This window comes from Sphaerodactylus townsendi, linkage group LG15 (assembly GCF_021028975.2).
Source record: "Sphaerodactylus townsendi isolate TG3544 linkage group LG15, MPM_Stown_v2.3, whole genome shotgun sequence".
Lineage (NCBI taxonomy): Eukaryota > Metazoa > Chordata > Lepidosauria > Squamata > Sphaerodactylidae > Sphaerodactylus > Sphaerodactylus townsendi.
In genome coordinates, this window is record NC_059439.1 from 1936561 (window position 1) to 2180399 (window position 243839).

At 54.8% G+C, this 243839-nt stretch overlaps 5 protein-coding genes across 5 annotated transcripts in view; all 5 read right to left on the bottom strand.

Moving 5' to 3' along the window:
* Positions 1–414: 414 nt before the first annotated feature.
* Positions 415–21901, bottom strand: LOC125444853 (pleckstrin homology domain-containing family M member 1-like). The gene is made up of 6 exons (XM_048517580.1): positions 21801–21901; positions 9317–9406; positions 7346–7593; positions 5050–5679; positions 2277–2700; positions 415–435 (listed from the first exon to the last, which is right to left on the bottom strand). Exons 2-6 carry the CDS (start codon positions 9368–9370, stop codon positions 415–417), a joined length of 1377 nt encoding a protein of 458 aa, XP_048373537.1. The 5' UTR covers positions 9371–9406; positions 21801–21901.
* Positions 21902–27357: 5456 nt separating this feature from the next.
* Positions 27358–40335, bottom strand: LOC125444957 (somatotropin-like). Its single transcript, XM_048517744.1, has 5 exons — positions 40285–40335; positions 35471–35637; positions 34049–34165; positions 31101–31262; positions 27358–27801 (listed from the first exon to the last, which is right to left on the bottom strand). Exons 1-5 carry the CDS (start codon positions 40292–40294, stop codon positions 27601–27603), a joined length of 657 nt encoding a protein of 218 aa, XP_048373701.1. The 5' UTR covers positions 40295–40335; the 3' UTR covers positions 27358–27600.
* Positions 40336–48085: 7750 nt separating this feature from the next.
* Positions 48086–56379, bottom strand: CD79B (CD79b molecule). The gene is made up of 5 exons (XM_048517844.1): positions 56255–56379; positions 52672–52962; positions 50835–50953; positions 50145–50186; positions 48086–48448 (listed from the first exon to the last, which is right to left on the bottom strand). The coding sequence occupies exons 1-5, from the start codon at positions 56322–56324 to the stop codon at positions 48350–48352; spliced, it is 621 nt and encodes a 206-aa protein (XP_048373801.1). The 5' UTR covers positions 56325–56379; the 3' UTR covers positions 48086–48349.
* Positions 56380–70261: 13882 nt separating this feature from the next.
* SCN4A (sodium voltage-gated channel alpha subunit 4) lies at positions 70262–188910 on the bottom strand. The gene is made up of 28 exons (XM_048517496.1): positions 188788–188910; positions 167961–168285; positions 164322–164440; positions 163542–163631; positions 161211–161339; positions 157662–157753; positions 156269–156582; positions 154253–154271; positions 150607–150622; positions 150045–150062; positions 146161–146302; positions 143150–143362; positions 131478–131633; positions 128291–128414; positions 125901–126139; positions 124472–124645; positions 122027–122383; positions 112761–113336; positions 92212–92344; positions 91230–91384; positions 86292–86465; positions 84809–84931; positions 83829–84107; positions 81185–81238; positions 80254–80391; positions 76905–77009; positions 73824–74094; positions 70262–71945 (listed from the first exon to the last, which is right to left on the bottom strand). Exons 2-28 carry the CDS (start codon positions 168225–168227, stop codon positions 70663–70665), a joined length of 5760 nt encoding a protein of 1919 aa, XP_048373453.1. The 5' UTR covers positions 168228–168285; positions 188788–188910; the 3' UTR covers positions 70262–70662.
* Positions 188911–222773: 33863 nt separating this feature from the next.
* Positions 222774–243839, bottom strand: part of LOC125444855 (disintegrin and metalloproteinase domain-containing protein 11-like) — a 22612-nt gene continuing 1546 nt past the window's right edge. Inside the window, exons 2-8 of the mRNA XM_048517582.1 lie at positions 243192–243242; positions 240044–240107; positions 239687–239786; positions 239386–239505; positions 235352–235520; positions 233441–233555; positions 222774–223763 (exon numbers count right to left, since the gene is read on the bottom strand). Coding sequence (XP_048373539.1) covers positions 223669–223763; positions 233441–233555; positions 235352–235520; positions 239386–239505; positions 239687–239786; positions 240044–240107; positions 243192–243242 — 714 coding nt within the window. The 3' untranslated portion in view covers positions 222774–223668. The remainder of the gene's footprint in view (positions 223764–233440; positions 233556–235351; positions 235521–239385; positions 239506–239686; positions 239787–240043; positions 240108–243191; positions 243243–243839) is intronic.

Genomic DNA, 243839 nt, shown 5'->3' on the forward strand with positions numbered 1-243839 from the left:
GGGGGGGGGGGGGGGGTATGTATGGCAATTCTGAAATTAAAGTGGGGTCCTCAAATGGCTGAAAATTTGAGCACCACAGTCCTTTTCAGTGTCAGGTACCCTGAAATGGGACAGCAAAATTGATTTTATTTACACATTTGAACTACTTATATAGTCTGCCTTTCTCATTGAGGCTAAAGGTGGATTACATAGCGTAAGTCAAATACGATCCCAGCATGGGACGTTCAACAAACACTGCAACAGAGTTTGGGTTTAGAGTTTGCCACCTAGTGTTGTCCTCACCCTGGGAGCCATTCTGAAGCGCAGTCACCGCGCAGAACCTAGATCTGAGGGGCAACACGAGGGTAGGAGGGGATGGCTGAGGCTATCTGTGTTGAAGATGAGATCTCATGGCAAGTGGATCCATTAAAATGGCTAGCTAGAGCCCTCTTCTGGCTGAAAGACAGAACATCCAAGATGGGGGCCCTCTCTGCCTGCACATTCCTTGTGACTCCTCGGGCTGATCCTTAGCATCCAACCCAGGCTATGTTTATCACCCTGAGCAGCGAGAGCTCCTGAGGCCCTTGTGATACGGCCGGAAAAATGCCAGGCCCCTACATCTCACAGAGAGGTTGAAGGATGGTGGCAGGGTTGGTACTTTTAGCTCCTGTGAGCAGGTCTTCTTATTCCAGTTTTTAAAATGTGGCCGAGAGTTTCTGAATCAGTTGTGGTGGGCTTTCCGGGCTGTGTGGCCGTGGTCTGGTGGATCTTGTTCCAAACGTTTCGCCTGCACCTGTGGCTGGCATCTTCAGAGGAGTATCACAGAGGGAAGTCTGTTACATGCTGTGTCCAGTGAGAAGGGCATGTTTTAGACAGTGTGTAACAGACTTCCCTCTGTGATACTCCTCTGAAGATACCAGCCACAGGACCAGGTGAAACGTTAGGAACAAGATCCACCAGACCACGGCCACGCAGCCCGGAAAGCCCACCAGAACCAGTTGAATCCGGCTGCGAAAGCCTTCAACAATACAGTTTCTGAATCATTTAAACCTAGCGAGTTAAGTTAATTTGCAGGGTGGGATCGGAACTCCAAATTTCAGTCTAGCCTTCTAGCCACTACTGGCCCATGCTGTGTTTGGCGTTTGCTTACTGATATTCCTTCTTGTTTGATTTTAATGGCTGGTTTTTCTCTATATCTATATGTATCCATTTTTTTAATAATCATCAAACTGAGAGCCCTAACTAGGTCGAAAGGCATGATAAACAAATATTAAATAATAAGAAGAGAAGAGTTTGGATTTATATCCCCTCTTTCTCTCCTGTAGGAGACTCAAAGGGGCTTACAATCTCCTTGCCCTTCCCCCCTCACAACAAATACCCTGTGAGGTGGGTGGGGCTGAGAGAGCTCCAAGAAGCCGTGACTAGCCCAAGGTCACCCAGCTGGCGTGTGTGGGAGTGTACAGGCTAATCTGAATTCCCCAGAGAAGCCTCCACAGCTCAGGCGGCCGAGCTGGGAATCAAACCCGGTTCCTCCAGATTAGATACACGAGCTCTTAACCTCCTATGCCACTGCTGCTCCCGTCCTCTGCAAGAGGAGACAACCTGTCAGACCCTGAACATGTGCAGAATGCGTCAACAGAGCCTTCCTGGGAAAGACAGACTGGGTTTTAAGCTTCTGCCCACATTCTGAGAAGCCTCATCTGTTTCACTGGGCCAGATCTTTTAAATGCAACCCCCCATAACATGGAGTTGGACCAAAGAACCATGGGATGCTGACACACCGTCACAGACAGTGAGCTAGTCGCCTCCTAGGTATTTAACCTCTGAGGCCAAACGTACATGTTTTCACACTCGCTTCTATAACCGTACAAAAACGGTCAAAAACAACACACACCACATTTTATCAAAGACTACTAGGAATATCCTGAGTCGTCAGATGTTAGGAGTGGGGAGGGGGGGGGGCAACGACAAACTCTGACCCAGAGGTCCCCTCGTGTAGCTAGAACCGCAGCATGTTCCATCTCTAGGAATGCCAGAGCCTACAAAAATATTAATTGCTGTGCAGCAGTTAGCCGTTCCTAAACATTTCTCCACATAAATCCTTCCGAATAACTAAGGCAGGGGTCTGCAACCTGCGGCTCTCCAGATGTTTATGGACTACAAATCCCATCAGCCCCTGCCAGCATGACCAATTTGGCCATGCTGGCAGGGGCTGATGGGAATTGTAGTCCATGAACATCTGGAGAGCCACAGGTTGCAGACCCCTGAACGAAGGCAATTCCCCCCAGACGGCCCACCGGAGAAACTGGTGAGAGGAGTCCTCCCATCTGTGGCTGGTTTCCGTCGTGGCCATTCACGCGGCAGATGTCCTCTTCAACTCCACAGTGAACCTGGGGTGCTCCCACGTCTCGTCTGGCAATAGGTGCTCTGGCCAGCTTGGGTGCGGGCTGGATCCTGGCACTCGGGGCTATCAAGCGCTCTGCCGTTTCCGCCGTTTTAAGTGAGACGACTCCGCAGGGAGGTTGGGGGGTCGCAGGAGGAGGAGGAGGCAGCTGGGCCACCGCTGGGCTTTCAGCCCCCTCTGGACAAGGAAGGGGAGCCGTGCAGGAGCTGGTCACAGGACAGGGGCCGCGTGGCACGGAAGAGCCGGGCGAGATGCGGGCTGGCTTCTCTCCGGCAGATTCCAGCTTCCTTTGCGCTCTGCTGAATTGTGCCAACACCCTTGACAGGAAAAAAAAAAGAGATTAATTGAGTTTCAGTGAGAAAGGTGGATTACAAAGAGCACTGTGATGGAGGTGGTTCTGTTACTGTATCAAATCACACCTGCCTGTGAAAAGGGTAGCTTTCATCTCTGGATGGAGAACAGGAAAGCCTATGCAGAGTAAAACTTCAAAGGCCTAAATTACATTTTTTCATTTCCAGATAGTACATTTCCAGACCAGATACAAAATAAAATTGAGGTAACCAGTTTCCAAAGACTGTTTGTCCAAACCATAATATAAGTTCAAGTTAAAACTGGAATAAAATTTGATTAAAAGATAAAATCATTGATCCAAAATTCCTATTTTATTGCCCTACTTGTCCACGCCTTTTAACCACATAAGCACTGAATTTTGCCACCTCTCTGGTTATATTCGGATTGGCATCTTCTAATAGTCTATCCATGGCACAATCCTCAGGGCCAAGAAAAATTGATGTTGGAAGAGAGTCAAACAGTTTTGCCCTCATTTCTTTGTGAGTGGGGCATTGTAAAAAAATATGCGTCAGGGTCTCTATTTCCCCCATATCACATGGACAAAGCCTGTCGATATATGGAATTTTTTTATATCTGCCCTCAAGCATTGCTGAGGGAAGAGCATCACATCTAGTGAGTGTGAAAGCCCTCCTAAGTGACTGGCTGTCCAAGTTATATAGATAGGGGGAAGGGTTACCTCGTGGCCGAAACAGAGTTTTCCTGAGCCATGGAGACAAAGGCAAGGAAGATTCCTCCTCGGGATTTGGCCAGAGAAGCATCTTTGGGTCGTGGGCTCCCGGAATGAGGACAAAGGAGTCCAATAGGAATCCAAAAGCTGAGAAATCTCTGCAACTGAAGTTTATTTATTTCTTTGATTTGGATTTTCACAATAAAAAATCCTTGAGAACTCAGCTGGTGTGGAATTTTGGAGCAAAGAACCCAGGTACTACCCTCAGGCTTGGTCGCATGACAAACACAAATAAAATAAAAATTTAAAAACTTCATGAGTGAGAAAAGTACAGCTTTAGTGAGTGCCTCTTCCAGCACAAGGCAAGATCCAACAGGCCTCCAGTCATCCCCACAGCGGACTGCCTCCGCGTACTCATCCTCTGCCGACACACAGGGTGCCACAGAGAGCCAGCGTGGTGTCGTGGTTAAGAGCAGCTGCATTCTAATCTGGAGAACCGGGTTTGATTCCCCACTCCTTCCACCTGAGTGGCAGAGGCTTATCTGGTGAACCAGATGTGTTTCCGCAGTCCTACGTTCCTGCTGGGTGACCTGGGGCTAGTCACAGTTCTCCCTGAACTCTCTCAGCCTCACCCGCCTCACAAGGTGTCTGTTGTGGGGAAAGGAGGGGAAGCCCCTTTGAGTCTCCTTACAGAAGAGAAAGTTGGGGTATAAATCAGTGGTGGGATCCAAAAATTTTAGTAACAGGTTCCCATGGTGGTGGGATTCAAACTGTGGCGTATTGCCAATCGGGCTGGGCGGGGCACGACGGGGGCGTGGCTGGGCATTCCAGGGGCGGGGCATTCCTGGGCGGGGCTGTGGCAAGGACACAGCCGCTGTGCCGGCTCTTGGGCGGGAAACAAATACATGCAGGTGCAGGCTGCCATGCACGCCGGTGCACCTCCTGCTAGACTGCTTCAAGTTCTGCGCGCTACTGCTGAGAGGAGGGGCGTAACTAAGGCAAAAATCACGTGGCAACATCACCAATTAGTAACCCTCTCTCGGCACACACAAATAATTAGGAACCTACTCTCGGGATCCTGTGAGAACCTGCTGGATCCCACCTCTGGTATAAATCCAAACTCCTCCTCCTCCCTCTAGAACAGGCACCGTGCTCCACACCCGGGCCAATCCCAGCTGGGCCATGAATTCACTGGCTAAGTCCAGACACATGAACCTTCACCTTCCCCAATCTACTGAGAAGAAAACCGCTGTGCTTGATCTCAAAAGGCTCAACTCTGAATGCTTAAACCTGTCGCTACATCGTGCAACAGGCTCAGGACAGATCATCCCCTGCCGACGGCGGCATCTACTCGCACTACCGGCTGAGCTGTTTTAATGTCCTTCTATTGGAGAGAGGAAGACCTTGTTTCGTGCCAGAGGACCTGGGGGGGGGGGGGGAATTCAGCTAGCAGGTTGGCCAGGCTATCTCTTGCTGCCTGTCTGGGGTCTGCAACTTGCAGCTCTCCAGATGTTCATGGACTACAATTCCCATCAGCCCCTGCCAGACCCCTGTGAAATGTATCCCGAACACCCCGAGCTTGGTAAGGTTCAAGGTGATAATCAAGCCATTCCAGAATGAACACTTAACCTTCAGCCCAGATACCCACTCTTGGAGTGACCGGTCCAAGTCTCTTGCAGCTGCGGGGCCGACGTCAGCGCAATCCAAGGAGGGTCCTTCGCCCCTTTCTGGGCTCCGGGTGCAGCTGCCAGGGAGGAGGCTGTCCGAGCCGACGCTGGAGGACAGCTGTGATGACCCCGTCGTGCTGATGCTCAGGTTGGATGCCATCAGCTTCTCGATCTGCTGGCTTTTGGCCAGGGGCAAGAGAGCAGGGTGACCTTCGACCTCGTCAGAGCCAGAAGACTGCGAGAGAGACCCCAGCGACTCCTTCCGCCGCGGTTCCAGACTCCCCAGGGGGTCCAGCGGCTCTGAGGCGGGGCACAAGCCCGACAACGAGAGAGGCGTGACCGTCCACTCGTTCAAGACTGCAGACTTGTACGAGAGGTCAAAGGCCAAGGAGGACAAGCCCTGCAGGTAGCTCAGGAGGAACTCGCACTCCTCTGCGTCCAGCAGCAGGGCCGGCGAGTGGTAGTACTCCGAGAGGCGGCCCTTTTCATGGAGGAGGAGCTTCAGGTAGCATTCCATCAGGCCGTCGTTCAGCGCCAGTCTGAGCCACGCGCGGCAGCGCCCCACGTCCGTGTTGATGAAGTCCAAGCGTTCCAGTTCGGAAATTATGTTTCTGGGGGGGAAATTAAAAATGGAAGCTGGGTGAGGATCGTGCACGAGGCTTGATAAAGCTATACTGAGGAGAAGAAGAAGAAGAAGAAGAAGAAGAAGAAGAAGAAGAAGAAGAAGAAGAAGAAGAAGAAGAAGAAGAAGAAGAAGAAGAAGAAGAAGAGGAGGAGTTTGGATTTATATCCCCCTTTCTCTCCTGCAGGAGACTCAAAGGGGCTGACAATCTCCTTGCCCTTCCCCCCTCACAACAAACACCCTGTGAGGTGGGTGGGGCTGAGAGAGCTCCGAGAAGCTGTGACTAGCCCAAGGTCACCCAGCTGGCGTGTGTGGGAGTGCCCAGGCTAATCTGAATTCCCCAGAGAAGCCTCCACAGCTCAGGCGGCAGAGCGGGGAATCAAACCCGGTTCCTCCAGATTAGATACATGAGCTCTTAACCTCCTACGCCACTGCTGCTCCTGCCGTGCGTGGACGGGGCCTACCCAGGGGAGAGCCGAAAGTCAGGCACTTCTGAAGCCGGGAGGTAAAAGATTGAAAGAGAAGGACTGGCGGTAAAAAGACACCTCATTGGGAAGCAGGCAAAATACATATTCAGAACCTGGCTGCCGCTCGCACCCGCTGAGACCCTTTGACGACCCTCATAAGAACGTAAGAACTAGCCTGCTGGATCAGACCAGAGTCCATCTAGTCCAGCTCTCTGCTACTCGCAGTGGCCTACCAGGTGCCTTTGGGAGCTCACAGGCAGGATGGGAAAGCAATGGACTCCTCCTGCTGCTGTTGCTCCCGAACACCTGGTCTGCTCAGACATTTGCAATCTCAGATCAAGGAGGATCAAGATTTGGGAGCCATAGATCAGTGGTGGCGAACCTCTGGCACTCCAGATGCTATGGACTACAATTCCCATCAGCCCCTGCCAGCAGCCCCTGCCAATTGGCCATGCTGGTAGGGGCTGATAAGAATTCTAGTCCATAACATCTGGAGTGCCCAAGGTTCACCACCACGGCCATAGATCAACTTTTCCATAAATCTGTCCAAGCCCCTTTTAAAGCTATCCAGGTTAGTGGCCATCACCACCTCCTGTGGCAGCATATTCCAAACACCAATCACACGTTGCGTGAAGAAGTGTTTCCTTTTATTAGTCCTAATTCTTCCCCCCAGCATTTTCAATGGATGCCCCTTGGTTTTAGTATTGTGAGAAAGAGAGAAAAATTTCTCTCTGTCGAACATTTTCTACCCCATGCATAATTTTATAGACTTCAATCATATCCCCCCTTAGACGTCTCCTCTCCAAACTAAAGAGTCCCAAAAACTGCAGCCTCTCCTCATAAGGAAGGTGCTCCAGTCCCTCAATCATCCTCGTTGCCCTTCTCCGCACTTTTTCTATCTCTTCAATATCCTTTTTGAGATGTGGCGACCAGAACTGAGCACAGTGCTCCAAGTGCAGTCGCACCACTGCTTTATATAAGGGCATGACAATCCTTGCAGTTTTATTATCAATTCCTTTCATAATTATCCTCAGCATAGAGTTTGCCTTTTTCACAGGAGGCCCCAATCCCTGGAGTCTGAACTCTCGAAACTCAGACTCACCCCGGAAAGCGATATGAAGCCCTTGTAAAAATGAATCTGAGCAACAGTTATACTCTCCCCCCTTCAAAATGGCCGCCCCGCCTCACCTGTGCGTGATGGATTTTAGAAGGGCCCAGAAAACTGGCTGAGGGAGAGGCGTGCGCCCCCCGAGTTTCCTCCCTTTGGCTCCGGCTTCCATCTTGATGTACTTGGCCTTCAGCCCGTGCACGAACACCGCCTCCAGCGCACAGCACAGGGTGTTGGCGTCCCCGTCATCACTGGTCACCAGCGCATCCGACGTCACGTAGTGCTTCTGCAGGGCCTTGATGGAGTGCACCAGGTGCTTCTTGATCAGCTGGGGCAGCAGAAGAGCACAGGCAGTCTTAGACAGGCTGGGTCGCCACGAAAGAAACTACCGTCGGCCTGAGCGTACGGCTGCCACTGCTGTGTTTCCTGGCAGGGCATCAAGTGGTCCACACTGTCCAAAGCTCTACACCAGTGATTCCCAAAGTGGGCGTTACTGCCCCCTGGTGGGTGCTGCAGCGATCCAGGGGGGCGGTGACGGCCACAGGTAGAAACATTATTACATATATCTTTCTGTTTAATTGCTATTAAAAAATTTAAAAAAATTAATTTCCAGGGGGCGCTAAGTAATATTTTTTCTGGAAAGGGGGCGGTAGGCCAAATAAGTTTGGGAACCACTGCTCTACACCTAAAGCAAGGGTCTGCAGCCCCCTTTCCCATTCCACCAGTGGCCCCTCTAGCTGTCAGTTGGGCTCTTCCCAGTCCCAGACTGGCTGGCCAAGGCTTGAGCCCGCCTTCCCCTTCAAACAATAGAAAAGGAGGTGCCAGATGGCAACGGCTGCTCCCGCCTCCCCTGGGGTCTCCTGGTTTCTGGGCTGCCGGGACTGGAGTGTCCTTGGGACTGTGGCACCAGCGTTGGCCAACCTTAGAGGCTCGTTACACATAGGGGCTGGCTCAAGCAATTTATATTACCTGTTACTTTCTTGTAAAGTATGCCAAATTGTTGGCTATTAGACTTATCAAAGCTATTATAACTCCATAACACATATATATCTCCACTTTAAATCCAATCCATGCAACAATTTATTACAAGACAACCTTCTCTCAAGTCCATAATCATGTATTTGCTAAACCAACAATGTCCATAATCTTGTAAATATTATTGCGTCAATGTCACCCGTTGTGACTGTGATACAAGTTCATGACAATGAAAATCCTGAATTGGTGGCTTGAATTACTTATAAATACTGTCCCAATTCAAGGGCAGTCAAATTTCTCATCATTTTCAGTTGTACATATTTCAATCCACTCCGTTGTACTTCCCAGACGCTTCGCGCTGATTATCGCGTTTTCGTCTGTCTTCTTGAACCTGGACAATGACGTTTACTTTATCTGTGATTAATATGCTGTCATGGGAATGCTTTTAACACAGCGCTGAAAAGCTCAGTATTCTTAGCGTTACAAAATTTAATTCAATTTCCAAATCTGCTGCTAGTCCTGTTATGACTATATAAGACTTTTTGTCCAAGTAATAAACTTTATTTTGGTTGGTTGTGTTGGGTTTTCCAGGCTGTGTGGCCGTGGTCTGGTGGATCTTGTTCCTAATGTTTCGCCTGCGTCTGTGGTTGGCGTCTTCAGAGATGTTATCACAGAGACACTGGACACAGTGTGTAACAGACTTCCCTCTGTGATACCCCTCTGAAGATGCCAGCCACAGGTGCAGGCAAAATGTTAGGAGCAAGATCCACCAGACCACAGCCACACAGCCCGGAAAACCCACCAGAACCAGTTGAACCCGGCCGTGAAAGCCTTCAACCAAACTTTATTTTGTTTACTATGCAAATTGACCTCCAGTGACCACATTGACTTCTCTCTCCGTCTGAGCTGGTGAAAAATAAGACCCAAGCACTAAGGCACCAGAAAGTGCAGCCGTTCGTAGCTCTCTCTCAAGTTCTTGGTGAATTCCCTAATCTGCCCGCAGAGTACCCCGGTGTTCATAATTCAGACTCTTCTCACTGCTGGCAAGGCGGGCTGGAGGGTCAACCGGTACTCACCCGGGCAACTTCCTGGGACTGCCGCCCGTTCTCCGCAGCACCATTGGAAAGCATGACTCCTTCTGCCCAGCTCTGGAATCACATGATAGCCTGAGGAAAAACAACCAGGGAAGAGGGCAGTTGAGCAACACAGACGCATGACCTCAGTCCCGACCTCTCTGGCCTGGAACAGCCACCTCTTTACGTTCACGTGAGTCAAGATGGGAGGCAGGCAGACTGACAACAGCCACACGAGGACACATAAAAGGAGATCCTTCAGAATTTAACTCCCTCCTTCCCTTTTCTATGCCAAGAGGGAAACAGCAGGATTGCACAACACGAGGATACCAAAAGATCACAGGGGTCTGCAACCTGCGGCTCTCCAGATGTTCATGGGCTACAAATCCCTGGGGGGGGGTGGGGGGGGGGGGGGGTGGGGGGGGGGGGGGGTGGGGGGGGGGGGGGGTGGGGGGGGGGGGGGGTGGGGGGGGGGGGGGGTGGGGGGGGGGGGGGGTGGGGGGGGGGGGGGGTGGGGGGGGGGGGGGGTGGGGGGGGGGGGGGGTGGGGGGGGGGGGGGGTGGGGGGGGGGGGGGGTGGGGGGGGGGGGGGGTGGGGGGGGGGGGGGGTGGGGGGGGGGGGGGGTGGGGGGGGGGGGGGGTGGGGGGGGGGGGGGGTGGGGGGGGGGGGGGGTGGGGGGGGGGGGGGGTGGGGGGGGGGGGGGGTGGGGGGGGGGGGGGGTGGGGGGGGGGGGGGGTGGGGGGGGGGGGGGGTGGGGGGGGGGGGGGGTGGGGGGGGGGGGGGGTGGGGGGGGGGGGGGGTGGGGGGGGGGGGGGGTGGGGGGGGGGGGGGGTGGGGGGGGGGGGGGGTGGGGGGGGGGGGGGGTGGGGGGGGGGGGGGGTGGGGGGGGGGGGGGGTGGGGGGGGGGGGGGGTGGGGGGGGGGGGGGGTGGGGGGGGGGGGGGGTGGGGGGGGGGGGGGGTGGGGGGGGGGGGGGGTGGGGGGGGGGGGGGGTGGGGGGGGGGGGGGGTGGGGGGGGGGGGGGGTGGGGGGGGGGGGGGGTGGGGGGGGGGGGGGGTGGGGGGGGGGGGGGGTGGGGGGGGGGGGGGGTGGGGGGGGGGGGGGGTGGGGGGGGGGGGGGGTGGGGGGGGGGGGGGGTGGGGGGGGGGGGGGGTGGGGGGGGGGGGGGGTGGGGGGGGGGGGGGGTGGGGGGGGGGGGGGGTGGGGGGGGGGGGGGGTGGGGGGGGGGGGGGGTGGGGGGGGGGGGGGGTGGGGGGGGGGGGGGGTGGGGGGGGGGGGGGGTGGGGGGGGGGGGGGGTGGGGGGGGGGGGGGGTGGGGGGGGGGGGGGGTGGGGGGGGGGGGGGGTGGGGGGGGGGGGGGGTGGGGGGGGGGGGGGGTGGGGGGGGGGGGGGGTGGGGGGGGGGGGGGGTGGGGGGGGGGGGGGGTGGGGGGGGGGGGGGGTGGGGGGGGGGGGGGGTGGGGGGGGGGGGGGGTGGGGGGGGGGGGGGGTGGGGGGGGGGGGGGGTGGGGGGGGGGGGGGGTGGGGGGGGGGGGGGGTGGGGGGGGGGGGGGGTGGGGGGGGGGGGGGGTGGGGGGGGGGGGGGGTGGGGGGGGGGGGGGGTGGGGGGGGGGGGGGGTGGGGGGGGGGGGGGGTGGGGGGGGGGGGGGGTGGGGGGGGGGGGGGGTGGGGGGGGGGGGGGGTGGGGGGGGGGGGGGGTGGGGGGGGGGGGGGGTGGGGGGGGGGGGGGGTGGGGGGGGGGGGGGGTGGGGGGGGGGGGGGGTGGGGGGGGGGGGGGGTGGGGGGGGGGGGGGGTGGGGGGGGGGGGGGGTGGGGGGGGGGGGGGGTGGGGGGGGGGGGGGGTGGGGGGGGGGGGGGGTGGGGGGGGGGGGGGGTGGGGGGGGGGGGGGGTGGGGGGGGGGGGGGGTGGGGGGGGGGGGGGGTGGGGGGGGGGGGGGGTGGGGGGGGGGGGGGGTGGGGGGGGGGGGGGGTGGGGGGGGGGGGGGGTGGGGGGGGGGGGGGGTGGGGGGGGGGGGGGGTGGGGGGGGGGGGGGGTGGGGGGGGGGGGGGGTGGGGGGGGGGGGGGGTGGGGGGGGGGGGGGGTGGGGGGGGGGGGGGGTGGGGGGGGGGGGGGGTGGGGGGGGGGGGGGGTGGGGGGGGGGGGGGGTGGGGGGGGGGGGGGGTGGGGGGGGGGGGGGGTGGGGGGGGGGGGGGGTGGGGGGGGGGGGGGGTGGGGGGGGGGGGGGGTGGGGGGGGGGGGGGGTGGGGGGGGGGGGGGGTGGGGGGGGGGGGGGGTGGGGGGGGGGGGGGGTGGGGGGGGGGGGGGGTGGGGGGGGGGGGGGGTGGGGGGGGGGGGGGGTGGGGGGGGGGGGGGGTGGGGGGGGGGGGGGGTGGGGGGGGGGGGGGGTGGGGGGGGGGGGGGGTGGGGGGGGGGGGGGGTGGGGGGGGGGGGGGGTGGGGGGGGGGGGGGGTGGGGGGGGGGGGGGGTGGGGGGGGGGGGGGGTGGGGGGGGGGGGGGGTGGGGGGGGGGGGGGGTGGGGGGGGGGGGGGGTGGGGGGGGGGGGGGGTGGGGGGGGGGGGGGGTGGGGGGGGGGGGGGGTGGGGGGGGGGGGGGGTGGGGGGGGGGGGGGGTGGGGGGGGGGGGGGGTGGGGGGGGGGGGGGGTGGGGGGGGGGGGGGGTGGGGGGGGGGGGGGGTGGGGGGGGGGGGGGGTGGGGGGGGGGGGGGGTGGGGGGGGGGGGGGGTGGGGGGGGGGGGGGGTGGGGGGGGGGGGGGGTGGGGGGGGGGGGGGGTGGGGGGGGGGGGGGGTGGGGGGGGGGGGGGGTGGGGGGGGGGGGGGGTGGGGGGGGGGGGGGGTGGGGGGGGGGGGGGGTGGGGGGGGGGGGGGGTGGGGGGGGGGGGGGGTGGGGGGGGGGGGGGGTGGGGGGGGGGGGGGGTGGGGGGGGGGGGGGGTGGGGGGGGGGGGGGGTGGGGGGGGGGGGGGGTGGGGGGGGGGGGGGGTGGGGGGGGGGGGGGGTGGGGGGGGGGGGGGGTGGGGGGGGGGGGGGGTGGGGGGGGGGGGGGGTGGGGGGGGGGGGGGGTGGGGGGGGGGGGGGGTGGGGGGGGGGGGGGGTGGGGGGGGGGGGGGGTGGGGGGGGGGGGGGGTGGGGGGGGGGGGGGGTGGGGGGGGGGGGGGGTGGGGGGGGGGGGGGGTGGGGGGGGGGGGGGGTGGGGGGGGGGGGGGGGGGGGGGGGGGGGGGGTGCGGGGGGGGGGGGGGGGGGGCGGGCGGGGGCGGGCCGGGTGGGGTGTGGGGCGAGTGGGGGGGGTGGGGGGGGGGGGGGGGGGGGGGGGGGGCGGGTGGGGGGGGGGGGGGGCGGGGCGGGGTGGCGGGGGGTGGGGGGGGGGGGGGGTGGGGGGGGGGGGGTGTGGGGGGGGGGGGGATTCTCGGAGCTCTCTCAGCCCCACCTACCTCACAGGGTGTTTGTTGTGAGGGGGGAAGGGCAAGGAGATTGTCAGCCCCTTTGAGTCTCCTTACAGGAGAGAAAGGGGGAATATAAATCCAAACTCCTCTTCCTCTTCTTCCTCTTCTTCTTAGATTAGAAACTACAACTGACTCCAGCTTTCTTTTGTGCAAGCTTGCACACACACGGGATCCTCACACGCACGCACACAAGGCCAGGCTTCTGCTGTGCTCCGCTCAGTGTGAACAGGAATACTCTCCATTACCCAGAGATATTGCAACACTTGGGACACAACTGACTAGGGCCCAGAAGCTCTGGCCAGGACTGTTCCACTAGCTAGCTTCACTATATCCCCTTTCTGGCTTAAATTGCTCTTCGATTTTGCACCCACTTCCCCAAATGTTCTTTACCCAAAAAAAGCCTTTACCCAAATATTCAGACAAACAAAAGGGGGAACACACACTGTACTGCTGCTCTTCAACACATTCCTACACTTCTGACAAGTCACACTCCCTTTGGCAAGTGGGAAACCATCTCCAGAAATTCTGTGGTAGCACCGAACACACTTGGGCAGTGACGGCGAACCTTTTCGAGACCGAGTGCTCAAATTGCAACCCCAAACCCACTTATTTATCACAAAGTGCCAACATGGCAATTTAACCCGAATACTGAGGTTTTAGTTTAGAAAAAGCGGTTGGCTCTGAGGCATGCATTACTCGGGAGTAAGCTCGATGGTAGTCGGTGGCTTTGCTTTGAAGCAACCGTGCAACTCTTCAAACAGGTGAATCACAACCCTAGGAGTGTTTACTTAGAAGCAAGGCCCATTGCCAGCAACCGAGCTTACTCCCAGGTAAAGGATCGCGCTTTAGTTCTTTGCGTGAAAATCAGTGAGGTTTAATAGCGCTTAACAGGGTTACCTAGACTGCCTCCCCAAAACTAGGTCTTAGGTTGCTAATAATCGAGCCCAGCGGCCCAGGCCAGCCTAGATGTGTGTGTGGGGGGGCGATTCCCCCCCACATGATGAACTCTGTGTGTGCGTGCCATAGGTTCGCCACCACTGTACTTGGGTGCGGGCGGAAAAGGGAGCTGAGATAGGGGGCTGGCTTTGGACTAAGGTACAGCTCTACCTACAACCATAGAATACCGCACAAAAGTCACACACAGCAGCAGTGGCGTAGGTGGTTAAGAGCTCGTGTATCTAATCTGGAGGAACCGGGTTTGATTCCCAGCTCTGCCACCTGAGCTGTGGAGGCTTATCTGGGGAATTCAGATTAGCCTGTGCACTCCCACACACGCCAGCTGGGTGACCTTGGGCTAGTCACAGCTTCTCGGAGCTCTCTCAGACCCGCCCACCTCACAGGGTGTTTGTTGTGAGGGGGGAAGGGCAAGGAGATGGTAATCCCCTTTGAGTTGCCTACAGGAGAGAAAGGGGGGATATAAATCCAAACTCTTCTTCTTCTTATACGATATGGTCCCTCAGCCTTTCCTCGTAGGACTCAGACCTCCTTTGATCCTTCCACGTGCCCACATTCTTTTAAAAAAAGAGAGAATCTTGGCACTGTTACTGTGGCAGAAGAGGCCTCACAGACATCTTCTTCCGCCTCAGCAGAGAGGAGATACAGAATTTACCCAGCTGATTCGGGCCCCTGGTCACCAGATCTTAATGAGTAGTGCCTCTACTGCCTTCTTCTACCATTCCCCACCAAAATAAGATTCCTTCCATCACCACCAGCACATGTGGAGATAAGTCCACTTGATCCTTCTGACAATTGTTTCTTTCTCTCTCTCTCTTGTTAATTACTCTTCTTCCGATTAAGAATCTGGCCACCTGCTCCAAAATACAAAAGGGAAGCAAGGGGAATCTTGGGCATCAGAGTTAACTTGAGATCAAGCCCAGAGTCTCCTAGTTTTCTCTTTCTACCTTGATAAACATGCCCAGTGTCTTATTTTTGTGTGTGTGAACAAACCCAATCTCTAAATTCATTACAAGGAAAAAAACAGCCTTACATAATTGAACTCAATGGTTACATAAAGGAAAAGCATACAGTTGTACAGAATGGTCCACCAGCAATGGACCAAGAAGAAAACGAGATGATGAATGCCATCTTCTTCGTAAGTAATCTCTGAACACAAGGAGGTAAGAGGTAAGCACAAATACCCTCGTGATTACCAGATCTGTCTTTCATTTGTCAGCATTATCCTGTCTAGGCCTTCTTATGAAGCTATTTCCCATAAAACCAGAACACAACCTCCAGAACGCCTTTTATTAGGACCAGCCAAACAACCCATGACACTGTGTACATTCACTCGTGTTCTATTTTTCCAGATTCTACTTTGGGATCTAGACAGCAGCTTCACATCCACATTTTCCAAACAAGCCTCTCGTATTTTCCCTAAAACTTTTCCATTCCAAAACCAGGTGTCTTTAAATCCCTCTACATCACAGGTGTCAAACACGCGGCCCTCCAGATGTTATGGACTACAGTTCCCAACATCCCCTGCCAGCATGATGCTGGCAGGGGATGATGGGAACTGTAGTCCATAACATCTGGAGGGCCGCGAGTTTGACACCTATGCTCTACGGTGTTTGGCCTTTAAGCACCACCAGGTCATTCCCTTTCTATCCACGAAAAACTATTAGGCTGTGATTATGCACAAGGTGTCTGCCGTGCTGCAGGGGTGAATGTCCACCGCAACAAAATTTCTCGAACAGACATGTTTCCTCGAGCCCTGCTTTCACTTTCCATTCTCTTGATGCCACTTCTAGCAAGTGACGCAACTTCTAGCATGACTTTAACTTGCTTCACTGCCAGAGTGGGGTAGATTTGCCAGCGAGCACAATTTTGCCCAGACATCTCCCCTCCACCCATGGCCAGACCACCTAGTTTCCCCCTTCCCATTCCCTTGCTCTACTGTCCACGCCTTCCCCCTTGCCCCCTCCTGCCCCAGTTGCCAGGTCCTTCCTGTTTTCTACTTGTCCTTCTGGCATCTTTAGGGTAGCCAGCAAGTGAAAATCAAAGAAAAGAAACTCAACCACGTGGGCTTAGCCAAAACACACCAACCTCTAAATTCTCATACTGATATAATGATAACAGAGAATGCTTGGTCCCCCCCATACACCCAATGTTCCCATGCACTTAGCCCCTCCTCTTTTCCAGGGCTGGTGTGAGCACACACCCCTCCCACGCACTACAGGGAGTGGATGTTGGGGTTGCATAGTACTCATTTACATTCGGGAGACAAGTCGGCAAGTACAAGCTGGACATCTTTTGGGCTCCACCCCACCCTCCCCATTTTACTTCCGTCCTTCCCAATAATCAGGAGGGCTTTTAAAACTTCATTTCAACTTCAAGTATTTGTACCATATTAGATCTATTGAAATAATGACAGATCTAACACAGGAATATCAAAATAACAAGCCTCTATCTCTCTTGCCATGGCAGCAGCAGCAAAAAGTGTGTGTGATGTGGGGGGAAGAGAGAATATCAATTCTAGGACACGGTCAGAGGTGGGATCCAGCAGGTTCTCACCACTTCCCGAGAGTGGGCTACTAATTATTTGTGTGTGCCAAGAGGGGGTTACTAATTGGGTCTGCTTTTCCGTTAGAAATTCCATTAGGTCCAAAAATCATCAAGTCCTGTTGTTTCCGATGTGGCTGGTTAGCGAAGGTAGAAAACAGGATAATTCTCCCTGTTGGGCTGTTTTAAAAACATGTTTTAGAAATATGGTAAAGTTCCTTGTTTAAGGAAAGTATCCTTCTTTTGAGTTCTAGAAACAAAATGAAGTATTTGAAAGTATTAAGTATTTGACAGGCAGTCAATTAGAGGAGAAGTAGTTGTTTCTGTTGGCAGTAGACGATAGGACTTGCTATAATGAGTTTAAATTATGGACAGAAAGGTACCAGCAGGAAATTACGAACTTTTTTTTTCTGTAACAGAGAAATTATTAATGCCCCGCCCCCAGAATGCCTGGCCATGCCCCGTCATGCCCCGCCCATCCCCATTGGCACTACGCCACTGTTGGAATCCCACCACCATGGGAACCTGTTACTAAAATTTTTGGATCCCACCACTGGACATGGTCCTATTCTTCAGCAACATGTGGTCCAGGAAACTGCTCTGCCTCTTTCATTTGGAGGGGGGATTATTTTTTGGAAAGGGCTACAATATCAATATAACTGCTATAACAGCAATATCGATATAATAATAATTTAAGTTTTTTACAAAGGCAGCAATGTTCAGACTACCAGTTGTGATGATGGGTAAAGCTGAGAGAACCAGGAAAAATGGACCTGGGAGAATTCAGCAGACAAGGTCCTTGTGTGTGAACAGAGAAACACGAGGAGACCCCACTACAACCCCACTGTGAAGCGAAGAGGCCTGAGATAAGCATTCCATGCACAATGAGTTTCTTCCTTGGGAAAAAAATGTGTACGAATTCCACTGATAAGCCCTCTTCAGAACAAAGGATGAAACTCGTTTGCTCAGCTCCCTGCTAGCATCAACAGGTGAATCTGCACCTCGCCAGAGAGACAAAAACTAGCTCGAAAAACCTGACCTACAACTTCTCCCCTACTTTTGAGGGTGTATTTAGGTTAACATCTGACTGTGACACTGCAAATTAGACATTCACTTTTGAAAGTGACAAGTTGGCCTTAAAGAAAAATGGGATTAGGACCACAAAATATCAGCCATGATGGCAAACTCAGCATGTTCTTTGCACGGAGAAGCAAAAACAAAATAGCCCTGGGTGCGCTGGGTGTTGAGAGAAACAGCCAAGTAATGATAATTTCCTAATCTGCTCTTGGGGGGAGGGGGGAACACTGCTTTAGCAATAAGTGCTAGATGGCAAGTAAAGCGCATTCTCAAGACCACGTACAACCTCTTCAAAAAGAGCTGGAAAAATTATTCACAGAAAGACAGTTTGATTGACTAAGACACCCCCTGGAATCCTCATGGGCCATTCGGATTTGTGACAGCCAATTTTCTAAGTGAGAGCCAGCACTGTGTAGTGGCCAAAGTGTCGGGTTAGGATCTGGAGACCCCGGTTTGAATCCCCAGCCTGCTATGGAAACTTGCTGGATGACCCTGAGCCAGTCAGCTTCTCTTGGCCCGAACTCTGGCAAGGAATAGGAGGGTTGTGATGTGGAGTCCGGCAAAGGCAAACCACCTCGGAACGTCTCTTGACTTGAGCCCTGTGGGGTTGCCAGAAATCAGTGGTGGCGAACCTATGGCACTTCAGATGTTCGTGGACTACAATTCCCATCAGCCCCTGGCAGGTTAACACCTGATGGGAATTGTAGTCCATGAACATCTGGCGTGCCATAGGTTCGCCACAACAGCCATGAACCATCTGAGGATGACAGAACAAAAATAAAACACTGTATCTCCAGAAGGCTAGGCAAGGCCTCCACCAGAATGTTTCACTACAAGGAAACGAAGAGCCGTTGTCACAGAATCGTTCAATGGCTTGGAAGCTCTCGTCCAAGTCTCTGAGATTATGGGAGCCACCAGAGCAACACCACCCACGGGCTGCAACTCGCCTTCCTGCCTTGTGACAATATCTCAGATTCTGATATGGCTACAAAAGCCAAACCAAGCGGGGAAAAGACATCTTGTGCATTGAGCGTCATGTAATTCGCCACGGCTCAAAGACACAAAAATGGTAAAGAGGCAGAAAACGTGCCCAAGTAGAACACTGCAGCCAAACATGACCCAAGATCCCTGGAAGTCTGTAATAAATGTTTGTAATAAATGTTTGTAATAAATGTAGCTGCCCAGCAGGAAGGCGAGTTGCAGCCTGTGGGTGTTGCTGCTCTGGTGGCTCCCATAATCTCAGGGACTTGGACGAGAGCTTCCAAGCCGTTGAACGATTCTGTGACAATGGCTCTTCGTTTCCTTGTAGTGAAACATTCTGGTGGAGGCCTTGCCTAGCTTTCAGCAAGAGCCTCCAGCTCAGCGTCCGCACCTTCCTCCTGCGCAAAAGCAGCTGCTCCATTCCCGGGTCATCCTCCAGTGGGAAACCGTCCCTTTCGCTTACAAAATTAACAACAGAATTAACATTTATGTGGACAATGAAGGAGAAAAGGACGGATCTCTTTTTCGCGTCCTGCGAGGGTGCCACAACCCCTGTGACTGTTGGGCACAAGCCCTGCCCTGCAGGGCCCTGGTCTGAGAGGAGTGTCCTGTGCTGGACCCAAGAATTCATGGCGTACAAAAGGCAACGGGCCAGCAAGCGCCTGCCTTGTGCAAAAGGTTTCAGTCAGAACAGGACCTCCTGCTATTATTCTGTCTACATCCTGCTTTCAAAAGGAGCCGGCCATACCTGGCGCCTCCATTTTACCCCCACAACCCTGCAAGGTGGGCCAGGCTGAGAGAGGGAGACCAGCTCAAGGCCTGCTTCATGGGAGCCTGCCTTTCCCAGTTGGAGTCCAAACACAACCCTGCAAGGTGGGCCAGGATGAGAGAGGGAGACCAGCTTCAGGTCTGTTTCTGTGGGGAGCCTGCCTCGGCAGTTAGAGTCCAAACACAACCCTGCAAGGTGGGCCAGGCGGAGAGAGGGAGACCAGCTCAAGGCCTGCTTCATGGGAGCCTGCCTTTCCCAGTTGGAGTCCAAACACAACCCTGCAAGGTGGGCCAGGCTGAGAGAGGGAGACCAGCTCTAGGCCTGCTTCATGGGAGCCTGCCTTCCCCGGTTGGAGTCCAAACACAACCCTGCAAGGTGGGCCAGGCGGAGAGAGGGAGACCAGCTCTAGGCCTGCTTCATGGGAGCCTGCCTTCCCCGGTTGGAGTCCAAACACAACCCTGCAAGGTGGGCCAGGCGGAGAGGGGGAGACCAACTCCAGGCCTGCTTCATGGGAGGCTGCCTTCCCCGGTTGGAGTCCAAACACAACCCTGCAAGGTGGGCCAGGCGGAGAGGGGGAGACCAACTCCAGGCCTGCTTCATGGGAGGCTGCCTTCCCCCGGGTTGGAGTCCAAACACAACTCCTGCACAGGGCCAGGGCGGAGAGGGGAGACCAACTCCAGGCCTGCTTCATGGGAGGCTGCCTCCCTGCTGGGAGTCCAAACACAACTCTGCAAGGTGGGCCAGGCGGAGAGGGGGGAGACCAACCCAGCCTGCTTCATGGGAGGCTGCTCTCCCCGGTTGGAGTCCAAACACAACCCTGCAAGGTGGGCCAGGCGGAGAGAGGGAGACCAACTCCAGGCCTGCTTCATGGGAGGCTGCCTTCCCCGGTTGGAGTCCAAACACAACCCTGCAAGGTGGGCCAGGCGGAGAGAGGGAGACCAACTCCAGGCCTGCTTCATGGGAGGCTGCCTTCCCCGGTTGGAGTCCAAACACAACCCTGCAAGGTGGGCCAGGATGAGAGAGGGAGACCAACCCAGGCTCCTGCTTCATGGGAGCCTGCCCCCCCAAGTTGGAGTCCGGGGAACACCACCCTGCAAGGTGGGCCAGGCGGAGAGAGGGAGACCAACTCCAGGCCTGCTTCATGGGAGGCTGCCTTCCCCGGTTGGAGTCCAAACGCAACCCTGCAAGGTGGGCCAGGCGGAGAGGGGGAGACCAACTCCAGGCCTGCTTCATGGGAGCCTGCCTTCCCCGGTTGGAGTCCAAACACAACCCTGCAAGGTGGGCCAGGCGGAGAGAGGGAGACCAGCTCTAGGCCTGCTTCATGGGAGCCTGCCTTCCTCGGTTGGAGTCCAAACACAACCCTGCAACGTGGGGCTGTATGGAGAGGGGGAGACCAACTCCAGGCCTGCTTCATGGGAGGCTGCCTTCCCCGGTTGGAGTCCAAACGCAACCCTGCAAGGTGGGCCAGGCGGAGAGAGGGAGACCAACTCCAGGCCTGCTTCATGGGAGGCTGCCTTCCCCGGTTGGAGTCCAAACACAACCCTGCAAGGTGGGCCAGGCGGAGAGAGGGAGACCAACTCCAGGCCTGCTTCATGGGAGCCTGCCCTCCCGTTGGAGTCCAAACACAACCCTGTGCAAGGTGGGCCAGGCGGGAGAGGGGAGACCAACTCCAGGCTCACCATGGGAGGCTGCCTCTCCCGGGTTGGGAGTCCAAACACAACCCTGCAAGGTGGGGCCAGCGGAGAGAGGGAGACCAACTCCAGGCCTGCTTCATGGCCGCCTCCCCGGTTGGCGTCCAACACAACCCTGCGGAAGGTGGGCCAGGCGGAGAGGGGAGACCAACTCCAGGCTCGCTTCTTCCATGGGAGGCTGCCTTCCCCGGGTTGGAGTCCAAACACAACCCTGCAAGGTGGGCCAGGCGGAGAGAGGGAGACCAACTCCAGGCCTGCTTCATGGGAGGCTGCCTTCCCCGGTTGGAGTCCAAACACAACCCTGCAAGGTGGGCCAGGCGGAGAGAGGGAGACCAACTCCAGGCCTGCTTCATGGGAGGCTGCCTTCCCCGGTTGGAGTCCAAACACAACCCTGCAAGGTGGGCCAGGATGAGAGAGGGAGACCAGCTCTAGGCCTGCTTCATGGGAGCCTGCCTTCCTCGGTTTGGTTCCAAACACAACCCTGAAAGGTGGGCCAGGCGGAGAGGGGGAGACCAACTCCAGGCCTGCTTCATGGGAGGCTGCCTTCCCCGGTTGGAGTCCAAACACAACCCTGCAAGGTGGGCCAGGCGGAGAGGGGGAGACCAACTCCAGGCCTGCTTCATGGGAGCCTGCCTTCCCCGGTTGGAGTCCAAACACAACCCTGCAAGGTGGGCCAGGCGGAGAGGGGGAGACCAACTCCAGGCCTGCTTCATGGGAGGCTGCCTTCCCCGGTTGGAGTCCAAACACAACCCTGCAAGGTGGGCCAGGCGGAGAGGGGGAGACCAACTCCAGGCCTGCTTCATGGGAGCCTGCCTTCCCCGGTTGGAGTCCAAACGCAACCCTGCAAGGTGGGCCAGGCGGAGAGGAAGCGGCTGGCCAAGAGAACTTCACGGCCGAGCGGGAATTCGAAGCCACCCCCCCCCCCCCAGCGATGCTCTAACCACCAGGCACGACTGCCCCTATCCCGGCATTCGCTCTCCCGGGAGGCGGGGCTGGGGGGACCCAGGGGGTTGGGGGAGGGGAAGGCGGCTCACCGGCCCAGTCGAGCGGTCCCGCAGAACTACTCCCGAGGAGACCTGGAAGTGAGACGGAGTCGCCGGAGCCCTGGGACGGCAACGCGCCGTCTAGTGACGTCACCGAGAAAGGCGGGGCGATAATTGCGCCGATCCGATAGGACCAGAGTGGGATGGGGCGTGACCGTCGCGCGTTTCTCGTCTTCTTATTGGCGCTCTCCCTAGTTCCCGCCCCGTCTCCTGGTGTGTCGTTTTTCAAGTCCCGCCTTTTAGCGTTGCTGCCCCGCCCCGCAGGCTTCTCAGCGCAGGATGATTGGCAGGCCTGAAACGCCGGCCTTTCATTGGCTGGAAGTGGACGCGGTTGGTCGCGCTGGAGCTTCCTCTGAGCAGGTGCAGAGTGCAGGTGAAAAGGCGCCTGAACACTTTCTTTGAGTCGTTTCCGCCTCCGGACTGGGCGCTCATCGTGTACAAGCCGAGCCGAGCGGGCTCTCCTGCTCCGCCACGGCGCCGATGGGGCAGGAAGGGCTGGGAACCGCGGAGGGCGCCCTGCCAGCCATGCCCCGCCCCTTCACCTGAGAGGCCCTCACCTGGAAGGACACGCCCACGGTCGGTCCCTCGCTGCGCAGGCCCGCAGCGCCCCCTGGCGCCGTACATAGGCGTTCGTCATTGGGGTCTGCAACCTGTGGCTCTCCAGATGTTCATGGACTACAATTGGCCATGCTGGCAGGGGCTGATGGGAATTGTAGTCCACGAACATCTGGAGAGCCACAGGTTGCAGACCCCAAAGATGCGTTTTTTTGCTGGCTTAAACCCCGGACTCTCGCAGCTGAGAAACAAGCAGCGACCCCCCAACGACGTCCCTTGTTTTGCTAACGGCAGATGACCCCCCCCCCCATTTTATGCCTAATAAAGGTCTTTGAATTAAATTGAGGTGACCCCCCCCCCCCGTCCCTATTTCCTGTGCTCACCTGAATGGACAGTGGCTGTTCATGTGATGCTGTGGCCCCCAACAGTGCCGCAGGGGCTTTGGCTCCCACCTGCCTGGAAGGGGCTCCAGTTGCCTCCTTCCCTCCCCTGCCTGCGCTGATGGCTGAGAGCGAGCTGACTGCCTCCGCGGGCCTTTCACACCCTCACAAGAGCAATAAGACTGCGTGTGTCGGTAAAGACAATGCAACCGTGACATTTGGCTGCATATAAAAAAAATACTGCAAGAGGACTTCTCTGAAGAAGAGCACTCTTGAAAACGCCAATTACGTCCAAGGCGTTCAGAGTTTACAGCAGCGGTTCTCAACCTGTGGGTCGTGACCCTGATAGCGGAGTCAGAAGTGATTTTATTCCATTTCTGATCTTGTTTTTAAATAAAGATGGAACTATGTTTTATTTCTGTATAAGTTAGGAAGGAACAAACTGTATTAGGTAGAAAGTAGGAATTATAGCTATCTTTTGTATTTGCGTCTGCATGGAGCCTCCTTGGCTCAAGGCAGGAATCCACCCCTGCTCCACCTGGGCATGTCCCTTTTCATGTGCTAAAACCATGAATGAACGCCTGACAAAAGGGACCCCGGAAGAAGAGCCTCCATCTGCCTAATCCCACCAGCAGGCAGATAATGGTGCCATCATCATAAAGTTTCGTTTCCTGACCCCAAGCACCCAAGGGACTCTTTTGTGTTTTTCCCGCCTGTGCCTACGTCATCGCCTCGCCCTGCTTCTGCCGGGAAATTCAAGAAGGGACTGCCCTCCGGACTCTAATTGGTTGATGTATTTTGTGAATGAATGGTTGTAGGCTCTCCTGTATTCTCCCGGACTCCAACGGGAGACAGGGTATTTAAGATGTTGTAAAACTGCTAGGCAGTTGCAGTTGCCGTGGTGTGGAGGTGCTGACACGTAGGTCAGCATCTCAATTAACTCATTTCTATTTTACTATACTCACTGTGTTGGGTCCTGTTTCTGTTCCTCTGCGCTGCTGACAGCTAGTTGATCTGGGAGAGTAAAAGCTACCCAGGCAGTGTGGTAACAACCCCTTTGGGGGCCGAACGCACTCTCTTTCACCAGGGGAATTCGTTCAAAGCCGAGAGAAGGAACCATCCGGGGAGAAGAAACCATCATATATTTATATTACAGTTATGAAGTAGCAACAAAAATAATGTTATGGTTAGGGGTCACCACAACATGAGGAACTGTGTTAAAGGGTCGCGGCATTAGGAAGGTTGAGAACCACTGGTTTTTGATGCTGGATACTGGATGCTGGATACTGGATGCCCATATGGATTTATCCTCTCAGCGCTGAGCTTCAGATAACGGTTCCGTCAGGTTTATACTTGTCCTCTTCACTCCACAGTAGCTCGAGGTCCCCCAGATAGGGTTCATCATTTATTATTATTTCCTTCTATTGGATAGAAACTGATAACGTTTGGAAGATCGTCTGAGCAAGAACTTTTTTGCTCTGGAATGCATTCCATTTATCATCATTGAACTTATGAATGAACTCATTTGTGAATGAACTTATCAATTGATTTCTTCTGGCCATTATACTCCAGGGACGGAGTCACCTTATGTTATCACTGGCAGTATTATTTGATTGTGTATTTCTCGTTACTATTGCATAGTAATGCCTTATAAGTGCTTTTGCACTAGACCAGTGGTTCTCAACCGTCTTAATGCCGCGACCCTTTAATACAGTTCCTCATGTTGTGGTGACCCCCAACCATAAAATTATGTGTCTCGGTTCCTAAAAGAAGAAGAAGAAGGGTTTGGATTTATATCCCCCCTTTCTCTCCTGCAGGAGACTCAAAGGGGCTTACAATCTCCTTGCCCTTCCCCCCTCACAACAAACACCCTGTGAGGTGGGTGGGGCTGAGAGAGCTCCGAGAAGCTGTGACTAGCCCAAGGTCACCCAGCTGGTGTGTGTGGGAGTGTACAGGCTAATCTGAATTCCCCAGATAAGCCTCCACAGCTCAGGCGGCAGAGCTGGGAATCAAACCCGGCTCCTCCAGATTAGATACATGAGCTCTTAACCTCCTACGCCACTGCTGCTCCATGTGTTTTCCAATGGTCTTAGGCCAATGTGTTTTCCAATGGTCTTAGGCGACCCCTGTGCGTTTTCCAATGGTTTTAGGCGTTTTCCAATGGTCTTAGGTGACCCCTGTGAAAGGGTCGTTTGACCCCCAAAGGGGTTGCAACCCACAGTTTGAGAACCGCTACACTAGACTTTATAAAGTGATTATTTCATTCACATGTTCATAAATACGGAGTTGCCAGAGCCCAGCGTGTGTCACGTTGCCTTGCCCTCCCTCCCTTTCACATCCTCCTCGCTGTGCTGCCCATAAAAGATATTTGGGTCGAAAACTGGCCCTGGGAATGGAGTAGTCTATAAGGGGCAAGAGATGCACCTACTGGTTGACGTGTCGTGACCCTGCTCTGGGACATACCAAAGGTCCACTCGCTCCATTTAGTCCATGGTCGTATTACCAAAAATGACCCGCAAGATACCTTTGGGATACCCACAAGCAGAACCCACCAGTGTTTGCATGTGGTTCCTAAGGTTGCCAGCTTCAGGTTCGGAAATACCTGGAGATTTTTGGCATCAAATCTGAGGAGGGTGACCTTTGGGAAGGGGAGGGAGGGACTTCACTAAGAAGAAGAAGAAGAAGAGTTTGGATTTATATCCCCCCTTTCTCTCCTGCAGGAGACTCAAAGGGGCTTACAATCTCCTTTGCCTTCACCCCCCCACAACAAACACCCTGTGAGGTAGGTGGGGCTGAGAGAGCTCTGAAGAACTGTGACTAGCCCAAGGTCACCCAGCTGGCGTGTGTGGGAGTGTACAGGCTAATCTGAATTCCCCAGATAAGCCTCCACAACTCAAGTGGCAGAGCTGGGAATCAAACCCGGTTCCTCCAGATCAGAGTGCACCTGCTCTTAGCCACTACGCCACTGCTGCTCCACTAAGATCTGATGCCACAGAGTCCACCTTCCAAATCAGCAGTTTCCTCCAGGTGAACTGATCTATGTCCCCTAGAGATCGGTTGTAATCCCAGGAGATCCCCAGCTACCACCTGGAGGTTGGCAAACCGAGCAGCACCTCATTATTTGAGTCATGTATCTCTAGATCTAGAGGCATCGCTTGGGTTGATCCTCCAACAATCTTTTTGAAAAAGCAATTAAAGCCAGTGGTTCTCACTAGGCATTAGACCAGGGGTCTGCAACTTGTGGCTCTCCAGATGTTCATGGACTACAATTCCCATCAGCCCCTGCCAGCATGGCCAATTGTAGTCCATGAACATCTGCAGAGCCACAGGTTGCAGACCCCTGCATTAGACAATATTATGAAAACTGGGATGGAAGGGAGAACTTTCCTGTGCCAGATGGTGCCGTTCATTCATTAAACCTCCCCCCCATAATAGTTTAATTGGGTTATTGTCAGGGGGATGCTATGTAGGAGATCGAGACACATCCCTAACTCAATGTAACTGCTTGCAATTGTATATCAATTCTGCTACAAGATCTGTGTAACCAGCCTGCTTTATGTTGCCACGGCCATCTGGGGCATTCTTTCCTTGATCTTTCCTTTATGGCTTCACACGCTCTGTAGATAACCAGGCTTCCCCCTGACCCCCTGGTCTCATGAGATATGGTGGTGTTTCCATTCCATGGGGGCAGGATGCCAGGTGGCTCTCCATCACTGTCTGTCGCCAACCTGGGGTGTCTCAGCTTCGCAAACTCTTTCAATGCTTCTTGGGAAAACACAGGGCTGACAACAGGGTTGAGGGGATGGCTAAGACCAGATTCTCCAGGACTGGCTTTGCGGAGCTTTGGTGCTCTGAGCTTATCAATAAATGCTGCAGATCACATCTCAAAAAGGATATTGCCGCATCTCAAAAAGGATATCGAAGAGATAGACAAAGTGCAGAGAAGGGCAACAAGGATGATTGAGGGACTGGAGCACCTTCCCTATGAGGAGAGGCTGCAACGTTTGGGACTCTTCAGTTTGGAGAGGAGACGTCTGAGGGGGGATATGATTGAAGTCTATAAAATTATGCCTGGGGTAGAAAAGGGTGACAGAGAGACATTTTTCTCTCTTTCTCACAAGACTAGAACCAGGGGGCATCCATTGAAAATGTTGGGGGGAAGAATTAAAACTAATAAAAGGAAACACTTCTTCACACAACGTGTGATTGGTGTTTGGAATATGCTGCCACAGGAGGGGGTGATGGCCACTCACCTGGATAGCTTTAAAAGGGGCTTGGACAGATTTGTGGAGGAGAAGTCGATTTATGGCTACCAATCTTGATCCTCTTTGATCTGAGATTGCAAATGCCTGAGCAGACCAGGTGCTCGGGAGCAGCAGCAGCAGCAGAAGGCTATTGCTTTCACCTCCTGCCTGTGAGCTCCCGAAGGCACCTGGTGGGCCACTGCGAGTAGCAGAGAGCTGGACTAGATGGACTCTGGTCTGATCCAGCTGGCTTGTTCTTATGTTCTTATGTTCTTAACACAGAGTCTGTTTATTGGCGTAAGGTTCGAGACCTGACGGTTCTGCCCTTCAGAGTTGCAATGAAGTCACCACCACAGAGGATCAGGCTGACAGTGGGTTTATTCGTCACAAGCACAGTGGTGTTTACCTTTCCAAGAACAAAGGGAGCGTTTTGAGGGCTCTTACAAGCAGCAGAGCTATGAAAGGCAGAGTGCTTCGCTCTCTATTTGGCTCGGGGTTTCCTTACTAGCAGGAGATGGCAGCAGGCGTGGTCTCAGTGGCACGCCAACTTCACCAGGCTTTGGAGGACGGCATGCAAAGTTGGCTGCAGGCAGAGGCACCTGTCGCTCGTCCTCAGAAGGTGCAGTTAATCTCCCCAAAACGCCGGCACTTCATGACTTTCAGGTAGGTCTCCACTTTGTGCAGGTCCTTCTTGAAGCACAACAGAAGGCCGTAGTTTTTCATGAGAGAAGCTTCGTTCTGGGAGCTGGCATCGAACTTGTCGTAGCTGGGCATCAGGAGATGAAGGCCCCGGGGGCTCCCATCCCCCACCTCCTGTGGGGAAATGCTGTGGTAAATTGGGAATGCCCGGAAATTTTGCAAAGCATCCAGGATACAGCAGATTTCGCAATCCCCCTGGTGTCCTCCAGCCCTCTTTCTCTTTTCATTTAGGGCTGCCAATTTCAGAATGGGAGTAGAGGCAGAGGCTGGGGGGTGGGGTCTGGGGTCTGGGGAAGGAAGGGGCCTCAGCAGGATATGAGCGCCCCTTTCACCCCTTTCCTTCCCCTTTTACACTCTGGGTCTTAATACTTATGGAGGCCCTCCGCTCTCTTATCTTGTTTCCTTACAGGGTGGGGTTAGGAAGTTTATGCTGGATGCCAATGCAATTTTGTTAATTTGCTGTTTTAATGGGGTTTTAATGTAATTGTTGTTTTATTGTGCTGTTCACCGCCCAGGGCCCTTCGGGGGAGGGGCGGTATATAAAATTGATTATAAATAAATAAATAAATAAATAAATAAATAAATAAATAAATAAATAAATAAAGCCCACCTTCCAAAGCAGCCAGTAGCTCACAGGGGTCTGCAACCTGTGGCTCTCCAGATGTTCACAGACGACAATTCCCATCAGCCCCTGCCAGCATGGCCAATTGGCTGATGGGAATTGTAGTCCCTTAACATCTGGAGAGCCACAGGTTGCAGCCCCTGCTCCTGGGGATCTGATCCTGTTTGCTGGGAGGTCAGTTTAAACTCCAGGAGATGTCCAGCCGCTGCTTAGAGAACAGCGACACTGCCCCCGTGTGCCAGGTGTTCCCTGCATGCAGGATCACAGCGGTCCCTTGGGTTGTTCCCTTTGCCTCTTGCCTACATAGGGGGTTTCTCTCCACACTGGAGAAGGCCTCCGTGAACGCATTCCACCACCCTACCACGTTTGGAGAAAGACGTGATAGCGGAATCAGAAGTGATTTTATTCCATTTCTGATCTTGCTTTTAAATAAAGATGGAACTGTGTTTTATTTCTGTGTAAGTTAGGTAGGAACAAACTGTATTAGGTAGAAAGTAGGAATTATAGCTACCTTTTGTATTTGTGTCTGCATGGAACCTCCTTGGCTCAAGGCAGGAATCCACCCCTGCTCCACCTGGGCACGTCCCTTTCATTTGTAAAAACCCTGAATGGACGTTGACAGGAAGAAGTGCCTCCATCTGCCTAATCCCATTGACAGGCAGATAAGGGTGCCGCCGTCATTAGGCTTCGTTTCCTGGCCTCAAGCACCCAAAGGACTCTTTTGTGTTTTTCCCGCCTGTGCCTACGTCATCACCTCGCCCTGCTTCTGCTGGGAAATTCAAGAAGGGACTGCCCGTCGGACTTTGATTGGTTCCCATGTATTGTAGCTGTATGATTGGTTGTCATGTATTTTGTGAATGGATGGTTGTAGGCTGTCTTGTATTCTCCTGGACTCCCGACAGGGGAAAGGGTTTTTTAAGATGTTGCAGTTGCCGTGGTGCGGAGGTGCTGACACGTAGGTCAGCATCTCAATAAAACCTTTTATTATTTCGCTATACTCGCTGTGTTGGGTCCCGTTTCTGTTCCCCTGCGCTGCCGAGAGCTGGTTGGTCTGGAGCTATTAAAAGTTACCAGGCAGCGCGGTAACAGACGGATCAGCTATGCCAGTCAAGCCATTTAGATGCTCCTCCCCTACGTATGATTTCATTAGATTTAATACCCTGCCCTCTGCAGCCAAGGCTGGGCTCAGGTATATGTGTATATAACAGACCAGGGCTGCCTTCTTGCTGCTGCTGAACAGCCACAAAAACAAGTGTGGGGCAGTGGCTACATTTTGAGACCCAGATTCGACCGACTTTGCCCTGAAACTCACCAGGGGGTCCTGTTACGCGCCCTCTGTCTAATCTGCCCCTTGGGAGTGTTTCACTGGTCGCCACATCTCAAAAAGGATATTGAAGAGATAGACAAAGTGCAGAGAAGGGCAACGAGGATGATTGAGGGACTGGAGCACCTTCCCTATGAGGAGAGGCTGCAGCGTTTGGGACTCTTTAGTTTGGAGAGGAGACGTCTGAGGGGGGATATGATTGAAGTCTATAAAATTATGCATGGGGTAGAAAATGTTGACAGAGAGAAATTTTTCTCTCTTTCTCACAATACTAGAACCAGGGGGCACACATTGAAAATGCTGGGGGGAAGAATTAGGACTAATAAAAGGAAACACTTCTTCACGCAATGTGTTTGGAATATGCTGCCACAGGAGGTGGTGATGGCCACTAACCTGGATCGCTTTAAAAGGGGCTTGGACAGATTTATGGAGGAGAAGTCGATCTCTGGCTACCAATCTTGATCCTCCTTGATCTGAGGTTGCAAATGCCTGAGCAGACCAGGTGCTCGGGAGCAGCAGCAGCAGCAGAAGGCCATTGCTTTCACCTCATGCCTGTGAGCTCCCAAAGGCACCTGGTGGGCCGCTGTGAGTAGCAGAGAGCTGGACTAGATGGACTCTGGTGTGATCCAGCAGGCTTGTTCTTATGTTCTTATGTTCTTATAAAATGGAAGGTAGGAAAATGATGTTAGTTGGTCCATTGTGGAGAAAGGCCGTGAGGTACATAGTAATTATAGCTGAAGATTGGGGTAGGGTTAGAGTTAGGGCAGATAACAGGTCGATAGTGGGTGAATGGGGAAGAGAGGAGGAAGCAGGGAAGGGGGAGGACCTAGGGGCTGCCACGAGGAGGGAAAGAGGATATAATACGGGGATTGGGGTTCAGGGGAAAGGGAGGTGTCGTCCAGAAGTCCTTGTGGGTTTTTCCTTGTGCAGCTGGGCAACCAGGCTTTAGTTTTCCCAGGTTTGCCGGTAAGTATTATTTCTTATTATTTATTTAACTTGGTATACCGCTCTATCCCCGAAGTAGAAAAGAAAGAAGTAGGCAGGAAGAGGGAGTAGGCAATACAGATTTTCCAGGAAAGGAAAGGAAACAGTGTGTGTGTGGGGGTGGGGGTGGTGGTTGAGATGTTCCCCACAAGTCCCCCACTTGTATTTGACTAAGCAGGGGTCTGCAACCTGTGGCTCTCCAGATGTTCGGGGACTACAATTCCCATCAGCCCCTGCCAGCATGGCCAATTGGCCATGCTGGCAGGGGCTGATGGGAATTGTAGTCCATAAACATCTGGAGAGCCACAGGTTGGAGAGCCACAGGTTGCAGACCCCTGGTCTAAAGTTTAAAAGCCACTGCCTCTTATACTTTTTTTTGTTACAAAGATGACTCCTGATATCTTTCGTTTGCTTTTTGTTTGTTTGTTCATTTTAGTGCCTCTTTGTCTGATATTTTCGGAGCGGGAGGAACACCCTGCTTACCCGTATGAGGATACGGATGCCTTCTTCCAAGTCTTGCAGTTTTTCATAGACTCGGTCCGAAGTTCCGAAGACTAGGTTGTTAGTGAACACCCGGCTTAAGAAGCGCACTGGGCTGAGCCACGACTGAATGAGGGTGAGTGAAAACCTGAGCAGCTCCGTGTCCTGTGACGAAGGACAAAGAAAGAGGCAAAAGTTAGCAAGAGCTGCAATCGCAGTCGCGTTGGTGGATTCCGCACAGCAAATGTATAACGGGTTGCAGTCATTATAATAGAAACTGTTTCCTTTCCTCCCGTTCGTAGGCGTGCCATGCAGGCAGCGATTGGAGCACGGGGAAACAGTTTGGGTTGCTTTTGTGCCTTTGCATCGAGACGCTTCTCTCTTTTAAAAAAATCTCTTGCAGCACATGTGTAGCTGCGCAGGCATGCAGGAATGAGCCCCTCAGCCAGGCCTGTTGTCCCACAATCCGATCAGCTGCACCTGCATAGCAGCGCATGTGCAACATGCTAAAGAAAAGAAAAAAGAAAAAGGCACCTCCCTGCAACAACAGTAGGGCAATCATGAACACGTTGCTGTAGATTGGTCAGACTTGCTGCTAAGGGGAAAAAGCATGCTTGGGGGACTTTGCAGCCTTGAGCCCTCAGAGAATCTGTTCACAGCCTACTTGGCAGGGGTGGGATCCAGCAGGTTCTCACAGGTTCCCGAGAGTAGGTTACTAATTATTTGTGTGTGCCGAGAGGGAGTTACTAATTGGTGATTTCGCCACGTGATTTTTGCCTTAGTTGCGCCCCTCCTCTCAGCAGTAGCGCGCAGAACTTGAAGCAGTCTAGCAGGAGGTGCACCGGTGTGCGTGGCAGCCTGCGCCTGCATGTATTCGTTTCCCGCGCAAGGACCGGCGCAGCGGCTGCGTCCTTGCCACAGCCCCGCCCAGGAATGCCCCGCCCCCGGAATGCCAGACCATGCCCCGTCGTGCCCCGCCCAGTCCCATTGGTGCTATGCCACAGTTTGAATCCCACCACCATGGGAACCTGTTACTAAAATTTTTAGATCCCACCACTGGTTCCATGGTTCCACAACTCTGAAATTAATTTTCCACAGCGACTTGCCAAAGCCCTAATCTGTGCATTTTCTGAAATTAGAAATGAGAACACAATTAGACGATTGTGTTGAAACGATTACTTTGTGGCCCAAAACAGTATGTAATAATTAGGACACTGTTACCAACCTTGCGCTCTTTGGATGGGGGTGGGGTGGGGGTGGGGGTGGGGGTGGGGGGAGCCAGCTGCATACTGACCATGACCAATTGGCCATGCTGGCAGGGGCTGATGGGAATTGTAGTCCATGAGTATCTGGAGAGCCACAGGTTGCAGACCCCTGCTTTAGACTGTGCAATATGTACTCAAAAGGAGACCGCAAGACCAGTACTCTGGTGAAAAGGAGAACTTCTCCAAATTCACGTGTACGTGGAAGTCCATACTATTGTGTGGCATGGTGTGAAAAGCAGTAACCATCTTTTGTATACATTCAAATGCACAAAGGTGTCTTGCACATGGCCAGACCTGGGGCAGCTAGACTGGCATAATCTACTGTGACTGGGGGCTGCTTCTCTATGGCCCCTTCCGCACATGCAAAATAATGCGTTTTCAAACCACTTTAACAACTGTTTGCAAGTGGATTTTGCCATTCCGCACAGCTTCAAAGAGCACTCAAAGCAGTTTGAAAGTGCATTATTCTGCATGTGCGGAATGAGCCATAGTAGCTTGGGCCGAGCTCCTATCTACTCAGTGCCTGGCATTTTCTGCCTGCAAAGTCTATGTTCAGCCACTATCATTGACCCTTTCAAACACTTCTGAAGATGCTGCCTGGTACCTCTTTGGGGCAGCAGCAATCTGGCTTAAACCTACAACTCCAGCCCTCCAGCCGGCTGAGTGCACCCGGCCGAACCCAAGTAAACGCCCTGCTTTACACACGGAGGGAAACCAGGTGCGTTGCTAAAGAGAAGTGAAACTTCTACAAACAACCGCAGCCTTTCTTCAGTAGGCCCTAAAGCACAGGTGTCAAACTCGCGCCCCTCCAGATGTTCCAAATCCAAATCCAAAACCTTTATTAGGCATAAAACTGGTGTGTGTCAAGAATTCCAAATACAATAAGAAGATCATTATTGCACAACTTGCAGAACACAGAGTAAAAATATAGCAACAGCTTCAGAGATTTCAACATGAGAGTTATTTAGAAGCTTAGCCATTTTTATCTTGTCAGAAAGGAGCATAAATCCTGTTGGTAGTACAGTTCTCAAATCAGTTCTGATGTTGTTGTATTTTGAACAGTGAAGCAGAATATGAGAAAGTGTATCAGTTGAATCAGGACAAAATCGACAGCAACGCTCATTTTGTGGAATACTAGAGAAGCGACCTTGAAGATGTACTGACGGAAAAGAGTTACACCTTGCTCTAGTCATGACCCATCTGCAATTGTAATTAACAAGTTGTTCCAGGTATATAGCGGGGCTAGATTTCTGAGGGATAATCCCAAAGAATATTGGAGAGCAAGAGCTTTGTGCTTTGCTCAGGAGAAATGGATATTCTTGATCAAATAATCTAGTCTTTAAGCGATAGTAAACCCTCCAGATGTTATAAACTACAGTCGTCCATGAACATCTGGAGGGCTGCGAGTTTGACACCTGTGCCCTAAAGCTGTGATTAGGCAGCTACTAGTAAGCAAATGGTTATGATAACGCACCTGCCTGGATGGAGGAGGGGGGTGCCGGAGGAAAAAACGGGGAAGTGTTAATGTGGCTGGAGATTGTTTTTGCAGGAGGTGAGGGCAGGGGACACACAAATACTGCCCGTCTGTTCTTTTGTGCCCCCTGCAGCGTGGGATCCTTCTGGGGCTTCCTACAACAAGATGTCATGTTTCAAAAACCAGGACCACTCCTCCGTGTGAAGGCCTACCGACTTCTGCTGGGCGTCATCCTTCCCTGTGGGTGCCGGGATGGTTTCAGAGTAGCAGGTGGCCGACTGGGAGTTCTTGTTGGAGTTCCGCTGGTCTTCTGGGATGTAGGACCTCTCCTGTAAACATTCCACAAATGTTCCTGTAAACATTCCACAAATGTGTAGGAGCAGCAGTGGCATAGGAGGTTAAGACCTCGTGTATCTAATCTGGAGGAACCGGGTTTGATTCCCCGCCTGAGCTGTGGAGGCTTATCTGGGGAATTCAGATTAGCCTGTGCACTCCCACACGCCAGCTGGGTGACCTTGGGCTAGTCACAGCTTCTCAGAGCTCTCTCAGCCCCACCCACCTCCCAGGGTGTTTGTTGTGAGGGGGGAAGGGCAAGGAGATTGTCAGCCCCTTTGAGTCTCCTGCAGGAGAGAAAGGAGGGATATAAATCCAAACTCTTCTTCTTCTTCTTCTTAAGAAGAAGGTGGCCCTTGACGGGACTCTCGGGAGCGGAGGAGCAGGAAAAGGAGGCAGGGCTGAGGGGGATAAAGTCGCAGCCCTCACAAAGTGAGGCAGGAAACAGCCCTTGGGGAAGTTCTCTTTCACAATCCCCACTGGAACGAGCAGCCGCAGCAGCGCAAGAGGCTGGCAACGGTGCCACGCAGGGAAGGAGAACTTCCCTTTGGATCGTGCCCCTCCGAATTGTGGCATGTCTCGCTGCCCCCACCTTTAATGGCTTCTACAGTCTGCCGCCGGATCTGGTTCCTTGGGGGCCCTTAGGTGCCCGGGTGGCTCTAACAAGGCCAGGGGTCTGCAACCTGCGGCTCTCCAGATGTTCATGGACTACAAATCCCATCACCCCCTGCCAGCATGGCCAATTGGCCATGCTGGCAGGGGCTGATGGGAATTGTAGTCCATGAACATATGGAGTGCCAATTGGCCATGCTGGCAGGGGCTGATGGGAATTGTAGTCCATGAACATATGGAGTGTCAATTATTATAAACTACAGTAGTCCATGGACATCTGGAGTGTCATGAACATCTGGAGATCCAATTGTTATAAACTACAGTAGTCCATGAACATCTGGAGTGCCAATTGGCCATGCTGGCAGGGGCTGATGGGATTTGTAGTCCATGAACATCTGGAGAGCCGCAGGTTGCAGACCCCTGAACTAGGCAGAAAGATAGGATGTCAGCGCTGAAAAATAAACAAATAGCATCACCTCGCCTTCAAAGGCAGATGCTTGGCATGACAGATGCACTCTGCACATGCTGCGAGGCATTTGCTGTTGCATTCCTTTCCTCCAGCTAGCTTACATGTGGAAGCGCCCATGCAGTGAGTGGGAACTTCAGGGACTAGGATGGGGTGGGGGGAAGGCGGTTAGCAACGCCTGCCTTTATGGCAGCTCCCCAGGCTGCGTGGCCCCAGTACTCACAAACTCTTTGTAAGTGTCAGCAGCCAGCAAGTGCAGGTGCTGAGCCCGCAGGACTGCGTTGGCAAAGAGGTTGGAGAGAGGCATGGAGTGGAAGGCGACAGCTCCCTCCGGCCATCGCAGGGCCACGATCACCAAGGCAAGGACCAACGGGAGAGGAGGCCTGAGTCCTGCAAAAAATGAGAAAGGGGGCTGATTGTGGCGGGTTTCCCGGGCCGCGCGGCTGGTCTGGTGGGCTGAGCTGATTTCGATCCCTGCAGAGTCTTCTGCACCGCCTCGGCTCCTCAGAAACCTGTGGAAAATGTGCGCCACCAAACCAAAGCAGCTACATTCCACCAAAGCTCCTCGGAAGACTGAGGATGCTTTACAAGCAGATACATTTTGCTGAAGCTGAGCAGCTGGACAGACCCGTCCTCAAAAGGAGCCACTATCGTTCCAGAGGATTCAGCTAATTTTTTCTCAGTCTGATTTGCTGTGTTGTTTGGATTTAAAGTCTCGCAGCCTGTCTTTGGAAGGCCTCGGTCCCTTTGCAAATCATTCGCTGTTGTTGAACCCCAGCTGTTGTCTTGCCTAGAAAGAATATTTCTAAGCAGAGGTGGGATCCAGCAGGAGGAGCAGTGGCATAGGAGGTTAAGAGCTCGTGTATCTAATCTGGAGGAACCGGGTTTGATTCCCCGCTCTGCCGCCTGAGCTGTGGAGGCTTCTCTGGGGAATTCAGATTAGCCTGTGCACTCCCACACATGTCAGCTGGGTGACCTTGGGCTAGTCACAGCTTCTCAGAGCTCTCTCAGCCCCTACCTCCCAGGGTGTGTGTTGTGAGGGGGGAAGGGCAAGGAGATTGTCAGCCCCTTTGAGTCTCCTGCAGGAGAGAAAGGGGGGATATAAATCCAAACTCTTCCTCTTCTTCTTCTTCTCACCAGTTCCCGAGAGTGGGTTACTAATTATTTGTGTGTGCCGAGAGGGGGTTACTAATTGGGTCTGCTTTTCCGTTAGAAATTCCATTAGGTCCAAAAATCATCAAGTCCTGTTGTTTCCTATGTGGCTGGTTAGTGAAGGTAGAAAACAGGATAATTCTCCCTATTGGGCTGTTTTAAAAACATGTTTCAGAAATATGGTAAAGTTCCTTGTTTAAGGAAAGTCTCCTTCTTTTGATTTCTAGAAACAAAATGAAGTATTTGAAAGTATTAAGTATTCGACAGGCAGTCAATGAGAGGAGAAGTAGTTGTTTCTGTTGGCAGCAGACGATAGGACTTGCTATAAGGAGCAGCAGTGGCGTAGGAGGTTAAGAGCTCATGTATCTAATCTGGAGGAACCGGGTTTGATTCCCAGCTCTGCCGCCTGAGCTCTGGAGGCTTATCTGGGGAATTCAGATTAGCCTGTGCACTCCCACACACGCCAGCTGGGTGACCTTGGGCTAGTCACAGCTTCTCAGAGCTCTCTCAGCCCCACCTAACTCACAGGGTGTTTGTTGTGAGGGGGGGAGGGCAAGGAGATTGTAAGCCCCTTTGAGTCTCCTGCAGGAGAGAAAGGGGGGATATAAATCCAAACTCTTCTTCTTCTTCTTCTAAATTATGGACAGAAGGTTACCAGCTGGAAATTAGGAACTTGTTTTTTACAGTAAGAGTTTTTTACAGTAACAGAGAAATTATTAATGTCCGGCCCCCGGAATGCCTGGCCACGCCCCCGTCGTGCCCCGCCCAGCTCCATTGGCTCTACACCATTGTTTGCATCCCACCACCATGGGAACCTGTTACTAAAATGTTTGGATCCCACCACTGTTTCTAAGTACTCTTAGAATTCTAAACAGTGCAGTCCTAAACAGACCTATACTTTGGAAAGGTGCAACTCTCTTTAGAATGGCAGTGGAAGTTGCCTTTAGTGGTGTAGCGCCCTTGGGGTGGGGGGGCGGGGTGTGGTGTGGTGGGGGCGTTCTGGGGTGGGACAAGGGTGGGCGCTGCCGCGGCACGCCCCCATCGCACCCCTGAACCCACCCCATAAAAAATCTATAGCATAGGTGTCAAACTCGCGGCCCACCAGATGTTATAGACTACAGTTACCATCATCCCCTGCCAGCATCATGCTGGCAGGGGATGATGGGAGCTGTAGTCCATAACATCTGGAGGGGCGCAAGTTTGACACCTGTGATCTGTAGCTACTTCACTGACCCTATCATATCATTTTTCTTGCTCTTGCTATGGACATAACCAACAGAAGCTTTTTAAAATTGACTTTAACCTCTGTGGCAAACCTGAGCTCCTTCTGAGCTTTACCTTCTCCGGGAGTCTGCAACCTGTGGCTCTCCAGATGTTCATGGACTACAATTCCCAATTGGCCATGCTGGCAGGGGCTGATGGGAATTGTAGTCCATGAACATCTGGAGAGCCACGGGTTGCGGACCCCTGACCTTCTCTGACTTTTTCCCTACACATCCTGGCTATTTGTTTGAATTCCTCTTTGGTGATTTCCCCCTTTTCCCATTTCTTGTACATGTCCCTTTTAAATCTCAGCTCAGTTGAAAGTTCTTTAAAGATCCATCTTGGTTTCCTGAGACACCTCCCCTTTTCCTCCTCATTGGGACTGTTTGAAATTGGACCTTCAAGATCTCACTTTTAAGAAACTCCCATCCATCATGCACTCCCTCCTCTTTTAGTATTCTTAACCATAGGATCACACCCAGTAGTTTCCTACGTTTACTTAAATCAGCTTTCTTAAACTCTGGCATGCGTGTCTGACTGCATATGAACACATCACCTTCCATGAACTAGTCTTGGGTGGATTTAATGGAGGTTCCTGTTCATAGGAGGAAAGAGGCTTGGGTGAGATTCGAGATGGACCCCTCAATTAATCTCCTTTTCCTGACGATTTTGCAGGTGCAGAGACAGAAGAATTCAACCACCTCTTGGAAGTATACCCTGTATCTGATGCACACTTGGTTTGGGCTGGTAGGTTTGGAGTTGCCCTTCCCAGATTAATTGTTCTAGAACAGGGGTTTGCAACCTGTGGCTCTCCAGATGTTCTTGGACTACAATTGGCCATGCTGGCAGGGGCTGATGGGATTTGTAGTCCATGAACATCTGGAGAGCCGCAGGTTGCAGACCCCTATTATAAAATGTTTATTTATTTTAAACTGTCAAGACCTGAGATTGGTATAAGAATCTCAGGTCTTGACAGTTTAAAATAAATAAACATTTTATAATAGGGGTCTGCAACCTGCGGCTCTCCAGATGTTCATGGACTACAAAGCTGGGCTTTACCAAGACTCCTTCTGCACACTGTACGAGAGAGCTGTGCACCCCCTTGGCGTGTGCCCTGAGCCACTCAACTCCTTGCTGCTGCCTGCTGCGCAAAGCAGGTGTCACAGGCAATCGCCAGCATGCGTAGCCAGCTGTCAGGGAATCTCTAGAGAAGGCCAGTTCTGAGTTTTGGAGGCCTGAAAATGACACCCCCCCGCCCGCACTGGCCCTGCTAAGCACATTGTAGCCTGCCCTCCCTCCATCCTACTTCTCAGCCCCGCCCTGCTGGCAGTGGTAGTTATAACCCGTTCCCAGCAAGGAAGCTGGATGACCGCTTGAAGCAGAGGAAAGAGGGCGGGGTCGGGGGAAGGCGATTGATGCTGCTTCTCGTTCATGGCTGCCATCACTGCACATCAACCCCAAAAAACTCCCAAGGGGCCCAACTGCCCTTCGAGACCTGATCTGGCCACCCGCTGTGCTCAGTGGCTGCTGCTGCAGCTGCTCCCGCTGAGAACCTTGGATGCTGGCAGTGGTCCAGAGGTGCCAGTGGTTGATGCCATCCAGAGGTGGGATCCAGCAGGTTCTCACAGGTTCCCGAGAGTAGGTTACTAATGATTTGTGTGTGCCGAGAGGGGGTGACTAATGGGTGATTTTGCCACGTGATTTTTTGCCTTAGTTACGCCCCTCCTCTCAGCAGTAGCGCGCAGAACGTGAAGCAGTCTAGCAGGAGGCGCACTGGCGTGCGTGGCAGCCTGCGCCTGCGTGCATTCGTTTCCCGCCCAAGGACCTGCGCAGCGGCTGTCCTTGCCACAGCCCCGCCCAGGAATGCCACGCCCCCTGAATGCCCAACCACGCCCCCATCGTGCCCCGCCCAGCCCCATTGGCGCTACGCCACAGTTTGAATCCCACCACCATGGAAACCTGTTACTAAAATTTTTGGATCCCACCACTGATGCCATCTCTGTTTCCACCTATACATGCCGTCAAAATCACTTCTTGGTGGTGCCCCAACCCGAGAGTGTGGCTCTTTAAGGCAAAGCGGCAGTTTTAACAGTGGAGGTTTTCCTTCGCAACTGCAGACTTGCTGATCTGGGAGATAAAAAGTATATTAAGATCCTCACGGAACTGCTTATAGTGAACAGCTCCATGTCGGAGCTGTGAATATGAAGAAATATTTGGGAAGGCTCAGGATTTCCAAACCTGACCTTTCCAAGCCAGGTAGTTGAGCTGATTTCCTACCTGAAATGGCCACATTTCTCTGCCCAGTCCGCCTCTTCCCTGGTGGATCTGGCTCTCGCTGTTTTGCAAGGCACCGGACACATACTAGGAGTACAAATCAGCTGACCACCGGGACCCAAGAATAAAAATCCAAACCAATCCTGCACTCAGTTCACAAATTTTGTCTTCACTCAGATCATCAACTTGGTAACATACAAAACCGCCTGACCTTGGATAGCTGCATAAAACCAAGAAATGTAACAAGGAAGCCTTTTCCCACCATGAAAGCGCAGCCATGGATAAAGCTGTACCAGTGAATTTCTGCCTGCCACATGGCCATTAAAAACCCAGCGCATAAAAGCATACCTGCAGCCATGTCCTGTTGCCAAGTCGCACGGGTGTTTGAAAACAAAGTGTTCCTTTTTCCGTCTGTACTTTCTGCTGCCCCCATATGCTGTTTTTATACACTGGGGGTGACGGAGCCCCAATGCATTAATGCATCCATGTGCAAGGGGGTGGGTTTATCCTGTTGATAAATATATGTACAGGTCGTCTGTGCTGATTGCTCCACATGACGATTGTAGTGCCAGTTTGTTACCTTCTTCTGTGCACTCCCATCCGTGCATGTGACCTGAAGGAAACCGTTGGAAAGTTCTGGCAGACTCCCGTCTTGGCGGTGGTTTTGGTGGGCCTCTAGAAAGGAGCTCAGCTTTTTCCTTATAAACTTCCCCCACCCCAATATCACCTGGGACCTGAAGCTGGGGAGCAAGACAGGCAGGAGTAAGCAGGAGTTTAAAAAAACTGAGGAAGATCAAGGGGTGTGATAGCCAGCATGGTACAATGGTGAAGGGCAGAGGTGGGATCCAGCAGGTTCTCACAGGTCCCCAAGAGTAGGTTACTAATTATTTGTATGCGCCAAGAGGGGTTTACTAATGGGTGATTTTGCCACGTGATTTTTGCCTTAGTTACGCCCCTCCTCTCAGCAGTAGCGCGCAGAACTTGAAGCAGTCTAGCAGGGGGTACATCGGCGTGGGTGGCAGCCTGCGCCTGCGTGCATTCGTTTCCCACCCAAGGACCAGCGCAGCGGCTGCATCCTTGCCACAGCCCCGCCCAGGAATGCCCCATCCCCAGAATGCCCGGCCATGCCCCGTTGTGCCCCGCCTAGCCCCATTGATGCTACACCACAGTTTGAATCCCACCACCATGGGAACCTGTTACTAAAATTTTTGGATCCCACCACTGTCTACACCGGTTACATTTGCCCTGCATGGAGTCCACCACTGACCTCCAAGAGAGTGTTCTTAAATATGCCAGCTGTGTGCCAGGCCAGTTGGCAAAGAGGCCAAGAGAGGTGGTTCCATGGTTGTACAACTCTGAAATTCATTTTCCGCAGCGACTTGCCAAAGCCCTAACCTGTGCATTTCCTGAAATTGGAAATGAGAAAACAATTAGACAATTATGTTGAAACGATCACTTTGTGACCCAATACATCATATAATAATTAGGACATTGTGACCAACCTTGGGGGTGGGGTGGGGGTGGGGGGATTTAGCAATTTTCAAAAATCCCTGGTTGAAGGAAATAAAACGAGGCAAACGCGTTTTGGGATGGGACCTGTGCAAACTCCCCCCCCCGCCTCCAACGGTTTGTATTGTGCTCTACACCCAGAGGTGGGATCCAGCAGGTTCTCACAGGTTCCCGAGGGTGGGTTACTCATTATTGGTGTGTGCCGAGAGGGGGTGACTAATTGGTGATTTTGCCACGTGATTTTTGCCTTAGTTACGCCCCTCCTCTCAGCAGTAGCGCGCAGAACTTGAAGCAGTCTAGCAGGAGGTGCACCGGTGTGCGTGGCAGCCTGCGCCTGAGTTCATTTGTTTCCCGCCCAAGGACCGGCGCAGCGGCTGCGTCCTTGCCAGAGCCACGCCCAGGAATGCCCTGCCCCCGGAATGCCCGGCCACGCCCCCATCATGCCCCGCCCAGCCCCATTGGCGCTACGCCACAGTTTGAATCCCACCACCATGGGAACCTGTTACTAAAATTTTTGGATCCCACCACTGGTTAAGGGGTTGGACTAGGATCTGGAAAATGCAGGTTCGAATCTCCACTCTGCCATGGAAGCCTGCAGGATGACCTAGGGCCGGTCACACTATCTCAGCCGTGACCCCTGGCAAGTATTTGGATGGCAGACCACCAGGGTATACGAGGAACAAGACACAGAGGCAAACGACAGCAAACCACCTCCTCATGTCTCTTTGAAAATCTTCTCCCTTTTTCTCTTTCCCTTTCCCCCCCTCTTTCTTCTTTTCCATTGACTCTCAAAGAACATTGATTGTTTGAAATACTTAATTTAAAAACGGGCAATGTCCCATGTGCCTTAAAAAAATCTTTCATTTCTCCTCGCACCATAACGAAGCTCAATAAAACGTAAAAAAAGAAAAGAAAAGAAAGAAACTCCTATGGGATCACCATCACTCAGCTGTTTCTCGATGGCAAAAAAACCAACAGGAGTGCAACAGAAGTAAGAAGTGGTATTTATTATAAAGTAGACTTAGTTCAAACAGAAAGATGGAAATATTTGGAGAAAACTGGGAGAAAAATATTTAGATCAGCAAAAAATATATATATTTCTTTAGGCAGCAAGATTTTATAGGTTGCAGGACCTCCTGGTAACCAAAGAGACTCTGGAGTATGGTGTAGTCATTAAGAGCCATGTACACCAGCCTGGAAAGCTGCGTTTGATCCCCCCTCCTCCTCATGAGTAGCAAATGTTCCTTCCACATTACTGGGGTTAGGGGTGTGGTGTCCCCCATGATCTGGAAGAGTGGCTAATTTTTTTTTTTCACAAGGTGGTTGCTACTGGGTGGAAACGAGGGGGGTGCAGTTTTTCTGGTGGTCTGTGTGCAGCAGCAGGGGCTATTCGGCTTCTCTGGGCCTGCTCAGGAGGTGGTGAACGGTGGCATTGGCAGCGGTGGCCCCTTGATAGCAGCAGACACGGAGGGCTTTATATTACATTGCCCCCCCCCCCTTGGCCTGCTTTGGGGGGTGCTGATGTTGGGGAGTGCGGTCTGGCGCTGACCTGTTATAAACTGAAACCGTGATGTGGAAAGTTGCGATGTGGAAGGGACAATTGTCAACCAGTTTTACTTCCCCCCCATATGTTTTGGAGCGTCAGTTATGATGCTTTTCCATTTACTCCAACTCAGACCAAGATTTCCCATTGATTTACACTCCGTCAATGTTGCAATGCCTTTCAAACTCTGCAGTGCACACAACTCTTTTGTAATTCTGAAGTTGAAATCTATCCCCTTGATAAATATTAGTAGCTGAATAGTGTCTATAATCTCATTGGTCTCATCTGATGCCAAAGAAGAAGAAAAATCAAAACTTTTGGCCTGAATAATCAGTGACATATGTAGCTCTTCTCCTAGTTCTTCAGCAAGTTCCACGTTCTTAATGCTGGTTCTTTACTCTAGCGCAGGGGTAGGGAACCTGCGGCTCTCCAGATGTTCAGGAACTACAATTCCCATCAGCCCCTACCAGCATGGCCAATTGGCCATGCTGACAGAGGCTGATGGGAATTGTAGTTCCTGAACATCTGAGAGCCGCAGGTTCCCTACCCCTGCAAGTTCTAGCTAAACTCCTGCTGCTGGTTCAAGTTCTCAATGCTGGCCTTCAGTGCTGGCTCAAGCTCCTCAGGGTTGGCTCCAGCTGCTGCTTTGGCCCTCACTCTCCATATGCTGGTATAGGAATCCCTGCCTTCTCCAGAAGTATCTGCAGATTTAGAGTAACGTGATAAAGTCCCCTGCTCTCTTATAACTCCCTGCTTAGTCATCCCACCTCCATCTTCTCCTCCCCTGTTTATATCCTAGGAACTGTGTGTATGTGCCTTTGGACTTCTTACTGTGTGATTGTTTTGCAACCAAAATTTATATAAAAAATATTTAAAAGTGCAATTTTGTCTTTTGTACAGTGAATTCTCTGCAGATACTTTGTGGTACCAAGCCGCTTCTGGTATACATATGTCTTAAAAAAGATCCCTACCCAGCCTTAGTTCTCGTGCATTGCTGGCCGAAAGTGCTATTTTCCCCATTGCTTCTTAAAATAGTTGTGTGCTGTTACACTCTTAGCAGCTGGTGGAGATTCCTTAAAAATAAGTTCACAACCTGTGAAAGCTGGGGAACAGATTGCCGGGTGATTGTAAATGCAGATAAACAGACACAACTGATACCTTATCAGGGCACATTTTCTCCATTATTTTAACATGCACTTCTTAACAAATGCACCATTCACGAATAGTCTGCCATTCAGCAACAGATCTAGTAGCATGATAGCTGACCCTTATAGTGGACTGGTCTCCTCGATGGGTTTTTTAAACCTATTTTGCTGCAAAACCAATGCTTTTTTAAAAAAGAGACTGTCAGCCCCTGTTGGGAGGGTATGAATCCACTAATGGGAGTGGGGTGTGGCTGCTCTGGCCGATTTGCCCTCCCCACGGCACTTGCGCAGTGGGGCATGGCTGGGGAAGGATTGTTACAACTGTGTCTGTGCTAACCCGGAGAGGGGCCGTTAGACTTGCCAACTGTGGCTGGGAAAATTTCCGGAGGTTTGTGGTGGTGTCTGTAGAGCAGGGGTCTGCAACCTGCGTTTCCTTAGAATGTTCATGGGACTACAATCCTGCCACTCAGCTCCCTGGCACAGCATGGGCCAATTAGTAAAATGGGAATTGTAGTCCGTGAACATCTGGAGAGCCGCAGGTTGCAGACCCCCTGCTGTAGAGCCTGCAGAGAGGGGAGTTTAGGGAGAAATTTTACCTAGAACCTAGGCCATTTTCTCCAAAGGGACTGGTTTCCGTAGTCTGTAATTCTGGGGGAACTTTTGGGCCCACCTGGAGATCGGCAACCTTACAGCGCAGCCCGTGGCTCATGCATTCTTGACACCTTGACAGCACCCACAGGGGCTTATTAACACATTCAGAGGGATGGAGGTCGGTGACATTTCGGGGAAAGGTTGGGTGTCACCCTATTAATAAGCAGAGTTTGGAGGATGTGAATTGCCGGCCTCTTCTCAGAAGCCCCCTCTGGGCTTTCACTCAGATAGGCAGAGCTGCACCATCATCTAAAGGTCACCTCCCAGGAATGACATGTTTGTGTGTGTGTGTGGGAGGGCGGAGCCAAGGTCTCTGTGTGGACTGGGGTGTCCCACTAACCAAAGAGGCAAACAATAAGACCTGGGGTGTGTTTTTCTCCTGTGTTAACTCTGACTTGTTTCTAGGGCCATTAACATTTGCTGGATGACACCGATACTGTCCTGACATTCCAGCCACTCCAGAAGAGCAAATGAAATGAGAGGGCAGGAGATCTATGAGTCAACATTTTTTTAAAAAAGCAGAGAGCTGGCAACAGCCCTAACCAGGGGAGAGCAAATGGGGCTAGATGTCATATTGAGATGCCATACAATGGAAATAATATTTTACTACGCTCGTAGTAAGTGTAAAGGTTGTAAGCGTTTTACATATGTACAAGGAGAGGCACAAAGCAAAACTATCATCTGACTAAAACACACTGTGTGATATTTTCCAATTACATTACGTTCGTGGTTGTAATCCAGGAAGCTCACGAGCAATTTTGTTGGGATTTGCAAGTCTGTCTGTCACAATTCAGACATGAAGGGGTTAACTATGTGCAATGCTAATTATTATTATTATTATTATTATTATTATTATTATTATTATTATTATTATTATTATTATTATTATTATTATTATTATTCATATTACAGCACAGCACAAGTGTCTGGAATTCAACTTCTTTGGAAATACTCGAGTCCCTTCCCAAGGACCTAGGGATAGGAGGTATTTCCATTCTAGAATATGTGCAGTTCCTAGAAGTACTGCTTTCTGCAGCATGTGGACTGATGTTCTGTCCAAGTTTAGGCTTTCCAGATGTTTTTCAAGATTTCTTGGGATTCCTCCTAGAGCAATCACACTACTAGTGGGATTACTGTTGTTCTTTTGCCACAATCGCTCAATTTCCACCTAGGTGGTCCTTGTATTTTGTGATCTTTTCCAGCCTTTGTCCTCTACCCTGCTGTCAAATTATTATTATTATTATTATTATTATTATTATTATTATTATTATTATTATTATTATTATTATTATTATTATTATTATTATTATTATTATTAAACCACCCTCCCCCGGAGGGCTCAGTTTTAGTTAGTTACTGAGGTCAGAGTTTTATGACCAGTTCATTGATTAAGCCAACCCCGGCATTGCCTATGTGAGACAAGTCACGCAAGTCAGAGGTTATAAAGTTAAGTATGTTTAATGTCTTGTTGAACCCATTTCATCGTCGGAATTATTATGTTGTGGAGCTTGTTGCATACGTGGTCCTAGCAGCATTCTCTCCTGACATTTTTCCTGTACCAGGAGAGAATGCTGCTAGAACACGGCCATACAGCCCGGAAACCACACAGCACCCCATTAAGCATGTTTCTTTGTCTCACTTCACTTGGAACAGATATCTCACACAATGTTGAGATCACCACAAGAGGTGAATCTCTGCCTTGCTAGATAGGCACCGTGTGGGATCACAATACTAGAACCAGGGGGCATCCAGTGAAAATGCTGGGGGGAAGAATTAGGACTAATAAAAGGAAACACTGTGTGATTGATGTTTGGAATATGCTGCCACAGGAGGTGGTGATGGCCACTAACCTGAAGAGCTTTCAAAGGGGCTTGGACAGATTTATGGAGGAAGAGAAGTTGATCTGTGGCTACCAATCTTGATCCTCTTTGATCTGAGATTGAAAATGCATTAACTGACCAGGCAATCGAGAGCAGCAGCAGCAGAAGGCCATTGCTTTCACATCCTGCAGGTGAGCTCCCAAAGGCACCTGGTGGGCCACTGCGAGTAGCAGAGAGCTGGACTAGATGGACTCTGGTCTGATCCAGCTGGCTTGTTCTTATGTTCTTATGTTCCTACGCAATGTAACCAAGTTAGTGCAAGGATAGAAAGTTATTCTTTATTTTCCTCATGTAAACCCTCCCTAATAGTAAGTAAACTCTTTTATTTAAAAAAACAGCAATTGTCGCATGGTCTCTTATTCCGCCCTCTGCTAAATATCTAGTTTAATAATCCAACAAATTTGAACCATTTTAATTCTATTTGGGGTTCCTCCCATAGTGAGCCTCTAAACTGAAGCTGATTTAGGCTAGGTTGCCGCACCCGTCCCGTCCCCCCGCCATGCCATTTTTCTGATCTAAGTCCCCACCCAGGTTACTATTCATCCCATAGGGGGAAATGTATGCGTATCCTTGAATTTCCCTTGCAGGAGGACTGACCGGGACTGTGAAAAGGGTGGATGGGTGAAGGAGTTAAGAACCTCTCAATGTAAATCTTACAACTTCAATCAGAAGCAAACATGATGCCAATCACAGATCTTTATCAGTCTGAAAGGTAAACTGTGAGTGGATATACCTGTATTTCAAATTGGGAGCCACCGGGGAAGGGAACATGGGATTTAACCAGAGGTGGGATCCAACCAGTTCTCTCCGCTTCTCTAGAAGTGGTTACTAATTTTTCCTGAGTGCCGAGAAGGTGTTACTAAAGCAATCTCCCTGCCCAATAGGGACTGGAGGTGCGTGTGTGCGGCGGCGCCACTATTTGAATCCCACCGCCATTGGAACTTGTTATTAAAATTTTTGGATCCCACCACTGGATTTAACCTGCTAATCAAAACCAGACTCCCTGCACTATTATCAGTGTCCTAAAGGGGGAAAAAAGAGCGTTAAAAAGATGCATCTATTCACACTGATATACTAGCACAGGGAGCCAAGGGTTGAACGGTTAAATATTTTTCCCTGTCTGTGAATTGGAACTCTGCATGAAAACAATTTATGTCCTGTTTTGGATGACTGGAGAGCCCTGCTCCTCTTCCTCATGTTTGGATTGAGAACATTTTTAGAAAACACTAAGTTTAGAAATACTGGATTTGACAAATTGACAGATAACTTTTGCCTGTTTGTGCCCTTCTGCACTTGGAAACTGAGAAGGGAAACAGAAGTTTTAAAACCACACTTTGGGGGGGGGGGGGCAGGAAAAGTCAAGCTAGATGAATTCTTTTCTTAAACACCCTCTCATCGTCAAATTTCTCTGATGTCTACACTTTTTTGCTCCCCGGTTTTTTTATTTGCGCGCCTTGACTTTAGTTGTTCTCTTTCCACACTCCCATATTTGTGTGTGTCTTAACAGGAACTCCAAAGTCCAGAGAATCTCAGATGCTGAAGGTGTCCTAGCAGTGGAGCTGATGATAGGTAACGCAAGCAAGCTGGTGGCAAGGAGTCTCCCCGGACAGACTGCCCCCAGGGGGTAGGAGGCAACTTGCAGCGTCCGGTGTGGAACTCATGCTGGGCCACACCCCCAACAGGTATCACTCTTCGCCTGGGTGTTCACCGAGGTCCCACTTCTCTGCTTTGTCTTGGTAGGTACCGATGTCTTCATAGGTGTCGGCTAATTCAACAGCCAGGCCCTGCAAAAGAACGAAGTGGCTCGGAGACGTTCTTCTCCCTCCCTCTCGTAGTGAAATCCCACCTCCCCATGAATTTGCTTTTCACAAATGGTGTAAATTGCTGGCTGACTTTAGGCTGAATTCCCACCGAAAATGTAATCTAGATGCAACCAAGTTTCAAAAGAATCGGCACCTTTTCATCCAGGTTCCAACATCCCCACCTACGTTTCTAGTGAAGACATTCCAGGGCCTGCCCCTTTGGGGGGGCGGGGTGCCTTCTGCTTCAGGGGTGCAATTAAGCTTAGAAGCACCAAATGCCAGAGTATCTTTAGAAGACCCTCCTGATGATACCACCCAGGTTTGGTGAAGTTTTGGTTCATGGGGACAGTTATGGACCCTCAAATGTGTAGCGCCCATCTCCTATTAGCTCCCATTGGAGTGTTTTTTCAAAAAGGGTGCTTATACAAGCAGGTCCAGGAAAATCCCGCCATAAGGGGTGGGGATGCCAGAAACGGGACTGATCTGTGTTCTTTGGCGGTTCGCAGGGAGGATCACAGGAAACCTGAATATTTCGGGTGACTCCTCCTGATTAATCGCCAGCGGGAAATCGCCCTCAGGAAACCTTTTCAAGGGTTCAGGGGGATCAAGCAAAGCAAAGCACTTTGCAAGCCTCAACTGCTTTGAGAATTGCACAGACAGCCTTCCAAAATCTCAGCTGCTGGATCCAAGTAACAAAAAGTGTTGTGAAAGCAACGGAATCAGTTTTTGCCTCCAGCGAACTCCAGCTCCAGAAAGCTTTTAGGACTAAGGGAACCTTCTACATCCAGGCTACCGGAAAACAAAATGCAAATCAATATGTATAAATGCTCAATTTAATAACAAATCAGGTTTTTCCCCCTGCCTGTGGATATTTATATCCAGTGGTAGGATTCAAATAATTTAACAACCGGTTCCGGTGGTGGGAATTCAAATAATTTAACAACCGGTTCCGGTGGTGGGAATTCAAATAATTTAACAACCGGTTCCGGTGGTGGGAATTCAAATAATTTAACAACCGGTTCCGGTGGTGGGAATTCAAATAATTTAACAACTGGTTAATGTGTATTGTCGGCTATTTCACGTTAGAATATTGGTATTGTGGAGTTTTCGAAGTCATAGTCAGTATCGCCTCGACTTTCGCCTGCATCTGTGGCTGGCCAGCCACAGATGCAGGCGAAACGTCAGGAGAGAATGCTGCTAGAACACGGCCATACAGCCCAGAAACCACACAGCACCCCACTAACAACTGGTTGTTTACAAGCACCATTTTAACAACCGGTTCTGGTGAAGTGGTGCGAACCGGCTGAATCCCACCCCTGGTCCCCACCCTTCTTAGCCTCTGGACCCCTTTGGAATTCTGACACAACATGGCAGCCACAGCCATAAAGGGGTTGTCACAAAATGGCTGCTGTAGGAGGCAGAGCCAGCCACTAAATGGCGGCCAGGGAAGGTCCTCGTGTTGTGGTAGCAGCTACTGCCACAGAAACATTTTTTTAAATCTGCAAAGTCAATCAAATCACCAGCGGCCAATCAAAACCCTTGCTGGGCAACAGTGCCACCTGGCCCTGCCCACTTCAGAAAAATACCTGGCGGGCAGCAGGAAAGGTGTCAGTGACCCCGTGACGCCTGTGGACCCCATACTGGGGGGCTCTAGTCCAACCATTTAATTGTTGCTCACCTCATAAGTGTGGTCCTCCTCAGGGGCTTCTTTACTGTCACCCTAAAAGGAAAAAGTGGGAACAGAACCACATTCCAAGTTACTTATTGACGGCTTCTGTTTCTTCGGACAATTATTGACGCTTCTTTTCAGTACTTGCTGGACTTGTTTTTGAACTTCATTGGTGAGAAGTGGGAAGTGTCCAGTGAGAAGGGAATGTTTTAGTGGGGTATAAATTGTCATGTCCCCGGGCGGGGAACCAATCAGGAAGTGGGATTTGGGTGGAACTTGCTATGCAAAGGTGTGGTTGATAGTACAGCATTGCAGGTGGGGTTTTTCAGTCCAGGAAGTGATTCACATTTGCATTTCCTGCAGCAGCAGTATTGGTGAATGCAAATCCTGTGTTCCCTTCTCAAATTCCCTTTTCACTGGACACAGTGTGTAACAGACTTCCCTCTGTGATACACCTCTGAAGATGCCAGCCACAGATGCAGGCGAAACGTTAGGAACAAGATCCACCAGACCACGGCCACGCAACCCGGAAAACCCACCACCACCACTTTATTATATACTTTCCATTTTTAAAAAAATTACATATTTTGCGGAATACCCCCAAAACTGTCAAAATAACCACAACACAATGTATGCAGTACCGTGTCACAGAAACAATTTGTGCATAATATCCCAAGTGGAAATGCCCAACACACTCACCTTCCCTAGAATCATGAACAGAGGGAAACTTATGAACATGAAAAGAAGAACGGACTGAATCAAAATGATGGTGTCTTTCATGGTGTTCCGATCTTGCACTTGCTTATAGGTGCTGATACCTTAAAATGAAAAGGGAGGTTAATCTTAGCGCTTTGCTCTGACATCATATCAGACCTGAGGCCGTTCCCGCACGGTCACGGTAGGGGTTGAGTCGGCGTACATGATGCCGACCCAACCCCTCTGGGACCGTTCCCATGAACGGTCCCAGAACCTACCGAGACGACGGTGCTGTGCTGCACCGTCGTCCGGTCGACCTACCTTCTCTGCAGCCCTCTGGCACGTCGCCGAGGCCAGGGGACACGCCCCCCTGCCCTGCACAACTGCTCCGGAGTCGCAGGGCAGAGGGGGCATGTCCCCAGGCCTCGGCGATGCGCCGGAGGGCCACAAAGCAGGTAGGTTGACCGGACATGGGGGGAGGGAAGGCGCCTTCGAGCTGCTGCCGTTCACACGGCAGCTGCTCAAAGCCACCATTTTCCATAAACCTCGCTTTTCCCCAGGGAGCGAGGTAGGAAAACGGCGGCTTCGAGCCGCTTGGGTGGCGCGACTGCGAAGCAGCTGCGCCCCCTGTGCGAACGGCTCCCTGGGGATGGCATTTTTGCCGTCCCCAGGCCGCCGTATTAGGCCCATGCGGAAAGGGCCTGAGCTTTTATCCTCTGGGGCAACTGAACCTTTCATTTGCATCCAGATGTGATTACAATTTTCCTTTCCTTCATTGAAACAGGATAGTTCTTCAGATATGATCTACATTAGACTACAAAAGCAATGATGCAGTGCAACTGTATATGCATCAGGCAAATATGTAAACATTCTCGGCCAGTGGTTCTCAACCTTTCTAATGCTGCGACCCTTTGATACAGTTCCTCATGTTGTGGTGACCCCCAACCCTAACATTTATCCATTTTATAGATGGAGAACACTGATGCAAAGAGTCTTAGCCGACTCCTGTGGAAGGGTCGTTTGACCCCCAAAGGGGTCATGACCAGTGGTGGGATCCAAAAATTTTAGTAACAGGTTCCCATGGTGGTGGGATTCAAACAGAGGTGTAGCGCCAATGGGGATGGGCGGGGCATGACGGGGGCGTGGCCAGGCATTCCGGGGGCGGGGCATTAATAATTTATCTGTTACAGTAAAAAACTCTTACTGTAAAAAAAGTTCCTAATTTCCAGCTGGTATTTTTCTGTCCATAATTTAAACTCATTATAGCAAGTCCTATCGTCTACTGCCAACAGAAACAACTACTCCTCTAATTGACTGCCTGTCAAATACTTAATACTTTCAAATACTTAATTTTGTTTCTAGAAATCAAAAGAAGGATACTTTCCTTAAACAAGGAACTTGACCATATTTCTAAAACATGTTTTTAAAACAAGCCAATCCCGTTTTCTACCTTCGCTAACCAGCCACATAGGAAACAACAGGATTTTATGATTTTTGGACCTAATGGAATTTCTAACGGAAAAGCGGACCCAATTAGTAACCCCCTCTCGGCACACACAAATAAATAGGAACCCACTCTCGGGAACTGGTGAGAACCTGCTGGATCCCACCTCTGGTCACAACCCACAGGTTGAGAACCGCTGTTCTGGGCAACTATAATACAGCACATAGCCTTCTAAACAGCATTTGATGAAATTCCCAAATGCATGTTATTTTCCCTCGGAATGTCTGGCTGCTGACCCACAAATAAGGGCCTGAAGACCGAATTCTGCCAAGTGGTTGCACATATGTGGTCTTGGATCTAGGACTGAGGAGTATTTAAGAGAGTATCAAGATTCACCCATGATTTTGAGCTCAGTGCCGCAGCGCTGTTGCATTCTCGTCGTCTCATTTTCGACCTTGGTGCTACAGAAGTAGACGCCGCTGTCTGCATGCTGGAGTTTGGCGATGTTCATGGTTGACACCGACGAGTTGTTGATGACCAGGATTCTGGAGCTGTTCGCCATTTCGTTTTGTTGACCCTCCTTACGCCAAATGACCTCAGAGGAGGAAACACAGCTGAAGGAGACTTTGGAGCCCCACCTGACAGCGATGAAGCGTGGATTCTTCAGTCGGTCAGAACGTGGCGGGCCTGAAGAAGAGATGCACCCCAAGTGGAGACCAGGAGAGAAGATGGCCACTCTAGGTTTCCCAGTGGTTTTGTTTTTAACAGGAATATGATTTCTTTTTTGCACTTGCTTGAAATTTAATCCCAACATTTTAAATGCTTCCAGGTCCGTTATAAAATTTGTTTTCTAGACTACTTTTTAAAAAAATGGCCTTCCAAGTCTCTGTGGGAGTGGAAATCTTATTGAGTTCTAGAACTGTGACTGTGGCAAGATTTTAGAACAGCTAAACCAGAAATGCCAAAGAAAGCCATTGGGACTAGAGCACCCCGTGAAAGCTCGTAAGGACATCAGAAGAGCCCCACTAGGAGGGGCCGATGGACCATCCAGAGTGGGGTCTGCAACCTGTGACTCTCCAGATGTTCATGGACTACAATTCCCATCAGCCCCTGCCAGCATGGCCAATTGGGATTTGTAGTCCATGAGCATCTGGAGAGCCGCAGTTTGCAGCTCTCATGGCCCACCAGTGCTCCTGGAAATCCAACTAGCAGGGCTCCAAGAGCAAGGCCTCTGCACTCTGTCGGCTTTTCCTAGCACTGCGGTTCAGAGGCATACTGCCTTTGGGGGTGGAGGTTCCCTTTAGTTACCATGGCCACCCATCCTTCATAAATCTGTCTAGCCCTCTTTTAAAGCCATCTATGCTGATGGCCATTAACTGTGTGAGAGTAGCAGTGGCATAGTGGTTAAGGGCAGGTGCACTCTAATATAGTGTGACCAGACGTCCCGCTTTTGGCGGGACAGTCCCGCTTTTAAGCAATTTGTCCCGTGTCCCACGGGGTTTTTAAAATCTCCCGATTTTGGAAGGCTGTCGCACTGCCTTCTGGGGTGCGCGTGTCCCACTTTAAAAAGGTGAAAATCTGGTCACCTTACTCTAATATGGAAGAACCGGGTTTGATTCCCCAGCTGGGTGACCTTGGGCTAGTCACAGCTTTTTGAAGCTCCCTGAGCCCCACCTACCTCACAAGGTGTTTGTTGTGGGGGGGGGGGAAGGGAAATGAGTTTGTCAGCCCCTTGGAGTCACCTTACAGGAGAGAAGGGAGGGATATAAATTCAGCTCTTCTTCTTCATTACGACCTGCACCGGCAGTAAATTTCACAATTTACTTATCAGTTGAGTAAAGAAGTAGTTCCTTTTGTCCGTCAGCTTTATTGGGTGTCCCTGAGCTCTAATATGATGAAAAGCGGAGGAAAAAGCTCCCTCTGTCTGCTTTCTCTACCCCATGTATAATTGTACAAACCTCTATCAATGCCTGCCTAGCCTTCTTTTTCCCCTAAACCAGTGATAGCAAACCTTTTCGAGACCAAGTGCCCAAATTGCAACCCAACCCCCCCCCCCCCTTATTTATCGCAAAGAGCCAACACGGCAATTTAACTTGAATACTGAGGTTTTAGTTTAGAAAAAACGGCTGACTTCGAGGCATGTGTTACTTGGGAGTAAGCTTGATGGTAGTCGGTGGCTTTGCTTTGAAGCAACCGTGCAACTCTTCCAACAAGTGAATCACAACCCTAGGAGGGTTTACTCAGAAGCAAGCCCCATTGCCAGCAACTGAGCTTACTCCCAGGTAAAGGATCACACTTTTGTTCTTTGCATGAAAATCAGTGGGGTTTAACATCACTTAACAGGGTTACCTACACTGCTTCCCCGAAACTAGGTCTTAGGTTTAATGCTAATAATCGAGCCCAGCGGCCCAGGCCAGCCTAGATGTGTGTGTGTGTGTGGGGGGACTCTGTTTGTGCATGCCCACAGAGAGGGCTCTGAGTGCCACCTTTGGCACCCATGCCATAGGTTCGCAACCACTGCCCTAAACCAAAAAGTCTCAGGCGGTTTCCTCACTCTCCATCGGGCTCGTGAAGAAACAGGTGGGGCATAACGCTCCGGCCCTGCCTCAAATCCCAGGAAGAACTGAGGCGCAGCGAAGAATCAAAAGCAGGGCAGAAAGCGCCACAGCAGGCACGCTCTTGGATCTACCACGCTGGCAGGGGCTGATGGGAGTTGTAGTCCATTCACATCTGGAGCGCCGTAGGTTGGCCACCCCTGGCTAACAGTTGGGAATGCTTGGAGGCATGTGCAGAGTGCTTTCACCTCCCCAAGAAGCCTCCATCCTGAGCTTATTGTTCTTAGAACAAATAATTGTCAGTTTCAGACCTGAAATGCTTGGCTACCAAGTCCAAAGCCCCCTAAGTCCAACCCTGTCTACTCTCAAAGAAGCCACCAGCGCTGGGGGCTGCTCCTCCTCTGCCCCACAGCGCAGGTGTCCCTCCACACCTTCTGCACGCAGCATAGCAGAAGTGTGCAGCAGGAAGCATTGAGCTCTGCGCTGATCCGTCTCGCTGCACATCCCTCGCTCTCCATTTCTCTGAATGTCAGCCTCTCAGCCGTGTCAGGCCCGGGGCCGAGTTTGAAGCTGCTAATCCTCAGCTGCACAAACGGAGGGACAGAAGCAGAATCCCAGCTTGGATTGAAATGAAAAGCATCAGGGCTGAGCAATTCCGGGGTCCAGTCTTTTGCTGCGAATCCCTTCCCTTCCATCTCTCTCTGTTGACAGGGAGAAATTTTTCTCTCTTTCTCACAATACGAGAACCGGGCATCCATTGAAAATGCTGGGGGGAAGAATTAAAACTAATAAAAGAAAACCTTTCTTCACCCAACGCGTGATCGGTGTTTGGAATATGCTGCCACAGGAGGTGGTGATGGCCACTAACCTGGATAGCTTTAAAAGGGGCTTGGATAGATTTATGGAGGAGAAGTCGATCTATGGCCGTGGTGGTGAACCTTTGGCACTCCAGATGTTATGGACTACAATTCCCAATTGGCCATGCTGGCAGGGGGTGATGGGAATTGTAGTCCATAACATCTGGAGTGCCAAAGGTTCGCCACCACTGATTATGGCTACCAATCTTGATCCTCCTTGATCTCAGTTTGCAAATGCCTCAGCAGACCAGGTGCTCGGGAGCAGCAGCAGCAGCAGCAGAAGGCCACTGCTTTCACATCCTGCAGGTGAGCTCCCAAAGGCACCTGGTGGGCCACTGCGAGTAGTAGAGAGCTGGACTAGATGGACTCTGGTCTGATCCAGCAGGCTCTTTCTTACGTTCTTATGAATCCCGGTCTCTCCCCCCACCATGAACTGCCAGGCAAGGCTGAACCTCTTCTCCTCTCTTTTGCAGAAACAGCCCCGCAGCCCGAGGCAGCCAAACTCTCCAGCTGCCTCTCCCACCTGGGGACCTGCGTACTGGGCTGAAGAAATAGACCAAGCCTTACCTGACGCCGCCAGGCAAACCCCCAGAGCGGTGCAGACCATCACGCACACCCGGAACGAGGAAGCTGCCATTGCTGGCCGACAGCAAAACACCCAGCCACACGGACACCGGCTGGGGCTTGCCTGCCTGCAGCCTTTGCGAAAACACCCCCAGCCCTCCCTCAGCCCAGAAAAAGTTGAAAATTTTTCCCCCCACCCGCACCCTTTTCCTGCCTATGTAAATACATCTGTGTAGGGGAAGCCCCTTGGGGGCTTGGCCTGGAACTGGGTACACTGTGCTGTGCAGCTGGGGAGCCACGGGTGAGTGGTTTGATGGACAGGACCAATGCACGCTGGGATGTGGCGGCTGGTGGGTTATGTGGGGAGGCACATGGACCTTTCTTCCTGGGTGGTCCCCTGGGCCTTCAGTATCTACACCAGAAACTCACATTCAACAGTTTTCCTCGACAGTGCAGGGAAAACGGCCTCTATCAGACTCCTGGTTGATCTGCTGTGGTTAAAAGCCAAAGAGTTTTTCAGGAAAGAAAGGGACAGTCAGAACAGTCTCTCCTTCTCAGAAAGGGGGGAAAATTATTTTCCTTTCTTAGGAAAATGGCTGCAATTCCAGCATCTGACTAGCCCAGTGATGGCGAATCTTTTCGAGACCGAGTGCCCAAATTGCAACCCCAAACCCACTTATTTATTGCAAAGTGCCAACACGGCAATTGAACCTGAATACTGAGGTTTTAGTTGAGGAAAAATGGTTGGTTCTGAGGCACGCATTACTCGGGAGTAAGCTTAGTGAAGCAACCGTGCAATGCTTCAAATGGGTGAATCACGATCCTAGGAGGGTTTACTCAGAAGCAAGCCCCATTGCCAGCAACTGAGCTTACTCCCAGGTAAAGGATCATGTCCAGGCCAGCCTAGATGTGTGTGTGTGTGTGGGGGGTGATTTTCCACCCCCTCCCACATGCGGGAGTGCCCACAGAGAGGGCTTTGAGTGCCACCTCTGGCACCCGTGCCATAGGTTCGCCACCACTGGACTAGCCGGACAGTGAATAGGCATTAAGTCAGCAAGAAAGCCACAAATATGGCCCACACATACTGCAACCTGGATTCACCATTAAATGCGCACGATCAGTTAGCCACATAAGAAGATAAGAAGCATTTATTGTCATTGTGCACGTGCAACGAAATTTACCAGCATTCCCTGATGCACGCTGTTTCAGACCACACATGTCAGAGTATCTGTGCAGTATATAATATAATTCAGAGCAGCGGTGCTATGTTCCTCCGGATCTGGGTGATAGAAAACATCCCAATTTGTTGTCTCAAAACAATTGATAGCGGTGTCAGAAATAAATAAATCCATTTCCGATTTTGTCTTCCAAATTAAAAACGAAACTATATTTTATTTCTCTGTAGTTAGATAGGAATGAGTTCTGTATTAGATAGAAGATAGGATTTGTTCTGTATTTGTATAAAACCTCCTTTGCTCAAGGCCGGAATGCAGGCTGGAGCGAAGTGCGATTTTAGAATGTAAAACTACTCATAGACGCCATGTACAACTCTTTTAAATTTAGTGATGGTCTATAATCACGCTTTTGTATCTTATGCCAATAAAGGTCTATTGTATTGTATCGTATTGCAGGCTGGAGCCCAGCCCGGCCCCACCCAGGCATGCTCCTTTCATTCACAAAACCAAGAATGGACTCTTAACAAAGGGAACCCTGGAAGACGGACATCAGCCTGCCTTAATCCCATCACCCAGCAGATAAGAGGTGTTCCACCTTTAGGTTTCGTTTCCTGATATGATCACCCAGTGGATCCTTTGTGTTTTTTCCCACCTTGGATTCAACCGCGCCTACCTCATTGCCTCACTCTGGATTCTGCCACGAAATTCAAGAAGGGACTGCCCTCTGGACTCTGATTGGTTCCTGTATTTGTTAATGAATGGTGGTGGGTTGTTCTGTAATGTCCCGGATTTCCAGGCGGGAGAAAATTTGTATACCGCCCCCCCCTCTTTACTCATTTACTTTTACCATTCTTTTGTTTACATCTATGCTATCCTCCTAAGGAGGAGTCCGGCCGTTCCCTCTTTTCTGGGAGGCTTTTTAATTAATTGGGTTATGGGACGCCTGTTATTAATGTATTGACTGCTGTTTTAATTATTTTAATGGATTTTAATACATGTATTAATTGTTTATTTCGTTGCAAGCTGGATATATGTTGATGTTGTTGTACACCACCCAGAGCCCATAGGGGATGGGGCGGTCTACAAATCTAAACAAATAAACAAATAAACAAATAAATAAATAAAATGCCTTGTAAAGCTGCTAGGCAGCGCAGTTGCTGTATGGAACGGAGGTGCTGAAACTTAGGTCAGCATCTCAATGAAATCTTGCTGTTTTTACTATACTTGCTGTGTTGGGTCCTGATTGCTGTTCCTCCGCGCTGCCGAGAGCTGAGATCATTCTGAAATGATTAAAAGTTACCCTGGTAGCGCAGTAACACAATCTTGAAGTTGTTGAGAGGCAGCATCAGCAACCATGTTTGGAGTGGCCACGTGCACATAAAAATGAACTGTTGGATCAGATGAAGGAAACATCTAGTGCGATGATATCCTCTTCCCAGCAGCCAGATATCCCAGAAGGCTCACAAGCAAGGTGGGAAGGCCAACCCTCGTTGTCTGCCCCCAGAACAGCATCTTCACTGCCTCTGAGCATGGAGGTTCTTTCGTCTTTCCCAGCCCCTAGCCATTTACAGACCTGTCCCTCCATCACGCTGTCTAACCTTTTCCTAACCCCCTTAACGTGGCTGCCACCCACATCCTGTAGCAGTGAATTCCCCAGTGTAAAAATATCCTTTTGCACATTATTTTAGCAGCCTTTGGGCTTTCCGCAGCAAACCTATCAACCCAAACTGTGGCCCTTTCCCCACTCACTGTTTGCTGCGTGCTACTCTCGCCGAGTAGAGCGGGGTCCAACTGCACTCCCCACTACAGGGGCGGCAACAGCGCAGCCGCCCCGACTCTGCTGCTCTTGCGCCCCCTCAGCGAGGGTCATTCTGGCACTGCTGAAAATGGCGCCTTTCGATGACCCCGCGCAGAGCTTGGGGCAGTGGGGAAGCCCGGGGAACACGACCCTCGCGCTAAAAAGGTTCTGGACCAGACGAAACCGACGTCATTTAAAAAGTGGGGAAACGGCCAGAGTGTTCTGACAGAAGATCTACACAACAACAAACCCCTTTGGGCACATCGTCAGGCTGAGCAAATGGTGTGCCTTTCTCTGCTTTCTAGGCTGTCCCTGGTCGATTCTCCACTGAAAAAATGAATGTAGATACAAACCGGTTTCATCCTTTTCAGCACGGTTTCAGCGTCTCCACTGCAGCTTCTGCCCCACAAACAATCCTTGTTCCTAGAAATGCAGCAGCAACGAAGGATTCCCCACTGAGGCGGATTGAACACGTGATCCGCTCAAGGGTTATGCTGATTCGCTGTTGCGTTGTGTTGGGGCGGGAATTTTTTATTTTATTTTCAAACTTTCGGAGCCACGTTTCGCGAAAGCATATGTGCAGAACGAATTCCTATGTGGTAGAAACGTAAGCAAATGGGCGCATTGTGAAAGTGAAGCCTCCTGTTCTCACAGCTCTTTTGGTGACTTCCTTTTAGTTTGGAGAGGCGAGACGTGTCTTGAGGGGGAAGATATGATTGAAGTCTATAAAATTATGCCTGGGGTAGAAAATGTTGACAGAGAAATTTTTCTTTCTTTCTCACAATACTAGAACCAGGGGGCATCCATTGAAAATGCTGGGGGGAAGAATTCGGACTAATAAAAGGAAAAATTTCTGCACGTAACGCGTGATCGGTGTTTGGAACATGCTGCCACAGGAGGTGGTGATGGCCACTAACCTGGATAGCTTTAAAAGGGGCTTGGACAGATTTATGGAGGAGAAGTCGATCTATGGTTACCAATCTTGATCCTCTTTGATCTGAGATTGCAAATGCCTTAGCAGACCAGGTGATCGGGAGCAGCAGCAGCAGAAGGCCATTGCTTTCACCTCCTGCAGGTGAGCTCCCAAAGGCACCTGGTGGGCCACTGCGAGTAGCAGAATGCTGGACTAGATGGACTCTGGTCTGACCCAGCAGGCTCGTTCTTATGCCTCCATGTAGTCGGATCATGTGGATACGATGTGTAGCCCTGCTTTGTATTGCCTTCTACTCAGTCAATCAGTTAAAACCGGCCCCATATTGCTTCGTATCCATGTGGATCTCCAATCCGTGAAATAAAAAAAAAAGACTGTGCATGCATTGTGCACAGCCCACTATGCTCCTCATATTGGATATTAAGAGGGCTCCATCAGCCACTACCATACAGTGGCGGTGAAAATGAATCTGGATTTTCCCCCCCCCACTTCCCCACCACTCTAGATTGCCCACACAGTTTTTGAAAAGGTCTACTTTCTTGCAGGTTCTAAAATAACATGTGCTGAGTGGGGGGGGGGGGCAGAAATGGGAAAAAACGTGTTCGGGGCTGGTGAAGCGGGGAGTTCTGCTGGAAACCTGGATATTTTGTGTGACAAGCACACATCTAATCCTCAGTGGGGAATCGACCCCTGTCTTCAGTTCTTTGGAGTGGCAGACTCAGCTGCAAGCAGGATTATGCCAAAGGAATTTTGTCCTTGGCAAGGCACCCTGCCACTGGCCGGGGCAATCTGACATGCTCTCAGGGGAGTCCTTCCATTACCCATTACTATTCAATCAAATAATGGGGTTTCATACTTGTGTCTTTGTGCCAACAGACAAAGATGGACTTGCATCAAACACAAACCTCTACCTCTTGTGACACTGCCTGGAATTAATGTTCCACCAGGAGAAGCCCATACATATGAAATGACTATGCTACAGGAACAAACCGTTCTCGCAAGTGGAAAAACATATAATGACTCTCGAGATAGGAGTATAAGTTAGACAAATTTTGAGCTCCAGCACAAAAAGGCTTCTATAAGTTTATTATAATGAATTTATTTAACAAAAAGTCTGATCTACTCAGGGGAGGAGGGGGTAGGGAATTAAAACAAATCTCATGTACGTTGAAAGAACTCTCAAAAATTCCCAGTAAATTCTATGGGAACAGGAAAATAGGCTTGAATATTATATTTGATATAAAAGAATATAAACTGAAAATCAAGGAGTCTCTCTCTCAGAAGGAAAAGTAATTGGTCAGCAAGTTACAAAGCAGGGAAGATCTTATCATATCACGAAGGAATTTATCCCAGTACAGGACTAAAAACATGAGATAGAGAATATCTTATAGACCTAAAGGCATCCTCAGCTAGATAAGAGGGACTAAGACAATAAACACAGAAATGAAGATGTCAGAGGTTAGAAGAGAGATAAATTTGCTGAGATAATTAAAATGTGTTTTTCTACATTTTAATGAACTCTGAAATGATAGCGAAACGTATATATGATATGATATGAAATGATATATGAAAATGAAATGATATATGAAATTATATGAAACGTATGCATGGGATGTGTTCTAGGGAAACCACACATCATAAATAATTGTTACAATCATTTTCACCTTTTTACTAAATAAGATGTATGTGAAATTGTGTTAGCCTGGGGAAGTTTCTCTTTGGGACATAGTCCCCTTCAGGAATGTTGGAAACTGGTTATCTTGATTGAAACCAGGAAGGGTGTGGCTCAGAGAGAGAGAGAGAGAGAGAGAGAGAGAGAGAGAGAGAGAGAGAGAGAGAGAGAGAGAGCCCTGTGATAGATATTGGATCTACACAGTAAAGATATTTTCTCTCTTAAAAGCTGAGTCTTGGGTATTCTTTTCTTCACCCATCTTTTAAACCGTTAACTGAGCTGGGCTAGATAGAGATTCTTGCCCCAAAGTTCCACTTAAATAGCCAGTGCCCAAAGTTGTCAGGCGTGCTGTTTCGGTCAGCTAGTTTGGTGGGGGGGGGGGGGAGCTTGTTCCCTGCCAAACCTGCATAAGGACCCTAATCAAAGATCTCCCCCTCCCCATATGATGAGAAACCCACTCAATACAACCTCCGCTTTTTAATTTTCCGCCAGGTGTTCTTCAAGATGGCGGCAGTTTTAGTTTTTACTAGATGTGCTCTCACTTTGAGCGCTGCCATTTTTTGTGGCCAGTACTGGAAGGAGGGAATTAGGAACTGATTGTTAATTTGGCACAGGTGGACTTAAGGACAGAGATCAAAGCACTGCAGGTTGGAAGGTGAGTGTGGCAGTCCTAAGGAAAATAGCGTATAAAAATTCCATTTCATAAAATGCTACTTCAAACAGAGGAGCCTGAAGAAGCTGAAAAATACTTGTGAAGGATGAATTCCTCAAATTTTGTGTGTGTGTGTGTGTGTGTGTGTGTGTGTGTGTGTGTGTGTGTGTGAGTATGTGTGTGTGTGTGTGTGTGTGTGTGACATGCTGGAAGTCGGTGGAATTCTGATCTCAGAGCTGCTGACCAGTTTTATTGGGGGAATTCTCAGGAGGGGTCAGACTTGATTAGTGGCTGTTTATGGACCTTTGGTGTTGGGTAGGAAGAGTTTTATGGGGAAAAAAGACCCTATGCAGTGGCGTAGTGGTTAAGCGCAGGTGCACTCTAATCTGGAGGAACCAGGTTTGATTCCCCACTCTGCCACTTGAGCTGTGGAGGCTTATCTGGGGAACTAGATTGGCCTGTGCACTCGAACACATGTCAGCTGGGTGACCTTGGGCTACTCACAGTTCTTCTGAGCTCTCTCAGGCCTGATAAGCTCTCTCAAGGGGCCAGATCCGCCCCCTGGGCTGCATGTTTGACACCCCTACTGATAGCCGAGTCAGAAATGAATTATCCCATTTCTGATCTTGTTGTTAATAATGGTGCAATTATGCTTTATTTCTTATAAGTTAGATAGGGAAATCAAGCTGTAAGGCATAGGGTAGGATGCAGTGGAATTCACTGTTGTAGCTTCTGTATTTTGTGTCTGTAGCCATTGGAACCCTCCCCTTAGCTCAAGGCAGGAATCCACCCCTGCTCCACCTGGGCATGTCCCTTTCATTTGCTAAAACCATGATGGACATTGGACAAAAGAGACCCCGAAAGAAGCGCCTCCATCTGCCTTAATCCCACCAGCAGGCAGATAAGGGTGCCGGGCCACCATTAGGTTTCGCTTTCCTGGACCGCAAGCACCCAAAGGACTCTTTTGTGTTTTTCTCCGCCTCGTGCTCTACTGCCATCACCTCGCCCCGTCTCTGCCAGCAGTAAAAAAATTCTAAGAAGGGACTGCCCTGGCTGGACTCTAATTGGTTCCCATGTACTTGTAGATGTATGATTGGTTCCCATGTATTTGTGAATGAATGGTTGTAGGCTGTCCTGTACTCCCCCGGACTCCCGGGCAGGAGAAAAGTGTATTTAAGTTGTTGTAAAGCTGCTAGGCAGCGCAGTTGCCGTGGTGTGGAGGTGCTGACACGTAGGTCAGCATCTCAATAAAATATTTTATTATTTCACTATTCTCGCTGTGTTGGGTCCTGTTTCTGTTCCCCTGCGCTGCTGAGAGCTGGCAGATCTGGGGAAATAAAGTTACCCAGGCAGCGCGATAACACTACCATAAGGGTTCGCCATCAGGTGTCTGTGACTTGATGGAACTTTACACACAAACACACATCTCTTCTTGGGAATGAAGCAGCAAGACAAAAAAAGAGGAGGGAAAAGCCAGCTCGGCAAAGGAAAGCAACTACTAACAAAAGAGGCGGATGCATCCTGAATGTAACAATTGCTCATTACAGAGTTTATTTTAAGAAATGTACAGTGAAAACATCACATGAACTGACCGAGTGAAGCCTTTTCTCATCACAGAATGTGACATATATACAAACAACAGGGGCAGATTGAAAGCCGAGTCCTCGTTCCGCAGATGTTCACATGTAAACGCAGCTGGACACTGTGTCTCAAGTAACACCCCCTCGTTGAGCCTTGCCCAACAGAAGCTGAAAGTTGAGGGGTACCAACTGACCGCAGCCGGTAGCTCCAACCTCACCACTTGCAAGGAAAAGAATCCCCTACAAGCAGTGGTGGGATCCAAACATTTTAGCAACAGGTTCCCATGGTAGTGGGATTCAAACTGTGGCGTAGCGCCAACGAGGCTGGGCGTGGCAAGATGGGGGCGTAGCCGGGCATTCCGGGGCGGGGCATTCCTGGGCGGGGCTGTGGCAAGGACGCAGCCGCTGCGCCGGTCCTTGGGCGGGAAACGAATGCACGCAGGCGCAGGCTGCCACGCACGCCAGTGCACCTCCTGCTAGACTGCTTCAAGTTCTGCGTGCTACTGCTGAGAGGAGGGGCGTAACTAAGGCCAAAATCATGGGGCAAAATCACCCATTAGTAACCCCCTCTCGGCACACACAAATAAATAGGAACCTACTCTCGGGAACCTGTGAGAACCTGCTGGATCCCACCTCTGCCTACAAGACAGCGCTGGCTAACATCTTAAAAACACTCCCCTGGAGGAGTTCCCCCCCCCCACAAAAAAATTAAATGCTCTCTGTTTGAGGGGGATCATCAGAAATCACCTCTACCAGGGAGAAAGATTAACTTGCTGGGAACAAAAGTAAAAATAGCAGAAGCAACATCCCCCCCCCCTCCCCAAACATATGCAGGAAGGCATATGCAGCATAGAATCCATTCTGACAAGGACACATTCACTTTCTGATTAATAGTGAGGTGAATTTGGCGCAAAAGTGTTCTCCGGATCGTTCCCCTACCTGGAATTCACTTACAAAAAAATTTAAAGGTTTCCGGCAGGTGAATAGGCTATGCTGGGAGCACACAAACCAGTTGTGTGCGTCAGAGAGGGGACCACATCTTGTAAGGGAATCCTGTAAGAGTTCTCTGTGTGCTCCCGACTTGTGCATAAAACATGGTGTGCATGTGGAGTTAGGCTCATTCCGCACACGCAGAATAATGCACTTTCAAACTGCTTTCAGTGCTCTTTGAAGCAGTGTGGAATAGCAAAATCCACTTGTAAACAGTGGTGAAAGTGGTTTGAAAATGCATTATTTTGCCTGTGCGGAAGGGGCCTTAGTGTATTTTTTCTGTTTGGCAAAATGAGTGCAGTGGCATGTCTGCCTCCGACTGAACACCTGATTTCCTGTTCCTCTACACCAGACCTGGGCATTATACGGCCCGCGGGCCACATCCGGCCCACCAGATGACCCTGACTGGCCCCCCTGCCTTGCTGGGGAGCGAGGCGCCTTTGAAAGCCCCGCAGAAGCTGGTTGCCTTGACTGCCGGCTTCTGCGGGGCTTTCAAAAGTGCCTCTCCCCCCTGCCTTTTGGCCCGGCCCTCCACAATATTTTCTGTTTCTTAGACGGCCCCATGGAAAAAATAATTGCCCACCCCTGCTCTACACTCACCTCTCAGTGCTTCAACAGTCTGGTTTACACGTCACGTCCAACTTGCAAGTTTGCTTTAGTAAGAATTGATGCCTTTTTATTATTAAGAAAAATCAGGTTTTGAAAACTGGAAGCCCTGCTCTAGTTGGGGGTTTTGTGGTGTTGCCAGCCATTTGGCCGCGGGTTTCTGCTGGAAACTCACAAACTGGGTTTTCCTGAGCCTCGAAGTCTGCTTACCTGACCCAGGTGGGCCTAGTGTCCTTCCAGGTATAAGGATGTATGTCCTCACCCACTCGTTATTTCAGAAAGGGGCTCAGCTCATTGAAATTTGAGTTCCTAGTGCCTCAGATTCTTGTAAAACTGTTCAGAAATTTTAGATGGAAATATCTATTCCAGCGCAAAACAAGTGCTTACATGCAAATGAGCATTTAGGTATAAGTTTGGATGAATGTTTAAGATAAGGTGACCAGATGGTCACCTTTGTGATCCGGGACGGGGGGAGGCGGCCACCAAGACGCATTTCCATTTAACAACGAAAGCATGCATCGTGCATGACATCGCGAAGAGCCACAGGGAGCATTCAAAGCTTTCTGGGGCTTGCCGTTTCCCACCCTGTCACAGGGCGGCAAACAGCAAGCCCCAGAAGGCCAGGTTCTGCCGCCGGGCGCGCTGGAGTGTTGGCTGGCACTGCCTTGCACACCAGAAAGCAAGCGGCAGCCTCCCCAGTAAAAATTGGGATCAATTTGGAAGAAACCCCAAGGGATCGGGACAAATTGTTTAGTAAGCATGGACTGGTCTCCGGCCAAAAAAGCTGGACGCCTTGGTCTCCGCTCTAGTTTAAGACAGGCATTAAATAATTAGCTATGGATAGGGTGACAGCATTATTTTTACCAGGCAGCGAATATATTAAATGATAATCATGTGAACGCACGGGAAAGTCTAAGTTCAATGCAGTGAAAATTATCAGGTTTCCTCTGAGGGAGCAGAAGTGGCGTAGTGGTTAAGAGCAGGTGTATTCTAATCTGGAGGAACCGGGTTTGATTCCCCCCGCTTCCGCCAGCCTCGAGCTCGTGGAGGTACTCTCATCTGGGGGGATTCTAGATTAGCTCATGACGCGACTCCCAATAACACGCCTAGCCAAGTGACCTTGGACCTTAGTCAGCAGTTCTTCGAGCTTCCTCTCAGCCCCCACCTACACTCTGTCACAGGGTGTTTGTTGTGAGGGGGGAAGGGCAAGGAGATTGTCAGCCCCTTTGAGTCTCCTGCAGGAGAGAAAGGGGGGATATAAATCCAAACTCTTCTTCTCTTCTTCTTCCTGCCTCTCACCCCCCCACCCCCCACTGGAGTGTTGAGCAGTGGAAAGGCAGCCAGCGCCTTTCCACTGACTGGCACTCAGACATGCTTAGAAGAATTCTTCTAAAATATTACTGGACATAGCTTAGGAGATGTAGAAATTAAAGGACAGTTTCCATGGCTCAAATTAAGCCCTGAAGGATATGAGTGCTGGACAATTAGGTGAACTGGTTGTGGTTTTCCGGGCTGTGTCCAGTGTGTAACAGACTTCCCTCTGTGATACACCTCTGAAGATGCCAGCCACAGATGCAGGGGAAACGTTAGGAACAAGGTCCACCAGACCACGGCCACACAGCCCGGAAAGCCCACCACAACCAGTTGACTCTGGCCGTGAAAGCCTTTGACAAATTAGGCGAATGTTCTGTAATAGTTGCTTGAATCTTGGGTGCGGCTATGTGGAGAGTTCCTCCCCAAGTCTAATAAGAACCATTCCCTTTTTACTTTGGAGGAAAGGACATCTTCATGACAGAGGAACAAAAGAAATACTACAATGCCATGAAGAAGCTGGGCTCAAAAAAGCCCGTGAAGCCCATCCCTAGACCTGAGGTAAGCTCTTGGGGGGCGACATGGGGGAGGAATGCTTTCGTAGGGATGCTCCAGGTGTGAGCGTATCTTTGGGTTTTTTTTGTATGTTATCATAGTTGTTTTGAACAACTTAAACTCTGCCAGACCAGCTTGGTTCGCAAAATTTTCTATTTTGATCTTTGCTTACAGTTTCATGCCCTGTTACCGTTGTTTTACTGCGTTATTTAAACCTTTTGATTATTCCTTCCTATTATTTTGTTTATTGAGAAGGTGCGGCTCTCAATAATCCCCAAAAATATTTTATTTTAAAGTTTCAGCCTCTGAGTTTTTGTTGAGCATTTCAAAATCCTGACCCACGTTATGAGAAGTGGCAGTCAGCCCCTTTCTCTACAAGGGGGAAGCAGAAGGAGTTTGTAAGCCCCTTTGAGTCTCCTTGCAGGAAAGAAGGGGTGGGGGGAGATATAAATCCAACTCTTCTTCTTCTTCTTCTCTAAGCATGGAGAGAATCTGTGCAAATATTATATAAAAATATGCTGGTGGAAGAAGAGTAAAAGTTTACCACACACCCAAAAAATGCATATTTCTTGCTTTAGAGAAATTGCATCTTCAAACCCCAGGATACCAAATTCTTTCAACACCTCTGTGTGGCCGTTAATTTTAAAAACCAGGTTCCAAAAATAGCTGTGGATGCACCCCCTGAGAATTTGCTCCTGCACAAATCCAGCAGAGGGAGAGAGAGACGCACAAGAGGCGTATTTAAAGATGCCCCATTTACTTCAGATAAGCACGTGCAGGGTCTGTCCTGTTGGACAATCCAGACTTTAGGTTTCCTCTTTTGAGATTCTGCGACATCACACACATTAAGAGTAGGGTAGGGCCTAATATTACTGGGGTATGGGAGGGGGTGACCAAATCCAGGATGGGAAACTCCCAGAGATTTGGGGTGGAGTCTGGGGAGGGCAGGGACCTCAGTGGGGCACCATTCATTCATTCATTCATTCATTCATTCATTCATTCATTCATTCATTCATTCATTCCCCACGCTTCCCCAGTCAGTCTGGGCTCAGGGCAGCTTCGAACAATAATTTACAATACAATTACAGTATAAACATAAAATTAAAAATGAAAATGGCACAGAGTTCATCCTCCAAAGCAGGGGTCTGCAACCTGTGGCTCTCCAGATGTTCATGGACTACAAATCCCATCAGCCCCTGCCAGCATAGTCAATTGGGGCTGATGGGATTTGTAGTCCATGAACATCTGCAGAGCCGCAGGTTGCAGACCCCTGCTCCGAAGCATCCATTTTCTCTAGGGGAGTTGATCTCTGTGATCTGGAGTTGAGCTGTGATTCCGGGAGATCTCCCAGGTCTCACCTGGAGGTTGGCATGGCTACAGCGGAGCGTGTTGCAGGAGACAGCAGCTCTGAGGACTCCGGGACACCCCATCTGGACTGTGGACACTCCAGATTTATACCCACATATAGACTGATAGGGAGATCAGTGGGGGGAAGGCAAAGGACCGTGCTTTTCTGCCTTGCAGGGGTCAGACGGCAGCATATCAGGTAGCCTGAATTCCAGCTGACCAGACGTGCCTTAAAGAGCAATATCGCAAGCAAGAGTATTTGTGGACTTGAGAATTAAGTCAGAGAAATTTCAAAGCCAGCAGTAAATCCCCGAGAACAGATCCTGTTCTTTTCTCGTTGTAAAGAAACAGCGCATACAACAAGGGGTTAAGACTTAAAGGGCACTTTGGATTCCTTTCGAAGGCTCCAAGAGAAAAGGCCGAGTCATAAGACGGTGCAGGTTTTTGTTCGCAAAACAGACCCGTTATTTCAATATCATTTCACTCCTTGCCTTTGCGGACTGGACAGAATCTAAAGCCCGGGTGGGTCAGTTTGTTACGAGGACACAATATTAAAAACAATTTTTCTAAAACTCAGTTGCGGAGGGCTGGAGCCGGCACAGAAAGCAATTTTCATTGCTATTGACTTTAAGACATGCATAGAGAAGGAGGGAGGCAACAGCTCAAGATTTCCAGCTTTCACCCTGTCTGAACATCTCATAGGCCGGGACCACATCACTGGCTAAGCCCAGGGCTGTGTATATTCCGTATCTTCACACCTGTAACTGCACCACAGAGCTCAAACAATTGGACCTGGGCACAGAACGCAGTCTCATTCCAGCCTTAACTTGTATTTACAGCGCAGTAACCTTAAGGATGCCCGAAAGTGTGAGGTTAATGTTTGATCAGATCTCAGGAGCCTTGTTTGTCCCTCCAGGTGGGCTGAGCAGGATTTCCAGAAGTAAAAGTGCTCTGAGAAGCAATTTCCTCCCCTTACGACAAGCAGAGCGGATTATGTAAAACATACAGCCATCGGCTGTAGAACCCAACTCTTCTTAATCCGGGATTGTATGTTTTCGTGGCGACGATACACAGCTCTGCTTCGGCTCCTCCGTGGCCTGCCAGTCCAGTATACACAGACTGAACCTACCTGAACTGCAAAGGGGAAGACCAGCAGTGGCGTAGGAGGTTAAAAGCTCGTGTATCTAATCTGGAGGAACTGGGTTTGATTCCCAGCTCTGCCGCCTGAGCTGTGGAGGCTTCTCTGGGGAATTCAGATTAGCCTGTGCACTCCCAACACACACCAGCTGGGTGACCTTGGGCTAGTCACAGCTTCTCGGAGCTCTCTCAGCCCCACCTACCTCACAGGGTGTTTGTGGTGAGGGGGGAAGGGAGAGGAGATTGTAAGCCCCTTTGAGTCTCCTGCAGGAGAGAAAGGGAGGATATAAATCCAAACTCTTCTTCTCCTTCTTCTCTCTCCCCACCACCGTCCCATTGCCAACATTTCTTAAAAACTCCTGTAGGGAAAACTAGCATTTGATCCAGCCCTGGAACATACTACATTAGATGTCACAGCAATAGAGATAATTCACATTTGCCTCCTAAGGAAAATTTCTTTTTTTCCTCCTGGCACACTTTGAAGAAATTAGAATCCACCTGTGGCTCTCCTTTCAAAGTTGAGATACCGAGTACCTGAAGTCTGGCAAGAGCAGGTGTTTAGCTCACTCAGACACAAGGTATGGAAGGGACCTTGCGTGATTGGCAGAGACGCAACCGAAGTCTTTCAGGGCCAGGCAGGGCCAAGAACACTCTGCATTATACGAACGACTCTTGGAAGCCGCGTTTGGTGGCCTCCCCCTCTTTCGTTTCTCTGGGCGCATCTCCCCCCTCTTTTGCTTGGCTGGGCTCGTCCGCTTTCTCTATCCCTGGATCGTCATCCTTTTTACTGGGGTCTGTCTTTGCGTCGGCAACTAACTCAGGGCTGAGAGGTGGGGCCAGTTCTGATGACCCTTCAGTTTCTGCCCGGGTTGCCGAAGGGCCGTACATTGAATTGATGTTATCTGCAACCAGTCCTTCTTTCTCCGGGGCGCCTTCGGCCAGCGTGGCCTCATCCTGGCTGTGCCGATACACGTAAGAGGCCTGCTTCACCGACCGCTTTAGGAGATGTCGCCGGAATGCCCGCTGGATTTTGATGGCACACACTTCCTCGTGCTTCCTTTTCAGTGTGGTCGTGATGGGTTCATAAGACACCTTGGAGGGATTGGCGGCCATGAATTTCTCCTCCATGGATGCTTTCAAGGCATCCATTTCCCCAGAGTCCCCCAACACTTCTTTGGTCAGGGCAAAGAGGATATCCAAGCAATGGATCTTATCCCCCGGAACCATGGGCAGGTCCAAGGTGACCAACTTGATCTTGTTGGGTTTGGCGATGCGCAGGGGGTCTTGCAAGGTATCTGCAAAATCAGAGAGGATGCTGTACTCAATGAACTGCGTGGCATCGGGATCAAACTTCTCCCACGTTTCATAGAACATCTCAAAGTCGTCTTCACACAGTGGCTCGCTGCTCTCTTCCGTGGCTACGTTGAAGTTCTCCAGGATGATGGCAATGTACATGTTGACCACAATCAGGAAGGAGATGATGATGTAGCTGCAGAAAAAGACAATGCCGATAGCAGGGTTCCCACAGTCGCCCTTGACTGCGCTGCCGGGGTTTTCAAGGTGAGGGTCGCAGTCTGGGGGGCCGCTGTTCAAGATGGGGTTTAATAAGCCGTCCCACCCAGCGGAGGTGGTGATCTGGAAGAGGCAAATGATGCTGTTGCCGAAAGTCTCAAAGTTGAAGATGTCGTCCACTCCGGATTCCTTCTTCACGTAGGCAAAATTGGACATGCCGAAAATGGAATAGATGAACATGACCAAGAAGAGAAGCAGGCCGATGTTAAAGAGGGCTGGCAGGGACATCATCAAGGCGAAGAGGAGGGTGCGGATGCCCTTGGCGCCCCGGATCAGCCGGAGGACACGCCCGATTCTGGCCAAACGAATGACCCTGAAGAGCGTGGGGGACACGAAGTACTTCTCAATGAGGTCCGAGAGGAGAAGTCCTGAAAGGCGAGGAAAAAGGAGTTATTTTTCCCCCAGAAACTCTTAGTAGTCATAATATGGGTACAACATCTAAAAATTAATTATTCAGAATACATTGTATTTCCAAGAAGACCAAAAAAATGTGCATAAATTCATTAGCTGATGGAAGAAAAGAGGAACAATGAATAGTCATGTCTAATTTTACACCAAGCACTTCCACCTCTTCTGTCATAACTCTGCACCTTGATTACAGAGATGGAGGTGTCATGATATATAAAATAAAGGCTCACAAGTTCATCTTCTAGGCAGCAAAAGGTTTGCCCAGCAACAGGGGCCAGGAGCCGGGAAATCTGGGGGCAACCAGCTACAGTTGACCTTTAATGTGATTGGTGCATTCGTAAAGCAAGGAGCTTGTTCTCTCCCCTCCATTTTAACATCATGCCCGGGAAATGCAAGACAGCTGCATATTTAAACATCTTGTCTGACCCTAAGCTGAGGTGGCTATTGACCAGAGCGAGAACCAACACATTTCCACTAACCTTTTCCCCAGAGAGATTCACACGGTACCTTCACAGCAAAAGCCGCACTCCAGAATACTCGTCAAACCCCTGAGAAGTCATTATTTTCATTAGTTTGTCCAAAATTTAATCCATTTTAGACCGAAACCTGTTTCTAGGGGATCCCTCACTGGTCCATCCAAACCTTTTTAATCTTAAATTGAACTATCTTCTGAATACAGAGAATCCCAAGCAATTGGACATAGTGGCCAAATTCTTGCTCACTATTACGAAATAATTTCCTGGTCTCCTCTTTCGCTCTGATGTATGCATTTTTGAAACAGGAGTACCTGTTCTATCTTGTAAAACTGTATTTGGATTACTTAGCTCTGCTATGTTTTAATGCCTAATAAAGGTCTTTGAACTTTGAACTTGAACTTGATTAGTGCATTCGACTGTGACTCTGGTCCAATGGGAGGCTGTTGCCGGGAAAAGTACCTAGCTTGAATGTATAAAGCTGTGCTTTGTATATATGCAGTATTCTCTTCTAGTCTGTTCTAGCTTACTGTTATATTATTGCTGAAGTGTTCCGTATAGCCTTGTAGTCTTATCTAGTATAGTCTTGTGTAATCAGTGATTATGGCTGGCCTCCACGCGGGCCAGGGCTTTTACGGCTCTGGCCCCGGCCTGGTGGAACACTCTTCCTCCAGCTGTTCAAGTCTCCATGGGATTCAGAGTTCGCGAGGGCCTGTAAGACAGAGTTGAAACCCAATACCCTTTGAGGGACCGCCGAAGATGCCCCCCTTTGCCTTCTTTACATCTGGCCCTCATCTAATGGGACTCACCCTCCCCTTGGGGGGAAGATTTTAAATATGGGGTTTTGTGGGACGCCTCTTACTGTTCTTATTGCTGTTTTTAAAGGGTTTAGCAATTATATTTAGAACTGTACTGAGATTTTATGTTGTACACCGCCCGGAGCCCCTTGGGTATGGGGTGGTATAAAAATCTAATAAATAAATAAATAAATGAATGAATGAATGAATGAATGAATGAATGAATGAATGAATAATCAACTGCTAAGTAAAACCTTCCTATTGGAAAGAACCTTGCGTGGACTGTTTTCTTTTCCTAAAGTGCTAGGAGGCTGAAGTAAGTGCAGGAAGACTACTAGACCTTCTTCTCTACCCTGAGTAGCTCCGCTTTAAGTCTGCTGATAGGATGGAGGTCCGAGTTTGCCTGAAGACCAGGAAATGTGCCTGATAGAGGCTGGGCTGTGGGCAGGACAAGCAAGTTTGTCATCACACTCCTTCTCTGTGTTGTCCTTATACACAGATGCACATCCTGCTCCCAGAGAGGGTACCGACAGCTGGGTTTTAGAAAACCATTGTCATTTCTACTCACCTGCAATGGAGAGAACAACTACGACGAAATCAAAGATGTTCCAGCCAACGGTGAAGAAGTAGTACCTCAGGGCCACCATCTTGAGCAAGCACTCAGATGTGAAGATCACGATGAAGACCAGGTTGATTTGGAATAAGATATCTATTTTGGTTTGGCTCTGGTCGTCTGTTTCCACCATCATCGTCACCATGTTAAGACAAATGAGGATCATGATGACTATATCAAAGGCTTGCTGAGTCACAAAGTCAAAGATCATCCCTTGAAATTTGTTCTTTAATAATGCGGAAGGTACGTGGGGGAGAGCGAGAGAAACACAAGACGGGCACAAGACACAGACACAGAGACGAACGAGGGAAGAACAGAGAATGGGGAAAAAAGGAGAAAAACCCATAAACAACCCATGTCTGAAAGGCTGGAAAAGGAGGTCCTACAGGGGGAATCAAGCCTCCCAGAACGGAAACAAATGGAGCCAGGGAGTTGCTGTGCTTTATCTGGGGCCTACTACAGTCAAACCTCCGTTTTCGATGCTAATCCGACTGGCGACGGGCGGTGAAAACTGAAAATGGCGTACTCCGAAGTATGCAGTTTGTGCTTTTGCGCATGCACAACGCAAATGGTGTACCGGAGATATTTAAAAGTCGCCTCGGAAGGCGACGGAAGCCGAGACGACTGCCGATCTCCGAGGCGACCAAACGTTCCGGGGGCAACCAGCGAAGACCGAAACCGTCGATCTCCGAGGGCAGCGAAGACCAAGGTTTGACTGTAGATGAGATAAAGCAGGGGTCTGCAACCTGCGGCTCTCCAGATGTTCTTGGACTACAATTCCCATCAGTCCCTGCCAGCATGGCCAATTGGCCAATGGGAATTGTAGTCCATGAACATCTGGAGAGCTGCAGGTTGCAGACTCCTAGGATAAAGGATTTCTAAACTGCCTGTTCTGTAAATAGGAATCACATGGGGTGGCCAAGTGAGTTGGGAAATTCCTGGCCGTTTGAGGATGGAACCTGGGGTGGGTGAGGTTTTGGGGAAGGAGGGACGTCCTCAGGGTACAAGGCCATGCCACCTACCCTCCAAAACAGCCATTTTCTCCAGAGCAGCCGATCCCTGTAGTCTCGGGATGAGTTGTAATTCTGGGAGATATCTGGGCCCCACCTGGAAGTTGGCAATCAGCCCACCACACTGTAACCGCTACTGACCATTAAAATACGCTGGCAATCCAGGTCTTGAGTCTTTCAGCCCCTCACTTGTGTTCAGTGGAGAGACTTCAGTTTGAATCCCTTCCCGGCCATAAAGCACCCCGAGTGACTCTGGGAAACCAGCTATCTTTTTTGAGCCTAACTTGCTGCTGTCCCTTTCTCTCCGGCTGAATTCCCAGTGAAAATGTAATCTAGATACAACCAAGTTTCAAAAGAATCGGCGCCTTTTCATCCAGGTTCCAACATCTTCACTGCAGCATGTTTCCAGTGAAGACGTCTAGCCCTGCCCCTTGGGGGGCGGGGGTGCCTGCTGTCAGGGGTGCGATTGTTAAGCTAGCAGCACCAAAATGTCAGAGTATTTTTAGGAGACCCTCCTGATGATACCACCCAGGTTTGGTGAAGTTCGGTTCATGGGGGACAAAGTTATGGACCCTCAAATGTGTAGCGCCCATCTCCTATTAGCTCCCATTGGAAACAATGGGGGGTGGGGCGCCCCCTTTGGGAGTCCATAACTTTGTCCCCCATGAATCAAACTTCACAAAACCTGGGAGATATCAGTAGGAGACTCTTCTGATGATACCACCCAGGTTTGGTGAAGTTTGGTTCATGGAGGACAAAGTTATGGACCCTCAGATGTGTAGCGCCCATCTCCTATTAGCTCACACTGGAGTGTTTTTTCAAAAAGGTGCCTATACAAGCAGGTCCAGGAAAATCCCATGAGGGTGGGGGTAGGGGATGGGGAGTACTAGAAATGGGACTGATCCATGTTCTGCGATTTGGCAGTGGGGAGATCGTGAGGAAACCTGGATATTTTGGGTGGCTATCCCAGGATTAATCGCCAGTGGGAAATCACCCTCCATCACTGGAGTGACATAACAAGACAGTCCCCCCCCACCCCCCGCCTCCCGTGATCCAACAGCTGCCCTGCTCTCTTTCCAGCAGACTGACTGTTCACTCGCTGTGAATCATGAAAAAGGGCTGGAGGAGTGGGGAGAAAAGTAGAGCTAAGTTGCACACTTTTGAAGGGTGAGCTCAGCTCTCTCCTCTCCGGATTGGCTGCAGATCATGTGACCAAACAGTGGTTCTGTCTGCCACCCACTTGAGAAGGTAAGTTTCCCCTTCCTCCAAGGTGAGGGGGAAAGTCTGGGGAGCTTAAAAAGACTCTAACCACCCCCACCCCCCATGCTTGTCTTGTACAAAGATTTTTGCTCCTCCCCATAGTTAGAAAAAGTAGAATAAGACTGCTTCCGCACGGGGATATTTCCCTGGGTGAAACACATCACACCCTTTAGGGGCCCTTGCCACACAACACTGTGCTCTTTTTAAGCTCCTGACTATGTAACTATTATGATTAGGACTAGTGTACTAGATAGCAATTAGGGTTAGGGAAGTTGGGTTAGGGAAAACGGCTGCCGTGCAGGTGAGAAAATGTGGATTTCCCTACCCACACAGTCGCCATTCAAACCTCACTGCGATACTTCCCGAAACTTCAGAGCAAAGTGGGTTTGAGACAGGTGAGAGAAGAGCCCAAGAAATCAAGGGAGGTCCAGGAATGCCCCATGATGCTGTGGGTGCAAAAAAGCACCCATTGGGGCTGATAACCGGTGCAAAAATAGCCAGAGTGTGACATTCTCTATCGAGGCTTCATTTGAAACTCCCTCTCTCAGTATCCGAGCATTAGGGTTGCCAGGTCCCCCCCCCGGTTACCAAACTCCTGGAGATTTGGTCAACTGAAGAGGACCTCGGTGCGGTAGAATGCTATAAAGTCCTCCCTCCAAAGCATCCATAGTCCGGAGCTGACCTGCAATTCTGGCCAAACTCCGAGTCTCACCTGGAGCATCCCTACGAAAGCATTCCTCCCCCATGTCGCCCCCCAAGAGCTTACCTCAGGTCTAGGGATGGGCTTCACGGGCTTTTTTGAGCCCAGCTTCTTCATGGCATTGTAGTATTTCTTTTGTTCCTCTGTCATGAAGATGTCCTTTCCTCCAAAGTAAAAAGGGAATGGTTCTTATTAGACTGAGGAGGAGGAACTCTCCCACATAGCAGTCGCACTCCAAGATTCAAGCTTAACTATTACAGAACATTAGCCCTAATTTGTCAAAGGCTTTCACGGCCAGGAGTCAACGCTGGTTGTGAGTGGGCTTTCAGCAGGCTGTGTGTGACCCGTGGTCTGGTGGACCTTGTTCCTAACGTTTCGCCTGCATCTGTGGCTGGCAGCTTCAGAGGTGTATCACAGAGGGAAGTCTGTTACGCACTGGACACAGCCCGGAACACCACAACCAGTTCACCTAATTGTCCGGCACTCATATCCTTCAGGGCTTAATTGGAGCCATGGAAACTGTCCTTTAATTTCTACATCTCCTCAGCTATGTCCAGTAATATTTTAGAAGAATTCTTCTAAGCATGTGCTGAGTGCCAGTCAGTGGAAAGGCGCTGGCTGCCTTTCCACTGCTCCACACTCCAGCGGGGGGTGGGGGGTGAGAGGCAGGAAGAAGAAGAGAAGAAGAGTTTGGATTTCTATCCCCCTTTTCTCTCCTGCAGGAGACTCAAAGGGGCTGACAATCTCCTAGCCCTTCCCCCCTCACAACAAACACCCTGTGAGGTAGGTGGGGCTGAGAGAGCTCCGAAGAACTGTGACTAACCCAAGGTCACCCAGCTGGCGTGTGTGGGAGTGCACAGGCTAATCTGAATTCCCCAGAGAAGCCTCCACAGCTCAGGCGGCAGAGCTGGGAATCAAACCTGGTTCCTCCAGATTAGATACACGAGCTCTTAACCTCCTACGCCACTGCTGCTCCGTGGCCTTCAAGTCCTCTATGTGTCAGGCCTGCACCATTCTTGGCCTGGCAGCTCGCACGTCCACTCCAAGGCCACAGTTGGCCCAGCCCTTATCTCCGTCCGAGGCTGAGAAGATTCCCATTCTTCTGCATGTAACTAGTGAGTAGAGCTTAAATGTTCCTCCTTATCTATCATTTCCATAGTGGGGAACCAGCTGTGTCATAACAATACAACTGTTCTCACTGTCCTTTCTCATGCGCTGTTCTGGGAATGTGAGGGAGGGGGGGAATCATGAGTTGAGTAATCTTGTAATTAAGAAGAAGAAGAAGAAGAAGAAGAAGAAGAAGAAGAAGAAGAAGAAGAAGAAGAAGAAGAAGAAGAAGAAGGAGAGGAGGAGGAGGAGTTTGGATTTATATCCCCCCTTTCTCTCCTGTAGGAGACTCAAAGGGGCTGACAATCTCCTTGCCCTTCCCCCCTCACAACAAACACCCTGTCAGAGCTCCGAAAAGCTGTGACTAGCCCAAGGTCCCCCAGCTGGCGTGTGTGGGAACGCACAGGCTAATCTGAATTCCCCAGCTCAGGTGGAAGAGCTGGGAATGAAACCCAGTTCCTCCAGATCAGAGTGCACCTGCTCTTAGCCACTACGCCACTGCTGCTACAGGTATAAACTGGGGTTCAGAGAGCAAAGCGGTACCTTGAGCTTTCTGAACCTTGGGCTGACACAGTTCCAATAAAGCTCTTGAAACTTTCCTGAGTCTTTGCTTGTTGGCTGGAGTAACAGACCCTTGACGCTACGCTCTGAGGTGGGATCCAACCAGTTCTCACCACTTCTCTAGAAGTGGTTACTAATTTTTTTCTGAGTGCCGAGAAGGGGTTACTAAAGCCACCTCCCTGCCCAATAGGGACTGGAGGGGCGTGTGTGCGGCGGCGCCACTGTAGGCGCAGAGTTAAGCTAAGGATTTTAATTTTCGTAAGTGATTTATAAGTAAGACTGCCCCCCCCCCCTTATCTTTCCTATAATGGGGTGATGGCAACCACAAAGCTGCTGACCAAAGAATTCATGCAGGCCTTTTTGCTCACTGTTCTTTCACTGTCGCTAACCAGAATTGTAAAAACCCTGAAGAATGCCCCTTGTTCTCATTTCCACAGAATTTGTGGACTAAGTTGTTTTTGAGGTCTTCATGTCTCCAACAAGTACCTGGAGGCTGCCCTTTTTCTGATACAGAGTAAAAGCATGGCTAAATGTTTGGGCTCTTGGTCTGGAAAATAGGGCAGCAAAGAACAATACTGATAAGGTGAGCCTTAGTTCACAAGACGTCAAAGGGTGAAATTCTGACATCTTCCAATAAGGGCTTTAGCCTGCCCCAAATGTTTTGGGGAAAGGGAAAATCTCCTCCTTTCTAAATGATTGATTGATGATGAGGGCACTTTGGGTGTATTCTTTTCTGCCATTTTGTTGCCACCTGCCTTTTATCCTATAAAAGTAAAAGACCGAAGCCATTTTAGTGTGGCTTCTCTAACTCAAGCTTGCCCATCTGTTGGCCTGAATAAAATACTTCTTTGATTTTATTCCTTGTCGGCTTGAGCTTTTGGGGCTTAATTTCTTAACCCGTTACACCGTGGTAACACCACTGTTTGAATCCCACCACCATCGGAGCCTGTTATTAAAATGTTTGGATCCCACCACTGACTACGCTGCACATGTTCACCCTTCCGTCTTGCATTGCGTGGCTAGGCCTTGCTCTGCCCCTTATGCTCCCAGGCAATCCATGCGCGGGGAAAATGCCCTCCCCTCAGCTCTCAGCGGGCAGGCGAGCGGGCGGGCGGTGATTCCATCCACCATCCTCACCCAATATATTTCAGCTCCAAGCACAACACACCCAGAACCAGTGGTGGGATCCAAAATTTTTAGTAACAGGTTTTCTGGTGGTGGGATTCAAACTGTGGCATAGCGCCAATGTGGCTGGGCGGGGCACGACGGGGGCGTGGCCGGGCATTCCGGGGCGGGGCATTCCTGGGCGGGGTTGCAGCAAGGAAGCAGCCGCTGTTCCGGTCCTTGGGTGGGAACCGAATTCACGCAGGCACAGGCTGCCACGCACGCCGGTGCACCTCCTGCTAGACTGCTTCAAGTTCTGCGCGCTACTGCTGAGAGGAGAGTACGTAACGAAGGCAAAAACACGTGGCAAAATCCCCAATTAGTAACCCCCTCTCGGCACACACCAATAATGAGTAACCTACTCTCGGGAACCTGTGAGAACCTGCTGGATCCCACTTCTGGATGCCACCACTGACTACGCTGCACATGTTCACCCTTCCGTCTTGCATTGCGTGGCTAGGCCTTGCTCTGCCCCTTATGCTCCCAGGCAATCCATGCTTGAGGAAGATGCCCTCCCCTCTGCTCTCAGCGGGGGGGGCGGGGCGGGCGGTGATTCCCATAGTGGCAGCCAAGAGACACTTATCTTTTTCTTCTGCTGGTTGAAATTGTCGATAATGACACCGATAAACAGGTTGAGGGTGAAGAATGCACCAAAGATGATGAAGATGACAAAATAGATGTACATGTAGAGGTTTACTTCATACTGCGGCTGTTCCTCCACCTGGGAATTCAGACAAAAGGCTGAGAATATGTCCTCTCTCACAACCTGGGCTGATTCTCCAGTTAACATTGAGTAAAGCGTCAGTTCACCCATCGGGCTCAGCTGCTCTGCTCATAGTTGGATCCAAGTCAAGGGGATAGTAATGTGGGGCCAGGGAGGGTGGGGGCACCGTACTTGGACAACAACCAGCCCTGCTGGTATAACCCCCATGCTCAGAATGGTTGACCCAGAAAGGGGTGGAGACTCAAAGCAGCAAGAGGCTGCAGAGTTCATGTAGTTTGGAGGAGACGAGGCTACCAGACTCGGACCTTGATTGTATAAGCCCTTAACACCTTGTTAAGGTAACTGCAATGTTGTTGGGAACTACTGGGAAGGTAGTTGTTTGTTTTTGCTATGTTGTAAATGTTGGAGTGTATTGTTTCAGGGTTTTTTTATGTTTGTAATGGGTGAGAGTTCTCCTGGAAACCTTCATCATGTTGAATCCTGTTCATCAAGCCCTTGGAGTCTTCAGGAGCCAACCCACTTGCAAAGAAGAATTGGACTTGGCAGTATCAGTAGACCGTAAATATAAGGACTTGAAAATGCAACCTGAACAGGACCTTGAAGTGTGATGTTAAATGTTGATGTTATGTGTTAAGAAAGTAAACCATTTTGTTTTTAAAATTGGTTGTTGCAAACTCATTCCAGGTTCTGCCCCACAGAACCCACAGATAGAGGTCACACTGGCAGTTAACCCCCTCCCCCAAACAGAGATGTGTAAAGTAGGACATGGCGGTCGACCTGTCCAAATTACCTCACGAGAGTCAACGGCAGCATACATGATGTCCATCCAGCCTTTGAAGGTGGCCTGCAAAGAGGAATGCAGAAGAACAGATTCATTTGCGGGTGGGCCGGAGTCCAGGAAGGAGCGCTGAGTCCACAAACACACGCAGAAAATGCATGAAGGTATCGGAAACTTCCTGCACACCAGCCAGGCAAAAATATTTTGAGGAATAAAACCGGAAGGGCGAGTTGGGCTGGGGAAAGAGCCAACCACCGGTGCTGACTTTGGATCGAGAACTTATCTCCAAAGGTAAGGTGACCAGATGGTCACCTTTGTAAACCGGGACGGGCGGGTGGCGGGCATGCGCGCGTGGCCGCAGGAGCGCACTGCCTTCTGGGGTGCTCCCGTTTCCCGCCCTGTGACAGGGCGGGAAATGGGAGCGCCCCAGAGGGCCCTGCTTCTGCGGCTGCGTGCGCGGGAGGCTGCCGCACTGCCTTGCACCCCAGAAGGCAGTGCGGCAGCCTTCCAAAAATCGGGACACTTGAAAAAACCCGCGGGACGCGGGACAAATTGTTTTAAGGCGGGACTGTCCCGCCAAAAGCGGGACATCTGGTCAGCCTATCCAAAGGGGATGCCCACAGAGGGTACAATTGAATGCTGTCCCTTTCCCTGATTTAACTAGACAGCTTTTTCCCAACCCAGTTCCTTTGGGGCTGAGGCACTGGTGGGATTCAGCCGGTTCGCACCACTTTGGCAGAACCAGTTGTTAAAATGGTGCTTGTAAACAACCAGTGGTTAAATTATTTGAATCCCACCACTGGGCTGAGGCCAAGCTAAGGCCTGTTATTCAAGGGACAGCTGCCACACCAGGCAACTGGGGCATGTCGGGGCAAATTTTTTTGTCTCATGCTTCCTTTTGCCTTTCCAGTACTACTGTAAGGTTGCCTGTCGGTAGACATTAATCAGACTCCAATATTGCTACCGGTAGTCTTTACTGAAGGTTTACGCAAGGCGATGCACCATACTCCTTCATAGACCTGAGGAACGCAAGAAAACCAAAGGGAGATATACCTTGAACCAGCCCCGCCCCTCCCCTCCTGCCCCCTGCACCTGGTGGGAAAAAGTAAGGACCGTTAAAATGTTTACGTCTAGCTAGGTGGCTTACACAGTGGTTTCATTATCTGGTTGCCCAGGACTATGGAGTTGTGGAATGGGGGGGGGGAGGCGGGGGCGGACGAACGGGAAGTCTAGGAGTGCGAAGCTGGGCACAGCTTACAGTCAAATGCCTGCAAACCGAATGACATAATTCTGACATCACCAGTGTGGATCCCAAGCTCCCGTCAGGAGGCAGCAGCAAACTGTCAACAGGGTTAGGTGTTTAGTAGCTGAAGTTGCGAAAGGGACTAGGTCAGGGGTCTGCAACCTGTGGCTCTCCAGATGTTCATGGCCAATTGGCCATGCTGGCAGGGGCTGATGGGAATTGTAGTCCATGAACATCTGGAGAGCCACAGGTTGCAGAGCCCTGGACTAGGTGGTTAGTTGCCGAAGCTATAAAAGCACATGGGTGACAAGTAACTGAGCGGGACTCTGATAGCTTCTTGCTTTCCCCATGGAAAATAAGAGTACTTCTAGCACGACTTTTGCCCCAGAGCAGGGCAAGGGTGGGGGCAGAGGCAGCCATGGTTAATTGGCCTAAAAGTACCTGTAATGAGAGGACACCTCTGTGGAGATAAATTATAGAGGAGCAGAATTCCTACCCTGTGCTTTATATAAAAATGAAGCAGAAATATGAACAACATATGTATATGATGGAGAGAGAGAGAGAGGGAGGGAGAGAGAGAGAGAGAGAAAGAAAGAAAGAAAGAAAGAAAGAAAGAAAGAAAGAAAGAAAGAAAGAAAGAAAGAAAGAAAGAAAGAAAGAAAGAAAGAAAGAAAGAAAGAAAGAAAGAAAGAAAGAAAGAAAGAAAGAAAGAAAGAGACACACAAGAGCCCAAAGGAAGCATTTCAGGAGATCCTTATCTCCAAGGTGAGATTTTCTTGTCAAAAGAATATTAAATGCAGAAGATTCACCCCATAAGTGTCAAGATCCCTCCTTAAAAAGGCTTCCCGCCACCCCTGCCAAGGGGAGAATGCCTCCTTTGAATGACTCCCGTGGTATTAACGTGTGGTACTTAGCTTGCCCCAAAGAATCTGCATCACTTTTTATCGGGTTTTGTGATGTGGTACATACTGCATCACTGTTGGTGAGGGTGTGTGCACGTGCACATTCCAAAGGGAGGTCCACATGGGAACAGAAGAGGGGACAACTACTTTGTTTCAGACCAGGGGTCTGCAACCTGCGGCTCTCCAGATGTTCATGAACTAAAATTCCCATCAGCCCCTGCCAGCCTGGCCAATTGGCTATGCAAGCAGGGGCTGCTGGGAATTGTAGTCCATGAACATCTGGAGGGCCTGAGTTTGACACTATGCTTAGCCTATAAATGGCAGCAAGCTTGGCAGCAACTGGGCCCCATGCTGGCAGGGGCTGATGGGAATTGTAGTTCATGAACATCTGGAGAGCCGCAGGTTGCAGACCCCTGTTTCAGACTTTCTAGGCGGAATGTCTGCAGATGAGGACTTTAAGCGTATGGGCGGGGGATGCTCCTATGGATGGGAGGGAAGCAGGCATACTTACCACCTGCAGAAGAGAGAGGTAGCCAAAGCCCACGTTATCAAAATTGACTTTCACGTTGACCCAGCGAATCTGATTGGTGTAGTTGAGGGCAAAACAGTCGCTCATGTTGTTCACGACGCTGATGTCAAAGAGCTCGTCGGTGGTGGTATTGATGCATCTGTAATACTTCCCTGCAAAGAGGTTGACCCCCATGATGCTGAAGATGAGCCAGAAGATCAAGCAGACCAAGAGGACGTTCATGATAGATGGGATGGCCCCCAGAAGGGCATTCACGACCACCTGGTGGTGCCCAGAAAAGAGATGATTCAGAATTGAATAGTTCGGGTCTGAAACTGAATTTTGTAGACGAAGAAGAAGAAGAAGAAGAAGAAGGAGGAGGAGGAGGAGGAGGAGAAGAAGAAGAAGAAGAAGAAGAAGAAGAAGAAGAAGAAGAAGAAGAAGAGGAGGAGGAGGAGGAAGAAGAAGAAGAAGAAGAAGAAGGAGGAGGAGGAGGAGGAGGAGGAGGAGGAGTTTGGATTTATATCCCCCCTTTCTCTCCTGCAGGAGACTCAAAGGGGCTTACAATCTCCTTGCCCTTCCCCCCTCACAACAAACACCCTGTGAGGCTGAGAGAGCTCCAGAAAGCTGTGACTAGCCCAAGGTCACCCACCCGGTTCCTCCAGATCACAGTGCACCTGCTCTTAGCCACTACGCCACTGCTGCTCCTTCCTGGGCAGCTGTTCGCTCACGAGTGGCTGCAACCCGCATTAAAATCAAAGAATCATGGATAGTGCGATTCTAAAAAAACCCGTTTTGGAGGAGTTTACACTGGGCAGCCTCGCTTTAGGGGTGGGAGCCATGTAAAGCCCCCCCTCCCAGTAAAGGTTTTTTCCCCATCCCCAGCCTGGGTTTATTGGCCCACGTGGAAGAGGCCAAGGTCCTGGCTTCTTAAAATTCGCACTGCTCAGAAGAAAACCCCGAGTAAATCTTGCCAAACCTACCCTCATGCCTTCAAATCTGGATAAGGCCCGGAGAGGTCTCAGTGCGCGGAGCGTCCTAAGGGATTTGATCGCTCCCAGCTCAGAATAGCCCATCCAATTGGCAGTCAAGCTGATCAGAGATACCTGGCGAAAGAAACCAGAGCACTTAGTGGCAAATCAGACCAAGAAGCAAGGAAAAGGGCTGCGTCTCCCCGCATTTTTCCATGAAGGCCGTCGACTCATCTTGACCCATCCCCTTGCTTCCCAGATTCTGGTCTGAGTCATTAGCCATGCCCTCAAAAGAACAGGTTTTTCATTTAACCAACTCAAAATTTGGGATCAGGGTTTGAGATGGATGTAGAATGAAAACCATAAGGCTATCAGGTGCTTCCCTGTGTTACTGTGGGGTAACGAGTCTAAGAAAATTAAGCCCCAAAAGCTCAAGCCGACAATGAATAAAATCAAAGAAAAGTTTTATTCAGGCCAACCAACGGGCAAGCTAGTATCAGAGGAGCCACACCAAAATGGCTGCAGTCTCTTATTTTTATAGGTTACATCAGAATAGCATTAAAAGAAGACACCCCAAAGCGCAATCATCATCAATCAATCATTCAAAAAGGGTGGACATCATCCCCTTACCCAAAACATTTGGGGCAAACTGATGCCCTTATTGGAAGATGTCAGTAGTTCACCCTTTGACGTCTTGAGAACTAAGGCCCAGCCTCACCTTATCAGTAGTGTTCTCGGCTGCCCTATTTTCTAGACAAAGAGCCTAAACATTTTTGCCCTGTTCTTGCTTTGTATCAGAAAAAGGGCAGACTCAAGGTGCCAGCGGGGATAATACCGTTTCCCCAAATATAAGACATCCCCGGAAAATAAGACGTAGAGAGGTTTTGCCGAAGTGCGAAATATAAGGCATCCCCCAAAAGTAAGACGTAGCAAAGTGTTTGTTTGGAAGCATGCCCGATGAACAGAACACAGGAAAATAAGACATCCCCTGAAAATAAGACACAGCGCATCTTTGGGAGCAAAAATTAATATAAGACACTGTCTTATATTCAGGGAAACACGGGTAAGACCTCGAAAACAACTTAGTTCACAATCTCTCACATTCCCATGTAGAAGGGAGAACAAGGGGCATTCCTCAGGGTTGCTACAAATCTGGGCTCCTTCCGCACATGCAGAACAATGCACTTTCAAACTGCTTTCAGTGCTCTGTGAAGCTGTACGGAATGGCAACACCCACTTGCAAACAGTTGTGAAAGTGGTTTGAAAACGCATTATTTTGCGTGTGCGGAAGGGGCCCCGGTTAGCAACAGGGAAAAGGGCAGAAAGCAAAAAGGCCTGCGTGTATTTATGTTCAGCAGCTTTATAGTTGCCAACACCCCATTATAAGAAAAAGGAGATAATTGGGGGGGGGGGGGAGACAGTCTTGCTTATAGGTTACTTATAGAAATTGGGGAAATCCTTTTAACCTGGCTCTGCACAACACAACACGACTTACATCAACAATGAGGAAGTCTAACCAGCACCAGGCATTGGTGAAGTAGACCTTGAACCCGTAGGCCACCCATTTCAGGAGCATCTCAAACACAAAGATGTAGCTGAAGACCTTGTCGGCGTACTCCAGAATGGTGCGTATTGTCGGCCGCTGTCCAATGTAGATATCTTCAAAAGCCTGAAAGCAGAAAAGGGATGGAAGGAGGAACATTTGACTAGACATTTATCATCTCTGCTGAGGGCTGGTCTTCTGGTCTGAGGTACTCTCTACAGCTTGGGTGTAGCCAGAGGTGGGATCCAGCAGGTTCTCACAGGTTCCCGAGAGTCGGTTACTAATTATTTGTGTGTGCCGAGAGGGGGTTACTCATTGGTGATTTTGCCCCGTGATTTTTGCCTTAGTTACGCCCCTCCCCTCAGCAGTAGCACGCAGAACTTGAAGCAGTCTAGCAGGAGGTGCACTGGCGTGCGTGGCAGCCTGCGCCTGCGTGCATTCGTTTCCCGCCCAAGGACCGGCGCAGCGGCTGCGTCCTTGCCACAGCCCCGCCCAGGAATGCCACGCCCCCAGAATGCCTGGTCACAACCCCGTCGTGCCCCGCCCAGCCCCATTGGCGCTAAGCCTCAGTTTGAATCCCACCACCATGGGAACCTGTTACTACAATTTTTGGATCCCACCACTGGGTGTAGCTGAAAGCATGAGCCCTTGGACACGGGCCCAGGTACAAGAACCAAAGGGCTCTTAACTCTTTGGCTTTCAGTGTGAGGCTGTTGCCAGACAAGTCAGTTTGGGCCAGCCCTGCATGTCTGCTTATCTATATGATATTGAAGTGGCTTGGGGTCTCACCAGGGAGAAAAGCAGAGTCTAAAACTAGACATGACAGAGAGAGATCCATACGAATAAACAAGAACAAAAAAGGCCAGTTTTTAATAACAGCAGTCACGTGCAGGCAAGGGGTCCAGAGTCCTCAGTTAGCCCCGAAGTCTCTTTTCTCCAGAACTCCTCTTCTCCACTGAGCTCCCGTCTGGGTTGGGGTGCAGGCAGGCAGGCAGGCACTCAGCAGGGCAAGCAAACTGTTTATCTATTCTACATTATTTATTTTGGATGTAGGGAGAAGGCATGAGCTGAGGAAGGGCTTTTTGCTCTGCTAATTGAGCTCTGTTGCTCTTGATAGTCAATTAACACCAGACAACTTCAACAGGAAAGAAGAGACTCTGAGAATTAACAAAGCTTGGCTACCAGTACTTAAAAACACCAAAAGCAAGCCCCAAGGCCATGCTAAGTTCATGAACAATGGACTCCACACAAACATAGGATTTGCATTCACCGATACTGCTGCTGCTACAGGGCATGCAAATGTGAATCACTCCCTGGACTGAAAAACCCCACCTGCAATGCTATACTATCAACCACACCTGTGCATAGCAAGTTCCACCCAAATACTTACTGATTGGTTCCCCACCCAGGGACATGGACAATATATACCCCACTAAACTTTCCCTTCTCACTAGACACAGTGTGAAACAGACTTCCCTCTGTGACACACCTCTGAAGATGCCAGCCACAGATGGAGGCGAAACGCCAGGAACAAGATCCATCAGACCACGGCCACACAGCCCCTCGGAAAACCCACCACAGCCAATCAACAGCCTGATTCCATCTCTTGCTTCCTTCTCCCTCCCAATCACATTGACTCCTTTCCCACAGACAACATTTAAATGGGAAATCCCTTAGGGATAGGACCTTAATTGTTGCTTTTGAAAGTCATCAAGTACGTGGTACAGTAATAAATAATTATTTAAACGCTTTGATCCTGTGGCACGTTAGAACATAAGAACATAAGAATAAACCAGCTGGATCAGACCAGAGTCCATCTAGTCCAGCTCTCTGCTACTCGCAGTGGCCCACCAGGTGCCTTTGGGAGCTCACATGCAGGAGGTGAAAGCAATGGCCTTCTGCTGCTGCTGCTGCTCCCGAGCACCTGGTCTGTTAAGGCATTTGCAATCTCAGATCAAAGAGGATCAAGATTGGTAGCCATAAATCGACTTCTCCTCCATAAATCTGTCCAAGCCCCCTTTAAAGCTATCCAGGTTAGTGGCCATCACCACCTCCTGTGGCAGCATATTCCAAACACCAATCACACGTTGCGTGAAGAAGTGTTTCCTTTTATTAGTCCTAATTCTTCCCCCCAGCATTTTCAATGGATGCCCCCTGGTTCTAGTATTGAGAAAGAGAAAAAAAAATTTCTCTCTGTCAACATTTTCTACCCCATGCATAATTTTATAGACTTCAATCATATCCCCCCTCAGACGCCTCCTCTCCAAACTAAAGAGTCCCAAACGCTGCAGCCTCTCCTTATAAGGAAGGTGCTCTAGTCCCTCAATCATCCTCGTTGCCCTTCTCTGCACTTTTTCTATCTCTTCGATATCCTTTTTGAGATGTGGCGACCAGAACTGGACACAGGACTCCAAGTGCGGTCGCACCACTGCTTTATATAAGGGCATGACAATCTTTGCAGTTTTATTATCAACTCCTTTCCTAATTATCCCCAGCATAGAGTTTGCCTTTTTCACAGCTGCCATGCCTTTTTCACAGCTGCCATGCATTCCCATGAAACTTTCAACTAAGATGCCCAAATCCCTTTCCTGGTCTGTGACTGATAGCACTGACCCCTGTAGCGTGTATGTGAAGTTTGGATTTTTTGCCCCTATGTGCATCACTTCACATTTTGCTACATTATGCTTGATGGGTATGTTTAGCCTGGAGAAGAAAAGGTTAAGGGGTCACATGATAGTCATGTTTCAGTATGTGAAGGGATGTCATCTTGAAGAGGGAGCAAGCTTGTTTTCTGCTGCTCTGTATACTAGGACAAGGAGGAATGGATTGACACTTTGAGAAAAAGAGATTCCACCTAAACACAGGGAAGAACTTTCTGACTGTCAGGGCTGTTGGACAGTGGAATGCACTGCCTCGGAGTGCGGTGGAGTCTCCTTCTTTGGAAGTTTTTAAACAGAGGCTGGTAGATCATATGTCCAGAGTGCTTTGACTGTCTGTTCCTGCAGGGCAGGGGGCTGGACTGGATGGCCCGTCTGGTCTCTTCCAACTCTGTGATTCTATGACCAGCAATGAAAAAACAAGTATTCCAAGGTCCCAGGATATGAACTATCACCAAGCTCTCCAGCACAAGCACTGCTGAGTCTACAGGGATCCCCTTTCAGTGGCGGGATCCAAATATTTTAGTAACAGGTTCCCCTGGTGGTGGGATTCAAACTGTGGCGCAGCACCAATGGGGCTGGGCAGGGCACAACGGGGGCGAGGCCGGCCATTCCGGGGGTGGGGCATTTCTGGGCAGGGCTGTGGCAAGGACGCAGCTGCTGCGCCGGTCCTTGGGCGGGAAACGAATGCACGCAGGCGCAGGCTGCCACGCACGCCAGTGCACCTCCTGCTAGACTGCTTCAAGTTCTGCACGCTACTGCTGAGAGGAGGGGCGTAACTAAGGCAAAAATCACGTGGCAAAACCACCAATTAATAACCCCCTCTCGGCACAAACAAATAATTAGTAACCTACTCTCGGGAACCTGTGAGAACCTGCTGGATCCCTCCTCTGTCCCCTTTCCTTTCTGTTTCCTAGCAGCTATTATGGGAGACATTTGTTATGGTTTGCGGTCAGTCTAGGGTTGCCATGTATACTCCCTTGGCAACCAGCGGGGGAGCGGTGGGGTCTTAGCAGCCACAAATTGTGGGCTAGGCCTTATTGTTTGTAACACATTGACCATCAGTCCAGGAAATGACATCAACCCATCACCAATGATGGTGGGAGAAGTTCTGGTATTTGGCCAAAACTCTATTGTAGAAGCTGCCTCTACCACAGAGTTTTGCCCCAATACCCATGGGGTCTTCCGCATTGTTGGGCATGTGATGACATCACTTCTGGAAGTGACATCAACAGGCCAACAATGACGAGGCCTAGACCTCAATTTGTAGCTGGTAAGACCCCTGCAAGTCAGGTTAATGGAGCCGGAGGAAAGGCCCAAAGGGATGGGATCCCCCACTTCTGGTGTTGGTCTGGCATTCCCATGTAGGGTTGTCAATTCCAGGCTGGGAAATATCTGAGGAACTGGGGGGGGGGGGGACCCTGAGTTGGATGGGGAGCTCAGCCGGGGTATAACATCATACACTTCCAACCTCAACACAGCCATTTTTTCAGGAGAACTGATCTCTGTGGTGTGAAGATCAATTGTAATTCTGGAAGACCTCCAGGGCCAGTGGTGGGATCGAAAAATTTTAGTAGCGGGTTCCCATGGTGGTGGGATTCAGACAGTGGCGTAGCGCCAATGGGGCTGGGCGGGGCACGAAGGGGGCGTAGCCGGGCATTCCAGGGGCGGGGCATTAATAATTTCTCTGTTACTGCAAAAAACTCTTACTGTAAAAAAAAAAGTTCCTAATTTCCAGCTGGTATCTTTCTGCCCATAATTTAAACTCATTCTAGCAAGTCCTATCGTCTACTGCCAACAGAAACAACTACTTCTCCTCTAATTGACTGCCTGTCAAATACTTAATACTTTCAAATACTTAATTTTGTTTCTAGAACTCAACAGAAGGAGACTTTCCTTAAACAAGGAACTTTACCATATTTCTCAAACATGTTTTTAAAACAGCCCAACAACAGGGAGAATGATCCCGTTTTCTACCTTCGCTAACCAGCCACATAGGAAACAACAGGACTTTATGATTTTTGGACCTAATGGAATTTCTAACGGAAAAGCAGACCCAATTAGTAACCCGCTCTCGGCACACACCAATAATTAGATCTTCTGCTGGATCCCACCTCTGCTTGCAGGGCCCGCCTGGGGATTGGTAGCCCAGCCTAGACCCACTGCAGCAGAGCAATTTGAACTAATTGCCTTTCTCCCTGAAAAAAAAACGTTTCCAAGAAGAAGCACCTACTAGGGCCCCGCTGCTCATGAGGATCATGAAGATGATGAAGGTCTCGAACCACTTGTGCTCCACGATCTTGAAACACGCCTTCCGGAGGTTCCACCACTTTGCCCCCTTTTCCGTTTTGACGTCCACGTAGAGGCAAGGGCACCGCCGAACGCAGGCTGCAGTGGGGAGAGAGACAGGCCGGCGGGAGCTACACAGCTGCACTTCAACACTCCTTGGAATTCCCGCTACCTTGGCCTGGAAGCCACATCGCTCCAGACTGGGAAGGGCGCGCAAGTGGCACGTAAGGAGGCACGGTGCTTCTGCATGTGCTCTGGGGCTGAGTCTTGACAGCAAAAATAGGTTCTGGGAGGTCTGGAGAGATGCAACTTACTCAAGGCCGCCCTGCGGGGTGAGGCAGCAGGGAGGGGAGAGAAGAGGTTCCACACCTCCTGTTGTGTACATGTCACCCCTGCGGGGTGAGGCAGCAGGGAGGGGAGAGAAGAGGAGGGAGGGAGGGGTGACATGCAAGGGAAGGGAGAGGGAGGGGTGGCATGCAAGGGAGGGGGCCAACATCTGGACATGGCCCACCCACCCTAGTGGAGGGGAGGAGGGAAGGGAGAGGTGGCATGCAAGAAAGGGGAGGGAGGGGGAGGGGTGGCATGCAAGGGGAGGGGAGGCATACAAGGGAGGGGAAGGGAGGGGGCCTGGCATCTGGACATGGCCCACCCACCCTAGTGGAGGGAGGGAGTGGGAGGGGTGGCATGCAAGGGAAGGGGAGGGGGAGGGGTGGCATGCAAGGGAGAGGGAGGGAGGGAGGGGGCTGGAATCTGGACATGGCCCGCCCACCCTAGTGGAGGGAGGGAGTGGGAGGGGTGGCATGCAAGGGAAGGGGAGGGAGGGGGATGGCATCTGGACATGGCCCACCCACCCTAGCCGAGGGAAGGAGCGGAAGGGGAGGGAGGGGTGGCATGCAAGGGGAGTGTTTGCTGTCCAGTCAACTAACCTTCGGTAAAACATTCCTCTGGTTCATCGTTCTCTTCCGTCTCCTCAGCCATGACTTCTTCCTCCTCGGGGTCAGGAGGTTTGTAGTCAACTGTGCTGCAGATAGACGACTCAGTCCCGTCCGACAGCGGCTTCTGAAGATGACAAAGGAAGAGGAAAACAAGGCCAGCTCAGAAGCAGGCAGCTAAGCAGCAAAACATTAAAATAAAATAAAATAAATTCATTGTGGTAATTAAGACTTGCTGGTAACAACTCAGTGTTGGAAAGCTGGAATCAGGACCCTGAATCTGTCACCCCGGTACTTGATCGAGATGTATCCTTCAAAAGGGAAACAATCCAGAACCTCATTACATAAGTAACTCCCAAGCTCACACAACTGTGCTGTGAGATTAAAATAAAGAAATAGGAGCGCTCCTCAGTAAGTGGAAACCACAACAGCATAAGGAAACTCATACAGAGATTCAACAGGCAGCCTCTTTGGTGGGGAAGTAATTCTGCTTTGGAAACCATGATCCCAAAGCAGAGATGCAGCAGAATTAATTAGTATGGAGTGGAGTTTGTTTGAAAGGATGTCAGATAATAAAGAAATGTATTGTCGAAGGCTTTCACGGATGGATTCAACTGGTTGTGGTGGGTTTTCCAGGCTGTGTGGTTGTGGTCTGGTGGATCTTGATCCTAACGTTTCACCTGCATGCAAGATCTACCAGACCACGGCCACACAGCCCGGAAAACCCACCACAACCAATAAAGAAAGAGATTTTAAAAATCACACAGACGCAGCAAACAGTTTATTTGGTGAATTGATACTTTAAACTTGCAAAAGCCTTTAATGATTCCATTGATGGATTTTCCAGGAAATGTGGAGAAATGCATTTTCCTTTGGCGGTTTGAACTGAGAAAAACATTTACCTTGGCTTTTAAAATGTTTTCTACTCCTGCAGAGTACACCTGTGTGTGTGTTGGGGAAGAATCATCTCCTGACCAGTTTCATTCACCGCAGCTTTACAAATGTAAATGTTAGGCCTTGCTGGGCACAATAAGGAGGTCAAGTCACATATGCTCCCCTCCCCCCCTGCCAACAAGACAGGTGACACTTATCAGGGAATACAGATTTGAATAACTGAAGGTGCTAGAAAGACTTCAGGAAATATTCCCTGAAGACTTCTGGGAAAGCCTCTTTTGTCACCAGAGGGACAGATAATAACTCTTTTGTTTTTAATATAGTTTTGAGAGACATATAATGTTATTAGAATTTAGGTTTTATTTTGATTTTCTGTAACGTTTTCCTTCCTGCTGCAAAATGCATCCCTAAGTCACAAGGTGGCTGAAACAGAAAGATTAGAGATTATGCTAAGTGGGGACCCGGAGGAACAGGACGCAGACAGTCAATGAATCAGGAAAACCCCTTCTGCATTTTGACATAGCCCCAAGTAATTGTCACACCCCCCCAGGACAACTATCTGGAAGTGTTTCCTCACCAAAGATAAGACCTGGATGTCTCGGAAGAATGGATCTCAATGGCCCCAGACGGCCCTGTATTGTCCTTGTATAATTCAATCTATGATGTAACCTCGAAAATCTATATATATAAAAATCTATCAGTGCATTTTTCTGCTGACAGGTAATCTCCCAAACTACTGGACCGATTGCTTTGAAATTTTCACACAACGTCGCATTCGCGTGCGGCCAGGTTTCCATACTGTTTCCACACCTCCTGTTGTGTACATGTCACAACTGTGCCAGTTATTGTGTACATGCCACACCTGTGACAGTTGGAACCACAGTTCTGTTCCGCAACAGCGCCAACTGCTGGCCGTCAAAGCAACACCCTCTCATACAAGGGAAACAACCATGCCTTCCTTGAAAACCGCTGCCATCTAGAGTGAAAGGGATCGGGTCCACCATCTGGACATGGCCCACCCACCCTAGCGGAGGAAGGGGAAGGTGAGGGAGGGTCCGGGGGTTTGCTGGACCAAACGCTCTGAAATTTGAACACAACGTCACTCATGCCTCCCAGCATGTTTTCAGCTAGGTAAATCGCCTGCAAGGGAAGGGAGTGAAAGAGACAGGGTCCGCCACCTGGACATCGCCCACCCACCCTAGCAGAGGAAGGGGAACGTTAGGGAGGGATGGGGTAGGATGGGGAGTGAGGGGTCCCTTGCCCCTCCCCTCCCTTGCAAGCATTGTGCAATGACACATGTTCGAACCGTTTGCTTCCCCTTTTCTTTCTTTTCCACTTCACCAGACTAAGCCACAGCAATGCGTGGTTGGCTCGCTAGTTTACTATAAGAAGTCTGTACTTTTCTGTGTTGAGGGTGCCTTTTGCCAGGCGCCTTGCCTGGAGCTGACCGAGCTGCTGGATTCACTTCTTACTGAACGAAACTCTGTTGGGTTAGGGTTAGGGTTAGGGTTGAAATCACTATTAAAGTTACCTTTGGGCAGCAGGTAACACTTTGACCTGACCTGGCTTGGCCAGTGGGAGGAGAAACAGAGATGTTGTCAAACTGATTATTAGATTGGCCTGACCTTGGTTCATGTTGGGTCGTATTCAGTTGGGCAAGGGTGTACAAACTCACACATTTAACATTATGAGCCCCCGCCTCTGAACTTGGGTGCCATCAGTAGCACTGTCTACTATAAAAAGAAGCACATCTTTCCTGCTTCTGCTACCCACGATCCTTTAAATTGGAGTAAACACATGACCGTCAGCTTGCACTGAGAGTGTTCCCTTATTTAGCTACAGATCTTCTTCAGTTCCTTTTGGCTCCAAAAGCAGGAGAATATGAAACGGAAGGGGTTGTCCCTTTAGCAAATATAGAGCGCCTTTTGAAATGATCAGCTCTTAATATAAGAACTGCATAGCAGCCGCCAATTTGCTGCATGTGTTTTAAAGATCTCAAACTCAGCTGTCGTCAGGAAAATGCATCTCTTTCCTGAGCTGGCATCATGGAATAGGGTAGCTTAAGAGGGGGGTCGGATTCAAATAATTTTTTAAAAATATTTTTTATTGCATAGTTTGAAATAATCGTTCTATTTACATCTTTCTGATATAATTTCCAAACAATACATTTTCCCTTTTTTCCTCCCACCCTCCCCTATTATTATGTTTTACTTTTCTTTAACCAAACAGCAGTAAGTTCATTCGTTGTTGTCTTCTTATCCATATGTCTTCTTTGACTCCCGTCTCCTTCATCCAATTCTCATAACTTATCCATATCTTCATTATTTCATTCTGTTTTTCTTGCCATGTTTTATTCTTTGATAATATTTCAAAAATGTCTAATGTCACTTGTTCCCATATATATTCCAACCATTTCTGAATCGTCCATTTTTTCCTTATCTTTCCATCCAAACGCTATCACTGCATGTATTGCTCTAATCAACGTTTTATACATATTTCTATATTGTATATCTATTTTTTCATCATCAATGATTCCCATAAATAACAGATCATTTCTTAATTCCACTTTATTTTTCACCAATTTCTCTATCCACAGCAATGCCTTTTCCGGATTCAAATAATTTAACAGTTTATTGTTGAAGGCTTTCACGGCCGGAATCACTTGGGTGCTGTGTGGTTTCCGGGCTGTATGGCCGTGTTCTAGCAGCATTCTCTCCTGGCATCTTCGGAGGATCCTCTGAAGATGCCAGCCACAGATGCAGGCGAAACGTCAGGAGAGAATGCTGCTAGAACACGGCTATACAGCCCGGAAACCACACAGCACCCAAATTTAACAGTTTGTTCACAAGCACCATTTTAACAACCGGTTCTGCCGAAGCGGTGCGAACTGGCTGAATCCCACCACTGGCAGGTACCTATTAGGTAGCAGAGAGTAACAGTCCCTTCATGCCTGTCCTGGGACTGGTGCATTTGTGAGTCCTGAAAGGGGAACTGAAACTAGTCTTGTGACTAATTGCTGGGAAACCCCGTAAGAATTTCCTGCATTTGCCACCTTCCAGTTCTTCTTCAGACTCTGACCTTGTAGACTTTTTAGAAAGGTCTCAAGTCAATATTGCAAAGAAAGTGTGGGTGGCCGCCCTCAGCCCACTTCTGTCAGACACGCCTCCCTTGCAGTGTTTAGCAAAAGAAATGTGCAATGTGTTGTCGTCATATTCTGTACCTTCAAGCGTCCTGAAAACTGCACCAATGAACCGGAGCACGGCTGGAGAAATGCACGGGTGACAATGATGTGTCACAAGTTTTGTCACCAGACATTACAAGGAAAACATATTGGGGAGAGGTAGGTCGGCGTCCCCTGCGGCACTGCTCTCTGTTAGTTACTATGCAAACTCAAGGGGGTAGGCTTGACCAAGATGACATCTGAAGTCTTGGCCACTGAGCAGATAATGTGACTGTTATTGTCCATATTTTCTGATGTCGTAAACTGAAAATGGTCCAGGTTTTCAAATTGCTGGGTGTATTTTTAGTGCCAAGTCACAGCCGCTGACCCAGACGAGACACAATGGAAATTGATTACAGAATAAGAAATGTATCTTCTCAAATTTTGGTTCAGCATTAACAGATGCCTAATAAACTGGCTTGACATCAGTTTGCTACTTAACATGTGTGATATTGCCAGGATCAGTCCCTTCTCGTGCTTTCTCCTACGCATCTCAGGTCACGTGAATGTTCCCACGAGAAGCACGACGTGTTTTGAAATTTCATAGTTTATTTCACAATCGTACTGATGGCACCATCATCTGCTACTGGCGAGCAAGTGTGCTTTAGGGAGCAGCAGTGGCGTAGTGGTTAAGAGCAGGTGAATTCTGAAGGAACCGGGTTTGATTCCCTGCTCTGCCGCTTGAGCTGTGGAGGCTTATCTGGGGAATTCAGATTAGCCTGTGCACTCCCACACACGCCAGCTGGGTGACCTTGGGCTAGTCACAGCTTCTCGGAGCTCTCTCAGCCCCACACATCTCACAGGGTGTTTGTTGGGGGGGGGGGGGGGGAAGGGCAAGGAGATTGTCAGCTCCACATGAGAGAAGGGGGGAATCCAAATCCAAATTTTAATTTTTTTTTAATTCCTTTAGAAAATGGAGGGCAAGAGGGAGGAGGAAATGGCTGAAGGGGAGGGTTGTTCCTCTGCGGCAGAGATGGCAGCCCACCACTGTTAGGAATAATATGTTTTTAGCTGTGGTGTGTAGAATAAATGCAACTGAAAAGACAAAGGGATAAATGACAGGGGGGATGGAAATGTGCTGAATGATTTAACAGAAAACATTTCTTACACAAAGGTTTGACCCCCGGGAAAATCTCAAAAAGGATATTTTTCACATCTCAAAAAGGATATTGAAGAAATAGAGAAAGTGCAGAGAAGGGCAACGGGGATGATTGAGGGACTGGAGCACCTTCCTTATGAGGAGAGGCTGCAACGTTTGGGACTCTTTAGTTTGGAGAGGAGGCGGCTGAGGGGGGATATGATTGAAGTCTATAAAATTATGCATGGGGTAGAAAATGTTGACAGAGAGAAATTTTTCTCTCTTTCTCACAATACTAGAACCAGGGGGCATCCATTGAAAATGCTGGGGGGAAGAATTAGGACTGATAGAAGGAAACACTTCTTCACGCAACGTGTGATTGGTGTTTGGAATATGCTGCCACAGGAGGTGGTGATGGCCACTCACCTGGATAGCTTTAAAAGGGGCTTGGACAGATTTATGGAGGAGAAGTCGATCTATGGCTACCAGTCTTGATCCTCTTTGATCTGAGATTGCAAATGCCTTAGCAGACCAGGTGCTCGGGAGTAACAGCCGCAGAAGGCCCTTGCTTTCACATCCTGCATGTGAGCTCCCAAAGGCACCTGGTGGGCCACTGTGAGTAGCAGAGAGCTGGACTAGATGGACTCTGGTCTGATCCAGCTGGCTTGTTCTTATGTTCTTAAAATCTGTGGAAAGCTGCGCGTGTGTAAAAGGCCTATATCTCAAACTGGGGAACGTAGCCTAGATTTCTCTCATTTGGCTTTCTGTGGGCTGTACCCCAAGGAAATGCTACCACCTGCTGGCACATATAACAACAGGCTCCCTTTAACACATTTCCGTCAGTCTTACTCAAAGGACGGTTTCAGCATTAGCCTATGGAGGCGAGTTTGTGCCCATGCATTGCAAATGAGGTGGAGTCAAAAGTTGCATATTTTACTGTAGCGTCAAATGTACAAAGAGGTTAGAAAACGTCTCATATTGCCTCTCCTAAGGCTGATATCGCACAGTAAAAATGCCCCATGCTGTACTTGGGAGCGCAGCTGCCGCAGCGATACCAGCTGGAAATTAGGAACTTTTTTTTACAGTAAGAGTTTTTTACAGTAAGAGAGAAATTATTAATGCCCCGCCCCCGGAATGCCTGGCCACGCCCCCGTCGTGCTCCGCCCAGCCCCATTGGCGCTATGCCACTGTTTGAATCCCACCACCATGGGAACCTGTTACTAAAATTTTTGGATCCCACCACTGACCTTTGCTGTTCTGGATAGTCCTGTAGCAAAGCCGCTGCTACAGGGTGGCGCCAGAGCAACTGCGTGGTGGACACGCTGCAGTGCTGGGTGTTGTGAGGAACTCCCCATTGAATCGGGGACATTCCCAATGCCAACAACGGGGCATTTTTAACGTGCTAAAGAACTCTTAAGTCCACATTTTGGTCTTCCCTGCAATTCTAATTGCCCTACTGATTTGTTACTTAATTTTCTGCTTGCAGACAAAGTTTGTAATATCTCACACCTAGTGGCAAAGTTCCTCTACATGGCTATCAGAATACAGCACCTAAAAATCCACAGTAGGTACTAGTGGCTAATAATGGTCGTTTTCCCACTTACCATCTGCTGGCGCCACTGTCGCCAAGTAGCGCAGGGTCCCCCGGCACTCCCCACTACAGGGTACAACGCGAGTCGCCTGACGCTGCTTTTCACTCGCTACTCTCAGCACGCTGGCCATTCCTGGCTTCCTCAAAACGGCGCTTTGATGACCCCCCTGCCAGCTGGTCGCGGGGGAGCCCAGGAGCCTAATCCAGAAATGATGCGCGCTGAGAGTATTGGGCAGCAAAGGGTGGTCATGGTAAGTGGGGAAATGACCAATGTTTGTCTTATGCAAGGTGTGTTTTGTTTGGATATGCTGGTCAATGACCGAATAAAGACTGACTGACTATAATGGCCACAAAGCAGTCGCTGCTGTGCTGCTGGAACGTGGCAGAGCAGTAATGCTAGGCAGCCAAAACAACTGTGAACAGTGTCAATCTGAACAACTTACAGGTGGCCCCTGCTGTCCACGACATTTGCACGGTTTGTAGTTTACTTCCATTTGCGTCGGTAGCAATCCACTCTCTTGCGAGTTTGCTGTGTTCCACCAGCAATGAAGCTGACGGGGTCTTTTCCCTAAATCAATTTTTCCTACCAAGTCTTCACTGCCCCCTTCTCAGCTGGCCTGCCGTCGGCCCCAAATTGCAGCATAACCTGCGCCAAACGATCTGAGTTATAATTAGGATTGCCAAGGCCCAAGCTCCAGGGAGTTGGGTTATCTCAAACATTTGCAGCTCAGCTTACACTGAAGAGCTTTCAGGTCAAAGTTTATCTCAGTTCAGAAACTGGGAGGCAGATATTGTTGGCCCAACCTCAGAACCCATAAAACTCCAACAACCACACCTGCCATTCTTCCCACAACAGCCTCTAAGAACACCCTAAAATAGTGCCAAGGAGTTGTGTTGGCAGGGTTTTCGGCAACTCAGAACTACTGCAAACTCAGAATCAAGTCCAAGCCAGAACCCCATCAAGAGTCTTGGAAGGAACAATTCAGTGAACCCACCTGTCCAAGAAACCAAAGACCTTGGGTGCTGTGTGGTTTCTGGGCTGTATTTCTAGTTAGTGATTCTTTCCATTCTGCATCTGTGGCTGGCATCTTCAGAGGATCTTCAGAAGATGCCAGCCACAGATGCAGGCGAAAGGTCAGGAGAGAATGCTGCCAGAACATCGGCCATACAGCCCGCCGAAACTCCACCACAGCACCCCTAAAGTGATTCGGCCGGAAAGCCTTCGACAATAAACCAAAGACGCTTTTTGAAGAAGAAGGCCGTGAAAGCCTTCGACAATAAACCAGAGACCCTTTTTGAAGAAGACAAGTTGGATTTACACTCCCCCATTCTCTCCTGTAAATGTGGACAATTATTTAATGAGAAGGAACGCAAACAAGGCCTTTTTAAAAATGTTTTTTTAAAAAATTCCGCTTCCTGTGTTGAACTTCTGGTGACGAGAGGTACCGCGTTTCCCCGAAAATAAGACAGTGTCTTATAATAAAGTTTGGATCGGGTGCCTGTTTTTAACAACTTTTGTTGTTTTAATTTCTATTCGTTTAAAGTAATTGCTGCTATTAGATTTTAATGGGGTTCAGTTATATTTTGCATTTGTATTTATTTTGCTGTCATTGTGAACAGCTGATATTTGTGAGCTCACCGGTGTCGAGCCCTTTGGGGGTTGAGGCGGCCTATAAATCGAACAAACAAACAAACAAATAAATAAATTTTTTGCTCCCAAAGATGCGCTATGTCTTATTTTCAGGGGATGTCTTATTTTTCCGCTGCTCTGGTGTTCTGTTTGTTGGTGCATTTCCAAACAAAAACTTTGCATACTGCCTTTACTTTGGGGTGATGCCTTATATTTCGCACTTCAGCAAAACCTCTACTATGTCTTATTCTCAGGGGATGTCTTATTTTCGGGGAAACAGGGTACTTAAAAAAACCCCTGCCTAATTAACAATGAAACGATCACAAGGTGAGCCTTTCAGTGCAATACTGGAGGGCTGGGGGCGAGGAGCAGGGATGGGATTTAAATAATTTAACAACCGGTCCCGGTGGTAGGATTCAAATAAATTAACAACTGGTTGATTACAAGCACCATTTTAACAAGCGGTTCCGCCAAAGTGGTGCGAACCGGCTGAATCCCACGGCTGGGGACCCTTTGAGCCCCTTTAGGAGATGCATGCCTGATGATCCATATTATATCCAGGCCTGTGTTCCCTAATTGACGTCAGCATGCAGAGCTTGGGAAAGCTTGCTAATGTATTTTGTGGGGAGGGATGGAACTGAACCCTTTGCCATTGTTGTGTGGTATCGTCTCCAGTTTGGGAGTGCAGAGATTTAGCCATGCAACTTATTCTTTTCTGTAACCAGCACAGGTCCCATTTCCCCAGAGAAACACCCACAATACCTGCAGGAAGAAAGCCAGCCATGGGCGTTGGTGTTGGCTTGGGACTACCCTGCTGACTCCCAGCAGCCGGGCAGATGGAGAGGCTGAAATAACCCTAGGGCATAGGTGTCAAACTCGCGGCCCTCCAGATGTTATGGACTACTGCATCATGCTGGCAGGGGTTGATGGGAACTGTAGTCCATAACATCTGGAGGGCCGTGAGTTTGATATCTGCGCCCTAGAGGGGAAAAAAAACAGTAAACAGAGGCGCCCAGTGATGGGATCCAAAAATTTTAGTAACAGGTTCCCATGGTGGTGTGATTCAAACAGTGGCGTAACGCCAATGGGACCGGGTGGGGCACCTTTTGATGAGGGCGGGGTGGGCATTCTGGTGGCGTAAGCATTAATAATTTCCTCTGGTTACTGTAAAAAACTCTTACTGTAAAAAAAAAAAGTTCCAATTTTCCAGCTGGTATCTTTCTGTCCATAATTCAAACTCATTATAGCTAGTCCTATCGCCTACTGCCAACAAGAAACAACTACACTTCTCCTCTAATTGATCTGCCTGTCAGATACTCTAATACTTTCAAATAATTTTGTTTCTAGAACTCAAAAAGAAGGAGACTTTCCTTAAACAAAGGAACTTTACCATCTTTTCTGAAACATGTTTTTTAAAACAGCCCAACAGGGGAGAATTATCCCGCTTTCACCGCCGCTAACCAGCCACATAGGAAACAACCAGGGACTTGATGCTGATTTTTTTTGGACCCTAATGGAATTTCTAACGGAAAAAGCCGGATCAACTAGTGAAACCCTCCTCAAAGCACACACAGATAATTAGGTAACCCACTCTCGGGAACTGGTGAGAACCTGCTGGATCCCACCTCTGGAGGCCCCTGACCCCAAATCTAAGTGACATGGATCATCTCTAAGGCCCTGGCCAGGCTTTGAAGAGTTACTTTAGCCCTACTGAAAGACTTCTGTGTGTGGCTGTTGTTTGGGTTGGTGTGCGTGTGTGTGTGTGTGTGTGGGGAGGTTACGTCTCAGGTCTGTTCACTCAGCTGTTCAAGTCCCCTCACCAGCCACTGGCAAAGGGATGCTTGAGGTTAGGGCTGCCAGATCCAGGTTGGGGGTGGGACAGGGACCTGAGTGGGATACACTGTCGTACAGTTCACCCTTCAAAGCATCCATTTTCTCTGCAATCCAGAGATAAGCTTTAATTTCGGAGGATCCGCAGGTCCCAGCTGGAGGCTGCCGTCAGCTGAAACAAGCTGTAGGGGAGCTGATTTGTAAAGTGTGCATCTCTGACCTGCACGGCCAACGCTCTGTAGGCCCCCACTGATCTACAGGAAGTGCAGCAGATTTCAACCCAAAACCTGGATGTTGTTGGAAGTGAAGGACTTTACTATGTTACGCTGTTTCCTGCCTCAACCTACAGAGGGTTTTTTTTTTTACTAGAGTGGCTTGATAGGGACCTAGGGATTTGACACCTTTACTCTATCATGCTGGTTCTATCCCTTTGATGTTAGGCTGATACTCTCAGGGACTTCCTTCCTTCCGGCTTCTTCCTCGACCCCTTCTCCATTCTTCTTATTCCTATCATGCCTAGAGAGAGGATGGATGCTCCGCGCATCCGTCTCCATCCAGCTAGATTAGGATAGCATAGTGACTCTATCTACCTACCTTTCTATCCGGAATGGAGTTCACTAATAAATACTCTTTTTATTAGATTAGAAACTACAACTGACTCCGATTTTCTTTTGTGTAAGCTTGCTGCACATTGGGATCCATCACGCGCACGCACGGACCTGAGGTAAGGGCTTCTGCTGTGTTCTAGCCACCCGTGCCGCTCTGCTAACTATGAATAGGGATAATCTCCAACTACCAGGAGCACTTATCCCAACAGATGTGAGTGGCTGTGAGATCATCAGAACCAGTTGAGTAAGACCTCCTGGGCTAAGAACTTGTCCCTACTGTTGTGCAAAGCACAGATGTGGCCAGAGGTGCCCTCCTGTGGTCCTCGTGCCTGTCATTTGGGCAGAAGAAGTGCTAGCATGCAATGGCCTTGTGGCTTATTACCTGCATCTAGTGTCTACAGGGGGCTTTTGGGGAGTATGGATGTCTTTCCAATTAGGTTTTTTTTACTTTAGTAAGCCAAAGCGGTACAAAAAGTATTTTAAATAAATAAATAACCTGCACAGCACCCAGAATCGCAACGAATCAAAGAACATGACAGGCACTGAGGACTAATTCGGCCGGAAAAATCAGCAATAGCAGAACACGTGATAAACCAAGCTGGGCACGGAATATTGTTCGAAAACACAGAAATTCTGGGCCACCCTGACAACCAGCCTATGTCAGACTACACAGAGAAGCCATTGAAATCCACCAGCACATGGACAATTTCAACTGAAAGGAAGAAGCCATGAAAATGAACAAAATTTGGCTACCAGTACTGAAAAACACTAGAATCAAGACAGTGACTAATGAACACCACCCAGACAAAGGATGTCTCCACGCAGTAAGCAGTCAAAGGACTGGGCATGGCCAGGGCTACTACAATGCAGATGCCCACACTAATTGACTATGCTATCTTCATGGTTACTCACATGCTAAATGGGTGGATCCCACCCAACACATGCAAATCATGCTTGCTAATTGAACCCTTTGTACTTGTCAACAGTCAAATGGTTCTTTCTCCCACCCTGGACATTCCACAGGCATATATGCTCCACTTAATTTGTTGAATCACTCATCAGATCCTCTGAAGATGCCAGCCGCCCAGATGCGAAGGCTTAAAAATGTCAGGAGAGAGAGAATGCTGCTAGAATTATCTAATCAGTACATTGCCTGGAAACCACATACACAAACACCTAAATAAACTCCCACAGTTTCTGGTAAATATTCATATTTTGGGGCCATTTATGCACTGGTGGTCTCCTTCCCTTCACATTTCCCCCTCTTCAGGGAATCCCCATGGTTCCCGAAAGCTCTGAAAGCGTGACCTCCCCCCCGCCTTCACAGGGAAAGCAACAGGAACCAGCATGCATTTCACTTTCTTCAAGTTTTCTTGCTCCTCCCCACCTTCCAGAGGTGGGATCCCGCAGGTTCTCACAGGTTCCCGAGAGTAGGTTACTAATTATTTGTGTGTGCCGAGAGGGGGTTACTCATTGGTGATTTTGCCATGTGATTTTTTTGCCTTAGTTATGCCCCTCCTCCTCAGCAGTAGCTGCCAAGCAGAACTTGAAGCAGTCTAGCAGGATATGGACCGGGTGTGCACCCGGTGTCAAGTGGCGGAGTCTCATAAGTGCCTGCGTGCTGCATTCACCAAGCTTCTCTATGAAATCCTGGCATGAGCGGCTTTTGCCAAGGCCCCTTCCCACAGCCTCCGACTCAGGAATGCCCCTTCTCACTTCAGGAATGCCCTCGACTCATGCTTCCCCCATCATGCCCCCCCCGCCCCAGCTCCCATTTGGCTTAACGCCACAGTTTGAATCCCACCCACCATGGGAACCTGTTACTAAAATTTTTGGATCCCACCGCTGCCACCTTCCCCTGCTCCCACACAAGGGCGCAGCAAGGGGGAACAGTGCCGGGGACACGTGTGTGCCCTGCGCCCCTGCCCCGCCTGGAACGCCCCTGCCCCTGTCAAATGCAAAGAACGTGGGCTGCCATTGGAGGAAAACATTGCCTGGAGTGACGGGAACCTGCCATGAGAGTCCGCTTTAACACAGTTCCTTCGTGGTGGAATCTGGCAGGCAGCCTTCAGCTGTCAGCAGCAAAGGAGATGGATTTCTAAAATGAGTGATGGTCAAGCCTTCCTGGAAGCCACATCCTACAGCCTGAAAAGACTGTCCTCCTCCTCCTCCTCTGCCAGATACTACAGGCAGATTCAGGGGCTGTGGAAGAGAGGTGCTGGAGCTCCAACTGATGTCAGCCCTTCCAGTACAGCAGTTCTACTCTAATGTACAGATGCCCTGTCATCTCTATCATCTCACTGCTCTCTAAGGAGCAGCAGTGGCGTAGTGGTTAAGAGCAGGTGCACTCTAATCTGGAGGAACCGGGTTTGATTCCCAAAAAAAACACTAAAAAATACCAAAAACGCAAATCTGAATTTTTGCCCCCCCCCCACCTGCACCTCGGGCACAGTGCCTGATGCCCATAGTGCCAACCCTTCTGTCCTAAATCCATATGTCCAGATTACTAGGCCTCTGCCCCAAGGCTTCAGCAGAGGCAAATCTCCTAGTTTGCAGTCCCGACTAGCCCTTTGCTGTCTCTGCCCCTGCTCTTTTGGTGGAACACTCTTCCCCTCCCAGCTGTAAGATCTTGGAGTTGTTCCGGCACGGTCTTTCTGGAGGGACCAGTCAGTCAATGGACAAGTGCCCCCCTGCCCCCCACTCCTCCTCTCCTCCTTCTTCTTTATCTCTTGCTGGGTCCTACACCATCTATGGGACCCATTTTCCTCTCCCTTTGGGGAGGTTTCTTAATGAGGCTGTTATTAGGTGACATTGTTTGTTGCATTTTAAATTGTTTAAATGTATTTAAGGGTTATTGTATTCTACGTTGTTTTATAAGTTGTTCACTCAGCCTAGATACCTCGGGGTAGGGCTGCATGTATAAAACCCAATAATAAATAAAATAAATAATAAATAAATAAATAACCCAAGCACTCCCTCTCAGGTCCCCCCTGTAGCTCTTCCTGTGATCAGGGCAGCCAGTTTCTAACGGATTCTTTGGTCTGTTGACTCCTAGGGTTGTCTAGCAGGCTGCTTCCCCCTATTTCCCCTAACTGCATGATGCACTACAAGGCAATGGCTCTTAGGTGCTTCCGACTTAATTCTGCCTCCTGACTCTTCTTTTCGGCCTCACTTTCACTTGCTCCAGGGTTTGGCCCAGGGACATTACCCACTCTGGCAGGGAGAGTTGCTTTAAAGAAAACAAAAATATCCACACAATAAATGATGCACCCTAGAATCAAATTCTCTTCCCCAGCCCTAGAGAGCAAGTGAGGAGCACAGATGTGTAGCTCCAAGTGTAAGTAGGGTGCAACGACCAGCGGCATTCCCATGGGATGTGAAGCAGGAACGCCGGGGCATTCCCAGGGGCATTCCGGGTGGGGCTGCCTCTTGGGAGTGGAATTTGCCGGGATGACTAATCAAGCACCAAGTGCATTTCTCCCCCCCCCCCTTCTGCCATGGTAGGAGAGATTACGGGGCTGCTTACTGTAAATGTCTTTGTGAGTTACCTTCTCTTGCTTGGCCTTCCATTGTCCTCCTCTTTTCCTCCTCTCTTTGAAAAAAGCCCCTTCCCTCCTGTTGCTCCCCTGCAATGGAAAACCCCACAGGCCTTTCTCCCAGTCTCATTCCTTATCCAATGAGCTGTCCTGGTGGCTGCATAACAAACACATCTCCTGCTTCCAGTGGTGGATCCAAAAAATTTTAGTAACAGGTTCCTATGGTGGTGGGGATCCAAATGAGTGCAGTTTAAGCGCAACTGGGCTGGGCGGGTATGACTGGGGCGCAAATGGGCCGGGTGCTACTCAGGGGCGGGTATTAATAGTGGCGTAGAGCTTCACGGGGGCTGGGGCACGACGGCATGGCCGGGCATTCCGGGGGAGGGGCATTAATAATTTCTCTGTTACTGTAAAAAAACTCTTACTGTGTAAAAAAAAGTTCCTAATTTCCAGCTGGTATCTTTCTGCCCAGCACGAACTCATTATAGTAAGTCCTATCAGTTTTACCGCTAACAGAAACAACGCACATCTCCTCTTAATGGACTGCCTGTCAAATACTCTCTAATACTTCTTCAAATACTCGGGAATTTTTTGTTTCTAGGAAATCAAAAAAGAAGGAGACTTTCCTGAAACAAGGAACTTTACCATATTTCTGAAACATGTTTTTTAAAACAGCCCCAACAAATAGGGAGAATTATCCTGCTTACTTTCGCTTAACCAGCCACATAGGAAACAAAGACATTTGATGATTTTGGACCTAATGCGAATTTCTAACGGAAAAGCCAGACCCAGTTAGTAACCTCCTCTCGCAATAACACAAAGAATTAGTAACTCCACCTCGAAATTGTGAGAACCTGCTGGATTCCACTTCTGTCCTGCAGTCTTTGAACGCTACAGCCTTCCTCTCATTGTCCCAATGTATTGTCTTTGCAGGACCTGGATCGTAAGCTGGCACACAAAAGACCTAACACTTAGGGGTGGCCAATTCCAGGATGGGGAAATCTGGGTTTGGGGAGTGCCCAAAGTCTGGGGATTAGTATAATTACATACCGTCCACCCTTCCAAGCAGCCATTTTCTCCAGGGAAACCGATCTCTGCGGTTGGGAATTAATTGGGTAATCCCAAATTTCAGGCGTGGATCCCCAAAAGCCTGGACCCCACTGGTGGCAACTCTTCTATGCCGCAGGATCTGTAGACTGCATTGAGTACAGAGAACTTGATAGCGGAGTCAGAAATGAATTATTCCATTTCTGATCTTGCTGTTAATAGAGGTGAAATTATGTTTTGTTTCATTATAAGTTAGATAGGAACAAGTTGTATTAGGTGGAATGTAGGAATTAAAGTTGCATTCTGTATTTGAATCTGGATGGAACCTCCTTTGCCCAAAGCAGGAATCCACCCCTGCCTCTACCTGGGCAACGCATCCTTTCATTTTCAAAAAACTCTGGAATGGATCTAAGGTTGACAAAAAGAGACCCTCGTGAAGAAGCTGCCTCCATCTGCCCTAGTCCCACCTCAGCAGGTGGATGCATGGTGCCGCTGTTTAGGCTCTTGATTCCCGGGCCCTAAGCACCCATAGGATTCTTTGTGTGAACTTTTCCCACCTGTGCCTACGTCATCGCCTTCGTCTCGCTTCTCTGCCTTCTAAGATTCAGGGAAGGGAGCTGCCCTCGGGGGACTCTAATTGGTTGCTGGTGTATCTGTAAAATGAATGGTTTGTGGGCTGTCCTATTCCCCCAGACTCCCGGGCGGGAGAAAGTGTATAAAGTTGTTGTTGTAAAAGCTGCCAGGGCAGCTGCATTTGCCGTAAATAGTGGTGGAGGTGCTGACACGTAGAGTCAGCATCTCAATAAACTCATTTTTTATTTTCACCACTCTCGCTGTGTTGGGTCCTGTTTCTGTTCCTCTGCACTGCTGAGAGCTGGCGTATCTGGGAGAATAAAAGTTACCCAGGCAGCGCGGTAACAAACTGAGGCTGCACGGCAGGATTGTCCCTGACTCAAAAGCTATGCAGCCACATAAAGGCTAACTGACGCTGACCAGAGTTTCTTCATTTCTGACCCCTCATGCCACTGCTACCGAGAGGAGATTGGGCCGGTTGCATTTGAGAAGCCGATAACATAAGCTTCCACAGTCCAAAGTTGGTGGCAGGAAACATGACACAAGGAAAGGAGAATTTGGCTGGGAGGCAACTGGGTGCAAATTGTGTGTGTGTGAGTGAGTGTGCGCGCGCGTGTGTGGGCATGTGTGTGAGCGAGCTTTCCAGGCTTGATTACAAATGACTATGAGGAGGAGAAGGGCAGAATGAGGCCAGCAAGAAGAGGAAACTTGCTGAGGGTCCCACAATTAGATCCAGCGTTAATTCCTCAGTGGGGATCATCTCTGGACATGTGATGGGCCCCCGGGAGGCATCTGGGCAACGAGGCCTAAATACATAAGCATTGAATCTCAGAAGACATCACTGACTGACCCTGCTGGGGCAGGAGGCCAAGGGCTAGGAATGGTTCCCTGGAGTTGCTCAGGAGTGTAAATTGTGACTTAAAGGTGAGGATAAACACTGCAAGACGTCCAGCGGTCGACCTGCCAGCTTTCCAAGGGAGAATTCTAGGCTCTTTCCTGGCAACTGAAGGCCCCAGCAAAGGGTCCGTAGGAGGAGGACATTAGAAAGCATTTGAAAACCTCAGCTGGTCCAGATTGCAGCAGAAAAGTTGCGCAAGGGTGTCAGGAAGAAGAAGAAGAAGAAGAAGAAGAAGAAGAAGAAGAAGAAGAAGAAGAAGAAGAAGAAGAAGAAGAAGAAGAAGAAGAAGAAGAAGAAGAAGAAGAAGAAGAAGAGGAGGAGGAGGAGGAGGAGGAGGAGGAGGAGGAGGAGGAGGAGGAGGAGGAGGAAGAAGAGGAGGAGGAGGAGGAGGAGGAGGAGGAAGAAGAAGAAGAACGAAGAAGGAGGAGGAGGAGGAAGAAGAAGAAGGAAGAAGAAGAAGAAGAAAGAAGAAGAAGGAAGAAGAAGAAGAAGAAGAAGAAGAAGAAGAAGGAAGAAGGAGGAGGAAGAAGAAAGAAGAAGAAGAAGGAAGAAGAAGAAAGAAGAAAGAAGAAAGAAGAAAGAAGAAGAAGAGTTTATATCCCCCTTTCTCTCCTATAGGAGACTCAAAGGGGCTTACAAACTCCTTTCCCTTCCCCCCTCACAACAAACATCCTGAGGCCAGGGGCATAGGTAGGTGGGGCTGAGGTAGGTGTGTTTAATGGGGCTCAGACAGTGACATAGGTATAGATTTTTTATGGGTGGGGGGTTCAGGGGGTCCAAAGTTATGGACCCTCAAAGGTGTAGCCCCATCTTCTATTAGCTCCCATTGGAAACAATGGGGGGGGGGGGTGAGGGCATCCTCTTTGGGTGTCCATAACTTTGGACCCCCTGAACCAAACCTGTAAAGAGTTGGGGTGCTTGGGAAGGAAGTTGGGGTGCCCTGCACCCAGCATGGAATGTTTTGTTCCTGTCTAATGAGGGCCAGAAGGCAGCTGGGCATAGCTCCATCTCGTCACATCTAGGAAACTAAGCAGGGTCGGTACTTGGGAGACTAGAACCAGGGGGCAACTACTGCAAATGCTGTGGGGGGGGGGGGGGAATTAGGACTAATAAAAGGAAACCTTTCTTCACACAGCGTGTGATTGGTGTTTGGAATATGCTGCCACAGGAGGTGGTGATGGCCACTAACCTGGAGAGCTTTCAAAAGGGCTTGGACAGATTTATGGAGGAGAAGTCGATCTCTGGCTACCCATCTTGATCCTCCTTGATCTGAGATTGCAAATGCCTTAACAGACCAGGTGCTCGGGAACAACAGCCGCAGAAGGCCATTGCTTTCACATCCTGTATGTGAGCTCTTAAAGGCATCTGGTGGGCCACTGCGAGTAGCAGAGTGCTGGACTAGATGGACTCTGGTCTGATCCAGCAGGCTCTTTCTTCTGTTCTTCTGTTCTTAAGACTCTGCTAAGAAAGGCCGTGGCAAACTACCTCTGCTTCTCACTTGCCTTGAACGCCCCATGCTGGGGTTGCCACCAGCCTGCGCTGACTTGACAGCACTTTGCACGCAACAAGTACGAAAAATACGTCCGTCACAAATGCAAGACAGTAGCCCTGTTGAAGGTAAGAGGGGAGGAGCAACTAGTCACCCTGAGCAGCATCAGAGCAGAGGACCAACTTGTTGAGAGACCACAGCAAGAGCATCAGAAGAACGGAGGGAACGGGGAGGTCTCTCCAGAGCTCCCAATATTTCAATTGATCTCCAGGCTGCAGCTGGAAGCGGACATTTCTAGGGCTGGGTGGCAGTGGGGTTGCCACCAGCCTGCGCTGACTTGAAGTCAGCAGGGGACTCAGCCCTAACACTGGCCCTGATTGCGAAAGACAGCCAGGCAAGGTGTCTTCCAAGGAGAAGACCTGTCGGTATTTGGCAAGTGCCAGTCACACAATCCAGTGATGAAGGAGTTAATTTAGTGCATGCTAATTAGTGAGTGAGGTCAGAAGTCACTGACCAGGTAATTGATCCCTATTGGTCAAGCAGACCTGGCGTGGGCTATATGCGGATCTGCACAGTAGGCTATAGGTCAGTGATGGTGAACCTTTTCGAGACCGAGTGCCCAAACTATAACCCAAAACCCACTTATTTATCACAAAGTGCCAACATGGCAATTTAACCTGAATACTGAGGTTTTAGGATAGAAAAAACGGTTGGCTCCAAGGCGCGTGTTACTCGGGAGTAAGCTTGGTGGTAGTCGGTGGCTTTGCTTTGAAGCAACTGTGCAACGCTTCAAACGGGTGAATAACGACTGTAGAAGGGTTTACTCAGAAGCAAGCCCCATTGCCAGCAACCGAGCTTACTCCCAGGTAAAGGATCACGCTTTATTTCTTCCCATGAAAATCAGTAGGGTTTAACAGCGCTTAACAGGGTTACCTACACTGCTTCTCCAAAACTATGTCTTAGGTTTAATCTCCCTGAAATAATTGCTATTATCACATGACGAACTTTGTGCATGCGTGCCCACAGAGAGGGCTCTGAGTGCCATCTCTGGCACCCGTGCCATAGGTTCGCCACCACTGCTATAGGTTTATATTCTTTGTTACTCTCTGCACATGCTCTCTAGTAGCTTGTTAACCATGTAATAGCCAAGTGGGAGCTAGCTGAAGGAGCTAGCTGCTTAGAAAAATATTTCTTCTTTTCTATTCAAGTTCCCCTACCCTTCTTTTATAGTAAGTGCACTTTCTTTCAGTAAGCAACTGACTCTGTCTCATTATTGCGCTAACTCAGCTTTACAATTATTCCAACAGACGATGTTGTTGTTGTTTTAGATTCTGGCTGCGAATTCATTTTCTCTCGGACTGTAATTCCCTGGTCCACCGTCTGCTCTCTGACACCCATTCCAACCCCTGGTTTTCCATAATTGAAGAAAAAATGGCCTCTATTGGACTGTCAGTGGATTCACTTTGCCCTTTGTCCTATTCAGAAGCTTATAGGAAATTAAAAGGTCAACTGTTGGATAGAGAGTTCTCTACCCTAATCACCGCAACCAAGAAAATGTGCTCCCCCCTGTATTTTTCTCTCCCATTTGAACGGGGCCACTTGGCACACTACCTATATTGCTTAATAAACCCTGTTCAAAGGAGAGCCATAATGCTCGCCAGGTTTAATGTCATGCCTTCTACCTTGTTACATGGCAGATTTAATAAGCCAAAAAAGGCTAAAAGATTGTGCCCATGTAACGATGGCTCAGTTGGATCTCTGGCCCACCAATTACTACACTGTCTCAGATTCAAGGAAATCAGATCCAAGTATGTGAATCTTACTCCTTTACATTTACCAGATCTCCCCGATTTAATTAGATTACACTACTTGTTGGACAATCCTGATCCTTCTCTCTGTATGATAGTGGCAGACTTCCTCCTGGAAATTACTAAACGCCAGTAGATTTCCTTCGACCTGCATTGTATATGCTTTTTAATCTGTTTTTTATTACTGTTGTACTGTTGTCTATGCCAATAAAGGCTTGCTTCTTCAATTATTCCAACAAGAACCCTTCGTGAGCATCCAGGGAGCACATCTGGGAAACCACTGGAACATCACCCCGGTCCACCCCACTCTTCCCCTCTTCTCACAGGTATCCCGGACTCACCTTGATGTCTTCTGCTGTCTCTTCCCCTGTGTCTGTCTCATCATACAGGTCAGACTCTTCGGAGGCTATTGGGACATGTATGGTCAGGCTGGGATTGTTGATGAAGTTCATGTGATCCAAGTCATCGATGAATGGCGCTCTCTTGGCGATCTTATCCAAGTAATTCGGTTTGCAGCTCTTGCTGATGTCCACCCCGTTAAGGACCGGCTGTTTTTTGGGAATGCCGTCGATGTAATCTGACTTGGAGTCCTGGCCCACGTCACGCAGCTCGTCAATAACCGACTCTTTCTTCACGATGCCATCCACGTAGTCCGATTTGGAGTCCTGGCCGGTGTCCATGTGGTTGAGGACGAAGTTCTCCTTCTTGCCGTCTTCCTGCGGCTTGGCCGGCGGTTCCTTCTTCCCCTTCCACTCCTGGTGGAGCAGCTGCAGCGCCTTCTTCTTCACGAAGTCGATCCCTCGCGTGATCCTGCCAATCGCAATCTGCAAATTATTCATCTCGCCGTCGTCGTCGGACCCTGCCAGGCTGTCGGCGCTGAAGGAGCTCAGCAGCAAGGCCAAGAACAGGTTGAGGACCTGCAAAAGGTCGGGGCGGGGAAATGGGGCAAAAGAGACACTATCTTAAAAATTGGAGTGCTCCCTCAGAGATCAGGACATTGTCAAAAACCACAAACAAAACAAAGATCTTGTGGTAGATCAGATCAGAGAGAAGCCACCAAGGACACCAAGCCACCGCATTACCCCATATGTCCCCAGCTTCTGACCTCATGCCTGCTCAGCAGGGAGGGCTTCAATTTTACTGGAGGTCCCCAGCCCTCAGTGATGCGGTTGGCCTCCACTGCGAGGCCAGAGGACCTTCACGGCTCTGGCCCCTGCCTGGTGGAACACTCTCCCTCCAGCTGTCCGGGCCCTGCGGGACCTTGGGGATTTCCGCAGGGCCTGTAAGACTGAGTTGTTCCACCAGGCCTTTGGAGAGACCAGCCGCTGAGGGTGCCCCTGCTCCCTCCTCTTTACCCCCATGGGCCCCAATACCATCAGGACCCATTATTTCGCATTAGGAGGGTTTCGTAAGGGTCTAAGATACTACTGTTGTTTTAATTGTATGTATGTTTTTAGCTGATGTTTTATCTGTACACCGCCCTGAGCCCTTCGAGGATAGGGCGGTATACTAAATTTAAACAACAACAACAACAACAACAACAACAACAACAACAACAACAACAACAACAATAATAATAATAATAGTAACAAGAAGCATGAGCACACTGGCTGTTGTGGGTTTTCTGGGTTGTGTGGCCATGGTCCAACTTCAAAGGTTCCACTCACGTCTCTGGCTGGCATCTTCAGAGGCATGTCACACTGAGATGTGTTCCTCTCTGTGACGTGCCTCTGAAGATGCCAGCCACTGATGCAGGTTAAATGTTAGGAGCTAAAACCACCAGACTACAGCCACACAGCCTGGAAACCCCCCACGGCCAGTTGATTTCAGCTGTGAAGACCTCTGACAATACAGTGCAGACCAAAATTCGAGTCAAGAGGTCCTTTAAAGACAGTGATATGAACATATAGTTTATAATGTTTTAAGCCATATATTTAATCATATAAAGTATATTACAGGTAATTTATAAAAGATCAGTAAGATGCTGTTAGTTAAGCAAAGAACTGTAATTTTTTTAGTAGAGAGGCTTTGCTTGGAAGAAGGGGGGGAGATTTCTGCACTTTTCAGTAAAGTCTGATCCACATGCTGTGGAATTTGGGTATGGCCTCTCACCAGAAAGATAAAGGAGACAAGGCGTACAGAAAAACACAGAGAAGCGCGAAGTAAAACTGGGTTTGATATAGCAACCAAGATCTCCTTGAGCACGGGGCAAGATGACATAAAGAATACACGCCCAATTGTGGAAAGCAAGGTGGGCTTTGGAGAGGAGTGGAGATTCAAATGGCAATGTGTACGTATTCCAAATCTAGCCAATGGTCAGAAGACAAGGAGGGATGTTTTGTAAGAGGGGTATAAAAATTATGTTACACAAGCTAACAGCCCCCCTTTGAACCCCTCCTCCCCTGTTAGTTGCTGACAGAGGAGAGTTCCCTCTTCTGCGCAGAATTGAATGAAAACAATAAATCTCTGAACGCTGAAGAAGCTTTTGGATGGTTATTTTTGTAACCGGTCAGAGCTTTTGCTCTGTGGACAGGGCCTTGCCCTGTGCCTATCACCAGCGACATTTTCCAGGGCACCAGCTTTTGAGAGGCAGAGCTCACTTCGTAGAAACATGAAGGAAAGCACCACCTGATCACAGTAGTAATCGAAGTCTCATATAATTGCAAAGATGTGGGGCTATGTGAAGCAGGTGCTTTAAAAAAAGTGTAGATTGACATTTTTGAGTTAGTCCAAACTTTTCCTAGATAAATCTGTATATATTACACAAAACAAGAATGCATTTGTGTATTTTGCAAAAATTACTTGTTGTGTTCATCTTAGACTTCTGAGTTTTTGTCCAGGCTCTTAGTTTTAGCTATAAGGGCTAGAAATGTTTTTTTATTAACAAAAGGCAAGCTGACAGTCTCAGGGTGAGGGCTCCTGCACTTTGCTGACATTATGATGTACTTTAATCCCCATCTGTCAACCAGAGGCTCTCTGGCAATACATATGAAAACTAGCAAAAGGATAGAACACTCTAGTCCCGTGGTGGCGAACCTTTGGCACTCCAGATGTTATGGACTACAATTCCCATCAGCCCCTTCCAGCGTGGCCAGTTGTCCATGCTTACAGGGGCTGATGGGAATTGTAGTCCATAACATTTTCAAAAATATAACAGATTTCAAAAAGAATAACTACAGCAGAAGCGTAACCAGGTAACCCATTTCCTTCTTGACTAGGAACTTGCTTCCTCTGAAGGACTGGAGTATTTGTGAGAAATATACAAATGTCTGTACTTGAACTTTTTTGAATCCCATTGTGTCCCCCCCACCCCCCAGTATCGCACCAATACAAACTTTGCTACGCTTGTCCAGAACTGTGGAGCACAAACACCGCTGGGAAAAAAAAGAGAGAGAAAAGCTACTGCCCCAGATGAGACGCCATCCTCCCAAACCCTCCTCTGCCCTTCCTTTCTTCTTTTGCCATGAAGCATCTTATGCGGGTTCAGAGGCGTAGGGAGGGGAACCAGAGCCCGGGGCAAAATGGCTCCCAGGCCTGTCTGCCGCGCCCCCTGAGAGACCATGCCCCCCACGCCTGCTAAAAAAGCAACCTTTATTAACATATAGAGCCAGAGGGCCTGTGTGTAGTCTGGGCTTCTGAGGCTCTCGTGCCCGGCCTGATAGGGGGACGTGGCTATGTGGGGGAGGGGCCATTTTGCGCCCCCATGTGACCTACAATGGTGGCGCCTGGGACAAATATGCTTGGATGTTCCCATTGTAGCTACGCCACTGTGTGGGTTCCAGAGGGGAGAGCAAAAAGAGGTATATTGGAGAAACATTCTGGCCCTTTGTGCACGTACAGCTTTCGGCATGGCTGTGTGCTTTGCATTGGGTCTCCCTGCATTTCCTTGTTTACACACAAGGGGCATGCCTTATAGCAGTGGTGGCGAACCTTTGGCACTCCAGATGTTATGGACTACAATTCCCATCAGCCCCTGCCAGCATGGGAATTATAGTTCATAACATCTGGAGTGCCAAAGGTTCGCCACCACGGCCTTATAGTGTCTCTTGAGTCTAGCCACTATTTTGGCTGCCCCCTGAGGAGAATGCTCCTGGGTTCAGTGATTGTTTGTCATTGGTTTATGATTCTTTAAAAAAGGGATCTTTCTTTGATCCATTGCTCCCTGGACAGATCAAAAGTGTTTCAATTACAACAAAAACAAAAAGCAATCTATCAACCCACGGAAATGCTGTTGGAACGGCTCCCACGTGGGTGGGAGAAGGCGGAGAGGAATGCAAAAGTCGAACACAGCAAAATGCATATTGGTCTACTTCGCTTTCCCTGCGTGGGCAGGGGAAAATAAAATCATGTTTGACCCACTCCGGCACACTGCGGGGCTTCTCTGATCTGCGATGCCGTGGGTTCTGAAGGGGGGTGCGGAATGTGCACAACTGAGAATCTGACCCCAAAGGTAACGTTTGCTTGACCTGAAGAGACCAAACATGTGCAAAAGGTCTCTGAGCGACCATTCCGTGAGAATGCCCATTCTGGATCAAGCCGAGTCAGCTCTTCATGAAAGGAAAATCAAATTCAGCCAGCAAAAATCTAGCCAAGAGGTCTCTTATCCCTTCTAAGAGGCTCTTAACAGACACTTGGCCAGCTTTGGCAAGCCCCATAATACCCCCTCTCAGAACTGACCCATCTGACACACTTCTTTCTCAGACAGCTCAGAGACTGATGCCACACAAATACACGAGAAGGTTTGTTGAGGAGTGTGAATGTAACCCCCATGCTCAGAATGGGTTGACCCAGAAAGGGGTCAACCCATTCACCAGATGGCTCAAAGGGAGCCTCAAAGCAGCAAGAGGCTGCAGAGCTCATGTAGTTTGGAGGAGACAAGGCTACCAGACTCGGACCTTGATTTGTATAAACCCTTAACACCTTGTTAAGGTAACTGCAATGTTGTTGGGAACTAGTGGGAAGGTAGCCCCTCGGGGATAGGGCGGTATAAAAATCTAATTAATAAATAAATTTTTGCTATGTTGTAAATGTTGGAGTTTATTGTTTCAGGGCTTCTTTTTGTGGTTGTAATGGGTGAGAGTTCTCCTGGAAACCTTCATCATGTTGAATCCTGTTCACCAAGCCCTTGGAGTCTTCAGGAGCCAACCCACTTGCAAAGGAGAATTGGACTTGGCAGTTATCAGTAGACTGTAAATATAAGGACTTGAAAATGCAACCTGAACAGGACCTTGAAATGTGATGTTAAATGTTGATGTTATATGTTAAGAAAGTAAACCATTTTGTTTTTAAAAATTTGTTGTTGCAAACTCATTCCAAGTTCTGCCCCACAGAACCCACAAGCTGAGGTTACATGAACGCTGCAGAAGAGCACTGATGCCCAGCATAAAGTTTTGATCACACATAAAAACTATGCTCTACTTGGTTGTTGGCAACAGGAGGTGGCTGTTCAAGGCGCTTACTGGCTGCTGCCTCTGATGTCATGAACCTGAGTCCCTGGAGTAGTCTTTCAAGTTTTTTTTTTTTTTTAAAAGAAGTGTGTTGCTGTTGTATTGCCGACGGCTTTCACGGCCGGATTCAACTGGTTGTGGTGGGTTTTCCGGGCTGTGCGGCCGTGGTCTGGTGGATCTTGTTCCTAACGTTTCACCTGCATCTGTGGCAGGCAGCTTCAGAGGTGTATCACAGAGGGAAGTCTGTTTCACACTGTGTCTAGTGAGAAGAGAAAGTTTAGTGATGTGGCTGGCCTCCACTCGGGCCAGGGCCTTCACGGCTCTGGCCCCTGCCTGGTGGAATGCTCTCCCTCCAGCTGTCTGGGGCCTGCGGGACCTTGGGGATTTCCGCAGGGCCTGTAAGACTGAGTTGTTCCACCGGGCCTTTGGAGAGACTAGCAGCTGAGGGTGCCCCTTCCCCCTCCTCTTTACCCCCATGGGCCCTAAAACCATCAGGACCTATTATCTTTCATTAGGAGGGTTTTGTAAGGGCGCAGGCGATGCTCTAAGATACAACGGTTGTTCTAATTATATGTATGTTTTTAGATGATGTTTTATCTGTACACCGCCCTGAGCCCTTCGGGGATAGGGCGGTATACTAAATTTAATAAATAATAATACATAATAAAATAATAATAAATAGTGTAGTATATTGTCCATGTCCCAGGGTGGGGAACCAATCATTAAGTGTTTGGGTGGAACTTGCTATGCAAAGGTGTGGTTGAGTGCATTGTATTGCAGGTGAGGTTATCAATCCACTTTTTAAAGTACTGGGAGCCAAGCTTTGCTAATTTTCAGAGTCTCTTCTTTCTTATTGAAGTTGTCTTGGTGTTTGTGAATTTCAATGGCCTCCCTCTGCAGTCTGACACAGTAACCTTCAGAACTGTCCAGAATTTCAGTGTTCTCAAATAAAATGTTATGTCCAGTTTTGTTTAACACATGTTCCGCAACTGCAGATTTTTCAGGGTGGTTAAGCCGACAGTGTCTTTCGTGCTCCTTAATACGAATCTGAATGCTGCGTTTTGTGGTTCCTATGTAGACCTTTCCACAGCTGCAGGGAAAGGTCATGTGGAAAGGTCTACATAGGAACCACAAAATGCCCACTAGCCTAGATGGTGTCATATCCTGGCACCAATGCATGGCAGACAAGAGGTCTGGCCGTGACAGTTCAACAGAGCCTCCCTACTGCTGGGGGGCAAGGGATGGAAGAGCGCTCTGCCCTCCTGTGTGCCCCGGATGAACTGTGGCCTGACCCAGCAAGGCAAGTCCTTGTGAGGTGCTGGAGGTCAGCAAAGGCCCCTGATCCAACCCATCCAAGGTCCCTCCCCCGTTTGCCCCCCCCATCACCCTCACGGCCGGCACCACTGGGTCTGCCATGTACAGTAACATCAGCAAGAAAGCAGAATGTGTTTGCTGCATGAAGCCAGAGCCCTGCCCATCCACTGTCAATATTTGTGCCTCTCCCCTGCCAGGAGCATATCTGAGATGGGACTTTGCTGACATTCAAGGTCAGGGCTGCCCGCACATGGCTCATGCCTCATGACTTAACTCGGACCTTTATATAGCCCCCCTTTGCTTGCCTCACGACTCTTGGATGCTTCTCTTAAGCACCGGCTACAGTCAACGGTTGCTTCCCATAACCCTAGAGGCCGCCTGAGTCGGTTGTTTCCTCTACCAAGTTCCGCACCTTTCCTCTTAATAGCTTGCAACGGAAATGCCGAGAGAGACAGTAATAGAAAAATGACAGGTGGGTCAGGAGCACCGAAAACATGTCGGGTCTTGAGGCCAGAGAGCGCAAAATGCCAAAAATGGGCGGGGAGGGGCTGAAGCCAGGCTAGAAGCAACACACTCTCATTTTCCCCGATCCCAGATATATGTGAACACAGTGGTGGGATCCAAAAACCCTTGGTGGTGGGATTCAAACAGTGACATAGCGCCAATGGGGCTGGGCGGGGCACGATGGGGGCGTGGCCGGGCATTCCAGGGGCGGGGCATTAATAATTTCTCTGTTACTGTAAAAAACTCTTACTGTAAAAAAAAGTTCCTAATTTCCAGCTGGTATCTTTCTGTCCATAATGTAAACTCATTCTAGCAAGTCCTATCGTCTGCTGCCAACAGAAACAACTACTTCTCCTCTAATTGACTGCCTGTCAAATACTTAAGACTTTCAAATACTTAATTTTGTTTCTAGAAATCAACAGAAGGAGACTTTCCTTAAACAAGGAACTTTACCCTATTTCTGAAACATGTTTTTAAAACAGCCCAACAGGGAGAATTATCCCGTTTTCTCCCTTCGCTAACCAGCCACATAGGAAACAACAGGACTTTATGATTTTTGGACCTAATGGAATTTCTAACGGAAAAGCGGACCCAATTAGTGAGATCTGCTGGATCCCACCTCTGGGTGGACGTACTTATCCAGTGGTGATGAAGAGGCATTCTGTACAGGCTCAGAGGCTCTTTAGTGTAATGCAAGGGAATTGGATGAACAGATCTACTCACATATCTTGGTAGAGGATGAAGGAGGGACGTAGAAAGAGACAGGGCACTCCATATACCGGCCTGTGATACCTCCCTATTTTTGGCTATCATGGCTCTTTCTGTATTTCATACACCCCTCTTAAAATACAAGACAGCAGAGAGCAGTCTAAGCCCGTGATGGCGAACCTTTGGCACTCCAGATGTTATGGACTACAATTCCCATCAGCCCCTGCCAGCATGGCCAATTGGCCATGCTGGTAGGGGCTGATGGGAATTGTGAATCCTGTATCTGGAGATATAAGTCCCTACAGTCTAATCTAACCTCCCTCAGCACAACTTCTTCCACATTTTTTAAAAAATTAGCAATTGCTGGATCAGTGTAACTCCATAGAGTTTACCATTTTTAAGAATTATAATTGTTTATATTTTTTTAAAGATCTGAAGAGGCCATCTGGTGATACCTAAGAAGGAAAATGGTGGCTGTTGGTGGGGTGGGTGGGGGAGGCGGGCTGAGTCAAATAAAATAACCTAATGTAAGCAGAACTTGTCAAAATGCAAATATGCTTTGACTGCACTCTTCCATTTTAAAAAAAAACCACATCCAGATTTGGGAAAGACTGGAGAAAAATCTGGATATTGCATTCGTACCCCTCCTCGTGTTCCATCTCTGTGGCCCTGGCAAAGAAGTGTACTAAATACCTGGAAGTCCTGTCACTGCATCAAGTAACATTCCAGGGATTTCCCTAAACTCTATGGTAAAGATCATAGAGATCAGATAATTCCTAGAGTGTCGTTTGATGTGTGCCATTGTAACCCATGCCATTTTAGTATTTTTTGATTTTGTTGGATCTTAGGGCCCAGGGGATAAAAGCTCACTGAGCATGTGCAGTTGGTAAGCTTGCATACTTATTACCAACTGCAAGAGCCCCACCCTCCTCAATTGGTCTGGCCTGCAGTAGGAGAAGGAAGGCCTACAGCTTAATTGAGGGAATGACTTATTGTTTTACAGGCCCAAATTGAGGAAAGACCTGCAGCAGCTACATCAGATGCAGAAGGCCAGATGGAAGAAAGAAGCCCTGCTTGATTAATAGTTTGGACTTTATTGATATTCTTTCATTACTGGACACTGTTAGTGGTGGTAACTGTTCTGAGTGCTTTTTTCTTTAAAAGCACTGAAGATTTTGTACAATTGAGTTGTGCTGCATATATATACATATATGTTCACTATATGTTCACTATTATTTATCCTTAAATGATAGAAAGTTGTGTTAAAGATTAAAGGTTTGTTGATTTGTTCAAGCAATTTCATATTTGTTTGTTAAGCCACAGGGTGCTGTCATATATTATTTCCTAGGTCTCCAATGGAGATTGATGTGGCCAAGGAGAAGTAGGTTACACCATCACTTCTGGATCTTTAAGTGACATCGATGTTTGATGCTTCCTCATCATTTTAACTTCACTGCTCCGTTGAGTGAAGATGGAAATGAGCATCAGAGGGGGTTTGCTTGCCAAAAGCAGGCAAATTGCAGCCCTGGAAGACCCATGATACATAGAGGAATATGCAATATTGGCTAAATCATGAGTCTGCATGCAGGACAGTCAAGTTTGGGCCCTTCCCACCCTTAGAAAAGGCGACTCACCACAAGGTTCCCGATGACCATGACCATCATGAAGACAGTGAGGCACAAGGCCTGTCCGGCCACCTCCATGCAGTCCCACATGGTCTCGATCCACTCCCCGCAAAGGATGCGGAAGACGATGAGGAAGGAGTGGAAGAAGTCGTGCATGTGCCAGCGCGGCAGCTCACAGTCGGTGGAGATCTTGCAGACGAACTCCTTGTAGCTCTTGCCGAACAACTGCATGCCCACCACAGCAAAGATGAACACAATGATAGCCAGCACGAGCGTGAGGTTGCCCAGGGCGCCCACTGAGTTGCCGATGATTTTGATCAGCATGTTGAGGGTCGGCCAGGATTTTGCAAGCTTGAAAACTCTCATCTGGGAAAGGAAGAGGAGGCCTGGTTAGCCTGTGGAACTCTCTGCCGTCAGCTAGAGCAGTGATGGCGAACCTTTTCGAGACCGAGTGCCCAAACTGCAACCCAAAACCCACTTATTAATCTCAAAGTGCCAACACGGCAATTTAACCGGAATACTGAGGTTTTAGTTTAGGAAAAATGGTTGTATCCGAGGCATGTGTTACTCGGGAGTAAGCTTGGTAGTAGTCGGTGGCTTTGCTTTGAAGCAACCATGCAACTCTTCCAACGGGTGAATCACGACCCTAGGAGGGTTTACTCAGAAACAAGCTCCATTACCAGCAACCGAGCTTACTTTCAGGTAAAGGATCGCACTTTATTTCTTCGCATGAAAATCAGTGGTGTTTAACAGCGCTCAACAGGGTTACCTACACTGCTTCCCCAAAACTAGGTCTTAGGCTTAATGCTAATGTCCCGAGCCCAGGCGGTAAGGCCAGCCCTAGATGTGTGTGTGTGTGGGGGGGGGGGTGACTCTGCTTGCGCGTGCCCACAGAGAGGGCTCTGAATGCCACCTCTGGCACCCGTGCCATAGCTTCGCCACCACTGAGCTAGAGGATCTCAGCTTCATAAGTATTTTTAATTGCTAGTGGCCTTGATGGAGAAGAAAGGCAGCCTTTAATTGTTATCCAACCATTAAATGTTTAGATAATCAGTATCCAAAAGTTATCACCTGAATCATATTATCTTGAGGTCTTAAGGCAGCCTACCATATTTTTAGCTCTACCCAAGGTGGGATAATCAGGGAGTTTTAGTCACAGCCTGCCCCGCCTCTCTTGGGTTTCTCTGCAAGACCATTTATCTCTGTTGAAATTCATTTTTTTATTTTTGGCCCAGCTCTCTAATCCATAGGTGTCAAACTCGCCGCCCTCCAAATGTTATGGACTACAGTTCCCATCATCCCCTGCCAGCATCGTGCTGGCAGGGGATGATGGGAACTGTAGTCCATAACATCTGGAGGGCTGCGAGTTTGACACCTATGCTCTAATCTGTCCAGGTCATTTTGAATCCTGACTCTGTACTCTGGGGGTATTAGCTACCCCTCCTAATTTTGTGTCATCTTCAAATCTGATTAGCATGCCCTCTATTCCATCACCCAAGTTGTTGATAAAAAACATTGACTAGCACTGGGCCCAGGACAGAATCCTGTGGCACCCCAATAGTCACTTCTCTTCAGGATGAAGTTGACAAGCACATTTGAGTTTGGTCAGCCAACCAATTACAAATCCATCTAATAGTAGCATTGTCTCGTCCACTTTTCACTAGCTTACTCGTCCCTCCCTAACCTTGGTCAGGAGAAGCAGTGGCGTAGGAGGTTAAGAGCTCGTGTATCTAATCTGGAGGAACCAGGTTTGATTCCCAGCTCTGCCGCCTGAGCTGTGGAGGCTTATCTGGGGAATTCAGATTAGCCTGTACACTCCCACACACGCCAGCTGGGTGACCTCACAGGGTGTTTGTTGTGAGGGGGGAAGGGCAAGGAGATTGTAAGCCCCTTTGAGTCTCCTGCAGGAGAGAAAGGGGGGATATAAATCCAAACTCTCCTCCTCCTCCTCCTCCTCCTCCTCCTCCTCCTTCTACGCAGCAGTGGCGTAGGAGGTTAAGAGCTCGTGTATCTAATCTGGAGGAACTGGGTTTGATTACCCGCTCTGCCGCCTGAGCTGTGGAGGGTTATCTGGGGAGTTCAGATTAGCCTGTACACTCCCACACACGCCAGCTGGGTGACCTGGGGCTAGTCACAGCTTCTCGAGCTCTCTCGCCCCCACCCACCTCACAGGGTGTTTGTTGTGAGGGGGGAAGGGCAAGGAGATTGTCAGCCCCTTTGAGTCTCCTACAGGAGAGAAAGGGGGGATATAAATCCAAAACTCTCTCTTCTCTTCTTCTTCTTCTTCTTTGCAGACCTCAGGCAATGTGTTCCACAATGTTCAGGGGAGGTCTGGGGCATCTTCCAAGTTTATCTACGGACACTTTGGCCTCACAGCACCTGGGGCGAAATCTTGCCCCCGACCCTGACAGAGGTTGTTTGCAAAAGCTCACATTACAGAGCAAAGTCACTTACCAGCCGAAAGGAACGAAGCACAGACAGCCCCTGGACGTTGGCGAGGCCCAGCTCCACCAGGCTCAGGGTGACGATGATGCTGTCAAAAATATTCCAGCCAACCTGGAAGTACTCGTAGGGGTCTAGAGCAACCAGTTTGAGCACCATCTCAGCAGTGAATATCCCAGTGAAGACCTGTGGAAAGAAGAGCAGGAGGAAGCAGGAGAAACTGAGCTGAAAAGGAACCAGGAAACGGGATAAGGAAATATCCTTACATAAAATGTGCTGCATAAATCCAAATGTATGTTTGTCCCATTTATATTCGTTTTCTTTTGCAAGTTTTATTATTATGGATACTGATGAGTTTGGGTTCTTCTTATTGGTTGGTTAATTAATTCTGTCTTGATGGCAGATTAGCAAAATTCACTGTGTTCTTCCTAAGAATACTGAAGTGCCCTTAAATTTCCCTAAGTGTGCTGATTTTTGCTAAAGCCTCCCTCCCTCTGTAGCCTTGTACTACCGTGTTTCCCCGAAAATAAAACAGTGTCTTATGTTAATTTTTGCTCCCAAAGATGCGCTATGTCTTATTTTCAGGGGATGTCTTATTTTTCTGTGTTCTGTTTGTCGGGCATGCTTCCAAACAAAAACTTTGCTACGCCTTACTTTTGGGGGATGCCTTATATTTCGCACTTCAGCAAAACCTCCACTATGTCTTATTTTCAGGGGATGTCTTATATTCGGGGAAACAGGGTATGTGGTTTCTGAACTAAACCCTCTGGAACAAAATTTCAGGGGGCTAAGCTGGCCGGAATGGGAAAGAGGAACCAGTGGGATTTGCCACCCCTTTCCAATAAAACTTAGAGGCAACTAAAGCATTCTGATCTTGATGGTTGGATCCATATACATCTTGGTCTATTTGTGTGTGTGTGTGTGTGCGTGCGTGCGTGCGTGCGTGTGTGTGTGTGTGATTTTTTAAACATTTCTGTTGGAATTATTTTGTCTTTAATGCTCATGTCCTATTGGTTTTAGTAGTTATAAGTCACCACAAGTAGATCCCTGGAGAAGCAGCGTTTCCTTGCCCTTCCCCCCTCACAACAAACACCCTGTGAGGTGGGTGGGGCTGAGAGAGCTCCGAGAAGCTGTGACTGGCCCAAGGTCCCCCAGCTGGCGTATGTGGGAGTGCACAGGCTAATCTGAATTCCCCAGATAAGCCTCCACGGCTCAGGCAGCAGAGCTGGGAATCAAACCCGGTTCCTCCAGATTAGATACCCGAGCTCCTAACCTCCTACGCCACTGCTCCACGAATGGAGATGGAATGGTGGGAAGAGGCACCAGTACTTCCCCCTGTGCCATTCTTATTTTCTGACGGCCCCAGGGCTCCCTGTCCAGCTTTCCCAGCTCCCGGACGGCCAAACCAGAGTGCACAGAAGAGACAGCGTGCCGTTCTCACCAGGTTGCCCACGGTCAGCACGTTGTTGAACTCCTCCGTCATCGGGTAGTGCTCCATGGCCATGAAGACAGTGTTGAGGACAATGCAGATGGTGATGCCCAGATCCACAAAGGGGTCCATGACAAAGATCTTGATATACTTCTTCATCTTTACCCACAGCGGGCAACAGTTCCACACCAAGACGGCGTTGGCAAACTTGTACCACCAGGGCGGACACTTCTGGTGCGCTTCCTCCAGTTCTGAAAGTAGAAAACCAAGAGACTGAAGCACAAACCACCGGTTACGGAGGGCCACCTTCAAGCAACAGGTCAATTAAATCAATCAGCCAGATTAAAATTCATCCCAGCTGACACCAAGCAGGGATACTCAAGTAGATCTCGTACAACGACCAGCTTCTGGGAGCCTGCCCAGATGTACTCCTAAATTGCTCCTAAATTCAGTGAAAAAGCAAGCCGGAAGGTAATCTTTCCTTCCAGTTCACACCCGTGGCTAGAAGGTGTTTCCCATCTCAGAGGGAGCCACTGTTTCCTTTTAGCAGTACAGGCCACTAAAGAAGAAGAGAAGGAGAAGAGTTTGGATTTATATCCCCCCTTTCTCTCCTGCAGGAGGCTCAAAGGGGCTGACAATCTCCTTGCCCTCCCCCCCTCACAACAAACACCCTGTGAGGTAGGTGGGGCTGAGAGAGCTCCGAGAGGCTGTGACTTGCCCAAGGTCCCCCAGCTGGCGTGTGTGGGAGTGTACAGGCTAATCTGAATTCCTCAGATAAGCCTCCACAACTTAAGTGGCAGAGCGGGGAATCAAACCTGGTTCCTCCAGATCAGAGTGCACCTGCTCTTAGCCACTGCTCTTACCCACTATGCCACTGCTGCTCCCCTAAAGGGGACCATCCTTTGGCAAACTCCACATCAGTGGGGGCACATTTTTTGCCATCAAGTCACAGCTGATTTGTGGCAACCCCTGGTGGGGTTTTCAAGGCAAGGGACTTTGTGGGGTGGGGTGTGGGGGTGTCATTGCCTGCCTCTGCATCAGGACCCCAGTATTCTGTGGAGGTCTCCCATCAGTATGTGACTGACCCAAGGTCACCCAGCAAGCTTCCACAAAAGAAGAAGAAGAAGAAGAAGAAGAAGAAGAAGAAGAAGAAGAAGAAGAAGAAGAAGAAGAAGAAGAAGAAGAAGAAGAAGAAGAAGAAGAAGAAGAAGAAGAAGAAGAAGAGGAGGAGGAGGAGGAGGAGGAGGAGGAGGAGGAGGAGAAGGAGGAGTTTGGATTTGTATCCCCCCTTTCTCTCCTGTAGGAGACTCAAAGGGGCTGACAATCTCCTTGCCCTTCCCTACAAATCCCATCAGCCCCTGCCTGCATGGCCAATTGGGATTTGTAGTCCATGAACATCTGGAGAACCGCAGGTTGCAGACCCCTGGACTAAACTGAGGCTGTCATACTTTGGTCACATAATGAGAAGACGAGAGTCACTGGAAAGGACAATAATGCTAGGAAAGGCTAAAGGCTGCCAGAAAAGAGGGAGGCCCAAGATGAAATGGATTGACTCTGTAAAGGAAGCCACGACCCTCAGTTTGTGAGACCTGAGCTGTTAATGATAGGATGTTTTGGAGGACGTTCATTCAGTGGGTCACCAGGAGCCAGGAGCAACTTGACGGCACTTCACACTTCACACACACACACACACTGCCATATTAATTGAACTTCATTTTTAAGTGTTAACTCAGGACAATATTGAAAAACAGAGGTGGGATCCAGCAGGTTCTCACCAGTTCCTGAGAGTGGGTTACTAATTATTTGTGTGTGCCTAGAGGGGGTTACTAATTGGGTCCGCTTTTCCGTTAGAAATTCCATTAGGTCCAAAAATCATAAAGTCCTGTTGTTTCCTACGTGGCTGGTTAGCGAAGGCAGAAAACGGGATCATTCTCCCTGTTGGGCTGTTTTAAAAACATGTTTTAGAAGTATGGGAAAGTTCCTTGTTTAAGGAAAGTATCCTTTTGATTTCTAGAAACAAAATTAAGTGTTTGAAAGTATTAAGTATTTGACAGGCAGTCAATTGGAGGAGAAGTCGTTGTTTCTGTTGGCAGTAGACGATAGGACATGCTATAATGAGTTTAAATTATGGACAGAAAGATACCAGCTGGAAATTAGGAACTTTTTTTTTACAGTAAGAGTTTTTTACAGCAACAGAGAAATTATTAATGCCCCGCCCCTGGAATGCCTGGCCATGCCCCCGTCGTGCCCCACCCAGCCCCATTGGTGCTACGCCACTGTTTGAATCCCACCACCATGGGAACCTGTTACTAAAATTTTTTGATCCCACCACTGTCGAAAATGATCATTATGAAACTGATTGTCTTTTTTTAAAAAGCGTCCAAAGCCATCGCTAAATTTACCTTCCAGAGTGTTGGAGACAATGCTGAGCGCACTTTCTGCTCGTTTCTGCAAACCTGGCCCATCCTGGTTGCCCACTTGCAAGTGGTTCTGATCAGGCTTCACGGGTTCCTCCATCAGATCTGACTGCAACAAAGAAATTCCAGAGTAAGAGAATGATTCAGTGGCCACCTTCAGGACCCTGAGCTGGAGGGAAAGGTGGTGTATTTATTTATTTTTTAAAAAATACATAATACATTAAAAAACAGCTTCTTTGCTAAGGAAAAAGGGCACGATCAGTGGTGGGATCCAAAAATTTTAGCAACAGGTTCCCATGGTGGTGGGATTCAAACTGTGGCGTAGCGCCAATGGGGAGGGGCGGGGCACAACGGGGCGGAACATTCCTGGGCGGGGCTGTGGCAAGGACGCAGCCGCTGCACCGGTCCTTGGGCGGGAAACGAATGCACGCAGGTGCAGGCTGCCATGCAAGCCGGTGCACCTCCTGCTAGACTGCTTCAAGTTCTGCGCACTACTGCTGAGAGGAGGGGCGTAACTAAGGCAAAAATCACGTGGCAAAATCACCAATTAGTAACCCCTCTCGGCACACACAAATAATTAGTAACCTACTCTCGGGAACCTGTGAGGACCTGCTGGATCCCACCTCTAGGCACGATTTATCTAGTTATTTTAGCACAGACTATTTCCCAAATTGCTTATTCCGCAAACATTTTGCAATTCTGAATGTACTTAATTTTGTTTTGTTTTTTAGCATAGGTCCGTTCTGCAGAGCACAAATAAGATGTCCTGATGGAAAAAAGGTGTCTCAGGGAGGAACTCCTCACAGATTTTCCCCCAAGACGTCCTCAGGACACTTAATTTTAGCTCATGATGTCTTTTTTTGAAGTCCTTTAAACGTAAACTTATTTCCTGAAGTCGACGGCAAGTCATCTCCTGCTTGCTGTGCAGGGCTCAGGAGCCGAGGAGACGTCTTATTTTTCCTGGATCAGTCCCCTCTCCAGTGGTATTTTGGCCAATCATCCCTTAAATCCTATCCACAGCTCCCACGACAACCCTGCTCAGTAGTACACTGCAGCACCCAGGCAGCACTGAAAGAGTTTACGCTGCAGGTAGGGTTGGCCAGGTGCCTGCCGGCCAATGAAAGGTAATAGGGAGGCATGATTGTCAACTTCAGGTTATGAAACCTCTGGAGCTTGGGCAGAAGTGGGATCCAGCAGGTTCTCACAGGTTCCCGAGAGTGGGTTACTAATTATTTGTGTGTGCTGAGAGGGGGTTACTAATGGGTGATTTTGCCACGTGATTTTGGCCTTAGTTACACCCCTCCTCTCAGCAGTAGCGCGCAGAACTGGAAGCAGTCTAGCAGGAGGGGCACTAGCGTGCGTGGCAGCCTGCGCCTGCGCCTGCGTGCATTCGTTTCCTGCCCAAGGACCGGTGCAGTGGCTGCGTCCTTGCCACAGCCCCGGCCCCGGAATGCCTGGCCACGCCCCTGTCGTGCCCCACGCAGCCCCATTGGCGCTATGCCACAGTTTGAATCCCACCACCATGGGAACCTGTTACGAAAATTTTTGGATCCCACCACTGAGCTTGGGGATGGAGCTTGGCGATGAAAAGGAATTCAGTGGGGTACAATGCCATAGGGCCCACCCTCCAAGTCAGTCATTTTCTTTGGGCACAGGTGTCAAACTTGCAGCCCTCTGGATGTTATGGACTACAGTTCCCATCATCCCCTGCCAGGATGGGAACTGCAGTCCATAACATTTGGAGGGCTGCGAGTTTGACACCTATGCTAGGGGACCCAATCTCTGTAGGCTGGAAATGAGTTCTACTTTTGGGGGAGCCCCAGGTCTCACCAGAGGCTGGCAACTCTAACTCCGGGCGACTGAGTAAGATAGAAACAGGCAACCACCTCGGATGGGACAAGCATGTCTGATTGGATGCCTCGCTCTTAGTTCTTTACGAAATTCCTGATCTGAAAACTATTCATAGATGGGATGCTAGCAAAATTCGTGACTGGCTCTATAGTAGAGATGCTCTACAAGACAAACAACTTGCTTCCACTCAGAAATACTCCCCATGGTTCTCCTGCGTCAAAAAGAACAAATGTTATGCACAATATCTCACAAATCTCAAGGAAGCACACCTAAGGAAATCAGTCACTTCCCTGAGATATCAGATGTTTAAATCAGAACAATTGCTGGGGAGATATGCTAAAACACCAAAAGAGCTACGTGTATGCAGATGTAGTTTAAATCAGAGTGACGACATAATACACTACACACTTCATTGCCCTTTTTTACTCTGCTATCCGCAACAAATATATCAATGATATCCTGTCAGGCCTGACAGGTAGCGAGGAAGAGAAAGTTTGCTTTCTGATGGCGGACGCATATCCTGAGGCTACATTTAAAGTAGCGATATTCATGTTTTTAGCAGCGAAAATCAGGGAACGTTTAACTGATGTTCAAAACATACAAGCTAAGTTGTAATAAAGGTGGTTAAAAACACCTTTATAATTACAATTGGATCCTGCTGTGTGTGGATATATGATACTTGCTTTGGTGGTTTAACACTATTGGAACTGTGGTGCTTCTACACTCTAAAGCTTGAGAAAATCCTCACAATGTGTTTTATATTTTTGTAAACGGTGTGGAGTGGGGCTATGGTTGAAGTATCTGTTTACATGTGTATGGCCTGTGGCTAATAAACATTGATTGCTTGCGGATGCCTCGCTCAGGGCTTCCTGCTCTGATCAAAGACGGACACGGTACAAATTATATGACCTTGTTAATGGCTAACAGTTAAAATCCTTGATCAAACCATTTCTAGTACGTCAGCTTAACGTAAGGTGACCAGATTTTTGCTCCTGTAAAGTGGGGCGGCCGCACACACGCGCGCGCACACACCCGTGCGGCCGCAGGAGCACACTGCCTTTTGCGGCGCTCCCCAGTCAGGAAACCGGGAAGCGCCCCAGAAGGCAGTGCGGCAGCGCAGGAGGCGCACGCGGGACAATTTTAAAGCCCCGTGGGACGCGGGACACATTGCGCAAAAGCGTGAGTGTCCCGCCAAAAGCGGGACGGCTGGTCACCTTAGCTTAACGTAATGATAATTCCCCAGCAAGTCATGGGAAGGGTTTTGGCCTGCAAGACATTCCTTCCATCCTTGCACGTACACACATACATACACACAACGCACCTCATCTATTGTGGCTGATCGCTCCAACACCAAGCGTGGAACCGCCTGATTGTTGCAGTCTTGGTCACTGGGGGCCTCTTGGCCCGAGTTGCCCTTCTTTTTCTTCTCCACCACGATACTGTCTGCGGAGCTGCTGTTTGCTGCTTGTTCCTGAAGCTGCCGAGACACCACGACATTTGTTTAGAGGACGCATATGATAGGGGGGTTGATTACAATGGAGTGCTTAGCTCTTCCAAAGCAAGAAGTGGTACTATATTATCATCATCATTATTATTATTTATTGGATTTATAGGCCGCCTCACCCCCGAAGGGCTCGAGGCGGCTCACAGTACAACTGTTCTCAATAACAGCACATAAAATACATAAATAAAGCTTAACCCCATTAAAACAAATTTTCAACAGCAGCAGTTACTTGAAATTTATATAAACAAAGTTAAGAGCAATTTGTATGTAATTTGTATGATCTAGGGCCGTGGTGACGAACCTATGGCACTCCAGATGTTCATGGACTACAATTCCCATCAGCCCTGCTGGCAGGGGCTGATGGGAATTGTAGTCATAAACATCTGGAATGCCATAGGTTCGCCACCACTGGTCGGGCTTACAGCATGGGATTCTTTTATCAGTTCTGGCTTCAATTTATCCCCAGATTTCCACACGTTTTTTCTGTTTCTAGTTTTTGCTTCTTTTGCTTGCTTTTTTGTATTGGAGGGGAATCACTTTTTCCGGAAGTCACTTTTTACATCCCCTTTGACCTCACACGTAACGCTTGGCAGTTTTCTTGGTCCTGCCTATTCTAACCCACCCACCCCAACCCACTTTTTGACGACTGGATTGCTGCACTTGTGATCCACTCCTCCTTGCCCCCCCCCACTCTGAAGATGAGTGGTTTTGTTTTCATTTTTTTAAAAAATGCAATCCTTATATTGATATTTATTTATTTATTATTACTTTTTTGACTGCCCTCCCCTGGACTCTAAGGCCATGTACATCAATATAAACCTCTCAATAAATATAGCATACAATAGTTAAAATGAGCAACTAACAGATTAATGACTAATGATGACTCCCCCCCCCCCGTCCCACGGGAGGTCTGGATGACTCGAGGGTCCGATGGCTAATCCTGGCGGAACAGGTCCGTTTTACAGGCGGAAACTCTGCAGGGCCCTGGTATCCTTTGGGAGCCTGTTCCACCAAGTAGGGGCCAGGGCTGTAAAGGCCCTGGCCCTTGTAGAGGCCAGCCGGATTTTTTTTGTGAGCCAGGGATCTCCAGCAGGTACTCCTCTGAAGAATGGAGGGACCTAGTGGGGCAATATAAACATGCACCACTGCCATGATCAGCCTCTCCTTGATCCTGCCCTGTTTCACCTCCCGCCCGGGACTCTTTCCCCTGTTCTCAGACTCCTTATCAGCTCCACATGACTTGTCCCATATAAGCAATGTCGGTCCCATATGGTCCCAATTGGTCCCATATGACCAATGGCTTATGAGCTGGTCCTATAACTGTGGCCTCAGTAACTGATTAGCATGCACACAGTTAACCCCATAACGTCAGGATTGTGACAGACACTTGCAAATGCCAACAAAAGGGCTTTCATGAATTGGGGAGACACAAAACTCCCACTGAGTGTCTGATTCAGTGTCCTCAGGCAAACCCACCCAGAAACACAAGGACTTCATCACGTGTGGTCTGTCAGGACCACAGCACTGCACAATATTCATCATCAGTACAATTTGCCTGAAGCCTACAGCCCGATTTCCCCTCAGGCCAAGATCATATCCCCTGCCAGGAAACAGAACATCCACATTCGGATCCTGAAACATGAGAATGAGGACATAGAGGCACTATTCTGCCCATGCCTTCATAAATGAGGACACTGTCTGCCCAACCCAAAAATTAGACTTGAAAGGGTGGCTCAGGGTCAGGAAGGCGGAAGCAGCTGCCCAGACCAGAAGCGGTTACGGACCACCGGCATTCTGGAAATGCCTTCCCTGCCGGGATTTTTTTTTTAAGAACAGAAGAGGAAACCCAAGACCGGAAGAGAGGTTGACATAACAGGTTGGCATCCAGAAAGGGAAAGCAAAGTAAATCAGGCCTTCCTCCTCCTACACATGACAGAAAACTTCTTCTCATCGGACTCTTTCGCCACTGAGTTGCTCAAGGTTTCAATTAAATTATGGCAAAACAGAAGGAAACAGTCTTTACTTTTCTGAATTGCACTGTAACGTGCAGGAGGTTTGGGATGAGACTGTAAGTCAGTGGTGGCGAACCTGTGGCACTGGTGCCAGAGGTGGCACTCAGAGCCCTCTCTGTGGGCACGTGCAAGCAGAGTCGCCCCACCCACCCCCACACACGCATCTAGGCTGGCCTGGGCCACTGGGCTCAATTATTAGCATTAAACCTAAGACCTAGTTTTGGGGAAGCAGTGTAGGTAAGTGCTGTTAAACCCCACTGATTTTCATGCAAAGAACTAAAGCGCGATCCTTTACCTGGAAGTAAGCTTGGTTGCTGGCAATGGGGCTTGCTTCTGAGTAAATCCTCCTAGGGTCGTGATTCACCCGTTGGAAGTGTTGCACGGTTGCTTCAAAGCAAAGCCACCGACTACCACCAAGCTTACTCCCGAGTAATGCACGCCTCAGAGCCAACCGTTTTTTTCTAAACTAAAACCTCAGTATTCAGGTTAAATTGCCATGTTGGCATTTTGCGATAAATAAATGGGTTTTGGGTTGCAATTTGGGCACTCGGTCTCGAAAAGGTTCGCCATCACTGCTGTAAGTCCACGTTTCTGCATGGCCCTCAGTTGATACACAATATGTCCGCGGGGAAAACTTCCCCCGCCTGGGCTTCTGAACTGTAGTGTGGCTTTTTAATGCAGCATCCGCATGTTCTCAAACTTTCCCTAATCTCAAGAGTTGGAAGTGAAGGACTTTGCACAGTCTGTTAACCGTTGACTACAGAATCACAGAGGTATCAAGGCGCTGGGCATCCTTTCTCTACTGCTCTGAGGCCGAATTCCCACTGAAAATTTAATCTAGGTACAACCAAGTTTCAAAAGTTTCATCCAGGTTCCAACATCCTCACTGCAGCATGTTTCTAGTGAAGACGTCTAGCCCTGCCCCTTGGGGGGGGGGTGCCTGCTGCCAGGGGTGCAATTGTTAAGCTAGCCGCACCAAAATTTCAGAGTATCTTTAGAAGACCCTCCTGATGATTCCACCCAGGTTTGGTGAAGTTTAGTTCATGGGGGCCAAAGTTATGGACCCTCAAATGTGTCACCCCATCTCCTATTAGTTCCCATTGGAAACAATGGGGGATGGGGGCATGCCCTTTGGGAGTCCATAGATTTGGACCCCCTGGACCAAACTTCGCAAAACCTGGGTGATATCAGTAGGAGACTCTGCTGATGATACCACCCAGGTTTGGTGAAGTTTGGTTCATGGGGGCCAAAGTTATGGCCCCTCAAGTGTGTAGCCCCTATCTCCTATTAGTTCCCATTGGAGTATTTTTTTCAAAAAGGTGCCTATACAAGCAGGTCCAGGAAAATCCCATCAAGGGGGGGGGGGGGGCACCAGAAGCAGGACTGATCCGTGTTCTGCGGTTCGGCAGTGGGGAGATCGTGAGGAAATCTGGACACTTCAGGTGATTCTCCCAGGATTAATCGCCAGTGGGAAATCGTCCTGAGATACTTTCCCCTTGAGGTGCAGTTTGCTCCTGCCGCACACAGAGACTTATAGGGGCTTTCCGCACTACAGAAGGGAGCTAAGGTCGACTCGGTTCCCTTCAGTGGGGGGTGATTCCAGGCTGTCCGCACAGCAACTTACTTGGCCCTCTAGAACTGAGCTAAGTGGGCGGGATCATCTTGGTGCCTGTTTTGCTCCTCGATCGTGATTGGAGCTTGTGTTACCATGGGAAACGGGAGCGGTTTTTTTTTTACAGTTTTTACAGTTACATGCCCGCCACGACTCTCCTGTTCTGCACATGCCACAAAAGCGGCGCCTGATTGGTTGAACGGATGAGGTGTCGTTTCAATGCATCCGCACTTCAAAGCTTCGAAGCGGTATCGACCTTGTTCCAGCAGAAAGGTGCAGTTCATAACTGTGACAGGGATGTCACAGTTCTGGGGGGGGGGGGGGGCTGAGACAAAACAACATTGAGCTCAGTTGCAGTGCGGATACACTGAGGTGAACCTAGATAGAAACCAGTACAACTCTGTCAGTGCGGAAAGCCCCATAGTGGGGTTTTGCTGCACACACGAAAGCGTTGCGCACTCTGCTAAATGACTGGTTTTTGATGAACCAAGATTCTTGAATTCCAGCACTCAGGGACCGTCCCCCCCAAGCCTGGTTTGGTACAGTCTTTCTAGAAGAATCCAGTTGGAGCACCTCAGCAAGCCAGCTGGACTGCACCGGAGGGAGAGTGTTTTTAAAGGTCGCTCCCGCAACAGTCCTACGTTTCTTTTCTTCAGCCCTTCGTGGCTGGCAAATTCCCTGCCGTACACCAGAGGGCGTTGGGAGGGCTGAAAAGATATCAGTGATTGCTGCTGTGCTATGGTCAGGAGGCCTGTTTATTTGGGGGTTTGCTTTTGCTGCTTTCTGGCTGTTGGGGTGGTGGAATGGGTTAATTGCATTTTAACTGAGGCCCCTTCCACACATGCAAAATAATGTGTTTTCAAACCACTTTCACAACTGTTTGCAAGTGGATTTTGCCATTCCGCGCAGCTTCAAAGAGCACTGAAAGCAGTTTGAAAGTGCATCATTCTGCATGTGCGGAACGAGCCTGACTTTTCTCTGTCTTTTGTGTGATGCTATATAGTACCAGGTGCTGTTCAAGGTCAGTGCCTGGCTGTCTTTACTGTACTGTTATCTCATTTGCAGCTCTTTTGGCGGGCATTCCCACGATGGGGGTGTGTGTGTGTGCACCCTGTTTTAACTGTAGGGGTTTGCGCGGGCAAATCCCAGTTCTGGCTTTAGCCAGGGAAGATCCTCATTATCTTCAATAAACTACTGTTCTTCTACATGAGTTTGTTGCTGTTTTGGGGATTCTGACAGCTATAGACACCAAATCGCACAATACAATTTGCAAGAATTTGCTACGGGGGGCTTGCAAGTAATATTGCCGCTCTGAATCGCCGCATCTCAAAAAGGATATTGAGGAGATAGAAAAAGTGCAGAGAAGGGCAACAAGGATGATTGAGGGACTGGAGCACCTTCCCTATGAGGAGAGGCTGCAGCGTTTGGGATTCTTTAGTTTGGAGAGGAGGCAGCTGAGGGGGGATATGATTGAAGTCTACAAAATTATGCATGGGGTAGAAAATGTTGACAGAGAGAAATTGTTCTCTCTTTCTCACAATACTAGAACCAGGGGGCATTTATTGAAAATGCTGGGGGGAAGAATTAGGACTAATAAAAGGAAACACTTCTTCACGCAACGTGTGATTGGTGTTTGGAATATGCTGCCACAGGAGGTGGTGATGGCCACTAACCTGGATAGCTTTAAAGGGGGCTTGGACAGATTTATGGAGGAGAAGTCGATTTATGGCTACCAATCTTGATCCTCCTTGATCTGAGATTGCAAATGCCTTAACAGACCAGGTGATCGGGAGCAACAGCCGCAGAAGGCCATTGCGTTCACATCCTGCATGTGAGCTCCCAAAGGCAACTGGTGGGCCACTGCAAGTAGCAGAGAGCTGGACTAGATGGACTTTGGTCTGATCCAGCTGGCTTGTTCTTATGTTCTTATGTTCTTATGAATCTCTGGTAGCTGCTCCTAAGTGCAGCAGGGGCCCAATTCAGACCAGGGCCATCACGGTCCTCCCCACATTGTCTTTAGGAGCAGGAACAGACCAGGGGCTGCAGAGGGGCATTACTTGACTTCAGCCTCCTGATAGGACAATCAAGGCCCCCACAGTCTACGGCTGCCAACCTCCAGGTAGGAGCTGAAGATCTTTGGGATTACAGATCAATTGTCTGGAGATCAGGTCACCCGGAGAAAACGACTGCTTTGGAAGGTGGGCTGTGCCCTTCTCAGGCCCCTCCCCTCCCCAAACCCCGCCCTCCCCAAGCTCCAGCAGTGGTACAGTGGTTAAGAGCAGGTGTACTGGAGGAACCAGGTTTGATTCCCCGCTCTGCTACCTGAGCTGCGGAGGCTTATCTGGGGAATTCACATTAGCCTGTACACTCCCAACACACATGCCAGTTGGGTGACCTTGGGCTAGTCACAGCTCTTCTGAGCTCTCTCAGCCCCATCTACCTCACAGGGTGTTTGTTGTGAGGGGGAAGGGAAAGGAGTTTGTAAGCCCCTTTGAGTTTCCTTACAGGACAGAAAAGGGGATATAAAATCCAACTCTTCTTCTAAATCTCCAAGTGGTTCCTAAGTGGGAGTTGGCAGACTACCCCCACGAAACCACTGGCCATTTTGGCTTCCAAAAATGACACTGTGGGGAGTAGGAGCCCCCCCCCCATCCCCACAGACACCATGCTTCAAATCTGATGCATTATTGCAAGGGAGTTGCACAAAGGGACTCACAGCTACAAAACGGTGGCCAGTCCCCATTGGCAACTCATGTAAAGCATTATGTCTGCTCTTCTAGTTCCTTGGAATTCCCAGCCATTTAAAAAAGTAACAGCTGAGAATTCAGAGGAACCAGTAGATGGTGGCAGGAGATCATCATGGCATTATTTAGAACACAAAAGCAATTGCCATTTTTAACAAAGTTCTCCCATGAATTTATTCTAGGTTTTCCTCTGTATATAGAGCTTTAAGACTCAAAATATGTTGTTATTAACAGGATGTTTTTCTTGGCCTACATTGCTAGTCTTATTCTACTTTGACTTGCATGAATTGGGGCCTTCCCTCTTTCAGGACTATCCTTTTGTAAGTGTAGCCTTTGAATGTGGCAGGAGGGAGACCATAGAACAGTGGTGGCGAACCTATGGAACGGGTGCCAGGGGTGGCACTCAGAGCCTTCCCTGTGGGCACGCGCAAACAGAGTCCCCCCCCCCACCCACATCTAGGCTGGCCTGGGCTGCTGGGCTTGATTATTAGCATTAAACCTAAGACCTGGTTTTGGGGAAGCAGTGTAGGTAACCCTGTTAAGCGCTGTTAAACCCCACTGATTTTCATACAAAGAATTAAAGCACGATTCTTTACCTGGGAATAAGCTCAGTTGCTGGCAATTGGGCTTGCTTCTGAGTAAACTCTCCTAGGGTTGTGATTATTCGTTGGAAGAGTTGCATGGTTGCTTCAAAGCAAAGCCACCAACTACCACCAAGCTTACTCCTGTGTAACGCACGCCTTGGAGCCAACCGTTTTTTCTAAACTAAAACCTCAGTATTCAGGTTAAATTGCTGTGTTGGCACTTTGCGATAAATAAGTGGGTTTGGGGTTGCAATTTGGGAACTCAGTCTCAAAAAGGTTCGCCATCACTGCCATAGAATCATAGAATCATAGAGTTGGAAGAGACACCAAGGGCCATCAAGTCCAACCCCCTGTAATGCAGGAACACACAATCAAAGCACTCCTGACATATGCTGATCCAGCCTTTGTTTAAAAACCTCCAAAGAAGGAGACTCCACCACTCTCCGAGGCAGTGAATTCCACTGTTGACAGCCCTGACAGGAAGTTCTTCCTAATGTTTAGGTGGAATCTCTTTTCCTGCACCTTGACTCCATTACTCCGTGTCCTAGTCTCTGAGGCAGCAGAAGACAAGCTCGCTCCCTCTTGGACATGACATCCTTTCAAATATTTAAACATGGCTATCATGTCCCCCCTTAACCTACGCTTCTCCAGACTAAACATCCCCATTTCCCTAAGCCTCTCTTCGTAGGGCATGGACTCCAGACCCTTTACCATTTTGGTCGCCCTCCTCTGGACCAGTGGTGGGATTCAGCAGGTTCACACCAGTTTGGCAGAACCGGTTCTTCAAATGGTGCTTGTAAACAACCAGTTGTTAAATTATTTGAATCCCACCACCGAGGGAGACCATCGTTCTTCAGAAAAGTGGGGTGGTCTGAAAGAGGGACGTGACTTTGGTGGAGCCAGCTCTCCAGGATTCTGTATTATTCTCCAGCCCCACAGAACTTGTTTGGCCTCAGCTGACCTTGCTGTTCCCCAGTCTGTCTTTGAGAGGATAGTGGGGCCTGCGTGTATTTGTTCACGTCGGTTAGTTTTTGCTGCAGAGAAGGCACTTTCTACATCTGTTCAATGTCAGCGACCCAGTGGGGGCTTCAGGAAGCAAAAGGCGAGCCTGGCCGACTCCCAGGTATATTTCTGCTATCAGTAAACACAGCCAGGAGGCTGAGAGGCTGTGTCACGCTTCAGGAATGAAGCTGCAAAGTGCTGGCTCAGAGCTTCGTGCTTCAGATTCCAAGGCGGAGAGCTGGCTTCCAATCTGATCGCAGGCTCGCGACTTGAAGCCACAACTGTACAAATGAAACCTACTCCCCCCCCCCGCCCTCCCCGCCCCAACGTTTTTCTTTCTAGTTTCAAGTCACCCTGAAAGTGGGAGGAAGACGAAGTCAAAATCAGATGGCAAAGCAATCGCCCCAGCCCAATAAATGGAAGGCATTCAAAAATAAAGCGCTCTGGTGGCACTGGAAAGGACACCGTGCCCAAATAAGTCCCCATGTGAACACCAGTCTGAACAAGAAGGTCTTCCGGCACTTCTGAGATCAGGTCTAGGCTCAAAACCAAAGCCCCAGCTTGAATGGGAGTATGAAATGAGACTTTGGAATGAGACTTTGGCCATTTATGCATAAGAACATAAGAACTAGCCTGCTGGATCAGACCAGAGTCCATCTAGTCCAGCACTCTGCTACTCGCAGTGGCCCACCAGGTGCCTTTGGGAGCTCACCTGCAGGAGGTGAAAGCAATGGCCTTCTGCTGCTGCTGCTGCTCCCGAGCACCTGGTCTGCTCAGGCATTTGCAATCTCAGATCAAGGAGGATCAAGATTGGTAGCCAGAGATCGACTTCTCCTCCATAAATCTGTCCAAGCCCTTTTAAAAGCCCTGCAGTTGTGACCTGCTCCACAGTCATCACACATTAACTTTGGGTCAGATTCTGGGTTGTGCAAACGTCCCGTCCCCCCTCCTGAATTCACCACGCCGCAGATCAGATAATCCCCACAGTTTCCAAAAGTGGGTAAAGTGAAACTTTTCCCAGTCTGTACAGGGAAAGTAAAAGAAAACAGAGTGCCTTCGGCCTCCTTTGAGTTCTCTGCTCCTCCCCGCCTTTTTCTGCCCACACAGCAATAATAGTACCACCAGAGGTGGGATCCAGCAGGTTCTCATCAGTTCCCGAGAGTGGGTTACTAATTATTTGTGTGTGCCGAGGGGGGGTTACTAATTGGGTCTGCTTTTCCGTTAGAAATTCCATTAGGCCAAAAATCATAAAGTCCTGTTGTTTCCTATGTGGTTGGTTAGCGAAAGTAGAAAACGGGATCATTCTCCCTGTTGTTGGGCTATTTTAAAAACATGGTTTAGAAATATGGCAAAGTTCCTTGTTTAAGGAAAGTATCCTCCTTTTGATTTCTAGAAACAAAATTAAGTATTTGAAAGTATTAAGCATTTGATAGGCAGTCAATTGGAGGAGAAGTAGTTGTTTCTGTTGGCAGTAGACGATAGGACTTGCTATAATGAGTTTAAATTATGGACAGAAAGATACCAGTTGAAATTAGGAACTTTTTTTTTTACAGTAAGAGTTTTTTACAGTAACATAGAAATTATTAGTGCCCCACCCCCGGAATGCCTGGCCCCGCCCCCGTCGTGCCCCGCCCAGCCCCATTGGCGCTACGCCACTGTTTGAATCCCACCACCATGGGAACCTGTGACTAAAACTTTTGGATCCCACCACTGGCCCACCCATGCTTCAGACCAGCATTTCAGGAAGTGCAGAGGGGATTCCTTTAAAAAAAACAGTGATAGACCACCACCATCCTTTTTAAAACAAACAGAGCAACCCAAATGGAGGTTACAGATACAACAAGGAAGTAGAGGGTAGACAAAGTGGCCATGCAGCTTGGCTGTTTCTGGAGCGAACAGAAGTCACCATCTATTTGCTCAACTTTGTGCTAGGTCAGGTTAAACTGCTATGTTAATTGTAGGGAGTAAGGTTGTGGGGGAATCGTATTTTGGATATCGTTATGTTATTTGCAGTTATTCTTGCATTTGTAATTTATTGTAATGTTATGCTATGGTGTAATGTTCTGTTATTGTTGTTATGGAATGATTTATCGTGTTCCTATGAAATGCTATGTGAAATGTTAGGTTATTGCGATTTTGTGATTATTATATAGCTGCTGTTATAAAATGTTATATTTAAGGTTGGTGTTATTATATGTAGATTTACTTGTTATGACTTGTTAACCTGATTACATTATTGTCTGAATTGTTGGGCTGGGAGGCTATTGAATGTGGGTACTACCGTGTTTCCCTGAGTATAAGACAGTGTCTTATATTAATTTTTGCTCCCAAAGATGCGCTATGTCTTATTTTCAGGGGATGTCTTATTTTTCTGTGTTCTGTTTGTCGGGCATGCTTCCAAACAAAAACTTTGCTACGACTTACTTTTGGGGGATGCCTTATATTTCACGCTTCAGCAAAACCTCTACCACATCTTATTTTCTGGGGATGTCTTATATTCGGGGAAACAGGGTAGCCTTATGACTTTGTATTATCATGTTATTGTGTATTATTATGTATTATTTTGCTGTTGTGCACTGGGGGCGGGCGGTGTATAAATTAAATATCAAATCAAAATAAAATCGAACAGGAAAAAGCAGGAAGCCACTGACTTAAAAATCAGCTCGGAATACCCATGCCCACCTGGCTGAGGGGGAGCGGAATGGCTGGCCGAGAAAATAAGGGATCTGAACCGGTAGGCAGAATTTGAAGTTGGTGGAAAGAGTTTCTTAGGGCGCTTTCACGGACAATGAACACCGCACTTCCAATCCACTTTTGGTGTACTTTGCAACTGGGTTATTCAGCATGTGTGAAGGAGGGAAGGAGGGTTACCAACTATGGCTACCAATCTTGACTATGGCTACCAATCTTGATCCTCCTTGATCTCAGATTGTAAATGCCTGAGCAGACCAGGTGCTCAGGAGCAGCAGCAGCAGCAGAAGGCCATTGCTTTCACCTCCTGCCTGTGAGCTCCCAAAGGCACCTGGTGGGCCACTGCGAGTAGCAGAGAGCTGGACTAGATGGACTCTGGTCTGATCCAGCAGGCTTGTTCTTATGTTCTTACGTTCTTTAACCTCCAAGTGGGGCTGAGAGTTTGCTTGCCGTTACAACTGCTCCTCAGAACACGGCAATCACTTCCCCTGGAAAAAATGGCAGCCTTGGAGTGCCGTCATGCCTAAACTCTGCCTTTCTCAGGCTTCTCCCCCAAATCTCTAGGAATTGCCCAACCCACCCTGAGCAGTGAAGCACCCTTGGGGGATGGTGACTGACTGATACTAGCTCTGCTCAGTTCTTGGGCTACCTGCCCAAAGCAGAAACAGACTTTGACAAAGGTCCAGTGTCTCTCTAGCCCTCTCTTTCCTGACCGCCCCGCCCCCAAGAAGTAACCCCTGCAAAACATCAGCCCTGGACCCCTCAAGGGAAAGTCCTTGCAGAACAACTGTTGCCTTCTGGCCAGGGATTTTGGAGCTCGGTGAACAAACAGAAAGCGACCCACCAGCCTTTGCTGCTCCTCCTGATGTTTCTTCAGCTGCTCCATCATCTGTTGGAACTCCGCTTCCTTCTCCTGCTCCTCCAGCTGCGTCGCGTCGTTCTGCTCGGCGTAGGCCATGGCCACCACGGCCAGGATCAAGTTGATCAGGTAGAAAGAGCCCAGGAAGATGATCAAGATGAAAAAAATCATGTATGTCTTCCCAGCCGCTCGCAGAGTCTGTGAGGAAGAGAAGAGACGTCTGCCACTTACCCAGCCGTGATGTACAAGTGCTCTCTTCGGTTAGTCAGAAGTACTCTGTGTATGCTCAAAGGTACTCTTGCATGCTACTACTGCAGACATTCTTTGCTGTTCAACTTCAACAGCCTTTATTGGCATAATAGTCCAATTCTATCAACAAAGAATTCAGTCTCCAAACGGGTAATGAAAATAAAATTATGACTAAATATCAGTACATAAATTGGTAGCTAAAACAAGGGGGAGAGGGAGAGAAAGGAATTAGGCAAGTTAACTCTTGGATCTCTGGATTATATATAGGTCAAGAAATTTGGCTACTGGATCTGTTACTTCGCTGCTGGTGTTATCTGATAAAAAGATGATCTTTACTATTCGGAAACATGGTTCTGTAACCAATGCTTTTTGGTGGGGCAAATGCAATTCTTTCTTTCTTTCTTTCTTTCTTTCTTTCTTTCTTTCTTTCTTTCTTTCTTTCTTTCTTTCTCTCTCTCTCTCTCTCTCTCTCTCTCTCTCTCTCTCTCTCTCCGTCTGTCTGTCTGTTATATTTGATAGACTGCCCAATCCTCAAGGGACTCTGGACAGTGTACAGCAACAAATCCAAACACAATATAACAATAAATTAAATACAAATTATAAATTACAAATATAAATGTTAAAATACCCATGCCCACCTGGCTGAGGGGGAGCGGAATGGCTGGCCGAGAAAATAAGGGATCTGAACTGGTAGGCAGAATTTGAAGTTGGTGGAAAGAGTTTCCATCCATCCATCCATCCATCCATCCATCCATCCATCCATCCATCCATCCATCCATCCATCCATCCATCCATCCATCCATCCATCCATCCATCCATCCATCCATCCATCCATCCATCCATCCATCCATCCTTCCATCCATCCATCCATCCTTCCATCCATCCATCCATCCATCCATCCATCCATCCATCCATCCATCCATCCATCCATCCATCCATCCATCCATCCATCCATCCATCCATCCATCCATCCATCCATCCATCCATCCATCCATCCATCCATCCATCCATCCTTCCATCCATCCATCCATCCTTCCATCCATCCATCCATCCATCCATCCTTCCTTCCTTGCTTCCTTCCTTCCATCCATCCATCCATCCATCCATCCATCCATCCATCCATCCATCCATCCATCCATCCATCCATCCATCCATCCATCCATCCATCCATCCATCCATCCATCCATCCATCCATCCATCCATCCATCCATCCATCCATCCATCCTTCCTTGCTTCCATCCATCCATCCATCCATCCATCCATCCATCCATCCATCCATCCATCCATCCATCCATCCATCCATCCATCCATCCATCCATCCTCAAATCCGTAATCCATCCAAATCCATCCAATCCATCCAGTCCATCCAATCCAATCCAAATCCGTCCATCCAATCCAGTCCTTCAATCCTTGCTTCCTTTCCTTTTGCTTCCCATCCATCCCATCCATCCATCCATCCGTCCAAAATCCATCCATCCATCCATCCATCCATCCATCCATCCATCCGTCAGTCAAGTCCAATCGTCCGTCCATCCGTTCATCCGTCCATCCGTCCATCCAATCCAATCGTCCGTCAAATCCGTCGTCAATCCGTCCGTCCATCCGTCCGTCCGTCCAATCATTCCTGTTAAGTCTTCCATCCGTCCATCCATCCATCCATCCAATCCATCCATCCGTCCAATCCGTCAAATCCGTCCAATCCAATCCATCCGTCCAATCCGTCAGTCGTCCGTCCGTCAAATCCAATCCGTCCGTCCGTCCGTCCGTCCACCCCATCCATCCATCCGTCAAATCCAAATCCATGACGTCATATTTTAGGAACTCCGCCTCCACCTAAGAGGGATCGGGGTGGGCATACAACAACGGGATGGAGACATGTACACTTGGATAATTCAGGAGGCGGGTGTGAGTCGGTGGTGGAAGTCCCAGGACTTCAAGAATGGGCAAGAATAAAACACTCTAGCAGGCATCCCATGCCACGTCATCAGGGTAGGAATGCCAGCCCTCAGGTGGGACCAGGGGATCTCCCAGAACTGCAACTTCTCTCCAGACTACAGAGGTCAGTTCCGCTGCAGAAAATGACTCTTGCGGAGGTGGACTCTCTGTATGAGTTCCCTGTCATTCCCAAACTCCACCCCTAAAACTCTAGGAGTTTCCCAGCCTGGATCAGTTCCCCTAAAGTGCTGGTCAGTCTTTTGGAGCCTGACAGTTGCTTTGTGCCAACCTTTGAAAGCACTGGCAGAGAAACTTTTCCAGCCTGATATTTTTTCTCTTTGAAGCAGCAGCAAGCCTTTATTGGCATACACAACAGTACAACAATAATAAAAAACGGATTAAGAAAGCATATACAGTACAGGAAATAAATGTTAAGTCGAAGGAAATCTACTGGCGTTTAGTAATTTCCAGGAGAAAGTCTGCCACTATCATACAGAGAGAAGGATCAGGATTGTCCAACAAGTAGTGTAATCTAAATAAATTGGGGAGATCGGGCAAATGTAAAGGAGTAAGATTCACATACTTGGATCTGATTTCCTTGAATCTGAGACAGTGTAGTAATTGGTGGGCCAGAGATTCAACTGAGCCATTGTTACATGGGCACAATAACCTCAGCCTCTTTGCTTGCATACAGTAAATCTGCCATGCAACAAGGCAGAAGGCATAACATTAAACCTTTGAAGCGTTCCCCAGAATGCTCTGGAAGTTGCAAACATCTGTTTCACTGAACGATCATGCAAAAGTTGCCCTACCAGTTGGAAGAGATTCTCCCAGTAGTCTTGAGTCATGAGGCGGAAGAGCGCCAGGAAGGCCCAGCTGAAGGTATCGTAACTCGTGTAGCCGTAGTTTGGGTTTCGACCAGCTTTCATGCATTTGAAGCCTTCTGGGCACTTCCTGCAATAGGTCACAGGAAGGAAAAAAGAAATGTTAACATGTGCCCCCTCCCCCATGTACCAGAGAGAGGAATGCCCAGAAACAGGGCTGTGGCTGCAGTTTGTTATTGGTGACAAAACAACATGCTAACAGCCACTTTAATCTTTATTATTATTATTTTGTATTAAAGTGCGAGCCTCAAGTGGGGATGACGAATCCCAGGTGGGGGCTGAATTTCTTCTAGAACTACATTTAGTGACTGATTATGCACAAGGTTTTTGCTGCATGGAGGAGGTAAATGTCCGCCGTGGCAAGTTTTCTTGTACAGACGCATTTTCTCCAGCCCCACGTTCACTTATCACTCTCTCCGCAGCAAGCAAATTCATTTATAGCACCATTTTAATTGTGCTTTGCTGCCAGAGCATGGCAGATTTGACAGTGGGCACAGCTTTGCCCCAGACCTCTTCCCTCCACCCTCAGCCAGTTTGCCTAGTCTTACCCCCCCCCAAAAAAAACACTCCTTCATGCTGCTTTGGACACTTCTCCCTCCCCTTGTCCCTGCTGCCAACTACTGCTTATCCTGCGGTTGTCATTTCTATTGCCCATGGCCTCCCTGCTCCTGCAAATCTTTAGATCTTTAGTTTTTTTTTTAAAAAAATTAACCATATCAGTAGATCAATAAATTGATACTGACACTAAAGTAAAGGTAAAGTTTCCCCTTCAGCAGTGATTTTATAGGCAAGCCGTCTTTGTGGGGTAGTTTGCCATTGCTTTCCCCAGCTATTCTTTACCCCCTAGCGATGAGCTAGGTACTCATTTACCGACCAAGAAATGGATGGATGGCTGAGTTTCAGCCGATGACCATACGCAGCCAGCTGCCAGGGATATCTGATGACCCACAGGGGGGCTCGAACTCCTCTTGATCTTCCGCGTAGTGGCAGTGCAAGCACGTAACCACTACACCACGCGGCTCCTGACACTAAAAAATGTAAAAATAATAAAACTAGTTGATCGGTCCAAACACGCGATTTCCCCCTGCATTTGATCCACAAACTGAGATGCCTCCAGCCTCGCACACAAGCAATCAATGATTCCAGACCACACAGGGAAAGACCTGTCATTCTTGACGCTGGCGTTTACAGCACATTAGAAGACGGATGATCGCAAACCTGGGGTCCTTAGCAAATGGCAGATCCCATTGTCCTTTTGCAGTTTTGCATTTGGCGTGCCGCCGCTACTCCCCCCTCACTTCCCACCAGGAAAGACAATCAGTGTGTGGGCAAAGTGAACAGACGGCGTATTCAAGACTTTTCTTTAATAGCGAACGGACACTTTACTCAAGACTTTTCTTTATGCCGCTATATCGAACTATTGATAGACTGATATAGCGATCTATTGACAAGATTAAAGATGATAAGATTCAAAGTGGCCATATTAAAAAATTAACGATGCCCTTGCATGAGAAGCCAAAGAACCGCTGTTCTACCAAGACGGAAATGCTTAAAAAAACCAGCTGATGGAAAAGGCACTAGCAGGTGACCAAGAGCAAAACCCCCTCCTCCAGCACTTCCTCACCCAGTCCATCGCAGCACTCAACCCACAGGCAGAGGCATGGCGCCTAGGCTCAGACAACACTTTGCTCTGAGAGCACTCCCCCCCGGACCCTCTGCCCATCAGAGCTCCCCCTCCCTGCTGAAGAAGGCAAGACCAGGAGTCCCGGCGCCTGGCTCAGCTTCTCGGCGCTGGAGCTCCCAGAGCTCCAGGGCCTTCCTTCCCCAACTGGGGAAGGCAGGACCGGGCACTCTGGTTCTGGCTCAGCCTCAGCCCTTGTGTTGGAAGCGAGGAGCTGAGCAGGCAACTGGCCACCGCTCTGCAGTCAGCTCCTAGGGTAGGATTGGTTTTGAGCGCTCCAGATAAAGAGGGACTACAATGGGAGATCAGCCCCCCCCCCGCCAGTGGGCCAATCGGCCACGCTGGCAGGGGCTGATGGGAATTCAGAGTCCATAACATCTGAGTGCTGTTGTTCAAGCATTGTCTTAGGCGAGGTAAGGAACAAATTACAAGTGGCTCAGCAGTGCATATTCCCATCAGCCTATCAGCCATGGCGCGGCGGTGGCCATGCTGGTAGGGGCTGATGGGAATTGTAGTTCTGAACATCTGAGAGCCTGTAGGTTCCCTACTCCTCTGCTCCTAGGGTAATGGGAGTCGGGTTGCAGGCCGCTACTTCAGCCTGCTAGCTCAAATACTCGGCCTCTGGCCAAGCAAGCATACCTGTTCAGTCACATGGGGGAGTTCTGTCTGCCTCCCACGACCAAAAGGCTTACACCCGTGTGGAATAAGCACCAATTACTTGTCTCTAGGGCCGTTCGCCACTGGTCACGACTGGGGATCAGGGATGGAGTTGCGAGATCTGTGTTGAAAAGCTTCTGTTATGTTGAAAAGCTAGCTATGTTGAAAAGCTAGAGATCTGGTGGTGGTGTCTGGGGAAGACAGGGATCCCAGTGGGGGACGAGGCCACAGGGTCCACCCTCCAAAGCAGCCATCTTCCAGTGGGGAAGTGATCTTTGTAGTCTGGAGATCAGCTGTGGTTCAAGGGGATCCCCTGGTCCTACCTAAAGGCTGCGTCCCTGCCAAAGGCTGATGGTGCAGTCAAAAGAATCATCAGAACATCTGATTATGGGTCCTCAATGTAACATTTGTCCGGGCCATTAGCTAAAGCATGCCATTCTCACTTCCCAAGGCCACTTTGAGCCTCTTTCCCCTTTGTTCAGATGTAGCTGGGTCGAAAGCATACAACCCTTTTCAGGACCGGGAGTGCTCAAATTGCAAACTCCAAACCCCACTTATTTATCGCAAAGTGCCAACCCGGCACTTTAACCTGAATGCTGAAGCTTCCGCTAGAAAACCAAGAGTTGGCTCCCTCTTCCTCGCTCAGGGGCCAGCCTGCTCTAGCCTCCAGTTAAGTCCCATGCTCGGCTCATTTGTGCCTTCTCTAGCATCTCTGCCTCCTTCCTCTGTGCCCCTCTACCCTCTGAGCAGCAGCCACCAGAGCACAGGCATCTCAGGCCCGCCCAGCCGAGTCCCTCCTGTTCTCGCCACGGTACAGACTCTGTTCTGATTATCAGTGGCCTCAAGCCAGCCCTGCAGGGATGTGTGTGGGGGTGACGAATCCCCTGTGTTCGTGCCCACAGAGAGGGGCTCTGGAGTGCCACCTCTGGCACCCATGCCATAGGTTCGCCTTCACTGCGCTAGTTCAATAGAGCTTTACCGAGTACTTCTTATCTTTCTTTCACAGGGAGGCTACCATACCCCAAAACAATGAATCTGGGTAGCACTGTCTTTCTCTGTCTTTCTCATGCTGATATTAGGGGAATGCAAAGGTGGTGGTGGTGGGGGGGTTATGGGTTGAACCAAACTTCGTAACAGCTTAAGGTATCTACTGGGGCCAGGGAGTTTGAATCTCAGGTTCAGCTACCTGGCCGCTTGGGCTGACACAGTTCTGATTAAAGCTCTTGAGCCTTTCCTGAGTCTTGTCATTGACTGGAGTACCAGACCCTTACAAACATCTGCCTTGGTCTGGAGTCCTATGGGACTTGGGAAAACGATCCACCCGCCCGTGAGATCTGCCCTTCTTTACATGATCAGGCTGGTCCAAATGAACAGTGGGAGAGCCAAGTAATGAACGCGTTTCCCTTCCCAACTGTGGCCCCCTCCTCAACCCAAAGGGGGGTGGGCCACAGTCAAGACAGACTCCTACCCTCACCCAGCGCTGGAACTGTTCCTATTATATTCCAGGGCTACCGCTGAGGAAATAGAAATTGGCTTTGTGAGAAAGAAAAGAAAAGAAAGTTGCAAGTTGAGATTTCAGAACAACGGCCAGAGAGCAGCCAATGAGAAGCAACGTAGCAGAACAACCAAAAGTGCTGGGCTTAGAAAGGGGAGTCCTGTGTTCAGGGAAGCTACTTTTGGGTTTGGAAATTTGAGGGTGAAGCGTCAAAGAGAGGGGTTTAGGGAGGTTTCATCTGTACAATAGCATTCACCCCTCCAAAAGCATCTTTATTTTCTCCAGGAGAAGTGGAATAAATATTTTTTAAAAATAAAATAATATTACCTCGTGCTTCCGAAAATAAGACAGCAGTGCATTGTCAAAAGGCTTTCCACTGCTCGAATTATTTAGCAGTTGCTGGTTTCGGGCTGGACATAGCCGTTATACTTAGCAGCATTCTCTCCTGACATTTCGACTGCATGCCAGCCACAGATGCAGGCAAAACGTCAGGAGAGAATGCTGCTAGAACACGGCCATGCAGCCCGAAACCACACAGCACCCAAATAAGACAGTGTCTTATATTAATTTTTGCTTCCAAAGATGCGCTATGTCTTATTTTCAGGGGATGTCTTATTTTTCCACGTTCTGTTCATCGGGCATGTTTCAAACAAAAACTTTGCTACGTCTTACTTTCGGGGGATGCCTGATATTTCACACACTTCAGCAAAACCTCTACTATGCCTTATTTTCAGGGGATGTCTTATATTCGGGGAAACAGGGTAGCAAGTGATCTATGAAATCTTGGGCTGTATCGTAAATCCATGAGCTCTTCAACCCCACCTGGAGGATAGCAACTTTACCTGTGTAGGAGCAGCAGTGGCGTAGGAGGTTAAGAGCTCGTGTATCTAATCTGGAGGAACCGGGTTTGATTCCCGCTCCACGCCTGAGCTGTGGAGGCAGCTTATCTGGGAATTCAGATTAGCCTGCAACTCACACTCCCACACATGCCAGCTGACGTGGACTTGGGCTAAGGTCAGGCAGCTGGAGACTCTCTCAGCTGCACCCTACCTCACAGGGTGTTTGTTGTGAGGGGGGAAGGGAAAGGAGATTGTAAGCCCCTTTGAGTCTCCTGCAGGAGAGAAAGGGGGGATACAAATCCAAACTCTTCTTCTTCTTCTTCTGTTTGAATTCCTAGTCAGGGCCTAGATGCTCTTTTCCTAGGTAGATCCTCCAATTAGCAAGCACCATTTGAGAATCCTGTGCTCTCAGATGGACCAAAACTCCGATCTCTGGATTAGATTACCAGAGCAGGGTAGGGAACCTCATTGTTTCTTCAGATAAATTAGGAACTGTTATTTCCCATCAGCTTCCTCACCAGCATGGCCAATTGGCACATGCTGACAGAGGCTGATGGGAATTGTAGTTCCCGGGGAACTATCTGGAGAGCCGCAGGTTCCCTACCCTGGACTAGAGTGTGCAGAGTGTAACCCCATGCCTGCTCAGCCCAATGGCTGGACCCAGCTAAGTGGTGGAGACTCAAAGCAGCAAGAGGCTTGCAGACCCTATGTACCATTTGGAGGAGACAAGGCTACCAGACTCCTCGGACCCTGGTTAAGGTAACTGCAATATTGTTGGAGAACTACTGGGAAGGTAGCTGTTTGTTTTATGCTAAGTGTTGTAGAAATGTTGGAGCAGTATTGTTTCAGGGTTTTTTTATGTTTGTAATGGGTGAGAGTTCTCCTGGAAACCTTCATCATGTTGAATCACTGTTCATCAAGCCTTTGGAGTCTTCAGGAGCCAACCCACTTGCAAAGGAGAATTGGACTTGGCAGTATCAGTAGACTGTAAATATAAGGACTTGAAAAGGCAACCTGAATGGAACCTTGACGTGTGATGTTAAATGTTGATGTTTAATGTTAGGTGTTAAGAAAGTAAACCATTTTGTTTTTCAAAATTGTTGTTGCAAACTCATTCCAAGTTCTGCCCCACAGAACCCACAGATTAGAGGTTACACAGGCAGAGGGGACTTCAGCCTCCTTTCCCCTTCCCCCCCCCCCCCCAGTTCATTATTTCTGGTCAGCAACGCCCCCGAGGGCATTTTCCTGGCTGGGGAACTTAACGGCTGGGAAAGCCGCACAAAAAAATGCCCTTTGGGCATTTCTCCCTCTGTGCCTTGGTAGGCAATGAGAGTCAGGCTCCGATGTGTTACTTCCAGTTTGAGCCTACAATGTGTGGAAATGGGCGGTTGAAACATGGGTGCAAAATATCACCTCGAAAATAACATCCATTTATAGCTCCATTTCAGTGACAGCACATTTTTCTCTAGGCCAGGGGTCTGCAACCTGCGGCTCTCCAGATGTTCATGGACTACAATTCCCATCAGCCCCTTGGGCTGATGGGAATTGTAGTCCATGAACATCTGGAGAGCCGCAGGTTGCAGACCCTTGCTCTAGGCCAGTGATGGCGAACCTTTTTGAGACCGAAACTGCAACCCAAAACCCACTTATTTATCGCAAAGTGCCAACACAGCAATTTAATCTGAATAATGAGGTTTTAGTTTTAAAAAAATGGTTGGCTCCAAGGCGTGCATTATTCAGGAGTAAGCTTGGTGGTAGTTGTTGGCTTTGCTTTGAAGCAACCATGCACCTCTTCCAACGAGTGAATCACAACCCTAGGTGGGTTTACTCAGAAGCAAGCCACATTGCCAGCAACCGAGCTTACTCCCAGGTAAAGGATCACACTTTAGTTCTTTGCATGAAAATCAGTGGGGTTTAACAGTGTTTAGCAGGGTTACCTACACTGCTTCCCCAAAACTAGGTCATAGGTTTAATGCTAATAATCGAGCCCAGCAGCCCAGGCCAGCCTAGATGTGTGGGGAGGGGGACTCTGTTTTTTTGCGTGCCCACAGAGAGGGCTCTGAGTGCCACCTCTGGCACCCGTGCCATAGGTTCGCCACCACTGCTCTAGGCCATTTGGCAACTAGGTATGCAGGAATATGCGATCTGTAAACCAACGAAAATAAAAAGAATCCCTCTCAAAAGTGACTGCCTGGTTGGTAACCGAGTCTGCCTCCCGAGGCACAGAATGTTGAAAGCAGTTAAGAATAGTATTAACTCACTAAACAGTTTGGGGTACATGGATGAAGTTTAAAGTAGATGTAAATTTATCATTAAAGACATTCCGGTAAAGAATATCAAAATGGCTGCCACTATAGCAGCCGCAAGCTATTTTTCCTTCTCTTTGCATCTTTTCTTCTCTTTCCTCAGTTTCTTACCTTTGCTTCTTTCTTTAAATATCTTTAATATTATATTAACTATTGATATATATATTTCTGGATAATATGATAATACGGTTCTTTCTATATTAAATAACCAATTGTGTGATTACATGTAGAATAATAGAAGCATAATGATTTAATGTATTGTCGAAGGCTTTCACGGCCGGAATCACTTGGGTGCTGTGTGGTTTCCGGGGCTGTATGGCCGTGTTCTAGCAGCCTTCTCTCCTGACGTTTCGCCTGCATCTGTGGCTGGCATCTTCAGAGGAAGATGAAGATGCCAGCCACCTCTGAAGATGCCAGCCACAGATGCAGGCGAAACGTCAGGCGAAACGCCAAATAATGATTTATGTTATAAGATACTCACCACATCTGAAACGTACGATAACTTTATTTGTATTATCATAACCCTTTCCCCTTTTATGTTTTGTATCCTTCCTGTCTTTTAAATTGGAATTTAATAAAGTAATTTAAAAAAAAGAATAGTATTTGGTTATGTCTAGGATGTTGTGGGTTTTCCGGGTTGTATGGCCGCGCTCCAGTAGTATTTTCCCCTGACATTTTGCCTGCTGATCCTCTGAAGATGCCAGCCACAGATGCAGATGAAATGTCAGGAGAAAATACTACTGGAACACGGCCATACAACCCGGAAAACCCACAACATCCTAGTGATTCCAGCCATGAAAGCCTTTGGCAATACATAGGTTGTGTCTGCATAATTAGACATTCTTTTTTGCAGCTGCCTGCCACCATTGTTTCTACCCATTTAAACACACATGGTTAAAAGGAAAACAACTCTGCGGGTGGTTTTTGAACTGAGATGTACTACTTAGTTATCTTTGTGCGAAACTGGCTCATTTGGCGCTCAGTCACATGCTACTGACTAGCAATACAAGCAGTGGCGTATCTATCTAGGGACAAGGGGTACCCCTTGTCCCCGGGCGCCACTCTTCTGGTCACGTGGGGGGCACAAAATCGGCCCCCCACATGACCAGGAAGTCCTGCTGCCTCGTTTTCGTGTGCCTCGACCCGGTCTGTGTCAGTTGAGGCATGCAAAAACGACGAGTGCCTCGTTGTTTTTGCGTGCCTCGACTGACACAGACGGAGTTCCACCCCTTCCTGCTTCCCAAGCGCCCCCCCTCCCCGCAGCCTCAGGGCTTATAAAAGCAGGTCTCTGAGTCGGGGACTGCAGTCTCTTCTGGCCTGCCTGGAGGGGAGGTCAGAAGAGACTGCAGGCTGCCGACTGGTAGCCCAGACAGCAGGGGGAGTGGGGGGGGGAGCTGGGCACCCTACCTTGCCCATGTCCATGGTGACATGGGCGGGGTTGAGGGGAGTGGGGGTGGAGCCTGAGTCATCAGGGGAGGAGCTGGGATGGGGGCAGAGCGTGGGGGGCGTCCTAGAGACAATTTGTCTCCGGGCGCCATTTATCCCCGGTACGCCTCTGAATACAATGCAATGTATCCCTCGGGGTGGGGTGGGGTGGGGGCAGGTCACAATTGACTTGTGGCAAACCTGCTAGAGTGTTCAACGCTAGAGACATTTAGTCTTTGCCTGCCTCCTCCTCATGACCTTGGGACTTCTCGGTAAATCCAAATACTTGCCAGGACCACCCTGCTTGGCTTCTGAGATCTGACAGGACCAAGTTAGCCTGGGGCTATCCGGGGCAGGACGAGGCCTCCCATATTGGTCGACTGAAGGAGACAGACCTAACAGCCTACTCAAAGGACCTGTTGGACAGGGCAAGGCCCTGTTCTCAGAGGTGGGATCCAGCAGGTTCTCACCAGTTCCTGAGAGTGAGTTACTGATTATTTGTGTGTGCCGAGAGGGGGTTACTAATTGGGTCTGCTTTTCCGTTAGAAATTCCATTAGGTCCAAAAATCATAAAGCCCTGTCGTTTCCTATGTGGCTGGTTAGCGAAGGTAGAAAACGGGATCATTCTCCCTGTTGTTGGGCTGTTTCAAAAACATGTTTTAGAAATATGGTCAAGTTCCTTGTTTAAGGAAAGTATCCTTCTTTTGATTTCTAGAAACAAAATTAAGTATTTGAAAGTATTAAGTATTTGACAGGCAGTCAATTAGAGGAGAAGTAGTTGTTTCTGTTGGCAGCAGACGATAGGACTTGCTATAATGAGTTTAAATTATGGGCAGAAAGATACCAGCTGGAAATTAGGAACTTTTTTTTACAGTAACAGAGAAATTATTAATGCCCCGCCCCCGGAATGCCCGGCCACGCCTCTGTCGTGCCCCGCCCAGCCCCATTGACGCTATGCCACAGTTTGAATCCCACCACCATGGGAACCTGTTACTAAAATTTTTGGATCCCACCACTGCCTGTGCTCCTAACCCCCCAGAAGCAGTAACAGAGCCATTTGGCTGATCAGTTGTGTTTTGGGTCCCCAAGTGGGGAGAAAGACAGAGTATAAGTTAAGTAAATAAATTTTAAAAATACAATTACAGGACGTGGCTATCATTTGTTGCATTTTCCCCCAATGAAGGTGAATGCTGAGGTGTGTAAGTACCTAATGACTCTGCCTTGAGGCACTCTGGAGAAGTATCTTCTGCTGTAAGGACAAGTGCCAGTTTTCCAGGCGAGCACCTCCTGAACAACTGCTTGGAGCTGCCCAAAGAGAAATGCACCAATACTCCCCAAGGGCTTGGCTCATTCCTAGCCAACAGAGGTCCAAGAGGCGTCTGGGGTCCCCTGTTGTCGCAAGGATGTGCCTTGGACCTGGCTGGTAGCCACAGAAACTCTGGAGATCACAGGCACGCCATGCTTGGGGCGACAAAACACATTGAAGCTTAAGCAGTGGCGTGATAACCAGGGACATCTCCACATCTGGGCTTCAGGTGTGGCCCAGTGGTCATATCAGTACCCCCTGGACTGAGCATGCCCACTCAAACATCTTCTCGAAGTCAGGGTACGAATGACTCCTTGCCCTCCGAACAGCCGCATTACCTTCATCGTTGATGTATTCGTCCCAGTCAAAAGTGTAGTTGGCCGTCCCATTGCCAAGCAGAGTTGCATTTGCCAACGTGCCCAGGGTCCCATTGCCAAAGGGGTCGCTATCGAGTCCCAAGGTTTCCCCTTCGAGAGTGCCGTTGATGGGGGGTGGCCACCGGACGCACTTCTGCCGCAGGTTCCCCATGAAGAGTTGCAGGCCAATGAGGGCAAAGACGGCCAAGCAGAACACGGTGAGGATCATGACATCGGCGAGCTTCTTCACCGACTGGATCAAGGCACCCACAATTGTTTTCAGCCCTAATTTGGGGAATGGGGGAGACATAAGAACATAAGAACGAGCCTGCTGGATCAGACCAGAGTCCGTCTAATCCAGCACTCTGCTACTCGCAGTGGCCCACCAGGTGCCTTTGGGAGCTCACAGGCAGGATGTGAAAGCAATGGCCTTCTGCAGCTGTTGCTCCCAAGCACCTGGTCTGCTAAGGCATTTGCAATCTCAGATCAAGGAGGATCAAGATTGGTAGCCATAAATCGACTTATCCTCCATAAATCTGTCCAAGCCCCTTTTAAAGCTATCCAGGTGAGTGGCCATCACCACCTCCTATGGCAGCATATTCCAAACACCGTTCACAGAATACATGATTAGTCCTCAATCTTCCCCCCAGCATTTTCAGTGTATGCCCCCTGGTTCTAGGGACATGTTTGTTACGAGCAACAAGACACGGGTTCTGACAGTTTGGATTTTTTACATTTCCAGCCATGATTTCTGTAATACTTTGGGGTGTGTGTGTGTGTGCGTGCGTGCGTGCGTGCGTGCGTGTGTGTGTGTGTGTGTGTGTGTGAGAGAGAGAGAGAGAGAGAGAGAGAGAGAGAAGTGTAGATGACTGAAGAAGGCAATTGTAAACACAGTGATATGCTATCACTCCATGCTTGCATAGGGGACTATCTTTACCTTTTTACTTGTTCTGTGGGAGGGGAAGGGGGGGAGAGTGAGTGAATGAGTGAGGGGGAGACAGTGAGATTGAATGAGTGTAAGAGAGAGGAGGAAGAAGAAGAAGAAGAAGAAGAAGAAGAAGAAGAAGAAGAAGAAGAAGAAGAAGAAGAAGAAGAAGAAGAAGAAGAAGAAGAAGAAGAAGAAGAAGAAGAAGAAGAAGAAGAAGAAGAAGAAGAAGAAGAAGAAGAAGAAGAAGAAGAAGAAGAAGAAGAAGAAGAAGAAGAAGAATAGAACAAAATGCAGATCTTAACTTCAAGAGGTCTACAAGAAATGGTTGTAGATGTGGGGCAATCGTCGCCGACATACCTCTTAAGAAGAAACCTGATTTGCACAAATAAATCAAGCTAAAAGCAAAGACTCCACTTGGCCGTCCAGGATCACTTACCTGGAATAACTGTGATGGTTTTAAGTGCCCGGAGAACCCGGAACGTCCGTAGAGCAGAGATGTTGCCCAAATCCACAAACTCTGTGACATAACTAGAAAATAGGGGGTGAGAGAGATATTGATTAAGAGGCAGCATACAGAGGGGGAAGTGGTTGCTGTCATCTTGGCTGTTTGCAAATATGGAAGTGCAGCTCTGAAGCTGGAACAGGCTGTTGTGAAGGCAGTCTGGTGTTAAAACCGGCACCTTCTCCCTCCACGTAGAACAGGTGTGCCCGTGTGTCCCACTTCAGCAGCAAAAGGTACACAGAAGGCTCTGTTGCTTAACACCTCCTCCCAAGTCTCTCCACTGGTGCTTTTCTGTTAGCTAAATTCATCACAGCAAATACATCCTTTTTGTGAGGCTGTTGTGGGTTTCCCAGGCTGCATGGCCGTGGTCTGGTAGTTTTTGCTCCAAATGTTTTGCCTGCATCTAGGCCTGGCATCTTCAGTGGCATGTCACAGTAAGATGTGTTTCTCTCTGTGGGACAGTGTGAAGAGAAACACATCTTATCACACATGCCTCTGAAGATGCCAACCGTGGATGCCAGCAAAACATAGGTGCCAAAACGGCCCAACCAGGGTCACACAGACTGGAAAATCCACAACTACCTTTCATGGTTAAAATCAGAGGTGGGATCCAGCAGGTTCTTGCAGGTTCCCGAGTGTAGGTTACTAATTATTTGTGTGTGCCGAGAGGGGGTTACTCGTTGGTGATTTTTCCCTGTGATTTTTGCCTTAGTTACGCCCCTCCTCTCAGCAGTAGCGCGCAGAACTTGAAGCAGTCTAGCAGTCTAGCAGTCGGTGCACCGGCGTGCGTGCGGCAACCTAATACCAATGTTCGTTCGTTTCCCGCCCAAGGACCGGCGCAGCGGCTGCGTCTTTGGCACAGCCCCACCCAGGAATGCCCCACGGGTACTTGCCCGCTTGTCGTGCCCCGCCCAGTACCATTGGCGCTACGGCACAGTTTGAATCCCCCCACCAGGGGAACCTGTTACTAAAATTTTTGGATCCACCGCTGGTTTAAAATCCACTGTTTCCATTGGAGTGAGACAGCCAGATGTGCTCCATCACATCTGGCTTGGCCCCTCTATGAAGAAGCTCAAACATAATGAAAAGGCAACAGACCACTTTTAATCAGATTCTTGGGTTGGTTGATTGGTTGAAAGTGCGCAGAATTGCACACAACTCCTTGTGGGAAGAAAGGAATACGGCTTGGCACCTTTGCTTCCCCACATGGTTGGTTTCCTTTTGGGCAGGGGCAGACCTAGTGATTCTTTGGCTCTGGACAGATGTGCAGGGCGGGTCCCAGAATCACTGCCATTCCACACCAAGACACACACACCCCACTCCCCACAGGGGCCAGGCAAGAGGCAGCCCTCACCCTGGTTTAGGCAAGTAGGAGCTGTTGCCAGCCATTGCCCACAGAAAAGAAAATGGTGGGCACCAGAGGCGTAGCTACAAGAGGACTGGGGGGTGCATGTTGCACTGGGCACGTGCCTGGGGGGCGCAAAAAAATTCAGGTTCGTTTCTGGGGTTTTTTGGTTAATTTTTCGTGTTGTTTCAGTTTTTTGCCTGCAGGGGGCGCAGTTTTTAGACTAGCAGCGCCAAAATTTCAGGCTATCATCAGGTGACTCTGCTGATGATATCAGCCAAGTTAGGTGAGGTTTAGTTCCGGGGGTCCAAGGTTATGGACTCCCAAAGGGGGTGCCCCATCCCCCATTGTTTCCAATGGGAGCTATAAAAGATGGGACTGCGCCTTTGAGGAGTCCATGCTTCAGTTGAAATAAACTTCCTGAAGCAGGTGAACATCATCAGGAGAGCCTCTTAGATACCCTGAAAATTTGGGGCCGCTGGCTTAACAATTGCACCCCTGACATCAGGCACCCCCCAAATTTACCCAGTCTCCTCTTAAATCCACCCCCTTCAGCATGGATTTAAAGGGAGAATCTGAGGTCCCCAGTTTAAACATTGAAAGTGATGCTGTTTCAGGGTGGGGGAGAATCTACCACAAAACAGCATCACTTTCAATATTGTTTTAACTGGAGACCCCAGATTCTCCCTTTAAGGTGGATTTAAAAGGAGAATCTGGGATCCCTAGTTTAAACACCATTGAAAGTGATGCTGTTTGGGGGTGGATTCCAGCATCACGGCAGCCGCCCATGGTGGGGGGGTGGGGGACGCAAAACTCAGATTTTGCACTGGGCTCCATTTTCCCTAGTTATGGCATATAAGTTTTTGGTCTCGATACAGAAGTATAGCATGTGCCATTGTAACCCCTGTGTAAGAATGGGATGACCCAGAAAGGGGTGAAGTCTGAAAGAAGCAGAATTCTGCAGAACTCATGAGGTTGGAAGAAGCAAGGCTACCAGGCTGGGACCTTGATTGATTTTATAAAGCCCTTAACACCTTGTTTAAGGTAACTGCAATGTTGTTGGGAACTAGTGGGAAGGGAGTTTATTTTTTTTGCTATATTATAAATGTTAGAATTTATTGTTTCAGGGTTTTTGTGTATGTAAATGGCGAGAGTTTTCTGGGAACCTTCATCATCTCGAATCCCGTTCACCAAGCCTCTGAAGTCTTAAAAAAAACCCCAACCACCAGCAAAGAAGAATTGGACTTGGCAATATCAGTAGACTGTATATATAAGGACTTGAAAATGCAAACTTAACAGGACTGTACAAGTGTAAATGTTAAATGTTTTAAAAGTGTTATTTGTTAAGAGAAGTACACTGTTTTGTTTTAAATTTAGTTCTTCGCAACTCCTTCCAAGTACTGCCCCACAGAACCCACAGAAAGAGGTTACACCATCCCATAAGCCAGGGATGGCGAACCTTTTCAAGACCGAGTGTCCAAATTGCAACCCAAAACCCACTTATTTATCGCAAAGTGCCAACATGGCAATTTAACCTGAATACTGAGGTTTTAGTTTAGGGAAAAACGGTTGACTCCGAGAAGTGCGTTACTCGGGAGTAAGCTTGGTGGTAGTCGGTGGCTTTGTTTTGAAGCAACCATGCAACTCTTCCAACGGGTGAATCACGACCCCAGGAGAGTTTACTCAGAAGCAAGCCCCATTGCCAGCAACTGAGCTTACTCGCAGTTAAGGGATTGAGCTTTAGTTCTTTGCATGAAAATCAGTGGGGTTTAACAGTGCTTAACAGGGTTACCTACACTGCTACCCCAAAACTAGGTCTTAGTTTTAATGCGAATAATTGAGCCCAGCGGCCCAGGCTAGCCTAGATGGTTGGGGGGTGGGGTCAACTCTGTTTGCGCGTGCCCACAGAGAGGGCTCTGAGTGCCACCTCTGGCACCCGTGCCATAGGTTCGCCACCACTGCCATAAGCCCATCCAATGTGGCGTGTCAAGAAGGTAAGTTTTCTATTTTATTTCTCACATTTCATTTTTAAAAAGCCGTATCATGGTAAGGGAGCTTTTCCTTTGGCCCTGAAGTCAGAAGAGAATGTATCCCTCCCACCGCACACCCCCCATGTCTGGACCCTGAACCCTACATACGCCATCACAATAACGCTGAAATCTAGCCAGTTCCACGGGTCTCGCAGGAATGTAAAGCTGTCGATGCAGAATCCTCGGGCAAGTATCTTGATCATAGACTCAAAGGTGTAGATGCCTGTAAAAGTATATCTGTACACAGGGAAAAAATCAGAGGGTGAGGGGAACCAGAAATAATCATAACACGTAAAATATTTATTTTAGAAAATTTCATTTCAACTTGCCAGAGCCAAAGTTTCACACAATATCCCCCTTTTCCCTGCTTGTTTGCTAAGCTTCAACCCCAGGTGAAAATATCATTTCTCCAGGTTTCCTGAATTGGGGTGCTGTGTGGTTTCCGGGCTGCATGGCCGTGTTGTAGCAGCAGTCTCTCCTGACGTTTCGCCTGCATCTGTGGCTGGCATCTTCAGAGGATCTGAAGATCGGGAACCACACAGCACCCCAGTGATTCCGGCCGTGAAAGCCTTCGACAATACAATTTCCTGAATTCGACAATGCATTTCCTGAATTGCTTTGTAAGGGTTTGGTTTTTCTACTGGTCTGGTAACGTGCCGTGAGCTGGGCTGTAAATGACTCCCCCCCCCCCAAAGGTGGACAGCCCACCAAAAGAATGGGGCAAGCCAGACAGCTGAACCCAAGTTTGAGTTGTTGGTGGCCATATGTGCCATCTTAGTTGCAAAGCCTGTGGCTGAGAGACCTGCTTGTGACCTTTTGAAAATTTGTTTTCATACCCCAGCATGGCCTCTATTCACCTCTGAACAGTCACAGCTTTTCCTAAGGAACTCATAGAATCATAGAGTTGGAAGAGACCCCAAGGGCCGTCCAGTCCAACCGGCTGCCATGCAGGAACAAAAAATCAAAGCACTCCTGACATATGATCATCCAGCCTCTCTTTAAAAACCTCCAAAGAAGGAGAGTCCACCCCTCTAATGTCTAGGCGGAATCTCTTTTCCTGCACCTTGAACCCAGGACACCGTGTCCTAGTCTGAGGCAGCAGAAAACAAGCTTGCTCCCTCTTTGACATGACTTCCCTTCAAATATTTAAACATGGTTATCATGTCACCCCTTAACCTTTGCTTCTCTAGACTAAACATCCCCAGCTCCCTAAGCCTCTCTTCATACGGCATGGATTCCTGACCTTTTACCATTTTGGTTGCCCTCCTCGTTCCAGCTTCTCAATATCCTTGTTCAGTTGGAGTTCCCAGAACTGAACACAGTACTCTAGGTGAGGTCTGAGCAATGCAGAGTAGAGTGGTGCAATTACATCTCTCGATCTAGACATTATATTCTCATTGATGCATCCCAGAATTGCATTGGCTTTCTTGGCTGCAGCATCACACTGCTGACTCGTGTTCAGCTCCATTCTAAGACTCCCACATTCCTGAGAGTCTCTGAGCTCTGGCAACTGGGGGGAGGGGAGCCATCTTCCCACCTCCCGCTTCGTGGTAGAAAGTCCTTAAGTCACATCTGATTCAAGGCGACCCCTGGTGGAATTTTCAAGGCAAGAGAGGTTCCGAGGTGGTTTACCCTCGCCTGCCTCCACATCACAGTCCTGGTATTCCTTGGAAACCTCCCATCCAAATATTAGCCGGGATTGATCCTGCTTAGGTTGTGTTAGCCTGGGCCAGCCAGGTCAGGGCAGGTGAACAGAGATGGTTAGCCGTTGCCTGCCTCCTCCTCATGACCCCGGTATTCCTCGGAGGTCTACCGTCGAAATACTAGCCAGGGTCAACCCTACTTTAGCTTCTAAGATCGGATGAGATCAAACTAGCCTGGGCCGTCCCTTACGCTAGCTGCCCCACACAGTTCTTATCCAGATCAACAGCCTGAAATTTTGAGAGGAACCAAGCGGATTATGGTTTATTTATTTTATTTATTCATTTATTAAATTTGTAGGCCGCCTCATCCCCGAAGGGCTCGAGGCGGCTCCCAACATGGCTGTTCCCAACAGCAAATAATACAACACAAAATTAAGCCATTAAAACTCAGCAGCAATTAATAAATAAATTAAAACAACCAGATTATGTAAACATATATACACAGGCGCCCGATCTACGGCCAAAGGAAGGAAGGAAGGAAGGAAGGAAGGAAGGAAGGAAGGAAGGAAGGAAGGAAGGAAGGAAGGAAGGAAGGAAGGAAGGAAGGGGAGGAGATAGGCAGGGCCCAAGGTGGAATTAGGACCCAGCCAGATGTTCCAGGCTGGCAGGTTGCTACAAGCTTTCAGGACTCTTCATCTGGTATGCTCCGCCTCTACTGGAATTCCTTTTATCCCTCTTTCTGAATCTGTAAGAACCAGGCGAAGAAACAGAAGACAGAAGAAGCAAAAATACTCACTCCACGTCCTTGGCCCACGTGGGCGGATCACTCAAGGTCATGAAGACGCAGTTCGCCAAGATGGTTATCATGATAAACATGCTGAATAATTTGGAATGAAGTCAAGGAAACGCACCTGGGATTGACTGGAAAGTTGGTGGCAAACCCATTTGAGAAAGGTGAGGCAACGTTGGCCCTGGTGCTGGCTGAGATTCAAACAGCTGGAGCAAAAGTAACAGCTCCGTGCTAAGCTCTGTTTCTTTTTCTCATACCAATGTCCTCTTAATGTTTGGCGTTTGTGTATACGTCTTGAGAAGCACTAACCCAAAGCCACACCGGGTGTAGCAGAATTACACTGCGTTCCTCGGTGATTGAACCACATCTCTGCTTAGAATGGAGCTAAGAATGAATTTACCCTGCTGGGATGCTCCATCGTCTTATCAAGGAGCCTTTCCCCACTTACCTTAAGCCCCGCACTACTTGAGGAGAGTAGCGCGGGGTCCCCCGGCACTCCCCACAACAGGGGTGGTGACAGCGCAGCCACCCCGACGCTGCCGCCGTCGCGCCCCCTCAGCGCGCGGCATCCCAGGCGCTCTTCTTAAGGGCGCCTTTTGATGACCCCGCGCTCATGGGGACGCCCGGGTGCGCGCCTGGGATGCCGCGCGCTGAGAGCAGCGCGCAGCATAGGGGGGATGGAAAAGAGTGGGGAAAGGCCCTAGATCAATATTTTGAGGAAATCACAATGCTCCCCCACCCCCCACAGTTAACACCCCAGTAATACCCATCCAGCATGAAGGATATGAATGTATCAGCACTTTGGCTGCACCCCTCCGGACAATATTGAACGGGCTTAACATATAGAGCGCAGGGGTCGCGCTGAATCGGAAGATGGCCTTCCCTTTGCTGAGAATGATGTACGTCTAAAAAAGAGAAGAGAGAAAAAGAGTTCTAATAGCCTCTAGCTATAGCCACTAAAAAACTGTATTTTAAAGGAATCATCTGTCTCTCACATCTGACTGAATCGTCTTGATATTTTGTAGAGCAAGGCTGGCTTTATAATACACTGAAGTATCGTAGAATCATACAGCTGAAACGCGGCCGTCAAATCAACCCCCCTGCTCAAGATAGGATCAGCCAGCAGGGGTGGCCAATCTATGGCACTCCAGATGTTCAGGGACTACAATTCCCATCAGCCCCTGCCAGCATGGCCAAAGGGCATGTCAGACAAGCGTTGGCCCAGTTGCTGCTTGAAGACTGCCAGTGAGACTGCGCTCACTACCTTCCCAGGTAGCCGTTTTCACTATTGCTCAACTGGAGCTGTAATTCTTTTTGGGCCTAATATCCAGTTGGAGCCTTTCTGCCCATAATTTAAAGCCCATAATTGCAAGTCCTATTCTCTGCTGCCAACAAGAACAACTCCTTGCCCCCCCCCCCTATGGGACAGTCCTCCAAATACTAAAAAGAGTAATCATGTCCCTCCATAGTTTTCTCTTCTCCAAACTAAATGTTCCCAAATCCCTCAGCCTTTTCTCATAGGGTTTGATGTCCATAGGGCTTGGTGTCGTGAAGAAGGGCAGCTGCCGGAGTCCAAGGCTTCTGGAAGGGCCCACTACTGTGGAGAGACACCCACCCTCCCATGGGACACACCTGTCGGGCACAGTGACAATGCTCCTATCTGCATACACCTGCAGCACAAGAAAGTCTGAGGAAGTCAATAAATCAGAACCATAAACCACTCTGCGCCCGGATTAGGTGTCTCCTACTGAGTATTATTCTTTCACACACACTGAATAATGCACTTTCAGTGCTCTTCAGTGATTGTTTACACATCATTCTGCCAATAAAATCTGTTGGCAAAGAGGACTGAAGAAGAGAAGAAGAGGAAGAGTTTGGATTGATATCCCCCCTTTCTCTCCTGTAGGAGACTCAAAGGGGCTTACAATCTCCTTGCCCTTCCCCCCTCACAACAAACACCCTGTGAGATGGGTGGGGCTGAGAGAGCTCAGAAGAACTGTGACTAGCCCAAGGTCACCCAGCTGGCATGAGTGGGAGTGCACAGGCTAATCTGAATTCCCCAGATAAGCCTCCACAACTCAAGCGGCAGAGCGGGGAATCAAACCCGGTTCCTCCAGATCAGAGTGCACCTGTTCTTAACCTCCTACGCCACTGCTGCTAGAATGCATGTATGACTATGCTTAGCATCCCCTTTCCACTGTATAACAAACTCCAGGAGAACATGATCACTCCCACCTAAGGGTCCCACCACTAATCAGGTCATCATTATTGGTTAGGAGCAGATCTAAAATAGCCGTTCCCCTTGTTGCTTCTTCCACCTGCTGGACCATGACATTGTCTGCAAGGCACGTGAGAAATTTGTTGGACCTGATTGTCATGGAAGAGTTTGACTCCCAGCAAGTATCCGGATAATTGAAATCTCCCATTACTACTACTTCTTTCCTGTCTGAAAGTTTGGTCATCTGTTCATGACAGCATAATGTGTCAGAAATGATCATGATAACGTTGCGCACCTTTATAAAGACCAATTATCACGTTATGTGATTAAATATGATTCTTGGTATGTGAACTGTGACTTATTTGGACTACTATTTTCTACAATACAATATTTTCTATAATACTACAATTTTTTTATAATATTTTCTACAATTCCATATACAATATATTATCAACATATATATGTACATATATTCAAACACATAGGAATTAATATATCACTCTTTGTATTTTCCACAAGAGGAATCAGTCCTTGCCCAAAATACAGTTGTTCTGTCTGAGTGGTCCATCCACTACTGCACTTTTTGATGTTCACATTCGCCTTCCATTGAATGATCACTTTGTGCTTAACCCACCGTGCAACATGCCATGTGCGATATTATGAAAGGAATCAGTCAATAGTACAAAACGCAACACGTGTTTATCTGCACTTTCGTTCACCGTACAGTTCACCGTCCAAAGCAGCTGTTTCCTCCAGGGGACTGATCTCTCTAGTCTAGGGTTGACAGGTAACCCCTGGAAACTGGGGTGTGGGTGGGAACTTGTCAGCAGGAAACTAGGCCGAGGCCTCATCGCCTGCAATCTGGTGATGTCACGTTTGGTACCTACCAGAATTGATGTCATCATATCACAAGCAACGATCAATGCTATCTGGGCAAAACCATAGAGTTTGCCATAGAGTTTTTGCCCACACACCAGAGCTTCCCTGACGGCGATTTGATGACAGCAGTTCCAGATACTGACCTGTAGAAAGGCCTCTACTCTATGATGTGGGGATGGAATGTGCATATGTAGGGTTGCCACCCTCCAGGTGATACCTGGAGATTTCCCACTATTACCAGACATCTCCAGATGACCAAGATCTGTTCCCTTAGAAAACATGGCTGTTTTAAACTCTAAGCCATTATAACCTGCAGCCTCCAGGTAGGACCTGGGGACCCTTTAGAACAGGGGTCTGCAACCTGTGGCTCTCCAGATGTTCATGGACTACAATTGCCATCAGCCCCTGCCACTTGGCCATAGGAAAGCTGTAAAAAGCCAGGAAGGATGCAGTTACTTTACAAAAAGAAATAAACCTTCGTTCATGGCAATAATAAGATGATATGAGGATTGTTATGTACAGAATCACCTGTTGAGGGCTCCTTATCAAGTGCATGAACACTTCTCTTGAAGAAGGCAGACGAAAATGCGGTAATCAGAGCGAAGCATTTATTGAAATATATACAACTGAAAATGATGAGAAATTTGACTGCCCTTGAATTGGGATGGTATTCATAAGTAATTCAAGCCACCAATCCAGGATTTTCATTAATTGTTATGAACTTGTATTACAGTCACAGCGGGTGACATTGACGCAATAATATTTACAAGATTATGGACATTGTTGGTTACATGAGTATGGACTTGAGAGAATGTTGTCTTGTAATAAATTGTTGCATGAATTGGATTTAATGTGGAGATATATATGTGTTATATGGAGATATAATAGTTTGATAAGTCTAATAGCCAACAATTTGGCATACTTTACAAGTAACTAATAGGTAATATAAATTGCTTGAACCAGCGCCTATGTGCCACGTGTGTTTGTGTATCTTATATTGTTTTGAACGTAGCACATTCATTTCATAAATTGTAGTCCACGGACATCTGGAGAGCCGCAGGTTGCAGACCACTGCTCTAGGTATTCCCAACCCAACAGCTGACCATCTAAGACAGGGGTCTTCAAACTATGGCCCTCCAGATGTTCATGGACTACAATTCCCATCAGCCCCTGCCAGCATGGGCAAGTGGCAGGGCTGATGGGAACTGTAGTTCATGAACATCTGGGGGGCCATAGTTTGAAGACCCCTGATCTAAGAGTTGATATCAAGGCCAGTCTTGTAAGGATTGAATGCCTCCTCTTCTTCCCACTCAACTATTCCCACTCACCTTTTGATTCTGATAGAACGGGTCAAGGTCTTCAAGGGGGACCCCAATTAACTCTAAGGGCGGGTCCCCATAAATCATCGGCAGGCTTTTCCCTTGCTCCAGGTCACTGCGGGGCTTGGGCTCATGAGCTTCGTCCAGAACCTCTTCATGTTGCTTGCTCAGGTCCTTGGCCTTCTGGTCGGCAATGCGTTTCTCTATGGCTGCCAAGGACTCGCGAGTGAACGGGCGCAGGCAGTCTGGACCAGGGATGTGGGGCGGGGCGGCCATCTTGGCATTCTGCTGCTGGACCACCTCTGCCCGGCCTCACTGGAAAACGAGGAGAAGGCTAGAAAGACAAGGAAGACAACATTTAATTTGGCACGAGACAGGTCCGTAATGGGCGTTAGATTCTGACAACCAAACCAGAGATACTTTAGAACACAGGGGTCAAACTCGTGGCCCTCCAGATGTTATGGACTACAGTTCCCATCATCCACTGCCAGCATGATGCTGGCAGGGGATGATGGGAACTGTAGTCCATAACATCTGGAGGGCCACGAGTTTGACACCTATGCTTTAGAAGGAGAGCTGGATCAACCCATGGACAGGAGGGGGTCAATTTCAATTTTAACCTTTAATGGCATATAAATTATTAATATGTTTCCATTTTAAAAAAGAAAACATTTAAAACATTTAAAACATTTAAATACGGGTGTTTCAAATGCTTTCCAGGAATTTAGCCACTGCCAAGGCGATCGATGGATTACTTAGCAAAAAGTGAGTGGTCTGGAACTTGGAGTACTCAAGTCTTGGAAGCAACAAAGGGTAAATTAAAATCATGCGCAGCATTCCAGAAGAATATGAGTTATGGTTTCTATAGATCCACATCCGCAGCGGCATAGTCTCTGATGTTTAGGGATCTGGAGGTATCTCCCTGAGGTTTCCACTGATGGGAAAATATTGAGGCGTGCTAGCATGAATGCACGACGTTGGTTAATGGATAGCAGAGATGAGAGATATTTGGCTCTAGCTCCGTAGCTTGGTTGTATTCCGAGGGAGCGAGGAGAGCATACAGCCACCTTCGTTGGATAGAGACGATGATGTTCCAGATCCCCCAGTCTTTCGCGGATCTGATTGAAAATATGCAGTTCACTATCAGTCCCAACATTGTCCAGGTCAAATCCTATGGTTCTGATTTTGTTCTCGATGACTTTAAACCAATGGAATTGAAAGTTATCTTTAAAAAGGTTTAAGTTTATATCACCTGCAAGTGATCTAAAATGTATTTTGAGCCAATACTTTATAGTGGCAATCCAAGCTTCTGTTTCCACATATGAGAGGCCAACTTCGAGGCATAAAGTTGGATAGGTGACATTATTCGGGACTCCCAAAATCCTTCTCAGAAAATATGCTTGGATTTGTTCAACATCACATTGGAAGTCGCTTATCCACGTTGGAAGTCGCTTATCCAAATTGGGATGCCGTAGAGGATTTTAGGCAACAACTTTGCTTGAAAATTTTTTAATACGGCTTTTACTGATTGGTTTCTTTTTCCATAGTAAAATTGGATTATACCAGACATGGTACGTCTGGTTGAGACAGGAGGGGGTCCTGAGCTGGTCGAATGGCCTCTGCAAACAAAACCAACTCGCAAATGTGGAACTAGTTCCCATGCCAAAGACTTCTAGCTCGACTCTCCTCTTTGTTGTGCTAGATTTCTATTCCAGTGAGTTGCTTATTCACATTGGGAAGTGTGCACAACTGTTATCGATACCAGCTGCCTGAAGTGGTATAGCTCTTTTTAGCATCTTGGTCATTACCGTATCATTCTCACCATTTTTCTGCCCTGTATGGAAATTCAAACTAGAACATCCAGCCATGTGCTAGGACTGCCAGAAACCAAGTGCGACCTGGGGAGTGTTGTCAGCCCACAGCCTGGAACCCCAGGGGCAGTGGGAGTTGTGACGGGGGCACTAGTGGCGGCAGCAGGTGGGCATGCTGATGCCTCTTCCTGTGAAAAGCAGAAGTGACACAATGTTGGGGGGGGGGGCACTCTAAGATTTGCCAAAATCTCTACGGTTAAACCAAATGGTAGCATAAGAACATAAGAACATAAGAACTAGCCTGCTGGATCAGACCAGAGTCCATCTAGTCCAGCATTCTGCTACTCGCAGTGGCCCACCAGGTGCCTTTGGGAGCTCACATGCAGGATGTGAAAGCAATGGCCTTCTGCTGCTGCTGCTCCTGAGCACCTGGTCTGCTAAGGCATTTGCAATCTGAGATCAAGGAGGATCAAGATTGGTAGCTATAGATTGACTTCTCCTCCATAAATCTGTCCAAGCCCTTTTTAAAGCTATCCAGGTTAGTGGCCATCACCACCTCCTGTGGCAGCATATTCCAAACACCAATCACACGCTATGCAGAAGAAGTGTTTCCTTTTATTAGTCATAGTTATTCGCCCAAGCTTTTATAATGATTGCCCCCTGGTTCTAGTATTGTGAGAAAGAGAGAAAAATTCTCTGTCAACATTTTCTACCCCATGCATAATTTTATAGACTTCAATCATATCACCCCTCAGACGTCTCCTCTCCAAACTAAAGAGTCCCAAACGCTGCAGCCTCTTCCTCATAAGGAAGGTGCTCCAATCCTTCAATCATCCTCGTTGCCCTTCTCTGCACTTTTCTATCTCTTCTTCGATATCCTTTTTTGGAGATGTGGCGACCAGAACTGAACACAGTACTCACAAGTGCTACACGCACCACGGCTTTATATAAGGGCATGACAATCTTTGCAGTTTTATTCTCAATTCCTTTCCTAATTATCACCAGCATAGAGTTTGCCTTTTTCACCGCTGCCATGCATTGAGTTGACATTCCCATGGAACTATCAACTAAGACTAAATCCCTTTCCTGGTCTGTGACTGATAGCACTGACCCCTGTAGCGCAGTGTATGTGAAGTTTGGATTTTTTGCCCCTACTGCATCACTCTTTACATTTCGCTACATTGAACTGCATTTGCCATTTCTTAGCCCACTCACCTAATTTATCAAGGTCCGCTTGGAGCTCTTCGCAATCCTTTGTGGTTCTTACCACCCTACATAATTTGGTATCATCTGCAAACTTGGCCACCACACTACCCACCCCTACTTCCAGGTCATTTATGAATAAGTTAAAGAGCACTGGTCCCAAAACGGATCCTTGGGGGACACCACCTCCATTGTGAGAACTTCCCATTTATACCCACCCTTTGTTTCCTGTTCCTCAACCAGTTTTTAATCCATAGGAGGACTTCCCCTCTTATTCCTTCAGTGCTGAGTTTTCTCAACAGGCTCTGGTGAGGAACTTTGTCAAAAGCCTTTTGGAAATCCAGACAATGTCCACTGGTTCCACATGTCTGTTTACACCCTCAAAGAACTCTAGTAAGTTTGTAAGACAGGACTTGCCTCTGGTACAAAAGCCATGCTGACTCTTCCTCAGCAGGTCTTGCTTTCCTACATGTTTAATAATTTTATCTTTAATGATAGATTCTACTAATTTACCAGGAACAGATGTCAAACTGACTGGCTCACCTCCTCGGTCCCCCCTGTGACCCTTCTTTCTTAAAGATTGGTGTGATGACACATCTTCCAGTCTTCAGGGATGGAGCCTGATTCAGGGATAAGCTGTATATTAATGTGAGAACATCAGCAATTTCATGCTTGAGCCTTTTAAGAACTCTGGATGAATGCAATCTGGGGCCAGGGATTGGTAATTTATTTATCAATGGCTACAGAACTTTCCTTGTCTACCACTAACTGCTTAGTTCTGATTCACCTCCCTCCCATAGCTTGGTTCAGGTGCAGAATTTTCCTCACCTCCTCTTAAGTGAAGACAGATGCAAAGAATCTATTCAGCTTCTGTAATCTCCTGTCACCTTTTAAAGCACACCTTGTTCCTTCATCGCCTAACTGACCTACCGCTTCCTATAGCTGGCTTCTTCTGCTTTTGATGTACTTGAAGAACTGTTTGTTGCTAGTCTTGATGTTCGTGAGCCATGTTCCTCATAATCCTTTTTTGCCTCCCTTACAGCTAACTTGCTTCTCTTTTGCCACCATTTGTGTTCTCTCTGGTATTCTTCATCAGTTAAGTTGGACTTCCATTTTCTAAAAGACATCTTTTTTTTCCTAATAATTACCTCAAAGCACAAGCTCTCCATTTCCCTGCACTGGCATTTCACATGGCAGGCGTGTGCCCAGTGGTGGGATCCGAAAATTTTAGTAACAGGTTCCCATGGTGGTGGGATTCAAACAGTGGCGTAGCGCCAATGCGGCGCAGTAAGAGAGGAGACACTGACGTGGGCGTGGCCGGGCATCTCCAAGAGCCCGAGGGCATTAATAATTTCTCTGTTACTGTAAAAAACTCTTACTGTAAAAAAAAAGTTCCTAATTTCTAGCTGGTATCTTTCTGTCCATAATTTAAACTCATTCTAGCAAGTCCTATCGTCTCCTGCCAACAGAAACAACTACTTCTCCTCTAATTGACTGCCTGTCAAATACTTAATACTTTCAAATACTTAATTTTGTTTCTAGAAATCAAAAGAAGGATACTTTCCTTAAACAAGGAACTTGACCATATTTCTAAAACATGTTTTTAAAACAGCCCAACAGGGAGAATTATCCCGTTTTCTACCTTCGCTAACCAGCCACATAGGAAACGACAGGACTTTATGATTTTTGGACCTAATGGGATTTCTAACAGAAAAGCAGACCCAATTAGTAACCCCCTCTCGGCACACACAAATAATTAGTAACTCACTCTCGGGAACTGGTGAGAACCTGCTGGATCCCACCTCTGCGTGTGCCCCCCCCCCCCACACACACACACACTACGTTTGCCTCAGCTTCCACTGAAAATAGTATGGCGGTGGTCTGGAGGTAACCTGGTGATGGATTATTAAACTTGATATTTAGCAGAGTGCTGTTTTTATGTAAAAGAGTTTACTTACTAATAAGGGAAGGGTTTACATGGAAGAAAATAAAGAACAACTTTCTATTCTAGCACTCACTTAATTACATTGCTTAGGAGCATGTGATCCCACACGGTGCCTATCTAGCAAGGCAGAGGTGAATCTCGTTGTAGCATCTTGTTTGTTCTCCTCTGTGTGAGACAAAGAATTATACTTAACTTAATAACCTCTGACTACTGTGACTTGTCTCACATAGGCAGTGCTGGGGTTAGCTGACCAATAGCTTAATCAATGAACTGGTCATATGACTCTGACCTCCGTGACCAATTAGCATGCACATAGTTAACCCCTTTCATGTCTGAATTGTGACAGACACTTGCAAATCCCAACACCTGGGCCAGGATAGTCTTTCATTTTTGGCCCGGCACTTCCAGATTCATCCTCAAGCTGGTAACCCATTTTGAGATTTCTAGCTTTATATACTGATGAGTTATACCTGCTACAAACTGACAGACGGACGGACACACAGTACTTCTGTTATAGTAACAGCAAGTGGCACCAGCCCTGTGTGGGGGGCAGGGAGGTGGAATCTTTGCCTGGAAGGGGGGGAGAGCAGGTAGAATCTTAGCCATGGTTCCTCCCGGAAGCTCTGGCTGTTTCCGCATGGGTGGAATACAGCGCCCCAGGGACGGCAAAAATGCTGTCCCTGGGGAGGCGTTCGCACAGCAGGTGTGGCTGCAATGCAGCAGCACCGTGCTCGTGCTGCCCAAGCGGTCAGAAATGCCACTTTTGAAAAAAGTGACGCCTATTCAAAAGTGACGCCTTCCAGTCGCTGCCGTGCGAACGATGGCGTTTCCCTCCCGCCTTCCCCAACTGGCTTACCTGCTCCTGCTGGCTTCCGTCGCATTGTGGAGGCCAGGGGACATCCCCCCGTGGCTTCCATCTCCAGAGCTGTCGCTCTGACCAGGGGGGCGTGTCCCCTGGCCTCCGCAACGCGACGGAAGCCAGCAGGAGCAAGTAAGCCAGTTGGAGAAGACACAGCCTGTGTGAACGGTCTGTGCGAATGGTCTCCCACTGGGCGAACGGCCTGTGCGAACGGCCTGTGCGAATGTTCCCCCGCTGTGCGAATGGTCTGTGTGAACGGTCCTCCACTGGGCGACCGGTCTGTGCAAACGGCCTGTGCAAATGGTCCCCCGCTGTGCGAATGGCCTGTGCAACCGGCCTGTGCAAATGGCCTGTGTGAACGGTCCCCCACTGTGCGAACGGCCTCGTCGCTTGGAAGATAATGGTCTGTGTGAAAAAGGAAGTCTGTCGCGAGATGGTCTCCCACTGACGAGCAACCGGCCTGTACTCGGCCTTATCAGGCGAACGGTCCCTCATGCTGTCTTGAGCGGCCTGTCTGAAACGGCCTGTGCGAACGGTCCCCCGCTCAGCGCTTGTGCAGAAAGGGCCTCTGAGTGAAATAAAAATGCCCTTCTCAGATGCAGCCGCTCTCTGGCTTGGCCTTTGTCTTAATGAGATTCTCCCCCCCCCCCCTTTGCACTTTTCAAAGCACTTTCCCTATTGGCCCGTTAAGGTCAACAACCCGCAACCATCCCTGGGCAACGCAAAACCTCAAGCAAGCTCATGAAAGAAGATGCTCAGTAGATCAGAGGAATGGAGGGTGCTTTTTCCAAAGGGTCTAGCTTTGCAAAAACACCCCACCTCTTGGATGGGAACCCAACCCTTTGGAACTGAACGGCTGTGTTCATCCCTTGCCCTGAACACCCTGCGGATGGAGTCACCAGAAGTCACTTGCAAATGGGTGGCACAATTTCATCGAGACCACACTGGCTCTCCTTTCTGCACAGTAATCGAAAGCATGATCCTGAGAGAGGAGGGGTAGCATTTTCTGAGATTAAAAAAAAACAGGTGCCTAGAACAGGGTTGTCAACTGCGGGCTAGGAATTTCTTGGACATTTGGGATTGGAGCCAGGGAGGGTTGGGGGAAGGAAAGGACGTCAGCCGGGTATAAGGCCACAGAATTCTCTCTGCCATTCTCTCTCTCTCTTGCTGCCAAAGCCCCAACCATCTTATAGTGACCTGTAGAATTTCAAAGCAAGAGACATTCAGATGTGATTTGTCATTGCCTGCATCTGCCTCACAATCCTGGTATTCCCAAGACCAGAGCCGGCGCTACAAGGGGGACGGGGGTGCGCACGTTGAACTGATCGCGCGCCTGGGGGCGCCAAAATTCAGGTTTGTGTTTTTTATATTTTTTGTGGGGTTTTTCAGTTTTTTGCCTGCAGGGGGCGCCATTTTTAGGCTAGCAGCACCAACATTTCGGGACTTTTCAGGAGGCTCTCCTGATGATACCACCTAAGTTAGGTGAGGTTTGGTTCAGGGGGTCCAAAGTTACGAACACCCAAAGGGGGTGCCCCATCCCCCATTGTTTCCAATGGGAGCTAATAGGAGATGGGGGATACACCTTTGAGGGTCCATAACTTTGGACTCCCTGAACCAAACTTCACCAAACCTGGGTGGTATCATACGGAGAGTCTCCTAGAGATATCCTAAAAAACTGCGCCCCCTGCAGGCAAAAAACTGAAAAAGCACTTAAAACGCCAAAAAACACAAACGAACATGGGGGGACGGTGGGCGGGGGGACGCAAAACTCAGATTTTGCACCAGGCTCCATTTTCCCTAGCTACGCCTCTGCCCAGGACTCCAGTTCTCATCTATACTGGGCTAAGATTTTCTTTAGGGGAACTCATCTTTGTAATCTGGAGATCAGATGTAATCGGGGGAGATCGAAAGGCCCTGCCGGGAGGTTGGCAACTCTGGAATCCCATAACCCTGCCATCAAAATAGTACCCTGAGGACAGATTAATAATAATTAAGTATTTATGTGATGATAGTGAGTGTTCCAAACATCTCACATCACTAATTTTGGGAATCCTTTCTACAGCAAATGTATAACCAGTTGCAGTCATTATAAAGGAACCTGTTTTCCTGTTTTCCCATTCACAGGTGTTCCGTGAAGGCAGTAACTGGTGCTCATGGCAAAAATCCAGGTTGCTTTCAGGCCTCCACACAGAGATGCTTTTCTTTTTTAAAAAAATCCTGCAACACATGTGTAGCTACGGCAGAGGCGGAGCTACAAGCGGGCCAGGGGGTGCACGTTGCACTGGGCATGTGCCTGGAGAGGGCGAAAAAATTCCGGTTTGTGGGTTTTGTATTTATTGGTGTTTTTTCAGTTTTTGGCCTGCAGGGGGCACGGTTTTTAGGCTAGCAGCACCAAAATTTCATGGATTTTTTGGGAGACTCTCCTGATGATACCACCCAAGTTAGCTGCAATTTGGTTCAGGGGGTCCAAAGTTATGGACTCCCAAATGAGGTGCCCCATCCCCCATTGTTTCCAACGGGAGCTAATAGGAGATGGGGGATACACCTTTGAGGGTCCATAACTTTGGACCCCCTAAGCCAAACTTCACCAAACCTGGGAGGTATCATCAGGAGAGTCTCCTAAAGATACCCTGAAATGTTGGTGCTGCCAGCCTAAAAACTGTGCCCCCTGCAGGCCACAAACTGAAAAAAACTAAAAAAATACAAAAACCACAAACGAACATGCCCCCCCCCCCCCGCAAAACTCAGATTTTTCACCGGGCTCCATTTCCCCTAGCTACGCCTCCGAGCTACGGCATGCAGAAATGAACCCCCACAGCCATGTCAATCGTCCCACAATACAATCAGCTGCACCTGTGTAGCTGCGCATGTGCAATACACAAAAGGGGGGGAAAGGAAAGGAAAAAGGGCCTTCCTGCACCAGCAGGGCAATGCCAGGCAGGTTCCCCCTGACTGTGGACAGTGCTGCCGAAGGGAGGGAAATAAAGCGCCTCCTTCCCGGCCACTTGGTGGGAGCAGCTCCAACCCAGGATTTTGCAAAAGAATTGCTGGTTTCGTGATCTTTGAACATTCCAGGTTGAGGGAAATAAAACAGGGCAGACTCGTTTGGGGGCCAGGACCTGTGCGAAGTGCATGGGTTATATACATACATATATAAATCAGGAACAATTGCATGAATACATGACAGATAAAAGGCCCCACGGGGAGCACAACAAATACGTTCTACTGGGAACTCTCAACTATCTCCGCAATGAAATTGGCGATCTCTTCACAAGGACCGGGCTCCGAGTTGTTTAACAATAGAGATCACCTAGTCAGATCAGGCAGCCCAGATTGGAAGAAAAAAATGTAAGTTGGTATATTTAGATCTGATGTTATCGAATCTGGTGCAGTGCAAGAGTTGGTGAGTCAGGGTGTCAACCACATTAAGTTTGCAACTGCATAACCTTGCGGATTTATCTGAATTGCTGAACCTACCGTTTAATAGTGCGGAGGGCATGACGTTAAAGCAGCGCAATGGTGAGGGCTCTCCTTGCGCGTGGGTTTGTTAAGGTATGGCGGTAATAGGCCATACGTCTCTGCTCAAGTGGAATTAGGAGTTGTGTTGGAGAGCAGGTTCGTTTGGCTGCTAGATGCAAATTTGCAAATTCTAGATCTAAAAGCCGATCTCTGAGCCTATTGTATGCCTCTGAATAGGACATTAGGTAGAGAGATTCAATAGGCAGGCCGATGGAAATAATCTTTCTCTCGATTAGAGAAAACCAGGGGTTAGCCTGCGTGTCCTGTAGTGTCAATGAGACAAGGGAGCAGTTCGGATGGCATGTAGTGAAGGCGGAGCCAAAATCTGAAGGCTCTAAGCCAAGTTTTATGTTCCAGGGTGTTTTGCCCCAGTTCTAAACACAGGGCTGCGCATGGGACGCAGTTTGGAACTCCAAATGGGTTATATAGCATCCTACACCCTTTGCCCTGTGTAGAACTGACTTTTGTAAAGCAGACCCGCTTCCTGCCTGTTTCATTTTTGCTCATAAATGAGACTAATAACTACAACTGATGCAAGAGACTAAGAGTCTCGTGCCCAACATTTATTTGTTCACACCTCAAAACAGGTGCAGGGAGTTTCACAGACTGGGAGGGGAGCTGTGTTTGACCTTCCCCCTTTATCAACCCTCACAAATTGCCCTTAGTCTAGTATGGGGGGGACAGGTAGAGATGCTTCAGTGGCCTTTGGAACTTGGCTGTTTCTCCAGCTGCCCTGGACCGTCATAGAAGGGGGTAGGGTTTCAGCAACAAGATGACTCAGGTCATTCCTCCCAGGGAAGAGGAGGGAGGAAACCCGGCTTGGCCCCACAGCCAGCCAGGCCTGCCCCACACAGAGGCATCTCCCTGGTGCCTACTCCTCAGCCCTTCTATGCAGAGAATCAGCCACTCCCGGTCTTCTTTGTAATCTGGCCCCTCAGGCCAGATAAAAAACTAATCTCCTCTCCCTCTGTTAGTTCAACTGATTCAGCCACACTTAGAAAGTGATTTGACATCTGGCACAGTTCCTGCAACTGCGCTCAGTCAACAAGCCGGATCAAGCATCACCACCCATGAGATACTCACCGAGCTAAATCTACACCGGTAAAGGTTTGGGTAGGGAAAGAGTTTTGCTACATTTTGCCCCGATTTGACAATTGGTCATACTTGAGATCTGAAAAACGGGACTTCATCTGGCATCTTTCCCATTTAATCTCACCCAATTTCCTTTTATACAACAGTGCCTGTCCCATTTTGTACATAGAGATCCACTGACTCCCAGCCTGCCTGCCTGCCTGCCTGCCTGCCTGCCTGCCTTCCCTCCCTCCCTCCTTCCTTCCTTCCTTCCTTCCTTCCTTCCTTCCTTCCTTCCTTCCTTCCTTCCTTCCTTCCTTCCTTCCTTCCTTCCTTCCTTCCTTCCTTCCTTCCTTCCTTCCAAGGGGCCTTGCATTCCCTTTTTACCAGGAGGAAAGCTGGTTGGATCTTGCTACTCTCAAGCACGTGTGGCCAAAATCCCCTGCAATATTTACCTATTTGATGCCATGTAGGTCTACTCGCTAATTTAAACAGTCTACTTCTTAGCAGGACAGGGGCATGACTTTGTGACTACTATGGTCTGGGGTAGATGAATTAGAGAAAATTCTGTGGTCTCGTGAGAATTCTTGTCCAAGCGCAAATATCAAAATCCTTCTGTCTAAATCCCTCTTGAAAATCCCCACTTGTACATTGCTACGCCTCCGTTTATCTTTTTGTCCATTACATTTAAAAAACATTTTGGAACATTCAAATTCTACTGTCCCATCCTAGGAAAAGTTTCCCTGAGAAGGTTACAATAGATTTAAAACAACATAAAATAACAGTCAAAGAAAACCAAATGAAATATACGGTAAAAGCTATCAGCGGCACTCAAAACATATATTCACCAATTCCATAGATAATTATAAGTGAATGATCCATAACTTGATCACAGTGAAAAACTACTTATAAAATTTTACGACAATGTAGAAACCATTTTCTAAGCCAAAATCATTCTTAAGAGGGCGACTCACAAAGATTTGCTTGGCTTGAATTCCCTTGGAAGGTGTCAGACCTGCGCCATACTTGGCCTGCCTGGCAGATCGCATGTACACAACCTTGATGCAGGTGGCCCAGCTATTATCATTACCCAAGGCCGTGGGGCCTCTTTCTTTTGCTCACAAGTAACTAGCAATAGTGTTTAACTGTTTTCTCCTTATCTGCCTTCTGAGGGAATAAACTGCCTGTCCCAACTACGCTGTCTCTTTCTCACTGTCCTTTCACTTGCTGATATTCAGTGGATCCAAAAATTTTAGTAACAGGTTCCCATGGTGGTGGGATTCAAACAGTGGCGTAGCGCCAATGGGGCTGGGCGGGGCACGACAGGGCCGTGGCCAGGCATTCCAGGGGTGGGGCATTGCTGGGCGGGGCTGTGGCAAGGACGCAGCCACTGCGCCGGTCCTTGGGTGGGAAACGAATGCACGCAGGCGCAGGCTGCCATGCACGCCGGTGCACCTCCTGATAGACTGCTTCAAGTTCTGTGTGCTACTGCTGAGGAGCAGAGGAAGGGTGTAACTAAGACAAAAATCACGTGGCAAAATCACCCATTAGTAACCCCCTCTCGGCACACACAAATAATTAGTAACCTACTCTCGGGAACCTGTGAGAACCTGCTGGATCCCACCTCTGCTGATATTATGGGAATGCAAAGGCTGGGGGATTGTGGGTTGAGTCAAACTGTAACCTTCAGGTGTATACCGGGGGTCAGAGAGCCAAACCCTAGTTTCGGCTATCTGGCCGTTGGGCTGACACAGTTGTAAATAAAGCTCTTGAACCTTCAACGAATCTTATTATTGACTGGAGTAACAGACCCTTACAGAAGGACACTCCCCTTCTGTGGTTCTTCTGTGGGGAAGTGCCCCTCTCTCAGTGCCTAACTAGTGGTGCAGATGCTGGAGGACCGGAGGAGCACCAAACCTCCAGCGATCGTTCTATGTTGTTCATATTTGTTGACTGCTCCCTCCCTTGCTTGATTTTAGAATATGGGCTACAGCGCCAAAATTAGATTGCGCTTGGATTGTTTCTCATTGCATTGTAATTTTTGTGGTGAACTGCTCCCAGCCCGTCTAGAGGGAGAGGAGTCTACAAATTTAACAAACAAACAACTAAATAAAAAAACTTCCTAGGAAATGGCCAGCATTCCAACCTGGGTCCAGAAATTGCCCAGCAGTGATGACATAGAATGGGAATCAAACGTTTCCAGCGATCACATACACGCTGAAAAGGTCACTTCTCAAGCCAAACCAGCTGCCAAATGTGGCTTGAATAGATCTTTGCTCTGTTATATCCACCCCTGTGCTAACGCCAGCATGCATCTGTCCAAGGCTCTGCTGCCGCATCAACTCTGGTTTTCTTGAGGGTGCCAGTAAGATAGGTTATGCTCAGGATGACAAGACTGCTAAGAAGCATCCAGAGATTTGAATGGAAAGCCCAGGAGGCCCACCAGCCCCAACCGTTGCTTCAAAACAGGACCTCCTATTGCACAATGGCTTTCCAACTTCCGTGCCTAGCTAGTAGCATTCAGTTTATGGAGTGGTTTGCCATGTTCTTCCCCATGTTGTCTACGCTTTATCCTTGGTTGGATGAGCAACAATTTTTAATTGAGCAATTTTGTACGAGGCACACTCTTGCTATTCAGAATCCCTCCCGTGTAACTGAGCAAGTAATGCCCCCAAATCCCCACGAGTTGAAACTGTTGGAAACGACTGATTCCAAGGCACACTACCTCCTGGCTTCAACAACAGGAAATGAGGAGAGCACCATTATTACGAGCTGCAAATCTGGTCATGATCTTTGGAAAGACTTGGAAGAAAAATATTGTGGAATGTGAATTTTAAACTTAGCAATCGTGTCCCCCCTTAACCTTTGCTTCTCCAGACCAAACATCCCCAGCTCCCTAAGACTATATTCGTAGGCCATGGATTCCAGACCTTTTACCATTTTGATTGGGCTCCTATGGACACGTTCCACCTTGTCAATGGTCGAATCCCCACTACCATCTTAGCCAAGTTTCAGAATACAAACTAACCAGGTTTGAGGGACGACCTCCCCATGGCTTGCGTGGCAGATTCCGTTTCTGGTGCTCGTTCTCCCCGTTAATCTGCATTCCGGCAGGACCTGGTTGCAAGTGGCATAGACCCCATTAACACGGTTCAGAGCTGATTCAAGGGGAGGGATGAGGGTTGAAACCCTGACTCATTTCCCACCCTGGAGTGTGACGCGGAATTTAGCCAACCAATCAGCGCTGCGATGCACATGCAGCCTTTCCTTGGTTTTGTTTCCGCTTTTGCAATCAGCCAGCAGAAGGGGACGCAAACATTAAACAGTCAAACATGTAACTTTGAATCATTAATGGTTTACACAGGTAACGATTAACTGTTTGCACAGTTAAACAGTTACATGTTACACTTTTACACGCTGGTTTTTTTTAATCACGCCCCTACAATGTACGTTTCCGTAGTGGGAAAAGGTCCCGCCCCATCAAGGCATGCCAGCCAATCAGGGGAGACCGGCGAAGCAAGCTCGCCTGGTAGTGGGGATTGCTAAGACTTCTGCAACCGGGTGTGTCTGCTGTGTGCTTGCTGGGGTAGGGAGGGAGAAACTCCGATGAAGAGGACACGGTTTCACAACGAGCAGGTTTGGATCTGCGTGCAAATTTCAAGTGGGGATTCGACCACTATCCTTCTTGAATTGCGGTGCCCAGAACTGAACACAGTATTCCAGGTGTGGTCTGACCAATACAGTGTAGAGTCGTGCGGTTCTTCTTCAACCCAAGGATCTGCCCCTCCCCAACAGCTACACGTGTGAACCCTACCACACCACTTTGCTTAGGGCTAAAGATGGAGCTTCCATGCAAGGAGGCTTAAATCCAAGGCACCTCTTCCCATTGTAGACAGCAGGTTGACAACTAAGGATAGCAGGCAGGCTTTCTTTACCCATAAAAATGTCCCCTGTAACCCAATGCTGTTTGGCAGCGTGCATCAAAACCACAGAGGGAAAGGGGATACATTATTCCTTCAAACTTCCTGTCCTGAAATCTGCACAAAGGACATCCTTCCACTTTCCAGGATTATCTGACACCGGGAGGGAAGCCGATTTTGCTGCAAGCTGTTGAGCGTTTTATCCTGAGGGGTGAAATGAGAGCCTGCATTAAAATGCCCATCCGGAACACAGGTTTAAAAAGCAACAGCGGCACATCACCTCGTAACTCCCGAAGCTGCCGCGGTACAGAACAAATTGTGCCCAAATTTTATACGACAGAAGAAAGATTGGACTGTCATCCTTCAATACAAAAGGCCAGGAACAAAACCCACGAGGCAAAATTGCTGTGAAAGCACCACTGAAGGAACATATAATCTTAAAAATCACTGATATTTCATCTACCATCGTACACACCCTCATAAATACTATCGGTTTCCAGGAAAACCCTGCGTGGAACAGTTCGTGTAACCCCTGACAATCCCTTTGCCGTAAATTAGCCAAACTGATGTAAGATCCCAGTAACTAATTCCTTTTGGAAGAACTGCAGTGATGCTAGTTGATGCTATATTGATGGAATTTTACTCCAGATCCTCAGACAATCTTCCTCTCCCTCACTGGGTTTCTTGTAAATATTAAACAGTGTTAAGAAAGAAGGACCTTTTCCTTTTCATCCTTTAACAGCAGGCTTCAGCAAGTGAGCTGCCTCAGACCTTGGCCGAATCCCCACCGGGAAATTCAATCTAGATCAGGGGTCTGCAACCTGTGGCTCTCCAGATGTTCATGGACTACAATTCCCATCAGCTCCTGCCAGCATGGCCAATTGGATTCAAGAAATGTAACAATCCCCACTACCACGCGATCGCCTTGGCGGGTCTCTCCTGATTGGCTGTCGTGCCGAGTTGGGGCGGGACCCTTTTTTCTCCTGCAAAAACGTGCTCATGTTATGATGTCAGCACGTCATCACGTGTCTCCCTTCCAAGTTTTTATTTGGCTATCATTCTCTTGTGCTCTCGCGAGAACAGCACCGCGCTCACTGATTGGTTGTAAGGCATAAATTTACAAGGCGGGAAATTTGAACCAGGATTAGACCCCCCCGATCCTCCCCTCCAAACTGGATCAAAGACGTGTTTTTGGGGAAAGTAGTACTTTCAAGCAGGTTCAGCAAACACGTGGAGAATGAGTGCCAGAACTGGGAGGAATCCTTGTTGGTCGATCAAGCAGTGGGGAGGTCTTTCTGAATCCTTGACAGAGGTGGGATCCAGCAGGTTCTCACAGGTTCCCGAGAGAAGGTTACTAATTATTTGTGTGTGCTGAGAGGGGGTGACTAATGGGTGATTTTGCCATGTGATTTTTGCCTTTGTTACGCCCCTCCTCTCAGCAGTAGCGCGCAGAACTTGAAGCAGTCTAGCAGGAGGTGCACCGGCGTGCGTGGCAGCCTGCGCCTGCGTGCATTCATTTCCCGCCCAAGGACTGGAGCAGTGGCTGCATCCTTGCCACAGCCCCGCCCAGGAATGCCCCACCCCCAGAATGCCTGGCCACGGCCCTGTCGTGCCCCGCCCAGCCCCATTGGCGCTACGCCACAGTTTGAATCCCACCACCATGGGAACCTGCTACTAAAATTTTTGGATCCCACCACTGATCCTTGATATTTTGCGTGACTCTCACGCAGTTAATTGACTGTGGGGAATCGGCCCTTGACTCCATTTTCAGGGGCATTGAGGACCACATGTGCAGCTGGATTAAAAGGGATACCAATACAGACCCCTCTTTCTGCTTTGACGGAAATTTTTCTACTGGATATGCCCTCGGGCATAACTGTGCCCTACACACTTATGCATGAAGCGGAAGGGGAGAGCTCCATATATTAAACAGAGGTACAAAAACATCTGAATGTTTGCAGCTCCAAGAGAAGGAACCCGTCTTTACTTAAATATTTCAGGGATCCATTAAAAAAACAACAACACCAGGAGGACTGTAGTTGTATTCCTCATCATTCCCTCTTGTTCAGATCTGCTGTGTAAATGAGCGTGCATGCATTTCGATGAATTTAAACTCATTATAAATCATCGAGTTGGAAGAGACCCCCGAGGGCCATCAAGTCCAACCCCCTGCAATGCAGGAACACATAATCAAAGCACTCCTGGGGTCCCTTCCCGCTCCCAGACTTTCCCCCCAAATTCTGAGGAGTTTCCCAAGCTGAATCGAGCAGCCCCGCTCCCCCATCTCCTGCTTGTGGCCAGAGGGCAACCCTAACACCATCGACTTCACCCTCCAGAGCAGGCAGGGGAACTGAGCTTGGTCGCCTGGAGATCAATTGTAATGGCTGGGGATCTCCCAGTGCTACCTGGAGGATGGCAGCCCTAACAGCACACCTGGCACCTTTTTTTATTGCTGAGCTGCTTCTTTGCAGGTGTGCTGCTTCTGCCAGAACCTGGTGGGCCAATGGCCTGGTCCTTCAAGGGCAAGGGGCAGGCGTGTCATGGTCTGGAAAACTGACAGGATTTCTTGAAGCAGAGACTAAGGCCTTGCCAGGGGTGTGTGTGTGGGGCGGGGGGGGGGTCCCCGGAGGGAGGCCCAGGCTCTTCCTGTTCTTCCTTAGACAAGGAATCCATTTGTGGACCTGAGGTCGATTCCCCACTGAGGATTAGATGCGTGCTCGTCACACAAAATATCCAGGTTTCCTGCAAAACTTCCCACTTCACCAACGCCGAACACGCTTTTGTAACCCCCATGCTCAGAATGGGTTGAGCCAGAAAGGGGTGGAGACTCAAAGCAGCAGAAGGCTGCAGAGCTCATGTAGTTTGGAGGAGACGAGGCTACCGGACTCGGACCTTGATTAGTATAAGCCCTGAACACCTTCTTAAGGTAACTGCAATGTTGTTGGGAACTAGTGGGAAGGGAGTTGTTTGTTTTTGCTATGTTGTAAATGTTGGAGTTTATTGTTTCAGGGTTCTTTTTGTGGTTGCAATGGGCGAGAGTTCTCCTGGAAACCTTCATCATGTTGAATCCTGTTCCCCAAGCCCTTGGAGTCTTCAGGAGCCAACCCACTTGCAAAGAAGAACTGGACTTGGCAGTATCAGTAGACTGTAAATATAAGGACTTGAAAATGAAACCTGAATAGGACCTTGAAGTGTGGTGTTAAATGTTGATGTTTTATATGTTAAGAAAGTAAACCATTTTGTTTTTAAAATTTGTTGTTGCTAAGAGCAGGTGCACTCTGATCCGGAGGAACCAGGTTTGATTCCCCGCTCTGCTGCCTGAACTGTGTAGGCTTATCTGGGGAATTCAGATTAGCCTGTACACTCCCACACACGCCAGCTGGGTGACCTTGGGCTAGTCACAGCTTCTCGGAGCTCTCTCAGCCCCACCTACCTCACAGGTGTTTGTTGTGAGGGGGGAAATCCAAACTCTTCTACTCTTCTTCTTCTACATGGAGGCGCGCAGAAACAGGGCTTCGCTTTAATCACCCATTTCTTCGTTTCTGCATAGGGTCGTTCTGTGCATGCTCACAGAGATGTGGATCCGGAAGTTTGAAAATTTTAAAAAATCCCGCCCCAACACAATGCAACAGCCAATCAGGAGCGGATCGCATGTTCAATCTGCCTCAGTGGGGAATCCTTCGTTGCTGCTGCGTTTCTGGGAAAAAGGATCGTTTGTGGGGTGGTGGGGACGTTGAAACTGTGCTGAAAACCAGTTTTCCCAAACCGGTTTGTATCTACATACATTTTTCCGGTGGGGAATTGACCTTTGTCTATTTGGACCAATTGTCTGGCTAGTTAGAAACTACTTTGCCTTATATGGAGCAACCAATCAGTATTAGCCTCAGCTTTCTAGATGGTGGAGAAAAGTGTATAAGGGAATGTCTTGGTTTTCTTCTTCTTTGAGACACACATGTTTATTAAAGTGCTTTATTGCAATAAAAGCTACTACACGAGAGCAACTGTTTGTTTAAATAGACTTGGGAGAGCAGAAGGACTGCTGTCCACCATCCTTCGAGAACGGCTTTTATAAGCACTGAGGCCAAGGGCGGGGCTTGGGGAGGCGGGGCCATGCCCCAACTGAGCCCCGCCCCCACCCTCAGTGCTTATAAAAGGATGGGGGATGGCAGTGAGCTGCAAGGGAAAGGTGGAGTATAAATTAAATAAAAAGATACATTATAGATACCAGATGAAGGATTTTTGCTAGGGTTGCCAACTCTGGGCCGGAAATTCCTAGAGGCTGGGGGTGCAGCCTGCAGAGGTCGTGGTGTGGGAAGAGGGGGGACCCCAGCAGGGGCACACTGCCACACAGAGTCCATTCTCCAACACAGCCATTTTCTCCAGGGGAACTCAGGTCTCTTGTTTCGAGATCAGTTGTGATTTCTGACGGTCTCCAGCCACCAGCTGGATGTTGGCAACTGCAGCCATTACGGTGTTCCTGCTCCGTGATTTTGCCTTCAGCTGTGAGAATAGGGATTCCACCATCTGGGGATTCTCCCGGAATTGCAGCTGATCTCCACATGACAGAGATCAGTTTCCCTACAGAAAGCGGGTGCTCTGCAGGGTGGAACTGATGGCCTCATGGGGTCTCCGCCATTCCCAGGTTCCACTGGCAATCTCTGCCCCCCTTCCCATCTCCACTGGTGACCAGAAGGGACCTGACCAATCCTATGTGGCGGCCCCGGAATGGGTGGACCGTTGACAACAACTGTTGCATAACCTTCCAGCAAGGCCTGCTGTGATTCAAAAGGCGTTCATCTGCCTCACTGCCGACTCTGGGCAGGTTTTCCACAGCTGGGAACCAGTTCCTCTAATACAGGTTCCTCTAATACAGGGGCTCGCCAGGCCAGATTGGGTGTGACGGCAGCGGCGGCAGCAGCAAAAGGGGGACGGTTGCCCCAGCAGACCTGATTTGCCCTCTCAAAATGAGGTAGCCACCTCCGCGCCCAGTGGTGGGATTGAAATGGTTTAACAACCAGTTCTGGTGATGGGATTCAGATAATTTAACAACTGGTTGTTTACAAGCACCATTTTAACAACCGGTTCTGATGTAGTGGTGCGAACCGGCTGAATCCCACCTACGCCAGTCTGGGCTGGAAAGCCGATTATGGGTTCTCCAGCCGAGGCAGCCACCCACGTCCCCCACAAGGTCTGGCCCAATCGAATCACATTTATGTTATATCCAGCCCTTGACTCCCCTGCCCTAATGTGTGTTCTTCCCTCCCCCCTCTTTGTTAAGCCCAGGGGGAGTTTGCATCAGTGGCTCAGCTTTAAAAACAGCGTGTCCTCGCCTGGCGCATCATGCTCCTTGCGCAACACTCAGAAACCGTATCCCTCCTCCAAGAGGGAGCCAAAGGGGAGGGGTTAGGCATGCCATACCCTCCTCTGCTGGGTGGTAGAAAATAGGTCCCTGTCCACCCAGTCTACTTTAAGCAAGGGAGATCTTTGTGGGAGGTCAGGGTGCCAAGGAACTTGAGAAACATGGGTGTACAACTCATGATATTTCCTTACAAGCCAGAAACTGAAAATTCCATCGGCACATTTGTGAATGCTTCCAGGTGAGCCAAATCTCAGTACTGAGAACCTGCTTTTGCTGTCAATCTTTAGTCTTGGAACAGGGGCTGTAAACAACACACAGGGCAGTGTCTCTGAGCATGAACAGAGTTCCTTTCCCTTGCTTCTACTAAAGGAACCATTGCTGGGCCAGTAGGGGAGAAAGACTTCCAAGTGTGTGGGGCCCAAGAAGGGCTGAGACGATCGCCTCTCTCTTTTGCAGTTGTTGATGTAGTTCTAGATGGGGGTCAAATCTGACTTCCAGTGTTAAGGACATTTTCCCCTGTCCAGGCGTTCCCCTTGTGAGTATCAGCTCTGAGTTCTTTCATGCCACCCCTGGGAATCCTGGCCTGGGTTTATATTTAGAGTGCCAGGAGAGGTCTGAGGGAGCCGGGGGCATTTCTGGTCTCAAAGCCAAGATTCTGGCCGTCCTCTGGAGCATGAAGGAGATGGACTCTTGGCTGCTCTCACCGGACTGCCGCGCCGCGAGAAGCCCCCGCAGAATCCCGTCCTGGGCTCAGCCACGCAGTCCTGCCAGTCAGCCTTGCTTGTGGGCCCCCACACGTACCCCCCAAACGCACAAGCACAAATTCTACACAAGCACTCCCCTTCCACCTTTATGCACCTTTCTAACAGGCAAGGCTCGGGCCTGAAGGAAGTTTGGGGGTCACCTCATTATAGCCAAAAAGATCCGAATTCTACAACCAAAGGCATCGTATTAGCCATGCGTAGCTCTCCACAGGTCAGTCGGTCAAAGCCCAACAGGGATAAATAGTGATACAAATGATTTTGGGGGTGGAAGGTGGGGATTTCCAATGAACTCGTTTTCCTCTAGCGAGTAAAAATGCCGAGAGACATTTGGAGCATCAAAAACTCAGCAAGGCAGCGGCCTGGGGGGTTTTCATTGCCTACTTACTGTTCGATGGAAAGAGCGAGATCCCCAAGGAAGGCCCTTTGAGGGTCCAATTTTTCACTTCCCTCAGAGATTCTCCAAGTGTGGGAGCCTCGGGCTGAGTCGCTGCCTGTTGGCAGAACAGCTGCAGCCGTCAGATGGTCGTGCTGAAACCTGAGGACCAAAAGGGTTCTTCAGGTAGTATCGCCCTCTCTCCGCTTTGGCACTCACCCTTCTGGGCAGCCGGTCAAGTGTCAGAAGTTTTCCTGCAACTCGGCAGCTCCATCTTGTAGTGTCGGGGAACGGTACAGCCATCCCCAAATAGACCAGAAAAAAAAGAAGAAGAAGAAGAAGAAGAAGAAGAAGAAGAAGAAGAAGAAGAAGAAGAAGAAGAAGAAGAAGAAGAAGAGTAGTTTGGATTTATAACCCCCCTTTCTCTCCTGCAGGAGACTCAAAGGGGCTGACAATCTCCTTGCCCTTCCCCCCTCACAACAAACACCCTGTGAGGTAGGTGGGGCTGAGAGAGCTCCGAGAAGCTGTGACTAGCCCAAGGTCACCCAGCTGGCGTGTGTGGGAGCGCGCAGGCTAATCTGAATTCCCCAGAGAAGCCTCCACAGCTCAGGCAGCAGAGCTGGGAATCAAACCCGGTTCCTCCAGATTAGATACACGAGCTCTTAACCTCCTATGCCACTGTTGCTCCAAGGAACGTTTGCCGGGCCTGGATGGCAATGGGAGGAGGACGCTCTGGAGAGGAACGGGCTTGAACACCTGCCCGCCCAGCCCCACTTCTCAGGGATGGAAGAAGCCGTGGGGCAAGACGATCCGCACTAGGCAGTGTCTGTGGCATCCGCCAGATAGTGATCTGGGAGACAAAGAAGCTTCCTGGCTCCACGAAAAGGCCTGAGCCTTAGGACCCCAGAATTACAAGGGCAGTCTGTCGCCCTGGAGTGCCGGGGCTCAGGCATCCCTGTGGCATTACGAAACCCAAAGCAGAGTGAAACCTGAAACTTTTCTCTCCACTTGAAGATCTGGGTTGAGGGTGAGGGTTTTTTAAAGGAGTGGAAACATGTATTAAAATCTGACTCGGTGTGTCTTTACAAATCACTCCATCACCCGCTCTCTTCACCTTTCCTGCCTCTCTATACCTGGGGTCTGCAACCTGCGGCTCTCCAGATGTTCATGGACTACAATTCCCATGAGCCCCAATTGGCCATGCTGGCAGGGGCTGATAGGATGTGGAGTCCATGAACATCTGGAGAGCCGCAGGCTGCAGACCCCTGCTCTATACACATGCCCACAAAGAAACTTATCTCTATATTTACATATGTTTCTATTGAATGATTTATTTATTTGATTCCAGAGAGCAGCAGTGGCGTAGGAGGTTAAGAGCTCGTGTATCTAATCTGGAGGAACCGGGTTTGATTCCCAGCTCTCCCGCCTGAGCTGTGGAGGCTTCTCTGGGGAATTCAGATTAGCCTGTGCACTCCCACACACACCAGCTGGGTGACCTTGGGCTAGTCACAGCTTCTTGGAGCTCTCTCAGCCCCACCTACCTCACAGGGTGTTTGTTGTGAGGGGGGAAGGGCAAGGAGATTGTCAGCCCCTTTGAGTCTCCTTGGGGGGGTGGGGGGGGGGGGGGGTGGGGGGGGGGGGGGGTGGGGGGGGGGGGGGGTGGGGGGGGGGGGGGGTGGGGGGGGGGGGGGGTGGGGGGGGGGGGGGGTGGGGGGGGGGGGGGGTGGGGGGGGGGGGGGGTGGGGGGGGGGGGGGGTGGGGGGGGGGGGGGGTGGGGGGGGGGGGGGGTGGGGGGGGGGGGGGGTGGGGGGGGGGGGGGGTGGGGGGGGGGGGGGGTGGGGGGGGGGGGGGGTGGGGGGGGGGGGGGGTGGGGGGGGGGGGGGGTGGGGGGGGGGGGGGGTGGGGGGGGGGGGGGGTGGGGGGGGGGGGGGGTGGGGGGGGGGGGGGGTGGGGGGGGGGGGGGGTGGGGGGGGGGGGGGGTGGGGGGGGGGGGGGGTGGGGGGGGGGGGGGGTGGGGGGGGGGGGGGGTGGGGGGGGGGGGGGGTGGGGGGGGGGGGGGGTGGGGGGGGGGGGGGGTGGGGGGGGGGGGGGGTGGGGGGGGGGGGGGGTGGGGGGGGGGGGGGGTGGGGGGGGGGGGGGGTGGGGGGGGGGGGGGGTGGGGGGGGGGGGGGGTGGGGGGGGGGGGGGGTGGGGGGGGGGGGGGGTGGGGGGGGGGGGGGGTGGGGGGGGGGGGGGGTGGGGGGGGGGGGGGGTGGGGGGGGGGGGGGGTGGGGGGGGGGGGGGGTGGGGGGGGGGGGGGGTGGGGGGGGGGGGGGGTGGGGGGGGGGGGGGGTGGGGGGGGGGGGGGGTGGGGGGGGGGGGGGGTGGGGGGGGGGGGGGGTGGGGGGGGGGGGGGGTGGGGGGGGGGGGGGGTGGGGGGGGGGGGGGGTGGGGGGGGGGGGGGGTGGGGGGGGGGGGGGGTGGGGGGGGGGGGGGGTGGGGGGGGGGGGGGGTGGGGGGGGGGGGGGGTGGGGGGGGGGGGGGGTGGGGGGGGGGGGGGGTGGGGGGGGGGGGGGGTGGGGGGGGGGGGGGGTGGGGGGGGGGGGGGGTGGGGGGGGGGGGGGGTGGGGGGGGGGGGGGGTGGGGGGGGGGGGGGGTGGGGGGGGGGGGGGGTGGGGGGGGGGGGGGGTGGGGGGGGGGGGGGGTGGGGGGGGGGGGGGGTGGGGGGGGGGGGGGGTGGGGGGGGGGGGGGGTGGGGGGGGGGGGGGGTGGGGGGGGGGGGGGGTGGGGGGGGGGGGGGGTGGGGGGGGGGGGGGGTGGGGGGGGGGGGGGGTGGGGGGGGGGGGGGGTGGGGGGGGGGGGGGGTGGGGGGGGGGGGGGGTGGGGGGGGGGGGGGGTGGGGGGGGGGGGGGGTGGGGGGGGGGGGGGGTGGGGGGGGGGGGGGGTGGGGGGGGGGGGGGGTGGGGGGGGGGGGGGGTGGGGGGGGGGGGGGGTGGGGGGGGGGGGGGGTGGGGGGGGGGGGGGGTGGGGGGGGGGGGGGGTGGGGGGGGGGGGGGGTGGGGGGGGGGGGGGGTGGGGGGGGGGGGGGGTGGGGGGGGGGGGGGGTGGGGGGGGGGGGGGGTGGGGGGGGGGGGGGGTGGGGGGGGGGGGGGGTGGGGGGGGGGGGGGGTGGGGGGGGGGGGGGGTGGGGGGGGGGGGGGGTGGGGGGGGGGGGGGGTGGGGGGGGGGGGGGGTGGGGGGGGGGGGGGGTGGGGGGGGGGGGGGGTGGGGGGGGGGGGGGGTGGGGGGGGGGGGGGGTGGGGGGGGGGGGGGGTGGGGGGGGGGGGGGGTGGGGGGGGGGGGGGGTGGGGGGGGGGGGGGGTGGGGGGGGGGGGGGGTGGGGGGGGGGGGGGGTGGGGGGGGGGGGGGGTGGGGGGGGGGGGGGGTGGGGGGGGGGGGGGGTGGGGGGGGGGGGGGGTGGGGGGGGGGGGGGGTGGGGGGGGGGGGGGGTGGGGGGGGGGGGGGGTGGGGGGGGGGGGGGGTGGGGGGGGGGGGGGGTGGGGGGGGGGGGGGGTGGGGGGGGGGGGGGGTGGGGGGGGGGGGGGGTGGGGGGGGGGGGGGGTGGGGGGGGGGGGGGGTGGGGGGGGGGGGGGGTGGGGGGGGGGGGGGGTGGGGGGGGGGGGGGGTGGGGGGGGGGGGGGGTGGGGGGGGGGGGGGGTGGGGGGGGGGGGGGGTGGGGGGGGGGGGGGGTGGGGGGGGGGGGGGGTGGGGGGGGGGGGGGGTGGGGGGGGGGGGGGGTGGGGGGGGGGGGGGGTGGGGGGGGGGGGGGGTGGGGGGGGGGGGGGGTGGGGGGGGGGGGGGGTGGGGGGGGGGGGGGGTGGGGGGGGGGGGGGGTGGGGGGGGGGGGGGGTGGGGGGGGGGGGGGGTGGGGGGGGGGGGGGGTGGGGGGGGGGGGGGGTGGGGGGGGGGGGGGGTGGGGGGGGGGGGGGGTGGGGGGGGGGGGGGGTGGGGGGGGGGGGGGGTGGGGGGGGGGGGGGGTGGGGGGGGGGGGGGGTGGGGGGGGGGGGGGGTGGGGGGGGGGGGGGGTGGGGGGGGGGGGGGGTGGGGGGGGGGGGGGGTGGGGGGGGGGGGGGGTGGGGGGGGGGGGGGGTGGGGGGGGGGGGGGGTGGGGGGGGGGGGGGGTGGGGGGGGGGGGGGGTGGGGGGGGGGGGGGGTGGGGGGGGGGGGGGGTGGGGGGGGGGGGGGGTGGGGGGGGGGGGGGGTGGGGGGGGGGGGGGGTGGGGGGGGGGGGGGGTGGGGGGGGGGGGGGGTGGGGGGGGGGGGGGGTGGGGGGGGGGGGGGGTGGGGGGGGGGGGGGGTGGGGGGGGGGGGGGGTGGGGGGGGGGGGGGGTGGGGGGGGGGGGGGGTGGGGGGGGGGGGGGGTGGGGGGGGGGGGGGGTGGGGGGGGGGGGGGGTGGGGGGGGGGGGGGGTGGGGGGGGGGGGGGGTGGGGGGGGGGGGGGGTGGGGGGGGGGGGGGGTGGGGGGGGGGGGGGGTGGGGGGGGGGGGGGGTGGGGGGGGGGGGGGGTGGGGGGGGGGGGGGGTGGGGGGGGGGGGGGGTGGGGGGGGGGGGGGGTGGGGGGGGGGGGGGGTGGGGGGGGGGGGGGGTGGGGGGGGGGGGGGGTGGGGGGGGGGGGGGGTGGGGGGGGGGGGGGGTGGGGGGGGGGGGGGGTGGGGGGGGGGGGGGGTGGGGGGGGGGGGGGGTGGGGGGGGGGGGGGGTGGGGGGGGGGGGGGGTGGGGGGGGGGGGGGGTGGGGGGGGGGGGGGGTGGGGGGGGGGGGGGGTGGGGGGGGGGGGGGGTGGGGGGGGGGGGGGGTGGGGGGGGGGGGGGGTGGGGGGGGGGGGGGGTGGGGGGGGGGGGGGGTGGGGGGGGGGGGGGGTGGGGGGGGGGGGGGGTGGGGGGGGGGGGGGGTGGGGGGGGGGGGGGGTGGGGGGGGGGGGGGGTGGGGGGGGGGGGGGGTGGGGGGGGGGGGGGGTGGGGGGGGGGGGGGGTGGGGGGGGGGGGGGGTGGGGGGGGGGGGGGGTGGGGGGGGGGGGGGGTGGGGGGGGGGGGGGGTGGGGGGGGGGGGGGGTGGGGGGGGGGGGGGGTGGGGGGGGGGGGGGGTGGGGGGGGGGGGGGGTGGGGGGGGGGGGGGGTGGGGGGGGGGGGGGGTGGGGGGGGGGGGGGGTGGGGGGGGGGGGGGGTGGGGGGGGGGGGGGGTGGGGGGGGGGGGGGGTGGGGGGGGGGGGGGGTGGGGGGGGGGGGGGGTGGGGGGGGGGGGGGGTGGGGGGGGGGGGGGGTGGGGGGGGGGGGGGGTGGGGGGGGGGGGGGGTGGGGGGGGGGGGGGGTGGGGGGGGGGGGGGGTGGGGGGGGGGGGGGGTGGGGGGGGGGGGGGGTGGGGGGGGGGGGGGGTGGGGGGGGGGGGGGGTGGGGGGGGGGGGGGGTGGGGGGGGGGGGGGGTGGGGGGGGGGGGGGGTGGGGGGGGGGGGGGGTGGGGGGGGGGGGGGGTGGGGGGGGGGGGGGGTGGGGGGGGGGGGGGGTGGGGGGGGGGGGGGGTGGGGGGGGGGGGGGGTGGGGGGGGGGGGGGGTGGGGGGGGGGGGGGGTGGGGGGGGGGGGGGGTGGGGGGGGGGGGGGGTGGGGGGGGGGGGGGGTGGGGGGGGGGGGGGGTGGGGGGGGGGGGGGGTGGGGGGGGGGGGGGGTGGGGGGGGGGGGGGGTGGGGGGGGGGGGGGGTGGGGGGGGGGGGGGGTGGGGGGGGGGGGGGGTGGGGGGGGGGGGGGGTGGGGGGGGGGGGGGGTGGGGGGGGGGGGGGGTGGGGGGGGGGGGGGGTGGGGGGGGGGGGGGGTGGGGGGGGGGGGGGGTGGGGGGGGGGGGGGGTGGGGGGGGGGGGGGGTGGGGGGGGGGGGGGGTGGGGGGGGGGGGGGGTGGGGGGGGGGGGGGGTGGGGGGGGGGGGGGGTGGGGGGGGGGGGGGGTGGGGGGGGGGGGGGGTGGGGGGGGGGGGGGGTGGGGGGGGGGGGGGGTGGGGGGGGGGGGGGGTGGGGGGGGGGGGGGGTGGGGGGGGGGGGGGGTGGGGGGGGGGGGGGGTGGGGGGGGGGGGGGGTGGGGGGGGGGGGGGGTGGGGGGGGGGGGGGGTGGGGGGGGGGGGGGGTGGGGGGGGGGGGGGGTGGGGGGGGGGGGGGGTGGGGGGGGGGGGGGGTGGGGGGGGGGGGGGGTGGGGGGGGGGGGGGGTGGGGGGGGGGGGGGGTGGGGGGGGGGGGGGGTGGGGGGGGGGGGGGGTGGGGGGGGGGGGGGGTGGGGGGGGGGGGGGGTGGGGGGGGGGGGGGGTGGGGGGGGGGGGGGGTGGGGGGGGGGGGGGGTGGGGGGGGGGGGGGGTGGGGGGGGGGGGGGGTGGGGGGGGGGGGGGGTGGGGGGGGGGGGGGGTGGGGGGGGGGGGGGGTGGGGGGGGGGGGGGGTGGGGGGGGGGGGGGGTGGGGGGGGGGGGGGGTGGGGGGGGGGGGGGGTGGGGGGGGGGGGGGGTGGGGGGGGGGGGGGGTGGGGGGGGGGGGGGGTGGGGGGGGGGGGGGGTGGGGGGGGGGGGGGGTGGGGGGGGGGGGGGGTGGGGGGGGGGGGGGGTGGGGGGGGGGGGGGGTGGGGGGGGGGGGGGGTGGGGGGGGGGGGGGGTGGGGGGGGGGGGGGGTGGGGGGGGGGGGGGGTGGGGGGGGGGGGGGGTGGGGGGGGGGGGGGGTGGGGGGGGGGGGGGGTGGGGGGGGGGGGGGGTGGGGGGGGGGGGGGGTGGGGGGGGGGGGGGGTGGGGGGGGGGGGGGGTGGGGGGGGGGGGGGGTGGGGGGGGGGGGGGGTGGGGGGGGGGGGGGGTGGGGGGGGGGGGGGGTGGGGGGGGGGGGGGGTGGGGGGGGGGGGGGGTGGGGGGGGGGGGGGGTGGGGGGGGGGGGGGGTGGGGGGGGGGGGGGGTGGGGGGGGGGGGGGGTGGGGGGGGGGGGGGGTGGGGGGGGGGGGGGGTGGGGGGGGGGGGGGGTGGGGGGGGGGGGGGGTGGGGGGGGGGGGGGGTGGGGGGGGGGGGGGGTGGGGGGGGGGGGGGGTGGGGGGGGGGGGGGGTGGGGGGGGGGGGGGGTGGGGGGGGGGGGGGGTGGGGGGGGGGGGGGGTGGGGGGGGGGGGGGGTGGGGGGGGGGGGGGGTGGGGGGGGGGGGGGGTGGGGGGGGGGGGGGGTGGGGGGGGGGGGGGGTGGGGGGGGGGGGGGGTGGGGGGGGGGGGGGGTGGGGGGGGGGGGGGGTGGGGGGGGGGGGGGGTGGGGGGGGGGGGGGGTGGGGGGGGGGGGGGGTGGGGGGGGGGGGGGGTGGGGGGGGGGGGGGGTGGGGGGGGGGGGGGGTGGGGGGGGGGGGGGGTGGGGGGGGGGGGGGGTGGGGGGGGGGGGGGGTGGGGGGGGGGGGGGGTGGGGGGGGGGGGGGGTGGGGGGGGGGGGGGGTGGGGGGGGGGGGGGGTGGGGGGGGGGGGGGGTGGGGGGGGGGGGGGGTGGGGGGGGGGGGGGGTGGGGGGGGGGGGGGGTGGGGGGGGGGGGGGGTGGGGGGGGGGGGGGGTGGGGGGGGGGGGGGGTGGGGGGGGGGGGGGGTGGGGGGGGGGGGGGGTGGGGGGGGGGGGGGGTGGGGGGGGGGGGGGGTGGGGGGGGGGGGGGGTGGGGGGGGGGGGGGGTGGGGGGGGGGGGGGGTGGGGGGGGGGGGGGGTGGGGGGGGGGGGGGGTGGGGGGGGGGGGGGGTGGGGGGGGGGGGGGGTGGGGGGGGGGGGGGGTGGGGGGGGGGGGGGGTGGGGGGGGGGGGGGGTGGGGGGGGGGGGGGGTGGGGGGGGGGGGGGGTGGGGGGGGGGGGGGGTGGGGGGGGGGGGGGGTGGGGGGGGGGGGGGGTGGGGGGGGGGGGGGGTGGGGGGGGGGGGGGGTGGGGGGGGGGGGGGGTGGGGGGGGGGGGGGGTGGGGGGGGGGGGGGGTGGGGGGGGGGGGGGGTGGGGGGGGGGGGGGGTGGGGGGGGGGGGGGGTGGGGGGGGGGGGGGGTGGGGGGGGGGGGGGGTGGGGGGGGGGGGGGGTGGGGGGGGGGGGGGGTGGGGGGGGGGGGGGGTGGGGGGGGGGGGGGGTGGGGGGGGGGGGGGGTGGGGGGGGGGGGGGGTGGGGGGGGGGGGGGGTGGGGGGGGGGGGGGGTGGGGGGGGGGGGGGGTGGGGGGGGGGGGGGGTGGGGGGGGGGGGGGGTGGGGGGGGGGGGGGGTGGGGGGGGGGGGGGGTGGGGGGGGGGGGGGGTGGGGGGGGGGGGGGGTGGGGGGGGGGGGGGGTGGGGGGGGGGGGGGGTGGGGGGGGGGGGGGGTGGGGGGGGGGGGGGGTGGGGGGGGGGGGGGGTGGGGGGGGGGGGGGGTGGGGGGGGGGGGGGGTGGGGGGGGGGGGGGGTGGGGGGGGGGGGGGGTGGGGGGGGGGGGGGGTGGGGGGGGGGGGGGGTGGGGGGGGGGGGGGGTGGGGGGGGGGGGGGGTGGGGGGGGGGGGGGGTGGGGGGGGGGGGGGGTGGGGGGGGGGGGGGGTGGGGGGGGGGGGGGGTGGGGGGGGGGGGGGGTGGGGGGGGGGGGGGGTGGGGGGGGGGGGGGGTGGGGGGGGGGGGGGGTGGGGGGGGGGGGGGGTGGGGGGGGGGGGGGGTGGGGGGGGGGGGGGGTGGGGGGGGGGGGGGGTGGGGGGGGGGGGGGGTGGGGGGGGGGGGGGGTGGGGGGGGGGGGGGGTGGGGGGGGGGGGGGGTGGGGGGGGGGGGGGGTGGGGGGGGGGGGGGGTGGGGGGGGGGGGGGGTGGGGGGGGGGGGGGGTGGGGGGGGGGGGGGGTGGGGGGGGGGGGGGGTGGGGGGGGGGGGGGGTGGGGGGGGGGGGGGGTGGGGGGGGGGGGGGGTGGGGGGGGGGGGGGGTGGGGGGGGGGGGGGGTGGGGGGGGGGGGGGGTGGGGGGGGGGGGGGGTGGGGGGGGGGGGGGGTGGGGGGGGGGGGGGGTGGGGGGGGGGGGGGGTGGGGGGGGGGGGGGGTGGGGGGGGGGGGGGGTGGGGGGGGGGGGGGGTGGGGGGGGGGGGGGGTGGGGGGGGGGGGGGGTGGGGGGGGGGGGGGGTGGGGGGGGGGGGGGGTGGGGGGGGGGGGGGGTGGGGGGGGGGGGGGGTGGGGGGGGGGGGGGGTGGGGGGGGGGGGGGGTGGGGGGGGGGGGGGGTGGGGGGGGGGGGGGGTGGGGGGGGGGGGGGGTGGGGGGGGGGGGGGGTGGGGGGGGGGGGGGGTGGGGGGGGGGGGGGGTGGGGGGGGGGGGGGGTGGGGGGGGGGGGGGGTGGGGGGGGGGGGGGGTGGGGGGGGGGGGGGGTGGGGGGGGGGGGGGGTGGGGGGGGGGGGGGGTGGGGGGGGGGGGGGGTGGGGGGGGGGGGGGGTGGGGGGGGGGGGGGGTGGGGGGGGGGGGGGGTGGGGGGGGGGGGGGGTGGGGGGGGGGGGGGGTGGGGGGGGGGGGGGGTGGGGGGGGGGGGGGGTGGGGGGGGGGGGGGGTGGGGGGGGGGGGGGGTGGGGGGGGGGGGGGGTGGGGGGGGGGGGGGGTGGGGGGGGGGGGGGGTGGGGGGGGGGGGGGGTGGGGGGGGGGGGGGGTGGGGGGGGGGGGGGGTGGGGGGGGGGGGGGGTGGGGGGGGGGGGGGGTGGGGGGGGGGGGGGGTGGGGGGGGGGGGGGGTGGGGGGGGGGGGGGGTGGGGGGGGGGGGGGGTGGGGGGGGGGGGGGGTGGGGGGGGGGGGGGGTGGGGGGGGGGGGGGGTGGGGGGGGGGGGGGGTGGGGGGGGGGGGGGGTGGGGGGGGGGGGGGGTGGGGGGGGGGGGGGGTGGGGGGGGGGGGGGGTGGGGGGGGGGGGGGGTGGGGGGGGGGGGGGGTGGGGGGGGGGGGGGGTGGGGGGGGGGGGGGGTGGGGGGGGGGGGGGGTGGGGGGGGGGGGGGGTGGGGGGGGGGGGGGGTGGGGGGGGGGGGGGGTGGGGGGGGGGGGGGGTGGGGGGGGGGGGGGGTGGGGGGGGGGGGGGGTGGGGGGGGGGGGGGGTGGGGGGGGGGGGGGGTGGGGGGGGGGGGGGGTGGGGGGGGGGGGGGGTGGGGGGGGGGGGGGGTGGGGGGGGGGGGGGGTGGGGGGGGGGGGGGGTGGGGGGGGGGGGGGGTGGGGGGGGGGGGGGGTGGGGGGGGGGGGGGGTGGGGGGGGGGGGGGGTGGGGGGGGGGGGGGGTGGGGGGGGGGGGGGGTGGGGGGGGGGGGGGGTGGGGGGGGGGGGGGGTGGGGGGGGGGGGGGGTGGGGGGGGGGGGGGGTGGGGGGGGGGGGGGGTGGGGGGGGGGGGGGGTGGGGGGGGGGGGGGGTGGGGGGGGGGGGGGGTGGGGGGGGGGGGGGGTGGGGGGGGGGGGGGGTGGGGGGGGGGGGGGGTGGGGGGGGGGGGGGGTGGGGGGGGGGGGGGGTGGGGGGGGGGGGGGGTGGGGGGGGGGGGGGGTGGGGGGGGGGGGGGGTGGGGGGGGGGGGGGGTGGGGGGGGGGGGGGGTGGGGGGGGGGGGGGGTGGGGGGGGGGGGGGGTGGGGGGGGGGGGGGGTGGGGGGGGGGGGGGGTGGGGGGGGGGGGGGGTGGGGGGGGGGGGGGGTGGGGGGGGGGGGGGGTGGGGGGGGGGGGGGGTGGGGGGGGGGGGGGGTGGGGGGGGGGGGGGGTGGGGGGGGGGGGGGGTGGGGGGGGGGGGGGGTGGGGGGGGGGGGGGGTGGGGGGGGGGGGGGGTGGGGGGGGGGGGGGGTGGGGGGGGGGGGGGGTGGGGGGGGGGGGGGGTGGGGGGGGGGGGGGGTGGGGGGGGGGGGGGGTGGGGGGGGGGGGGGGTGGGGGGGGGGGGGGGTGGGGGGGGGGGGGGGTGGGGGGGGGGGGGGGTGGGGGGGGGGGGGGGTGGGGGGGGGGGGGGGTGGGGGGGGGGGGGGGTGGGGGGGGGGGGGGGTGGGGGGGGGGGGGGGTGGGGGGGGGGGGGGGTGGGGGGGGGGGGGGGTGGGGGGGGGGGGGGGTGGGGGGGGGGGGGGGTGGGGGGGGGGGGGGGTGGGGGGGGGGGGGGGTGGGGGGGGGGGGGGGTGGGGGGGGGGGGGGGTGGGGGGGGGGGGGGGTGGGGGGGGGGGGGGGTGGGGGGGGGGGGGGGTGGGGGGGGGGGGGGGTGGGGGGGGGGGGGGGTGGGGGGGGGGGGGGGTGGGGGGGGGGGGGGGTGGGGGGGGGGGGGGGTGGGGGGGGGGGGGGGTGGGGGGGGGGGGGGGTGGGGGGGGGGGGGGGTGGGGGGGGGGGGGGGTGGGGGGGGGGGGGGGTGGGGGGGGGGGGGGGTGGGGGGGGGGGGGGGTGGGGGGGGGGGGGGGTGGGGGGGGGGGGGGGTGGGGGGGGGGGGGGGTGGGGGGGGGGGGGGGTGGGGGGGGGGGGGGGTGGGGGGGGGGGGGGGTGGGGGGGGGGGGGGGTGGGGGGGGGGGGGGGTGGGGGGGGGGGGGGGTGGGGGGGGGGGGGGGTGGGGGGGGGGGGGGGTGGGGGGGGGGGGGGGTGGGGGGGGGGGGGGGTGGGGGGGGGGGGGGGTGGGGGGGGGGGGGGGTGGGGGGGGGGGGGGGTGGGGGGGGGGGGGGGTGGGGGGGGGGGGGGGTGGGGGGGGGGGGGGGTGGGGGGGGGGGGGGGTGGGGGGGGGGGGGGGTGGGGGGGGGGGGGGGTGGGGGGGGGGGGGGGTGGGGGGGGGGGGGGGTGGGGGGGGGGGGGGGTGGGGGGGGGGGGGGGTGGGGGGGGGGGGGGGTGGGGGGGGGGGGGGGTGGGGGGGGGGGGGGGTGGGGGGGGGGGGGGGTGGGGGGGGGGGGGGGTGGGGGGGGGGGGGGGTGGGGGGGGGGGGGGGTGGGGGGGGGGGGGGGTGGGGGGGGGGGGGGGTGGGGGGGGGGGGGGGTGGGGGGGGGGGGGGGTGGGGGGGGGGGGGGGTGGGGGGGGGGGGGGGTGGGGGGGGGGGGGGGTGGGGGGGGGGGGGGGTGGGGGGGGGGGGGGGTGGGGGGGGGGGGGGGTGGGGGGGGGGGGGGGTGGGGGGGGGGGGGGGTGGGGGGGGGGGGGGGTGGGGGGGGGGGGGGGTGGGGGGGGGGGGGGGTGGGGGGGGGGGGGGGTGGGGGGGGGGGGGGGTGGGGGGGGGGGGGGGTGGGGGGGGGGGGGGGTGGGGGGGGGGGGGGGTGGGGGGGGGGGGGGGTGGGGGGGGGGGGGGGTGGGGGGGGGGGGGGGTGGGGGGGGGGGGGGGTGGGGGGGGGGGGGGGTGGGGGGGGGGGGGGGTGGGGGGGGGGGGGGGTGGGGGGGGGGGGGGGTGGGGGGGGGGGGGGGTGGGGGGGGGGGGGGGTGGGGGGGGGGGGGGGTGGGGGGGGGGGGGGGTGGGGGGGGGGGGGGGTGGGGGGGGGGGGGGGTGGGGGGGGGGGGGGGTGGGGGGGGGGGGGGGTGGGGGGGGGGGGGGGTGGGGGGGGGGGGGGGTGGGGGGGGGGGGGGGTGGGGGGGGGGGGGGGTGGGGGGGGGGGGGGGTGGGGGGGGGGGGGGGTGGGGGGGGGGGGGGGTGGGGGGGGGGGGGGGTGGGGGGGGGGGGGGGTGGGGGGGGGGGGGGGTGGGGGGGGGGGGGGGTGGGGGGGGGGGGGGGTGGGGGGGGGGGGGGGTGGGGGGGGGGGGGGGTGGGGGGGGGGGGGGGTGGGGGGGGGGGGGGGTGGGGGGGGGGGGGGGTGGGGGGGGGGGGGGGTGGGGGGGGGGGGGGGTGGGGGGGGGGGGGGGTGGGGGGGGGGGGGGGTGGGGGGGGGGGGGGGTGGGGGGGGGGGGGGGTGGGGGGGGGGGGGGGTGGGGGGGGGGGGGGGTGGGGGGGGGGGGGGGTGGGGGGGGGGGGGGGTGGGGGGGGGGGGGGGTGGGGGGGGGGGGGGGTGGGGGGGGGGGGGGGTGGGGGGGGGGGGGGGTGGGGGGGGGGGGGGGTGGGGGGGGGGGGGGGTGGGGGGGGGGGGGGGTGGGGGGGGGGGGGGGTGGGGGGGGGGGGGGGTGGGGGGGGGGGGGGGTGGGGGGGGGGGGGGGTGGGGGGGGGGGGGGGTGGGGGGGGGGGGGGGTGGGGGGGGGGGGGGGTGGGGGGGGGGGGGGGTGGGGGGGGGGGGGGGTGGGGGGGGGGGGGGGTGGGGGGGGGGGGGGGTGGGGGGGGGGGGGGGTGGGGGGGGGGGGGGGTGGGGGGGGGGGGGGGTGGGGGGGGGGGGGGGTGGGGGGGGGGGGGGGTGGGGGGGGGGGGGGGTGGGGGGGGGGGGGGGTGGGGGGGGGGGGGGGTGGGGGGGGGGGGGGGTGGGGGGGGGGGGGGGTGGGGGGGGGGGGGGGTGGGGGGGGGGGGGGGTGGGGGGGGGGGGGGGTGGGGGGGGGGGGGGGTGGGGGGGGGGGGGGGTGGGGGGGGGGGGGGGTGGGGGGGGGGGGGGGTGGGGGGGGGGGGGGGTGGGGGGGGGGGGGGGTGGGGGGGGGGGGGGGTGGGGGGGGGGGGGGGTGGGGGGGGGGGGGGGTGGGGGGGGGGGGGGGTGGGGGGGGGGGGGGGTGGGGGGGGGGGGGGGTGGGGGGGGGGGGGGGTGGGGGGGGGGGGGGGTGGGGGGGGGGGGGGGTGGGGGGGGGGGGGGGTGGGGGGGGGGGGGGGTGGGGGGGGGGGGGGGTGGGGGGGGGGGGGGGTGGGGGGGGGGGGGGGTGGGGGGGGGGGGGGGTGGGGGGGGGGGGGGGTGGGGGGGGGGGGGGGTGGGGGGGGGGGGGGGTGGGGGGGGGGGGGGGTGGGGGGGGGGGGGGGTGGGGGGGGGGGGGGGTGGGGGGGGGGGGGGGTGGGGGGGGGGGGGGGTGGGGGGGGGGGGGGGTGGGGGGGGGGGGGGGTGGGGGGGGGGGGGGGTGGGGGGGGGGGGGGGTGGGGGGGGGGGGGGGTGGGGGGGGGGGGGGGTGGGGGGGGGGGGGGGTGGGGGGGGGGGGGGGTGGGGGGGGGGGGGGGTGGGGGGGGGGGGGGGTGGGGGGGGGGGGGGGTGGGGGGGGGGGGGGGTGGGGGGGGGGGGGGGTGGGGGGGGGGGGGGGTGGGGGGGGGGGGGGGTGGGGGGGGGGGGGGGTGGGGGGGGGGGGGGGTGGGGGGGGGGGGGGGTGGGGGGGGGGGGGGGTGGGGGGGGGGGGGGGTGGGGGGGGGGGGGGGTGGGGGGGGGGGGGGGTGGGGGGGGGGGGGGGTGGGGGGGGGGGGGGGTGGGGGGGGGGGGGGGTGGGGGGGGGGGGGGGTGGGGGGGGGGGGGGGTGGGGGGGGGGGGGGGTGGGGGGGGGGGGGGGTGGGGGGGGGGGGGGGTGGGGGGGGGGGGGGGTGGGGGGGGGGGGGGGTGGGGGGGGGGGGGGGTGGGGGGGGGGGGGGGTGGGGGGGGGGGGGGGTGGGGGGGGGGGGGGGTGGGGGGGGGGGGGGGTGGGGGGGGGGGGGGGTGGGGGGGGGGGGGGGTGGGGGGGGGGGGGGGTGGGGGGGGGGGGGGGTGGGGGGGGGGGGGGGTGGGGGGGGGGGGGGGTGGGGGGGGGGGGGGGTGGGGGGGGGGGGGGGTGGGGGGGGGGGGGGGTGGGGGGGGGGGGGGGTGGGGGGGGGGGGGGGTGGGGGGGGGGGGGGGTGGGGGGGGGGGGGGGTGGGGGGGGGGGGGGGTGGGGGGGGGGGGGGGTGGGGGGGGGGGGGGGTGGGGGGGGGGGGGGGTGGGGGGGGGGGGGGGTGGGGGGGGGGGGGGGTGGGGGGGGGGGGGGGTGGGGGGGGGGGGGGGTGGGGGGGGGGGGGGGTGGGGGGGGGGGGGGGTGGGGGGGGGGGGGGGTGGGGGGGGGGGGGGGTGGGGGGGGGGGGGGGTGGGGGGGGGGGGGGGTGGGGGGGGGGGGGGGTGGGGGGGGGGGGGGGTGGGGGGGGGGGGGGGTGGGGGGGGGGGGGGGTGGGGGGGGGGGGGGGTGGGGGGGGGGGGGGGTGGGGGGGGGGGGGGGTGGGGGGGGGGGGGGGTGGGGGGGGGGGGGGGTGGGGGGGGGGGGGGGTGGGGGGGGGGGGGGGTGGGGGGGGGGGGGGGTGGGGGGGGGGGGGGGTGGGGGGGGGGGGGGGTGGGGGGGGGGGGGGGTGGGGGGGGGGGGGGGTGGGGGGGGGGGGGGGTGGGGGGGGGGGGGGGTGGGGGGGGGGGGGGGTGGGGGGGGGGGGGGGTGGGGGGGGGGGGGGGTGGGGGGGGGGGGGGGTGGGGGGGGGGGGGGGTGGGGGGGGGGGGGGGTGGGGGGGGGGGGGGGTGGGGGGGGGGGGGGGTGGGGGGGGGGGGGGGTGGGGGGGGGGGGGGGTGGGGGGGGGGGGGGGTGGGGGGGGGGGGGGGTGGGGGGGGGGGGGGGTGGGGGGGGGGGGGGGTGGGGGGGGGGGGGGGTGGGGGGGGGGGGGGGTGGGGGGGGGGGGGGGTGGGGGGGGGGGGGGGTGGGGGGGGGGGGGGGTGGGGGGGGGGGGGGGTGGGGGGGGGGGGGGGTGGGGGGGGGGGGGGGTGGGGGGGGGGGGGGGTGGGGGGGGGGGGGGGTGGGGGGGGGGGGGGGTGGGGGGGGGGGGGGGTGGGGGGGGGGGGGGGTGGGGGGGGGGGGGGGTGGGGGGGGGGGGGGGTGGGGGGGGGGGGGGGTGGGGGGGGGGGGGGGTGGGGGGGGGGGGGGGTGGGGGGGGGGGGGGGTGGGGGGGGGGGGGGGTGGGGGGGGGGGGGGGTGGGGGGGGGGGGGGGTGGGGGGGGGGGGGGGTGGGGGGGGGGGGGGGTGGGGGGGGGGGGGGGTGGGGGGGGGGGGGGGTGGGGGGGGGGGGGGGTGGGGGGGGGGGGGGGTGGGGGGGGGGGGGGGTGGGGGGGGGGGGGGGTGGGGGGGGGGGGGGGTGGGGGGGGGGGGGGGTGGGGGGGGGGGGGGGTGGGGGGGGGGGGGGGTGGGGGGGGGGGGGGGTGGGGGGGGGGGGGGGTGGGGGGGGGGGGGGGTGGGGGGGGGGGGGGGTGGGGGGGGGGGGGGGTGGGGGGGGGGGGGGGTGGGGGGGGGGGGGGGTGGGGGGGGGGGGGGGTGGGGGGGGGGGGGGGTGGGGGGGGGGGGGGGTGGGGGGGGGGGGGGGTGGGGGGGGGGGGGGGTGGGGGGGGGGGGGGGTGGGGGGGGGGGGGGGTGGGGGGGGGGGGGGGTGGGGGGGGGGGGGGGTGGGGGGGGGGGGGGGTGGGGGGGGGGGGGGGTGGGGGGGGGGGGGGGTGGGGGGGGGGGGGGGTGGGGGGGGGGGGGGGTGGGGGGGGGGGGGGGTGGGGGGGGGGGGGGGTGGGGGGGGGGGGGGGTGGGGGGGGGGGGGGGTGGGGGGGGGGGGGGGTGGGGGGGGGGGGGGGTGGGGGGGGGGGGGGGTGGGGGGGGGGGGGGGTGGGGGGGGGGGGGGGTGGGGGGGGGGGGGGGTGGGGGGGGGGGGGGGTGGGGGGGGGGGGGGGTGGGGGGGGGGGGGGGTGGGGGGGGGGGGGGGTGGGGGGGGGGGGGGGTGGGGGGGGGGGGGGGTGGGGGGGGGGGGGGGTGGGGGGGGGGGGGGGTGGGGGGGGGGGGGGGTGGGGGGGGGGGGGGGTGGGGGGGGGGGGGGGTGGGGGGGGGGGGGGGTGGGGGGGGGGGGGGGTGGGGGGGGGGGGGGGTGGGGGGGGGGGGGGGTGGGGGGGGGGGGGGGTGGGGGGGGGGGGGGGTGGGGGGGGGGGGGGGTGGGGGGGGGGGGGGGTGGGGGGGGGGGGGGGTGGGGGGGGGGGGGGGTGGGGGGGGGGGGGGGTGGGGGGGGGGGGGGGTGGGGGGGGGGGGGGGTGGGGGGGGGGGGGGGTGGGGGGGGGGGGGGGTGGGGGGGGGGGGGGGTGGGGGGGGGGGGGGGTGGGGGGGGGGGGGGGTGGGGGGGGGGGGGGGTGGGGGGGGGGGGGGGTGGGGGGGGGGGGGGGTGGGGGGGGGGGGGGGTGGGGGGGGGGGGGGGTGGGGGGGGGGGGGGGTGGGGGGGGGGGGGGGTGGGGGGGGGGGGGGGTGGGGGGGGGGGGGGGTGGGGGGGGGGGGGGGTGGGGGGGGGGGGGGGTGGGGGGGGGGGGGGGTGGGGGGGGGGGGGGGTGGGGGGGGGGGGGGGTGGGGGGGGGGGGGGGTGGGGGGGGGGGGGGGTGGGGGGGGGGGGGGGTGGGGGGGGGGGGGGGTGGGGGGGGGGGGGGGTGGGGGGGGGGGGGGGTGGGGGGGGGGGGGGGTGGGGGGGGGGGGGGGTGGGGGGGGGGGGGGGTGGGGGGGGGGGGGGGTGGGGGGGGGGGGGGGTGGGGGGGGGGGGGGGTGGGGGGGGGGGGGGGTGGGGGGGGGGGGGGGTGGGGGGGGGGGGGGGTGGGGGGGGGGGGGGGTGGGGGGGGGGGGGGGTGGGGGGGGGGGGGGGTGGGGGGGGGGGGGGGTGGGGGGGGGGGGGGGTGGGGGGGGGGGGGGGTGGGGGGGGGGGGGGGTGGGGGGGGGGGGGGGTGGGGGGGGGGGGGGGTGGGGGGGGGGGGGGGTGGGGGGGGGGGGGGGTGGGGGGGGGGGGGGGTGGGGGGGGGGGGGGGTGGGGGGGGGGGGGGGTGGGGGGGGGGGGGGGTGGGGGGGGGGGGGGGTGGGGGGGGGGGGGGGTGGGGGGGGGGGGGGGTGGGGGGGGGGGGGGGTGGGGGGGGGGGGGGGTGGGGGGGGGGGGGGGTGGGGGGGGGGGGGGGTGGGGGGGGGGGGGGGTGGGGGGGGGGGGGGGTGGGGGGGGGGGGGGGTGGGGGGGGGGGGGGGTGGGGGGGGGGGGGGGTGGGGGGGGGGGGGGGTGGGGGGGGGGGGGGGTGGGGGGGGGGGGGGGTGGGGGGGGGGGGGGGTGGGGGGGGGGGGGGGTGGGGGGGGGGGGGGGTGGGGGGGGGGGGGGGTGGGGGGGGGGGGGGGTGGGGGGGGGGGGGGGTGGGGGGGGGGGGGGGTGGGGGGGGGGGGGGGTGGGGGGGGGGGGGGGTGGGGGGGGGGGGGGGTGGGGGGGGGGGGGGGTGGGGGGGGGGGGGGGTGGGGGGGGGGGGGGGTGGGGGGGGGGGGGGGTGGGGGGGGGGGGGGGTGGGGGGGGGGGGGGGTGGGGGGGGGGGGGGGTGGGGGGGGGGGGGGGTGGGGGGGGGGGGGGGTGGGGGGGGGGGGGGGTGGGGGGGGGGGGGGGTGGGGGGGGGGGGGGGTGGGGGGGGGGGGGGGTGGGGGGGGGGGGGGGTGGGGGGGGGGGGGGGTGGGGGGGGGGGGGGGTGGGGGGGGGGGGGGGTGGGGGGGGGGGGGGGTGGGGGGGGGGGGGGGTGGGGGGGGGGGGGGGTGGGGGGGGGGGGGGGTGGGGGGGGGGGGGGGTGGGGGGGGGGGGGGGTGGGGGGGGGGGGGGGTGGGGGGGGGGGGGGGTGGGGGGGGGGGGGGGTGGGGGGGGGGGGGGGTGGGGGGGGGGGGGGGTGGGGGGGGGGGGGGGTGGGGGGGGGGGGGGGTGGGGGGGGGGGGGGGTGGGGGGGGGGGGGGGTGGGGGGGGGGGGGGGTGGGGGGGGGGGGGGGTGGGGGGGGGGGGGGGTGGGGGGGGGGGGGGGTGGGGGGGGGGGGGGGTGGGGGGGGGGGGGGGTGGGGGGGGGGGGGGGTGGGGGGGGGGGGGGGTGGGGGGGGGGGGGGGTGGGGGGGGGGGGGGGTGGGGGGGGGGGGGGGTGGGGGGGGGGGGGGGTGGGGGGGGGGGGGGGTGGGGGGGGGGGGGGGTGGGGGGGGGGGGGGGTGGGGGGGGGGGGGGGTGGGGGGGGGGGGGGGTGGGGGGGGGGGGGGGTGGGGGGGGGGGGGGGTGGGGGGGGGGGGGGGTGGGGGGGGGGGGGGGTGGGGGGGGGGGGGGGTGGGGGGGGGGGGGGGTGGGGGGGGGGGGGGGTGGGGGGGGGGGGGGGTGGGGGGGGGGGGGGGTGGGGGGGGGGGGGGGTGGGGGGGGGGGGGGGTGGGGGGGGGGGGGGGTGGGGGGGGGGGGGGGTGGGGGGGGGGGGGGGTGGGGGGGGGGGGGGGTGGGGGGGGGGGGGGGTGGGGGGGGGGGGGGGTGGGGGGGGGGGGGGGTGGGGGGGGGGGGGGGTGGGGGGGGGGGGGGGTGGGGGGGGGGGGGGGTGGGGGGGGGGGGGGGTGGGGGGGGGGGGGGGTGGGGGGGGGGGGGGGTGGGGGGGGGGGGGGGTGGGGGGGGGGGGGGGTGGGGGGGGGGGGGGGTGGGGGGGGGGGGGGGTGGGGGGGGGGGGGGGTGGGGGGGGGGGGGGGTGGGGGGGGGGGGGGGTGGGGGGGGGGGGGGGTGGGGGGGGGGGGGGGTGGGGGGGGGGGGGGGTGGGGGGGGGGGGGGGTGGGGGGGGGGGGGGGTGGGGGGGGGGGGGGGTGGGGGGGGGGGGGGGTGGGGGGGGGGGGGGGTGGGGGGGGGGGGGGGTGGGGGGGGGGGGGGGTGGGGGGGGGGGGGGGTGGGGGGGGGGGGGGGTGGGGGGGGGGGGGGGTGGGGGGGGGGGGGGGTGGGGGGGGGGGGGGGTGGGGGGGGGGGGGGGTGGGGGGGGGGGGGGGTGGGGGGGGGGGGGGGTGGGGGGGGGGGGGGGTGGGGGGGGGGGGGGGTGGGGGGGGGGGGGGGTGGGGGGGGGGGGGGGTGGGGGGGGGGGGGGGTGGGGGGGGGGGGGGGTGGGGGGGGGGGGGGGTGGGGGGGGGGGGGGGTGGGGGGGGGGGGGGGTGGGGGGGGGGGGGGGTGGGGGGGGGGGGGGGTGGGGGGGGGGGGGGGTGGGGGGGGGGGGGGGTGGGGGGGGGGGGGGGTGGGGGGGGGGGGGGGTGGGGGGGGGGGGGGGTGGGGGGGGGGGGGGGTGGGGGGGGGGGGGGGTGGGGGGGGGGGGGGGTGGGGGGGGGGGGGGGTGGGGGGGGGGGGGGGTGGGGGGGGGGGGGGGTGGGGGGGGGGGGGGGTGGGGGGGGGGGGGGGTGGGGGGGGGGGGGGGTGGGGGGGGGGGGGGGTGGGGGGGGGGGGGGGTGGGGGGGGGGGGGGGTGGGGGGGGGGGGGGGTGGGGGGGGGGGGGGGTGGGGGGGGGGGGGGGTGGGGGGGGGGGGGGGTGGGGGGGGGGGGGGGTGGGGGGGGGGGGGGGTGGGGGGGGGGGGGGGTGGGGGGGGGGGGGGGTGGGGGGGGGGGGGGGTGGGGGGGGGGGGGGGTGGGGGGGGGGGGGGGTGGGGGGGGGGGGGGGTGGGGGGGGGGGGGGGTGGGGGGGGGGGGGGGTGGGGGGGGGGGGGGGTGGGGGGGGGGGGGGGTGGGGGGGGGGGGGGGTGGGGGGGGGGGGGGGTGGGGGGGGGGGGGGGTGGGGGGGGGGGGGGGTGGGGGGGGGGGGGGGTGGGGGGGGGGGGGGGTGGGGGGGGGGGGGGGTGGGGGGGGGGGGGGGTGGGGGGGGGGGGGGGTGGGGGGGGGGGGGGGTGGGGGGGGGGGGGGGTGGGGGGGGGGGGGGGTGGGGGGGGGGGGGGGTGGGGGGGGGGGGGGGTGGGGGGGGGGGGGGGTGGGGGGGGGGGGGGGTGGGGGGGGGGGGGGGTGGGGGGGGGGGGGGGTGGGGGGGGGGGGGGGTGGGGGGGGGGGGGGGTGGGGGGGGGGGGGGGTGGGGGGGGGGGGGGGTGGGGGGGGGGGGGGGTGGGGGGGGGGGGGGGTGGGGGGGGGGGGGGGTGGGGGGGGGGGGGGGTGGGGGGGGGGGGGGGTGGGGGGGGGGGGGGGTGGGGGGGGGGGGGGGTGGGGGGGGGGGGGGGTGGGGGGGGGGGGGGGTGGGGGGGGGGGGGGGTGGGGGGGGGGGGGGGTGGGGGGGGGGGGGGGTGGGGGGGGGGGGGGGTGGGGGGGGGGGGGGGTGGGGGGGGGGGGGGGTGGGGGGGGGGGGGGGTGGGGGGGGGGGGGGGTGGGGGGGGGGGGGGGTGGGGGGGGGGGGGGGTGGGGGGGGGGGGGGGTGGGGGGGGGGGGGGGTGGGGGGGGGGGGGGGTGGGGGGGGGGGGGGGTGGGGGGGGGGGGGGGTGGGGGGGGGGGGGGGTGGGGGGGGGGGGGGGTGGGGGGGGGGGGGGGTGGGGGGGGGGGGGGGTGGGGGGGGGGGGGGGTGGGGGGGGGGGGGGGTGGGGGGGGGGGGGGGTGGGGGGGGGGGGGGGTGGGGGGGGGGGGGGGTGGGGGGGGGGGGGGGTGGGGGGGGGGGGGGGTGGGGGGGGGGGGGGGTGGGGGGGGGGGGGGGTGGGGGGGGGGGGGGGTGGGGGGGGGGGGGGGTGGGGGGGGGGGGGGGTGGGGGGGGGGGGGGGTGGGGGGGGGGGGGGGTGGGGGGGGGGGGGGGTGGGGGGGGGGGGGGGTGGGGGGGGGGGGGGGTGGGGGGGGGGGGGGGTGGGGGGGGGGGGGGGTGGGGGGGGGGGGGGGTGGGGGGGGGGGGGGGTGGGGGGGGGGGGGGGTGGGGGGGGGGGGGGGTGGGGGGGGGGGGGGGTGGGGGGGGGGGGGGGTGGGGGGGGGGGGGGGTGGGGGGGGGGGGGGGTGGGGGGGGGGGGGGGTGGGGGGGGGGGGGGGTGGGGGGGGGGGGGGGTGGGGGGGGGGGGGGGTGGGGGGGGGGGGGGGTGGGGGGGGGGGGGGGTGGGGGGGGGGGGGGGTGGGGGGGGGGGGGGGTGGGGGGGGGGGGGGGTGGGGGGGGGGGGGGGTGGGGGGGGGGGGGGGTGGGGGGGGGGGGGGGTGGGGGGGGGGGGGGGTGGGGGGGGGGGGGGGTGGGGGGGGGGGGGGGTGGGGGGGGGGGGGGGTGGGGGGGGGGGGGGGTGGGGGGGGGGGGGGGTGGGGGGGGGGGGGGGTGGGGGGGGGGGGGGGTGGGGGGGGGGGGGGGTGGGGGGGGGGGGGGGTGGGGGGGGGGGGGGGTGGGGGGGGGGGGGGGTGGGGGGGGGGGGGGGTGGGGGGGGGGGGGGGTGGGGGGGGGGGGGGGTGGGGGGGGGGGGGGGTGGGGGGGGGGGGGGGTGGGGGGGGGGGGGGGTGGGGGGGGGGGGGGGTGGGGGGGGGGGGGGGTGGGGGGGGGGGGGGGTGGGGGGGGGGGGGGGTGGGGGGGGGGGGGGGTGGGGGGGGGGGGGGGTGGGGGGGGGGGGGGGTGGGGGGGGGGGGGGGTGGGGGGGGGGGGGGGTGGGGGGGGGGGGGGGTGGGGGGGGGGGGGGGTGGGGGGGGGGGGGGGTGGGGGGGGGGGGGGGTGGGGGGGGGGGGGGGTGGGGGGGGGGGGGGGTGGGGGGGGGGGGGGGTGGGGGGGGGGGGGGGTGGGGGGGGGGGGGGGTGGGGGGGGGGGGGGGTGGGGGGGGGGGGGGGTGGGGGGGGGGGGGGGTGGGGGGGGGGGGGGGTGGGGGGGGGGGGGGGTGGGGGGGGGGGGGGGTGGGGGGGGGGGGGGGTGGGGGGGGGGGGGGGTGGGGGGGGGGGGGGGTGGGGGGGGGGGGGGGTGGGGGGGGGGGGGGGTGGGGGGGGGGGGGGGTGGGGGGGGGGGGGGGTGGGGGGGGGGGGGGGTGGGGGGGGGGGGGGGTGGGGGGGGGGGGGGGTGGGGGGGGGGGGGGGTGGGGGGGGGGGGGGGTGGGGGGGGGGGGGGGTGGGGGGGGGGGGGGGTGGGGGGGGGGGGGGGTGGGGGGGGGGGGGGGTGGGGGGGGGGGGGGGTGGGGGGGGGGGGGGGTGGGGGGGGGGGGGGGTGGGGGGGGGGGGGGGTGGGGGGGGGGGGGGGTGGGGGGGGGGGGGGGTGGGGGGGGGGGGGGGTGGGGGGGGGGGGGGGTGGGGGGGGGGGGGGGTGGGGGGGGGGGGGGGTGGGGGGGGGGGGGGGTGGGGGGGGGGGGGGGTGGGGGGGGGGGGGGGTGGGGGGGGGGGGGGGTGGGGGGGGGGGGGGGTGGGGGGGGGGGGGGGTGGGGGGGGGGGGGGGTGGGGGGGGGGGGGGGTGGGGGGGGGGGGGGGTGGGGGGGGGGGGGGGTGGGGGGGGGGGGGGGTGGGGGGGGGGGGGGGTGGGGGGGGGGGGGGGTGGGGGGGGGGGGGGGTGGGGGGGGGGGGGGGTGGGGGGGGGGGGGGGTGGGGGGGGGGGGGGGTGGGGGGGGGGGGGGGTGGGGGGGGGGGGGGGTGGGGGGGGGGGGGGGTGGGGGGGGGGGGGGGTGGGGGGGGGGGGGGGTGGGGGGGGGGGGGGGTGGGGGGGGGGGGGGGTGGGGGGGGGGGGGGGTGGGGGGGGGGGGGGGTGGGGGGGGGGGGGGGTGGGGGGGGGGGGGGGTGGGGGGGGGGGGGGGTGGGGGGGGGGGGGGGTGGGGGGGGGGGGGGGTGGGGGGGGGGGGGGGTGGGGGGGGGGGGGGGTGGGGGGGGGGGGGGGTGGGGGGGGGGGGGGGTGGGGGGGGGGGGGGGTGGGGGGGGGGGGGGGTGGGGGGGGGGGGGGGTGGGGGGGGGGGGGGGTGGGGGGGGGGGGGGGTGGGGGGGGGGGGGGGTGGGGGGGGGGGGGGGTGGGGGGGGGGGGGGGTGGGGGGGGGGGGGGGTGGGGGGGGGGGGGGGTGGGGGGGGGGGGGGGTGGGGGGGGGGGGGGGTGGGGGGGGGGGGGGGTGGGGGGGGGGGGGGGTGGGGGGGGGGGGGGGTGGGGGGGGGGGGGGGTGGGGGGGGGGGGGGGTGGGGGGGGGGGGGGGTGGGGGGGGGGGGGGGTGGGGGGGGGGGGGGGTGGGGGGGGGGGGGGGTGGGGGGGGGGGGGGGTGGGGGGGGGGGGGGGTGGGGGGGGGGGGGGGTGGGGGGGGGGGGGGGTGGGGGGGGGGGGGGGTGGGGGGGGGGGGGGGTGGGGGGGGGGGGGGGTGGGGGGGGGGGGGGGTGGGGGGGGGGGGGGGTGGGGGGGGGGGGGGGTGGGGGGGGGGGGGGGTGGGGGGGGGGGGGGGTGGGGGGGGGGGGGGGTGGGGGGGGGGGGGGGTGGGGGGGGGGGGGGGTGGGGGGGGGGGGGGGTGGGGGGGGGGGGGGGTGGGGGGGGGGGGGGGTGGGGGGGGGGGGGGGTGGGGGGGGGGGGGGGTGGGGGGGGGGGGGGGTGGGGGGGGGGGGGGGTGGGGGGGGGGGGGGGTGGGGGGGGGGGGGGGTGGGGGGGGGGGGGGGTGGGGGGGGGGGGGGGTGGGGGGGGGGGGGGGTGGGGGGGGGGGGGGGTGGGGGGGGGGGGGGGTGGGGGGGGGGGGGGGTGGGGGGGGGGGGGGGTGGGGGGGGGGGGGGGTGGGGGGGGGGGGGGGTGGGGGGGGGGGGGGGTGGGGGGGGGGGGGGGTGGGGGGGGGGGGGGGTGGGGGGGGGGGGGGGTGGGGGGGGGGGGGGGTGGGGGGGGGGGGGGGTGGGGGGGGGGGGGGGTGGGGGGGGGGGGGGGTGGGGGGGGGGGGGGGTGGGGGGGGGGGGGGGTGGGGGGGGGGGGGGGTGGGGGGGGGGGGGGGTGGGGGGGGGGGGGGGTGGGGGGGGGGGGGGGTGGGGGGGGGGGGGGGTGGGGGGGGGGGGGGGTGGGGGGGGGGGGGGGTGGGGGGGGGGGGGGGTGGGGGGGGGGGGGGGTGGGGGGGGGGGGGGGTGGGGGGGGGGGGGGGTGGGGGGGGGGGGGGGTGGGGGGGGGGGGGGGTGGGGGGGGGGGGGGGTGGGGGGGGGGGGGGGTGGGGGGGGGGGGGGGTGGGGGGGGGGGGGGGTGGGGGGGGGGGGGGGTGGGGGGGGGGGGGGGTGGGGGGGGGGGGGGGTGGGGGGGGGGGGGGGTGGGGGGGGGGGGGGGTGGGGGGGGGGGGGGGTGGGGGGGGGGGGGGGTGGGGGGGGGGGGGGGTGGGGGGGGGGGGGGGTGGGGGGGGGGGGGGGTGGGGGGGGGGGGGGGTGGGGGGGGGGGGGGGTGGGGGGGGGGGGGGGTGGGGGGGGGGGGGGGTGGGGGGGGGGGGGGGTGGGGGGGGGGGGGGGTGGGGGGGGGGGGGGGTGGGGGGGGGGGGGGGTGGGGGGGGGGGGGGGTGGGGGGGGGGGGGGGTGGGGGGGGGGGGGGGTGGGGGGGGGGGGGGGTGGGGGGGGGGGGGGGTGGGGGGGGGGGGGGGTGGGGGGGGGGGGGGGTGGGGGGGGGGGGGGGTGGGGGGGGGGGGGGGTGGGGGGGGGGGGGGGTGGGGGGGGGGGGGGGTGGGGGGGGGGGGGGGTGGGGGGGGGGGGGGGTGGGGGGGGGGGGGGGTGGGGGGGGGGGGGGGTGGGGGGGGGGGGGGGTGGGGGGGGGGGGGGGTGGGGGGGGGGGGGGGTGGGGGGGGGGGGGGGTGGGGGGGGGGGGGGGTGGGGGGGGGGGGGGGTGGGGGGGGGGGGGGGTGGGGGGGGGGGGGGGTGGGGGGGGGGGGGGGTGGGGGGGGGGGGGGGTGGGGGGGGGGGGGGGTGGGGGGGGGGGGGGGTGGGGGGGGGGGGGGGTGGGGGGGGGGGGGGGTGGGGGGGGGGGGGGGTGGGGGGGGGGGGGGGTGGGGGGGGGGGGGGGTGGGGGGGGGGGGGGGTGGGGGGGGGGGGGGGTGGGGGGGGGGGGGGGTGGGGGGGGGGGGGGGTGGGGGGGGGGGGGGGTGGGGGGGGGGGGGGGTGGGGGGGGGGGGGGGTGGGGGGGGGGGGGGGTGGGGGGGGGGGGGGGTGGGGGGGGGGGGGGGTGGGGGGGGGGGGGGGTGGGGGGGGGGGGGGGTGGGGGGGGGGGGGGGTGGGGGGGGGGGGGGGTGGGGGGGGGGGGGGGTGGGGGGGGGGGGGGGTGGGGGGGGGGGGGGGTGGGGGGGGGGGGGGGTGGGGGGGGGGGGGGGTGGGGGGGGGGGGGGGTGGGGGGGGGGGGGGGTGGGGGGGGGGGGGGGTGGGGGGGGGGGGGGGTGGGGGGGGGGGGGGGTGGGGGGGGGGGGGGGTGGGGGGGGGGGGGGGTGGGGGGGGGGGGGGGTGGGGGGGGGGGGGGGTGGGGGGGGGGGGGGGTGGGGGGGGGGGGGGGTGGGGGGGGGGGGGGGTGGGGGGGGGGGGGGGTGGGGGGGGGGGGGGGTGGGGGGGGGGGGGGGTGGGGGGGGGGGGGGGTGGGGGGGGGGGGGGGTGGGGGGGGGGGGGGGTGGGGGGGGGGGGGGGTGGGGGGGGGGGGGGGTGGGGGGGGGGGGGGGTGGGGGGGGGGGGGGGTGGGGGGGGGGGGGGGTGGGGGGGGGGGGGGGTGGGGGGGGGGGGGGGTGGGGGGGGGGGGGGGTGGGGGGGGGGGGGGGTGGGGGGGGGGGGGGGTGGGGGGGGGGGGGGGTGGGGGGGGGGGGGGGTGGGGGGGGGGGGGGGTGGGGGGGGGGGGGGGTGGGGGGGGGGGGGGGTGGGGGGGGGGGGGGGTGGGGGGGGGGGGGGGTGGGGGGGGGGGGGGGTGGGGGGGGGGGGGGGTGGGGGGGGGGGGGGGTGGGGGGGGGGGGGGGTGGGGGGGGGGGGGGGTGGGGGGGGGGGGGGGTGGGGGGGGGGGGGGGTGGGGGGGGGGGGGGGTGGGGGGGGGGGGGGGTGGGGGGGGGGGGGGGTGGGGGGGGGGGGGGGTGGGGGGGGGGGGGGGTGGGGGGGGGGGGGGGTGGGGGGGGGGGGGGGTGGGGGGGGGGGGGGGTGGGGGGGGGGGGGGGTGGGGGGGGGGGGGGGTGGGGGGGGGGGGGGGTGGGGGGGGGGGGGGGTGGGGGGGGGGGGGGGTGGGGGGGGGGGGGGGTGGGGGGGGGGGGGGGTGGGGGGGGGGGGGGGTGGGGGGGGGGGGGGGTGGGGGGGGGGGGGGGTGGGGGGGGGGGGGGGTGGGGGGGGGGGGGGGTGGGGGGGGGGGGGGGTGGGGGGGGGGGGGGGTGGGGGGGGGGGGGGGTGGGGGGGGGGGGGGGTGGGGGGGGGGGGGGGTGGGGGGGGGGGGGGGTGGGGGGGGGGGGGGGTGGGGGGGGGGGGGGGTGGGGGGGGGGGGGGGTGGGGGGGGGGGGGGGTGGGGGGGGGGGGGGGTGGGGGGGGGGGGGGGTGGGGGGGGGGGGGGGTGGGGGGGGGGGGGGGTGGGGGGGGGGGGGGGTGGGGGGGGGGGGGGGTGGGGGGGGGGGGGGGTGGGGGGGGGGGGGGGTGGGGGGGGGGGGGGGTGGGGGGGGGGGGGGGTGGGGGGGGGGGGGGGTGGGGGGGGGGGGGGGTGGGGGGGGGGGGGGGTGGGGGGGGGGGGGGGTGGGGGGGGGGGGGGGTGGGGGGGGGGGGGGGTGGGGGGGGGGGGGGGTGGGGGGGGGGGGGGGTGGGGGGGGGGGGGGGTGGGGGGGGGGGGGGGTGGGGGGGGGGGGGGGTGGGGGGGGGGGGGGGTGGGGGGGGGGGGGGGTGGGGGGGGGGGGGGGTGGGGGGGGGGGGGGGTGGGGGGGGGGGGGGGTGGGGGGGGGGGGGGGTGGGGGGGGGGGGGGGTGGGGGGGGGGGGGGGTGGGGGGGGGGGGGGGTGGGGGGGGGGGGGGGTGGGGGGGGGGGGGGGTGGGGGGGGGGGGGGGTGGGGGGGGGGGGGGGTGGGGGGGGGGGGGGGTGGGGGGGGGGGGGGGTGGGGGGGGGGGGGGGTGGGGGGGGGGGGGGGTGGGGGGGGGGGGGGGTGGGGGGGGGGGGGGGTGGGGGGGGGGGGGGGTGGGGGGGGGGGGGGGTGGGGGGGGGGGGGGGTGGGGGGGGGGGGGGGTGGGGGGGGGGGGGGGTGGGGGGGGGGGGGGGTGGGGGGGGGGGGGGGTGGGGGGGGGGGGGGGTGGGGGGGGGGGGGGGTGGGGGGGGGGGGGGGTGGGGGGGGGGGGGGGTGGGGGGGGGGGGGGGTGGGGGGGGGGGGGGGTGGGGGGGGGGGGGGGTGGGGGGGGGGGGGGGTGGGGGGGGGGGGGGGTGGGGGGGGGGGGGGGTGGGGGGGGGGGGGGGTGGGGGGGGGGGGGGGTGGGGGGGGGGGGGGGTGGGGGGGGGGGGGGGTGGGGGGGGGGGGGGGTGGGGGGGGGGGGGGGTGGGGGGGGGGGGGGGTGGGGGGGGGGGGGGGTGGGGGGGGGGGGGGGTGGGGGGGGGGGGGGGTGGGGGGGGGGGGGGGTGGGGGGGGGGGGGGGTGGGGGGGGGGGGGGGTGGGGGGGGGGGGGGGTGGGGGGGGGGGGGGGTGGGGGGGGGGGGGGGTGGGGGGGGGGGGGGGTGGGGGGGGGGGGGGGTGGGGGGGGGGGGGGGTGGGGGGGGGGGGGGGTGGGGGGGGGGGGGGGTGGGGGGGGGGGGGGGTGGGGGGGGGGGGGGGTGGGGGGGGGGGGGGGTGGGGGGGGGGGGGGGTGGGGGGGGGGGGGGGTGGGGGGGGGGGGGGGTGGGGGGGGGGGGGGGTGGGGGGGGGGGGGGGTGGGGGGGGGGGGGGGTGGGGGGGGGGGGGGGTGGGGGGGGGGGGGGGTGGGGGGGGGGGGGGGTGGGGGGGGGGGGGGGTGGGGGGGGGGGGGGGTGGGGGGGGGGGGGGGTGGGGGGGGGGGGGGGTGGGGGGGGGGGGGGGTGGGGGGGGGGGGGGGTGGGGGGGGGGGGGGGTGGGGGGGGGGGGGGGTGGGGGGGGGGGGGGGTGGGGGGGGGGGGGGGTGGGGGGGGGGGGGGGTGGGGGGGGGGGGGGGTGGGGGGGGGGGGGGGTGGGGGGGGGGGGGGGTGGGGGGGGGGGGGGGTGGGGGGGGGGGGGGGTGGGGGGGGGGGGGGGTGGGGGGGGGGGGGGGTGGGGGGGGGGGGGGGTGGGGGGGGGGGGGGGTGGGGGGGGGGGGGGGTGGGGGGGGGGGGGGGTGGGGGGGGGGGGGGGTGGGGGGGGGGGGGGGTGGGGGGGGGGGGGGGTGGGGGGGGGGGGGGGTGGGGGGGGGGGGGGGTGGGGGGGGGGGGGGGTGGGGGGGGGGGGGGGTGGGGGGGGGGGGGGGTGGGGGGGGGGGGGGGTGGGGGGGGGGGGGGGTGGGGGGGGGGGGGGGTGGGGGGGGGGGGGGGTGGGGGGGGGGGGGGGTGGGGGGGGGGGGGGGTGGGGGGGGGGGGGGGTGGGGGGGGGGGGGGGTGGGGGGGGGGGGGGGTGGGGGGGGGGGGGGGTGGGGGGGGGGGGGGGTGGGGGGGGGGGGGGGTGGGGGGGGGGGGGGGTGGGGGGGGGGGGGGGTGGGGGGGGGGGGGGGTGGGGGGGGGGGGGGGTGGGGGGGGGGGGGGGTGGGGGGGGGGGGGGGTGGGGGGGGGGGGGGGTGGGGGGGGGGGGGGGTGGGGGGGGGGGGGGGTGGGGGGGGGGGGGGGTGGGGGGGGGGGGGGGTGGGGGGGGGGGGGGGTGGGGGGGGGGGGGGGTGGGGGGGGGGGGGGGTGGGGGGGGGGGGGGGTGGGGGGGGGGGGGGGTGGGGGGGGGGGGGGGTGGGGGGGGGGGGGGGTGGGGGGGGGGGGGGGTGGGGGGGGGGGGGGGTGGGGGGGGGGGGGGGTGGGGGGGGGGGGGGGTGGGGGGGGGGGGGGGTGGGGGGGGGGGGGGGTGGGGGGGGGGGGGGGTGGGGGGGGGGGGGGGTGGGGGGGGGGGGGGGTGGGGGGGGGGGGGGGTGGGGGGGGGGGGGGGTGGGGGGGGGGGGGGGTGGGGGGGGGGGGGGGTGGGGGGGGGGGGGGGTGGGGGGGGGGGGGGGTGGGGGGGGGGGGGGGTGGGGGGGGGGGGGGGTGGGGGGGGGGGGGGGTGGGGGGGGGGGGGGGTGGGGGGGGGGGGGGGTGGGGGGGGGGGGGGGTGGGGGGGGGGGGGGGTGGGGGGGGGGGGGGGTGGGGGGGGGGGGGGGTGGGGGGGGGGGGGGGTGGGGGGGGGGGGGGGTGGGGGGGGGGGGGGGTGGGGGGGGGGGGGGGTGGGGGGGGGGGGGGGTGGGGGGGGGGGGGGGTGGGGGGGGGGGGGGGTGGGGGGGGGGGGGGGTGGGGGGGGGGGGGGGTGGGGGGGGGGGGGGGTGGGGGGGGGGGGGGGTGGGGGGGGGGGGGGGTGGGGGGGGGGGGGGGTGGGGGGGGGGGGGGGTGGGGGGGGGGGGGGGTGGGGGGGGGGGGGGGTGGGGGGGGGGGGGGGTGGGGGGGGGGGGGGGTGGGGGGGGGGGGGGGTGGGGGGGGGGGGGGGTGGGGGGGGGGGGGGGTGGGGGGGGGGGGGGGTGGGGGGGGGGGGGGGTGGGGGGGGGGGGGGGTGGGGGGGGGGGGGGGTGGGGGGGGGGGGGGGTGGGGGGGGGGGGGGGTGGGGGGGGGGGGGGGTGGGGGGGGGGGGGGGTGGGGGGGGGGGGGGGTGGGGGGGGGGGGGGGTGGGGGGGGGGGGGGGTGGGGGGGGGGGGGGGTGGGGGGGGGGGGGGGTGGGGGGGGGGGGGGGTGGGGGGGGGGGGGGGTGGGGGGGGGGGGGGGTGGGGGGGGGGGGGGGTGGGGGGGGGGGGGGGTGGGGGGGGGGGGGGGTGGGGGGGGGGGGGGGTGGGGGGGGGGGGGGGTGGGGGGGGGGGGGGGTGGGGGGGGGGGGGGGTGGGGGGGGGGGGGGGTGGGGGGGGGGGGGGGTGGGGGGGGGGGGGGGTGGGGGGGGGGGGGGGTGGGGGGGGGGGGGGGTGGGGGGGGGGGGGGGTGGGGGGGGGGGGGGGTGGGGGGGGGGGGGGGTGGGGGGGGGGGGGGGTGGGGGGGGGGGGGGGTGGGGGGGGGGGGGGGTGGGGGGGGGGGGGGGTGGGGGGGGGGGGGGGTGGGGGGGGGGGGGGGTGGGGGGGGGGGGGGGTGGGGGGGGGGGGGGGTGGGGGGGGGGGGGGGTGGGGGGGGGGGGGGGTGGGGGGGGGGGGGGGTGGGGGGGGGGGGGGGTGGGGGGGGGGGGGGGTGGGGGGGGGGGGGGGTGGGGGGGGGGGGGGGTGGGGGGGGGGGGGGGTGGGGGGGGGGGGGGGTGGGGGGGGGGGGGGGTGGGGGGGGGGGGGGGTGGGGGGGGGGGGGGGTGGGGGGGGGGGGGGGTGGGGGGGGGGGGGGGTGGGGGGGGGGGGGGGTGGGGGGGGGGGGGGGTGGGGGGGGGGGGGGGTGGGGGGGGGGGGGGGTGGGGGGGGGGGGGGGTGGGGGGGGGGGGGGGTGGGGGGGGGGGGGGGTGGGGGGGGGGGGGGGTGGGGGGGGGGGGGGGTGGGGGGGGGGGGGGGTGGGGGGGGGGGGGGGTGGGGGGGGGGGGGGGTGGGGGGGGGGGGGGGTGGGGGGGGGGGGGGGTGGGGGGGGGGGGGGGTGGGGGGGGGGGGGGGTGGGGGGGGGGGGGGGTGGGGGGGGGGGGGGGTGGGGGGGGGGGGGGGTGGGGGGGGGGGGGGGTGGGGGGGGGGGGGGGTGGGGGGGGGGGGGGGTGGGGGGGGGGGGGGGTGGGGGGGGGGGGGGGTGGGGGGGGGGGGGGGTGGGGGGGGGGGGGGGTGGGGGGGGGGGGGGGTGGGGGGGGGGGGGGGTGGGGGGGGGGGGGGGTGGGGGGGGGGGGGGGTGGGGGGGGGGGGGGGTGGGGGGGGGGGGGGGTGGGGGGGGGGGGGGGTGGGGGGGGGGGGGGGTGGGGGGGGGGGGGGGTGGGGGGGGGGGGGGGTGGGGGGGGGGGGGGGTGGGGGGGGGGGGGGGTGGGGGGGGGGGGGGGTGGGGGGGGGGGGGGGTGGGGGGGGGGGGGGGTGGGGGGGGGGGGGGGTGGGGGGGGGGGGGGGTGGGGGGGGGGGGGGGTGGGGGGGGGGGGGGGTGGGGGGGGGGGGGGGTGGGGGGGGGGGGGGGTGGGGGGGGGGGGGGGTGGGGGGGACTGCCAGCATGGCCAACTGGCCATGCTGGCAGGGGCTGATGGGAATTGTAGTCCATGAACATCTGGAGAGCCGCAGGTTGCAGACACCTGCTAAACTGATCCAGGGTCACGGGTTCAGTTATTAGAAACAAAACGTACTACCGGACTTCAGCCCTCCCACACAGACCAACCCTGATGGCCATAACAGAATAAGGGAAAACTTTAAGCATCCTGTTCCTGGACTCTTTAACAGCCCTGTGGAGTGGGTGGGTGAGGGGTGGATAAGAAAGGGACCTGGGTTGCTATGTCTGGAAAGGTCTCTGGGAAAGAGGAGAGCGGAGACCCAGCCCTTGAAAAGAGGTCAGGGCTCTCTCTACCTAGTAAAAGGGATATGGCACAGGTCACGAGTTGTGACTCTCCTGGCCTGCAAGTCCGCCTAACCTGGTGTGAACAGAGGTTAATGGTAGTTGAGCAGAAAGGTCTGGCAGGTCATCAGAGGGGATTTGAAACTCCTCTGTCTTCACAGCTTCCCTCGGTCAACTCTCTGAGTCACACATCTCTTTTCAATTAAAAAATATTCGTAAATTCAGAACAGTAAAAGGTTCAAGTCTAGAATCCTTGGAGCAGCAGTGGCGTAGGAGGTTAAGAGCTCGTGTATCTAATCTGGGGAACCGTGTTTGATTCCCCGCTCTGCCGCCTGAGCTGTGGAGGCTTATCTGGGGAATTCAGATTAGCCTGGGCACTCCCACACATGCCAGCTGGGTGACCTTGGGCTAGTCACAGCTTCTCGGAGCTCTCTCAGCCCCACCTACCTCACAGGGTGTTTGTTGTGAGGGGGGAAGGGGAAGGAGATTGTCAGCCCCTTTGAGTCTCCTGCAGGAGAGAAAGGGGGATATCAATCCAAACTCTTCTCTTCTTCTTGTGTGCATGTAACAAAGGTTTGTGCACAGGGAGTTGTAGCAAGGCCATAAGATGCAGTAGGAGCCCTTTTATTGAGTTACTTTACTGTGTTCAGTCGTAGGCTTTACATTGCTTGGACTCTTTTATTGTCTCGGTTGTACGCAGCCTCTGGAAAATTCTGTTCAGAGGTGGCTTAGAAATACCTTAAACACCTCCCCCCTCTCACGTTAGGACGGACAGCATTCGTTCGTTCAGTTTTTATAAACAACCCAAAGAGCATCACAGCTGCTCTGCAGGTCTTCTAATGTGTAGCATTTTTTAAAAAATTAAATGGGTTTGTGGTTTCAGCCTGTCCTGGCACCATTAAGGCCTTCTGGAGGGGTACTGTCCCTTTAAATTGTCGCCCCTTGACTCAAAAGGCTTCTGTTTCTCAGCTTAATTAATGGCTTCCCATGAACTCAAGTAGCATTTCTGAATTGGCTCTTAATTAGACTGTCCCAAGGCAGGACAGCTTTAATTATTGTTCACGGGCAAAGCAATTGCTCCCACCACCCCACTAATTCGTAGTGTCTGCGATTATTTAAAAAACAGCATCCAAGCCGTGAAAACCACGGCTCACTCTGTGGCATTAATTGCATGCCGATTTGAGAATGCTGCGGATGTGCACGTTAAAAGGAAAGAGCGATTTAAGAAGTCGAAAACATGAAAAGTTCTATGTACTGTCGAAGGCTTTCGCGGCCAGAATCACTGGGGTGTTGTGGGGTTTCCGGGCTGTATGGCCGTGATCCTCTGAAGATGTCAGCCACAGATGTAGGCAAAACGTCAGGAGAAAATGCTACTGGAACACGGCCATAGAGCCCAGAAACCCCACAACACCCCTATAAAAATTTCTCGTTAAATGAATAGTCAAAGTGGAAATTAAAAGGGTCGGTCACAGGGAGAAGTAGGTCTTTTGCTGAACAAGCTTAAGTTCAGAGTAAAAATATGGGTGGATTTTGCCAACAGGGACAGCCGTTGCTGAATGTTTGCAGGATGAAAGAGTTATATTAAGCATCATGTGGAATCACTATGTTAATTCTGCTTCCTGCTGATTGTGGAAAAGGAGCAACTAAGGGCGATTCCGCACATGAGTAAAATAGGTTCGACCCAGTTTCCTGAGAAGGGTACTGACCTAGGTCGAAGCCATTGTTGTTCCGCACTGCAACCAGCTTGATCCCAGCTCGGAGGGTGGGATCATCCAGTGCCTCTTCGCCACTCTGTTCCGATTGGCTACTGTTCTACGGCCATGTTCCGTCTATCCCCACACACATTATTAAAAAAACTGCCACAGGAATGGAGGGACGAGGGTGGCGGTTTTTGATTGGCCAGCTGTACGCATGCCCGAAACACTCAGCTGTGATTGGCTGAATGGGGGACTCCTGGCACCAGAGATTCCGCGCTTTACTGGAATCGAGCTGAGTTTGAGCGGGGTTCCCTGAAAAAGTAATCGTTCCCAACTGGAGTCGGAAATTGGACCGTTACACGGGGCGAAGCTGGTACAAAACCACGTCGATCCCAGTGGTTGTGCGGAGCACTTAGGTCGAACGCAGCTCGAACTCAGGTCGATAACGCAAGTGCAGAGTCAACCTAAGACATGCTTTTGTTAATTCTGACTCTGGCTTCAAGGCACGGCCTTCTGACTATATAATATGCATCAAGATGTCTAGAACAAACACGGCAAACATGTCTTTCAAAAGTGAGCTCCCAAAAGGGTAGCCGAACCTTGTGCAGAAGGGCAGGTCGGAGGGGTGGCGCTACAAAACACCTCTATAAAACGGCCTTCCCAAAAGCTGAGTGTCCCTTTGACTCTGACCAAACCCACCCACCCTGTGTCTCTGGCAGCCATCCCTTATGCGTCAGCAGGTGGATACACACAACCAGTCAGTGCCCCATTGCCGTGATGATAAAGGAATTGCACCAACCACCAATTTGCATCCTCTGACGGCCGCTTTCCTGCCGGAAAACATCTTAGCCGCACTTTCAATCCACCCCCAGCGTCCCCTTTTTCTGCAGAGAAGAAAGAGGGAGGCAGCCTCAAGCAAGACCGAACTCCTTGACCAAGTCAAGGGGGGGGGGTTCCCCCAGGTCTTCCCCAGGGAAGAACCAGAGCAACCTCTTGCCAGACAACGGCAACAGCTGCATGCAAATCACGATTGTGTGAATCCACCCGAAGAGAAATGGCCAAAGCTGGTGTTTGGGATCAGCAGGCTTCTCTGGGGCTCGGCCCCCCTCCTCCCCCGGTGAGTGCAGGAGCTCAAGGGATCCCCTGCAAAGAGCACCTGGTGCAGAGCATGCGAGAGGCAGCCCCCAGGCAACACAGCGCAAGGGCACCGCAATCCAGGAGGCACGTCACGTGCAGGTCGACGCTGCTTACTTAAATCCCCATCCGGTGCCACCGAGGACAATAGCAGCAACCAGGATGGCTCCCGCAATGGAGCCGATAATTATGTTGGTTCCGCTGGGGCCTGTGGAGAAAAAGAGAGCAGAAAGCGTCAAGGCGAGCAGGAGAGCGTGCGATCGATCGTGCGATGTGCAGCGTCTGGATGCAGATCAGTCTACGCTGGAGGGGGAACGTCAGAAAAGAGAGAGAGAGAGAGTTAAATACAGGCTCAAGGCTGCTGCAATCATCCATCTCCTTGAGGTTTCTGAGATTTTGAAAAAATAATGCTAGAACTACAATTTTCTTCAACAGGAACCGCACTGGGCTGAAAGCAGAGCAGCTGGGCGAGGAAATGGACCTTGTGATATCTGCCAAGACTCCCCAGGTCTAAATATGCGGTGGTGAAAAGTGTCATCAAGACACAGCAGAAAAACCCAGAAGGTTTTCGAGACAAGAGGCATTTGGAGGTCGTTTGCCATTGCCAGCCTCCATGTGGGCTGAGAGAACCAATTGGCGATGCTGGCAGGGGCTGATGGGATTTGTAGTCCATGATCATCTGGAGAGCCACAGGTTGCAGACAGTGGTGGGGTCCAAAAATGTTAGTAACAGGTTCCCATGGTGGTGGGATTCAAACTGTGGCATAGCGCCAATGGGGCTGGGCAGGGCACGACAGGGGCGGGGCCGGGCATTCTGGGGGCAGGGCATTCCTGGGCGGGGCTGGGGCAAGGACGCAGCCACTGCGCCAGTCCTTGGGCGGGAAATGAATGCACGCAGGCGCAGGCTGCCACGCACGCCGGTGCACCTCCTGCTAGACTGCTTCAAGTTCTGCGCGCTACTGCTGAGAGGAGGGGCGTAACGAAGGCAAAAATCACGTGGCAAAATCACCAGTTAGTAACCCCCTCTCAGCACACACAAATAATTAGTAACCTACTCTCGGGAACCTGTGAGAACCTGCTGGATCCCACCTCTGGTTGCAGACCCCTGTCTTAAACACTTCTACCATGTTGCCTCATAGTTCTAAATATAATGGATACCAAACCTTAGAAGGATCAATTCCTGGTTTTTAGAGTCTTCTTCCCAGAAAACCAAAGCTGTAACCTGACACTGGCTCTACCTCGGCACCATTTTATTGATGCAAACATGCTAGGAAGCTTACAAGATTGGCCATAAACAGATATGGTTGACAGCTGAACTTCTTGGGATCAGATACAAGGTGATCTCTCAGTCTGTTGGTCGGTACTGAACAGCTGTGAATGCTTGCCAAACAGTCTGGATCACTTTTTTGCATAACTAAGTGTGAGTAAAAACACTGCTGATTCAAACTGACTGGTGGCCGTTCGAGTCACTAAGGACAACTAAGACGAATATCGGAGGGCAAGATTTTATTGGAATACAGCATTTATTTATGTCTGTTATATATGATTTGTGCGTGATCTACTGATTTGTCTGAACAGCTGCCTGCAGTTACGCAGCAAGGGGAGCAGTTCACCTTGATCAGAAATTCAGCCCTTGACTATAAATGGAGATCAAGTGGAGCGGGTGGCTAGTTTTAAATTTCTGGGCGTTATGATTAAAGAGGACTTAACCTGGGGCGTACAGACTGCCGCGGTGGTTAAGAAGGCCCAGCAAAGACTGTACTTTCTGAGACTTTTAAGGAAGCAACAACTAGATGGAAAACTTCTGGTGTCCTTTTACCGCTGTGCTATAGAGAGTGTCCTAACCTACTGCATCTGTGTATGGTTCTCCAGTTGCACAGTGGCAGATAGGAAGGTGCTCCAAAGGGTGATCACTACTGCACAAAGGATTATCGGCTGCCCTCTCCCCTCCTTGGAAGAAATCTATAATTCCCGAAGCCTAAATAAAGCCCAAAATATTCTGAGAGACCCGTCTCATCCAGCACACTCTCTTTTTAAACTGTTACCATCTTGTAGTAGTGCACTGCCGACCCAGCAGTACCGTAGTAGAACGTTGGGACGCCAACGGACCTGCGGCCTTGCCGGTCGCATCGCACCCCCACTCCTCATCCCCCCATGAGTCACGGGTCATGAACTGTCTGACTCAATCACCGGGCGCAGGGACAATGGTCTTGCCCCCAGGTGAGGATTAGGCTCAGACGCGTACGCTCCTCTCCGCACGTAGCCAGATGAGATCATGCATCACATGATGATCTCCCGACCTCCCGCTCTCCCGGAACTCCCCCCGGTCCTCCCTCCTACACGCCCCCAATAGGATAACAATAAAAGGTGCCAGGAACCGGCAGACGGGAGACTCGCTAGGAACACGGACCTCCGGTCTCCCGCTGCTGGCGATCTCCACCAGATGTTATCTCCGCGTCTCGTCTCGTTCTTACGCTGACCGCGTGGGTCGACTACAAGCTGGTGCCGAAACCCGGGAATCCTCGAACCTCCACCCTGCTCACCGTCGCCTGGGGAAGGGCCGCGATACCGAAGTCCGCTGGATCGGCGCATCCAGGGACCACCGTTTCGGTATCGCCTGTCCTCTGGATCGGCGTATCCAGAGACACGCGTCCTAGGACACTCTCTCGTCCGACGGAACACCGGTGAGTATGGGAGCTTGCAAAAGCAGGGCTTATGACAAGCACGTTGACGAACTGAAAGCGTTAACGAAATGCGGCAGGGTCCCCGTAAAGAGAAGGGAGCTGCGCAAATTGGTTGAGGAGATTGAAGCTCAGTGTCCATGGTACCCAGAGGGGGGGACATTGAATCTTAAGGACTGGGAAAACATCGGGCGCACTCTTCGCACAGAGCCTCGCGCGCCGATGTCGCTGCTACTGACGTGGAGACAATGTTTTGTCGCCATCAGCCTGCAGACCTATGGCTCCCTTGCTGTAGGCCGCCCTCCTTTCGATCTTTCACCTTCAATTTCAACCCCGGAATTTTCTCTATCCACTAAATTGGACGCCTGTCCTCCTTCTGCCCCCCTCGCTCCTTCACCCAACTCAAACTCTCCCGCGGCTCAGTCGCCCCCTCCCCTTGCTCCGCCTTCATTTCCCGAAGCCACTGCACCTCCGTCAGCGCCACGTAATGGCGCGGGTTTCAAAACTCTCGCAGAGCGTATTAGCCACGATCTGCAGAAGAAAGAAACCCTGACAGAAGACGATGCCGAGATTCTTGCATTGTGCCCCATCCACTTCACAGATACTGAGGGGGAGGATGGCGTCATCCGGCGGGTTGTCGAGTACCGCCCCCTAAGCTATAACATCCTTACCGAGCTCCGCAAAGCAATGCGGGACGTAGGAGTCACTAGCCCCTACGTGAGAGGCATGCTGGAGGCCATCGCCAGGAACCACCTAATGGTTCCAGATGACTGGAAGACCACCTTTCGCATGCTCCTGAGCCCTGCGCAATTTGTGGTCTGGGAAAGTGAGTTCCGCCAGCAGTGCTTCAACAGAGCAGCCACCTCTGGCGGCGCCTACACCGCCGCTCAGCTTTACGGTTTCGATGCTTTTGCCAATCCCAACGATCAGATTGTCCTGCCTGAGGCCACCCTTACGGTCGCCTCCGAGTGCGCCTATAAGGCATTTGTCAAAGTCCCCAATGCCGGCCAGCCAACCCAGAGTTTCTCCTCCATCCGGCAAAAACCCCAAGAGCCCTATGCCGAATTTGTGAACAGGCTCCAGGAAGCGCTCAAGAGGCAGGTAGATAGCGAGGAGGCCCAAAACGAGCTCCTCATGCACCTCGCAAAAGAGAACGCTTCCACGGAGTGCCGCAGAGCAATCACGGGCCTGGGCAAAAATCCTGAACTGGCCGACATGCTTAAGGCTTGCCAGGACATCGGGTCCTCCGCCCACCAAGCTAGCCTCCTCGCCGCAGCACTCTCCACCGGTGGGAGACAGTCTCAGGATGACTGCTTTAACTGCGGCAGACCCGGACACTTCCGAAGGGAGTGTAGGCAGCCCGGTGGGGGGGCCTACAACCCCGATGGAGGAGGGTCCTCCCCCAGGAGGAGAAGGCCACCTAAAACCCGGTGCCCACGTTGCCAGAAGGGCTTCCATTGGAGAAACGACTGCCCGTCGGGAAACTCCCGCCCGGGCGTCTCCCCAGCCCAGGACCAAGGAGGAGAGTACTAGAGCAGGCCCAAACGCCAAGGCCCCGGCCAAAACCACCCCCCTCTCGTGGCATCTCGCTCACATGCACCCAGCCCATCTCCTTTAAGTTCCCCCACGAGGTTCTTGTCGCCCCAACCCAGTATGATGAGCCCATCCCTACCGGGACAATTGGGCTAGTGCTGCCAAAGGCCTCTGCCGCTGAACAGGGACTGTTCATCGTCCCCGGAGTGATCGACTCCACACACCAAGGACCCATCCACCTCCAGGTCTGGACAAACATCCCACAGGAGCTGCCCGCCGGAGCCAGCTGCGCTCAGCTGATTCTCTTGCCCCATGCGCTGCCCGCTGCCGACCCAATAAAGGCTACGAGCCCCGGCAGCCAACATGGCGCAGCCTACGCCACCGTCGCAGCGGTGGAGACGCCTATCGGGAGCTCCCGTCCATATCTGGAGCTCGCCATAGAAGGATGTAAGTTCAAGGGCCTGGTGGACACCGGCGCTGATGTTACCGTCATCAGAGCAGCCGAGTGGCCCGACCAGTGGCCGACCGAAGCCTGCCCGCACATCTGGGGGGTGGGGGGGAGACAAACCGCGAGACAGAGCATCCGCCCGCTCACGGTCAACAGCCCAGGACTTGAGCGGCAGCTCACAGTCCGCCCCATCATTTTGGACATCCATGTCAACCTCTGGGGAAGGGACCTCATGAGTCAGGTCAAAACGACTCTGGTCTGGGACGGGTAAAGCCGTCGCAGGTCGTTGATCCCAATCTTGCCCCCCGAAATTATTTTTTAGTTTCCGCAGGAAAACTGTTTCCCTCTCCCCTCCTCTTTTCCTTCTGTTTTTCGACCAGTAAAGGCGGGAGGGCCAATTGGCTGACTGGCCCTCCCTGGATTAAAATCTGGGCCCGTCCTGATACCGTAGCACTGTCAGGACAGGCCCCAGTTTAAAAAGGGGCTGCCGCCATTATGCCCCTAATACCCACAAGGGGTTGCTGCAAACACAGATCCTCTCAAGATTTGGGTGGGTGGTGTTTGCCACGCTCGGCCGAAGCCGCCCCTTAAGGAGCGGTCTCGGCGGGCGGCAACCCCCCGGGATAATTCGATCACAAAATTTAGCACCATCCCGCTTCCTGCATTAGCCACCAAGGTCACGGTAAGTGCAACTCCCTTGCAAAGAAACCCCCCCTTCCTTTTTCCTTCGTGTGTGCGAGAAATTTGCCTCTAATTGCCGGACTGCTTCACTCCCCGGATGCACCCATCCCCCCAAAAGGTGCTTCCAAAGCCCCCTTTGTGTTGCTGATTAAGCATGCATACCCACAATCCCCCCAGGACCCGCCTGTTCCCTCCCCCCTCGAGGCTCGGACCCTCGCCTTGACGCACCCTGATGACGCTCTGAAGCCAATTCCCACCAGGGTCGCCTACCTCCTGCCCTCCCTGTCAAACAACTAAAGAAAGAGGAGTGTAGGCGGCCCCCAGGAGGGTTGCATTAAAAGCAACCTTCACAGGCTGCAAAACAAGCCTTCTTCCTTCCCATATTAAATCTAAACACTAACTCGATCCCAATCTCCCGCCATCCGCTCTAGAACTGAGCCTGGCGGGACCCGGCCCCCCCCGTAACCTGGGAAAGGGGGGTGTGTTTCAGTCCCTCTTCCTACAGTCCCGTGGACTCCGATTCGCCACGACAGGCCAACCCATGGAATCGCGCCAGGAGGAAACCAACCCCATCCCGGAGATGGAACCCATCTCTCTAGAGGATCCTGCCCAGCGATCTCAACAGGAACGCCGTCGCTAATGCCTAAAGACCCGAATGACCTGGGGAGACGCCAAGGCTACCATCAGCCAGCTAGCTCTAGCGCTGCTGCGCCAGCAAGACCATTCCGAGACACTGAACCTCTGTGCCGCTCTCTTTGCGATCAATACCACCAACTCAGCTGTACCACCATCCTTTGCTCGCTCTAAGCGTTCTCCTGCCGATGGCTATCGGCCACCCCCTGGCGAAGCTTTCACCAGACCAAATATCTGGGAGCAGCTTGCTGCCGCTGCTAACGTCTCATCCTTCTGCCTGGGCCAGTACTTGTGAGTCGGGAGCCTGCTAAGGTCCTTCCTGCTCTGCCTCGCCTGCAAAGTACCTGGAGACTTCCTAGCGGAGTTCGGGCTGAGCCCCTTCAAGGAATGCCTCAACTATCAGATACTCTATGAGCTTTACTGGGGACCCGCCGCCCAAACCCTCCCGGCTGGCGCTTTCTCCCTTGTCACCAAGACTGTCGCTAACTACTTATTCCAACACCTGGGCGCCAGCATCACCGGCGCAGCTAAACGGGGAACCGACCTCGGGCCCATTCGTCTGCTCGGCCAGTTGGAACTGCACACACATGGAGTACATTCCCCGGGTGTTCGGAAACATCCTGCTCCCCAGGGGCTGGTTCTGGACCTGCGGGGAGAGAACGCTTAACTATATCCCCGTTCGACTCTCTGCTGGAACTCTTTGTTGCTCTCAGTCAGCCTCACCATCGGCTCTTCTACCTCCCAGGCTCCACCTGAGCTCGGACGCCGCCGCTCCGCTTCTGCCTCTCAATTCCTCCTGTTGGAGCTTATCGGTCGCCCTCTCCCAAGCTGAGTTCGCCTCCCTCGCAACTTCCCTAGTGTGGGAGTCCCCGGACTCGCTTCCTACAATGCTAAGACTATTGGCCGGGCTGGCCTGTGCCTCATGCGAAGTCCATCAACTCTGCCTCCACCGCTTCTGGATGCCCTGGCCTCCCGAGCAGCAGGAACTTCACAAGCCAATTCCTAGACACCGTACCGCTATTGACATTACTTGTTGTTGTTACACCACCAAGGTTGTGAGAATGTACATAATATGTGTTGTTTTAATCTTTCTGGATAATTCGCAGTTGATTCATTACGAAAGTGCGTGAGCTGCAAGAAGCTGTAACAAATCTGACGTACTCTGTTTTGCCCCAATGGTGGTCAGCCCTCTGGAGCTACTGTCGGGAGGATGGCTGAGTGCTATTGTACAGCTCTACCGCTTAATTGTGTGCCTTATTATCGGATTCTGTTTCGCTCAATGCGTGTCTAATATTGCCTCGTAACGCGGTGTACAGGGCCCCTCGAATTTCTTTACCCCGCTACCAACTGTTCTATCGTTACACAAGCAGCTTGGTCAATCCTTGGCTAAGCTGCGGAGGAGACAAGCGCCCCTTTAAATCACCCCTTAGCGTGCCGCTCCCCCCGCTTTCTAAAATGTAAAAAAGGAGGAGATGTAGTAGTGCACTCACGACTCCAGCAGTGCCAGAGTAGAACGTTGGGGACGCTTAATCTGACTCCAAGGCCACGGTCGCATCGCACTTCCACTCCTCATCCCCCCCCATGAGTCACGGGTCATGAACTGTCTGACTCAATCATCACAGGGACACGGTCTGCCCCCCAGGTGAGGATTAGGCTCACTTGATTCGCTCCTCAAGATCGTAGCCAGATGAGATCATGCATCACATGATGATCTCCCTCACTCCTCCCGCTCTCCCGGAACTCCCCCCGGTCCTCCCTCCTACACGCCCCCAATAGGATAACAATAAAAGGTGCCAGGAACCGGCAGACGGGAGACTCGCTAGGAACACGGACCTCCGGTCTCCCGCGGCTGGCGATCTCCACCAGATACATCTCCCAAGGCCTCGTCTCGCTCTTACGCTGACCGCACGACTACACCATTCTATGGTGATCGATACAAGGAGTCTCAGAACCAGGGACAAAGAGGCTTAGAGACAGCTTCTACTCCCCAGAGCTGTGGCCATGCTAAACTCCGCCAAGCTTCATATTGATGTATTTGGGGCTGTGTAGGGATGGGTGGAGGAAGGGGAAAGTGAGGATGATGTATGAGTCTGAAATTGTGTGCATCGAGGAATGCTGCTGTAAATTTCGTTGTGCGTGCACAATGACAATAAAATGCTTATGCTTATGCTTATGCTTATGCTACGACAATGCCCTTGTGTGGAGAGCCGGTGACAGTCTCCTGTGTGGCTATAGAGGAAAATGGTGAAGGGTGCAAGTCCAATTATTTGGGGTTCAAATAATTTCACAACTGGTTGTTTACAAGCAGCATTTTAACGACTGGTTCTGCCGAAGTGGTGTGGACCTGCTGAACCCCACCACTGGTGCAACCTCTGGAACGCTTACAAAACAACTATAGGTGTCAAACTCGTGCCCCTCCAGATGTTATGGACTACAGTTCCCATCATCCCCTGCCAGCATCATGGGAACTGTAGTCCATAACATCTGGAGGGCCGCGAGTTTGACACCTGTGCAAGATTTTAGATCACTGTCTGTAACTGAACATAAAACAAGTCAAATTGGCAAATATTCAAGCATCACTACCTAAAACATCTATTTTTCTTCACTGAGGAAAAATTCTACTGAACTCAACAGCTCACACATAGTTTTGTGGTATTTTTGTTGGCCTTATTAAATGGAGTGTATTTCTTTTTTGGATTTTGCCTTGGGTCAACATGGTTACTTTCTCTGTAACCTTTTTTTCCCCACAAATATGAGTCATAAATGTGACAGGCCACTGAAGAACACTTAATGGACGGGAGGTCTAATGGAGCAAGAAAGTCTAGTCTTTATAAAGAAAAAAATAAAATAAAACCAAGCTTTAATGCAAGCCTTCTGGATCAGCTGCAAGACACCTGCTAAGCAGTAGTCTGGAGAAGAGAAGGGTCAGGGGTGACACGATAGCCACGTTTCAATATCTGAAGGGACGTCACGTTGAAGTTGCAGCAAGTTTGTTTGCTGCTGCTCCAGAGACCAGGATGAGGAGTCGTGGGTTCAAGGTGCAGGAAAAGAGATTCCATCTAAACATTAGTAAGAACTTCCTGATGGTAAGAGATGTTCAATAGTGGGATGCCCTTGGCCAGTGGTGGGATCCAAAAATTTTAGTAACAGGTTCCCATGGTGGTGGGATTCAAACAGTGGCGTAGCGCCAATGGGGCTGGGCGGGACATGACGGGGGCGTGGCCGGGCATTCCAGGGGCGGGGCATTAATAATTTCTGTTACTGTAAAAAACTCTTACTGTAAGAAAAATGTTCCTAATTTCCAGCTGCTATCTTTCTGCTCATAATTTAAACTCATTCTAGCAAGTCCTATCGTCTACTGCCAACTACTTTTCCTCTAATTGACTGCCTGTCAAATACTTAATACTTTCAAATACTTAATTTTGTTTCTAGAAATCAAAAGAAGGATACTTTCCTTAAATAAGGAACTTTACCATATTTCTAAAACATGTTTTTAAAACAGCCCAACAGGGAGAATGATCCCATTTTCTACCTTCGCTAACCAGCCACATAGGAAACAACAGGACTTTATGATTTTTGGACCTAATGGAATTTCTAACGGAAAAGCAGACCCAATTAGTCTCCCCTTCTCGGCACACACAAATAATTAGTAACCCACTCTCGGGAACTGGTGAGAACCTGCTGGATCCCACCTCTGATGTCTCGGAGGGTGGTGGAGTCTCCTTCTTTGGAGGTTTTTAAGCAGAGGCTTGTCGGTCACCTGTCAAGGATGCTTTGATTGTGTCTTCCTGCATGGCAGCAGGGGGGTTGGACCAGATGGCCCCTGTGGTCCCTTCCAACTCTATGATTCTAATTAGATAAGCAAGAGGAACGTCTGACCAGGTTCAAGGACCTCATCCCATCCACTCACCCTTGTACTTCTCGGTCTCCCCCGTGGTCTTCGGCTCTGGAGTGGGGTCGTGAACACTGCAATCTTTGCCCGTCCAGTAGGGATAGCAGATGCATTGGCCCTCGTTGCTGCAGACCTGAAACCAGGGAGACGGAAGGGTTAGCGGCCACCCCCATAAAGGCTGCCTCACCATTGGCGCCTGGCTGGGATCCTGAGCCAGCCAGTTAAGGTTGTTTCAAAAAGAAGCACCCGCCCAGCCCTATGGGTTTCACCCACCCAGTTACAAAACAAGATGGCAGCACAAGGAACAAGGCCCAAGATGGACAGGCAGAAAACCAGTCCCAGATCTGCATTCAAACGGGCCATCTTCCTGTGTTAAACACAACAGCAAAGACTGCTGGGATGTTCTGCTGGCCAAATGCACATCGTACCCATCTTAGAAGTTCACTGGCTGCCAATTCATTACCAAGCCCAGTTCGAGGTGTCATCTTTGATTAACAAGCCCTAAATGCAGAGGTGGGATCCAGCAGGTTCTCACAGGTTCCCAAGAGTAGGTTACTCATTATTTGTGTGTGCCGAGAGGGGGTTACTAATGGGTGATTTTGCCACGTGATTTTTGCCTTCATTACGCCCCTCCTCTCAGCAGTAGTGCGCAGAACTGGAAGCAGTCTAGCAGGAGGTGTAATCCGGCGCGCTATATGCGGCAAGCTCACTCGCGCGTGCATCTCGCTTTCCGGCACCAAGGACCGGCGCAGTGGCTGCATCCTTGCCACAGCCCCGTCCCCGGAATGCCCGGCCACGCCCCCGTCATGCCCCGCCCAGCCCCATTGGCGCTACGCCACAGTTTGAATCCCACCACCATGGGAACCTGTTACTAAAATTTTTGGATCCCACCACTGCCTAAATGGTTTAGGCCCCAAATATCCCCTGTCACCCTGCCCGTGCCATAAGATCAGCCAACCCAGCCCTTCTGGTGCCACCGAAACTTTCACTGGTAAAGAAAGGTAGAAATGCAAGAGAGGGCTTTTTCAACAATGCCCCTGAGACTGTGGAACTATCTCCCCCCTGAGGCGCTTCAAGCATCTTCTTTGTATGTCTGCAGGAAATGGGTAACGACACACCTATTTTCCCAGGCCTTTGACGAAAAAGATGGTCTCCCCCTTTTGCTAATAACAGGAGTTTTAAAACAGGTTTTGTGAATTTTCAACAGGTTTTATTGGACATGTTGTGGTTGCCTTTAGGTCAGTGGTGGCGAACCTTTGGCACTCCAGATGTTATGGACTACAATTCTCATCAGCCCCTGCCAGCATAGACAATTGGCCATGCTGGCAGGGGCTGATGGGAATTGTAGTCCGTAACATCTGGAGTGCCAAAGGTTCGCCACCACGGCTTTAGGTTGTATTGGAATTTAATGACTTTTTAGAAGAAGAAGAAGAAGAAGAAGAAGAAGAAGAAGAAGAAGAAGAAGAAGAAGAAGAAGAAGAAGAAGAAGAAGAAGAAGAAGAAGAAGAGGAAGAGGAAGAGGAAGAGGAAGAGGAAGAAGAAGAAGAAGAGGAAGAGGAAGAGGAAGAGGAAGAGGAAAAGGAAGAAGAGGAGGAGGAGGAGGAGGAGGAGGAGTTTGGATTTATATCCCCCCTTTCTCTCCTGTAGGAGACTCAAAGGGGCTGACAATCTCCTTGCCCTTCCCCCCTCACAACAAACACCCTGTGAGGTAGATGGGGCTGAGAGAGCTCCGAAAAGCTGTGACTAGCCCAAGGTCACCCAGCTGGCGTGTGTAGGAGTGTCTTTTATGAGTCTTACAGTGTAACCCGCCCTGCCGTTCAGGTGCTCTGGGGGAGAAAAACATACATATAAATGAATAAATAAATCAGCAACACAGAGAAAAAGGTTCCGCAGCAGCACAGAGGCCGATGCCGACTCCGAAAGCTTTACCCCGTGGTCTGAGCAGGTCTGGCCACCCCAGCTACCCGGGCAGGTGCTGAAGTTAAAGGCAGACACGTGAAGGCATTTGTGATCAAGACACAGCATGTTGGGCCCACAGGGCGTTCCGTCTTCCACGTAGCTGAGGTCAGTGCCATCCACTAGTTGCACGTGGCCGCCTCTAGAAGAGGGAGAAAAGAGAGCTCAGGGCCAGGGCGGGGCAGGGGATATTACCAGAGGTGGGATCCAGCAGGTTCTCACAGGTTCCCGAGAGTAGGTTACTCATTATTTGTGTGTGCTGAGAGGGGGTTACTAATGGGTGATTTTTGCCTTAGTAACGCCCCTCCTCTCAGCAGTGGCGCGCAGAACTTGAAGCAGTCTAGCAGGAGGTGCGCCGGCGTGCGTGGCAGCCTGCGCCTGCGTGCATTCGTTTCCCGCCCAAGGACCGGCGCAGCGGCTGCGTCCTTGCCACAGCCCCGCCCAGGAATGCCCCGCCCCCGGAATGCCCCGCCCAGCCCCATTGGTGCTACGCCACAGTTTGAATCCCACCACCATGGAAACCTGTTACTAACATTTTTGGATCCCGCCACTGGATATTACGCCCAGCGTAAGAAAAGGCACAACTTTTTAAACAATGCCGAGGAAGAACTAGAAGGGCCCAGGTACAGAAGACAGGGAGCTGGCATACCAGCGTGGGGACTGGTGATTCCTTATCTGTGGTGCCAAGGAAGGCATCAAAAACATTCCCAGCCAAGAAACACAAAGGACTACTGGAAGGGGGGAGGGGGGGCTGATGCCCAGAAGAAAACCCAGCTTGTGACCAGCACATCATAGTTCAATTCATAAATTTCATTCAATCGGGGTAATGATGTCGCCGGTTTCTTCTTTGAGAAAAGCGCAAACCGCTCCGCACGTTTGGATTGCGTTTCCGCGAATACTTCCTCAGTGTACTATTTCTTATTGTATTCAAAGACTAGCCATACAGGGTTCTAATAAATCAGAACAGTATTGTCATTGATCCATAATACGCTATATAATCCATCCTGTGTTTTAGTGCATGTTTCTCTAGAGCTGTATAAGATCAAATCCAAATCCAAAACCTTTATTAGGCATAAAACCGGTGCATGTCAAGAATTCCCAATACAATAAGAAGGTCATTATTGCACAACTTGCAGTACACAGAGTAGAAATATAGCAACAGCTTCAGAGATTTCAACATTAGAGTTATTTAGAAGCTTAGCCATTTTTATCTTCTCAGAAAGGAGCATAAATCCTGTTGGTAATACAGTTGTCAAATCAGTTCTAATGTTGTTATATTTTGAACAGTGAAGCAGAATATGAGAAAGTGTATCATTTGTATCAGGACAAAATCGACAGCAACGCTCATTTTGAGGAATATTAGAGAAGCGACCTTGAAGATGCACTGACGGAAAAGAGTTACACCTAGCTCTAGTCATGACCCATCTGCAATTGTAATTAACAAGTTGTTCCAGGTATATAGCAGGGCTAGATTTCTGAGGGATAATCCCAAAGAATATTGGAGAGCAAGAGCTTTGCGCTTTGCTCAGGAGAAATTGATATTCTTGATCAAATAATCTAGTCTTTAAGCGATGGTAAATCTCCAGAGCAGTGAGCATTTGTAGGGCCTTCCAAGAGAAGCCCAAGGAAAAGATCTTCTTTTCAATATGTAGCCACCATTTCGAAAGCTGAAGCTCTCTCATTTCTAGTATAAGATCATATTAACATGTTTAAAGCTTTAAGGTACACCCATACCTCCATCAATATTCTAATGTTGCCACATAACATTCTTAAACATATTTGCAAGGATTACATTGTATAGACAACTTACATCCTCTTTCATCAATTTGTGGATTCCCAAAGGCTTTCGCTCAGTCTTGGGTCACGTTTGCTGAGTCAAGTTAATGAAGAACTTGGCTAATTTGCAACACCGATTGGAGTGAATGAAATTTATGAATTAAACTGTGCTGTGCCGGTTACGTCGTGAGTGGTCCATTTGACGGGTTATATCCCGCACATAAAAACTTGTTGGGACGCTATATACAAAGAAGATTCACAAACTATTACCGCTTTCATGGAATAATGAACACTTGCGGGTCAACAGCTGTTGCCCGATACGGGAGAATGTATGAAATCAATACTTCTCCGGCTTCTGTTTAGACTATTTAGAGGGATTGTATACTTACCTGTTTATAACAACTTGATTTATATTATTTGCATGTACATTGTTAAGTATGAATGTTTAGGTCCGTTGATACCAAATAGAAAAATTTCTAATAATTGAGAATTTATTGCATGTCTATTGCTATTGCAGTGAGATATACAACGTATATTGATTAGTTTGTACATTGTTTGTACATTAGTTTGTACATTGCTCTTTGCTGCTATGGAGGAGACAGCTCCCAGTGGCCGGCCAGCTGGCAACCAGACAGGCAGGCAGGGGAAGGGAAGAGTCTGTATCCCTCCTCCTTACCCTTCTGTTCTCCCTTCTCAAGTGCTTTAAATACTGCTTACTGATGGGCAGCGAGTATTTCTGGAAGGGACTTGCTAGTGTTTGGTTTAGATGGCTAGTAACCGCTGCCTCAATTAACATTCATGTCTGGTGACTACTAAGAACATAAGAACTAGCCTGCTGAATCAGACCAGAGTCCATCTAGTCCAGCACTCTGCTACTCGCAGTGGCCCACCAGGTGCCTTTGGGAGCTCACATGCAGGAGGTGAAAGCAATGGCCTTCTGCGGCTGTTGCTCCCGATCACCTGGTCTGCTAAGGCATTTGCAACCTCAGATCAAGGAGGATCAAGATTGGGAGCCAGAGATCGACTTCTCCTCCATAAATCTGTCCAAGCCCTTTTTAAAGCTATCCAGGTTAGTGGCCATCACCACCTCCTGAGACAGCATATTCCAAACACCAATCACACGTTGCGTGAAGAAGTATTTCCTTTTATTAGTCCTAATTCTTCCCCCCAGCATTTTCAATGGATGCCCCCTGGTTCTAGTATTGTGAGAAAGAGAGAAAAATTTCTCTCTGTTGGCATTTTCTACTCCATGCATAATTTTATAGACTTCAATCATATCCCCCCTCAGACGTCTACTCTCTAAACTAAAGAGCCCCAAATGCTGCAGTCTCTCCTCATAAGGAAGGTGCTCCAATCCTTCAATCTGAATGGGGGATAGCCTCACACACACGGGGGAAGGGTCTTCAGAGAGTCTTTGTCCGCAAAGGAGAAGCTGATCTGCTGGCTGCCGAGAGGCAACTTGGGAAACTTCCACATAAACAACTTGTGCATTTATAAGTATTGCTGAAGTGGTATCAGCTGCCAATATTCGGTCCTCATGAAGAAACCAATCCTGTTGCCATCAGTGGCATAGCGCCAAAGGGGCGGGGGTGGGCGGGCAGCGCCACAGCAGGGGCGCAGGGGGCACATACGCCCCAGGCGCAGTTCCCCCTCGCTCTGCCTTTGGTTGTAGTCGACCCTTGGAACTCCCTGCCACTAAGGAAGTGAGGTGCATGTGCAAAATATTTGCCACCGATTAATACCGAGTGGGTCAATGGATGCTACTTCTAGATACTTAAACGCTAGATGTAAATTTAATGGGGGGGGGGGGGTTGCAGTAGAAAACAGCATTTGTACCTTTGACATATTTAGGTTTTTCCCTCTGAAAAATACACGTCTAAATTATATATTTAGAAAAATGCAAACACCATTACAAGTTCCCAGACATTTTCTAAAAGTAGAACAAGCAATATGTTATTGGTGTGCTGGGATTCAGCCAATTCGCACCTATTCCGTAGAACCGGTAGCTAATTTTTTGTCCCGTTCAGAGAACTGGTGTAATCCCACCACTGAGTCCTTTCGGAACCGGTTGTTGAATTATTTGAATCCTGCCACTGTTGGGCATTATGCTACCTGGCGGGGTGAGTGTGGCGGAAAGGGAGGGGGGCAGACTTTACAGGCCTGTTTCAGGATGCCCCCCAACCCTTCCCAAGAGAGCAGAGACGGTCTAGGAAGTAGAAGGCTCCACCTACCTGCAGTCAATATACCGTTTCTGATGGTAGAAAGTCATGGTGGTGATTTCACCAAGAAGTTCACCAACCCGTGGAGATCCTGTGACGTTGGCACAGAGTAGATATCCACACAAGACGTCCCTGAGTTGGGGGGGGGGGGAGCACGGACAATGCAACAAAAGGAGGGGGGGACTCCAGGTCAGTTTGCTGTTTGCAGCACATTGCCCCCCGCCCCTTGCTTCCATGCTAAGGTGGGGAAAGGGGGCTTTATAGAAAGGGAAGGCAGTGCATTATGGGAAAGAAGAAATCTCAGGTTACTCACTGTTTGATGCACGGCACCCAGCGGTTTCCCTCACGCCCACAGTTACCTCTCTCTGTGCCTTCCACATTCAGCTTTTCATAGCAAAACCGTTCGGCTGACCCTTAGGCGCAAGGAGGAGACAAAGGCCAAATTCCCACTGAAAATCTAATCTAGATACAACCAGGTTTCAAAAGAATCGGCACCTTTTCATCCAGGTTCCAACATCCACAGTCCACAGATTGATTTGGGAGGCAATACTGATATAAGTGTCCTGCCGGCCCTGAACCTTGAAAAGGCAAAGCCTCCAGGTCTGGAGCAGAAGCCCAGTCCTCGCCCCCCCTTTCAGGACTGGCCACAGAAACCTGTGCACTTACTTACCATGTCCCCACAATGCATTGCACTGGTGGTCCCTGGTCTTACAGCGCCCGCCGTAACACCGTCCCTGCAGAACAGAAAGTGGAAGCCAACAGAGAGTCACAAAACAAGGTTGTGGACAATGGGATCACTCTCATTTACATGGTCTAGGTGTGTTCAGCGGCCCCAGTTCCTGACATACTGAGCTTGTATTAACCACTACAACATTAATCACCCTCCCCTTCCCTCCCCTCCCTTGCATGCCACCCCTCCCTCCCCTCCCTCCGTGAGGGTGTGTGGGCCATGTCCAGATGCCGGCCCCTCCTGCCCCTCCCTTGCATGCCACCCCTCCCCTCCCTCCGCGAGAGTGGGCGGGCCATATCCAGATGCCGGGCCCCCTCCCCTCCCTTGCATGCTATATATTAGCATGGCCCCAATCCACAGATATAAGTATCTGCACATTAGGCCACACTTTACTGTTAGATATAAGATGATGATATATTTAAAAATATGCACCATTTCCTGTGTTTTAAAAAGTATCGACTGATCACAGGCCCTGCCCAAACAAGACCCGTGGTTCGGTTCCTCAAGGAGGCTTTTGGCTGCATTTGGAAAAGGCAGGGGTTTAAAAGGCGGTTTTGGCAGTACAGGGGAGAAGGGCCGGGGCAGGAAGAAGATGGGTAGCCCAACAGAGGCAAATTTAACACTAACTCCCAGGACGTGGCCTGGACGGTCTCACGGGATCTCAGAAACAGGATCAGCCCTGGCTAGTATTTGATGGTGGGAGACCTCCGAGGAATCCCAGGGCCTGACACACCCAGGCAGGCAAAGGAGATCCACTTCTGAATATCTCTTGCCTTGACTAGGTGGCCCCCAGAGCAAAAACAGACTCAGGTCATCCCTCGCGAGGTTACGGCACCAAGTGAAGAACTAGACGTGGCGGTTTTTTAAGGAGCTGAGCCGGATCTGGGTTCCTTGCAGCCCCAGCCGCTGTGGGGAACAGTCAAAGGGGCTTGAAACTATTCTGCGGGGGGGGGGGGGGGGGTGGGGGCAGCTCTTGCCAGGCCTTGAGAAGGCGACTGTTAGCGGCTCACCCCATCGTGGCACCGCAATGCAGGGAGAAACTGGGTCTGGGGAAATGGCTCCCTACTATGTACCTCTTAGCGCAGGGGTGTCAAACTTGCAGCCCTCCAGATGTTATGGACTACAGTTCCCACCATCCCCTGCCAGCATCATGCTGGCAGGGGATGATGGGAACTGTAGTCCATAACATCTGGAGGGCCGCAAGTTCAACACCTATGTCTTAGTGGTACAGAAATCCTTCCCAAGTCTAAAAATCCTTCCCAAGTCTAAATTGGTCAGTTTTTATCGTGTCTGTGACCTTTTATGACTTTTGGTCTGCCCTGCACTAAGCACACGTTCCCTTTGGAACGTATAAAATTATGCATGGGGTAGAAAATGTTGACAGAAAGAAATTTTTCTCTCTTTCTCACAATACTAGAACCAGGGGGCTCACGTTGAAAATGCTGGGGGGAAGAATTAGGACTAATAAAAGGAAACACTTCTTCACGCAACGTGTGATTGGTGTTTGGAATATGCTGCCACAGGAGGTGGTGATGGCCACTAACCTGGATAGCTTTAAAAGGGGCTTGGACAGATTTATGGAGAAGAAGTCGATTTATGGCTACCAATCTTGATCCTCCTTGATCTGAGATTGCAAATGCCTTAACAGTCCAGGTGCTCGGGAGCAACAGCCGCAGAAGGCCATTGCTTTCACATCCTGCCTGTGAGCTCCCAAAGTCACCTGGTGGGCCACTGCGAGTAGCAGAGAGCTGGACTAGATGGACTCTGGTCTGATCCAGCTGGCTCGTTCTTATGTTCTTATGTTCTACTATGTACCTCTTAGCGCAGGGGTGTCGAACTCGCAGCCCTCCAGATGTTATGGACTACAGTTCCCATCATCCTCTGCCGGCATCATGCATGATGATGGGAACTGTAGTCCATAACATCTGGAGGGCCGCAAGTTCGACACCTATGTCTTAGTGGTACAGAAATCCTTCCCAAGTCTAAATTGGTCACTTTTTATCGTGCCTAAGCACACATTCTCTTTGGGTTGGATTCTCAATTATGTGCTCGTTTTGGCCTCTTTGGAAGTCAACGCTCTCAGATCAGAAAAGCTCCACTGTTTCCAACACAGGGCAAAGAGTGACTTTTCCTTCCCTTCTCAGGGAAGGCAAAGGGAATCAGGAAGCACTAGGCTTCCTTTGAGGTTCCTCTCTCCTCCCGGCCTGTCCCCATCCACACAACAGCGCTTCCAGCCAGGATTGAAAGAGCGGTTTGCTTTTAATTTTCACACTGCAGGTCTCCTGATAATGCAACAGACCCATGCAATTGACATGGTCCACTGCATTATTGATAGACCCACCCGGGCGCCACAAAAAACGAAACGGAAACGGTGGGCGGGCAAAATGACAGATCAGACTGGCATGTCTGGGAACACCTTCGCAGCAGAAGACAACCCCTGTAACTAGAAAACTGCGGGGAAACTACCCTGTGAGGAGCAGCAGTGGCGTAGGAGGTTAAGAGCTCGTGTATCTAATCTGGAGGAACCGGGTTTGATTCCCCGCTCTGCCTCTTGAGTTGTGGAGGCTTGTCTGGGGAGTTCAGATTAGCCTGTACACTCCCACACACGCCAGCTGGGTGACCTTGGGCTAGTCACAGTTCTTCAGAGCTCTCTCAGCCCAGCCTACCTCACAAGGTGTTTGTTGTGAGGGGGGAAGGGCAAGGAGATTGTCAGCCCCTTTGAGTCTCCTACAGGGGAGAAAGGGGGGATAGAAATCCAAACTCTTCCTCTTCTTCTTCTGAAGCAACCAGTCACTCCGCAAGCAGTCAGTGCGCAGGGGGCCTCCACATCCCACACACCTTTACTCCTTTTCTTCCCTTCTTCTGGACCCCACCCCTTCCCCCAAGCCTTGCTTGGCACAGAGAACTGTGGGTGTTAGTAAACATCTGTGTTTATGATTCCTATCAGTGGCAGCTGCATTCCCCCGGGGCTCTTCTGGGTTCCTTGCTCACTGGGCCCAAAAGTCACTCCTAGCAAGGGGTGTGTGGTGTTTGCTGATGGTGCAGTCGTGTGTACGAGTGAGCTGGGTGCTGACGTAGCAAACCTTACCTGCTCATTGTCACAAAAATAACCGTCCTGCTTATGCAGATTAGGTGGACACTAGACACACACACACACACACACACACGAGAGAGAGAAAGAGAGAGAGAGAGAGAGAGAGAGAGGATATGTTACTGTGGACAGCTCAAAATCCTTCTCAGCTGTCTTTTGAAGAATATTGGCCCCAGCGTCTTTCATTTTAGAAAATCAATCCTAGTGGACTGGTGGAATGCTTTACCATCTTCTGTCCGGGCCCTGCGGGACCTTGGTAAGTTCCGCAGGGCCTGTAAGACCGAGTTATTCCACCGGGCCTTTGGGGATGCCAGCCGCAGACTGCCTACCCCCTCTGCAGCCCCCACGACAGTTTTGCCACCTTCAGCATTGCCTGATCGCTGATACCATCCATTTTGGGGCAATGCTGGCCCTCCTGGCCTTAAGTTAAGTGTCATCTCAGTACGCATCTGTGCTACGTATTTTTATCTGTAATTCTTCGGTACCTCGCTGCTATAATGTATTTTAAATGAATTTTAATGTTTTATCACTATATTGTATTTATGAGACATTATATTTGTTTTATGTCTCATTGTAATAATCTATTAAGTCGAATTGATGATGATGATGATGATGATGATGATGATGATGATGATGATGAATTGT

Bases quoted from the DNA above. Each gene is read 5' to 3' on its own strand.
- LOC125444957 (XM_048517744.1), bottom strand. The intron at 34,166-35,470 runs GTGAGTACTGGG...GAATGTTTACAG, and splicing joins CTGACACTTACAAAGAGTTT to GAGAGGTCCTACATCCCAGA. The intron at 27,802-31,100 runs GTAAGCAGGGTG...ATTTCCCCACAG, and splicing joins GCATCCGTATCCTCATACGG to GAGGTGGGGGATGGGAGCCC.
- LOC125444853 (XM_048517580.1), bottom strand. From the start codon at position 9,370: ATGCTTTCCAATGGTGCTGCGGAGAACGGGCGGCAGTCCCAGGAAGTT. The intron at 2,701-5,049 runs GTGGGTATCTGG...TTTCCTGTCAAG, and splicing joins TTGGACCGGTCACTCCAAGA to GGTGTTGGCACAATTCAGCA. The intron at 436-2,276 runs GTGGGCCGTCTG...TCTGTCTTTCAG, and splicing joins TCCTCTCACCAGTTTCTCCG to CCAGAAGAGGGCTCTAGCTA.
- SCN4A (XM_048517496.1), bottom strand. From the start codon at position 168,227: ATGGCCGCCCCGCCCCACATCCCTGGTCCAGACTGCCTGCGCCCGTTC. The intron at 143,363-146,160 runs GTAGGGCAACTT...TCTTCCTCACAG, and splicing joins GGGAGAATCTCTTCCAACTG to ACTCTGCGAGCGGCTGGGAA. The intron at 84,108-84,808 runs GTAGGTTTGGCA...GGGCACCACCAG, and splicing joins CCAGATTTGAAGGCATGAGG to GTGGTCGTGAATGCCCTTCT.
- CD79B (XM_048517844.1), bottom strand. From the start codon at position 56,324: ATGGCAGCTTCCTCGTTCCGGGTGTGCGTGATGGTCTGCACCGCTCTG. The intron at 50,187-50,834 runs GTGAGTGTGTTG...TTTTCCTTTTAG, and splicing joins TGTTCATGATTCTAGGGAAG to GGTGACAGTAAAGAAGCCCC. The intron at 48,449-50,144 runs GTGAGCAACAAT...GTTCTTTTGCAG, and splicing joins AGGAGGACCACACTTATGAG to GGCCTGGCTGTTGAATTAGC.